We start from the raw sequence: 288,358 nt of genomic DNA on the forward strand, positions 1-288,358 counted from the left end.
TGCAGCTCATACAGAACGCTGCGGCAAGGATTCTGAGCAGAACCAGAAAATATGATCATATCACACCAGTCCTCAGGTCTTTACACTGGCTACCAGTTACATATAGGATCGATTTTAAAGTTTTATTACTGTTATATAAATCGTTCAATGGCCTAGGACCTCAATACATTGCAGATATGCTCATTGAATACAGGCTCAAAAGAACACTCAGGTCATTAGGATCTTATCAGCTAGAAATACCAAAGGTTCTCTCCAAGCAAGGAGAGTCTGCATTTAGCTATTATGCGAGCCGCATCAGATGTGCTCCCACAGTAGCCACATTCAAATCCAGACATCTGTTTAACTTTACATTTAATTCATGTGCACTGTGCCTCTGACCGTCCGACTGTTTGTGCTGTACTTTATTTTATTTATTTTCTATTCTAAACTATTTTATTTTTTTATTCTTAACTGGTGAAATAACTGGTGAAACTGGTCTGTTGATAACTGGTTGGTTTAGTTATTGTAGCGTATGAGAGTGAGAGTTGTTCTGCAGCGGTGTCTATATGGCTGCATGTGCGTAATTTGCGATCGATCATGTGAAAATAAATGATTCTGATCAGAGAGAGGGGTGGGCTGCAGCATTTGTCTCCTTCCTGTCAGTATCAGGTAAAGAATGCTGCTGTGTGCTGTCAGTATGACACGCCTAGTTTGCATTAAGATTCATGATACCTACCGCGCACACACGCAGACGCACACATACTGTCCCCTTTCGCAGGGCTGACAGACAGGTGTTGAGCGTCAGACCATCACCACACATCCTGTATTCAGTATTCAAACCCTGCCGCTGAAGGTACTTCATCCATCCGGTCCCACCCTCTCTCTGTCTGGTGTCAGTCCGCTAGATGAATTCTGTTTTCCGATCCCTCCCTTTTTCCCCTGGCTGTATAGTAGCTCTTCTCAGTAACACCCATGTGTTGGGTGTTGAGCCCGACGCATTTAACTCTCACCGCATCCCAAACATCTGTCCAAAGCTCTCCAACATCAAACTTCAACCCAGCATCCAACGAGAGGAAATATCCAATATTGCTTTCTGGCTCTCTGGATTACTATTTGGGTCCTATGTAGACTATGTAGAAAGTCGCTTTACTGTTGATTTAAAAGTGAAAGAATGTCTTTCTCAATGTTTTACCAAAACTACTTTATTCCATTTCTGGAAATAATTATGTCTAAAGGGCCGTTCACATTATAATGACAACTATAAAAAATGACATTTTAAAAATCTTTCTTAATTCAGGAGAATAGCAGGGTTCACACCATAACTGTAACGATAAAGATACAGAGAACGATATCGTTGGGATCACTTTCAGAAAATATTTTTCAAGCTTATGAACGATTAAACACTGTCAGACAGTGTCTGGTAGATATATGTTTGACTATTGGTGATTGAAACGTGGCTTTTATGTCAGAATTAAAGACTGTAGTGGTCGGAAAGCGGCATGTTTACGGCGGGAACGCTTATGAGTCAGCAAGCTGGCAAAATATATGCTTTATGCCCCGGACATGAGCGCACATTTAGCCCTTAGAGAGAACATCCAGCCTTTGCTGTCATATTTTGGAGAAAAGGCGTGCGGGAATGAAAACCAAAGCATCAGCAGGTCATCTACATTCATTTTCGTGACTGAGAACACTGCTTCACGCAGGCTTAAAATAAACATAACGTTGTTGTTATCGTCCGCCGGTGTGGAAGCAAATATAGTTACAGTTATCTTTATAGTTAACGCTATAATGTGATATATATATCTCTTCTATAACTTTCTTTCTTATCACCTTCTTAAATAATATTTATAATATTCTGGATTCTGTCTTCAGCTGTCACCTTTGGTCTTCTCCTGTCTAGAATTTGTTTTCAAATTTTCTTCTTTAATCTCCTCAAGATGACTTTTATTGTATCATTGAACGTTTCAGATCAACCGTCTCTTTGAACAGTCAAGCTAAATTAGCATCATGGCGTCTCATTTTGGCTCAGTTCTACATCTTGTTTTCATGCATCACTGGATAAAAAAGCTTTGTGAAACGTAACGTCACAGTGTTTGAAACACAGCACATCTGCCGGTCAAGATGTTAATGAAAGATTCGAGCATTTGGTAAGTTTCATAAAATAAACTAATTAATTCTAAGAGTGTCCATCACAAAACGTTATTTTCCCAAAAAGATAGGAAGCATTTTTTCGGTGCTGCCAAACTGAAACCCAGACGTCCACTTTCCTTCTTTGGAATGATGTTCAGGGCCACATTAAAGCTTTCCTTCCATTGCATCCGCACAATGGATGATTCCTGACACGTCATATCTGTTCTGTTTGCGCTGCTATTTTCCAGTCCTCAGGACGCTAAACTGTTTTGACATTATATCTACGACTCTAAATGCAATTGCAATGCCTGTAACAAAAGCCGCGCTCTGGGGACGAAGCAAACGCAACTTTAATTAAATATCTGATTGTCGTTCCCAAGCACCAATGCAGAGAGAATTCAGATTATTTTGTTCTCATTGGATCTCATTGAAAAAGGTATGTTGATAAAACAAAATGTTAGTAATGCAACGACTCTTACGGGGAACACAGTAGGGGCCACTCACCGTGCCGTGGAAAATATTGAACCCTAAATTATTCATTCACCTATTTCACCATCAACATGCATTCTGTGCGAAACTACTCAATATCAATGGAAGCTTTGGTGGTTCCTCAGAGGCCCGACCGCAACGGATGCAGCTTGATTATTTCCATAACTGGCCGGTCCTGATTTGCAAAATGCATGAATTCATATTTATGTTAATGCCTGTAAAATGTGCCCATCAGTTCACTGGTTAAATACGTGAGAGTGCCGGGTGCTGTGCTAAAGGTCAGCATATTTTACAGAGAATTTATCCCGGCATTCACTCAACTCATTACTGATTCTGACACGCTGTCGTCATGGTGATATTCAACAGGGCGGCTCGGCTGCGTTCCAAACTCGGTGAGATTCTGCTGAACACATGAAGTGATCAGTGTGAGGTCATAAGAGATTCATGCTTCTGTTGTATTTAAAAGAAGCCTCTCGGGAAGACAGTTGACACGGTTCAAGGTTAAGATTCACTCTTGTTCTTAAACCAGATATACATTTAAATTTTCCACACACACGGCTGCCCGTACACTTACCAAACATGAAGTGTGCTTTTAGTATGCGTCCTTCTTAATGAATTCACATTTTTGCATTCTGCCTTAAACATACATGTTCAAGTTCATAAAACAAGTCTGCTTTGGCGTGGAAAATAGAAGCCGCTATCATAGAAATGTACTTAAAATCGAAAAAAGTACATTTTACATATATACAATATTCAATAATAAAGTTGGAATTTAGTAATATTCTTCAAATATAAAAAAATGTGATCGCAGTAATGTATAAGCATGATGTTAATTTCTAAAGAGTATACTAAAAAGTGGGCCTGTTTAGTAATGTTGAAATTATACTTTTCCAAGGATACTGGATACAATGATAGAATACTTGTTCCTTTAAAATATACTTGCCCTGCATCCCATGATATCCGCCCTTAATAGTATTTGAAATTAGAAATAGTTTGACTCAAATCATAGTATGTTGAAATGAGTCTTTTCAAAGTACCCGGATAATCTCATGGCGCACTTCATGTGGACTTGCTGTCTCGTCGACTTAAATTATGCGTGCTCGCCAAGTCTACAAGTCCGTGGGGTGTCCCATTTGTCTTTTCAATGTATGTTTTGTTAAAACTTTTCACATTATCGCTTATTAATTTCTTACTAAGAACTATTAAAGTATAAAAACTTTTAATGCAATGCGTTTTCTTACTTTATATATAATGGTCTCTGGGCTCTATAAAGAAGAACAACGCAGCTTCTGTATTATACAGAAATTTTAAGGGTAACACTTTTATTAAGGTACCCTTTATAAAGCATGTGTTCATTATTGACTAATAAGCTGTTTACAAATGCATTGTAAAGCAGTTATAACTGCATGAATAAAAAGTGATTCTAATGAAATACCTGCCAATTAGTGAAACATTTAACTCGCATTTTAGTGCTTAATAAATGTATTAATATTAAATAATGCACTTCATGGGCTGTCAACACCTCTAAATGACTCACATCAGATATGTAGCCTTGTGAGCCTCTTTCTGTTTCTAGAATAAATTAAAAATAAAACATTTCTGGTTGTGATAAAGTATTGGAAGTATCATTAATAAAACATTGTAAACAAACAAGTTAGTCACCCTTTGTGCATTTAGTGTTAAAATGTGATCAAAAGTTTATTGAATTTATCTTGGTAAGCAAGAAAAAACAGCTTTGGATATGAGTTAAAATGGCTCACTATTTGGCAGGTATTTCGTTAGAATTCCTTTTTATTCATGCAGTTATAACTGCTTTATAATGCATTTGTAAACAGCTTATTAATCATTAATGAACACATTTGTAAATGCTGTACAAAGGGTACCTTAATGTTAAGTGTTACCATTTTAAGTGACAACATATGTTCATATTGAGAACACATTATGCACATATAGTAAATAAATAAATATACATGAGCAGTTGCATTCCAAACATCTACTGGTTAATGCTCAGATATCACAATCACAATATGAAATACAAAACTATGGAAACTGTAATGTCCCGTCCCAAATAACATCAACGGGACAACAGTGTGGTCGACTTCATGCTGCGCAGAATGATAAGCGGATGACATCAAAGTACTGCGAGAGCGATTAGAAAGCACTGCTTCCTCTTTCCCGCACGACAACCTCAAGTCTGTCCCAAAATGCACTCCCATGTACCCTTGTGGACTCGTGCCTAGTGCCCTATAGGTCTGCACTTCCTGACGTCACCAAGTGTGGACTCAGAGGAGGTCCACAAGACCATTTGGGACAGGGCCTCTGTTTCAATGAAGATTTGAAGTGCAGATCCATGAACACTCAAATGGTTGAAAATGCCTCAAATCGAGACTACACTGCATTAAAGGGGTGGTGCAATGGTGTGTCATGCATTCAGACTTCTTTACCATGTTAAACGTGTTGTCATCTCATGCTTAACATGGTCGACTTGTCAAGAAATAAGTTGGATGTATGACGTAGTATTTCTGTGCTCGATACACTCCCCCAGTGTTCTTACAGGTTTCGGAAAGTTTTTTTAGAACATGAAAAATCGTTACATAACAACTTTTCTTAGTCCCTTATTGGACAATTCTCCTGGGAAAGCACAAGGCACGCCCACGCATCAACCATGGAGAGCGGGAGAAGGAGCATGCGCAGAAGTCACTTTCACTTGTGTGCAGGAGAGAGAGAGAGAGAGAGAGAGAGAGAGAGAGCACTAATGTTTGTGAAGTTCAGCTGTGTTGTCTGTTTTCGGCATTTGGGTGATGAATGATATATAAACGGTCGATATAACGCTGGATTTGGAGATCATTTGAAACTGATAGATTAAGCGGCGATCCCAGCGCTAGAAGACTCTGGACATGAACCGCATGCGGTACGTGAAACTGTTATCTTGGCAATGTATGCGCACATGCTTTAGTTCCGCCCCCCCTTCCCCCCCAAGCGGTGCATTTTTTGCGTAAATAATACAGCTGTATCTGTCTTTTATAAATGTGATCAAACTAAAGACTGTGGATATCTATAGGGTGCGATACTATTCTGTAAGTACTCAAGATTAACATGAGATGTCTGTCTGAGTTAGGGCCACTTTAATAAGATGAAATAAGTGAAGCTTCACTAAATTACATTTACACACTTTGGCAGAAGCTTTTATCCAAAGCAACGTACATTTCAGTATACTATACATTTGTTTCTGAGTTTCTGACCCATGATTTTACCGTTGCTAGCACCATGCTCTAACCACTGAACTACAGAAAATAATGAATAAGTTTAATTACGCAACATAAGAAACAGCAAATGAACAAATGCTTGATGATAATCACATTGTCATAAAAAAAAGAGTGATCACTTCCGTTTCACGTTAGTATGTCCCAATGCATGCATACTCTAGCTACACACTTAAAAGTAAATACATTTTAATTACAAAAACAGTGCATACTTTTAGGGCATAATAGTATAAGTATGCAAATTGGGATGAACTTTACGTAAGTATACTTAATAAAATGTGAGGGGAGGCTGATGAAATTTCTATTCTGTCACACTACACATGATATGGATTGCTTGTGCTTTTTGCAAACCATGTGTGAAGTTAATGCGTATTGACAGGACGTTTTCATTTACACTTGGAATAAATTTTCGCTCGTTTCTGGAGAAGAAAAGGAATGTCCACAGGTGGTTTTACTGAGAGATGAAACATTTGCAAATTGCAGTCACAGTGTATTTTTTGGATGTTACTGTTTCATTCATTTCATACAACCAGCATCCAGAATGAACTTGCCAAAGGTGGGAGTGGAGAAAATGACAATAGCAATGTTTTCTTATGACACAGGAAAGTATTTATTTCCTTGTGTGGCTATATTTAGGATTTAAAGTCAGAAAGTGCAGATTATATATGATATGAGTCTGTTGTCATGATTCTGCTGCATCATGTCATGTTTATCTTAGTATAGTGGCAGGATCATGACAGAACCTCATGTTTAAAGTGGAGAGAGGCAATAATTGTCATGGCCTTCCATACTCTCTCTCCGGTCTCGTCTTTGTTCCCATCCTCTCGCCTCCTCGTTATTGATTCATGCCCTCCACCTGTTTCCCTCTTGATTTGCTCCCTTATTTAATGCCCTTGTGTCTTCTGTCTTGTGCTGGTTCATTGTGGTTTGTGTGGTGAGTTCCTGTGTTATGTTAGTTTAGCCATGTGTAGTTTATGTCAAGGAGTTAATTTAAGTTTTGTTTCAGTGTAGTTAGTCCTAGTCCTGTCTTGTCATGTTATTGTATACATGTTTTGTTATGTTACCCCCTCGTGGGTCTTTGTTTTTATTATTTATTAAATAGGTTAACCCCTTGTTACCCGCTGTCTGCACCTGGGTCCTCTGTCCGTGTCTCACCACGAGAATCATGACAAAATGAACCAGCCATAATCGGACCCAGCAGACAGAGGGATCATTGCGGCAGCGGTCGACGCCGCCGGGTTTCCCTCCAGGATTAGAGGCTGCCGGACTCCCTTCCAGGGCCAAGAACGCCAGACTCCCTTCCTGAGTCAGGGCCGCCGGACTCCCTTCCAGGGTTGAGACTGCCGGATTCCTGCTCAGGGCCGAGGCAGTCGGACTGCCTTCCAGGGTTGAGACTGCCGGTCTTCCCTCCAGGGTCGAAGCCGCCGGAATCCTGTGGCCGCCAAAGATCCCCAGCCGGGCATTCCAGGTCGGTGCAGCCGGGCATTTCCGCCCGGTGGAGCTGGGCATTCCTGCCCGGCGGAGCCAGGCATTTCCGCCCAGTGCATGCGGCCATTCCAGCCCAGTGCATTATGTCTGTGTCTGCCGGCTATCCAGTTTGTGTCTGCCGGCGCTATCCAGTTTGTGTCTGCCGGAGCTACCCAGTCTGTGTCTGCCCATGTTTGGACTTCCCTTTGGACTCTTGTGTGCCCCTTTCCTTGGACTCTTGTGCTTGCTCGTTTTGATTTATTGTTTTATCATGTTGATTTGGTTTTGCCTATGTCATTGTCTGTCTTGTCTTGTTTGTGCTTTGAGGAGCATCAGGTTGCTGCTCCTTAAGGAGAGGCTTCTGTCATGATTCTGCTGCATCATGTCATGTTTATCTTAGTATAGTGGCAGGATCATGACAGAACGTCATGTTTAATGTGGAGAGAGGCAATAATTGTCATGGCCTTCCATACACTCTCTCTGGTCTCGTCTCTGTTCCCATCCTCTCGTTACCTCGTTATTGATTAATGCCCTACACCTGTTTCCCTCTTGATTTGCTCCCTTTTTTAATGCCCTTGTGTCTTCTGTCTTGTGCTGGTTCATTGTGGTTTGTGTGGTGAGTTCCTGTGTTATGTTAGTTTAGCCATGTGTAGTTTGTCAAAGAGTTAATTTAAGTTTTGTTTCAGTGTAGTTAGTCTTAGTCCAGTCATGTTATTGTATCCATGTTATGTTACCCCTTCGTGGGTGTTTGTTTTTTTATTTATTAAATTTGTTACCCGCTGTGTGCACCTGGGTCCTCTGTCCGTGTCTCACCACGAGAATCATGACATCTGTTCCCTTATATCTGTAAAACTGCACCTGTTACACAAGCACGCGTGTGCACACACAGACAAAAAACTATTTACAATAAATGCCTTGAGGTAAACATTTTTGAACAGGGTTTTTGAGGATGAAGTTACAGGACGCCATAACAGACATCACCTGTGCCACCAGGGAGGACACATCCAGTTTGCCAAATCTGGCAAAAGACCTCTGTGGACAGAGTGCGACAGGGAGAAGAACAGAGGGCAATGCGTATTAAATTACTTGATCCCTCTCTGACTCTGACAGATCCCTTTGATGCTGCCTAGCAAAATCTCAGAGCCCTCAGCACCCGCACCGGAAGTTCCTCGCAGTGCGGGCAGGTAGACTCGGAGAGAGCCGTCTCCGCATGGCCCTGACTAGAGGTCTTTACGGAGGACCCGGGACCCGAGAATATTTTTTTATAATACCCAAGTCGATTAAAATTCATCACCATTTGTGTTTTGTAACTTAGTTTCAACTGGTAAAATTAGATGAAAAGAAAACACGAGCGAGCTCAGAGAGGGTTCAGTCAGCAGCAGCTGTCACCTCAGACTCAGAAATCAGCACAGCTATGGCAGCCAGAGCTTAAGCAGTGACAACGTGACTTTAACAATTGACGATTGGCTCTTTTATTTAGAAGGCAGGACTTATTCCACAATCGTGTGCATTTCAATTTATCTAATTCCATGTTTATATTGAGATGAATTAAGCGTCTTGTAATATCTTATTGTTATTCAGGCTCAGCTCAGAGCACATAGGTAATAGCAAAGTAATGCTGCCTGTTCAATTGGCAAGAAAGGAATAACATGGATACCACATTAGCAATGAATTGCATCACAATCCAGTACGAGTGAGTAACGCTAGTAGGTAAGACAAAAACAGTTATTTTTGTCATGCAGTGTCCATGCGTGTCCTGTGGGTTGATGGGCCCGGAACATAAGGCACATACAAGTGTAGCAGGGGGAAAAGTGGCATTTCCCCCTTAAGAGCATGTCCCCCTTAAGAGCATTTCCCCTTTAAGAGCATTCCCTTAGGGGCGGAGTTGTGCACATGATTAGGTTCCCAGGTGCTTTATAAAACCAGAGAAGCAGTTGTTTGCACTGGCTTTGTTTGCTGGTTGAGACTCAAGAAGGTAATTGTTGCTGTTTTCACTCATTCTGTTTATTGCCTCTAAAGTGACGTACACCTGTGTGCCTTATTTGTAGGCTGCTTTCCTCAATGCTTGTGTGTGTATATAGTTAGAATTTGATTTTAATTGCACGTGGGAATTTGCTCTTAACCTTGTTTTCGTGATGTGTTTTAGGCTGGTTAGATCTCCTTGATGGTCGTGGGGCTGGTGGATGCACGTTAGTGACCCTGGAAAGTGGTACTGTTCATCCTTTTAGAGCATCGGTAGGATTTTATGTGTTTTGGGAGTGATTTAGCTGCGGCAGTGGCAATATATTTATTTGTGTAGATGATGTTCTATTTATTTGATGTAACATTTGGTTTATTTTTGTTCTCCGTAGGATTTCCAATTTCTTTGCCGCTGCTGTCTTTTCTCCCCTTTTGGTTTTATGTAACCTTTTCTTTTTGTGGGATTTGTCGGATAATTGCCTATTTTATGACATGTCTAAAACGGCTGGGTATGATTGCTCTTAGTCTGCATCAGGGCTGTTTAATCACAATCGTCAGCTTCCTGAGCATCAGTTTTACTCCGAGAACCAACTAATTTGTTTCATCTTTTTGTCTTTTGTTTAGCGGATCACTAGGGAGTGCTGGCTGGAACACGGGTGTGGTCTCTTTGGTGGATACTCTCCTGTGGTGCTGCATGTACACCGTTGTTCACAATTATTTCTCTTTGCGAGTGCGTGCGCGTGTGCGTGCGCGTGTGGGTGTGTGTGTTTCTCTTTTGTTAGGCACGTGTACTGGTGAATATCACAGGGGCAATAGTGTGGGCCCATGCCAGTGGCCGGTCAGTCCTCCTCGAGTGTCCGCAAGTTTGTTTTCTTTGGGTTTGTTCTGTCTCTTAAAGTTTGTGTTCTCTATTTTAAGATTACCGCTCCCATTTGTGATTATCCTGGTTAACCATTTAGGCCTTTTAATAGGGCGTGTCCTTTTTTTATAAGATGTTTGTCAATAAATTGTGAATTTTGTACTATTCGAGAAACTTGTCTCTATTCCTTCTGTTTATAAGGCACACAGTGAATCTGTGTCCATAATTTAACTTAACTCTCCCTGAGAGGGATTCAGGGTGGCGTAGTCAGGCGATGTTGATTGGGCATCTTAATCTTCGAGTGTTTCTAGTGCCCTCGTGCTACACAAGCATGCTGGAACACTTGAGCAAAAGAATCCTAGTTCTTCCTCTTCTCCTGGGTGAAGAAGCTTGCGAAGGTAAGTGAAGTAGAAAGATTCTAAGGATATGCGGACCAGACGGTGTTCTATATAGGGGTGGTGGCCATGCTCCTAAGTGCCGTCTTGACCTACATTGGCCAGTTCCATTTTCACTTCTACTGGCATTGTGCAATAAGGTTTCAGTAAAGGTTTGGAGTTGGGGATTCCCCTGGCGTTTCACACAATGTTGAGAGACCTCTCTCGAAAGGAATGTTTGGATAGCACGATTGGTTTGGCAACGGGTGAAACTGTGATTTTGACCATAAAGATTTCATTTTACCTCTAATAAAATTCTGGCAGTGTTGATGAGATACAGTCCTTCAGCTGTGAAGAAATACTCGAGAGATGCTTAACGCAAGATTCATCACTTTATCCGTTCAATCAGGACTCAATCTTTGCAGCTAGTGTTTATCACAAGGTTCTTGAGCAGTGATTTCGAGCTCACCAGGTCTTGGTTTAGGTACAGTAAACCTCGTTAAGCGTTTTAGTAAGTAAACCGGCTCGGCTCATCCCACCTGCAGATCATGGTTTACTAACTCTGTCAATACTCGCATTTTCCCACTTCAAGAACATAAACTTTTGCTACACAATATCATGGTTTGATCGATCTGAACAGTCAAAAACGACGCAAAACACAGGTTATTTGAGTTTGTTATAGTGAATTTGTGCAACCTATAGCAACAAGGAGAATAATAATGGTGTTATGATTGATCAGGTCGCCTGTCAATCAATCTCCAGGCAAAGGGTGAAATGCTCATCTATTGAAATGGTTGTAAATATCTACATCAACTGCATGAAAAGAACACAGCAGTGTCACATTAATTCGCATGATGATGGATGTTGAATGGATTTTTTTGGAAAGTTATTCTATGGCATTGTGAGGCACCTTTACTTTTAAGAGTGTTTCTGTGATGAAAACAGTCTCTTTTACCCATGACGTGAACACTGCTGATAAGACTTCCAAGATCCTATTTGAAAATATCTCACACCATGAATATTATAATGTTATATATAGTGGCAGTCTGCTGTGATTTATTGTATTGTGTATCTACATCCATGTGCAGCTGATTGTTTATTTTATTATTCTCATGCTGCCACAGCTTGTCCGGTCATAAAACAGCTAAATGATAAGTGTATTCTGTTCTTCATTAACAAAACCAATCCACAACTGCATATAAATGACAGTCTATTATCCCCTTAACATGTACAGGGCCAATGAGCAGTGTCTGCATATCGTGTCTGCATTTTTATTACCTTTGTTTTACATTATTATTCAAGTATCACAAACGTCTCGGTTACGTATGTAACCTCTGTTCCCTGATGGAGGGAACGAACGTTGTGTTGAACCGACAGATGGGGTTCGCCCTTGAGAACCAATCATCTTCTGACTATTTTGAAAAGGTCAATGAAATTGGCGAATGAAATTTGCATGCCGGGCTCCGCCCCCTGATATCCGGGTATAAAAGGGGAGCCGGCGTGCTCATTCATTCACCTATGGGCTGAGGAGCCTGAGAGCATCTCGTGACTGCTGCAGCGAACGGCTATTGTTGTGGCATGAAGGACACAACGTCTCGTTCCCTCCATCAGGGAACAGAGGTTACATACGTAAACCGAGACGTTCCCTTTCTGTCGGTCTCTCGACGTTGTGTCGAACCGACAGATGGGGTTCCTATTGAAAACGCCACAGCACTAGCCGCGTCACAATCTATCACGAAGCGATGTTGACCGGCCTAGGCGAGTCAGACGTAAGCGCTGTCGCGGATTGTAACCTTCCAGTAGGTAGGCAGGGGTCCCAGAGCTTTAGAAAAGATGAGTAGCCCCTGCCCTCGGCCACCTCAGACGGCTCCATTGGCGAGAGCCGTCCGGTACCGTAGGACCCCTGGGTAAGCGCTATTCCCTCAATGGGGAGGTGCGCTACGGAGACCACTTCCCACCTTTGGGGGGAATACAGTGGAAACATCAACATTGTCTTACCAGGAGGGAAGAGCTCATGGGAGGTATGTGCGGGATGTCGCAAGGTGGATGTCCACCTGGGGAAGGTCATGGGTTCCAGGAGGGGAACTAACTCATGACGGAATCTCAGACGGAACCACCCTGCTGGGAGGGTTACTACGTCTGGAGCACTGAGGTTGGTTAGAGCTACATGAGGGTAACTCAGCTTGGGCCCGCCAATGGTGGCAGGCTGCTCCGCTCAGCCCGTTGCCTTGAGTGCTTAGTGATGGATGGATTGCCTATTCTTCGCCCGAGGGGAAAGAAGGGAGGCAGATGATAGCGCACTAACCCACCTAAAGAGGGCGATGGCGCTCTTCGCAGGCGTACGCCCTACCGGCCGCCGGTCTCACCTGGTGTTACCCTGTAAGACTCGAGCTGACACCGGTTCCACGCGGAGGTTGTAGAACCTCGCAAAGTTATTGGGCGCAGCCCAACCCGCAGCTCTGCATATGTCTGCCAGAGAGGCGCCCTGAGCCAGTGCCCACGAGGATGCAACACCCCTAGTGGAGTGTGCCCTCACTGCCAGCGGGCACGGGCAGTCCTGAGATCGGTACGCCGTCGTGACGGCATTCACGATCCAGTGCGCCAGTCTCTGTTTGGAGACAGCTCTCCCCTCTGCTGACCTCCGAAACAAACAAAGAGCTCCTCAGAGCTTCTGAAGCTCTGCGTGCGGTCCACGTAGAGGCGCAAGGCGCGTACTAGACACAACACGGACGGGGTTGGGTCTTCCTCCCCGGTGGGGAGCGCCTGCAAGTTCACCACCTGGTCTCGGAATGGAGTGGTGGGAACTTTGGGTACATAGCCGGGCAGTATCAGGATCACGTGAGAATCACCGGCCCGAATTTTTGGCTATCCGTGGACACGGAAAATGCTTGCAGATCCCCCACCCTCTTGATGGATGCGAGCGCCACCAGGAGAGCCGTCTTCATCGTAAGATGAGAAAAAGTGGTCTCTCCAAGGGGCTCGAAGGGAGGCCTCTGAAGGCCCGCCAGGACCACATTGAGGTCCCAAGAGGGTACGGAGCGCGGAAGAGGTGGGTTAAGCCTCCTCGCGCCCCTGAGGAACCTGATGATCAGGTCATGCTGCCCTAGAGGTTTTCCAGCAACTGGCTCGTGATGAGCGGCGATAGCGGCTACATACACTTTCAGTGTGGAAGGGGAGAGATTACTCTCCAACCTCTCCTGCAGGAAGGACAGCACGTGCCTGACCGAGCAATTCTGTGGGTCTTCTCAGCCCCCTTGTGGCAGGTGCCCTAGCCTGAGTGACGGTCTCCACCACCACGGGGGTTAGACCACTCAGGATCTCCTCGTCCCATCCAGGAGCCAGACGTGGAGGTTCCAGAGGTCTGGTCTCGGGTGCCACAACGTGCCCTTCCCCTGCGAGAGAAGGTCCTTCATCAGGGGAACTGGCTAGGGGGGAGTTGTCGTCAGAGCATTAGCTCTGAGGACCAGGTCCGGTTGGGCCAGTAAGGCGCAACTAGTATCACTTGATGCTCCTCTTCCCTGATCTTGCACAGGACCTGTGCAATGAGGCTCACCGGGGGGAAGGTGTACTTCCGCTTGTCCCGTGGCCAGCTGTGCGCTAGAGCATCCGTGACGAGGGGGCCCTCGGACAGGGAGTATCATAGCGGGCAATGGGTGTTGTCCAGGGAGGCCAACAGGTCCACCTGTGCCCGCCCGAACTGCACCCAAATAAGCTGGACTGCACGGGGGTTGAGTCGCCACTCTCCACAGGGCGTCAACTGACGAGAGAGCGGGTTGGCTGTCTGGTTCAGGTTGCCCGGTATGTAAGTGGCATGCAGAGACTTCGTCACCTGCTGACTCCACAAGAGGAGGCGTCGAGCAAGTTGCGTTAACTGCCATGAGCGAATGCCACCCTGATGGTTGATATACGCTACGGCAGTTGTGCTGCCTGATCGGACCAGTACGTGCTGGCCCTGCACGAGGGACCGTAGTCCCTTCAGTGCAAGCAGAACAGCTAGCAACTCCAGGCAGTTGATATGCCGGCACAGGTGGGCCCCCGTCCAGCGGCCCGACACTGCGTGCCCTTTGCACACCGCACCCGAACCCTGTAGGGAGGCGTCGGTCGTTACCACGATGCGCCTCGGGACCTGCCCCAGGGGGACGGCAGTCCGCAAGAAGGTCATTGATGACCACGGGGTTAGGATACGACGGCAGAGAGGCGTAATGATGATCCGCCTCCTGCCTGTGTGCACGCTCTCCAGGGAACTCGTCTCTGAAGCCAGTTCTGAAGCGGTCTCATGTGCATCAACCCGAAGGGAATTACCCCAACCTAGGACGCCATTGTCTAGTGTTATTTACTCCTATTTATCTTGTTTTTTGTTCATTCAAGTATATTTGAGTTTAATCCGTCTTTCGACTTTGTTCCTATAGGGAATTTTATAACAGAAGACACAACCTCCAAATATGGATTTATTCGGCTTCACTTCTCCAGAGGACATTCTCCAGTATCAGCTCTGCCAAGACGGCCGTCCACTGGTCATGCTGGATCAGTTATTGCAGGAGTTCGATCTATTATGTGTTAAAGGGTACCCTTCCAAGTTTTCCGAGCCTTCCCAAGAGCCCTCCAAGTCTTCAGAGCCCTCTCAGTTGGACGCACCTTCCTGGAGGGGGGAAGTATTCACCTGCATCACAAAATCTTTCTTTTTTTTCTCTTATTTCTGTTTCTTACTTAATCTGCTATGTATATATACTTTGTATTCATCTTAATATTGTTGGGTCAGTTTTTTTTCAGATGGGCTGAGGTCAAACCTCTGACCCATAGCCATTCCAAATCACATGACTTTCTTCTTCAGTTGGTTTGCTTGTTACATCACCCAGCCTCTCTTTAAGCTTGAGTTCATAGACTGCTGCCTTCTGTCTTTAAAATGACTTTCTATTGATCGAAAAGCAGCAGAGCAGACCCAAGACATGAAGACCCCTCCACCCTGCTCACAGCTGAGATGAGGTTCTGCTGTTTACCTTCACACCATGCCAGAATGGTCAACTTTTTTTCCGCATGTATTGTGGGACATCCATGTGGTCTTGTGAAAACATGTTTTTTTAAACAGCTCTTTCGCTGTGTCATTCTTGTTTTTCATGTTGTTGTTCAGGATTGCCTGTTGTGTTCTTGAATTGATCTCTGCAGGACGCTCACTCAACACTTCAGAATTTAGGTTTCCTTACTGTGGACTGATGAACACACAGGTCTGCTCTTCAGCAATGCTTCTGTATTCATTTTCAGCAACTCTAATGCATCTTTAAAGTCCTGTTGATGTTTTATGACAAATGTTTCTTGAAAAGAACAGAAAACCGTTATTGCCTTGAAAAACTAAGTGCCTTTTTGTCAGTCTATGTAATATTGCTAGTACATTGGTCCCATAGGGCTTTTCTTGAAGAAGTACAATACGACACATTTGGTCATTTAGCAGATGCTTTTATCCTAAGCGACTTACAGAGAGTTCAGGGAGCAATAAACCTGTGCGTCTTACAGGAGCAATAATACAGTAGGTGCTAATACAAAGTTAATAGTTTCAACAATACATTTTACTGTTGCAAATGGAGATTATATTGATCTTTTATACTCAATAGTTGTCAGTATTGATGATATAGCCACACAGAGCAACATCATGTGAACAAGAAAGTCCAGGCATCATACCTTTTGAATCAATTTGCTCTCGACAGAAGATGCATTTCTTTTACTGTCACAACCATCTATTGTATAAAAAAACACTTTACTTTCATAGTCAGCACTTTCATAGTAAGCAGCCAGCAAGGACTTTCTTTTCTTTGCCTCGAATACGGTAGCATTCTAAATGTAATATGGTAAAGATGCTCCGTTTACTTCTTAAGCACGTCCTTTGAACAGTGTAAAACTACAAGCACAACACCAGCATTTAGATTAAATGCACCCAGATAAGGAATTAAATCCCCAATCATTGATTCGGATTGTATCTTTGAAACAATTTTTAAATCATACTGTAACACCTTTTAATTGTAGAGTGGGGTTTGTCTGGTTTGGGGATTGAAGTGGCTCAGCTTCTGAATGGAGATGAGTCCAAACAAAAAAAGCACTGCTGTGTTCAAGTTTTCACAAAAAAGGCTACCTGAATATTGGCCGAATACAATGGCAGCACATACAGAACTTTATTTTTTCACTTGGAAACAACAACAAAGCCACGAGGACTTTAATACCCCAGTCTGTTGAATTAAGCGACTCAGGGCGACTCAGGGCTGGAAGGGTGCATTTAAACCGTTTTGCGAAGAACCACCCGACGTGAATGCTAACCTAGCCGTGGATTATCCCTTACTTATATGTCATAATCATAGTAATTGTAACTAGATGTCAATACACACTTACATAGCAAGAGAGTTTTCTTCACAGACACAATAGTTTGGTGAAACCAATGGAGCAACAGGAGGAGCAGACAGCAGATGCCATGCGGTCGGTTAAAGGGGTCATATATAGTGCGAATAAGTTTTATCTGTGTCTTTGGAGTGTTATAAGTTGCACATGCATGTATTAGACATGTATTAGACAAAATTAAAGTATCGGAACAAAAGATGCATTCTGTCTAAAAGCGAATGCTCACCCAGACCTGCCTGAAACACCTCTTGTAACCACACCCCCACAAATCTACATCCGTTCGTGGTATGATTTGACTAAGATCACCCAAATGTGTACTCAAGTAACCTGTCAGTACAATTGAAGAGGAACCTGATGTTCCAAATATGGTAAGAGGCGTTACATTTCCGTCACATTCACACGTTTCAGAGAGACAAAGCAAAGAGGAGATACAAACATGCACGGTATGTGGAAAATACAGTGTTTTTAAACCTTAAATCGTGTTTACACATTATATTACATCTAAAACTAACGATTATATTCGTTTTAGCAGCGTCATATAACCCCTTTAAATGATAACAGAGAAGATGCCTTGAGCAAGACTGCATTTTCATCTGCCACTTACCAATCCAAAGTCTCTTTTATTTAACAGATACACAAACTGAATCCGAAAGATACAGGCATGGCCGATGTAATATAATATGAGATGGGAGCTGTACCGGATCAAAATTCATTAAATATTAGATTGTAGTCATCTGTGTGGGTGAATTACTGCCGCTTAAACTAATTAAAGAAGAATATTAATGGGATTTGCAAGTCCTTTCAGAATCTCAGAGCATTTCAGACACAACTGTCAGATCAAAAACTCTTCAAATATGCAGTTTTATTTAGGGCTAATCTGCCAAAATTGGAATGATATTGTGCTTAACAGGCATTCAACTCAAAAATGTTTTTTGTGACATTTTTTCACACTTGCCAGAGACGTGAACGAGTCACCATTTCTGTAAACCGTTTAAAAGCAAAATCAAGTTGTCAGACAAATGTCAGAAGCTCTTTTTTTTTCATTTTAAACCGCAATGCCAAATAGCTGGATCTTATCAGCAGAGTTCCTTAAAAAGACCCAAAAAAGTCAGTAAACCTGTAAACCTTCCAGCCTGACAAGCTTCCAACGTCCCATCAACCATCTGCTTTCTGGACCAGTTAGATTCTCCTGTTACATGTGTCATAATATGTCATATTTCTGACTTTGGAAATGAACGATATCTCAGGACAGATTCTAGCGAATGTCTCATTCTGCACTGTGTCATCGGCTGGTATTATCTGGACATCATTCTCTCGTGGTTATAGAGACATTTAGTTCATTCCAATCTGAATCAATTTATCGATTATAATACAAGGAAAATACACCTTTAAAAGAAAATTAATATGGCCGCCATTTCAAAACAAGACACTTCACATGGATTTGTATCTTTCAATGGTTTTACACAAACTATTTTTGGTACATTTGAAATGAGAAGGCTGGCTTTCATTCATTTGTTTAGCCAGTTGCCCACTTTATAATTTCAGCAAATGAAGAATTACTCACCATCTACTCTACTAAACCACCGAGTATTTGGACATCCTGGAGAACTTATTTTTCACGTATCATAGTGTGTAGCAGTGCAGTATGTGTATGTCTGGACACAGGTGCTGTCGTGTGTCATTAGAGTCTTTCATTCATCATCGTTTGCTGCTGTGTAATGAGTGACCAAAGACAACATGAAGATAAATCCATGATCCGTGTTTATTGGAGCTCAGTCCTGCTCCCAGAGCTTTCACTTCCATTAGAAATCTCTTCCCAATCCAATAAACAACACCTGAAGCGCTTAATAAAGCTCTCTGGCTTGTCATTCAGGCATCAATTACAGCAGTGAATGAGAAGAGATGAAACTAAACCAGATGGAAGGTAAGATATGGAGGTAATATGGTTCTATGAACATACATACGGACTCTGAATTCTGATTGGATAAGTCATGTTGAAAGCCGCTTTTAATATGATTATAAACACACACCTGACAGAGCACATACTGAATCAATTCATGTAACATCTGCAAACAACCTCCGAGTAGGACCTATATACCAGAAAAATGTGTTTAGATTATTATGAATAATAAATAAGCTGTTGCCAGAGTTTTGTAAATAATTTTGCAATAAGTTGCAGTGCGAGAGAACAGAAAAATATGAAAAGAAAAAACATTGTTTTTTTCAGTGTGCTGCTCTGTGTCTCCGGTGGTCTCTGACGGTCTAATAACCTAACTCAACCTAACAATATCCTTTCCATATTTGTTGTGTACAGTTGAACATTGTCTAAAACTTCAAGCATCTACAGTAAGTGCGCACACACATCAGACGCTCACGCTAAAGGAACGCACGCAGACGTTTAAAGCCTTTCATATTTTCATTCAAGAAAAGTCGGATTTATATTTGGACTGTTAGATGGCCAAAAGTCGGCTAATAAGCTTAATGCCGAACGTCACATGCAGAAACAGGAAAACATAATGTCCATCAAACCATCACATATACAGATCCACATATAAATGTTTATTTTTCTTCTCAATGACATTTGAATATTAAAATACAAGCAAATCTATTAATATTCCCTTGTGGAGAAAGTGTTATGAGCTTACTGTGGTTTTTGAGGTAATGTGCAGTTTTGGGGGATTTATTCTATTTTAATATTCAAATGTCATTGAGAAGAAAAATAAACATTTATATGTGGATCTGTATATGTGATGGTTTGATGGACATTATGTTTTCCTGTGTTCCAAAAATGAGAGATTGTCCTCCGAAGGGCACGTCGAAGCGAAAACAATCATGGCCGCCATATTGAAGGGTTGATTCATGCCATAGTGCTCATAACTGGCCATTTCAAGGGCCCTTCGAAATGAAGGATTTTGAAGGATACAAGGATCCCCTATGGTTCTTCACACGAGGAGGTCTGCGCCTCTGTATCACGGGCATGGAAAGACGACACAGAAGATGACTTCCAGAAACTGTTGTTTGGTCTCTTACTTCACCCTTCATTCCTTTGAAGCTCTCGCTCCGGAGTATAAACCCTTGAGCGGGATTTGGATGTGGCCTTCAGAATGGAACGCAGAGCTGTTTTGTGGTTTAGTCATGTGACGTAAGACGTTTGACTTATTGACGACATCGCTGCCTCATGACCTCTGTTTGCTGGCCTGGGTCTCGCTGGTTTATAAAGAAGTCCAATGACTGAACACAGTTTGGTCCTAAATCACCATTTGACTGATTTGGCAACATTAGCATGTCAAGTAAACCCGGTCGGTAAACAAGTGAGTCCTGCAGGAGTGTTTACAGCTGGATATTGACGAAGTTTTATGTCGAACGTGTGACGGCCTCGCTGTTGTTCGTCCACGGGGAGGCGCTGCAGCTCTTCCTCTGGACACGGGACTCTGTAACTGCAGGGGTTAAATCAGAGTTGTGAGGGGCTATAAGAGTTTGTCTTGACGTCAGCTGGCAGATCTGAGGTCTGTGCTGCGAGTCTCCGGCAGCAGGATATTTACTCTAGTATTTCACCTGCGTTTACTTGCGGACTAAACATGCACGTGTTTGCGCTGCTGCTGTTTGTCGTCGCCAGGGTCTGCGCTGAAGGTCTGGAGGGGCCAACAGGTACGACATTCGGTTTCCCTTCACAGCACCATGGACAGAGTCTCGAGGACTTACACGCGCGCGCTCTCGGTGCGCTGACGAACTTCACGCAACTTTTATCCGGACTGACGAACACCGCGCGCTTCAAACCCGCTGCACGAGACGATCGTTGTCGGTCTGTGGGAGTTGTTGCGCGTGTTTTTAACAACATTTACTCAAATATTTGAAGAACAGTCTGAAGGGATGTAGAATACGAGCTTGATTCCGTTATAAAAGTCACATGAAGAGCTTATAGAGACAGAAACACAAAGAAACAATTTTGTCTATTTAGTTTCGTCGACGTTTTAAAATTGTGAGATGTTTACTCTATTATTGAAGTATTTACTTTGTCCTGTTTTTTTATTAATTTACTATTAGAAAATGCCCGTGGGAGTTATTTAATATTTGATCAGACACACGTGAAGAGTTTAGAAATTTTATTTTTGACTGAAGATGGTTGTGTTGTGTCGTGGTTTGCGAGTCCCGTGTCAGCTTCCACATTCATTCAATCAATTGTGTTAAACACAATATTGCAGCAGAAAATTCACACTTTCTGAGGTTTGGGAATTCGAATATTTCGTAACAAACACATAATGATCACATCAGCCTTTGTTTACACGTGTTGTTCTGTGTGTTCACCTGCTCTTTTATTCACTCAGAGCTCGTGAGGTGGTTTCGTGGTCGTGGAGATTTTGAGGAGTTTATTGGTTGTATTGTGTTGTTATCTTCGAAAACTCAGTCAGATTACAGCATTTGACAGTGGAGTGTGTAGGAGGTAATGAGACCTGAGCGTTTGTGTGTGTTGTGTCTATGTGGTGTGTGTGCGCGCGCGCGCTATTGAGGGTGCGTATGTGTGTGCTGTGTCTATGTCTATGTGGTGTGTGTGTGTGTGTGTGTGTGCTGTGTCTATGTCTATGTGGTGTGTGTGTGTGTGTGTGCTGTGTCTATGTCTATGTGGTGTGTGTGTACACGCGTGAGGATGCGTTTGTGTGTGTGTGTGTGTGTGTGCTGTGTCAATGTCTATGTGGTGTGTGTGTGTGTGTGTGCTGTGTCTATGTCTATGTGGTGTGTGTGTACACGCGTGAGGATGCGTTTGTGTGTGTGTGTGTGTGTGTGTGCTGTGTCTATGTCTATGTGGTGTGTGTGTACACGCGTGAGGATGCGTTTGTGTGTGTGTGCTGTGTCTATGTCTATGTCTATGTGGTGTGTGTGTACACGCGTGAGGATGCGTTTGTGTGTGTGTGTGTGTGTGTGTACTGTGTGTGTACTGTGTCTATGTCTATGTGGTGTGTGTGCGCGTGAGGATGCGTTTGTGTGCGTGTGTGTGTGTGTATGTGGTTGCAGTTGAGGGTAAGAAAGTGTCTCTCCTGCAGTGAACCGAACAAAAAATGAGTGGGCATTTCAAAAATGCCTTCAAGGGCACAGAAGGCTTGTACAGGCAATGCCACATTTTACGGAATAGTTCAGACCAAAACCAAAATCCTGTCATCATTTACTCACACAGCTTTATCCTTTCAAACCCAATCAACTTCTTTTAGAACCACAATTCAGTGACCGTATCAATCAAGATCCAGAATTATAAAACAAACAAATAAATAAATGTATACAAGCAGCCCTATTACAAGTTAAACGATAGCTTTTTATTTCAGTGTGCTGGATATTTCATTACTTTAGCTGTCTTGCTGGTAAATTGTGTGTTTCTTTAGAAATGATATTTCTTGTCTGTCTATGTTCAGGCTATTACATCACATGACATGTGTTGTCTACAGTATCAGTTTTTCTGAGTAAACACATTTAAGTCATTTTTTGTCAGTTTTGGGACTTGATGGATGTGGTCACAAAAAGAGCTTAAAATGTGTCAGTAATACATGTAATTCATGTTTTCTTATAAATATTGTTGGGTGAACTACTAACCAGTCGAACACACAACGTGTTGCTTCTACTATAGACACTATAGGGTAACGCTTTAGATTACAGCTCGCAATGTGCCGCAGAATTAACAGCGTAACTACTTGTAACAATAATATTCCTCTACAGTAGATAAAGCGGAACAATATGTGAAGTTTAGGGAATAAAGGGGTAAGAGTAAAACATATTTATGAGGGAACTGCATGCCATATAAACATCCAAATCAAAGCTCTCTTGAACTCTAGATATATAGTCTTAAAAGATCGACATTGATTTGGCACATTTTACACATTAAAACTCATCAAAATAACTCATAGTGACCAACAGTTCTAAAATCAATCAAAAGAATGATGAACACATAATATCCCCCTGTTTCATGTTTGCTATAATATTAAAACGAGAACCCCGTGTTTAATTAATATCCACAGTAGTTTATTTATGCGTACATTACTACATTTCCACAGTCTTTTGCCCCAAACTTTGCATATTGTTCCCATTTATCTACATATATGTACTGTAGAGGAATATTATTGTTACAATTGGTTACGCTGAATTTTTTTGCAATTATACGGTGCCGTAATCTATACCCGTGATAGAGATTGCAGGCAGTTTTTCACTTCCTAATGTCTCTTTAGGTTCTACTGTTCCAGTATTGGCCTTCCTCACTGTCTCTGACATGAACAATAGACAAACATACATTATGCATTTACTAAGATAGCAAAGGAGAAATATTGCTCTGTTTATTTAAAGATAAAGCAGCTAGTATTTCGTTTTCTAGACCAAATATAATTGTGTGAAAAGACATCTAAAGTAAGCTGTCCGTTCGTCCTTCATATCACGTTTTTTTTTGGCATGACACTGAATGGAAGAGTGACAGAGCACCAGAATGCATTAAAGAGAGAGGGTGCGGTAGTTGAGAGATTAGATTGAAATGGGTTCGAGCAGTGTCCTCCAACCCACGACAGCCCACCAGAGTCAGTAGAAAAGGGCACGGGTGGGTGTTTACATGATGAAGAAGGGCAAGTGCTGAGAGATTCATTCTCTGAAAGAGGATTTACCATCTTCTTCTGAGGATATCAAAGAGTTGGGCTGTTTTTCATCTCATCAGCACACAGCTTCATGTCTTAATGTGTTGCTCTTATAGATGCTTTGTGAAGACGAACAGCTCGAGTCGTCTGTTTCGGCTGATGTGGTTGCCATTTTAACGGATTAGTTCACTCCGAAATTAAAACTGTCATCATTTTCTCACCCCTTTGTCATCTCAATCCCATACGACTTCCGTGAACACAAAAGGAGTCATTTATCTCCAGGATGGTCACACTGCCTCTTTCCATAGAATGAAAGTGTAAAGACAAGCCTGTCACGCTCTGAAAAGGACAATGCACCATCAATGTAATCAATCTGACTTCTGTGCTGTTTTATAAAACCATACGTGAGCTTTCTATGTAGAAGTGATTTACTAAGACTCTTCCCACCTTCTTGGTGTATGTGAGCATGTATCAGGTCTGACGTCAGTTACACCAAACACACGAGTGATTTATACTGTGCCTGTATGTTGTTTTGTACTAACGGCTAATGGTGTGTGCTTTTATTGTATAAAAAAGAGCAACATAAAAATGTCATTTCAAAGTTTTGTTCTTCTGCAGAACACAAATGAAGATGCGAATGTTGACAACCAAACGACATTGAATCCCATTGACATCCATTGTATGAACGCAAAACCACTGAGACATTTCTCAAAATATCTGCGTTGTGTCATTTACAGGTTTACAACCACATGATGACAGAATTTTTATTTCTGTAAACTAACCCTTTTAACCTGACTTTTATGTAGTTAATTGTAGTTGCTTTGTTAACAATGCACAACTTAAGTCATTTGTATTCGCTGCGGTTGCTATTTTAGTTTCTCACCAGGAGTGGTTGAGAAAATCTGGCGTGTTGCATTCGTGTGTGGAGGTTGTTTCTCGTTGACGTGTTTCGCAACGTTCCTCCTTAGCAATCTCGCATAAAGCTTGCTGATCATCGTCTCTCGTGCAGGTAACTGTTCATGTTCCTGTCCCTATATCTGAGCAGACAGCCCTCAGAGATCTCGGACCTCTGAAACCCTATGCTGCGCTCACCCCGCAAGGCATCATGGGATAGCACGCAGGGGCTGTCAGCTCTCTCCTCCAGGTGCTGTCACTGTCTTGTTGCTCTTGCTGCTCCCAGAAGCCATTACGGGACAGATGGTGTTCTGCCAGTGGGGCGTCAGGTCCTGTCACCCAGTGTTTTGCCCACATCAGCCCTCCGCTGCATCCCTCCTCGCTATTCTGTCAACAGAGCAATATGCTTTTAGCAACGGGAGACTTTAATATTTCCGGTTTTATTCTCACTAGCGTACAGATAATTGTAGTGTTCAAACGCCAACAGATGGACTGAGAAGACTGACTCAAGTCAACACAGTTAACACAGAACTGTTATAAACTGTGACATAATTCACTGATGATGCTAATGTGAACTTCATAAACTGCTGTGCTGGCATTCTAATACATTCTGTGTTATTACTGAAGGCAAGTTTGATTTGAACGGTAATAAACTAGCACAGTTTCATAAATTCATTTTCCAAAATGAACAAATTTTGTCCTAACCCTCTTTGGATGAAAAGAGTTATTTAAGAATAAAGGAGGAGTCAGGGGGAGGAAGGATGCTGTCAATGAAAAAAGGTTAACGGCTGTTTATACAGTATATGCTTGGAATAATGATTGTCAACTGGAAACCACAAAGCAGGGCACCCAAAACCTCCCAGGTGTTATAATAATCACTTGTAACATCCTAGCAACTGCATAGCAACAGACCGAAAAACACTTAACAACATCTCGGCACCAAATAGCAATGGCCACCTAGGACCCCCTTGCAACTGTGTGCTAAGTTGACACCTAAGCAGCTGCATAGCAATACCCAGGCAACAACCCACCTTAACATTTAGCTGCATAGCAACATGCTAAAATGATCTAGAACACCTTAGCAACTGCATAGCAAGACCATGGAAACAATCCAGAACACCTAAACGACTGCATGGCTACATGCCAAATGCTTCATAATGCAACCGCATAGCAACGCCCTGGCAACCACCAACAACACTTTAGAAACTGCACAGCACCAGGCCTTTGTCGTAACTAGCAGTGCTCTAGCCACCCAGGACACCAGGGTTACTACATATTAGCTACATGCTAAATGGACTTCCCAGATAGAACAGCTGCATCTGTAAGATGTCTGCCAAAGATTAGGAGATCTGGAAAACATCTACGTCTCAGAGACGTATTGCAGAAGAGCAAAATAACATCTCCCAGATGTACATGTGCTATCAGAATTATTACACCTAAACAGACCTGGCAACCACCCACAACACCCTAGCAAGAGCATAGGAGCATGCTAAACACCTGTCAGAGCCAGCAGCTGTATGAAGATGACCTGAACACCAGTGACATCATCACAGAACGCTATGCACACATTTCCTTCAGAAAATCATCGAATCAGCTTGTGACTGCAGTTTTGCTGCATTTGTGACAGACATGCTGAGCTGAACTAAAACTCTTTTGACACACACACACACACTCGCGCTGTCATCTCGCCGGCGGATTGGCTAAACTCCAGCTGCTACCGTGGCAACATGAAAAGTATGAAAGTCCTGAACTGCAGGAGACACTGTCACCCTTCCTGCACATGAAACTCACCTTCTCACGTCCTACACGTCTGTTGTCAGTTATCCTTGCTTTGGTAAGCACTGTTAAAATAAGTGCAAACAATAAACTTCAATACCGTATAAAAGTTTTATGTAATTCTAAACTGTTCCTCTCATTATTTACTTTTACAGTACACTTTATGTACAGTTAAAGTATGAATACATAAGCAAACAAACACTTGGCATGGAGTCAATGGGAAAGGTGACTTTAGCAGGTGTGGGAGTATACTGTAACACCTGGGATAACAGCTGCTGCCCTTCCCCACCGGTGACCCCTTCACCCACATCGTCACCCACTGAACAGAGGTTTGTTCAAGGGCATGTGGAGGACATGAGCAGACTTTCTTGGCATATTATGCTACAAAGTTTGCATGGTTATATCTCAAACGCATTCTACCTGACGCGTGACATGGGTGAATGATGTGTAGTACTTTGCGCTTGATGGGCTGCTGAGTGTCTGTGGTGGTCTGTGGCAGTGTGCTCCATAAGAGACCGACCATAACCTGTTCATCCACAGGATTAAGCGTTCATTGGATGCTGGACCGTTACAGAAAGCACGAAGACAATGAGAAGATCACAGACTCCAGCCCTCCCGTTACGACCCTGTGACCTCTCGCCCCTCCTCCTCATGTCTGGGCTATTGTTGAGAATTGAGTCAGTGCATCACAGATGTTGTTGTGACTGGAGACAAAACAATGTCAATAATAATGTGACCTCAATCAAACTTACGAATGACATAAACATCAAAAGAGCATTTTATATAGTCGATTGAACCGAATTGCTATTGTTCTCTCAAAGTGTCATTGTGTTATGTTTATGTTTTTTTGGGTGGTTATCCTAGAGGAATGATTGACCTTTGTTGAGATACTTACCTGTACTCCAGTCAGCCTCCGTTGAGTAATGTTGGCAGTGGAGGTGAACCCAAAGGGATTGTGTTATTTAGAGAGAAGTGTGGATTGATTGACGTCCGTGTGAGCGTCTGATGTTCTGACTGGCAGCGCTCTGTCAGCCTCGCGCCATTATTGAACCTGAGTGCTTTGGAACGCACCTTGGTTTAATGCAACCACAATTTCTGTGTTACGGAGAGAAAAGGTAGCGCAAAAGGAGTAGGAGGAATGGGTGCTAGGGGAGACGCCTTCAAAGAACGGAGGCAGAGAAAATATTTGAAAAAGAAGGGAGAGATCATCTCGCTCATCAAGCCTCCCACTTCCGATGCTTTCCAGCACTATTTTTACACCGCAGAACACTGACGTGAAAGAAAACAAATGTTTCGTGCAGTGACGGCAGCATCCCGGAGGTTTTGGCAGGCCTGGATGCTGATGGGGAAGAACCAAGAATGGACCCTTTGGCTCCTGATATGTCCTTAGTCGTCCCAACCGAAATAAGCCGTCTCCGTTCCCTCCCACATCCCACACTGGTTTATTGTCTTCATTCCCCAGACAACCCATTATTACACACCGAGCCGGAAAGTGGGTCGTGTTTTGGAAATGAAATCTACATTCCCTCGCTCTTTCTTTCTTTGTTGTCTGTCGCTCTCTCGGTCATGCCGAGCAAGGAAAAAGACAAAACCAGGTCTTAATTAAGTCTGCCAGTCATTTTGGTATGGAGACAGATCCACGTGGCGTCCTAATCGCACCAAACAAATCTCCATTGTTAGCGCTGGATCCGGGGACAATGAAAGCCCGTTCTGTTGCAGATGAATTGAGGGCACAGATTAGAGTTAGCATCAAGGAGAATTGAGTTTTGCGCTGTTGTTCTCAAGCTGTCTCGCTTCTATTCAACAGGCAGAGAGGGAGAGACAGATGTAGAGGATCCAGCTTAACCTACTTTGACACCGATCTGCTCATTTTTCAACTCTTAACCCAAAGCTGTCACACGAGTCCTGCCTGTTTAATTAATAATCTGTCTTGAAGGGATTAGAGACGATTTTATCACACACTTTACTGATTCTGTGATGTTCATGTGATCAAACAAGGCTTGAAAGTTTTAAAGTGGAAGAATTTGACAGTTTATGCATCTCTGGATTGAAAGCTGGTCAGTAGTAGAAAGTTTCTTGATGTTACTTTCTAAAAAGCTCCAGTTTAAGTGCATGCTTTTACATCGATTTTTTCCATGGCTTCTTAAACACGCTGGATATTCACACCACTTTCATGTTGGATGGATGGTGTTTATCAAACACGATGTCATAAATACCAGCGGCACTTTCTGACTTTTCCGAGTGGGAGGCGCATCGATTAAGGAATCATAGTTATTCTTGACGGACCGAAGATCCTACAGCAAGCAACTGAAATCTCAAGTGTTGACCTGTGAGATGAACACACAGAGATCATTGAACAAACTGAGTCAAACAATAAGACTGAATCCCGAGGGCTGATGAGCGAGGCTCTCGTCTGTCAGAGCAGATGCTTTCATCTCAACACCCGTCTTTTTTTGAAGATGACGTTTACACAGATTGTGGCTCTAGGTGTAAAAAGTAACAGTTGTGTGAGCGTGTCAGAAAGGCAATGACGTGTGTGTGTATGAAATGAAGAGAGCAGAGGTTTGTCTTGAATATTTGAATTTTAACTGGCTTGAGAATTGTGAATACTTTAAAGTGTCATTCTTGTTTGACAGGAGGAAGAGCTTCAAGGCTGAGCCATTTACCACAGAATCCTAGAGGAATGAGACACGAGGAACTCTCGTGTGAAATCCTTGTGTGATTTACTCAACCTCAAGTTGTTCCAAATCTGTATAAGTTACTGTGTTCGATGAACACAGAGATGCTTATAACTGAACAGTTCTCGGACCCCATTTACTACCATAGTAGGAAACATTACTTTTTTTTGTTTTTGTTCTGTTGGACAGCAAACAGTTTGAGGGCACTTTTGACAACCATTGTCATTTCTCGATCTATGGTAGTCAAATGGGTCCAAAAACCATGACATTTATACAGGTTTGGAACAACTAGAGAATGAGTCATTCGTGACAGAATTTTCATTTTTGGTTGAACTACCCCTTTAAGAACCCAATAGTTGTTATCAGTAAAACTCCTCAGGATATTTCTGTATGGTGTCTGACTGAGGTTTTAGCTGTTTGGGGGTTTGTTTGGATGGGAAGGATGTGTGTGCTATCAATATCAATATTTCCCTGTCATATTTCACTCCAGAATGAAAGCGTGTTTAACACAAAATATTTTGCATTAAAAGATGGAGAGTTGTCGGAGCCGATAGCCTTGCAGTAACATGCTTCGACATATAGAGCTGTTGCGCTCCGGGCAACCCGAGTTCGAATCCTGGTTCCCAATCCCGCCCTCTCTACAACACAGATGTCCAAAACAAAGGCAAAAATGCCCCAAAATAAATCTTAAAAAAATATAAGATGGAGAGTTGTGTTGTTATTAGCTGTCAATGAAAGTGTCTGCAAAACAAATGAATTCAAATGTTTTAGTAAGAAGAGACTTTATTTTTTCATCGGGATATTTTGATGGCACTCCTCACGAAATCTCACTACAGAAATTAAATTCTCAAGAATCAAAATGTTATTGCTAAAGTCTGTACAGTAAATAAAAAATCTTCAAGTTTTTTTGTGGGATATGCCTTGGATGCGTTCTCGACGGGTTTATCGTGAGGTTTACGTCTCACTGGCTTCATCTCCTTACACACACACACACACACACACACACGATCCATTTGTAGTTATGAGATGGCACCAGTGTATTCCAGCTCGGTGACATCACAGGACTCGTGCAGAGCTGAGCGAGATGATCTGAATGCAGAAAAGCCAAATGCCACAGAGGAAAAAATGACACTCATTATCAGAAGCCACAGGAGTGAGGGAGATGAATGTGTGTGTTGTGAGAGGTCATTCGAAGGATGCTTTTCATCAGGACATTGATGCTTATATGAGACCTGTGATAGATTATCTGTGTGTGTGAGAGACAGTAAAGCCCTTCTCTTCAAAGCTCACAGCAGCCCTTGTGTGTTCAGCATCAATGCCAGTTTCATTCCCCTGTGTGTGTGCTAAGATGTTTTTAATTGTGATTCACCAGAGCATTTAACATTGCACAGACCGACAGTGATGTTCCTTCGAATGTTCAAATCTCAAATCATAATATTTTATGCAAACGTTTGCCCTTTCACGTTCCAATAACATTATTGTTATCTAATTCATTTCCTGTATTAGGTTGATAAACTTTGGGACAACAAGATCTCAAGTTTACATTTTTCAATGTTTGAAAACATTGCTCAAGTAGACTAATAAAAAAGACAAAATTTGGTTTGTTACAGTGTGGCATGTTTTCTGTAATTTTGCTGTAACATTACATGACTCAACAAAACATTGGCTAAGTGCACACTGCAGATTAATTCGGCTGTCACTTCATCTTTAATGCTTAATTCCGTTCTGTTCACTTCACTAATTTACGCATTCTACTACCCAATTAAAAATGCAGGTAGTGGCAACCGCATATATCTAAATTCCACACAGTGTGTATGGAACCGAACTCAACAACTAGTTGTTAATAACGTATTTAAATGTGCGTCAGTGATATGTCTTCATCTCTTCGTGAGGTGCAAGAAAATAACAGGAAAGAAGACTTTCACACATTTGGACATACACAGAGCTTGCTGCTCCTTGTGGTGAAGATCAGGGTTCGAATTACGGGGGAGCTCGGCTCGGCTCCCCTGAAAAGGACCTTGGCTCCCCTGAAAGCCTACTTTGAGACATTTAGGGGGAGCTCTAAAATACTGTCCATTTTTTGTGTCGCATATAGATTTTGATTTTCTGTACATTAAGGTTCCTGAAATAAATGATGATATTAAAAACGTTGGCGCCAGAAACCACCGCTGCGATCTGCAGGGGACCAGGCGATCATGCAACACCTTTCAACTGGACAAAAAAGCAATGGAGTTTAATATTTAATATTGATGTATTTTTTTTTATAATTGTTATGTGAGTTATTCTGTTTTTATCATGATTTGCATGATGTGGGCCTGAGCGTGGTTGATTCAGAACCGTGGACAGAGCGGTTTGCCCTAAAACTGACTGACGCTTGCGTTTTGAAGTAAACGGTTTACTAAGTAAACAATAGGTTTACTGTAAACCTATTGTTTTAAATGCCCGAACATACACCAAAAGTCGGTCAGGGAGGATCGGAAAATAGGGCTCCCCGAAAGCCACTTTGTAATTCGAACCCTGGTGAAGATGCAGTGTTGCCAAATATTAAAAACAGCAAACAAAGAAAAACTCAACAAAAAAAAACCTAAAAAGCCACATGATTTACATTTAATTGGACAGAAAAATCTCATAGATCGCATATAATACTTTATTAACTCTTAAAGTGCTAAGACCAAAACAACAAGCATAAAAGCTTGTGTATGTGGCCATTGTCTGAATGTTAAAGACACTTTCATCCAAAGATGTTTGAGTCTGATTGAACTCTATTCACACCTCTACTGTATGTTTGGTAACAGACGGAGGCATGAGTAAATCACGGCGTGGGCTATTTGACAACCTGGATCATTCCTGTAACGGTTGCATCAGTGAGCTTGTGTGAGAGAGAGATCCACAATACGTCCCGGTGTCTATCCGTGACCTTCAGAGAGTCTTTACACACGTGTGTCAAGAGCTCCACCGGCCTCGTCTCTCATACAGTTTCTGGGACAGTAGAACAAAGGGTGAAAATGAGGGAGCGAATCGTCTAAGCCCGCAGAGGACGAGTTTATTACTCCCACCCCCGTGACCTTTCATGAAGCATTGTGGGTCAGTGTCACAGATAAATGAGAGGACTGTCGGATTGATCTTTTATCCCTCAGAGGGGGGCACGAGGAGGGAGAGTGAAGATAAGATGGAGGAAATGAGAACAGATAGATGCTCAGAAGCGCTGCAGTCTTTCACAGTCCAGCACTTAGAAACATTTAACAGGACGGTTCATGTGACAAAACACATTTGACACTATTTACTTGTCTTCATGTCATTGCAACTGAAGAGCTGAAATGAGTCTGTGAGTCAAATCTGTAAAAAAGAGAAAGAGAAGTTTTCACAGTGTTCCATATGATTCAAATGTATTGTGACCAGGGACTGTTACACATCATCAAAATACACGTATCATCATCCTCACATTTCTCTACGATAAAAAACAAGCTGGAACAACTTATTTTTAAAGTTTAAAAAGATTAAAAAATGAGCTAAAACTAGTGCTGCCAGTTTGGAGAGATTCAGACAACATGGGGTAATAGATTGTGACAGCACAAATCGAGCACATTAACATCTATGCATTTGGCAGACATCTGAAGTGACATACACAGTTGTGTATTCATGTACAAACATTATTTGTATTTTATTATGCGTTTCCGCTGGGAAACAAACTGCTAAGGCAAAGCTCTGTCAATTGATCTAGAGAAACACATTGAAGGAGTCTGAGCATCATGAGATAGAGAGTGATGGAACACATCAGAAACATTCCTGTTTCATATCTACCAGCATATCTCACAGCACAAAGGAATGATATCGATTATTTCATGATGTAGGGTTACATACAGTGAGCACAGATCTCATACGACTGTATGTGTTTGTTTGTCAGGTGTCATTGGTGTCCATATACAGCGCTTACCGTCAACTAGAATGATGGGGTCGATCATTATGTCATATATAAATATGTGACAGCAATTGCATTCCCACGAAACCTGTGATCATACATTTCAATGACAAACTGTATTTATAAGATATGTTTGAAAAACTAAAAGGCTGTTTCATGACAGAGAACGCCACAGATTCCCAAAGACAAAGTTCAGAGGAGTAATATGAATTCAGACAGGAAATGAGTGAAACTATCCTCCTCAGATACAGCAAGTCATACAGAGAATTATAAAAAAAGAAACAAGTCTTACTGAAGCCCAACTCTCTAAAAATAGCATTATGAACACCAGCTGTTAATTATTAAAACTTTTACAAAATTCCTTATTCCAGTAGGATTTCTGTTGGTTCCTATCTGGAAGATGACATCCCAGCAACAGAAACAACCCATTACCAGTGGAGTCCCACAGAGATCATTATAGCTTCCATTAAAACCCATACAATTCCCATTATAACCATTCAATTCTGTAGAACTTCTGGCTTTTTCAGCAGGGATCTACGACTAGCTGTCTACATCCTACACGCACCATATACTGTACGTAGTTTGTTAAATAGTGGTATGCAAATGTGGTCACAACAAAAAAATATAAATTGGACATAGTATTTGGATTCTTTAAAGGCACAGTATGTAAGAATAAGGTAACGTTTGAATGCAGAGAAAGACAACTTTGAACATTTAAAATATCAACACAAGTTGTCCTTGCAAGCAATTGATTTAGCTTTTTATAGAAGGACTTAATCTAACCATTTCCGCAATAAACCTTTTGAAGCAACGACCGTCATGGGGATTTTTAGTGTATGTATGACATCAGTTCCTCTCACACAGGTGTCCTAAAAGAGTGAGACTGACGTGTCCCACTAATATCTGACAACCACCGTGTTATAAAGACACATTTATCCTGAAGAGTGTGGTTGTTCGGTCTTTTCTTTTCTAAATAAATGCCACACGCTTTTGATATTTTATTCTCTAAAGCAGTGACATTTTCTAAGTGTGGTATTGATGGAGACACTTTCTTTGCCCACGTCTCAGCTCCCCTGTGTGTGTTTCCACCCACATTTCTCTTTCAGTTTGTGTGATTCTTCATTTATCAGTCGTGTGCTCGCGTTGTGTGATGCCTCTCAGTCCATCTCTTTCCTTTGTTTTGCGCAGCTACCATTTGTAGTTTAAAGGGAAAGTTCAAGTAAACATGAAAAGGATGCCATCATTAACTTGCATGTCGATCATTTTCTCATCCTCAATGACTGTGAACACAAAAGGAGCAGAATAATAACATTGCTCTTTAAATACAGCAAAAGCAGAAAGTGATCTGTGGGCTGTCTATCTCCACAAAATACATACGAGTAAAAACAATCTTTTCCTGAGACAGCTGTCTTATGGTCCAGGGTTTTTCCTGGCTCAAAATGAGGCGGAGGTGGTACCATCCTTATCTTGTACACACATGCATATGAAGGCCTCCCGTCCCTTTAAGTGGCCTAACCAAACGTTTTAAAACATACAAATTTGAAGAAAATGACAATTATTACATTTATGCATTTTGGCAGATACTTAAAAGCGACTTACATTGCGTTATCCTATACATTTGTTTCTAAGTATGTACAATCCCCTGAGATCGAACCCACAACCTTGGCGTTGTTAGCGCCCCACTCTTACCACTGAGCTACAGGAAAGCTTATTAAGTTATATAAAACATTTTAAACTATCTTTAAACTATTATCTTTTTAAACTAACTTTTCAGCGCATAATAGCCAACTTAATTTACTAGTCTTACTAAATGAGCAAAGCTCGTTCACATCCTGCGTACACTTGTGGTTCACTTAGCTTTGAATGATTCACTGATCTTTTATATTTGCTAGGGACTGAAAAGTTTCAACAGTCCAAACTAATTGGTTTGAAGGAGCCATTTGTTTACGTGTCGTTCTGATCGCAATGTGCTTTCATACTCGCTGTGTAGCTACAGTATAACTCGGATTCAGCGAGCCAACTGCACATCTTAAAACATTACACATTGATGTATGCCACGTTAATGTTAAGATGGACGCAAAACAAACAATGTTGGGTAACGCTTTAGATTACGACCCGCAAAGAACTGCGTAAGCAGACTGATCTTACATTTACATTTAGTCATTTAGCTGACGCTTTTATCTAAAGCAACTTACAAAGAGTTCAGGGAGCAATAAGCGATATGTCATATGAGCAATAATACAATGTTACTAGTTTCAACAAAAGCTAGACCATTACCTGTTGAGAGAAAAGGGTTAGTGTACTTTTTTATTTTTTATTTGTCTGTCAAGTATTCACAGAAGAGATCAGGACCGACCAGGAAGGAACTGTGAAGGAGAATGAGCGGGAAAGCGATTTACTGCCCTTATGAGAAGGCATTACAAGACGCCGCTCGTTTGCTGAACGCAGGGTTCTTGATCTGAGTGTAGGAGTGTAGAAGTATGCAGGTGCAGATCCAGTGATAGTCCTGTAGGCAAGCATCAGTGACTTGAATCTGATCTGGGCTTCAACCAGTAGCCAGTGGAGAGAGATGAAAAGGGGTGTCACATGAGCCCTTTTGGGCTGTTGGAAGACGAGGCGTGCTGCTGTGTTTTGAACCGGCTGAAGTGGTTTGATAGCAAGGAGAGCATTGGAGTAGTCCAACCTTGAGATTACCAGGGCCTGGACAAGGAGTTGTGCCGCATGCTCAGTGAGGTAGGGTCTAACCTTTCGAATGTTGAATAAGGCATATCGGCATGATTGCATTGTCTTTGCAATGTGATCATTGAAGGACAGCTGTTCATCAAATATGACTCAGATGCTCCTGGCTGTTTTGGAATAATATATATTTTTTTAAATTGGAGTACTTTTCTCTGTAATTAATGGGAAAATAGTCAAGTTTTGGGTTGTTACAGAGTAAGTGGTGCTTGTTACCCCCTTGCTCTGTGTAGATACAGCATAAGTAGTGCTTGTTACCCCCTTGCTCTGTGTAGATACAGCATAAGTAGTGCTTGTTACCCCCTTGCTCTGTGTAGATACAGGATAAGTGGTGCTTGTTACCCCCTTGCTCTGTGTAGATACAGGATAAGTGGTGCTTGTTACCCCCTTGCTCTGTGTAGATACAGCATAAGTAGTGCTTGTTACCCCCTTGCTCTGTGTAGTTACAGGATAAGTGGTGCTTGTTACCTCCTTGTTCTGTGTAGTTACAGGGAAAGTGGTGATTGTTACCCCTTGTTCTATGTAGTTACAGCTTAAGGATAACATATGCAGGCCGTAAAATGAAGTGAAACATTTTACCCCCTTGTTCTATGTAGTTACAGGTTAAGTATAACATCTGCCGGCTGTAAAATGAAGTCAGATTTTTTTATCCTCTTTTTCTATGTAGTTACAGGGTACAGTGTACAATAAATATACACAAATCGATATCCTTCGCTTTGCAGCAATTATTGTGAAAAATACTTATGTACATTATAACTTATAACTAATTTACTATAATTTATTTAAATGAAATGTTCACTGCTGTTAGGCAAGTAGGTGTGCTGTAGCTGTTGTGAATAAGTCATGTCTTAAAGGTGGGGTGTCCAATTGTCTCAGCCGTTGTTGATGTGCTATTTACCGCAACAAACACACCCCTAACTCCATCTTTATTCTGAGGCGGCACGAAATTTGACGGCACTTTTTTTTATACAGGAAAAACCCTGTTGGTCTTCAGGACTGCTTTTGGGGTCAGATACGGACAGCATGCATATCCATCCCATAGAAAAGAGCAGCTTGTGCCTTCACACAGTCGGGACGGTTTGGATAGGCACAAGGTCAAGTAAATGATGTTGATTTTTTTGTGGTGGTTAACCTTAATATCAGCCTTTCTCGAGCTCAAAGAATCCGGTATGGTGTCAGTCGGAGATGCTGTCCTGAAGGAGCTATCGGAAGCGCTCTGTCAAACTCTCTGATCCTGACAGCAGCAACACGCTGAACAAATATTCACATGGAAGTCTTTCTCATCCCCACCCGCGCTCTTTCGCTCTTTCTCCTTCACTTCTGACAGGAAAATGTGCACGGCTGCAGAACAGCACACACGCTGATGAAGAGCACAATGACATCTGGAAGAAACAAAAGCTCAGTGCTGACTCAGAAACGCATGGCATCTCGTAGCTGTCAGCCGGATATCTGTAAGATCCCCATAAAATCTCTCTTCCCTTTGAAATGAACTTTAAGATCATGTAGATCTTTTGATAATTCATGACTTGTGGGTGCACTTCCCACAGGACATCGCAAATGATGCACGGTAATATGTTGTTCAGATATGCTTTACACAAAAGCATTTGCCAGTTAAATAAATGTAGATCCAACACATAATATGGACAATCCATCAAGAACATCATTTTCTCTTTGACCTTTTCTTCCTGTTTACCCATAATCCTTTTGTAATGAACTCATGTTTGCTCATGTCTTCAGGGATCCACCGACGGGCTTTTTCATTTGCTCCTCTTGGGTGTCGGATATGCCCAGATTTACAGCTGTAAGGCCGAGCTGTGAGGATATTAAAGTCATTCTTTATATCAATTGCATCATGTAGTTCAGTTTATCTCTGCTCTGGGTTTAGGTCACTGTACAGTTGACTATTTCAGCGCAAAAGCCTCCAACATTTTCACAGAGTCCCATGGCGAAGGAGAGATGATGTTCAGTTGTGGTATTCCAGATGGTGGTCTAACACAAAACCATCAGCCTGCAGGATAGAGATTAACTCATGCGCATTAAGATCTTAAGTCATTTTGTGGGCGTGTTTGTTCCCTCGCCTGATTTGTATAATTTATTTAGTGAATCACACATGAAAACAACACAAACTCCGCATGTAAACATCACTTTCAGCATGTGAAAGACTTCCGGCGGTATTCCGCAAAGTGCTTTAAAGGAGAGGGAAACGATTTATTATGCATTTCCAACACGATCTGATGAGGAAAACATAACAAGGTGGTGATTTTCTGTGGATCTCAGGGGCCAGTGAGGATTTTTGATCTCATTTGGGATCTATACTGCACATACTCTCTGATACCAATTACATTAATGAATTGAATAACTCGATTCTGTTTCACGCGGCAAAGTCACGGCTCATTCAGAGAGGTCTGGCGGTGGGTTGGAGAGGATTAGCTGGGAGCTAATAGTCATTAGAAGTCCACTTCAGCGTCTGTAATCGACTCTACCCGGGGAATCATCGATACCCTTTTTACCAGACTCCTAATACTGTCTGAGAAATACTGAGAGAAAGAGAAAGTGTTGCTGTGCTGAGATGCAGAATGGTCGACAGATCAGATCATTTAACAGATTCTGCATTTCAGTCTCTTTCTTTCTTAGTCACGTCCAATCTGTAGTTGGAGAATTAGTGTCTGCAACACACCTGTGATAGTGCACACTACTTCATAGACCCAAAATTTCCATCCAAAATAGGGCTGTCACAATTATTAAATAATCATTTCATCGCAATTTTTTCAGATAACTGCAATTAAAGAAAATCCTTAGAAAACAAGGGTGATCTGCTCCGTCCTTTTACATCCACCTTCCTTGATCTGCACTCACTGTTATGTTCAAATGACATTTCTTCAACACTTCAGATCTTTTATCAGATTTTTATTTTTGTGTTTTATTAAAGTGATTCCAGGTTTGCTGCATCATCCTCATATCTTATTTTTTTCTGTTCAAGTCACATTATAGGGAGTGTTACTAGTGATTTTCACATTTCTTAATGAATCTGTATTTGATTCATTGAACAAATGAATTGTAATTAATTGTTAGAATTGTCAAAGCCTTTAAAGTTATTTGATAGACAATTAATCGTCAGCTAAATTTCATCATTGTCACAGCCCTAATCTTACATAATTTATATCACGAAACAATGATGGTTTTGTTTTAATTTATTAACATACAAAGTTTTCTATCCAAAAATGTGTGCCAGTTTTGGAAAGCTAGCAGGTTTCAGTTGCCCACTTGAGCAGCTTGCATCACAACTAATGGTTTATTGTGGAAATACTGGGTTGAATGTGCAAAGTTATTAAATAATTACTCACAGACTAATGAATTCATTCATTTTGTAATTGATTCCCCTTACAGAAAATACAGTGGCAGTGCCAGCGATGGGCAGATGGGCCATCAGATTATAATACTGATTTGAAGTAAATTCCTACAAGTACATACATTGAAACCTTACATTATCAAAATAAAATCGTATATGCTAAATATTAAAGGCCCAAACATAGATACTTCAGGGACTCCCATGACAATCTCCAAAGATGTTCAATTTGCCAAAAACAACGATTGTACGAGCAGGGCTCGACATTATAACGTTTGTCCGCGAAAGGAAATGTTTTGTTTTTTTACTTCCCGACCGGACGAGTAACTTGATGAAAAAATAACAGTGCTACTTAAAAATCAGTCTGTGATCAATCTGTCTCTAAGAATAATAAGAATAAATGCATTAGACAGAGCTGCGTGTTTGTGTGAATTGCCTTTGTCATGGCTGTGCTTGTTTATGTGTGACAATAATCAATGGTGCAGCTCATTGAGTCCATTTAACAGATGCGGAATCCTTTTATTTATGTGAATGAGGTGCACAGTTTAAATACTACACGAGTGATGGTTGAGGATTTGTCTGCGTCTGCACTGTATGAGGATGTGAACACACAAACTTCATCTCCAGAGTTGCTCTGAGAGTTTATTTGACCTGGTCCTAAAATGATTTTTTTTACTTCAGCATGCTTGTCAGTTAAAATTCATTCATCCATGTGACTTTCTTTTATTTAGTGGATGAAACTGGATTGAGTATTTAATACTGATGCGCTTTCATGTCCTCGGGTTTGAACGATTTTTGTCTCGCATCCTGAATGACAATTAACACAAACTGATCAATGTTTTCATTGTATTCCGCTCTCACTGGGGATGTCTAGGCTTATGAGGATGAATCTGAGTTATTAGTCATTAGACATACAACCAGACGTTTTAACAGCCCTGTTAGACGTGATTTATGTTTGTGCCAACAAATACACAGTTGGCAGTTACACATGCTGACACAAGACTTACACACAAGAGTCATTGTTGAGTCACGTCTCTCAGTTTGACAGTAATGTGCGGCGAAGTTTGCGTCTCTCATCCAGCGTGGCTCATGGGGACGTGATTATTACGTCTGCTGCATGTTTTGGCCCTGGGACATCATTACCGGCCGTCTCTGGCACATTCACCTTCTCGGCCATTAGCGGCAACAGCCATCCCTGTCTATATTACCATAAACAAGCCGTTAGTCTGTTTAGGACAGCGCTGGTGTCTTATTAAGAGCCTCGAGTCAAGCGTGTGTTTTAAGTCAGGTTTGTTTTTGACTCCATGTTGTTTTTCCTGCAGTGTGCAGGTTAAGTGAAAGAGAAGAGAAGCTGACAACTGGTTGTCATGTTCAGAGGTTGGTAGATGTTTTCTTCTCCTCTGGACCCGTCATTAATTTGTCCGTTTTTGGCGGGCGTGATTGCAGACTCAGCTGACACTTTATCACTGCTTTAGTCGTGGCGAACACTCACCCAGATTGCAAGCCACTCTTAATCATTTGTATCGAGTCATTTAGAAACATTCCGATACTTAATGAACTGCAGTTTTCTCTTTTATTATTATATACGAATAATATATTAGGGTCAAAGACGTTAACATGTCTGCATCAAAATAGGGATACGTTGTCATTCAGTTTAACACAATATTTAGGTACAAATTCAAACAACATGCTCATTCTGATTAAAATATATAAAAGAATAATGGAGCATTTAACATTTTATTGTGCTTTAAACGAGTACATTACAACTAATTCGCATTTGGGGTGAAAGCTGTTGGACATTTAAATAGATTTTTGTTGTAAATGTGCCTGACAAGACTTTTACAATGAATGATATTTCAGTGGTCATCATCTGTTAATCATGGAAAAATTTATGATAATTATTTTTTGGTCAGAAAAACTAAAATGTGATTAAATGAAACAGATTTATTTAATATTCTAACAACAACAATTTAAGGCAGTATAACACTTATTGTTTTTATGCTCAAACCCTTTTCCGTCTTTGACCCATAATCAAAATACTACAAAAAAATAATATCTGTGTTGATATTTCTAAAAGATGAAGCACCTGTTCTCTAAATTATGATCGAGGAATAGTTCTGCCCTGAAGCGTGGTAACAAACTTTTATTTCTGATTAATATTCTTTATGATGTTATCTTGTGTTTTGTGTCCGTATTGATACGCCCAGAGATGAATGTTATTGCTCAGATGTTGCTCATTTATTGCTCAGGAGATTTGATTGAGTTTGCAGATCTTGTAAATATTGACTCAGTTTGACACATTGTTGACGTTTCTTCTCAAACTCTAATGACAGACACATGTGTGTGTTGTTTCTCAAGAGAAATATCTAAGACTTCTACAAGTTTCCATTTGTTTTCCATTGAATCTCAAAGATCTCATATATGTGATGGACAACAAAACCAGTCTTATGGGTCAATTTTTCGAAATTGAGATTTTTACATCAACTGAAAGGTGAATAGTTAAGCTTTTTATGATGTATGGGTTGTTAAGATGGGACAATATCTAGTGGAGATACAAAAGTGTGAAACTCTGGAAGTAAAGGTTGCAAAAAAAATTAATATTGAGAAAATCGCGTTTGAAGTTGTTAATCCGAGGCTCTGTAGCAGGCCATCCACTCACAAAAATATCTTTATGGAACATGATCTTTACTTAATGTCCTAATGATTTTTGCCATAAAAGAAAAATCTATAATTTTGACCCACACAATGTATTTTTGGCTTTTACTAAAAATGTTCCTGTGCTACTTAAGACTGGTTTTGTGATCCAGGGTCACATATATATATATATATATTTCTATAACACTGGACCGTTTCCATCAGTTATTGATTCATTGGTGGATTTATGTTCCTAGAATGCTGAATGTTGCACAGTTTAAACATCTGCATTTAATTAAACGAGACAAATTGAAGCTTGTCTTTACTCATCATTTACTCATATTTACAGATGTGGTGTAAAGAATATTGAGTAAAATGCTGGCCTGTTCCCCACACAGAATATTACATGATTTCTTATTTTATTTTATCCTTTTTTCTTTTAAACACCATCCCTCAGCCGCGTCAGTGCTGTCCTCTTCAAGAGACCAGTCTCTTGCTTATTTGTCCTCTCTGGTGTGATGGTCGGGTTTCCTGCAAACGTTATTCCGGAAACAGATGTGTATCTTGGTCCGATTGGCTTGACCATGATCGCCATACCTTCTCTGGTCGAAGCTGAGCTGCCGATTTGTTCCACCCAAAGTCCAAGACTAAACACTCAACAATTCCTTTACGAAGGTACTGTAAATGCTGCAAGGAGTCTGTTCTTAAAATGAATCCAGAAAGCTTGTAGCCCCACTGAAAATGAATCGTAAAAACTCTGGTGGAACACAAACTGCACCCCTGACTGGCTGGACCCGCTGGTTCAGAGGACTCTCGCTGACCTCCAGAAACCAGCCTGAAACCTGGAGAGGTTTTGTTATGAGAAAGCGAACAGCAGATCCTAAAACTTCAATTAATCAATGTCAAGACTCAGGAGAGAGCATCCAATCCGTGAGCGTCCTGCTGCCTTCTTCTTCTGTTTTATTCTTCATGCGGCGCATCACACGTTTTGCTTTTGCTCAGCCCTCACTCCATACCACTGCACTTCCCTCCAATAATCTGTGAATATTCTTTAAATTGTGGAGGCTGCGGTCTGTTTCAGAGGGCGTCTGGGTCCCTCTGAGCTCACAGGTGCTGCCTGACGGATGATTGCCTCTGATCTTCTCAATGAAACGGGCCGGCGTTACATCTCCATCCCAAATATTGGTCCGTTACCCGTCCTTCTGCAAGCCCAATCACATCGCCTGATTTATTCACTTTGTGTGCTGCAGATGGAAGCGGCTAATGAAAAATAAAACAAAGATGGTGTGTGGGAAGGTCTGGGCCACCGACAGCAGTGTACGGAAGCGAAAGACATTGTAAGACGGGATGATCTTTGTTTCGCCACTGATGTGAAGTCTCTCGCTGACGCAAAGCAATTTCCTCTGGCAAATTGCATTTTCTGCATTGTGTGTATATATGGGGGGGGCTGATTGGGTATGTATAGCATTATCATTTTGTGCTTTATCAGTGGAATCCAAGTGAATTGCATTCTGGGAAAGAATATTTCCTTTTTGCCAAAAATCTGATATTTTCACGTTGAAAAAATAAAATATATTTTTTGAATGTTTAAATGTTCCAGCAACAATGTTTCAATCAGTTTTTATACACTTTTTGAATGTTTATCACTGGCGTTTAATGTGATAAAAATTGTTCAATGTAATTTGAGATAACGTTTCGAGAACATTCGCTTAAAGAGTAAAAGATAAACCATCACAATAAGGTCTTCGGTTGTTGTGGGCAGTAATACTGTATCCACTTGAAAAACTATATATTCTGTGCACCTTTGGCACATTGTTATAAATAAGTATTGATCTGGGATGCACTCATTTTAATGCAACAAAACGGAGTGTTTTGAAAGGACAGTGTGGAAACTGGTATGCAGCAACTGTTACACACGCTCAGATGGTGAGGTGATGAAAACATGAAGGTTTTATGCGTGTTGGTTTATATATGTTTTTGGATGTTGGAGGTCTGCCCACAGTCTCATCTACTGAAGTGCACTAGAGGTTAACTGCTCTGCTCATCCATTTAAATGTCTCAGGTTTTGCCAAATCACATGATCAATCACAGAATAAAAGAGAGTAAAGCTTCTGAACGTCCGCTCTCATCACGATCTGCCCTTTCAGCTTTTTATTCCTTCTCTTCTCTCCTTTATTGATCTTAAATGAAGTGCTGTACAGAGAGACCTATCCGTTCTCATGTGTGCGTATTATATCAACACGCAACTTTCATTTCAAACTACTAAATCCATCAGCAGTAAAATTACAATGATCCCAATCTTCCGCTAACTTATCTTGTATTGTTTAGTATCAAAGGTCAATTGTAAATGATCACTCATCACAGCTGGTAGATTTTATTTTTGCTAAGTATTGGAATAATAATTGACCAATGGCTGCCATCACCACAGTCATCAATTTTGGATTGCTAACAATATAAAGGGATTCTTTTTTTTACAGTTTTTACATGCGTTTTATTAAAAATGTTATCATAACCAGCATTGCATCTGTCACGGTTTCTTTTGAGTTCCCGTTTCCTGTCCTGTTGTGTAGTTATTTCTAGTTGTTTTGTTCATTGGTTCTTGTTTCCTTTGTGTACTGCGAGTCGTTGTATGTTAGGTTAGTGGGTGGAAGTCGTTGGTTGGACATTTAATATGTCATAAATAGATTTTTGCTGCAAATGTGTCTGACAAGATTTTTACAATGAATGACATTTCAGTGGTCGTCATCTGTAAATCAGGGGAAATGTATGATCAGAAAAACTAAAATGCCATTAAATAAAAGTTTTTCATTTTTAGTAGGCTACTTTGTATTTGTAAATATATCTTTTCTGCACAAAATTCAATTTATTTCAGTTGAAATCATTTAATCACAAAAATTAAATTTCAAATAAACTTTTTCTTTAATTACAAAACTAACATTTACTTAAAAAACATGTTTTAGTCTTTAAAACTAGTACCATGCATTCAAAGTATGTACACACATTCAGATTAAAAGATGAAGATGGAGATTTAAAGGAGCAATGTGGGATCTTTTTAGGAGGATCTATGGACAGAAATGCAATGTAAAACAAAGTTGTGGTGTATAAAGACCTTACGTAATGAACCCTTGTGTTTGTATGACCTGAGAACAAGCTACAGTATATTTATCGGAACTCGTCATGTTACGCCGCCGTGCGTGGACATGCATCCTCTTTATTCCACGCAGGCTGTATAAAGACCTTATGCAATGAACCGTTATGTTTGTATTACCTTAGATAAAGCCATATTTATCTACATACAGAGCGGGCCTACATTAACGGAACTCGCCATGTCACACCGCCATGCGCGGACACACGTCCTCTTTATACATCGCGAGCTTATAGTCCACATATTTGTTTAGAACATGATTTGCAGCATGGCTCCGTCGCTCCTCCGTGAGAGATGCGATACTGGTGCACGTGCAGCTGATGCTCGCGTCACCGGCCTCGCTCCGTTCCCTCCGGCTCTCGTCCCGCCCTGCTCGCCACAGTGACACATCCTCACATCATGTTTCTTCTGTGTTTGCAGGCCAGTGGATAGACCACCGCTTTACACTGTTAACCCACTCATTTCATCACTCTCTCTCTCTCTCTCTCTCTCCACTCGACGTCTCGCTCATTTCCTCTCTATAATTTTGCATTGCTTTAATTTGTGGTTGTGGAGCTGCGCTTCAGGGGTTCAGACACGGCAGCAGTGAGAGTATTATTTTCCCTGCGGGGGCAGCCGTGTGTACGGTTGTGTGTGTGTGTGATTGGGCGGTTCAAATATGTTAATTAGTGTCATTTGGTGAGTTGGCTTGAGAGCTGGACGCGTGTGTTAGCCCGGTGTCGCACAGGTGACAGCTGTGGGAAGAAAAGGTGAAAGATTCTGACCCATATTTATAGCGGGTTACACACCAAGCTGTGTTCTGTCTTTTTCATTGTACAACACCGTCGTCTAGGTCCTGTTTACACCTGCTGTGAGGTTAAATCTTCCACTGCCACATTTAGCATTCTGTAAAATGAAGGTCACATTCGAATTGTCTTGATATTTACCCCTACGCATTTAATGAAGGCATGCTATCCCATAACAAAGACAAGTCATAACTTAGATTTCTTCTAGATATCAAAAAAGATGAAATGGTAATCAGATGGAAACTTTTGCTCAAGTATCTTCTTAGATGTTCTTAGTTTCTTCGATATTTCTCCTGAGAAAAAGAGTCAGAAATCTCAGTTAGTTATTACAGAGTTATTACATTCTTATTTACACAGTTCTTTTATGAGGTTTAATATTTATGATGAAGTCAATATTATTGAAAATCTTAATATGAATTTAAACTATGAAATTCATCATCTAAACGCCAATGTATGAAATGTATTCCATTCCATTTTATTGTATTATCTCAGACAGGTCCAGTTTGCTCCTGCTGTTAATATCCGCTTCAATGCTACACATTGTACGTCACGTGGTTTTTGTGAATGCTGATGTCACGACTTCACACAGTGAAGGGTTTCATGAGTTTGTGATGTTGTCAGCACATTACACTACACAAATGTGATGTGACCGCATGCATTTATGACTCAAGGTCTGGATGTGTTTTGAGTGATGTGACCACAAAGCACTTCAGACCCTGTCGACGTGTCAAAGCTGAAGATATCAAGCGGGAATTCACCAAGGAAGGAATTCAGAAGTGAAAGACACTTTCATCCGATCCAAACGCAATTCATCCAATTACCACCATGTCCGAGGTGATTGCTCAGATCATGTGTCAATATCTTTACGTTGACCTGACGTGTCCGTTTTGTCTCTGAATCTGAGCGTGCTGTATCGGCTTTGAATCGCGACCGCACGCACCACAACATTCAAGGTTTCATTAAACTGAGACCTGAGGGAGAACATCTCAAACGCAAAACAGCATTGTTAACACAATCAGATATTTAGTCATATGCTTAAGCTATTTCTGTGTGTGCCTGGAGCAACATGTCTGTTGCTTAGTCTTTCTAATTGTTCATTTAAGAGACAAAGAGTTGTTTCCTATGTTAGCAAACACAAAGACCAACGGCAATGGGAAATCATACTGCACACAGGTTGTGTGTGTGTGTGTGTGTGTGTGTTTTGTTTATGTTTTTGTTGATTGGGACTCTGGAGGGGTTGCAATGTAATAATCTTCCTCGTGGTCCGTGTGTCTCTCCTCCAGGGCTGTGTGTTTATGTTCTCCGCTGAGATCCTGCTCATATTAGACCTACAAACTCATTTTACCAATTTGCCCTTATATTTAATAAAACCCTTCACAAGCGGAAAGCAAAAGAAACTTTCGGCCGTCCCATAGGATGCGAGTTTCTCTACTTATTGTGTAAATAAGCAACATGACTGATTTGCTGTTCATACTGTATGATATGTAACGCATCCCATTAAAATACATGATCAAAACACTTTGTTGTTTGGAAGTGTGAATTGAATTGGATTTTTCAATGTAAATATGAGTGATTTTCACACTTGTATGTGTATACAGGACGGACATATATACAGTAGTGTTGTGTAACCTCTTCTCTTGCATATCGTCCGGTTCCGGCTCAATATACAGTCATCCGTTCACGGGACTGCTCCATTTATCCAGATAAGCATCCAGATACATTTGAAAAGCCTAATAGGATAAAATCATCATTTATTCCCATCACGTGGTTGTAAACCGCGTCAGTGGAACACAAAAGAAAATATTTTCAGAAATGTGTTCATACAGTGGGAGTCAATGAGGTTCAGTGTTGCTTGATTATCAACATTCTTCAAAATATCTTTTTGGTGCGTTTGTGCTTGAGATGAAGGATGAAGGATGAATAAATGATGAGAGTTTTTCCTGAGACCGAACAATGGAAACTGAAAGCTTCTCTCACTGAATGTGTTGTGTGTGTCTGTAAGCACATCCTCTGTTTGCCTAATATTACATCACACTCCTTCAGCAATACCTGCAGTGCAGTTTTGTTGTGGCTCTGCGCACGTTGTATGTGTGTTAAATATGTCGAGACCTTCACTGCAGAGAAAGTTTGTGCTTGGTTTGAGCTGACCTTGTGCAGTTGACATGAGCTGTCCATCTGTCTGAACAGGTGTGTGTGTGTGTGAGAGGTGCAGTTGTCCGGTCGCTTGACCTTGTACACTACAGAGGGCACGTGTGGCTTTATAGTGCTAGTACAGCTTTGACTGATGGATGCAGGAGTGCGGCTCAGGTTGATCTTGTCTAGACACTTGAGCTCATAACTTATCCCTATGGATTCTCTTCATTAACCCTTATTTCAATCTTTTCTGTGGAGCACACAGGAGACAGTGAGGACTTTAAACGTACAACATAAGACATGCCTTCATATACCTCTCCGGTCCACACACACGTCAGAAGATGGCTCCTTCTGCTCTCTTCTCTTGCTCCATTTGTTTTTTATCACTCCATTTATTTTCACATTTACTTCATTCGGCTCATTTGAAGTTTATCTCCTCTTCTTCAATTTGTACACACACAGAAACGAAAGATTGCCCCCCCCCACCCACACACACACACACACACACACACACACACTCGCACGTACACACAAAGAAACAAAAATGAACCTTAAACAGAATGATATATATAATACAAATCTTATAGATTTGCTTTTGTTTTTTGAATAAGGTGATGTTTCTGATATCATCTCAAATCTTTTCAATAACACTTACTGAACAGTTATGTGGTTTGTAATATCGCTGTTGTCAATGAGTCAGGAGTGAGTGTGCAGTAAAAGTGACTTACACATGTTTACAGAATATCTTCTTTACATACACTTAGATAAGATTCAAACTACAACATTCTATTAGAAACTCTTATTTTGATATTTATATCACTAGTAAGGTTATGGCAGTATTTTCTTTATTCTTTGCAGTCACACCTAGGAAAGAGACGAACTTAAGAAGTCTTATAATTTATATATAATACAATGAATGACTATTTCTTATATGTTTATGCATGTATACAACACATATTCACATATTTATTTGTTTATTTCCTGGGTTCGATTCTAGTTTAATTTGAGAATTTTGACAATTTGCAAAAACAAATACTTGCACAGTTCTGTATAGAAGCCCAAAACATTTGATCAACAATAACCGTCTTGAAAAACAAATACAGTGTAACATTAAACACAATTAGACAGACGTCATGCATTTATTCATTTAGCAGACGCTTTTATTCAAAGCGACAAGTGTGTTTTGCTCTTAAAAGTTGCGAGGAGTTTTATAATGGGATAAAAGAAGGTTAGAATAAAAGCATTAAGCAAAATGGAGCCATTAAAGTATGCAAATACTCTTGATGTGGAGAATCTCTCGGGGCTCTCTGCAAGTTTTACAACGTCACTGATTCTGTCAAACCCGCTCCACAGAAGTGCTGTTAAAACACTTCTTATTTCCATGTCATAAACTTATAAGAGGATCATTTGAAGGCACCATTATAACTCCTAAACTCGTTTTTCCAAGTTAGCAACACCATTTCATAAATTGCTTCTCAGTTTAATGCAGAGCAGTAGTTTGAAGAAAGGATTTGCAAGTCATGTTTTACAAAAGTCTGAGAGAAATTAGAGTTTGTCGTAATAGATTGTTGCTCATTAAAAGTACATTAATGTTTGTTGGTGAGGCGACTTTCAGCAGAGATGAGCCATCGTGTTTAACGTCGTGATGAATGAATTCATGCGGACTTCTCTTACAGCAAGACATGCCTCACTTACACCTGCTGTTAACATCTGTCTAAAGTCAAAGGTTTTCGGATGGCATTGAAGGTCAGAGAGAGTACTAATGCATCCAGGACCACAGCTTGATATATTAAAATCAAGCTGTTAAATAAGGGTTTGTAAATATTATCCGATGGAACTTACATAAACAAGATTTCATTAACCGTTTACTGTATGAGATGTGCGCTGATGAATTTTATAGTTCTACAATCTATATTTCATTAACACTGCATATAGGAATTTATAGTCTGTCTGATATTTGCCCTGTGTTTTGACTTTATATGTTTTGCTTGTAGTCAATATGTTTTCTTCTACGGCTATGAAAATTGTAAAAAGCGCTATATGAATAAACTTGACTTGACAAATTGCAAGCGATGGCGAAATTGGAGATCCACATTCGTGACAAATGTTAATACCAGCTGTGAATGCCAATCTGTCATGATCCTTGTCTTGGTTTTCGAGTGTTGTGCAGGATCATGTCAGATCCATGTGTTTTATGTGGAGAAAAGGCATGGCATTGTTTTGGTTTCGTCAGGCCATGCTCTCTCTCCGGTGTCACGTCCTTTTGCCCCGCCCCCTTGTTTCTCCGTCAGTTCCCCATCAGTGTTTCATCCCACTCACCTGTCCACCCAGTTCCCCATTAGTGTTTAAGTCTTGTCACCGCCACGTCCCTGTTCTATCTTCCCTAGTTAGTGTTTCCCTTTATATTGTCTTAGTGCCCTTTGAACCTTGTCACTTCATTGTATGTATTCTCTAGTGTTGCATCCCCGTTCTTGTCTCCTGAGAGATTCTGTGTTCCTGTTTTGTACTTATGATTTATAATGCTTGAACTTTGTTTATTTTGCCCCCTCTTGGGAAGTTTTTGTTTGTATTGCAATAGTGATCGTGTTTTCCCCATTGTGGGTTTTTGGTATACATTTAATAAAGTTTTTCTGTTGACTCTTCGATTACTTCCTGCGCCTGGGTTCTCCCTCACAATCCGTGATACAATCAGCCTTCAGCAGGATAAGCTCACACAAGACGGATGTTAATAGCGTGTTAAAATAACATAAGAAACTGCAACAAAACACATTCTATTAAAGCGCATCTATCTTGAGAAAACGAGACAGAAATATAACATGACATGTGGCTTGTGGATTAGCAGTAAACATCTTTCATCTTGTTACAGACTCAGTAAGAGATAATGACAGACAGTCATTACTGTAAAACCCCAACAGAGTGATCAGAGCTCCGATGTGATGCTGAAAGGCTTTATTTTGTGTTAATGACCATCTGACTGAACATTAGTTTTCCTCTTGTGAGACAGCTTACCAAATAAATAAACGGGCATGAAACATTTATTCGAGCCAACGTTTTCTCTTAATATTGGATTTGAGTCCTGTTTACAATCATGTGATCTCAGGAGAGAAGAGGTGCTAGAGATGCTTAATTAATCTCAATTAGAGATGGATTTAACCTCTGCAGAAGAGCTACTCTCAACCCTAATCCCTGGGGAAAATCCTGCAGATGAGAATATTCCTTCCAGCAGTCCCGTTTGTGGGCGTTATGGTGCTTTAAGTGATCCACAGTAAGCCAGCACGGTGACAGAATACAGTGTATTACAGTATTTAACAGGTTTAGATGTGGGCTTGTGGAGCTGGGGATGGAGGAGGGTGAGTTTTAGAGCTCTGATACTATTTAGAGCACACGAACAAGACACAGATTACCTAAAAAAGCCAATCAGTTTGAGTCACGCAGATGCTGATGGACTGGTGGATCGCAAGAAACTATATGCATGTGTCTTCACAGTTTCCTGACTGAACTAGGTCATTCATTCATCTACATGACTTTTTTCCAAGATCTTCTGGTATTTTTGAGGCAAATAGAAAATATATATAAATATACCAGCAGTGGATTTGTGAGTTTTGCATTGCTCAGATTCTCATCAGAAAACATAAAATATCTTCTTCAGGGTACACGCTTCTCCTACAGGCACTTCTAGGGCACTCAGCCGGAGCCCGGGAGAAGTGTTAATGGTCTAGCCTGAGACTACTTTTGAGGGTGTCAGGAAATGCAAAAGTAGACTTATAAATGTCAAAAGAGCCATGCAGAGACGCATTCAGAAGGGCTCTGAATAGACCAAGCAGCTGACACTTTTATAACAGCGGTTAAAAGCGTCAACTCAACCCCATCCACCTTCCCCAAGAAGAAAGAGATACACACTTCCCCCAAAGGCAGTATTAAAAATTCATCTTCCCGACGCTGCCGTCTTCCTCTTCAGAAGCGAGCAGGTGCTGAATGACTGCGGGTTAATGAGTCTGATTAGCTTTGTGTGTTCTCTGATAGTCCGTGTGGATGTGAGCGTGACGGCACACAAAAGCACAATATAGTCTGGTGTTGCTCTAATTGATATCTCACGACGCTGCAGGTAAAAAAGGAAGAGATTACATGAAAAATGGGAAGACGGCTGATAATGACAGAGCCGCCGCCGCCGCCGCCGCCGCCTCTCCTCCGTCTCTCTATGCTAAACGGAGGCTAATAGATAAAGCGCCTCGGCCTTCCTCTCTCTTTCACGTTCTGTCTAAAACGTTTCCCTCAGGATCTCAACATGCCCGCCGAGGCATTTGCTGAGGGACTGAGAGTACCTGTGTGTGCTTTGTCGTAATGTCAAAGGGTTGCTCGAATAGAATCGCATTTAAAACGGCCTTTAACCGGTGAAGTGAACCAACACGGTAATTGAGTAACTGATCATTACGATACGCACACATGTACTGCATGTGTCCAGACTGCTTTAGCTGTTAAAAGGTTCACTGTAAAGTGTATGAAGAGATAAACAGTCGATCAACACCTCAGTTCATGTTCTGACGTTTTCAGTGATTGAGTATCTGATTGGCTCTTCATGTCTAAGTGGGCGGTTCTTTAACTGAAGCCGTGGGTTTTTACCAGACTAAACTACAGTTCTGCTGTATTGAGTTTACTGCCGTAAGTATTGTGCTAAATGAACATAACAAACATGTGCTGAGGAGTAATCTGAATTCAATCTGAATGCATTTCAAAGTTTTAGTACGGTTTATTTAAGTATTTTTGTTTTACGGTAAGGACCACCATTTTCTGAAGGAACTAATTTAATGAATAAATAATGAACCCAATAATTAAATATGGCCTTTTATTCATAAGGTAATTAATAAATAATGAAATAATGAAAAATATGTGTTTTTCCATAACACTAGGTTGAATTTTCATCTTTTATTATGAAAAACTTACATTATATTGGGAAATGTAAGAGTTATAATAAGAAATATTGAAATATTTATTGCAAAATGTCATTCTTGATTGATTGTTGACTTAATTATAGTTTCATTATTTCATTGTGATTAGTTTGATCCTTCATAATAGTGAATCTTGCATCTCATTTGGGAACCATTTGATGCAGTAAAAGTGTAGTTCAGTTTGTTGCCCCTAATGGTGTCGAACGTACATACTGAAAGAGGAGAAAAGAAAGCTGCATTTTCTAACTTGCCTTTCTTATTAAGTATTGAGAAAGTGTTCTTAATGTCACGGTGGATGTGAGAAATGTGAAGTTACAGCGGTCGAGTGTATAAAACAGCCAGTGAGGAGTTTGACAGAGAGTTTTAGAATACAGAGAGAAGCTCAGAAAGAAAATGTGAATCTGGAGTCAGTGAATAATCGATATGAGGACGGGACATAACGCTGAAGCTCGCTCACCAGAGTTCTGTATCTGTGGATCACTCATTTCATGAGAAGGTGAAAGAAATCATAATTACATTTCCAAATCGGTCTTGCAAATCCACCTTACAATTATCATAGCATAAAAGGGCCTTATTTTAAACATTTCTAGAATTTTAATAGGTTCACTTAGTGTTTTTACACTATTTTCTGGATGACGTTACATACGTGGAGCCATCAAGCGCATCACTTCATTCCGGTTCTGGTTCAGATATCTGTTTAAGTAGACTATAGCTCTGTTTCCATGTTGCCAATCGAATGTATGCACAGAATCGCAACGTTGTACGAGAAAAATGTTTCAGGGAAAGTTTTATGCACATTTTTAAATGTCTGCGCATCCTTACATCCGTATGTTTATGCAATAAGCACATCAAAATAGTTGGATGGAGCTGTGGCTCATGTGTTTTTCGGCTGCACACAACATTCAGGTAAATGTAGGTGTAAGTGTATCTGGTGCGTTGTGTCCGTCTGTCAGACTGTATTTATTATCCGCATGTGGGTCAGTTATTCCAGAAGCGACGGCTGCTGTGAACACATTGCATAGTCCATCATAAACACGTAATTCCCATCTCAGTGCTGTCATAACTCCTACGACTGACAGCGGACAGAAACGGCACATTCCAGCAGTGGTTGCTGATAAACACCTGGACTTCCCGCTGGAATAAACTCACCTGAGACAGCTGGAGAGCACGCATGCTTCACATCTCCTGCTGCGAGCCGCTCACGCATTCAGACTTTACGGGTCCGCAGTTCATTCACCAGGACATCGTCTGCATCGCTTTCGGAATTTTAAGTCAATGTAAAAAATCTTTTTCTATTTACTGTCTACATCGTCCCAATGTCTTACTGTGCGGTGTTTCAGTGTACCAATGGACATTTTTAATGTCTTTAAAGCCTAACTATTTTTAACACGCCAAGGAAGATTATTTAAATACATTTTAGGGTTTTTGTTGAATTTGTTGAACATTCACAGCAATTCAAGTCCAATTTTTGTGGACACTACAATATGTATTTACAATCATCGTTCCTTTATTCTGACACGCAAAGCAAGTGTGGCAGAAAATGACAAGTTTGGTCTTCCAAGCTACCCTCGTCTTATAAACCACTTACCATATTATTAAAGCAGACAGCTAAACACATGACTGTAGCTTTCACTCTTAAAAACAAATGTTCTTCAAAAGGTTCTACGAGGCCATAGAAGAACCTTTTGGTTCCATAAAAAAAAGGTTCATTGTGGAGAAATAAGGTTCTTCAGATTATAAGTGAGCAAGAGTTCTTTAAAGAACCTTTGGCTGAATGTTTCTTTGCGGAACCGAAAATGGTTCTTCTATGGCATCGCTGTGAAGAACCTTTTAAGCACCTTTATTTGTAAAAGTGAACCTTAGCAAGATTCTCCCAAAACTGTTGCTTTGCCATGACAGAATTTTAGCTGAAGGAGCACAAAATCCTTTCACCGTCTTTTCTGTGGTTCGTAATGTTGTCAGATATTAGTGTCAAGAACTCGACAGGCTATAATCAGTGTTTGTGATTGTATGTGTTGTGGAATTTTCTTATTCCTTAATCAAGGTGAGTCAATTTTGACAAACGCAACACACAGAGACATCAGGTACTTTGCAAAGTATTTTATTGTCGTTTAATCTGCATCATAAGCAATGAGCATGTGCAGAGAAAAGGCACTCTTTCCTTCTGCACCCAGAGTATATATATGATTACGTGAAACCCCCTCCCTTTGCCCCCTAGCCAGAATCCCGAGCTGGTTTCCGAGAAGTGATGCCCGTTATTCCAAACAGAACATCTTGGCATCTGCTCGAGGGCAAAGGCAGAGTGGTATGACGCGTATAGAGAAAAACATGATAACATAGAGAAGAAAACATAGATAGAAACTTCATAAACATATAGATAGACACATCAAGAAGCTAGACTAGAAAATTTCCATTACATTCCCCCCTTTTATCATATATGATAACCAAAATCTTTATACTTTGACCCGTAAGATGAGCAACGCCCTTTCCCTCATAACTAAAATTTTTCTGAGTTAGAGCTAGTCTAAAACTTTTTCTTTTTCCTTTTTATTTGGCCGTCCCAGGGGACATAATGGCCCACATTTTCAAATTTTGTTGCCTTATCCACAACATCAACTGAGGTACACGTACCTCTACACAAATACATATTTGTTCCCCAGTACCTAACAGAATTAGGGTAACACTGTCCCTCCCCATACCATTTTATTAAACTTGGAATATAGTGTTGCACTGAAACAAAATTCTATAATCTCTAATTCCTCGGACAGTTGATTCCCTTTGCGAGCACCAATAGTGCCCCTCCTGTCGCTTCAGTCAGCACGACCATTGCGAAGAGCCATACGGTTGGAGTTGCGATGGGCCTATGGTTGGAGTTGCCACTCCTTGGACACCTTTTTGCAGTGGGAGGCATGTCTTTCCTACGACTTCCTGGGAGCTGTGTAATGATTTGTCAGCTCCATTTGCTCCTGCTCTTTTGACCTGCACAAACATTTTGAGAACAAAAAACACAAAAACACATTGCCTTGTAACATCCCCCCTTTTGACGCGTGGTCTAGGCCATGCGTCAAAATCGCAAAAGCAGGGAAAAAATGTTTTGGCAAACAGGTGAAGCACATTTCGGCCCCCCCAAACATTGTCTGTGTATTTACATGAGCACTCCTTCCAGAGTGCACGCTCAGCTGGTTCTGCAAAATGTTTGCATCTCTGCAAGAGAAAGAGTTCTGTTAGTGATTTCTGGAGACAATCTGTCTGTCTCTGATGTTGCTTGCTTTGCTGCAAGGTCAGCCGTCGGCTTCCTGCAAAAAATAGTTTCAGATACAAAAGTGTGTGTGGCATAGTCACACACAACAATGGCTGCTGGTAGAAGAATGGCAGATAGCATATCAGCAACCTGTGTGTAAGAATCTTTTTACCATCAGCTTTCAAAACGTTCCTGTGTTTCCAAAGTGTGCCAAAATCATGAGTTACACCAAATGCATATCTACTATCTGTGTGAATGTCTACATTTTTATTCTTTGATAATTTGCATGCGTGTGTGAGTGCAATGAGCTCTGCTGTCTGAGCAGAGAAATGGTCCCTAAAAATTATATCAATTGCTTCTTTGCTTTTGGACTTGCGATGTCTGTAATTGCAGACACGCTTTGCGGACAGCTGTCTGCCACGGTCAGTAATTTCGTGACCCAAAAAACGAACAAATTGTTTTTTGCCAGCTGGACTTTGGAGACATTTTACTTTGTGTTCTTTTCTCTTATCTTTTAAACTGGAAACAAAGGCCTGCGCACCGGTAAATTTGGACATGGCACAACTATGCCTTTATTTTTTTAATCTTTTTAAACTCATTAAAAATTGGCCTTATGCCATTGAGGGCTTCTGATTTGAGGCTTCTGTTTTGAGGGGGTATTGCTGTTTGCGTGGATGAAAATTACCCTTCGGCGTTATCACAACAGGCTCACAGTTCCTAAACAACCAAACATAATATTTTCCTGTTATCAACAGTTGTACGGGCACCTTTCCCAAAATTTCTTCATAAATCTTTTTGTGTGTGAAAACACTTCAAGTCCCCTTGTTGCTGACAGACAGGCATGATTCTCACGATGGGCATGCAACAAATTTGAATATTGCACGTCATCCCTTTTAACCCATTCTATGGGGTGCGCATATTTGTCAGCAAAACACCCACATCTCCCCACACCATTACAATCAACGTCATGAGGCTCTGTGAGGCAATACTTTCTACATCATACTTACGTAATTCAATATTACATCGTACAGCTGTACGAGCGCTGCACTCGGGTCGTGTTGGTATCATGCTCAATCTGTCATCATACACATTATGACTCTGCCCAGCAAATGAATCGGGCAGCAGTCAGACATGAGAAACCTGTGTTGAAATTTGACACTCCCCAACTCACATTGCACCCTTTTGACATCAATTATTTTACATTAGAGCCACTAGCATTTAGGGAAAACACAGCTAGTTTAGACTCTGGCAAATTTAAACACTTCTTGTGAATCACAGTAGGCTATTTGTTGCCCCTGAATCTATCAAAAATTCAAGCGGTTTGTTGCACACAAGCATTGTGCATTTTAGCAAAGTTCAGAAAGCAGTTTTCATTCATCATGGAATGTGAGCTAAGCAGATCTTCGTTGCATACAGTAGGAAAAAGCATTTCTTCATTGCATATTCTAAGGGAAATCATACTCACCACCCTCGGAATGATGCCTCACCTCCTCACTTCCATCTACCTTTTCTTTGACCCCATTGGTCTCAGAGGCTTCGGACAGTCGTTCCGCCAGTGCCCCGTTCTTCCACAATTGAAACATTTCTCTGGATCATAGGTGCTAGAGGGTTTAAAACCTCCTCTCCCTCGCCATCTTCCTATTCTTCCGTGTTCTCCTCCGATATTCATTAGAGCCATGTGGAGTTCTTTATCTTGGGTGTTTTTCTTCTGAAGCTCTTTCTTGCCTGTTTGTCTTTCGGCGTGTACAGCATGACGGACGATCTCACTCATTCTCATGTGATCTGGCTCGATGCACGATTTTTCCACTTCTCGTCTCAGCTCTTCTCTGAGGTTCCGCAGAAAAGTGGATCTGAGATGTCCTTCGAACGGACCAATGTCCGGTCCGTCTGAATCAGGTTGAAGTCCAGAATGTTCTTTAAACACTTCCTCCACAGGCCATTTACCCTGTAACTTTCTCAGGTCAGATGGTTTCAGTTTGACTTTCAACAGTCTCTCTAATTCTTTCATTGAGGGTGAGAATTCTTTGCAAAATGTCAAAAGTTCTTTATCTGTCGGTGCTAGATGCACTCTTTCTTGCTTTTGACGCACCACGGGCTGTGGTGGAGACGGCACCTGTGCTGGTGGAGACACTGGTGGGGGCACTGGAGCTGCCTCGATCGGGTTCAGATGTCGGTGAGGAGGGACACAATCATCCTCCGGTTGGTGGTTGTACTCAGTCATAGATGGGGGTAAAGAAGACAGAGGGGTTAAATCATTATATTCAAGCAAAACAGGGTACAATGGAGTTTTCGGTGGTAGCAGTTCTTCCAATGCCTTTTCTTTAAAAACATAGTCACGTCTATTTGCTTCCTTCTCCCATAATTCTAAACATTTACACGCTTCGTCATATTTTTCTCTTTCTTTTTTGGACATTTTAAATATGTCCTTTTTCCCCATGTGTTCTCTTATTTTCTCTAATTTTGTGGTACTAAATGTACCGTTTCCTGGAAAGTTACCTTTTTCTTTTAAATAGGGTACACCTTGTAAACTTCCCGTTCCCCACCTTTTCCTCATTTCTCTGTATGTTGGTTTATCCATAATTCTGAACAGTCTCCCAGACTGTTTAGAATCTATCTCGATTCTGAGTAGTCTCCCCTCTTTAACTGTCTTAAGCAGTCCTCCAGACTGTTTAGAATCTATCTTGATTCTGAGTAGTCTCCCCTCTTTAACCAGACTGTTTAGAATCTATCTTGATTCTGAGTAGTCTCCCCTCAGACTGTTTAGCGCTAAGTAGTCTCCCCTTTCTTCTTAGACTGTTCAGAATATTTTCAACTCACCGTTTTTCACTTTTGTGCCTTGCACTGAGTTCTTTTGGGATCACGTCAGCTTGGGGTCCGGAGTAGAGTTCTCTCGTCCCTGTATGGGGTTAGAGCTGGATTTGCTATGTCCAGGATGATCAGTCAACTCTAGTCCGTTCTCCGTCAGCCTTGTGATCCCATCCTCGTCGCCAAATTGTTGTGGAATTTTCTTATTCCTTAATCAAGGTGAGTCAATTTTGACAAACGCAACACACAGAGACATCAGGTACTTTGCAAAGTATTTTATTGTCGTTTAATCTGCATCATAAGCAATGAGCATGTGCAGAGAAAAGGCACTCTTTCCTTCTGCACCCAGAGTATATATATGATTACGTGAAACCCCCTCCCTTTGCCCCCTAGCCAGAATCCCGAGCTGGTTTCCGAGAAGTGATGCCCGTTATTCCAAACAGAACATCTTGGCATCTGCTCGAGGGCAAAGGCAGAGTGGTATGACGCGTATAGAGAAAAACATGATAACATAGAGAAGAAAACATAGATAGAAACTTCATAAACATATAGATAGACACATCAAGAAGCTAGACTAGAAAATTTCCATTACATATGCTAAACAGTTGCAAACATACCAGCTTGACCTTACCACCATTAAGAAAATGACTTCCCTTTCTGGACAGAGATCGATTGTTTCTTGGTATCGGAGAGACATTTGTAAGCGTTTGACTTGAAGTAATTGTCCTGAGTTGATGGACCGTGTTCTCTGCTTAACCATTAATAACACTCGCTGTGCAGGATATTATTTATCGAGAGCAAACAAAAGCAGAAAACAAGTTTTACTTCCTTAACAGCCAGCAAAACACATACTTTATCTCCCTGACATGAGGATGAGACAACTTTGAGACGATAGGAAACTTTGTGAGCCATTGATGAAATATCTATAGATAACTTTGAACCGTAAACATGCGTTCAATGTCGTATTTAGTCATCTTTTTTTGTGCATGTTTTATTTCTCGCATTTTGCTGCAGGTGAACATGAAGTTTATGACAGCGCTACAAATGGGGACGGCGGGAAAGATATTAACTCTTTTAATAGACTATTGCCATCGAAGAGGAGCTGGAAAGTAAAAATAAATAGAAGATACCGATGCGAGCGGTGAAGGAAGGGAACAGGCTGTGCGCTTTCAGACATCAAAGGGAGCGACGCTGCGCGTATACCTGCATCTCTCCGTCTGCGGCGTACTGCAAATTACCTCCCTTACTTTCAAAGTAGCAGCCGACACGTTCACAGCGTGTTATTTATTTACAACACTTTGTTGTGTCTCACCACACCCTGCAGAGCTGCGCGTGTGAAGTTAGGCCCTGTGTTTCTGAAGCTGGCTGTGCGCGCGTGTCTGTGTCGGGCTGGTTTTCGTTTAGCCAATTACTAATTAGCATAGCTCCCGGATCAGAAACGAGAAGGAGAAATTCTCTCATCCTCATTTATCGTGTTTGACATGTCAGCGGGGAGCTCTGCTCTGGGGTTTCGTGGACTGTGGCATGTGTGAAATATTCTAGCGCTGCCTCGGGGGAGAAGACCGTTCGTGCCGTAAACATCCCACATATGGTCATACACAGCCAGACGATCAAACGCAACTGTCTTATGTACAGACGGAAGTCTTATGAATATCTCACTAGTAGTAAAACACACATGAGATTAAACGGAACAGAAATGATGATGTTTGCGTGGGTCTACTGACTCTCACATGCTTTGGAAAGAGATTCGAAGATCCAATTCTTAAAACACAACGTTTTACATAATGAGCATGGTCGAGGCACACCGTTAAAGCTTCATACTATCAACATATTAATGTTTAATAATTCACAATCCTGCGTGCCATTTTCAAAACATTGCGTCTGAATTCCATCACGGTTACTAATTCTTTGAACTTTTCAAACACAGACTGATTCTTTGCTGCCTCTTCTGTTCCTGATAGCCAACGTTACATTGATTTGTTCCACTTTGAGTTATTATGGAAGAATAATGCGCTCTTGTTGACAAATCGGACATTTCTGTGTGTTGTTGTTCTAAGCCAGAAAAGGACTCAAGAAGCGCATGTACGTAGAGGAACAGTCAAGTTTGTGACGCGTGTGGTATCATGCCTCTGCATTATTCACAGAAACAGATGGAACGGGAAAGAGAGAAAGAGCCCTGGAGTCTTCTTCAGTGTAACCCGTGAGCAGAGACTGGCACAGATTCACTCAGCCTCTTTAACACCTTCAGACATCACGCTGTTATACCGCAGGACTGAACATGAATATGCACAAAATGAAACACGGCCATATTACTAGCAGGAGGAGGCAAACGACTTTTTTTTATGTAATCCAAAAGAAAACCTTTAACCTAACGCGGTTATCAAAATGCATTAAAAACACATGGCGGCATTTGTGACCATGTTTGTGGAAACCTAGCTATTTGTGATAATCGAACCTTTCTAATCTTTAAACTTGACTGAGTAAAGAACATGCTTGAAATGAAACTTTGATGCTCATCATCTTATCATCTCATCATTGATTGATTTTCACAGGCCGAGTCACATTTTGCTGTGATGTTTAAAACAAGAATAACTGCAGGTTCTTTCTTGTACTTTATTGAAGCTTTAAAGTCCCCATGAATTACGAATGTACCCTATTTACAAGTTTATGAATAAGTTTATTTATTAAAAAGAAATACATTTATAATCTTAATGTTTTATATTTTATATTATATTTATAATATTTTATATTTAATATTTTATACTTATTGTTTTACTCACATTTACTCAATTTAAGCCGTATTTCATTTCATTGTTTTAACAGCTTTGATTTTTTACATTAACTGTTTCATGTAAAATCGTATTTTTAGATTATACCCTGAAGCCTTGCAGTGCAAGTGGGCCGTTGTGAATGTGTCAGAATGCAGTTCTATGCAACAGTACCACTAGGGGCGCTATAACAGGTACTAGCATAAACACTTTTTTACATCTTTGAAAAAACTGAAAGAGAAAGTTGGTCATCAGTAATCAATGAGTTAAACTGTCGCTGAATACTCACATATTGTCAGTTTTTTAAAGAAATGACATCGGAACGCATTCGCAGTGTATGGATTCCCATCCGCCTCTGTGTTTTTGTGCAGTGGAATGTGTGTGTCTGAAGTCGATCGGCTGTGATACTTCACACCAGCAGAAAGGGAAAAGACAAAGCGAGTGATAATAATCTTTGACATCATAATTTCTCGCCGCTCGTGGTTGCTCTGATAAAAGCTCCAGAGATCTTCTGTAGTAATCATTATCTTTGCTTTTCACAGGCAAAGATAATGTCTGATGATAACACTTCTCTGACTCTTAAGCTGTGTTTACACTGACAATGAGTTTCTTCACAGAAAACTGAGGATTGATGATAAAATCCTGCTCTTAAGTGACCGGCGATGGCAGCTGCGGATTATAAACTGATGAAATACGCTTGTCTGTGCTGCTTCATTTTGACAAGCAGAAGAAACTAAAAGTCTCGCCGAGAGCCCTGTTCTTGTAGCTTTGCGAAAAAAATCTGTATTTAATCCGCTAGCGACTCTGTCGTGGTGATGGATCCATGCTAAACCTTTTCAAAAACACCATGAAGGGCTTCGGCTTGTCTTACGCTGCCTTCGGGTCCTTCTGGGAAATTCTACTTAGTCTGAAGGTGTAATTACAATGTGACGTGCGTTTGGTTGGGAATAAAGAATAAAGAGACATTTCGGGCACCTTAATATTCAAGGTTTTTTTTTTTTGGTTTCTTACAAAGACGAGGGGTGTATTAAGAACAAGGAAAACTGCGTTTTTTTCTATTCTGCATAATTAAAACAGGCTTTTTTCTCAAACTCAAAATCATAGTTCACTCAGTTTCGAGCGTAAGCGACTCCTTCATGTGTCTTCATTTATGACGTGACTAAAACGGCTCCGTGCGGTTCATGTGTTATGCAACACTATCTGTTTTGAATGTGGAATTCATATTTCAGACGTACTGTAAGATCCAGAGAAGTTATTGTTAGCTACCACCTTCTTGTGTACGCCTATCACTTTTTTTGGACAAACTGCCAAGTTGCCAAGTTCACACGATTCATAGCCAAGCTGTGCACCAATTAACATGATGCATATCCTCAACTAAAGACTGACTCTTTCAATCTCAACCCTTTATTTCCATTTTACATACCATTACATGCTGATGCTTGTTTTACATTGGAATTGTGCAAAACATATGACTATTAGAAAAGACGTATGATAAAGCCCTCCCCTGAACCTAGCCATCCCTGGTGCGAAAACTGAATGTAATAAACACATGAATGAGATTGTGTTGGATGAAATGACTTTGACTCCACCGATACCATTATATCCAACAAATGTCTGTAAGGCAATAATAAATGTGCAAAAATGCAGAGTGTACCAGTTCCTACTTATCTTGAATGTAACCAGACAAGCAGTAGTGATTTGTTCCTATTTTTACTTTTTCAAATATGTTAGGAATAAGTTATTGCTTAGTTTACTCACTGACAAATAAACCCAAAACCGGAGTGATATGAAACCGGTTCAAGATTTATTATTTGCTTAGATCAGAATGAATATTATCCCCCGTTTTCAGAATTTTAGCATTTCCTCATTTCATTCAGTTGGAGCGGCACTCGGATGACTGAAGATAGCTGCCCAAGTGCACTCCAAAGATAAACTGTCTTCCGGGACGTCCATCTCGAGGTTCACTAGCCACCGCTGACCGTCCTCAGCTCTGCATCTGTCACCCGTCTGCTATTGAGTCAATACAACAGCTGCTGTAGATACAATAACACGTTACTGTTAACAAACAAATAAAAAAAATTGCCCGGAAATATTCATTTGAGTGAACATTATTTTATTACACAAGGAGAGACATAAAACTAGCTACTCGGGAAACCTGTTGCCATATAGTCATTTAAAGGGATTATTCACCCAAGCATGTCATCATTTACTCCCCTTCGAGTTGTTTCGGATCTGTATAAAGTCTTTGTTCTGATGAACAGAGAAAGATAGCTGGAAGAATGCAAATAACCGGACAGATTTCGCCCCCCGTTGACTCCCATAGTAGGAAAAAATACAATGTTAGTCAGAAGTGCCCCAGAACTGTTTGCTGTCTTACATTCTTCAAAATATCGTCTTTGTGTTCAACAGAACAGAAAAAATATTAAATAATGTTTCCTACTATGGGCGTCGATAGGGGGCAAAATCTTTCCGGCTATAAGCTTTGTAATGTGTGGAATACAAATACCTGCACAGATTTGAGTTCGATTAGCTAAAATACACTCAAAGCGTTCGATTTCTTCTTTGTGAGAGACACGTCTGATTTATTATTGTCGAATATTGATTTACTCAAAAACGGCCCCAAGGCTCCTGTTTTCTCCACAGATAGCACACAAAGTTCTTTAGAGAAATGCCTCATCTGCCTGGAGCGGCCATCTATTCTTATGAAAAATGTTTCAGATTGTGTTCAATAATGAATAAAATGCAAAATAACTGCTTGTGATGATTCGCCTTTGATACCCAAACTAGAGTTTACATTTGATGTGTATCTGTGTCTGCTATCTCTGAGCCCTGTTTAATGAAATGATTCATCCAGACGCGGTCATATTATGTGAAAATCACAACCTTTCAAATAAAGATTACACTAGTATTCCTCAAGCTTAAAAGCAATGGGTATAGAAACTCTATTGATCCCACTGCTGTGAGGCTTTTACATGTGTGCCATGCTAGAATGTTGTGTTGTGTGTTTTTTTGTATGTGATTACAAATGTTATGCTGCATCAAAAATCGCCCTCTGGGCTCATAATAAACTTTGAACCTTCATAGTGAAGCATTTGATACATTTTGCACCGTGTTGGTTAAACTGCAAAAAGTTCAATCTTACGAGCAGAATGAGCCCCTGCTCCGCTACTTCACCTTTTGCTAAACAATTTATTTGCGTTTGCACATGAAAGTGTTTAAACAGCACATTGATTTACCGTTGTTAGAGAATGATGTTTTCCTCTCAAAGAGGTTTTGCCGGACATCATTGGATGAAGGAGAACGAGGCGGTTATGATTTATTTAATACAATATCGACGGGCTGTAAGTACTGTATGCATGGATGTGTAAAGATTGGGGACAAAAACATATTATTATGTGCAGATTGCTTTCTGAATGCTGTCTGTATCGAATTGCGCATGTGTATTGAGTATTGTGTATTAGTATTGAGCTTGTCGTGTATAATATGAATAAATATGACACATTTTGGGTGATATTTCACACCCCTCGAATCATTCGGATAGCAAGCGGCCTTTCGGAGCATCTAAGTAGCTACAAATGAATCTTGAGGGAAAAAAGTGTTTCTGTATAGCGGTTCACTGATACAGACATGCCACCGCAGTACTCGCAAAGATTACTCGCAACTTTTATGTTGAGTCTTGTCGGAAGTTAAGTCTATTTTAATCGAACGGATTCATTTGGGTGTTAAAAGAGCAGAGTCACTGCATGTGTTTTTCATGTACTCTTGTCTCTTTACAGCGGGCTGCACATTCGAGGAAGACTCGGACCCCGGTCTCTGTGAATACAGACAGGCAGAGGAAGATGATTTCGATTGGCAGCTGATACGGACCTACAGCTGGCCGCACATGACCTCTGACCTGACACGGGGTGAGTTTTCAGCGTGATAAACAAACACGATGACTGTTGTGCGGTTCTGCATTCCTCTGTATGTGAAATTGCTTTCTCTGGCATATTTCATGCAACTGTTGACAGTTGCGCTTCTCAGCAAAGATTGGATTGAGCTGCCAACGCAGCATTTTAAGACAACACAGACGCGCTCTAGGCAAACAGTTACAAACAGTCGGAAGCCAGATTGCATGTATTCTTTGTGGAGAAAGCAATCCCAGAATGCTTTGCAAAGAAGGCAGTCGGGGAATGTGCTGGTATTAAACGGAAATATATTTTACTTGGCAGCAGAACGACTCTAATGGGAACATTTGTGATGCAGAAGTTTGATTTTAATCTCATTGATTTCTAGGACAGTGGTTCTCGACCTGGGGGCCCCAAGATGGATCCAGGGGGTCACAGATTTTATGACATTTTATGAAATATTTCATCGATTTTATGCTATCAAATATAAGAAAAATAACAACTAAAAGAATTGATGTTTCAGCATTGTTTAACTGAAAATCTTTTTGGTCTAAGTTACAAAATCTAAGTTTTTATTTGGGGTTCCGCAAAGCGATGGACTCCACAAAAGGGGCCAAATAAGGAAATAGTTTGAGAACCACTGGTTTAGGAGAAATCCTGGGAGAAAGTATGACATTTTCCTTATGGATGTCTCATATTAGAGATGCAACAATTCAGTTTACCCACGATTCAATACGTACCTGGGTTTTTATCCACAGTTTTCGGTTGGGTTGGGTTCTGATGGCTTGGCGCACTCAAGTGTTTTTTTTTCATTATTCCAAGCTTATGTGACAGGAACAATAAGAAATTATACAAAATTATTAATTACAAACATTTAAATGTATAACAAATTCCTTGTGGATTGAATAATATAAAATATAGCTATACAGTAAAAGATTAAAACTGGCAGCTCATAGCAGTTCTTTCTTCACCGTTCATCAACATGCCAGTAAAATGGCTTCTTGAAGAGGTTTTGCGCATCAGTGTCTTTAAAATAACTGGTCTAGAACAAATCGCTTATTAACGAGATCTTATCTGTGATATTCTTTCAACGGCTGTTTTAAATCACCGACTTATTCTGTAGGCTATAGGTCGTTTGGATGCTACCTTAGGTCTCTGTTTATATAGACAACAGAAAGCAAGACTACTTTAGATCATTTACGCTCACGCATTTGGCAGATGCTTTTATCCAAAGTGACTTTCCATGCTTTCCTTCCAAATGAAACGCATGACCTTGCCATCGCGAGCAACACGGTCTCGTGTTTGAGCTGTTGGTGTACTCTTCGTGCTGCGGGAGGTCTAGGAAGTTGGCATGTTCTTAAGATGATGTGAAAGTGTCTTCTTTTGATCCTGACCCCCACGGATGGATTGTCATGGCAACTCTTTTCAGCAGAAGTGTCTTCAGTACTGAACTTCCACTGTGTGCTGTGTCCTTCTGTTGTTAGAGGGCTGTTTGTAAGTTCAGACCTGTTCACCATTAATACACACGTCGCTTGAACAGAACAAAAAAAACCACAAAGAGCATTTTCCTGCATTCATAATCTATATCTTGTGTATAAAAATGCGTGGCTGCTGATGAGCGCTTCAGGGTTTCTGTTTGCTGGTAAATACAAAACATGACCCTTTGACCATCACTATAGCCCTGTGTCTGACAAACTTTTTCATCATACACATTGTGAAAATATTATCTCCAAGCATTAGTACTTGATACTTCTATCTGTTACTTTTTCCGGTTATAAAACAATTTATATTTTGAGCTGTCGAATACAACTTTGTTGGAAATATCAGTTTGACATCACTTAGCTTTGAGAAACACTGAAAAAAATGAAATGGACCGTAAAATATTTTTTCCTGTAAAATTATAGTATGTAAGGATATATATTAATTTGTTTTCCCCATTTTCTTGTAAATATATTATCCTTTTCTGTATTTAAAAAATGAACTGTAAAAATACAGAACAAGAAACATTTTCCGGCAGCTTGCCGCGGCTGGGGTACCAGAAATAAACAGTAAATTAAAGCTTTTTCCCTGTACTTTTTCTAAAATCTTACGGGTTTTTACTGTATTTAAAAACTACAAACATTTTTACAGTGTATGTAAAGTTAAAAACATTTCAAAAATATTTGACAGTTTACTTGTTACACGTGTGTTGTGTATTTACTATAATCTATGAATTTTGCATAAAACATGTTAACTAACCCTAAACCACACCCCAATCCTAGCCCTATAGTTTATTTATACACGTAACGAAATATTTTGAGTCTGTACATAATTTAACTGGAAAGCAAGACACTACGTTGAAACTAAAACGTTATGTTAACCATTGCAGCTTTAATAATATAAAATTAAACTATTGCTAAATGTCATGATGATGATAAATAATTTATTAAATGACTTTAATAATAATATTTTTTTATAAAAAATATACAATGACAGAATTGTTATGGTTATGGATTATTACTAGCATGACCTCAGTGTTTTTTTTCATTATTCCATGCTTGTGTGTCAGGAACAGTAAGACATTATTACAAATTTCAATTTCAATTAGAAAAATGATTAGAATTGATTACAAATTCCTGGTGGATTGAATAATATAAAATAAAGATATATACAGTACAAGATTAATAATGCAAACTTTGGATTTTTCGTAAAGTTATTTGATTGTCCAACATGAAATATGTTATAATATGTTTAGAGGTCTGTATAGGTGTGATATAGGTCCCTTGGTAGATATATGTTGTGGCTTTCCGTGAGCAGGACTGCACTATGGGGTTTGTTAGATATGAGAGCAACAAATGATAACTGATTCATGTGAAAATATGTGGATCGTGTCCCAAACCAGTCACAATTTTTTGGGGGGTTGCCTAGCAACATCACAACCCGCTGCATCAGTAAACTGAACAGATGTATTTGTGTTGGCTGCACTACATCGGCAAAAGATTACGGACAGAACTTTTTATTACGGGTTCGGCTAAGCCCTTTAAAACCAGAACATTCAATGTCACACAGAAACATTCTTTCTGTTCCAGCCTGACAATTCCCACGTCTGTGTACTTTATAGATAGTCCCATATTATTCAGCTTTGCATGTGGCTTATCCAGTCATAATTTAGTGTTTAGTTGAATTGTTTTTAGTGATTTGCACTAATGACGGACTCATCGCCCATTTGCTATGAATAATCATCCTTTGGTCCATCGAGTTCAATTCAAATGGTCGACTTTAAAAAAAAAAGGCACTCCCACATTGTGAGTTAGATCAAATATGAACTAGAATATTAACAATGGTATAAAGTGAGTCATACTGCAATCTGTATATCTGCTTCGGCTGCCCACCCCTACACCGGCGACCACCGTCCTAAATCCATTTCAATGGGCTCGAAAACAATCAGCGGCTCTTTGTTTTGACGTGTGTGTGAGTCTCCGTGCAACGCAGCACTTATCTGGAGGGTTAAATTCTATCAGAGCTGCTAAAGACACTCCAATTGAGACAACAGCTTAGTTTATTGGGCGCTACTTGCTCAATAGTATTGATCTATACGGAGGTATGTACAGCATGCCAATGAACTCTTAGATTGACAGAGGGACGACGGAGGCCGTTGTGCACGAAGACTTTGAAAATAAAGACGTAGTGAATCTGACCTGCTTCGATTGAGGTACAACATACACCCCCTCAATCCAATTTGGCTTTACATGAGCGCTGACATTGACCTCCAGAGATTCCGGCGCTGCCAGTTTGAAATCCTGTGGTACTGTGATTGGTTTTGGTGCGAAGCGACTCAACAATACTCGGCACCATTCTCAAAATGATTTTGCTTTTCCGCAAGTACATTTTTGGGTGAATTATTCCTTCAAATCTCTTCGTAATACATTGTTTATGTAGACCACCCATTGCTTGTACTGTAATTGAAGAGATCTGTGTCAGTGTTCTGCTCATGAAGTTTGACTTCAAACAGACGGGTGGTACGCCGCCCCCCGAGTGCATCTCGTGCCGCTCTGACACGCTGCCTTTGAAGATCAGGTGGAAAAAGGCAAAATCTCGGCGAGCCAACTGAAATGGCTCTTTGCATTTAAATTGCACATTAGCACGGGCCAATTTTGCCCTTGTTTTGTGATGAGATTGAGATGCTCGTTTGCGTTGATGAAGAAGTGCGCCGTTCTTTGATGTCAAGGTGTAATAAGGCCAGCTTTCTGTCTGTTGGCTTGTTGCTTTGCTCTTTCCTGGCACTCCGCTTTGATAAGAGAAATGGATTGAATACATTATTAGAATAAGAGGCTGAGTTAATAAGCGTTAATGCCGCGTTTGTTCTCGCGTCTGAACGAGACAGCGTGGAAAACTCATGTTGTCACGCTTGGAAATTTCATTCAGTCAGGTTACGCTTTTGATATACAGCGAGTCTGGCATTTTCACTTTAACTGTTGGGCCTGTTCACTTTAAATGTAGATAACTGTTCACAACACTCTTGATGTTTGCTTTCCGGTCCAACAAGCTCCAAAACAGTTTTGACTTGCAACATTTTTCTAAATTAATCTAGCCAACATTTCCATAATTTCTCCCATTCAGGTCAGACTAAGGGAAACATGTGGTTCATAAAGTATTGAGGTAATCAAATAAGGACTTGTTGTAAACCCTACACTGATTCACAACGTTAAGCTTATAATAAAAAGATTTAAAGCGGAGGTGACATGCTATTTCATGCATTCTGACCTTTTTTCAACAGTGCACTTAGTTATAGTTTTTGTTAATGAATTATGCGTACATCATATACTGTGCATTTTGGTTGAAAACATAATGCAATGTGCAGGGGCGCAACTACTCAGTGTTAGGGGGGTATGCAGAAACAGTTTTGGCGCCCCCCCTGCTAAATAAAAAAGTGTGACGGACATCATCATTTATGGGCTTGAAATAATAAAGGTTTATTTTAAAAGTATATCTGACAGCTACTGTAAGCCTACCATAATTATATGGTGGACACAAATATATAAAAATGTATTCATGGAAATTTCTCTGCCATTTCTTTCTTTTTGCCGTATCTAAAACGTACCGATCCGTACCGAAACGTGACACAAATGTATCGTTGTAACCGTTACACCCCCACCTTTTCCATAGAAATTAATCTGTTGGTATCAAGCTCCCTCTACACTTCCACCTAATGTTAGACCTACCTGTTGCTTTCCCCTGTCTTTCTTGATCCTCACACCTGAATAAAATGAACTCGCTGTTAAATATAGCAGCCTAAATTAAATGTTTAAATCAGCCTAGGGATGGCATCAGATAAGACAACTATTATGCAGTAAGGTTGTGCTGCTGTTGAAATTATATTAACATTTGGAATTTTTAAAAGTACAAATATGACACACACACACACACACACACACATATAGAAAAGTGATTAAAGGGTCACATCTCTCTCTGTTTAAAGGTCTGTGCTGATATATACACATACATACATACATACACATATAGCACAGATCTTTAAAGAGAGAGAAATGTGGCCCTTGCAGCTTCCATGTCACCCAGCAGTTGTAAAGTAGCCTGTATGTCTGACAGCACAGCTGAGCTAACATGAAGCTAATGGTAAAAAAGATCCATGATAAACAAGCCTTATTGCATAAGTAATGTTTTCCAGCTTCTAGTCATTTATTGTGCATGCTACCTTATATTTACCGGTGCTTATTTTACTTTAAAATATTTTACTTTAGATATTTCATGCAAGGCATTGGTACAATAGGGTTTAACCAAAATATAAATGTAGATATCAGCAGCAACATTATTTTGCATTAAGTTAGCAAACACTTGCCAGTCAGTATTTATATTTGCAAGCCTCCAAGTTTGGTAGCAAATCTATTCATGATTCCACGGTCGCTAGCTAACGTTAGTCTGTTAACATGAATATTGTATTTGCAAGAATAGACGTCACATTTTAAATCCTACCTGTTGCCTTTCACCATCCACGTATTTAGCTGCTGTCGCATCCCTCGACAGGCCATATCCTTTTTCCATCTTTCTTTTTCTATTTTTAGCCCCCGAAGGCTTTTTTGGTTTATCCATCTTTTTCAAATTCAAATTTCAACGACAACTCACTAACGTTACTGCGTACTTAACGTAACTCACGGCGCCCCGCCCACTCGCGATATTACCCTTCTATGTCTAAATAAATGATATGATGGAATCTTATGAGGGCACCGGTGCCGCCTAGCCTGTTAGTCCTCTTAAATGTATATAACTTTTTATATATACAATAACTTATAAAAAAATTATGAAAATGTATATAACTTCTATTATTTCAAATTTTTTAAACCATCGCGTTGGCACCGCATATAGCGCATACCCACTTTTTGCGCCACTGGCATTGTGTAAAGTAGCTTACAAAACAAACATATTTATGAACTTAACAAAAAATAACAGAAAAGTCAAATGATGCAGAAAACTGCAATGAACATACAGATCGCGTTTTGTTTTTACTTCACAAATTGCATATCCACAAGCACATGGTGCGAATCCTTAAGGCTCCTTCTCTAGCCTAGTTATTCCTTCTATAACCAAAAGCAATCAATGCTATACTCTTCTGTTCTTTGTATTGAAATAGAATTGCAGTAAAACGCGCTAATTTAGGCGAAACCATAACGTGTTCCTACAGTACACTGTTAACGATTTGCTTGTATTTTTACAGTACGTTACTGGCAGCACGGTTGCCAGTAAGTTACTGTATTTTGATTTACAGTGCTGTACTGTAATAGATTACTACAGTACAAAAAATATTGCTGTATAGATACAACACAGTACTTTACTGTATTTTTACTATATTTTTACTGCAATTTACTGTAATACCTATATTGACAAATTACTATTTAATTCGTATTGGCAATAATTACAAATATTATTATATATTTTAGCTAGTTTGGATATAAATCTGTAGTTATTAATATTATAAAACTGCTATACTTGACATTATGAATCAAAAGGCAATCCAGGCAAATTTTTTATTGAATCATTTCATTGAAACAAAAAGTATTAAAACATTTAAAACAGTATTGAAGAATGATGTATTACATTAACAACATATAATGACTATGTACAGTAGTCAACATTTAAAGTGGATCAAAAAGGCGAGAACAATACCTATTCTTGTAACTTTTTTGACCCACTTCAAATGTTGACTACTATATATATTACAACATTTAAGTGAGCAAAAATATTCATACATTACATATCAAAACAAACAATAGCAACAAAGTGACAGGTGTCATCTAACACTGGCAAAGAAAACACTGGTCTGTAGTTAAAATGTTCCATTCAAACTGAGTGTCGTGTGTAAGAGTGTTGTGTGTGGCTGTGTGTGTGAGAGTGTTGTGTGTGTGTGTGTGTGTGTGTGTGTGTGTGAGAGTGTTGTGTGGGGCTGTGTGAGAGTGTTGGTGTTTGGGTGAGTGACAGTGTTGTGTGTGGCTGTGTGAGAGTGTTGTGTGGGGCTGTGTGAGAGGGTTTTTTGTATGTGTGTGATACTGTTGTGTGCGGGTGTTTGAGAGTGTTGTGTGGTGCTGTGTGAGAGTGTTGTGTGCGGGTGTGTGAGAGTGTTGTGTGGTGCTGTGTGAGAGTGTTGTGTGGGTGTGGGTATTTTTGTCGAGAAACTACATGACTTGCAGTTGTAACTGGACATCCTGGGATGACTTGCTTGGTTTAAAAATGACCAAATCCAGCCAAAAATCAATGGTGAGACTGTAACACAAAAAGCCAAAAATAACAAAATCTGTTAGCCATTGAAATAAGTACAAATTGTGAAGTAAATGGTGAAAGAAAATTCAGTAACACTTTACTATAAGGTTTTATTCCATAACATTTATTAATGGTTTAGATAATATGAACTAACAATGAAAAATATATTTTTCAACATTAATAATAGCCTATTTGAGAATTCATTATGAATTAACTAATGTGAACAGAGATAAATTGATTGATTTAAAAATGTATTGCCAAATGTTAAAATGTATTAACATCCTATGTTAACAAATAGAACCTTATTGTAAGTGTTACTAAAAAGTCAGAAGTAAAACCAGAAACAAATTTGAATAAAAGTTGTATTATAAATATATGGTCAATACTTACAGAAACTCATAAGCCCAGGGTGCAAAGTGGACCAAACTGTGACGTTAGAGCTGTAAGAAGAAATATATAATGATATGTTACTTGCTGAAATTTAGAAACCATTCTGTTTATTATATACCCTTAAGATAGTCAATCAAAAATGTAGCAAAATTATCATTTAAATGTTTTCCCCTGTATACATTAACATTAAGAGTTCAAATATTTGGGATTGCATTTTCTATACCGTTGGTGTAGCGAAAGTCAATGTGTTTTTGGAAATGCATTTAAAGCTGATCGCGCTCCTCTTTCCGTACAGCGTCATTACGTAAAGGCGGAGTCAGCAGCGCTCTTTAGCAAAGTACGTGCATTGATTTGAGGTGTTGGAAGCAATATCGCTACAAATATATCGTCATACAAAACTTTTTGGCCAACTGAATGTAAAACACAAAGCACAACATATCTGCTTCTGCGGATCTACCGTAAATACAGAAATAAGCGCCGCAAACACATTTATAAATCTGTTCGGTAGCTGTGTGGGCTACTTTACATTGACTTTGTTATTTCGTATGAGATTTATTTAGGAGGAATCTTAGTTGAATTGGTCAAAGATTATTTTATTTGAACACAAACGCGAGTTTATCTATTACCAAATACAAGTCGGTTTACCTAGCCATTATAAACGAACTTCAACTATTCGACAGAAAATAAACTCACCAAAACCCTCATAAATGGTTGAAATAATCCTATATTCATTAAGTGAGATGTGTAAAACGGGTTTAAGCAGTGGGCTGACTTCGTTTAATTTCTGAGGTAGAAGCAACGTTTGTTGGCGACCATATCTCTCTCATTCCACGTTTAAAACAACACTGTGACAAACTGTTGTGCAAAATACAAAAACAAAATAATTTTTTTGTATGAAACACATAAAATAAACCAAACTAAAAACTTACCAAACTGCCAGAAATCGATTATCCTCCTCCAGCTGCAGCCAGGATGGGCTCTGTGTGATTTGACGTGATGACGTTGTGGCGCACTTTCGTTACACGTTACAGCAAAGCTACAGCGAGGTTACAGCGAGACCAAAATTTACTGTAAAAGTTTCCCGCTCAATGAAAATTACCCAGAATGCATTATGAGCTGCAGTATTTTACTGTAATATACAGATGCTGTATTGTACTGTGAATTTTTACAGTAATGTGCTGCTAATCTACAGCGACATCTAACAGTGTATAAAGTGCAGATTACACAAAACGTTAAATATATTCACAATTGGTACGAACTACATACGGTCTGTTGTGGTTTTACAATTCGGTAACAAAACGTAAACTCCGATAGCACCCGCGCTCACGTACAAAACAACACATGTGATTTGGCAGTGCGGGCAAAACAATCCGGTTTACTTGCTCTTGAGCTGCTCTCTGCGGTAAGATGGAGAGCTTCTTTTCCAGGTCAATGTGCTTTGTTTTAAGTGATGTTTTATTGAGTTCGCTGCTCTCCGAAAGTCACATTTTGTTACACTAAAGTACAGGCAGCCAAACACAAACTCACAGGCTTGATAACAGATGCCAATCAAACATTATCCAAAAATACATAAATATATTTATATAAAATATCAGTGGGAGGGACAATATGCCCGTTAGGTCTGTTAGTTACGCCGCCAGTCTTTCACCTCAACATTATCCTACAATTTTATTATTAAACACTCGTTAGTCACTATTCAATTGTTTTCATTTTATTAAGAATATGTGGCTTTAGGATCCGATATTCGATGGGAAAAAGTAGGCATGAGGCAGATTAGAACCTGCAACGATATGAAGTAGTCAACATAGGCTTACTCGCTACGCCACTAGAGACGCTAGCCAGCCAACGTCAAAACTGTTGGGCACAGTCAATGTATATAGCCTCCTCTTACAAGATGGGCTATATGCAAACAGTGTAAATCCTTGAGGGAATTCTGATGGGGCTATAGCCCCAGCACCGCCCCCCGCCCCGCCACTGTCAGTCCGTGTAGAGATAAAATAACCTGATAGGACGTCAGAGAGGCAAATATTACACTGCGATGTTGTCAAGTTGCACTTTACACCACATGATTGTAAAAACTGTTTGTGAACGTGACGTTCCAGCATAAAATAACAGCTGTCTTTTGTCAGATATATGATGCAGTTATTGCACATGTGCTCACATTTACAAACAAGAACTTACACTACAGTATGTGGGAAAATGTTACATCAGCTGTGATGTTCCAGTACGCGACCAATTGCTTCAAATATTTCGTCTTTTGCTGATCCAGGCCTGGCACTAGGCTGGCTTTACCTGGGTTTCTCAGGTCTTCTCAGGGTGGTGAACATGATGTTCTTGTTTATAAAGCTCAGAAGGCATCAATAAGAAAGCAGAATTCTGGAAACACATACTGGAGTGGCATGAGTCTGAGGAGTCCGATGTTGGCCATGATCTTATTTTTAGTAAAGGTGGATTGAGAAAGTGAGAGAGCGAGAGAGGGTTTGACCGATGTTAGAGCAGAGATGACTTGGATTGTCGGAGTAATTGATATCCAGGTAGTGGGTGTCTGTGCGGCTCGGCGGGTGATAAGTGAAATGATAATGATGGGCTGTTCGCTGTCATTAGTGTGAGCTTCACTAAAATGGACGTCCATTTGAATAATGAACCAAACGCAGGCTTTTAAATCACAGTCTATCACATTCACAGCGAACGCGGTCAGGTGATTTCTCAGGCTCAGGTCCAGCTTCGGTTCAAAGTTTGAGGTGGTCATTTTGGTCGCTCATTTAAAAACACGCAATGTCAATGCAAGCGCTTTTCCGGCAAGCTCCGATCTAATCTAAAGGTTGGCCTGTTCACTTTTCTCTACAAGGTAGTAGTTAAAGTCTGACTGCACGAGACTAGTTGAGTGCTTTTTTTGTGAAATTCAAGGATTCAAGTTGTATAAATATTTATTTGTGCCAACACTTTCTCTTCAGAGAAAGAGCGCTGCAGGAAAAAATAATGTTAAATCAACGGTTTGTGAACATCATGAGAAAATGTGACGGCTCAAGAGAAGACCTTATGCATTACACTGTGAGCAATTTGTACAATTACAGAGAGTGTTGTAATTTTCTCAATAAACTGTCAAGACCGTGAAGTTGTGCGTCCGTCTGCCGTGGTGTATTTAGTCTTTTTGTGCTGCGTTGCAGTGGCCAATTAAACCTTCAGAATACATTGCCATTTCCATCAGTGACTGCGAGAGAGCGTGTGTGTTTGAGAAAGACTGAGCGACCGAATCGAGAGAGAGAGAGTCGGCTCTGTGTGTGTGGGTAAATGGTTTGATGACCACACCCATGACTTTCTTCTCATTACATTCTGTTGAAAATAATGTCTTTCTTTGGAATAATGTGTGCTGATAAATGGCACTCGAGCAGCAATACATGTTTAAAGCAAGTAGATTAGGTAAATAGGTTAAATTTAGTCATTTTGATAGTGACACGTGGAAGCTCAGCCCAAAATCACAATTCTGCCTTAAAACCCTTATAACTCTTTCCGATCTGTGAAACACAAAAGAAGACGTTCTGATAAATGTACCCGCGGTTTTGTGTTCATACAACTGAAGTCAATGGGGTCCGATGTTTTTTTTACTTTCCCTTTAAATTTACGTTTGATTTAGGGCTGTTCAACGATTAATCATGATCAATCGCGATTAATCGCGAATAAAAGTTTGTGTTTACATAATAATGTGTCTGAGCATATTTATTGTCAATGTATAGACACACACACACATGCACATACATGTGTATTTATTTATATATAATTTAAATGATACAGTATATAAACATGTACTTTTCTGAAATATTTACATCTATGTGTTTATAAATACAAAACTAATATGCACAGTACACAGACATATATTATGTAAACACAAAGTTTTTTTCTAGATGCGATTAATCTCGATAGAATTAAGTGTGTATGTTACTGTCCACACACCATGTGTTCTTCTACCCTAAAGAAAGGAAATCTAACATTTGGCTCAGCGTCTTCAATAACAATTTGACTAAAATGTACAACTTGGGAAAACAGCACTGAGCGGTTTGGTTTTGTGGTGAATAAAATCAAACTGTTTCATCGGCTAAATGTGATGGTATTCCCATGAAACAATTACATTTTTCAGACCAGAGAAACATTGACAAACATTACAGCTTCTGTCTGTTGACCCACCTGGCAGCGAGAGACATTTTTCATAAACTTCTGTTTCCTGGCGTTCCATCTCTCACTGCCTAAGTTCATTCTCCACAGATCAATTCTCTCTGTGTAGCCTTTCATATGAGAAAAAAATACAATTTCAGCCCAGCGTAATTCGTAGCACCGGTGAAGGCAATTTAATCCGGCCGTTTCATCACGTTTGACTGACGGCACGTCGGCGAATCCCTCAACCGATTAAATGTCTCTCTCTCCAGACCTGCACGGCGGCCACAATAAAACACAGAGAAGATCCTTTTGGTTCTTCAATTATCAGATCTATTGAAATCTCTTGGCAGATCACACTCATTCAGAAGCCACTGATACGTGTTTCCACCGGCTCTCCTGCAATTATCACCTCCTTTGTCAGCTGTGATTGCTGTTGTTCTGCTAACAACTACGAGGTGATTTGTTCTGATTTGTGCGCGGGTGGAAATTGTCGTGTTCCTGACTCCAGTAAACATGTCGGGATGAATAAACTTTTTTTGTTCATTTTTTGATCACCCAGGCATAGATGAACTTGTCCGCTTGGCTTTGGCCGGAGATCAATGGGCGGTATTAGATACGGCTTTCAGAGTTGGATGCAGCAGAAATCAATGAGATGCGAGGAGACACGGACGTACTATGAAAATGAGAGAAAGGGATTTTACTTGCATGGGTGTTCATTGATGTCTATAGAAGAATACAGCAGTCTACTGTATTTACTGCTAATGAAAATGAATCAGCGGGTTACGTTTCTAAATGATGTTCGAGGTCACGGTGTGGTCTGGAATTACAACGTCATTCCAACAAAACACACACATATGAGCTCAACGAACGCTGGAGATATTTTGGAAAAGTATTAAAATGTTTCTTTCGAGGTTATTATGCAGCGAACTGAAATGATCATGTTTAGACCATATTTTTAAACCAAAATTAAAAGAAACACTTTTTTCAAATTGTAATAATGTATTGGTCAATACTGGAATTAAAATGAACTAACATTAGTTAATGCTGTATAAGTATTGTTCATTGTTCTTTTTTTAGCAAATGCATTAACTAGCACCTTATTGTAAAATGTTACCCACATTTTTTTTGGCATTGCGAATCCCATTTTCAAACTGTAAATAAGTGCGGTGAATATAGATAAAAGTGCGCTTAAGGCATGTCATGTATCTCAACTTTTCAACAACATTGTATGAATGGGCCTGATCCATATTTTCTGCGTTCTTTTGTCTGTGGTGCATTAGAGCTTTATAGTCACCATGACTGCTTTACACAGTGTTACAGTGATTATTTTAAATGATTTATCCGTGCACACCATTATTTAAAAAAATTTAATTCATTTGCACTCGTTATCTTAATCAAAAACGTAAAGCTCCTCTCCCCATCTCGTCATACATACATTTGAACCAAGCCAATCAGATATTAATAAAATCTGACTGTAGGGAAATGTCAACTACACTTCCCATGATGCTTAAAACGATCTTACAATAAAAATGACAATATGCCCTTCTAGTCATCACTGTTTAGTAATATAAGTATTAGATTGACAGTAATGGTTGACCGAGTCAATGCATAAGTGTTTCACAAGAGTATGTTCTCTTGTTTCCGTGTAAAGAAAAGAAAATGTTCCGTTTCCCACATAGCAAGACGTGTGAAGCCACACATAGGCCTACTGTATTTTCATCGAGACAATGTCCAAACGTGTAGGGTCCTAATAAGGGTTCTGGTTCAGACAGGATTTCACATTCTGTCCTGAAATCAAGCTGAATGTGGGGGAACGTCTCCAGCAGACAGCTCTCTAGACCCGGCTAGCCCAAGTCCTGACAGGACCAGAAGATAAGGATGCTGGGTAACGGCTGCGATGCAGGAATATAAATATCAGGAGGTTGAAAGAGACACTTCCAGATATGCGTACTTAAAGGGGAAATGTCAGCCTGGTCTTTTTTTTACTGAAAGTAAGCGAAAGATCTTATTTTTTTCTGTGTGTATACAGCTCAGGCAGCAGGATGTAGTTCGCTCTGCAAATAGTGAAACTTTGCAGGGAAGACGAGATAATTAAAATCTCTCCGTGTTGACTGATTGTCACCCCCGGCCCGGACACGCATTCGCACCTCAAAGTCATTACGCTTTTCATGGTTCTTCCAAAGTCAATGTTTGTTATTTTAATGAAAGCCCTTCAGACAAAATAACCGAAGAACAGAGTTCTTTCAAGCCCGGAATAATAAAACTCTCTCTGCGAGTACAGCGGTCCTTTACTGGAGGGCACTTCTTTGTTTCCGAGCTATGATTTAAACTCTAATGTATATGAGTTCGCATATTCCCCGTGCCGCCTTGTTCACATGTGTGACTTCAGATAGTTTTTCAGGCTACGAGATTTGCTCACATCTCTAATACCAATACAAGATCAAATCTGTGTCCCCTTATAATCTACTCCACACCATTGTGTAGTATAGTGAATAGTGTATTCACATCGAAAATGTGCACTTCACATAACCAGATAATGTAAATATCACCTGCAGAGACCATAACGCGTCAGTCTGACGACCCTTTTGGGCAAACAATTACATCAAAATTACAGCCTATAAATAATTTGTATTGACATGCATTGTGTTATGCGTCATCATTTGACCTTGACTGTGAATCGGCCTATACAGCCAAGTATATAACTGGTAACTGTTTGATTTGAGACGACACTACCTTTCTAAACTAGACTACACTAGATGGTCAAGAGTTTTAGTGAATAGTGTATATTACAATACGTCATTTAGAACAAAATGATTTTACATTGAGGCTAATTTGTATGAATTTGTTCGACCTTATTCGTATGTTTAGGACAATTGCGTTTGATTCACAATGTACAATTTCATACAAATAAGCCACTTTGTAAAATATTGGAAAATTCTAATGATATCAGACAGGAACTATAATTCTTTAAATGGTCATATAGTGAGAAACGGAAAGACAGTAAGGATGAAATCAAGTAATATCTTGTGGTTCAGTAAGCAAACACCCCTGAGGACGTCTGATACTGTACTCTGTAAGTATAATGGACTGTAATGAAGATTATGAGTCTACACATCAAATCATTCTAACAGTCTCGATGTGACGTCCCGAAACTGGATTTTTACGGTGGATGTCACACATACCGCCTGCTTTTTGCTCAAATCCCAACAGTATTCAGTATTTGGTGTTTTTCAGCTCCTTACTATCATAAGTGATATGAACCTGACGGCTTCCTCTCTAGGAAGTCAATGCGAACCACTTTCATTATTTATTTATAACATATATTGTTCATTCTCTATATTATTATTATTATTATTATTTGTCACACTGCATTTATATTTATCGTCTGTTTCCCAACCTGTTGAAATGTAATTACGGTACACATACACAAACAATCAAGTGCCTGTAGATTATTTCGGATAACAATCAATTAACAAGTTCGCCTATGTAGATAGTAACAATAGAGCAGGGGTAGAAAAGGTATGTCCATTTGGCATGCTGTCCGGGGAGCGGGCTCCCAACTTGTCGGTTCCAACCGGAGCACCCCCCCTGGTCTTGCGGGTGAAGCGGGCTCTAGGAGCGGAGCCGGGGTGGTGGAGGGAAGCTGAAAACTGTAGAGAGTACGCAAGTAAAACAGCTTTGTCTATTTATAGAACAGCTTGCTTGATCTGATAGGATAGATGCTGTGATTTCTGATAGCAGGTCAGCCGTGCTGATTATCTTCTCCCACTCCTCCCGTACTTTGTTAATTAATCATAATCTATGCAGATAAAACCAATAGAGCAGCGGTAGAAATTTGGTGTGCTGTCCAGGGAGCGGGCCCCCAGCTCGCAGGTTCGTACCGGATGCGGAGCCCTCCCTCTCAGCGGTGGACAACCCTCCATGCGTGGGAAGGAGTAACGGAATTGGTGGGAGCTAGGGTAGGGACCTTAAGCTTTTGTTTCGCTTTGTTGCTTGCACAGAGGAGTTGACTTCGTTTTCAGATGTAGCGACGATCGGGTGGACCAAGGCGTGAAAACTGTAGAGAGAATGCAGGTATTACAGCTTTGTCTATTTATAGTAGAACTCGCTTGAGCTGAATACTAATGTTACTAATGAATACTAATGAATATACTTTAAATGTTAATCGTATAAAATGATGTTGTTGTAACAAGTATTTTAATACATTTGGTTATATCTCTTGACTACTAGTGGGCGCTGGCCTATGACTTTACAGGTCCTCTCAGAACATGACCTTAATGAACCATACCAAGTTTCGTTCCAATCTGCCATTGTGTTTCTAAAATACTGCATTTTATGTCAAAATTCTAAATCCCATTTACCGCAGACAAAGTTATATTCCTGTACATATATTACCTCACCACTAGGTGGCGCTGGTCCAAAACCTTACGGATTATATCAGGGCATGGTGCTAATGACCCGTTACTAGTTTCGTAATGATACACTAATGGATTCATAAAATACAGCATTTTGCTACATTATTTAAAATGGCCATCGTCCAAAATGGCCGACATGGTAAAGCTGGATATTGTTCGACTCGGTATGACACGTTGCATCTAACTTGATTTTTGGACAAACCTTTCGAAAGAGCCATTGCTTGTAGCTTTGGACCACTAGGTGGCGCTGTGCCGAAACACAGCAGTTATCTAAGCTCTAGGACGAGCTCGGAAAAAAGTATGTTTTTCCAAAAATGTAAAAATGACAACATATGATGCATGCAAATCGGCGTGAGCTCAGGATTCGTAGATTAGAGTTCTAGTTGATGCATAGAAATCCTGTTAGCAGCCAACTGGACTACTAGATTTGGCAATTCAGTTAGACACATTCCATCAAACGTCGCATTACTTTTTCAGTTTTTGCATCAGAAAAATTCAAGTATTCATTTAATATTTGACCTGCTGTTATTCTGTTTTAGGTTAGAAGCATCTCCAAACACGATGATGTGAAAATAATTATACATCTTATATATCATAGTGCACTTTGTTCATCTAAGAACAACCAACTGTAAAGCTGCTTAATAATGGATTGACTCAGTCCTGAAATCTTCACGAAGCAAATATCTACTCTACACATAAAAGCCTGTAATCTGTTAACCTTTGAAAAATATCCCTCTCACAGGTTAATGCTTTCTTCCACACTGACGTCTCTGGAGACTATGCCCGACCCCGGGCTATTGCCTTCACTGTGATAAAGTCTGCAGAAGGAATTATAGTCTTGTTTGTTTCACTTCAGAGCGAGTTAAGTGGTCAAACGCCATCTCGACACCACCTTCACGTCTGGAGAACGTGAACTCGTGAATTTCATTTTACAAAACTCTCCAAAGCATTCTGACTCATCGAGACCGCTGAAGCATCACTACAGAAACGGATGGTTTTGAATATAGCGCACAGGAATTAGTTCTAAGTTCCATCTTTCCCTCTTCTTCGGCTTCATTACTCTATTTTGGGGCGTGTGGGCTCTCAAGCGAGCGTCAGTAACCCCGCCGTGCCGTCGCACTCATTTCCCAAACAGCCGGATAATTAATTGGAAAAGTAGAAGCGATGTAATCCGGTTCTTCACCAGTCTAAATCGCTCATACATATCATCCCACAAGAGGCTCAAAGGCTTGGACACTTCAAAGCACAACTGGGCGCACTTGTCAGACAATTGGCGAGACGGCGTATCACTTTCTCTGGCGCGTGTAGTGTAAGGGCGTGAAACAGATGAATTGAAAGCGTTCAGTCGGTGCGGTGTGGATTAAACGCTTCCCCCTCAGACTCCGCTGGCTTTTAAATGCTGTTAACTTGGAGATATACGTATCTCGTGTTTGGTCCTGACCTCCCTCAGGAGTTGTCGCTTAGCTTTCTCAGATCTGTTTGAATTAGAGGCGCTAGCAGAGGCTGTTATAAAGCTTTCTTCCCCACAGGAACTGTGTTTTATGGAATAAGCCATTTGCTGTTTCAGTGGGGATGTAGAGAACAAACGAGCGCTGGGCTTTGAGTTATAGATCTTTTAAATAAATGTGTAAACCACGTACGCTGGAGAAAATGTCCTGTCGTGTTTTTGCTAACGCTCTGTTTTTGTCCTGACAGAAACACATATACAGCAGTGGTCAAAAGTGATATCTGGAGGGCATACATTTGCATAAGATTTGCTTTTAACACCCCCTCAGGTTACATTAAACCACCGAAATATGAGGCGTGTGCTGCAGAATAGACGCTAAACCTTAGAGGTATTTATTTGGCAAACTACAGCATATCAGAGTGTTCGTGTTTAAAAAAGGATTTTGATCATGTGCTTGTTCTTAAATTCTTCTCAAAGCTGAGCTTTAGTTTGCAGTCCAAACACAACTACGCAAAATGGGACGCCCGCAGGGCGACCGAACAAACTTGTTTTGTCCATATTCTGTCATCAATTATTTCATCACATACTATTAGATATATATATATTTTGCTAGTTTTTAAACAGTAAATGTCTCATTGATACCGGAACAGCTCTAGAAATGGCTTCTCTGCTCTCTCGAACACATACGAAGAGAAATGGCAAGGGTCAAGATTTTTCCACCAGACCCATTCGTATGCACATAAGTAGTCTGAAAAAGTAATCTCATGACCATTTTGTGTTCTTTGGAAGTTTGAGAAGAAATCTAATTTATTATAAAATGAGAACAAATCATTTATTTAATACAATTATTATACAGTAAATTAACATAAATTAAATGAAATATAAATAGTTATTGTAATATTGTTATTAGACACTAGTCAAACTCAAACTGGGGGCCAGGCTCGCGCGCGTCCAATGAAACAGTCTATATTCATCACATATATAACCCTGTATAGTCTACTGTATAAAAAGCTTTTATAATCCCAGTCAGGTAGTGCACGTTGAACGGCTAGAGGGGAGGAATATTATTCAATCACTGAACCAATAAAGAGGACAACTGGCCCATAACTTGATTTCATCTGCTCTTCAAAGGCAAATGTTCTCCTGCATCTGGCACTTGACTGGTGTTCATTTTGGGCTCCGGTTGCAGGTCTGAACTAAACAGATTAGTTTTGGTGTTGAGGGCTGTGGATGTGCCAGCGGTGTTGTTGGGTCGAGCGCTGCGGCACTAATTCATCACCGTGGCGATGGGTGTGGAAGGGGCATGAGCTCAGCAAAGAGAAGTTTCGCAGGAGGTGGTGATTGATGGTCTGTTCCCAATTGTTACTTCATTTTTTAGCCGGTGGTAAAACTCTGTTCTGCCCCCTGACAAAACTACCGCAGAGCAGCAAACCTAAAAAACATCTCACACTCTTCACTTTGAAAGCAGAATGTTTTGTATCTTGTGATTCTAAATGAGAATTTAAGGAAAAATATGGCAGTTAAGAAGAATTTTCTCCTCAAGAATGTTTTGTGAATCTTAATAGGATCAATTTCCTTAATGTGGCATTTAAACTTGATAATGAACCAGTGGTTTATCCTTAAAGCTGTTTGCAAAGCACTTCAGTAAAACATAAAAATAAATGTAATGTAACAAACGTCTGACATAATGAAAGCATACAGTGAGCAGGTAATGTGTCACAGGTTCTCTTTAAGAAATAGTCGTCTAACTTTAAAACATGGAAGTTTTTGGAATGTCGCATTGAAATGTAAATATAAGGTCTTTGCGCGTGTGAATAGGTCTCGAGCTCTGAAAGTTACTCTGTGATCAGTAGATTGACCTTTTTCATTTCAAAAGATTGAAGCGAAATATAATTTCGTGAAATAAGCCCTTTAACTTTTCTAAGTGCAGCGAGCGCTGCAGGAGTTGTATATCATTGTCAATCCAGCATTGACATGAGTGTGTTTTGAGGCCAGCGGTTACAGACGCAAACTCCCATTCACCTCCCAGTTTTTACAACCTTTGTCAAATGACTTTTCACGCTTTGATTTTCCTGCCATTGTTCCTTCACAGACGGCTGATTTCTGCAGATTGTTACCAGTTTCTTTGAAAGTCGCATTATTCTTTGTTAGTTTCAGTTAGAGAATTATAACGTGGTATTGGTGAATTCTTTGTCCTGATTGGTTTATAGACATTCGATTTTGTGTTGATTAAGTGAATAAGTCACACAAAAATGAAAAAGAACCAAGTCATATGTGAACTCTAGATTGAACCATGACTCTTGCATACGTAAAGCACCATTGACATTTTCTGTTCTCATGATGTGTCAGAGAGATGGATTGACGGTGAGTGGCAGGGGTTTGAGCAGCGATGTTTCTGTGTGTCTATTTCATGACTGTAATCCTCAGGGAGGATGTGATTCATCTGAGAGCCGCCACTGTCTGCACATCACACTCACACTGACACACAAACACACACTACCATTAGCTTTAATCTTAAACACACACACACACACACACAATTTCAAGAGGGGCTGAAGTGTAAATGACAGACTGTGAACACTACAGGAAAATCAGATGAGCTATGGCTAATTTATGTTGAGTTTTTGAGGTTACTTTACTTGAAATTGCGTCTTAAATCAAGTGTGTGAAATGCACAGAAGATTTCATCACTATAACGGCATTATCTCTGTCTGAGAAGCGCTTCGCTCTCAACCCTTCTGCTGAAATGTAATAAACGGCAAACACCAGCCAACTGTTTCACAACCGCACTGCTCATCAAATTCCTATCAAAGTTAAACACATTTACAAACCCGAGATTTCCACTGGGACCATTAGGACAAAGGGTTTAGGATGAATCACAGATTAGAACCGACCAAAAATACACAGAAATCATCACTGTCAGAAATGCAGGAAATATCATGGCATACTGAATCACTGTAGGCTAAAAATGTCATATTGAGGCCTATGTTCAGAAGTTCTCGGACACGTTTGAGAACATTTCGTAAAAAAAGACCCTTCAAGAAGTGACCCCTCTTGCGTAAAATTATATTGACCAACTTTTCAATCTTCTCACACACTTATCTGTTCAAGGGATGGGGAACAGGTGCTGACAGCGATCGGCACACGCGCTGGGCTGATTCGTCCGTTTCCATAGTGATGCTGATTATGCATTGGAAGACTTTCCACAAATATACCCCCCCCCTCCCTCCCCGAAAGCGTCATCCTGGTACGGCTTTTTGTAATTCCATCAGCATTCTATGCAACCTAGCCAGGTGGTCCTTCCAGCTCTCAGTGTGAATAACACAGTCTTCTTTTGGGACCCGTTAGGGGAGCTGCATGACAACGATGCCAGGGGGCCTTCGGATTTCATGTTGAATTATCCTAGTCTGCCTGTAATTGACCGGCCCAATTTTTCCAGGACAGTGCAGGGTTCCTTCCAGGAGGCCAGGACCTTGGAGGTGGCTGTTGGTGCAATAACTAGCACCTGGTTGCCAGACTGGAGCTCTTGGGGCTGTGAGGGCCAGTTATATAGTCGCCGCTGGGATCGCTGGGCTTTTACGAGATGATCCTCCACTAGTGACATAACTTGGTTGGTGCTCTCCCGCATCTGCTGTATGTGCTCAATCAAACTGCGATGTGGGGCTGGTTTTTGTTCCCAGTCCTCTCGAGACATGTCCAGTATACTGTGGGGTTGATGGCCGAAAGGAGTTCAAAGGGTGTGAAGTCGGTGGAAGCTTTGGGGCACCTCTCGGACACCGAAAAAGGATGTACGCTGAATGAGGTCCCAGTCACCCCACTTCTCTCGTTCCAGCATGATGCCTCCGTCTACCAACTTGACCAGCTCCATGAAAGGAGCTAAGGTTTTTAAGGTGATGATGGACTGTCAAGCGTTAGCCGGAGGGTGTACCCGGGCGGCCACTGCCTCTCGCATCAGTTCTATGGACTGCTCTGTCCTATCCTGCCTCTTTGACAGCTTCTCCGTGAAATGCTGGTGGCGAGTGGTAATTCTGTCAGCCCGAAGATGATTTCCTCCATCTCGGATGTTTCCAGGCACGAGGGAGAGAGAGCGCTTTCCTGTGGATGAGAAGATAATAGACGTAAACAACGTGTCCCGCATAGTGACTCCTTAATATTCCAGCATTCTCCACCAACTGTGGCGGGCAGAGTAACGATATAGACACAGGATTAACCAGAAAAGGCCCTGGATTGTGAGTTATTCACACTTTAAGGTGCAGAGTGAGGTAAGCAGTGGAGAATATCTGGGTCCTCTTTGCATGTGAATATCCAGGGAAGCGATCCAGGGCGTGGATAAAGTCCAGGTGACAGAGAATGCATTGGGAATGCATCGCATTGTGCATTGGGAGACTTGCCAAATGTGTCATTACTTTTCCATTATTAGGATCCATTGAAGCCAACCAAGAATGTTATAAAAAATATTCTCACTAGATTTCCATATACAGTATGAAGATTCCCATTTACATGCAACAGCAAGATTACTAATTGATGAATCTTAAACCGAAACATGCAACCTTAGTAAAATATGAACAAAAAAGAGGCAAACGTTTTCAGAATTGCAGCTTAAAAGAGTAAATGTTCCTTGATTTTTAAGGTCCCATTAACCTTTTTGGTTAATGGAGTGTCCAACAACAAGTTTCCGTACATACAAGGTGTAAAAACACACAAAAAAATTGTAATAGGCAGTAACCTTACTTCTTGACTAACTCTCAAACAATTTGTTTTGCGAATCTTCCGTCTCATCTCCTCCTTTCCGCCAGGTCTACTCTGATCGGATTGGTCAGATGGTCTCAGTAGCGGTTTTAGGCACGGGCGAACTGGGCAGTCGCCCGGGGCGGCCATTTTTTCATGTCACATGAGGGCCGGCACCGGCAGGAGCAGTGGAATTGGCGCCCCTGCATGCTAAGAAGGTGCCGTGTGGGTGAAAAGGGGATAGTTCACCTTTGGGTGTTCACACCGAACGCAAATGAAGCTTTAAGCGCGAGTTATTTAAATGTTAAGTCAATGCAAAGACGCGATGACCTAGTTGCGGTGCGATTCGCACGAATGAGGCGACGTGAATGAGGCGGATGACGCGAATTGAGCGTTCGCGTGATTCGCGCGAGTTGAAAAGGTTTTTATGAATTGTGTGAAATGGCTAATAAGAAGTAGGTAATACATTCACGGCGTGATGTTAATCCATGCCGGTTCGTGAATCGGACTAGGGCACTACTTGTTTGCGTGATTCAGAGTCTACTACCTCCAAGCTAATAATTTGTTGATGTAACTGTTAGGAATGTGTTCTTAGACAGGATTTTTTCATGTTTTCTGTTTGTGTTTGTACTTATTTGTGTTAATGACATCATACCTTCATTTATTAGTGTTAATTATTAAAATACAGCTTGACAAAATAATAACAGATTAAGTAGACGTGTTTATTTATCAGTACAGTAATGACACATTAACATAAACACTGCTGCTGTATGTACTGAACATTTTTCTGATGTGTTTGTGTGATTACTGCTGCTGTTTTCTGTCGTCTGTCCTTGGCGATATACACTCTTATTCCATGCCATAGAAGAACCTTTTGGTTCCATAAAGAACCTTAAACATCTGAATACCCTTTCTATTTCACAACAGGTTCTTTGTGGTGAAAAAAGGTTCTTTAGATTATAAAAATGTAGGAAAGAGATGATTCTGTAAAGAACCGTTGAATGAATGGTTCTTCTACGGTATCGCTGTGAAGAACCTTTTAAGCACCTTTATTTGTAAGAGTGTAGTTCTCTAAAACCACATCGCATCACAGAGACATACAGTACAGATTTTACACCCCATTGAGCTGGAATGAGACAGAGGGAGATATGAGTGAGCGTGCCAAAATAAATCTCACAGCGACAGGACAGAAAGCAGAATGAATGGACTGAAATAATAGCAGAAGATTGTTGCTCTTCTCTGGACAGAGTCGAATTGTTTTTCAGTCGCACGACAAACAAAAAAAATGCTCAAGTGCTCGAACTGTCCTCTCCGACCGTCTGCAAAATGTAAAACTGAAGACCTCTTTGAATAGAATCAAATATTAAATAAATAAAATACGTGTAGTTATTAATCTATGGTAAAACATTGTTGCTAGGGAAACTATACATTTAGTAAACTGAATATTGTGAAAATGATAATTTTCATGGCAGAAATTCTTTCCATGTCAACCCAAAGAGAATTTCAAAAATTGATGTACATTTTTTACTGTAACATTTGTAAAAAAGGTCGAAAGAATGGCTTTCACACCAAATATAAATCAAACGATTCAGAGCCATTTAGAGAGAGAGCTGCGCCAACAGAAGTTACAAATGTCCTCATGTCACGGATGCATTCAAGTTATGTTTTCTCTTTAAATGCTTTCTTAATTCAATTGTTTTATTCATTAAATGGCGTACGTCTTTAAATTGGTTAAAAGTTTACCTCAGTTGACCTGTTTAGCCGCAGCTCCATGTGTCAACTAAATATATTTGTTGTTTTTGTTGGTTCAAAATTAAAGAAATATTAGTTAACTTAATTAGTTTAAGTTGAACAAAACATTTTTTACATTGTAGTAACTTCCGGGAACCATTGAGAGCCTCCATGAACTGCAATTGCTTTGAAATAACTCTCCATTGGCGTCAACGGATTTGACGCAAATCTCTCTCTCTCGATGGCTCTGGGATTATTGTTCTGTTCAAAACCGATATGGGGTTGGGTCGAACGAAAGTAAATTGCGGTAGCATTACGAGATAGACAATGTTATTACAGTACCTCCATACAAAATCCATTAAGTCAATGTGAAATGCTCGTAGGGAGGAAAGCAGCAACGTCTGTGTGTTTCAAACTCCAACAGCCCCCAAATCCCCTGAGAGTCAAGCAACAGCTGACACGTACACACACAATACATACAACACACACACACACACACACACACACACACACACACACGCACACAGGCTGTGAGAGGCGTGCTGTTGAATCTATTGTAGTCTGTGTAAGGAGCGACCGTTAGGCGTCCGTCCCTCAGCTGTCTGACCGCACAACACACACACATTTCTCTTTGTTATGGACAAACACTGAATAACTGCTTTGCTTTCAAGTGCTCAAGATTCTCAAAGCAGCACTTTGATTCAAAAGGTCCTCAGAGAGAGATCGCCGTAATGTAATCCTGAAATGTAACCGCTATTTTGATGAAGGGAAAAAACACAGTGTATTTGGAGTCTAAATAACTAAATATGTATGAATGCCGCTGCATTAGAAAACAATCAGCACGTGTCATCTAACAGAAATAATGCACAGCATTTCTTTCATTCCCATGAATATTACGTGACAAATAAAGCTGTTCATACTTATACGTGGAATCATGTCTCTCATAGCTTGTAGGTCAAGCAAAAGGTAAAGGTGATTCACAGATCTGTGCGTTGAACAACACATGTAATGCACCTGATAGATTTCATATTTCTTCCGGCTTCATTTGTTCAACGCTAACGCTCTCCGAGGCTTCAGACAGTTCCTGAGTGTGATATTCATTTATTTCCAGACATGAAGTCTAAACAGTTTTTTAACATTAAGTTTTCTGATTGGCTGCCAGGTTACTCGAGTGGCCAATGGGAGAGGAGATTCAGTCGTTTTAAAAGTACACAGGTGGTTGGTGGTCCCGTTGGACGGCAGTCCCGTGGGGTTCAACCGATCCGGCTGTTAATCCGGCTCCTCTTTTATTCACTGGGGCTTTTAAATGTTACATTAGCATTCAGTCATTCCTTCAACCAACCGTCACACCAGCTGACGACTGCGGTGAGAGAGTAAGAGCTACTGCGCCCCCTACTGACCCAATCTGAAAACCAATACAATCTTGGACTTGAAACTTTAAAGATAAATTAGTGCCAAACAAACAAGTCGATACAATTTAAAATGTCTTCCAACTCGTTTTTGTTGTTGTTGTTGTTGTTTAACACAATTTTTATCCACTCATTGTTTTGTATTCATATTATTACACCACAGAGTGTTAAAATCGACAGTGTATATAGTTGAGACATGACGAAGTAAAATAATAAATAAATACTTATACGCGTTAATTATTATAATATAATTCACATTATTAATCATAAATAATGAAATGAATAATATGGTGGAAAGAGTCACAGAATCTATTCTCATCCGTCTCCCTCGCACGTCGTTCTGTCTCTCGGTGACGCATGGCGTGTTATCGCGGGCTGGTTTGAGACTCAAACAGTCCGGTCCGGACTGGAAGAGGTTACTCACTGTTTCATTCACTTCAGTCCAAATTCATCCTCTGATAGCATCTCTTTTCCATCAGTCTCTGAGCATTTATCTAAACGCCGCTTCCTCTGCCGCCGTTTACCCATAATGCATTTAGCAGAGGTCAAACTCAGACATCAAATGAGCCCAAACGAACAGATAGAGAGAAAAGAGACAAGATCTGTTCAATTGGCTGTGGGCTGAGTTTAATTTGTATGTGTGTCCTGAGAGAGAGAGAGATTTTATGATAGTGTGATATGCGCGAGAGCTGGTGTATGTCATCTATAATTACAGTGTTCTCACTCAATCTGAAGTGGCTTTGTTTTAGTTTAATTTTATCTCGCCTACAGCGTGTCTTTTGTTTTCATGCGCATTGTTCTTTTAATATTGAGCGAGCGCTCTTGTTGTCTTACACAATAGTCTGTTTGTAAAGAACGTCGATTGCGCGGGATAATCACACCTACTGTAGAACTTTTCTAAAGTACGCCATCATATTTAGCCTTTTCAGGTGTTTACACATATATGCACACCAACACTTATGAACAGATCATATAACACAAGCTTCAATCAATCAATATGCATGGATCCGTGTTTTGAAGTATATTAATCACATCTTTTGCCCAAAGGCTGAATGAGGCCATCACGTGCATTACGCTTCTTTTCACGAAGTGATATTTCTCATTAATACTCGGATGGGATTATATATGTTTGCCGCAGGGTTGTGGTGTTGCTCGTGTGAGGTGGTGTTGATGCTGAATGCATGGCTCAGTCTTGAGGTTTTCAGCTGGTAATGTATTCGAGGTGTTTATTCAGCGCGGTACAGTACCCTCATCTGCAGAGAGACGGGTTCCGTCAGCTAAAAGCTGAAGATTTTCGTGCATTTTTCCTTCTACCGGTTCACCTGTCTCTCGGTTCATATTCAGCTGCTTCTCCTCCTCTCTCAAATAAGGTTTGAACTGATAAAGGATGACTCAGGACTTTTTCCCAACATACAAAAATGTGTATTCTTACAGCCTTACAGGATTGACATGAGTGTAAGTGAAGGATGTCAGAATTTTAACTTTTGAACGATCTCTATAAATATTTACACAATCGAATCTTATATCTAGATGTTATCAGTTCTTTGCAGCTCAGAAGAAAATCTTGAGTGTTTCGCCAATATCAATTTGACAGATATTATGAATTTGGCCTTTTTAACTTCATGTGTTCCTACAGTTTTTCACTCGCCACACTATCTCACCTCTCGGAAGATAAGTATCGTGGGTGTCCAGAGAAAGTGTCCGAGAAAAACTTTATCTAGTTACAGTCACCGGCTAAAACACTACTCGAGATCCCTCAGGACAGATAGACAGACATATGGACAGAGAGAGAGATGCAGACAGACAAACTGAGAGAAAGAGACAGACAGACAGCACACTGGTCTCACAGTTGGCTCTCGGCTGGTAATGCTCTATTGATTTGTGGCAGTCGAGCATCATAAGGCTTATGACTTATGACACACTGATGTCCTTGGATGCACTCAATCGACACGTTTCACTTACATCAGTGGTGTTGTAGAGTATTTGACACTTGCTCCAGAACATTTATTTTCAAAAGTTTGCAAATAGTTTTATTGAGTTTTTTTAATTCACTTTGTAAAGTAAACATGAATAAACTATGCGTGGATCAGGCTAATCCTGCTTAAACACATTTACACCAGATAAGATAAAACAAAAACCCTTTTAATACTTCAGGGATCTTATATGAGCTGCTCAATTATTAATCAACATGAATATCAAAGTGCAGCATTGGCTTCAAACCACTCGTGTGCTGTAAATGTCTTATTACTCATTTATAAACAAACATGTACAACAAAGCACGCAGTTTTGTACAGCCTCTTGGCTTAAATATTTCATATTCATCTATATGTATTTTGTCACTGGGGCTAATGCGATTAAATAGAAATCTAATTTGAATTAAAGGTTTAATATTAAGGAGAATCTATGGACAGAAATGCAATATAATATCCCCAACCATGTCTTCAGAGGTGTATAAAGACCTTTGTTTTTATTAGAATGAGCTATTTCGATCGTTGCATGGAATTCACCGTGTTGTTTCTACAGTAGCCCTAAACGGACAAACTGCTCCGCGTAGCACATTTAGTAAATACGTTATCTCCGTCGACAAAAAGCAAAAACGTGACGACATCTTAGTCCTGTGTCACCCACCGTAGTGCTTGGAAATGGAGTGAGCCGATGGATTGCAATTCGCAACCTCACCACTAGATGCCGCTACATTTCATGCTCTGGACCTTAAAATTTGTCTTGGGACAAAAACGTTTTCCTCATGAACAAATAATAGTAATACTAATAATGATCTCGCTCAAGCACCTTTCAGAGTCACAAAGACCTAAAATAGACAATCCTGTATCGAAATACAGACAAAGATGAAGGAAAAGGATCAACATACGACAGAGGAACCCAACAAAATGTACAAACAACACAATATCAATGAATGCATTATAGACAACCTCACAGGAATGATTTAAAAAGCGAATAAGCTGTGTTAAGTTTGTAAGGAAAAGTCGCCTTCTATTAATTCAACTTTAATGTTGTTTGTTTCTGTGGAACATTTCCATGTTGGTTGAAGCCTGCATTGCTGTGACGCCTCCACATAAAATAATAGGATGATTTTCAGTGTTAATAAGCACAGAAAGTTAAAGGATACATCATATGGACATCCAATTGTTTTCAGCCATGTGCCAGACTAGTTTAATACTTTGAAATGTTCTCGAGTGTGACATGCCGGGTTACTTTAAACAACAATCTTTGTTTTTTTCAATCATGTTCACAACCTCGTTTTAATTAAGACTACACAGAAGATTTTATAAAATACTTTTATTTCACACGCCAAACTCTAAGGACTATGAAACTAAACATCAAAAAAGCGAAGAGGTGAAACTGTTAAAAAGCTTCACAGTGTAAAATACACACTTTCCTTTAGAACTTCATGAAAAAGACCTTGTCAAAAGAGATGTAAACAACAGAGCTCAAAAGACATGCATTTCATCCCATTCGCATCCCACAGAACAGAATTGTGTGAACAGCTGAAGGCTGATCCTAGATCAGCATTTTCCTCTGAGACACTTGCTGCATCGGTGCCCAGATGTGAGAGTTTTGTCCGTTGTGCTTTGAGTTCAGAGACATCACGATCCAGTGGTTTAGAAAGAGATCTGTGATTGTTTGCCTGTGCATATTAATGAGCGTTTGGCTTCACCGCCATCACCCGTCTCCTTTTCTCACGCGTCTCCAGTTCCTCTGAGCGGCCCGCAGCTCCGTAAATGCCAAAACCTGCATGGCCTCCAAGCTCCAGAGAGGACAGCTACAATGAGCTACAATTAAACGTTTCATCACAACATTGATACTGTTTCTTCTGTCCATATCCAGCATGATCTTAGGATGTCAAGTGTAAACATAGACTGCATATCCTCGCTGTCCGACCGAAACCTCTAATGTCCAAATATGCTGTACTTCAAGAAACTGACAACACAGTATTTAATCATTTAAAGCATACAACGTTTTGGATTGGCTAGATATTTGCAAAACCCAGTGGGGTAAATAATAATAATTACACAAAATGAAAATCACGCTATTAGAGTTAGTACAGTTTTGAATTGAGCTTTATTTAGCTTTTATTTTTAGATGTGTTGTTTTCATGTTCATTTTACTTAAAGTTCTAGCAATTTTGGTATATGTTTTTGATGTTTTATAATGTATTGCTTAATTTTTTGTTGCAATTTAAGTTGAATAAATTTTTATCTTAGTTTTTGTTTATATATTGTTTTTTTTCAATTTGTAGGTCAATATTTGATTTGAGTTTTAGTAAACGAAACATGTTTTGTCTCATTCAAAGCTTTTATATCACATCTCTTCGCATGTCTTTGTCCAACCAATAGCAGTCAATATATTTTCCAATTTGCCATTGTAACCTCTGACTGTACTTTTCTCCGCGTGTTGTGTTTTATATAGTTGAGAAATGGTTAGGTTTCAGGTGGGGTTAGGTGCTCCAAAATATTAAAACCATCATTAAGAAATTCTACGAATTACACGCGCTTCAGACTCGATCATTTAGTGAACTGCAACGGAGTTACTAAAAAAAAATATGTGATGAGAGTGGATGCCACTTTATCTTTAAAATACTGACCATACAAATTATTGATTGCATTTGGGGTCATCCATTGATGTGAGCCCTATTACATTGGCAGACATTATGCTTTTTTATTTTATTTTGAGAAACAGCGGAGGAAAACTGGCCTCGTCTGGGCTGTGACTTTGATAAGATCATGCGCTGTGGCCGTGGGTCTCGCTCCCAGCGGGAGGATGGAAATGCAGCACTGCTCCTAATCTCCTAATGTATGTTCTCTCGTCCTTGGCCGGGGCACATGGGAGAAAGATGGAGTCTTATCAGCGTTTATTCATTTATGGAAAATATTTCTGCACTGACAATTTTCAACTCAGTTTGGGTTCTCTCTCGCTCTTTTTTCTTGCGTTCCTCTCACTCGCTCACCCACCCACTCGCTCTTTCTCTTGCGAACTAATATACGGGTTGTTGCCAAATGGAAGTTTCTTTTGATTTGATGGCTGTCTTGTGGTATTAATGCTTCTTTTTAGGTCACATATGTTGAGAGGCTAATGGTGTTGACATTAAGTCTATTCATACACTGAGAGCAAAGCTAAATCACACATCTACATTTAGAACAAACTGTACGTTTTTGTTCTAAGCAGGGCTGGCGATGGTGCCATTTTTCGTCTGCTTATACTTAAAATAGTATTATTATATCATAGTTTTATAAATATATCAGTTCAAATGAATATATTAATATGGCGATGGTGCCATTTTTCGTCTGGTGTATATAAATCTATAATTGGAGCGTAGTATTCATAGCACTCTAAAGTAAATGTGTATAGGCCGTCATATTGTACACGGTTGTAAGTTGCGTAGATAAATAATTAACAGAACGATGTCTGAGATTTCCAGCCGTCTTCCAGTGGCCTGACCTCTCTTCTCTCCTCTGCCACCTGTCAGGGCCTGAAAATGGGCTCCAAAAAGCAAGCGTGTGAGGAACTTTAATTTGGTTCATGGTCCCTGGCGCTCACACCCTTCAGCTGAGAGGAGGCAGGCTCGTACATGTGCCCAAAGGAGGAAGGGGAGAAAAATGTATACGTTGTGAGAAATCGAGCCCAAGCCTCCAGGATGCTCAGATGTGATTACAGGAACATGGGCTGCGGGTGCGAGGAGATCCGGGATCGGATGTTGAGGTGCTTGTTAGGTCTAGTCTAGACATTGTTATTATTGATCGCTTTAAAGTATGTTAAGTTTTATTGATGAGTGAAGATCACAATTATAAAGACATTGGCATTTTTTTATTAGCATGTAAGTATACTGTATATAGGTTCAGATATTGTGGACATAAAAAGACAAAGAATGTTTGACATACAAATGTTATATTCTGGTGTTTGGTGAACCTATCCTCGAGGTGGGATGATGTTTGGGTGTGAAATTATTGAAGACATCCACATAACATGAGCTTTAAACACTATTGTTTGCTCGGAGCAGAGCTCGCTGAACCTGCTGATCCCAGCAACATGCAACACCCAACCAATTATAACCCAACACAAACACAAAGCACCATTTTATCTTTCTGCATTCAAAGGTGCTGAAATTGGCCGTTTATTTCAAAGTGTCAGTGCTTGCAGGAAAGCACTCTTTCATTTGGGACTGTCATAGCGATTTAAGCGCAGCCGCTGATGTGCATTCAAGTCCTGATCTGCATAAAGACTGTCAGATGGACTTTTGATTTTCATCCTTTGTGCTCTGTTCTACGTGAGCGCTCACGCATCCTAACCTGACAGTCGGGACCGTTTTCTCTTCTGGGGGATGGAGCTACAGACTTTCTTCAACAGGTTGTTGTTGTTTTGAAGTGTTTTCCGGCAAGCACCAAAGTGACAGAAATGTTTCAGACATTACACGGCCAAGAAGCGGATATATTCGCCAAATTCATTCTAAATATTTTATTTTGTATACGGGTGAAGCAAATCTTGATTCCTTTTTTAAACCCATTTGTCTGTAGGCCTACTTGTGCTATGGCTCATTGGGTCTCTTTGGGAAATTGTTGAATTATTGATAAATTAGTTCGGTTAAGCAGTGCTGCTCCTAACAGATGTTACTGTACAACTGCTTTGGGTTTATTTTTATGCATTGCAAAAATGATTAAAAAAGAGAGAGACTCAGAATTACCATTATGACCGCCACCTGTTATGAATATTGGAAAGCGTTATTTTGCTTTAACAAAATAACAACACAGAGTACAAAGCTTAATCATGAAAATTACAGCACATTTTTGAAAACAGCAGAAAGTAGGCATGAAAAGACGCAGTGCGGTGGAGAGAATGGCAAACGGGAGGCAGGGATGCGTGACGGGAAGTGGAGATGTTGTGTGGGGAGGTGGGGTCAACACAACTGTCTGATTCAGGCAGGGTTTTTTCTATAAAGTGAACATGAAATATTAATTGAACAAATTTATTCTATACCTGATGGGAACACCAGACACAACTCACAGTGAACTGGAGGAGTGTGTTGAAGTAGGAGGATGCTTGTTCAGTCAAAACTTTGAATTTGGAACCCTCTTCGCTCATAGAGAATCAGATAGGCCGCCGTGGCTTGGATTCCTGGTTCTTCTAATGGGTGTCAGTGTTGTTTATATTGCTGTGGTGAGTTGTGGGTCACTTTTATGAAATGATTTACAGTATATGAAGAAATAGAGGGGACCATGTACTGGGCCCTGAGGCACCCCAGTGGTAATATGATGTGACTTGGACACTTCTCCTCTCTTGGAGACCTTAAAGGATCTGCAAGTATGGAATGACTCAAACGGAGAGCATAGAGAGGATCTGTTATTTCACAAGCAGAAGAAGATCTAGTCTATTTGCCAACTATCTGTCAGTGCCAGATATTTTTGCTTTTATGTTATTGTTCCTTGTTATGAAAAGGCGACAACAAGTTTAATATTAAATATGATACATTCAATACTAGATTTGTATGTTGGTTTCTACAATCTACTATGTTTAAAAGGCTATTGAGCAACTTTAATAGTTTGTTAATAGTAGAACTGTTACTGTGGCTGATGTTGAGGGTTAGGCATTTACACAAACAAGCATCACTCTCCAGAAACAGTGAAAAACAGGAAAATAAATGAAGGGCACAAGATAATGTTCTCACGACAAAGAATAATTAATATGACTTCTCCTGGCACAAAGCACTCAACTTAGCACTCAGTGCTAAGATGTGTGTAGGTGTGTGATAATGGTGGTGCAGCAATTGGTTTGTTTATGGGTTCTTTAATTTGTAACGGGTGTTGGCAGCTATTTGTTTTTTAAATGTGCCCTGCTGTATGTGATTGAGTGTTATGTGTGTGTGTGTCATACCCTGGTGGCAGACATTAGCGGTTTAATAACGGTGTCAGCGTGATTAATGATGGGGAAGTACCCAAGCAGCACTGCCATCCTCAGCACACTCATTACACCAGCCTTAAACTACATTACCCACAGTGCACTCTGCCCTGCCCCTACATCACAGCTATCACTTATAGTCACTGCATCTAAACGTGGGAAGCATAGCTCCAGCACCTCGCTTGACTCAGTATGATGTAAGGGTGACTCATGTGTGGTCCTCCTAGCTGCATGCCATCTATTATAATAAAATGGATTTATTTATTGATTTACATTTTTTTAGCGCCACATAGTTGCCTTGAAACAACACCACTGGGGGAATTCACTAAGACTCAATTGTGCCCAGAGATAGCATACTCTCCATTCTCTTGTCTGCAGTGTTTTAGAATCACATACTGCACTTTTACTAAATATACGTTCAGTTTTCTGTGGCTTGATCTTTATTTGATGAACTTCTGATGCCGTGTTTACTAGAAAAGGAGGCAACAGTGAAACATTATAGATGTTTATTCCAACCCATGCAAAGTGTCGTTAGTCACATCCATTAAATATGACCCATTGGGAACCAACGGATGAGGAGTTCAATTAAAGTTCTATGAATATAAAGCATTTTCCAATGTGCTTTGTTTCAGTTGTAGTCGAAAATGCAATGTAATGCCTCACTAGTAGATTTATTCATTAAAGAATTATGATTTAATATAATTGTCTGTAAAGGCGACTTTGGCATAAAAAATAAAGAAAAGCACCACGAGGTGTTAAAAACAGCACAGTGTTAACCCGTGCCAGGCAAATAGTGCTGACTCTTGTGAATATGACACACGCTATAATAAGTCTCATTTACATAGAAAGACAGTGTGAAGAGAATAACAATGACTCAAGATCTGCTTAAGCAGGAATGAAGCTGGTTATTAAATAAGATGGTTGAACAAACTACACAAAACTGTAAACTGCAACAACTGTTTAGGGATTTTGCTGGCATAAGTTTGTGAAATGTTCAGGGCCTGTGAGGATGGGAACTACCATCCCCTTTGATACGCTGGGCTTATTAGGCTTTATTTTAGTAGCGGCCCACTCATAGCATTTTCTCTTTGGCCCTTTGAAACCTATTTACATCAGCTTTGTAATGATGTGGTGTACCCTTCAAATGTGATATTGAGACACTGCTGATCATTCTGATCTCATGTTTTATTGTTTGTGTTTCTATAATGACACGCCACTGGTTCCTTCAGGGTCAAGATGTTTCTTCTACACTAAGCACTTTTTCTGTGTGTTTTCAGGTTCTTACCTGTTGGTGAACTCCTCTCAGTACGGTCCAGGGCAGCGGGCTCAGCTCATGTTGCGTCCTCTGAGTGAGAACGACACACACTGTTTGCAGTTCAGTTATTTTCTCTACAGCCGGGATGGACACAGTCCCGGAAGTCTGAACGTGTACGTGCGAGTGAACGGCGGATCTCGGGGAAATGCAGCGTGGAACGTGTCCGGCTCTCAGGGTCGACAGTGGCAGCAGGTGGAGATAGCCGTCAGTACCTTCTGGCCCAGCGAGTACCAGGTAAGACACATAAACAGATACAGGTCATCTTTTGTTTTTCGAGAATACATTACATTCCTAATCTTTTTTCTTAAATTATAAGAAAAAAAACATGGAATTTTCTTCATAAGATGTTTTGTGAATCCGGCCCCTGATGCCATCATTTCTGAACTGCATTTAAAACTGCATTAAAGCTTTTTTCTTGATAGCATTCTTTTAAAAAATAACATTTCCGACGGGGCATTCATTTTCTTGGACACATTCGTGTATCCACACACACACACACCTGTGTTTTTGTGATGGTAAGCACACAGAACAGAAGTGTCACCTTGTTAAAGACTGTGATTAATAACTCCTCGAAAGCCCATAATGATCAGTAAGTTGAATATGTGCGTATGCGCGTGTAGTCAATTGACCTCTGCTTGTGTGTGACCCACTTGAAAGAGTCGGTCCGGTGTGGTTTCTGTAACCCTGACCTGTATCACCGCTCTCTCCATAAATCAGAGCAGCCTTAATGAGATTACAGACCTGCCACATCCAGTGCACGCGCACACACAAGCACACAGTGCGCCGCGGCGTCACACTTTCTCTTCACAAAGTAGTTCCTTGTTTTTTTTTTATAATCCAGGTCGAGATATACATGAAATGGTAAATTTGAGGTATTTTGGGGAACTGGTGAATCATGTACAGTGCCTATAAAATCAGTTTAGTATGGAAGGTTTAGTATGTTGGCTTTAAAGATGTCCAAAATCATTCCAGCTTCTCATCAGATTCCAGATCGTGAGGTTGACAAAACGTTACTTCAAGGGGGAGGAGCCACTTGAACGTGCATATACTAGGTCTAATGCCGTCTACAAAAAAGGGAGATAAATGTAAAACAGCGATGTCTGACGATTTTGAACTTTGAGGAGAAGATGAGATGGATTTTTTCGCCCTGCCCTACCAACGTGACCTCTTCAACGTAATTACGTAATTTGTGAAGTCATGAACGCGCTTCGCAGAACAGAGCATTTGTGTTTATAAAGCATATACATTTATATTTAGTTTAGAAAATGACCGATCGTTTCGCTAGATAAGATCCTTATTCATCGTCTGGTATGGTTTAAAGCCCTTTGAAGCTGCACTGAAACTGTCATTTTGACCTTCAACTTTTTGGAGTCCATTGAAGTCCACTGTATGGAGAATAATCCTGGAGTGTTGTAAAATGGTAGACTGTTGTCAAAGTACTTTTCAGGCCGGTCCAGTTCTGAGGAAAACCAAAAGCTGACCGGCTTTTTTAATTGCAAATTCTACTGATGGCATATTGAGTATTGCGATGTCTCATCAAAAAAGCTATTTGCTCAATTACCTGGAAGAATGTTATGTGCACTATGTCTGCTTTCCTCCCAATAATCTCTCAGATACGGTTAGTTACAGTAGCAAGTGATGAATAGAACTACAAATGCCAAACTATGTACAAACTCTTTAGCAAGTAATTCAAAACAGAAAGTTTCAGCATGATTGGGAAATGAAATATTTGAGGCTGATTGGGCGAGTCATCTGTTAATCATGATAGAGAGGATATTAAAATATATTTCTGGATCAGTAACAGTTGTATCCCTAGTGATATTTTTGCTTTGGTGTGCATGACAATCTGGAAAACTGCAAGATTCTATCTACAAGGTTGGCATCGTACCAACCCTGTTGAAAAAACAGCATATGCTGGTTAGGTAGGTTTTGAAGCATGGTAGCTGGTTTGTGCTGGTTTAAGCTGGTCCAACCTAACTAGCATGTGCTGTTTTTTTAAACAGGAAAGGAACACACTTTGGCTTGACAGTTGGCCTCCATGAGCGAACCATTGACCTACTGGCATAAACAACACTGGTCCAGAAGCCCATCATGATTAAAAAAACTGATTCAAAATGTTCTTCTGGACCAGTGTTGTTTATGTCTTGAAAAATGCTGATCTTAGGTTTTGTAATAGCCTTAAAAAACAGATTCCAATAAAATGATTTGGTTCAGAAAGTGCCTGTAAACTACAACAAACACATTTGTTTGCTTTAAACCACTTGAATTCATATATAGTGTTTGAGTTCCAAAATGTGAATGTTTTGAAACAATGAAAACATTTAGCAAAGCACTTAGTTCAAGCAGAGCAAATGATGCTGACCGACTTAATTGATGTCCGCACAGGGGTTAAGTCTGTCAGGTTATTGACAAATGACTCAACCAATCAACTATAAGTATTACATTCCTCCATTATCTCTACTTCTTTCAAGCATCGTGTTTTTAGATGTGTAATTTCTTTTACTATTGGTTGTTTTGTTTTGCACTACCCAGACACTGTAGTTAGGAATGGTAGAGAGCTGAAATTTGCTTGGATTTGTGCAGGAAATTGCCTAAAGTCGTTTATGATGTTGTAATTCATAATGCTTTGTATGCACTTGCACACAAGGATGCAGATAAATTGTGTTGTCAAGCGCCGATAACAAGCCAGCAGAAGAAAGCATCCTCAATAAAATCAAGCTCTGTTTCTTTCTACCAAAGCAGTTTAAGACATCATAAACATTTCTCAAACACCTTGTTTAGCTTTCTATGACATTGAATTAACCACGTTTGCATTATAAATGTTAAAATGTGTCACAACGATATTCACTGATTATCATCCAGGGCCCATATTTATCAAGGTTCTCAAAGTGCCATTTTAGTCTTAAATGATGTGAGTACATGAAATACACTCCTACTTCCAATCTATCAAATCTCTTAAAGGTAAGAATCACTCTTACTCTCCCAGATATTTAGGACAGCCGGGGCTTGTGATGGCGCTGAGGAGACAGAGACATGTGGTGGACATTGGAACCGTATCATTCCACATTACACACACAAAAACGGTATTCCCCTGCCCAGGCGTAATTGCGGGTGGCACTTTTTTAAAGTATGAACAAACTTCTTTGTGCGCAATATAAAAGGCTCGTACATGTCATTAATGCTGCGCGCATTCGAGTTTTGTGATGTTTTGCTATGGATCGTCATCTTGTTGTGCTCTATTCCAATGGATTTGCATTATTTTTGCTCGTTCTTGTTATGCTGTGTTGTTCTCAATGGTATGTGTGATTTCACATGCAAGAAAAGATTTATACCTAAAATAATTGAGTAAAGCAAATAAAAACAAACAGTTTAACAAACCGGTGGAAACGTGTTTATCTTTTATTTCCAAAGAGTATATCGTAATGTATTCTCTTGAAGAGCTGTAATTGTCACGTGTGTTGAATATAAACTCTTTCTAGGAATTTCACCATTCAACGTGAATGTATTGGAGAATCTTCTTAAATAAGGAAATCTATTCAGTGATTGGTCCATGCCAATGTCGTCACCCAAAAGATGATCGTGAATCATCTCTAAGCCTGACATTAACGTTTAGTCCTACACTGCACTTATATGACCAGTGAGATGCTTTATAACTAACTGTTAAGCACAGCGTTGAGGGAAGATTATTTTAACTCTTAAGTCAATTCTAAGCAGTGCTCTTGTGAGTAATTCTCAGAAGCTTGATAAATACTGGTTTGCATATTGGGTCGATTGCATATTTAAGAGAAAAACTGATTCACAAGCAACATGCTGTAAGATAAATGTTTAAATGTTTTGTGACACTCGCTCATGGGATGTAGTCAGTCTAAAGGGCTCAGCATACTACATTCGAAATCGAAAAACGATCGTCTGTGACCTGATTTTGAAAAAAAACTGGTCCAAACGACAATTTGATTCACTAGTTCGCCACAGTTAACTAAACAGAACTCTCCTGGAAAGTTTGTGTTGGCCGGTAAACACCCTCGAGCCACCATTGGGCCATGACCATTACGTTATAGGTGGGTGTGTTATGTAGCGCCAGCTGGTTGGTGGGACATAACGCGTCAATTTATTTAGCTGAGGTGAGGTCTAGCAATAGCAGCATTTCTTAGCGATATGCTATTTACACTAACCTAAAAAGCTGTAGGGCCAATTTTCTTTATATTAAGTAGTTAGATGCTTTTTACTTATAATAGTGGCAGAAAACGTTACTATTTGCACCTCAGTATTGCTGTGCATCTAAATATGAATAATTAATTTTAAGTCTTAAATACTTTTTATTGAAAACAAGTACCTTTATGATCTTTAAAGTAATAAAAAAAGTTAAAGGAGGTTTTCAGCGGGATTCCAACCCCAGTTTCCCATATCGCCCTATACAGAATTTGATGTCAAACTTACACTTTCTCTATTCCAATCACATATAGGTGGGCGGAGCTAGTGTAAATTGTCTCTGCCAAAAAGGCAGGCTATTTGTAGTCAAATATGATAACATTTGAGCAGCATGACGGGTTTTGCTTGTCTCTTTCCTTTAGAAAAACAAACACACAGGTATGCGCTTGCGATAACGCTCGCTCGTCATTGCAGACATCTTTTTTGTTTGTGTGGCCACGTGAGCAGAGGCTATTTGCATACGTTATGTAAACCCGCCTCCAGAAACAAAGGGGCGTTGGATTGTTCGAAAACACGATACCGTCTCTCAGCGTTTTCGAGCTTTGCTTTACCCCAAAACGAAAGCGCAATTCGCCTGGACTGTGCCGAGCCCTTAAGAAATCAGGGAGAACCAAGCAAAGCAGTTGCAATTCACAAAGAGAGAATCCTGTGAATGACTGCATGAAAATGAGAGAACATTTCTTCACTTTTTTGACGTGTGAACTATTTAAATCTATAACATCCATGCTGCGACCGAATGTGCACTTCAGGTTTATCTTATTAATGTGCTCCATTCCAGCGGTTCCAAACTGTGTTCCTGAAACACCCCTGTTATCTGACATGCCCATTTCACTCAGGTCTCGCAGAGTTTTATTAAAAAGCTGATGAGTTCATTCAGGTGTGAGTAAACATGAGGAGCCTTACAGAATGTGTATGGCGGGAGTTCTCCGGGGATTGGGGCTGGAAAGCACTGCTCTGTTGCTTTATTTCGGACTCCTTCATTGCATCTCTTTCTCTCTCTTTCAGTCACGGCTCACTGGAGGCCTCGCAGGCTTCTCCACCCAACTCCCACAAAATAAATCAACTCACGTATTCTCCCTCCGGGTGACAGAGAGAGAAAGAGAAAGGAATGAGAGAGTGAATGCGGGCGAGTGCCTGAGCGGGTCAGTGGAGATGAGATCAGGAGTCAAACCCATGGGGCTGCCGCTTGTTTTGAGGATATCATTTTCCTCCCCGTCTAATCCCGGCTGCCATTCCCAGGGTGCTCTGGGAAAACATAAAGGATCTGTATCATTGGGCTCTTGCTGTCACTGGTTATTCTGGTGTGGAGTTCACACCGTAAGACTGCTACCACACATTTTTAAAACCAGAGCAGGTCGGCAAGCTTACAAACGCTAGATGTGAAGATTCACCAGTGAACCAATGCCTGTGCTGCTTTATTCCCTAAAACATCCCGCAAACAAATGCTGCATATCAGTCGAGCTATGTGGATTTAGACTGGCTGATCCTACAGAAAATGAAGCTACAGTACATGCGTAACAAAGTTGGGTTGGTCCTTCACATATGGGTAAAATGTGGACAAACCCACCTGTTGGTTCAAATTCACATAAATGTGCATCCCTAGAATTTATGGACACATTTTACCCATATGTGAAGGACCAACCCATTGTTAAGCATACAATACTGTAGCTTCATTTTCTGTAGGATCAGCCAGTCTAAATCCACATAGCTCGACTGATACAAATGTGCATCCCTAGAATGTAGTCCACGCCTGCATTTCAAAAACCGAACTGAAAGATTATTGACACGTGGATCGAAGATCCAGCAAGGGCCAAGAGGAACAAAAGTTCAAACATATGGAAGCTAAAACAAATACACTAGGAATAAGGCTAGCATTATGGATGGTTTTATTTATGTAAACTTTCATTATGAACACGCTCACGCACTAAGACCAAGGCATTGTACTGCTATGAACACTGTATAACCGTCGCTGTAAAAACTATTCTGTAAAAATACAGACATTTTCTAGAAAAAAAAATATTTTCCCCTGTGAAATAATAGGATATAAGGATATATATTGAATAGTCTTCCACATTTCCCCTGTAAATGTGTTGTCTTATTCTGTAATTGTATAGTTTGTGGGGCACAGCTGGCCATAACATTTTAAATAAAGTTTTTTCCCTGTAAATTTGCAATATTTTTCTGTAATTTTACCATATTTAAAAATACATTGAAAATCTGTAAGAAACAGTAAACATTTTTTACATTTTACATGGAAAAGTTATTAAAAAACAACAAAAACTGAATTCTTCTCGTTTTGTTTCCAGTTTCTTGAGCAGAACAAAACTGAAAATATTTTGAAGAACGTTGACAACCAAACAGCATCAGTCCATTGCATTTACATTTACATTTAGTTATTTAGCAGACGCTTTTATCCAAATCAACTTATAAAGAGTTCGGCGAGCAATAAGCGTCATAAAAGAGCAATAATACAATAGGTGCTAATACAAAGTTACTAGTTTCAACTAAAGCTAGACCACTACCTGTTAAGAGAAGAGGGTTAGTTTTTTTTTGTTTTTTTTCAATTGTCTGTCAAGTATTCACCGAAGAGGTGTGCTGCAAGTAGTTTTTTGAAGGTTGTGAGAGATGTGGTTGACTGGACCGCATTGGGAAGAATGTTCCACCAGGAAGGAGTTGTGAAGGAGAATGAGCGGGAAAGGGATTTAGTGCCCTTATGAGAAGGCATTAAAAGGAGCCGCTGGTTTGCTGAACGCAGGGTTCTTGATGGAGTGTAGGAGTGTAGTAGGGTGTGAAAGTATGCAGGCGCAGATCCAGTGATAGTCCTGTATGCAAACATCAGCTACTTGAATCTGATCCTGGCTTCAACCGGTAGCCAGTGGAGAGAGATGAACAGGGGCCTCACATGAGCCCTGTTGGCCTGTTGGAAGACGAGGCGTGCTGCTGCGTTTTAAATCAGCTGAAGTGGTTTTGCAGGAAGACCAGAGAAGAGAGCATTTCAGTGGTCCAACCTTGAGATGACCAGGTTCTGGACAAGGAGTTGTGCCGCATGCTCAGTGAGGTAGGGTCTAACCTTGCGAATGTTTAATAAGGCATATCGGCATGATTGCATTGTCTTTGCAAAGCATTTCTAAAATATTTTCTTTAAAGTCAAATACAGGTTTTGAATGGCATGAGGGTGAATAAATGATGACAGAAGTTGATGTGAATTCTGCCGTCATCACATCAGATGAGTGAAAAGTCTTCATCCGTCTGCTTCACCGGGCTTTCAACCAATCAGCCATCTGCTCACTTACATTCTGTTGATATTTTCCTCCTTTTCAAGTGAAAGATGTGTTATTAGTGTGTCTAGTGCTTGTCAACATTTGGGCCACCCGTTGAACCTATTTGTAATATTTATTTTCTCCTTTAGCCATCACAAAGACATTGTGTGTGTCGCGTTGATGCTGAAACAAAAGCATTGCAGCCAAAACCACAGGAGGCCAAATCTTTACCAACACATGTTTATTTATCAAACATGTAAGACAAGACTAATATGCAATAGAAAAGCAGAGATTTTTCGCCCTACTTTTTCACAAATATTTTGCCAAAAGACAGCGAAAAGCATTTGTAAATGGGTCCGACACTAATAGACAAACAACACATATGCGCACACATCTTATGAAGAGGTTGACACTCAAGATCAATAGAAAGACCAGTAGATGGAAAGTCTGAGATGGAGACCTTGAAAGGAAATATATAATATGTTTGTTGCATACTGTTCGACTTGAACTCACATGGAAACAGTTGCGCAATGCATCTTTCATCTTAATGGATGAACTTCAGTAATGTTTCCTTCTCACGTGTCATTTATCCCACCTGTCTTCTCTTGGATCTCACTTTTCTATGTGGTTTTGTCTTCCATCACATTAACTGTCCCTGTGTGTTGCTAGCTAAATAATACCTGATCAGCTAGTCAGAGTCTAATGTCTAATGGTTTATTTGGTACATCACTTGAGTTGCTTAATGGTCTGGTGCACTCAGAGTACAGCTGCTCAGATCATTTAAATCAAACATCATCGCCGTCCGTCAACCCCAAGAACAAAAAAACTCATTAAAGAGTACGTAACATTGGATTTTTAAGGTCCTATTTTGGTTTATGGAGTGTCCAACAACAAGTTTATGTACATACAAGGTGTCAAATGATTTGTTCCGCGATTCATCCGTCTTATCCCCTACTATCCGCGAGCCTAGTGTCATGTGATTGGTCATATGGTCTAGTCGGTTGTGATTGGTCAAACGTGTTGATCATGTGTCGCAAATGGAACTTTAGCGTTATATGCATTAGCTTAACACAGACATTAGGGTACACAGATATTTATTTAAGTAAAGACAAAAATAAATTGTCACACTTTTAGGTTGTGATTCATTAGAGCTAACAGTTCCAAATAAAGTTGCTTTTGCCCCCTCTTTCTAGGATAGTCTTTTAACATATCCAGTCTTCCTTTGGTAGTTTAAATAGGACAGACTTCCTTTCACAACGTAGAACACAGGTTCTAGACATGATGCACACGCATCACGAACGAGCGACAGTGTTTGGGGAGGAGAGTGAAGGTTTGTGGAAGTCCCAGCAAAACGTAGGCGGGGACTATTTCTAGTGACATAGATACACGGCGGTTAAGACTAAGAGACCCAGACTAGGAAACGTCTCGTTTGCGTGATTCAGAGTCGACTCCCTTTTTTACAAGCCAATAACTTTGTTATTAATTTACCTTCAGACTTACAATTTGGCAGACTACTTACTTTCAAACACTGCGAGAAATGTTATTTTCATGATCTAATGTTACTTACTCTTTAATATTTTAATTGTTTCTCTCAGACAGACATTTCCAAAAATCCCCAGAAATGATGAAACTTGACTCAAGTATCCTGCTTCTCAAAGTTTATTCTGAAGATATTTTTAGGATTGAACCATCTGTAAGATTTATATAATATATATATAAAATGCAGGTGCTTCTGGACCAGTGTTTGCGAGGTTATTCTATAGGACATTATTATCTGTTTGTACAGATGACCTTGCACACAAGAAGGGTGTCTAATAGTAATGATTTATGAACTTAATAAAATCAACAAAACACGGTTTCAATTCAAAAGTGTTGATATGTAAAGAATGTGTATTTCGTTTCCTCCTTGCCTACATTCATTCTGCATATATGTTTTCCAGTGGGTTAGTATGTCTCTTTTTGAATAAGTCTAGGATTAATCAGCGAGCTCAACGCACATGTCTTGCTAATGGACGCATTGATTTATGAAGACAGATCACTGCCTCCCACTGCAGATCGGAGCCATCAAAACACCAACACAAATCTCTAGCGAGGTTTCTGCACAAATACATCTTCCTCTACAAATACTGCTCGTGTCATTAAACCACTGACTGAACTGATGTCTATTGTGACCACTTCTGCTTCTCACAACGTTTTTCCAATTCATTTTCTTAGAATGTCTCTCAGAGATTCACACCAGGTTTATTTGAGACGTGACTTTCCTTGTCAACATTCTTTGGTTTTCAGAGGCTTTTCTTAGTCACGTAAAGGAGCTTTTAGTTATTTGTCTTCGCGTTCCTGAGCAAGCCCTGATAAGACAGATATTTACAGTATATGTGGATGTGACACCGGTTGGTTACTGTCACTATCCAACCGGTGTCACATCCACAACGAGCATCTGTTTGCTGTCTACAGTACTTGTATCTGTATCACAGTGATGTTTGAGAAATTTGGCAAGGTTTATAGCAGAAGGGGAGGTGAATGGAGGCCAGTGTCACTGATGTGTATTGTGTTGATGTCACTGGTGGAGGTGTTGGAGATGTGGAAACTGCTTTATCAAATATTAACAATACTGCCAGACCTGCGGTGTCTTCTCATACTTTGTTCTTTTCCTCTTTGGACTTTAATCGACATAAGCATGCTGTCTTTGTGTGAGGCAAGAAATCAGCTCTTTGACAGTTTCATTTCCATGTAAACACCTTTTCTTCTGGGTATTTTTAGGAGCAAAATGTTGGGCTGGTTTTCTCATCTCCAGAGAGTGCTTGTGTCCTTCTGTCAATGTGTGTGAGACATTTTCATCCGTAACGTTTTTATAATTATTTATAAAAGAACACACATCGATTCTCAATAAGACACAAAGTTTATATTATTGTACATGTACAGCACAAACCCTTGAGAAGTTTCTGGAAACAAGGTTGGCATGAAAACTTGTGGAGATTTGATGCTCTTAGCTCTTAACTCAGCTTTGATTTGCTGGCTGTGAACTTGTTGTCTGATTTAAAGAAGTACAACATCTATCAGCTTGTCCAACAATAAAGCGGCTGGAGAGGCAGTCTTGCCTTTGTTAGGCCCAGAGGTTGTGGGAAGGGATGAGTGATGTGGGGAATTTTCAGCGTAATTGGCCACTAGGGAGTTACGGTTTCTCAGCAGAGAAGAGATCTCACGTCAGATTCATTGATGGGTCAAAAGCAGGAGTCTATTGTGCTGAATCATGTAGCGTTTAACTCTGTGAACACCGCGATAACTGCATTCGTGCAGCTGGTTCAGACTTATGTGAGTTATATTGTGGGCTGAGCAAGGGATTGGGATTTTTATTTAATAGCAGAAAATAATCAAAGAGTCTGTTTCAAGAGCCAGTGCTGGAAATCCTTAAACAACAGAGAGATTTACTCACATTATGCATAACCGCAGTCATACACTTAAGACCTGTTTACAGCAGCAAAATAATCAAGGACAAGAGTTTTTAATGCTATATACATTATAATCATTAAATGTTTTAATATGTTATTCATATGTTATAAATATGTTATAATGGTGTAATAATAGCAATAACTGTACCTCTTTTTAATTAAACATTTTTGGATATCCGTCATGACCAAGAATTGGTGGGAAATGTACATATAATACCAAGTATTTAATATATATATATATATACTTTGTGTAGTCTGTTTCACTCATTCTTTTTTTCTGTCTGTCTTTCCTCCAGGTCGTTTTTGAAGCCACAGTCTCATCGGAGCAGAAGGGTTACATCGGTCTGGATGATATAGTGCTGTTAAACTATCCCTGCTGTAAGTGCTGTCTGTTTGCGCACGCACACACACAACCACACAAGCTTTCACTGACCTTTCCAGTCAGGAGGGAGGCGTATGACCAGGTCAGACCACCTGGAGCAAGAGACAAAGGTGCCCATTTCCTCCTGTCAGAGCTTCAGGATGCTCGCTTTTCATCTGAATAGCCATCAAGGACGACAATTATGCACTGACACTTTTTCTTCCATTTTTCGTGCTTCACATCATCTTCCTGCGGGTGACCTTTTGTTCTGATATCTCTCCGCTTGAGACCCCCGCCGCGGACGTTTCGGATGCATTTCTTTATTCTCTTTGATTGTTGAGCCCTGTGTGATGTTACTTGATCTGTTGCTTTAGTCAGGTGTGAATGTCTTGTGTCCATCTCTACACTGTTATTTTCTTTCCTCACATCTTTCTTGTGTCCTCCCCACACACACACTCCATTAGCACGGCTGGAGACTTGCCTTAGGGAACGCCTCATAATTCTGCTCCGGCTGAGGTGCTTAAAACCACGACACACCGTAGGTCTCCATACCTGCTGACTTTTGGGAAGTGTAGTGCAGTCATGCTGGGAAAAAGAGAACTGTATGTGAATGGGGATGGTGCCTTTGAATTCAAGAACTCAGTTTGGTTCCTGCATTAATTTGATCAAGTTACTGAGTGGAAACGTGAGTGGAAATTTCCATTTCACAGTCACAGCGAGAGCGTTATAGTAGATACTATTGAAAGACATCTAATTGATAAAGGAAGATGTACAGGTTTTGACAGCTCAGTGGTGAGTTTTAAATATTTAAAGGTTTATTTCACACCAGTCTAAAGGAAAAACATGACACGTGTAGACATTATGATACATATTTAACTAAATCTTTTAGTGATTTAGTGATGTTACTGGGGGGCTGATAGAATATTATAGTTTTATTTAATTAATGCTGCATATAGGACTTTATAGTCTGTCTGATATTTGACCTGTGTTTTGACTTAAATAACCTTATATGTTTTGCTTATAGTCAATGTTTTCTTGTACAGCTGCTTTGAAACAATGACATTTGTAAAAAGCGCTATATAAATAAACTTGACCTAACTTGAATTGACTACTGTTACTGCTATTTAGGTTAACAGCAAGTTCAGATCTTTACTTATCTGCAATCTCTGAAAGAATGAGTTTTATTGCAAAACAGAAACCTATAAAGAGATTAAAATACATTAGTGTTTTCAAAATAATCTGAGTGTTCAATATTATAGTTACTTTCAGCAGAAATTTCTTATTGAGATTTAAATACACCATATACCCCATTACTTTTTAAATCTAACTACAGTTTTCAAATAATGTTAAATTCATGAAACATGCATTGAAAATATACTTTTCTGACACTAGCATTCAAGTTGAGTTTATATACAGTATATTTATATTGTGGCGGAGAAAAGGAACACACACAACAATACACAGTTTATAAGCCCCCGGAGGGTAATTGTAGTGAGGTAGGTGGGACGAGAGCCGGTAGTCAAAGCCGTAAGTGATAACGAGCATCAGCTGTACGCGCAGTTTGTTACAGTAGTGCCGAAACCCGGGAGGAAGCGGAGACATGCTGTCGGGAAATCCTCGTCGTCGAGTCGCGGTGCCGGAGGGCTCAGGCAGCGTGGGCAAGAGCCCGTCCACCAACGGCTGGCTGAAGTGGTGGTTCTTGAGCAGAGGAGACCTCGCCGCTGAGCACCTTGGTCGAGGCGGGATGGCTGTCTCCCCAGAGGAAGCGGAGCGGTGTCGTCAGCATAACAGTGATACGAGAAGCCGTGTGCCGGTATTATGGGTCCTAAGGATGTCATGTAAATAGAAAAAGCAGCGGTCCAAGCACCGATCCTGAGGGACCCCAGTGATCATGTGGTGAGCAGTGGAAAGCGAGCCACTCCAAGACACCTTGAAAGATCTGCTGGAGAGGTAGGATTGAAACCAGCGGAGAGGGGAGCCGGAGATTCCTAAGGATGAAAGGGTTTCTAGCAGAATCTGCTGATTGATCTAGCAGAAGGATTTGGATTCTGCCTTGGACCTCGAACGTGTGGAGGTAGGCTTCCACGTCATCCTGCTCACCCAGTTTGGTCAGGAGGTGGGGCGCATTCGTCCGAATATCCGGTAGGGGAGTCCGGGCGATCACCGTCTCAGTCATCTCTCCACCTCTCGTTCCGCGTGGTCTTGCTGTTTCGTCAGTACTTCAGCTTACTGGTGCTGACGGACAGTGTTGTCGGTGAGCCGGCGAGTGATTTCATCCATGCTCCCTTCGTCCCCACCGGTCGAGAAAGAGAGATATTTTTAGGTAAAGACATTTACAGTACAACATATAAAGTGTCCAGGTGAACGAGTGTCAGGTCCGGGGTAAATCAAGATGGCCTACGACAGCAGTAACTGATGGGAACTTGAGTCCATGGGCTATAAATCCGGTGATTGTGCATGATGGGCAAGTAGATTTGGTACAGGGGGCGTGGCTGACGAAGGCGGGGCAAACGTTACATTTATATACTATATACACACATATATGTCAGGAATCACAGAGGAGAACCCAAGCGCAGGCAGCAGGGATGAAGGGGTTAACAAGACTTTTAATAATAAATAACAAAACAAACACCCACAATGGGGACAAACACTAAATAAACTAGAATACAAAACTGAAAACAAACACTTCCCACATGGGGGGCAAAAACAAACTACTAACTTAACACAGAGACTATCAAAACCAAGACCAAGGGAACTAGGAACTCTAACATTCAAGGAAGGTAACATGCACAGGCAAGGTAACACGTACAACGAACGAGCAAAGGACAATGAACACGAGGATGTTTTAAAGGAAGACAGACAGAGGATAATTAACAAGGGTCAGGTGCGGGTTCTGAAACACTCAGGGAAGGTTAACGAGGAAACGAGATGGCGGGAACAAAGACACGGACCAGAGAGAGAGCAAGAAAGCCGATCGAACCAACATCTCTCTCTCTCACATAAAACATAAGACTTTGTCATGAATCTGCCTCAAGACCAAGAATAGACATGACATGAAGGCAGATTCATGACATATATATATATATATATACATTAGGGTAAGATGTATTTCAGCAGCATAAATCAATCATTTCAGCGTCGGGCTGCTGTTCAACACTTTTTAAAGCACTGTGTAGAAAATGTTGATAATAGCTTAGCTATTAGTGTTTGGAAATGGCTCAGGCTATGGGATGTCTGGGAACCTAAATTGATTTTTTTGGGTTTGCATTCTTCCTAAACATTTCAAAAACTCTCCTGAAGCCTGTAATTCCTTTAAATCATTGCTTTTTGCCCAAGAACGCTGATAGAACTGAACATTTTTCTGCTTTCAATCAGCTAGCTTCAAATCTGTGTGTGCTAGAAATACATTTTCAATACAAATACCTGTAGACACTGATGAGGGTTGTGTTGCACAGATGAGGGCACTAAACGGTCAGCACCAGGAGCCACTGCACCTTTGACGCTATTCACAGCTGATGTTAAGATACAGTTTGAGCCTATCACAACGGACTGCTGACTTTGATGTTTATTTGCAAATTATAATTACCAAAAAATTACCCAGTTATACTGTTTATATGAAACATTTTATTCATTCCAGTAATGCATACGGTGCTGGAGCACATTGCAAAGTAACAGTGGACTGTAGAAAGGAATATGACGCTCTAGTTGGCCATTTGAACATTGCTGATGAAGACCAAAAATAAGCAAAACAGCTGACAGTCTCTGCAGACCTCAGATAAACTGCTTACTGAACACTCTCTGTTCACTGTCATCATGTTATTTTGGTTTTGCGTACTACTCATATTAATGTTCGCTGGTACTAGTTTTCTGTATTTACAAACATGACATTTGCACAGTAATTATTAGTCAACTTTTTGCTGTTATTGTAAAATGAATCTCTTACAATCTTTCTTACATTGATTACTTGACCATTATTATCATTTCTAACTATTATTATTTCCCAATAGTTGCATAATCCAAACTGCATTTGCATAAAACAATCCCAGAATGCATAGAGACACGCTCTGTGAAATCAGCGTGATGGTTGATTCTGAACTCTAAATCGCATTGACTAACAGCATTTGAGTCCGTATAAGGTGTTTGTTATTAGATTATTAGATAGGGTGACTAGGGTTTAAACTTTGGTTTTAGGGACACCGACGGCATATTTTACCCCAAAATTGTAGTTATAAAGACAACATTCACAATTCCGAAAACTAAAAGTTGAAATGGAATATAACACACACAGAAGATTATGTTGAGAACAATAGCTGCAAATTATCAAGTGTTTAGCTTCTCTTCATGATTTCAGAGATGACTGCTACATGAATATTCAGAATGTTTACCTTGACAGAAACATTTACTTAAACAAATATATACGGACAAAAGATAATTCAAGCATTCTGGCCGTGGCCATCTATGAGGTCACCGGGGTCTTTTCCTTTCATAGCTAGTTTAAAGACTTATAGCTCATGAATTATTTCTGATCTTTCAGCTGGTTGTTTTGGGTCATAAAATATCATCCACTTTAATAATAATGAATGATAATTGAGAACACTGAAAGTGAAACCCATTGAGACAGAGCACTGACCTGAACACGCTGCTCATCCATGAGAATGTGTTGCGTTTAAACCTCTTGTTGTCCTGAACGGCAATGCAGTAAAGAAGATGTCTAGGGGTTGGGGGGAGACTGTTACCATGGAGACGAGTTTCTCGAAGCCACCACAACAAGACAGTGGTTTACTATTGTCACTCAGAGACCTCCATTGAAAGAGATCTGCGCTCATTTGTATGTTTAATCAGACCAACTGCTTAACCTCAGGCACACAGACGTCCTCTTTCGAGAAGTTTCACGTTTATTCCAGACACGCATTCCCACCAAAAAAAATCTGTCAAATCCTTTGCTTTTGCTTGGGTAAAAAGCTGAAAAATGAACTCGCTTGATGGGTAAAGGAACCTTAGAGCAAACTCGCTTGTTCCCACGATTGAGACCATCAATCAATATAGAGATTCAGACTGGTCATTCTGCTTCCATTCATTATGTACAAATGCAAATGAATACACCTCATGTATGATGAACATGTTTTCTTTCATTGAATTTTGATCATTGGCATAAAAATATATTTGTGTCAACACAGTGTAACCATTCTGAGACCAAAACCAAGCTGTTTACTAGATTTTAGACAGATTTGTCCTTTTCCTCATCTGGGACGCTCTTAGTTGGCCCATACATCCTTCAGATCGTTTTTTCTCATTTTGAGAAAGAAAGAAAGTATGAGGAATAGGGGATGATGGGAAGAGCTGCAGCGACTCAGATCAGCGTCAGTCTTTGAGTGTCAGTGTATTTCAGAGGTGTAGGGACGGAGAGAAAGAGCTGAAACAGGCCACTGTGTTTACCCAGAATCCTGTGCTCTTGCCAAAGGCAGCACTGCAAGGTTTTTGCTCAGATGCTACACAATTCCGCTAGAACTGGAGCGACATCATGCCCGAGGACCCGCGAGCAGAGCAGAGCCGAGACGCTTTTCTGTTGTATATGTTCTGTTTGTGCACTAGGGATGTCTATAAACACATTGGTTCTCTGAATGACTATAGTTTAAAGGGAGAAAAAGCTAAACTTTGCCTTCATGTATTCACTCTCATGTCATTCAAAATCTTCCTGACTGGACCACAGAAGAAAAAATGTCTCTGTGGTTTTGTGTTCACACAATGGAAGTCAGATGGTGCGTTTGTTATTATGTGTTTTCTTGACGCGCGCTCTTTAAACCACAATACTGAGGCATGAGATGTAGAAAACAGCAATAAAACAGCTTATATGCACATAGGGCAATCGTTGTAATAGTTATATACACCAAAACCTGTTTGAAGTTTATGGTTGAAGGCACTGAATTTGTTACAGAAGCGCTGCTTGGAGAATTTTATCATGCTCAACATGCTTTTTGTATGTGTTATTTAGCACATTAGTTGATATTGTGTTAGATAATGTCACGGATCGTGGAAGGGAAGAACCCAGGTGCAGGCAGACACGGGGATGAAGGGGTTAACAAAAGACTTTAATAAATAATAAAACAGAAAACAAACACCCACGAGGGGGTAAAAGACAGTACACAATAACGAACACTACAAACTGAAGACTAACACTCGACAGGACTAGCAAATACAAACACTAAGACTTGACTTGAGACGGCTTCAGGTACCTCCACATAAAACACGTGGGTCTGTCATGATTCTGCCCCTAGACCAGAAAACCAAGACAAGATTAGGCAGAATCATGACCGGACCCCCCCCTTAATGAACGCCCCCTCTTGTTCACCAAGAACACTAACAAGACAAGACCGACTGGGAAACAGACAACAACCAACAAAACATGGTAAACACAATTAGGGGCAGACAAGAATACATGATAAAAGGGTTGGGGTGACATACTAAAAATAACAAACAATGGAGGGGGGGTGGAGAGAAACATATGTTCAATCAGGACATGATATGTGTTCTCTCCACATAAAACACGTGGGTCTGTCATGATTCTGCCCCTAGACCAGAAAACCAAGACAAGATTAGGCAGAATCATGACAGATAAAAGGATAGTTTTCAACACAACCATTGTGACTCATTCATGAAGTGCAGTGCATCATTGTTCAAATATAATGTTGAAATTAACCAAATCACAGATTTAACATTAAATCATTATCAGTTCAATGCGTTGTTTCGCGAGAAGCAACAGTTTATAGTGAGAATGACTGCCTTTCTGTTTCATTGTCTTGAGACCTTACCTCACATTCTCAGCCTTATGCAAATGTCTGATGCATATGTCACACAAATCTGGAAACTTTCAGTATTTCTGAAGTCAATCTGATGGATTCATTGAAGGTCTGAAGGTCTAGCTATGCGAAACTAATAAATGAAGTAACAACCAACGCATTGGTTGCATTTACCTCTATAGAAGCAAAAAGGAGGCAGATCAAACCGCTTATATCGTAATTGAACTATTAACAGTGAACAGCTTCGCCCACAGCGGGCGGGTCAAAAAAACCCAGAGAGAATTCATTCAGTATATTCCCAATGACTGAAAACTTGCTGCAAGAAAACCATCATCAACCCATTTATATACAGCACTTATTAGCAGCGTGTTAGCAGGCCGATGCAAATACAGATGAGATTGCATGCATTGTGTCAACGCTTACAAAGTGCTTGTCAAGAGATCTTTAAGTGAAAGCTATAGAATTGTCGGTAGATGTTTGAGAGCGCTTTAGTCATTGGCCACTTTTCACCGCGACCAGAAGAATGCAAAAGCTTTTGAGAAAATGAATATTTTCTTGCGGGTGTTTTTTTGTTTGTTTCGCGTTGAGTGCAAACCGACAGCATTCGCTACAATTCAGACTGACAGAAAAAAGGACTGACAGCGCTTGTGTTGTGAGGAAAGCATTGAGAATAAATGAAGAGCAGTGATGATATGACATGGACGCTCTCCGTATACAGTGTGTAATGATTTGATCCTGAGCTGACAAGCACAGGCAGATCAAAACAAATGAGGCTTTTGTTGAGCGTGAAGATGAAACATGAAGCATAGAGATAAGTGATTATAAATGGAGTGCGACAGAAATCGTTTTTATTTCTCATTTTTATTTGCACGATGGCAAGGAGAAGATAGATTTATAAAGGAAACACATCAAACGGTACAAAGGAAATGTTTTGTTCCATCGCGCTTCTCAATCTCAGATAAGTGTTGTGGTTGGATTAAGGAACACATCCAAAATGATCAATTGAGCAATAGTTCTACCACATATAAATATCATTTATACGATATTTACTCACCTTCATGCCATCTCAGATGCTTATGACTTACATTTATTTGTTCTGTTGAACACGAAGGAAGACATTTGGAAGAATGTTAGCAGCAGACAATTCCATTGAATTCTATTGTTGTTCTCTTGAACCCAGAATGACATATTTGAAAGGATGTAGGAAATCAAACCATTTCTATTGCGGTTCTAGGCCATCATTGACTACCATAGCAGAAAAAATTAACATGCTAGTCAAAGGTGCCCCAGAACTGTTTGCTTTCCTACATTCTTCAAAATATGTCATTTTGTGTTCAACCGAACAACAATATATACGTATATATATTGTAGACAATGATGTACCAGAATAGTCTGTTGCAAACATTCATCCACATATCTTTCTTTGTGTTCTTTCTTGTGTTTAAATGAACAAAGAAATGTATACATGTATATGTTTGGAACAACTGGAGGGTGAGTAAATGTTGACAGAATTTTCATCATTTTGTGGTGAACGGTTTCTTAAAGCAGATCATTGTATCTTCTAACACTCAACACAAAATGTTGAAGCTCCAAACATCCGTCATTGAAGAAATGACTCCAGTGGGTTCATAAATGAATTCTGAAGCGATTTTTTTGTGAGAGAAAATCATTCTTATTTTGAGCTTTTTACTGATATAAAAGGAATTGTTCACTTTCAAAATAAATGTTCATGATAATTTACTCACCCCTTTTGTCATCCAAGATGTTTATGTATTTGCTTATTTACTCGAAAAGAAATTAAGGTTTTTGACGAAAACATTCCAGGATTATTGTCCATACAGTGGACTTCAATGGACTCCAAACAATTGATGGTCAAAATGACAGTTTCAGTGCAGCTTCGAAGGGCTTTAAACCATACCAGATGATGAATAAGGGTCTAATCTAGTGAAACGATCGGTCATTTAAAATAAAAGCTTTATAAACAGAAATGCTCGCCTTGCTCTGTTCTGCAATGCGAGTTCACCACTTCACAAAATACTTAATAATGTTGAAAAGGTCATGCTTGACGTATGCTGAAAGTACAGAGTCAGTGTTTACAAGTTGAAAGTGCAAGTATTCAACATAATTACGTGTTACATGAAGTCGTAAACGCGCTCCGAAGAACAGAGCAAGGCGAGCATTTGTGTTTATAAAGCATATACATTTTTATTTTTTGTCTAGTTTCGCTAGATAAGATCCTTATTCATCGTCTGGTATCGTTTAAAGCCATTTGAAGCTGCACTGAAACTGTCATTTTGACCTTCAACCGTTTGGAGTCCATTGAAGTCCACTGTATGGACAATAATCCTGGAATTTTTTCGTCAAAAACCTTCGACTAAAGAAAGAAAACACATAAACATCTTAAATGACATGGGTTGAGTAAATTATCATGAAAATTTATTTTGAAAGTGAACTACTTCTTTAATGCTAAAACAAGCCCATGTGTGTAGTACATTTTGGTGAAAGATTCATAACGTTTTTGCATGTCTTCTGAGTAACATATTTGCATTTTTTCTATAAATGTTAGTTTAATGTTTGTTTTCTCTGTTTTGTGCAGATAAAGTGCCTCATTTCTCCAGGCTGGGGGACGTGGAGGTAAATGCAGGACAGAACGCCACATTTCAGTGCGTGGCAACCGGACGCTCGGCAAAGACGGACCCCTTCATGATGGAGGTCAGTGTGTGTGTGTGTGTGTGTGTGTTAGAGAGAAGAAATTTCAATGCTAATAATATTACTTAATGAATCAGCAAGCTCAGAGAAACTATTTTTAGGACAGTATGAAGCTCAGAAACATGTGACCTTGAGGTGAAGCCAATTAAAAGTCTACAATGCGCTTTCGTTTTAATTAAACAGCAGCAATTTAAATTTCTGGTCCAATTTCATACGTAAAGGACATTTTGTTTGAAGTATTATTAAAATCATCTTAGCTTCATCATGTGTAGTGTTGTATGAAGCAGTCGATAGTTTTTTTTTTCCTTGAGGAGTTTTACATTGTAATGCATACAGGAATACAGTATGTTGTGGTTTTTATCTGAATCAAACTGTGGTAAATATTAAAGAGTACATTTTAGGTACCTACAATTCTTCGGGGATCATGTGAGAGATGTAAACACCTCTGGATATGAATGTCTGTGATTGTGGAAACGCTTTTCCATGTTTATTCTGATTTTCATCGAATTCCATAACTGAAGCTTCATTTTTTGGTGTGCTGCCTGCTGCATTTTATTATGGATTTTGACCAAATTTTGTGTAAAATAACAGTCGGGAGTTCAAGGACTTTTGGCATCCTATCCACCACATCTAAATCAATACAGTGAGTCTGATAACAGGCTGCTTAGAGTCAGTTCACCTTCATGACCTTTAATAAAGCTTACATTCACACATTAGTAAAAATGGATTGATTCCATTCACAGCAAATTCAGACATTCAGTATTTCATTACTGTAACCTGTATTTTAAATTTGTGACTTATAGCCGCAAGAGTAACAGAACATATATTAAAGCAAAAGAGACCCTGGACACCTGTCTGGTTCCGCCACTGCTTCCACAAATACAAATATTCCAAAAATACTGATTATAATGTTTCATTCTGTGAAGACTGTCAAGTTAAACACAACATACATGTGTAGTTTATTTTGATGCATCTGTTAGTTAACTACAAGAACCATGAAATATTATAGATGTTAGATCAAATTAGTTGACCCCCCAATTTTAAAATATAAATTTTAAAATTGAAACAACAACAACAACAAGATTTGTATGACGTTAAAAATACTTGAAACGCTCCACCAGAATTAAAAGTAGTCCTTTACAATGATCTGCTGTTGACATTCACTCTCATACTTGGCAGGGTTTGGCTCATGTTTGTTACAGTGACAATGTTCTCTTTCCCGCATCAAGTTTCTCTTTGTAGTGTGTAATCTCTCTCTCTCCAGGCCCTGGCATCACTGACTGGATGCTTTCTTCATACTTCTCTAAGTGAACACATCTAAAACACTTTTCTGGAGGACAAAAGTTTGCCAGAGGCCCTTTTTCTATTTGAGTTCTTAGCATTGGGTGTGAGTCCTCAGTCGTTAGCTACTTTTTCTTTTCCTTTTATATATTTATTCTTACTGTATGTAAATCCTAGATTAGAAAATATCTTAAAACAGAGGAAGACATGAACTCTTTTACAGAATGTGTGTGTGACTGATTTAAAACACTTAACACTGAACTCTCACTAGAGATAGCAGAGAAAGCAGTAGTATTTATAGTTTAAAGTATCAACATGATGCCCAAAGATTGGATCTACCTTTCATGTTACTTTTCAGTATGTAATAAAATAGATATAGTTTATTGTTTTATTTTCTTGTGCCCTCCGGGACGCAGCTACAACATGGCCTGCTTCCCGCTACACGGCAGCTTCCGAGCCGTCTACAGCAGCGAGCGTCGTTGCTGATCTGAAAACTTTATGCACGTTAATCCGCCGCTAAAGCCACGGACCGTTCATACCCGAATATGCTCACCAAACGTGGTCACGACTGAATGTGTCCTCCGGGAAGGAGCCACAACATCGCCTGTATCCCGCTCCGCTGCAGCTCCAGAGTTACTTGGAGAGCATAGCACACTGTCACAAAGTGTGTTTCCATCACGCCCCGCTGCTGCCACACCCTGGCCCCTTGGAAAGACGTTTCGGACAGGTCGAGGCGCATCAATGACTGACAACAGACGCTTTCCTGCTCGGCTGGGGTGATGTGTGCAACGGCATGCAGTGTCGGGCCTTTGGACCCCGCCTGAAGAGGCATATCAATTTCCTGGAGTTTCTGACTGCTGGGCTTGCTCTGAAGAGGTAATACCCAGTCTGTGCCCTAGGAAGGGTTGGAGAGCAAAATAACTCCTTCTACCCTTAAGGTGTATGTTGCCGACATCGCTGCAAATCACATTCTGGTCACAGGTAAGTATTGGTTAACACGACCTGACCATCAGATTCCTGAGGGGCGCGTGGAGGCCGCTCCGTACCTTCTTGGGACCTCTATGTGGTCCTTTTGGGCCCTGTAGAGCCCCGTTGAGCCCCGGGGAGAGGCCGCTCTATCTCATCTATGATAAAGATGGCTCTCCTGCACACGTTCGAGGGCTGGGGGTCTACATGCACTTTCTCTGTCCAACGAGTGCCTAGAGCTCGGGCCGGCTAACTCCCACGTGGAGCTGAGACCCCGGCCTGGCTATGCGCCCAAAGTTCCTATCGATCCCCTTTGGGACCAGGTGGTGAACTTGCAGGTGCTCCACTTTGGGGAGGAAGACCCAACCCCTACCGTGTTGTGTTCAGTATGCACCTTGCACCTCGACTTGAACCGCACAAAGAGCTTTGGTAGCTCTGAGCAACTCTTTGTCTGTTTTGAAGCACAGCACAGGGAGAGCTGTCCCCAAACAGAGATTGGCGCACTGGGTGGGAACACCATCACTTTTCTCATATATCAAAGCTCGATATAGACGAGTTTCCACCTCGAGGTAAACCCCTGTACACTTGAGCTGATGCTCCACACGTGGACCCAATCTCCCCAATTGGGTCGTCCCGTCTGACGTATTCCTCACACTTGGTTCCCCGCTGGAGAACCTGTGACCTCCCCACAGTTGACTCCACCGTTCCGTGCACCCCTGTTGGGGTCGTACACCATTCTCCTGTGAGTTCTCCCCACTTAGCGAGACCATGTGTGTAATTTCCAGATATCACCTCCCTGTCGTTAGGATGTTGCCTCCGTAGCACAGGCTCTTCTCTCGAGGTTCCTGCGCTCCCCAGTGTGTCTCAAGGTGCCAGGCGGCCATCTCGTATCTAGAGTAGGAAGGTCCCCGCAAGAGCCCTCGCCCTTATTCAAGTACTGCCTTCTTTTTTCACTGGGAAATCATGATTCGCGGCAGTGCTCACCCGTGACTCGCCTAGGTGTGATACAGCGAAGCACAGTGGCGTTTGATATAGGAACCCCGTCTGTCGGTTCGGCACAACGTCAAGAGTCCGACAGAAAGGGAAGGTTGTGTCCTTTATGGAGTTTTCTCAGCCATAAAGGTGAATGAATGAGCCAATTTCATTCTTTTTCATCCTTTTTAAAAATCAGAGTTGATTGATCAAACCCCAACTGTCGGTTCAAAACAACGTCTCATTCCCTCCATCAGGGAACTGAGGTTACATCCATAACCAAGACGATAGTTGTATCGGTTACACGATGAACAATTCACGTGATTGGACAAATGATTAGAATTAGAAATTTTATACATTACGTAATGTGAAAGTAATGATATATCTCTAGGTTTGTAGTTAAATAGATTCATTCACAGAAATAATAAGGAAATAGGAATGTCTTGATGCATAAAGACAAACACACACACGCACATACACACAAGCCGGCAAATGAACATGAAAAAATGCATTGAATTTTCTGCCACCTTCAGTTCAGTGAACCTTTAATTAATGTACTTGATGTCTTTTTCTAATCCTCACCACAGGCAAACATCGATCTTCCCTTAAATCAGTTACTCCCAACAACCAGTCTATGCATTTAAATGACACCTATTACTGATTTTTACTGTTTTTATATGCAACATTCACATACAGTATACTACACTTATTGCACTTACTGTTTAACATATCACAACAAAAATCTAAACGTAAGGTAACGCAAAATAAAGGTATTCGAAGAAACCCATTTATAATAGTTACATTTAGCTATTGTTTTAGATGTAATATATGCTCAGTTTTGCTTGTAAATTTTGAGATGAAGAAAAAAAGTGCAAGTACAGACCAAAATGTAATCATATTCACAAACTGGTGTCACGCCAAGTTTATTCTCAGACCTTGCTTTAATCCTCCTACGGTAGTGTTTAGCGTGTTGACAAAATGTTTTATATGCTCTGCTACTTGTAAGTCGCTTTGGATAAAAGCGTCTGCGAAATGAATTGATGTAATGTAAAAGTAATGGACCCCTGGAAAATGCGTGTCAGTCTCACGCTTTGCCCCCTTTAGGCGTGAACATGACACACTCAGTTCTTTGCACTTGTAAAACTAAAACGATTTTATAAATACGTATTATTTGTACTCCTACCCTAAACCTTCCCCCTCCCGATGATTAAAAAAAACACGCAACAAGCAAATAGAAGTCAGCCACAGGCATGTATTAAAACACACCAAAAACAGTATAAAAAAAGACCTTACGAACAGGTTGCGTTGTATTCCGAGTCTTTTATAGCCGTACGATCATGTGAGCGCAGTCTGTGTCCGAAATTGCCTACTTCCATACTATATTGTAGGTGAAAATGAGTATGAGTCATGAATAGCATGTCCGAAACCTCAGTATGCAAAAAAACAGTAGGCGAGAAATACCAGGATGGTCTACTACTTCCGCGTGGATGGGATGAGCACTTCTCTATCCTATGATGCCACAGGAGCTGAGCAACCTTCATATTTCAAAAGTAAATCAAATAATTATAGTTGAAAACTTTGAGACGGATGTCAGTTTTTTATTTCTTGTGACTAAATGATGTTTGTATCAACATTCACATTCACGTAGTTTGTTGTTAATACAACATAGGTCAAAGAGCATACGGGTCATTTGAAATATGACGGTTGCTCAGCTCCTGTGGCATCACGGGATAGAGAAGTGCTCATCCCATCCACACTCACAAATCTTGGCGGGAGCAGTACGTCCGAATTGTATTCATACTACTCCCACTCATACTATATGGAACATACTGTTTTAACGGCTGATAGGAAGGTACTTATTCAAATTCAGGGCGGGACGAGACCAGTGCAGGCGAAGCTAACACTCGTCATCACTCGCGTCACCGGCCTCGCACCGCTCCCTCGTGGCTCTCGTCCGTCTGCTCGCCATAGTCATGAATTATAAAAACGACACCTTCATACATGTTCACTGACATGCATTTTTGAGTGGAACAGCGTGTCTATTACACGCTTCGGCGTGATATTGCGTTGAAATTCAATAAACTTCTTACCTTTACTGCTCTGAAAGCACATTTGAATCATCACATTTGATGTCAGACTCAGAAGAGACAGCTTCTAAATCTGCAGTGCAGGAGTTTTCAGTTTCTCCGTCAAAAGCCGTACTTAAAATTACTTAAGAGACCTCCAGTATGGATCACATGCTATCATCTGTGTCCAGTAGTGTGACCTGAGCTCTCCTGTCGTGTGATGGCGGCGTGGGGGTGCGAAGGATTTATTTGGAGCATCTGTTTAATCCTCGAGGCTTTGAGCGAGACCTCATTGGGCCTGCGGCTGTGTTCTCGATGCAGTTTAACTAGAACAAACAAATCTGTCTGTGTACATCACTAGTTTCCTAGCAGAATATTTGCCTTCATGCTCTTCTGAGGCTGAGGGGAAGAGTTGAAAACATGCTGATGTTAGAAAGCTTCTTTTCCTCTTTAACTGCTGTGGATTATTGATTCTCCGTCTTCGGTGTGGCCGTAAATCGCAAACATTTTCTGTTTTCCAGCATCATGGACAGGTTTCAAACGAGAGACAGCTCTCTTGGTGTGTTAAACACGTACAACACAAAGGACTTTATGTTGCAAGGTGTTTTACACAACGCGAGGATTAAAGGATTTGTTCATTGGAAGTGAAATGTACCCTAATTTTATATTCCAAACCTGATCTTTCGTTCTAAATGAAAAGTGCTATAGAATAGGCTACTTAGATTTTCATCATATTCATCTATTGACTCTTAGCTGTGGTTTCTTTAGTCTTGTTTTCATTCCTCCACTACACAGCAATGATACTTTCTTCTCTCTTGTTGATGTTAGTCAGAATACTCTAAAAGTACTAATGAATAAGTATCAATGGGGTAAGCGGTCGTGTGCAGAATGTAACCTGGGGTAGGATGTATCTCGAGGGGAAAGGGAGAATCGCCTTCGGATGCTGCACTCCACCCATCCCTGATGTGCCATTGTAGCATTGGGGCCAGAGGCAACACTATAATCATGTATAATTAGTATAATAATAATAATCATGTTTATTTCAGTAGATTCACTCTTAGATCCTCACCTTCCATCTCTACAATATTCATCATACACTTGTAGATATAATGCATCCACTATGAGATATCATTGTCAATATTAATCATCCTCATACATTTATGCATACTCTCTCTGTCATTATATCTCTTTGTACTGGTCTTATTGTTGTTGTTTAGCAAATGTAAAGTAACACATTCTATGTTTAGCACATTGAAATAGACTCACATTCTGTGTTTGCATTATAATAAACATAAAACAGCAATGACATCGAACATCACTGACAAACTGACGTTTAATGTTAGACTGTGTCTGCACATTCTGCTGAGCATCTCTCTTTATTTTCCACTGAAATAAATAAGGTCATAGAGCTTTGTAACCTCATTAGTGTGAGTATATACTATATATGTATATATATATATATATATTTGGTAGAAGGTTTGTTTCATCTTTATTGTTTTTGATTGACAGCTGAAATTCTGTCTGGATACAGAGCAGACCCACACATATACACATCTGGCAAGATTTCTCTTTCCTGTTTTCTGAGTTCCTGTGTGAAAGACGCGGCTTTGTGCAAACACCTGCTGGAAGTGTGTGTGTGTGTGTGTGTGTGTGTGTTAATGGAATGAAGGAACTGTGTGTTCTGTTCCTGTTCTTCATACAGCATTAGTTTTCTCAACTTGACATCTTTATTTCTCTCTTGTTATTTATACGACATTCAGAGTTGCTTAATGAGCTTGAACAATGGAGGTAATAAAAGCTCAGTAAATATAGGCTGATTGTGTTTTATGTTCCTCTGGACACTATAGAAATGTAAATCAAGGGTCGACAACCTTAGGGATGCTCACGTCATTCACACTAGTGACTGTACATATTTCACTATAGATATCGTGTTTGTACGATCACGAATGGTAAATATTCTGCTTCTGATACAGTTTGCAGTTACCAAGAACAAGTAAATACAACAAACGTATGGTGTGTATGTTTTCACGACAGTTTCACAACAATCCCGATCATAGCTCAGTTTAATAAAGCACATGTTTTGTTTAGTTTCTTTTTGTTTTCATGTAAACGACTTGAAAAGATCGAGTAAGCATTCCTTTTCTTACTTCCAGAGGCGTAATGGTGTTGTCATGTCGCCGTACTCCGTGACATCATCAACGGGTGAACGACGGTTGGTTGCATGGTTCCAGGTAGGCGGAGTCCACCGTGGAGAACAGGACCTTTACCGATGCATCACTCAGTCCACATACGGAGCCGCCGTGTCGAACTTCGCTGAACTGATCGTCAGAGGTACGACAAACCGACACATTGGTTTTACTCTTTAATGTGTATAGAAAACAGACGTTACAGTATCACAACAAAACATTGTAATCTGCAAATGTAAGAGGTCATTGCTATAGAGCACCACAGTGACTAGAACTACAAATTGATATTGACTATTAAAATACAAACTAATATACTGACTGTTTAGAAGAAGAAGATTAAAAAGTTAAATGGGGTAGAAATTGTTGAGTAAGATTGTTGTAGTCCCTGGTGCCATGCGAACCACATCTTCTCTGATTGTGGGTAATGCAGTATTACACCTTTTTTGACGTGGGGGCCAGTGGCGTAGCGGACGGGCCCGCAGGGCACGCACTGCGGGGGGGCCCCGCGTTGTGGGGGCCCCCAAAAAAATTACTCGAATAAATAATTAAACCGTTTTTATAACGTGAATGTATAGGACTTTTATTTTGGTGGTAATTGCAGCCTACCGTGTTTGGCGATTATGACCATATCCGTCGTCCTTGTTATCCAATCACGATTAAGAATTTCCGCAACTGTTTAGAGAGTGAAGCTTATGAGCACAAAATGAGTAAAAGAAAATATGTCAGCGGAGCTCAAAAACGGTCTAACCAACACCGAAAAGAGCAATTCAATGCAAAAGTAGCGAAAATTACGCGTGCATTGACACAGCTGTTTCCCAGCTCAAACAACGTTTCAAAGGCTTGAATACAATAGCGAAACGATTCCGCTTCTTACGTCCAAGTGAACTCGTACATGCAACTGATGATGAGTTGCGTGCTTGTGCCGAAACATTTGCAGTGACTTACAACGATGATATTTCCTCCGAATTTCCATCACAGTTGCTTTCGTTTCGAAGTGCCCTACGTTCTGAGATAAAAAAAAACTTGAAATGGGCTCATTTAAAGATCTGGCAGAACTGCTGATTCTGAAGCATACATTCTACCAAGTGTCACGGATGTGGCTACAGCTCTGAAGCTTTTTTTAACCGTCCCCGTCACAGTGGCAAGTGGCGAGAGATCTTTTTCTAAACTAAAACTAATAAAAACCTGCATGAGAAGCACAATGAGCCAGGACAGACTTTCTGAACTTGCGATACTCAGCATTGAAAGCCAGCACGCGCGTCAGATGGACATAACAGACATTGTCAAGGACTTTGCGCAGAAAAATGCTAGGAGAAAGGGGCGCTTTGGAGGATTTTAAAGGTAATATATATTACCTTTATTGAATGTTAAACGTCATGAATCTTTGTTGTATACTGCAGATAGAAAAACTATTTTGACGTCATGTGCTCCCTTGCATTTTAACAAGTTAATGTAATTGCTGTTTTATTGTTGGTGTTTCTTTTATTTTTTTTGTGAAAAGTTCTTAATAAATAAATACGAAATAATTACATAGCCTACTATTAAATTCCACCGTTCTATTTCACGATTTTAAATGAAAAGGTGAATCCCCCATCTAATTATGCGATGAGGGGCCCCGCCTCCACTCTTGCGGGTGGGCCAACGCAGTTTGCGCTACGCCACTGGTGGGGGCTCACCACGATCATACATCACAGCTCACAGCTCATAGTAGATAGACCCATAGGTCTTTCTTGAAATACCGTATCGCTAAAATCAATTCTCCATGGAGAAAATAAACCCATTTTTACGTCCCATTTGTGCTCCATTGCCAGCTCGTCTTCTCAGTGCACAGAATGTTCTGGACACCTGAGCATGTCTCTGATTGACTCCACATCACGTCCCCACCTAAAGATCTCTTCAGCACGAGCCAAATCCTCACGAATGCCGTAACCTCCGTGACTAGTGCGCTCGAATGAACCAGCGGGCTGATTATGGTCATATTCACCAATCAGAGACATGCTGTATCTTAGCCAAAAATATCAAAATTACTGCTGCAATCAGTTATGGAAATAACCTCATGCCGCTTCATTTTGGCCCCGTAATGGATTCTGCTCCCTACAAATGCCTCTTGTGACGGTGACGTGATGAAAAGAGCGAGTGAATCATGGAGGTAATGTCACAGAAATAAAAATAACAATAGAAATAATCACTGTTATTGTGTTTTGCTCAGCGGGGATGAATTGTGTACTTCACAATGGCTTTGACTGTGTTGGTCAGGAACTGTTGAAGTGTGCCATACTTGCGGCATAGCATGAAGAAAAACAGGAACAATCAAGTATTCTCACAAACTAACTCAGTCTCATGGCAATACACATTTGCATCATTATAGATTATACACTAGATGCCGCTGTTTTTAAATGGCTGCTATACGTGGGTCAGCCACCATATTAAAACGGTCCGATTATTCCGGTCCGGGTCTGTAAACGAGTGATGCCAATCTGCTGTTCCCATTGCTGTGTTTTTTTTCTCCGCAGGTCAGAATTGGAAGGATTCTTGTGTTGATCAAAACTATTACTTTTTACTGTTGTGTAAACTCAGCTACTTGCTAAACTAACACATGACATCAACTTAAGGATTTCCCATTTTTGGGGGAATTTAAATTCCTGTGGTTTTCACAGCCATGGCTGCCCAGTGTTGTGGCATATAGGCAACCCATCCATCAGTGCTCTCCCTTTCATTCTTCTCCTCACTGTGCTTTGAGACAATATAGACACACATCCTGTTTCAACATCTCCAGTCCATTAAAACGTCTTGATCATTGCACTGATGGAATTGGAAATGAGATCAAACTATTTCCTTAAAGCAATTTTGTATTTTGTGTAGATCAACAGAACTATATTGCATATCAGACCTGTATTCTTTTGTGTTATATATTGTGATAAATGATAAAGGGGTTTGGGCTTTGTGTTGCTAATATTTAATCTCCTGCGTCACAAGAAGTCATGACCGGACAACATCATGTTTCTAGTCCCCTTTGCTGTGCTAAGAATGTGAAAATGTCAATGGGAATATACTTGGGAGATATTTTACTCATAAGAATTTCTAAGGGTGTCAATATTTGTGACCAAGGTGTCTCTAGAGAAAAGTTTTATAATGTGATACTCCCCCTACTTTAAATTGTTTTACTTTAATGAAATGTTAGGATATTGTAGATTCTTTAAATAAAGGGTCAAAAGGAGGAAAAATACAGATGTATTTTTACAGCCTTCTGCTCATACTGTATTTACTAAGGGTGCCAATAACAGTGTATATATACACACACACACACACACACACACACACATATATATATATATATATATATATATATATATATATATATATATATATATATATATATGTTATATATATTATATATATTCTTATGAATGCAAGTTCTTATGAATTATTCACAAATCATTTCTCGTTCATATTTTTAGGCCTTTAATGCCGTACGTTGTCCAATACATATCATTTTCATCACATATCATCCACTTTGATTCAGTAAAAAAGGTCTCAGAGCAAAGTGAACCTGTTGGTGAGGAAACCGTCTCAAGTCTGTCTCTCGGATAATATTTCTTGCAGCATCTCTTATGAGAACGATAGCGTCCCCTGAGCAGACGCGTTTATCTACATCATTTCTCACGGAGTCACGTTTGCTTGTCCTGCCGAGATATGATTAACAGCGATTCTGTACGACTGTGTTAATAATGTACTGATTTTGTCTCATACTGAGATGATGACTGGTTTAATCTCAATAATATACAGGTGTGAAGTGATGTATGTGAGTAATGCAAACTCTCTACAATTAATTTAATGTTTGTATCGTATAACCTCGAGTTTATTTGAATATTTAATGGAGCTTTTTATAAAACTCATGGCTGACCTTCACTTTATTTCTCTACATTTCTGAACTTTACATCATTACATACATGTTTCATTATAGAAAGATATATGAGGCACATGAATATTATTATTTTATAATATATTTTATTTTATATTTATTAGGTGAAATAAATGAAGATGATATTGGGGCTAGTTGTCACATAGACTAAGGTTAACTGTAAAGTTTTGAGTAAACATCCAATTGCTTGATTATTTTTTATAATTTGCAATTTGTCATCTTTTCCCGGTGTCGCTTTTTTTTTTCGTTTAGAAGTTTGTAATTTATTTTAAGAAGATATTTCACATATAATAAGATGTATAATGCTATGAATGCTCACGCTAAATAATGCAAAATAAAGGAATGCATTGACACTTAAAGATTATCTTGTTTTTTCTGTACTCTTATTTAGTCCCGCCCACGCCGATTGCTCCGCCCCAGCTGCTGCGCTCAGGCCCCACCTACCTGATTATCCAGCTCAACACTAACTCTATCGTAGGCGACGGGCCGGTGATCCGCCGTGAGATCGTGTACAGGGCCAGTCACTCACCCTGGTCCGAAACACACGGAGTCAACTCACTGACCTATAAGGTCTGGCACCTGGAGCCCGATACAGAATACCGCATTAGCGTTCTACTCACCCGGCCCGGAGAGGGTGGAACCGGACCACCCGGACCCCCGCTGGTCAGCAGAACCAAGTGTGCAGGTGAGAAGAGGTTTATACCAAAGCTGTGCTTTGAAGATAAGGTAATTTAACTTTGTAGCCACAGTCTGTAAAGTTTTGCCTCTCAAACATAAATTCTGTACTTGTTACTTGCCTGGAAAAATTACTGACATTGAGTGCTCTGAATCCTGACCGCCCGTTCGCAAAGAGGTGAAAAATGCTTTTGGGTTAAAACATACTATTTCTCTTTATCATTATAAGTGGACCACAGGGAAAGCAAACAATACAAAAATATATGATTTGAACCTTGATACAGTGAGCAAAACAAGTCCAGTGTTGTGTGAGTAACAGTATATAATCACATTCTCTGAGGAGAATAAGAGGGCTTTGGCCATCACAGAAGTGTTTGTGTTTGGCTGGGTGAGGTAAACTGGACCAAATGTGGTATAAAAGTACTTGTGTTATAACCTCCAGTTTGGACTTTGTAATATATCACTGTCAGATGTGCTCTGAGACTCTATTCATCTTGGTCAACAGTCACAGGAGAATACACTACCTGAAGAAACTTTATGCCGCATGTGTTTCTATGAAGCACACATATTTATTTGTGGTGCCTGACATTGGGGATGGTTTGGAAAAAATATAGAGATACGACCATTGTGTGTGAGACAATTGCTTTATTATAACTCAGCATAATTTGATGTTTACATCTGTTAATATTCAAATTGAATTGTAATATAGTGTGTAGCTGTTCATCAGTGCAGAGTTATGAGTGGATTTATTAAAATATTACATTCTGTTGAAACACAGAAATTGTAGAAACACATGTGTTATTTATAGAATAGAATCAGGCTTTGATATCTGTAACGAAGACGTAGACGAGGTAGGATCCATATGCAGCTTTATTGGTGAATACGTGCAGGTTCAATGTAAAAGGCAGGCGTGGATCAAATAACCGGGCAGACAACAATATCAAAGGCAGACAACAGACGTAGTCAAAAACTGGCAAGAGGTCAAGGCAGGCAGAGAAGAGTCATCAACGGTAATACAATGCAGGGTTCAAACACAGGTAAACAAGACAAGGGTAATATAATGCTCAGAAATGTAGCCGGGGCAAACAAGACTTCGCAATGTGTTCATGGGCAGGTAGAGTTTAAATAGTCTGGTGATGATGATGATCATCAGGTGTGCAGTACTCAGTCCCAGCATGTGGCTTTATGGGACATGTAGTTCTTTTGCCAGTGCTAATGCTCAGGGGAGTGAGACCTCCGGTGGCCGGCAGAGGATTCTCCATTGGCATTCGTGACAGAGCCCCCCCCTGCGAGCGGCTCCTGACACGAGAGCACATCCGACGTCGGGGTCTTCCTCGAGGTCGTAGGGATGGTTTCTCCGGGTGGGTTCTATGAAATTCAATGATGAGATTAGGGTTGAGGATATCCTCTGTATTGACCCAGGATCTTTCCTCCGGACCGTATCCCTCCCAGTGTACCAGATATTGGATCTGGCGTCCCCGACGTCTGGAATCTAGCAAATCTCGCACTTGAAAAGCCTCCTCGCCATCCACAATCATGGGTGGGGGCCCAGTGTCACCGCCTTCCTCCTCCACCCTCGGGCCACCGGCAGGTTTCAGAAGAGATACATGGAAAGTCGGAGAAATACGATAAGTGGCTGGTAATTCGAGGCGGTATGACACAGCATTGATTCGTCTCAAAATTTTGAAAGGACCCACATACCTGGGACTGAGTTTCTTGCAGGGTAATCTAAGATGGAGATCTCGGGTTGAAAGCCATACCCACTGTCCAGGAAAGTAGTTGGGACTGGGGCGACGATGGCGGTCAGCTTGCTCCTTATCCCGGTTTATGGCACGTTGTAGGTGGACATGTGTTTGGTTCCAAACCGCTTCACTTCGTTCAAACCAGTCGTTCACCGAAGGTACCTCAGAAGGCTCTCCGGACCATGGAAAAAGTGGGGGTTGGAAACCCAGAACGCACTGAAAGGTGTTAATTTTGTGGAGGGTTTGAGAATGGAGTTCTGTGCATATTCTGCCCAGGGAAGAAAGCGGCTCCAGTCGGATTGATTCTGCTGACAATACATTCTGAGGAATTTGTTGAGTTCTTGGTTTAGTCGTTCTGTTTGTCCGTTGGATTGGGGGTGGTAGCCTGAAGTGAGACTTATGTTGACGTTAAGTAGTCGAAAGAAGGCCGTCCAAAACCTGGATGTGAACTGGGAACCCCTGTCAAAGACAATGTCTTCCGGAAGACCATAATAGTGAAATACAAATTGGAAGAGTTGTTCTGCGGTTTCGAAGGCTGATGGGAGCAAAGGTTGTAGGTGTGGGTGGATGGAGATCTTGTAAGGCTTTCACCAACTCTTCCGTCAATGTGGTGAGTCGACCGAGCTGCTGATGGTGGACCGCCAGTTGATTTGCTTGGGCAGAAAGCTGAGAACTGCTGGATCTGTAGTTGGCGAAGTCTTCTGTAACGAAGACGTAGACGGAGTAGGATCCATATGCAGCTTTATTGGTGAATACGTGCAGCTTCAATGTAAAAGGCAGGCGTGGATCAAATAACCGGGCAGACAACAATATCAAAGGCAGACAACAGACGTAGTCAAAAACTGGCAAGAGGTCAAGGCAGGCAGAGAAGAGTCATCAACGGTAATACAATGCAGGGTTCAAACACAGGTAAACAAGACAAGGGTAATATAATGCTCAGAAATGTAGCCGGGGCAAACAAGACTTCACAATGTGTTCATGGGCAGGTAGAGTTTAAATAGTCTGGTGATGATGATGATCATCAGGTGTGCAGTACTCAGTCCCAGCATGTGGCTTTATGGGACATGTAGTTCTTTTGCCAGCGCTAATGACCTCCGGTGGCCGGCAGAGGATTCTCCATTGGCATTCGTGACAATATCACACTGTTTTGTGCTCAGATTAGCAGCTGGTATTATGTCATTTATTCTGTGTTGAGGAAACCAACTATATTCAATGTTACTACAGGTGGAGAAATGACACACTGTACCTTTAAAAACTGTATATACAGTATGTGACCCTGGACCACAAAACCTGTCATAAGTCGGAAACAAAACATTGTATGGGTAAAAAATTATAGATTTTTCTTTTAAGACAAAAATCATTAGGATATTAAGTAAAGAATATATGAATATCTTTTTAAAATATATAAAAACTTTATTTTTGTGAGGGGATGCTAAACCGCTAACAAAAATGGCTGGAAAAAACGCCTACAAACTTCACTCGCTGCGGTCCGCTCTTTGGGAATTATCCACTCAGATTCTGTATTTATGTAAAGCTTAGAATTTCAGCTTTCAGGTTGATCTACTCACGACAACAACATTACAGCAGTGAGTGTTAAAACAAACACATATCTTCTGCCTCCGATGAACAACTTCAAAGGCCATTTTCTGAGTATTTACATTTTTTTGCACCCTCAGATTCCAGAGTTTTAAATAGTTGTATCTTGACCACATATGGTCCTATCATCATAAACCATACATCAATGGAAAGCTTATTTATTCAACTTTCAGAAGATGTAAACATCTCAATTTAGATCTAAATTTGAGTCAAGACGCAATGTCAAATGACAAGACGCAATGTCTCAGGGATTAATAATAATAATGAAAATAATGATGTGGTAATAACAAAAAGATAATAAGCAATAAAAGACTTCAGACGTTTAAATAGATCTTGTGTTTTAAAAGTATTGGCTGTTGTCTGAGCACAGCTCTTTCCGTTCATATCTGAGGTCAAACTTCTGTTCTCCGAGGAGGAGTATGTGTGTGTGCCATTTCTCATCAGGCCTGTGGGAGTTTTAGTAGATGTGTCTCATTAATTAATGTAATCTGGATGATTTGTCTTGAGGACTCAGGAGGGCAGAGGCAGGGGTCTCACCACAGGCTCGACTGCCCATTGACTGGAGGCTTTATTTCCAGCTTGTGTCATATATATATATAAACATTTTCTTCATAACAAACATCATTTCTCATTTAAATCTGTGTACAGTCTGTGGTATAAATACTTGTGAGAGTGACGGACAGGAATTAATGTGACACAGCAGCTCTACTTACAGAGAGAGAGAGGGAGAGAATACAAATGATTACCAATCAAATAGAACAACTACAAACAGAATAAATAAACAAAACAATTTAAAAAAGCATGGAAAATTGTCTCTCTGTCGTCACAAAAAGGACACTTATCAGAGCTCTCAGAACTTAAAATGGACGTGAAAGCTTTGACTGCAATAATACCATGAGCAACTCTCCATTGTAAATCTCCTGTCTTTTTGTTTAACGGTGGTATTGTTTATTTATGTGTGTTAGAGAGAGAGAGAGAGAGAGAGAGAGAGAGAGAGAGACAGAGAGAGACAGAGAGAGACAGAGAGAGAAAGAGACAGAGAGACAGAGAGACAGAGAGAGAGAGAGAGAGAGAGAGAGACAGAGAGACAGAGAGACAGAGAGAGAGAGAGAGAGAGAGAGAGAGAGACAGAGACAGAGACAGAGAGAGAGAGAGAGAGAGCGAGAGAGAGAGAGAGAGAGAGAGAGAGAGAGACAGAGAGACAGAGAGACAGAGAGACAGAGAGAGAGAGAGAGAGAGAGAGAGAGAGAGAGAGAGAGAGAGAGAGAGAGAGACAGAGAGAGAGAGAGACAGAGAGACAGAGAGAGAGAGAGAGAGAGAGAGAGAGAGAGAGACAGAGAAAGACAGAAAGAGAGAGGACACGGTCTATAGAACAGTGGTCCTCAAACTATTCGTTTTAAACCACACTTTCAGGAGTGTCCCCCCAGATAAAGATTTATAATCTTAAACTTTAATTAAACCAAAACATATTCTGTTATAAAATGCTGGAACATCAATTACTTTGGTTGCTGGGATTATTTTTCTGATGTTGATTCATTGTGAAGAATGATACATTTCTATTCAGTACAAGCTCTGTGGCAAGCGTCTTGGAAAGAAATAAGTGCTATGTAGCACTAGAAGTGGTTCTTTGCTTGTAATCATAGGGGAACCACTTTTAGTTCTATATATTGTAGAACCATATTTTGGTGCTTCAGCTGTTCTTTGGGATGACTGATGTCCTATAGAACCGCCGAAGAACCATACAGGGGCATAACAGGTTCTTTAGATGGAAACGGTGCGATCTGTCACCGCAAGGAACCACTGAAGAACCAAGATATGGTTCTATATAGCACTTAAAGTTGTTACCCTATGATACCCTATGCCAGGAAACACTTCTGGTGCTATATGGAACCATGTTTTTAGAGTGTTTGATGTTTCACCTGAGCTGTCTGATCCGTCTGTGTTTCATTCAGAGCCCATGCGTCCTCTCAGAGGTTTGACGGCTACAGAGATTCAGTCCCGTCAGCTTCTGCTTCAGTGGGAGCCGGTGGGCTACAACCTGACGCGCTGTCACACGTACTCTCTGTCGCTGTGCTACCGTTACTCAACCGCCACCGGGGGCGGAGCCGGGGGCAATAACGCCACTGTGAGGGAGTGTCTGTCAGTGGAGAGAAACACCTCCCGCTTCACGCTCAGGGATCTGCCGCCTTTCCATGCCGTGCACATCAGGCTGGCGCTCACCAATCCAGAGGGCAAGAAAGAGAGCCGAGAGGTGACCTTCCAGACAGAAGAGGACAGTGAGTACACGCTCTTGTCTTTCTTTCCTCATGGGACAGTAAGTGACCTTTGGGAGTGAGGGCTTGTGGGACAGATTTAAACATGTGTCTCCCACAGATTTTCTTTTTTCAGATTACTTTTTAACTCCACTGAATAAGATATATTCATTGTCAGTAAAGTGTGCTCACCACTGTGAATTCAAGCACAACATATGTATGTTTTCATTTTCTTTAATTGCAAAAGTTCATGCTTTCATTTGATCATAAATATGAATTGACTCATTTACAGAATAGCAGGGAAAACAGGTTCACTTGATGTAGTATATCAAAACCGTTCATTAGAATGTCGCGGAGGGATGCCTGAAGAATTGTGTTGGATGAAGTCAGGCAGATTGTTTATGTAAAGTGGCCAAAAGTGATGCTCCTAAGTGTTCATCTAGAACTTTATATTTAATAGTAGTTGTCCAAACACACTATAGATTTCCAAAGAGACATTATTTTATCTCCAAGGTCTTTTTTGTGATTTCATATTAAAGCAGTTTATGCATTGATCTGACATGCATTTTTCTCCTTCAACAAGTACGTAAGCAGAAATATAACTGCAAGCAGCAATAATTTGGCTAGTGAAGTGGATTTGTGGGATACACCTCATAGAGCTCTAGAGATAATGTGTTTGTGACCCTCCTGACAGCCCGTTTATTAAAGACAATCGAGTTCAACTGTTAACAGTCACACAGACACAGCTGAACACATGCTTGTTTACACCGCTACATTCTAACTACATGGTTTTACTGTCAAGAATATATTTCACATAGACAAATTAGTTCAAGTTCATATTTGTATAGCATATTTACCACAGCCCCCCGGCTGACCAAAGTGCTTTACGGAAGAGCAAGAATTAAAATATCGACACAGATACAGACCAGACAAATCTTAAAAAACCCAAATTACAATCACATATCTTTATAGTCAATACAAGCTAAAGCAAACGTTTTAGCAAAGACCTAAAAGCAGACAAAGAAGGTGCCATTCTGATCTCTAAAGATCGAGCATCCCACAATCGTTGCCCTGACACCGCAAAAGCATGCTACACGTTACGCTTCAGCCTCACATGAGGAACTACCAACAGAGCCTGGTCACTGGATCGTAGGATACTAGACGGACTATGGGGATGTTTGTCAAATTTTAAATGCTGGTCAATGAGAACACCAAGGTTCCACACCTGTGAGGATCTTGAAATGGATCAACTTTCTAGCTCATGGCTTGAATACTGCGAGTTCTCCTTCTGACCGAAAACAATTTCCTCAGTCTTGTCTTCATTTAGGAAGAGGAAAATCTGTCCGAGACATAATTTCACCTCCTCCAAACATTGCAAAAGAAAGGTGTGGAGTTATATCTTTTGATAGGTAGATCGATTTGAGTGTTTTCTGCAAAACATGGAAAGACTACATGTCCTTCTGGAGGTTTAAGCCTCAGGCATCAATATTAGATCCGTGTTTAAGGATTAACTGTAGATATTTAGATAAGGTTCGGATTATTGCTCTAGACCAGTAAGGGAGAAGTTGAATGTAGTGGAATGATCATTTGTTGATTTATTATTGTATTTTCAGCCTGATGTACAGTATGTTCGTTGGTCAAGATTTTGGTTTCTAGTTCATTTAGCTTAAAAACACCAAATCATTTTACTAAATGGAGCTCACATAGACCCCCGTAATACCAACATAAAGTCACTCCTTACACACCTTTGACATTTGGCCCCTATTTACAGTAGTCGCTCACATCCGCATCCCGTTATAACAGCATTATAAACACCTTCCTTAGAAGAATCACATCACTACACTTATATTCTGCATGTTGTACGTAAACTTCTCGAGTTTGATGAAACTTGCATTTACCCGGCAGTGTTTTTGTTCACGGCTCAGTACTCATAACCCATTCATCTTTGCTTAGGCATGCGTTTATCTGAGCAATTATGATGTGGTGACCGCACCAGAGCCCGGTCTGCCCGCAGCGCTCCAACCCCAATTATAGCAACAACACAAATATTGACTTGCGGAATACAGCGTCTCGGCATAATTAAATGGAAGATCATACTTTCAAATGAAAGTGTATGAAAAATTAATAAGCTGAAGCCACCAACAAAATGGAATAAAGATTTTTGCTTATTTCTGCGTTTCTGTGCGTTTTCGCGGAAGGCGCATTCTCATGCAAATACGTTAAGATTAAACCCTCGGAGGTCAAGAGAAAACCTCCACATCTGAAAATGAAACGCCGCTCAAGATGAAAGCTTTCTATTTATCATTTTCATAAGTTGAAAACGTTCTTTCTGCTGATTTATTTATTTCAGTGTTCTGCTGCTTGTAGTTATTTTTTCGTACAGCAATAGTGCTTGTTTGCGTCTGATGTGTTTGGTTAATTGAAATCAACATAAAGAAAACGCAAGTGTTGTGAATTAATTCATTCTGTAAATTTTGACGCTATTGTCATATCAGCCACTAAAACATAAACCAGAAGGTCTTGAAATGAAATATTCAACGGGTACATATGGCTGTAGTATAGTGGTTTTCTACAATATTGTGTTGCAAGCTAGATGTGAACCTGCGACGCCTCTCTGAACCCCACTGTGAGTCTGAACTCCTACACTCAGCAGGTGTTAATAAGATGACTTTGCTGTAGTCATGCTGAATGGTTTTGGCCTGGATAAGATACATCTCTCTCTGTCTCACAATGCACCCTATTTTCTTCCTCCGTATGTTGGTAAAGAAGACAAATAGGCTGTCATGCGCCTAACCGCTGTGCTCAGATATGAGATGGGTCTGCAGGCTTCCAGGACATCAAACCATCATTCTAACCCCAGCGTACTTTATGTCTTCTTTCACCTCCACCCGTTGCTTTATGGCCTCCATTGCCATTTCTGCTATGATGCTACGTCTACGGCAGTATCATCGCTCTGACTGTACGTCTCTCATCTCTTGCAGTCCCAGGAGGCATTGCGCCCGAGTCTTTAACCTTCACGCCATTGGATGACATGATCTTTCTGAAGTGGGAGGAGCCTTTGGAGCCCAACGGTCTGATTACGCAGTATGAGGTATGTGTCGTCATCACAATGACTTAAAGCTAACATAACAAACACACATCTGGAAAGATTTCAATGGTCATGTAGCAGAAAAATTGTCATTAAAAACTACCTAGCTCAAGAGCAACTCAACTATCGTAGTTCTCAAATGGAACACGTTTTCTCAGGTTCTGAAGGCTGAATTACGTCTCGTTTCACAGATTTCAGTCTTGTCTGAATTCGAGCGCACTTCTAATATGCCCGTCTCTGCCAGAAAATGTAATTTTGTACATCCCAATAGTGGTATTTGAAGTCATGACTTCATATCTTGATTCAATGAAACGATTTCAAATCATCCAAAGTCAGTGCTTTCAGAAACCTCCAAAACCAGAAACGAAATGCCACACATTGCTGAGGAGCTACATCTCTTGTTAGATTATTAATTGATGAATTATATTTTACGAAAACATGTAGTGGATTACACTTTATCAAGAAAGTCATGTTAACAGGAACACATTCATCGATTCTGAGCTTTGTGTTAAATAGCAGTTGGTAGTTTGGCAGCACAGTGATGTTCTGGGTTTATTTTGTGAATCATGTTTGTTATAATAGAGTCCATGATGCACACACTGTGTGTAAAACATCACAAACCTTTACCAGCATTTATCTTTGATCACTTTGTTGTGGTATTCGCTTGAGAATACACCATATAGGCTGCTGTATTGTTATCTTAGCGCCACAAACCTTTTCTTCATCCCACAATTCCACACAGCCGCACAAATGTCACTTTTTGCCACGTTTGAAAGCTGTGCACTGAACAGCATCTGTGCTCCTATTGGCTGTGACTGAACGGGGCAAAACAAGGTCAAATGTTGTAAATGCTTGTGTTATTATTGACCTTTTTTGGATGAGCTAAAAACACCATTGGATGAAGTTCATTAGAAACCACATAAATGTATGTGTTGTAGTAATATGATTTCAGTAGAAATGGGATTTCTCTCTCTCAATTTTCCAAGCCCATCTCCCTTCAGTCTCCAGGTGTTCTCGTGCTAATCATGTTCTGGTTTGTTCTTCAGGCTTCAATTAGTCAAAAGCGCAAACATTATAATTGCTTATTTGCCTCGCAGTGACTGTCGGGTGGGGCAATTGTGCCTCAGACCGGTAATATTTCATTGCTTCACGCCACTTCAATTACCTTAGCTGTCACAATAGTCACGTCGGCCGGCTGAGGAGCGACACAGACAGGGTTTACACGTGCTCTCTTCTTCCATCTGGACGCTCCGTAATGTTTTACTCAGTGGTAAGATGGATTTTCAGTGTATTATAGTCTTTGTGTGGAGCCAATAGAGACGACTGAAATAATTCCAGATAAAAGGTCATTTAAATCAAAGTGTTATCTGCTCTGCTGAGGCAACATTGAGGTGTTTTAGTGGGTTCATTTACAACCTACTGGTATACCATTTAGACTTCTTATAGTTATTCTGAGATCACAATGTTTAACTCCTAGACTTAATATATTTCCAAGCAGAGTGTTTCATGAGAAAAAAACAATGTTCTTTTGGGTTCTCCGATGGCATAGCTTCATTTAAACCTTTATTTGTAAGAATTTGAGGACGTATTAGTGCTGGTTATACACGCTGGTTATTTGGTTTGTTTAATATAAAGTGACCTTTTCAAGCTGTTGTGGTGGGGCGTGAAGACAGATACAGAAGGATTTCAGTTGACATTTATCTTAAAATAAAATACCCGTGAAAGTGTCTTGCTGCAACAAAAGAGAAAGGGTGGGAACATACAACATATATTACACACACAGTATATGTGTACTGTTGGCATTATTTGAGGCAACAATGCATTAAGACTCTTTATGAAAGCACCAAATACAAAGTACAAACAAATGACGTACTGACGGTTTTTATTGATGTAGAACATCAAATTTGACTCAAAACTTTAAGGGTTGCAAAGCAGATTAATAAATACATGTGTGTACCGATAATAGAGAGAAAAACAGGAAATTATGAATAGTATTGAATACATGGTACTATTGCAAAACACAACAACATTATTTCTCCTTCAGCTTAAACACAGTAAAGTGAGACATCATGTCATGTGTTTTTAGATCAGCTACCAAAGCATCGAGTCATCAGATCCTGGTATTAATGTTCCTGGCCCACGACGCACCGTCTCTAAACTGAAGAACGAGACGTATCACATGTTCTCTGGACTTCACCCCGGGACCACCTACCTGGTGTCTGTTCGCGGCCGCACAGCCAAGGGCTTTGGCCAGACCGCCCTAACGGAAATCACCACCAACATCTCAGGTGAGAGAATCGGGCACTATAAAATGCCATGAAAGTTGACGTTTTCTGAACCTGGTCTATTTATTTCTAATGAAGTTCTTCAGTCGATGAGCTTCGCTTTTATCAGTGAACTGAATATCAGATGCCCGAAAGGGCTTTTTAATTGGTTTAGGATTTATGCAGACTTTATTTGGACTTCATTTAGACCTAATCTCAGCAGGGCAAAAGGCACTCTTTGGGTGAGATTGACTCTTAAACCAGCAGACTTATTGATATTAGGGTTCACTAAAGCTTAGGTCGACAGACTCAACGGGAAGTGGGAATAAGAGATATCTAGAAGTTTTTGAGGAACAGACTTTAGTATTGTCAAGTATTGTGTACGTCATATCCTATTTACAATGTTTCACCTAAAACAGTACCGTGTAGTAATACACACCATAAAGCGATACCCAGAGAACAGTACAGAAGACCAAACACAACAATCCCCAGCGTACCGTCTGACACGGCTGCACACAGGGACGAGCAAAACTTTCTCTTCTTCCTCGTGTTATTCATGCGTGCGTTTCTTTTGAGGCGTGTAACTTTGTTCCCATAAGTATATCAATTGTACCATCCCACATGCCTGCACGAAACAAATCCAGCAGTATCGCTGTGATGTCAGCGCTTACAATCGCTCTACTCCAGATTTTCTGCTTGTTTTGCTGAGACATTGACCTGTTTATGTGTACCGCCGCGCTAATTGACTTTCGATAATAAGCGGGGAACGTGAGCGCAGCTCCTGTTCTGTTCTTGATCCCAGGAGAGTTTCGAACGGAGTGTAGTTCGCTCTTAACCGCCTCCAGTGCTGTGTTTTCATTGCCCTTGTGCTGCGCGCTCTGTCTGGGGCGGGTTCGCTTCAGAAAGGCCTCTGTGGAGTACGAGTTTCATTTCTGTAGAAAACCAAGACTAATTTGAAGGATGTGTGTGTTTGTGTGCTTCATGCTGGTGAATGTGTGTGTGATGCTGCTTTGCAAGTCTGCATCTCTTTACATTTCTGGGTTTGCTTCAATTTTGTCTCAGCTCCAGCCTTTGACTACGAGGACGTCCCCTCTCAACTGAGTGAATCTGAGAGCACCATCACGGTTCTTCTGCGTCCGGCCCTGGGAAGAGGAGCCCCTGTGAGGTAACAGATCATGTCATACAAATAGTTGATCTGCATTGGCAGAAGTGAGATAGTGTTTGTTTTGAATGTTTATATCTTCTAAAAGTAATTTCTGTTGTGGTCTTAGAGCATACTATCTTAAGGCTAGCAAAAAAAATTGCCAATTTGTGTGGCTCATCCAATCTCGGTTCTTCCTGTGCAGCACATATCATGTGGTGGTGGTGGCGGAGGACGGCTCCAGGCAGGTGAGGAGGCGGGAGTTGGGTCACCTGGAGTGTTTCCCTTCACCATTCTCTCACGGCGAGGCTCCGGGTGGCGGAGCGAGTGGCACACCTACTCATTACTACACCGCTGAACTCCCTCCCAGCAGCCTGCCTGAGGCCACGCCTTTCACTGTCGGCGACAACCACACCTACAACGGCTACTGGAACACACCGCTAGACCCCAGCAAGAACTATCTCATCTACTTCCAGGCCTCCAGTAACTTCAGAGGAGTGAGTCATAACATCCACCCAACAGATGCTTGTGATGAACACATGCCTTCTTGTGTCTCTGTTAGCACAGTTGGTTAATGATACAAAGTCTGAGTATGTTGCCTGTGCTGTAGCTCTGTTGATTAGACAACCTTCTACCCATTGAGAGAATTAGTCAACTCTCGCATCTTCACACTCGGGTAGAGGATGCAATACACTTGCAGCTCTCCGAAAAGATTAATTTGAGGTTTTCATACATGAAACTTGAATTTGCTGCCACACATCATTTAGTCTGCACACGCTACAGCGGGATGCTTCGAGAATCTAAACTTCACTATGTTCTTAATCTCTTCCTGATTTATTCCTTAAAGAGATACCCCACCCAAAAATGTAAAATTCAGTCACGAATTTATCAACCCCAAGTAGATCCAGTCCTTTTTAAATGTCTTTGTTTTGTTGAACACATATTTTGTAGTATGTTAGTGACTGAAAATTATAAGGTAGTCAAAACATGGCAGTCAAAGGTGCCCCAGAACAGTTACTTTGCTAAATTCATTCAAATATCTTTAACACAACACAAAGAGAAAAAATACAAGCATTTTTCCTACTATGGTAGTCAATTGTGCCCGGCATATGTCAGTTGCTTACAATTTTCCAAATATCTATATTTGTGTTCAACAGAACAAAGAAATGTATAAAGGTTTGGAACAAATTAAGGCTGAATGATAATTAGATGATGACAGAATCTTCATTTTTGAGTGAACTACTTCCGTTGATACCTAAATTCTTTTGTTTTTGTGCCAATCTAAATATCATGTTGAGCATATTCCTGGCCATGTATTTTAACAATGGGTGTCAAATCAGTTTAACAACTAATAACGATAACAACATTCAACAAATCTAGTTTCTGTTCTCAAACCGTCTTTACATGTGTCAATTCTACTTACAGCACCTAAACATCACATTTATCAATATATCAGTTTATTCTTACGGTTTGTTGAACCAGAAGGTAATTGTTTGGTAAATGATGCGTTAATAGAATTTGTTTAAATAAACAACAACCATTTGCTGAACTATATAGAGGGAAGCCATCCAACAAAAACAGATGCATGGGTTCTGAAAAGATTTCAGTGTTATGAAGAAACTCAGATTGTTGTACATTACATCTTGCTCAGAAAATAACACGTATTAGATATCACCCAAAAATATGAGTCCCTTCACCAATCACTCACCTTAATGTCATTCCAAATGTGTTAGACTTTCTTTCTTCCGCAGAACACAAAAGAAGATATTTTGAAGAACATTGGTAACCAAACGACATTGAACCCCATTGTCTTCCAAAACCACTTTTCTCAAAATATCTTCTTTTGTGTTCCTCAGAAGAAAGATTCATATACTGGTGTAACATGACCCGAGGATGAATAAATGATGGCAAAATCTTTCTTTTTGGTTAGATGCTTTAATTCGTTTGGTTTTCGATATTGACTCTAGAAAAGTGTAGCTGTCAGCATAGAACCCGAACCCAAAACACTCGTTTTGACTCTGGATTTAGTACATTCAGGAGAACTAGCTGACCTTCCAGAGGTAGTATTTATTTATTGATACGATTGTGTTAAAGTCACTCTTCTAATGGGCAGTAATGAACATGTAATAGGTGACAGACAGTAACATTAACCACTCAACACCTGACACTCGCCATTCAAAGTGAATTCATTGAAGCACAAGATGAGTCAAATGTATTCAGGTTATTGTTAATGGCACCCACACGCATTACCATTTCAATCAGACTAAATGAATATTTTAAACATGAATGCCACTGATGGTTTTAATTTGGACTTTTATTCCTGATAATGAGGTGCGGGTTCATGAAGCACTTTCACACTGGCCTGAATTTAAAGCGTTATTACTCTGACAAAGCTGCTTAGTGAATCCCAACAGGCATATGGTGTGTGAGGCTTAGTTTTGGAATAAAATGAGCATTATCTGTCATGTTTACCTTTTTTTTTAAGGCAAGCATATTTTGGGAATTTGAACAAACCTCCATTAGGTATTGTATACATTTACAGTGACGTCAACCAGAAGCCAAATGTTGTCTACTTCTAAAAGATAAATGCAGTCCATCCCTCCTCATCACCAACCGTAACAGTAAATCACATGAATGGATCTGACAGATAAACACGTTTGTATTCTGAATATTGGCTGTAAAATATCTGGGCAGTGCCGCGTGTAACAGCCCCTGGTAAACCAATATAAAACGTGAGCCGCATAATATCATCTCATCTGAAAAGCGCTTATTTTTACAGCTGGTCTTCAGCATCACCCTAGAGCCCCGTAACCTGTACAGAATGCAGCCGGACACGCTTAAAGGACGTGTTAGACATCTGTGTTAATGTTGTGACATCTGCCCTGGTGAACGATGGCCACGAGACGAGGAAACAACATGAAGCTGATTTTCAATTAAAAAGGCAATTTAACAGCAGTTTTGGGCGAGAAAGGTCTCCACTCCAATCTAGGTCGAGGAATTTGCATAATTGCCCAGTGAAGTCAAAATTTGCATCTGTAAATCTTAATTTGCTAATGTGTCTCTATTATTCACTCTGTGTGTGGACCAACATTTAAAGGGAAAGTTTCGGAGTGGTTATTTCATGCTTTTTCTGTCTTCCAGGATGTCTTCCTATAGCCAGATTCTAACATGGCGGTACACGCACAGCTGATGCTCATTATCACTCACGTGACCGGCCTCGCGCCGTTCCCTCACGCTCTCGTCCCGGCCTGCTCAGTCTGTATATACATATATATTATTACGATAAATAATATCATTACAATAATTAGCACCACACAATTGCACGAGAACTATAAAAAGGTCGAGCGAAACAACAACTTGTTGCACTGTGTAATTCATTCAACAATAAAAATGATTAAAACAAGCTCAAATGTAATTGTTGAACCCAATGTTTCTCCGTGTTGCATCATGTTGTTTAAGGCATACGTTTACGAAGATGCCATGTTTAATCTCTTCAGACATCTTGGAACAGTGAAAGTCAGAGGCGAGAGTTGTGCAGTCTTGCTAGGATTTAAATGCCAAAACCTTTCACATGTGTTGATTTGTTTTTTCATGTGTACTGTATTAACCCAATATTGCATGTTTAACATGGTAACGTTTTGATGATGTGTTAGCTAACACCACAAGTTGTTTTGTGTTAGTTTAGCAAACAATATTTGATATTCATTATTATCACTCATAACTCTCAGTTATTACTGTCCCATTCGGCGGATGATTCACGTATCGCAGCCCACAGCGGCCTACAGCATTCTAAATGGGTTTTCATTTCAGCTGGGGTGTTACCAGGCACTGCAGGACCTTCACGTCTAACTAACGTTCCTATTCATTTGCTAGTAAATGTCATCAAAGCAAACATTTCTATTTATTTCTTGCCGTCTGTGGATCGCTAGTCACATATTCAGAGAAATCACACACACACACATGCTCTTAGCCTCAGATAGCCCTGATAACTTACATCCACTCTGTGTTTTGTCCTCAGGAGACCCGGATTAACTGCATTCGGATCGCTCGTAAAGGTAATTCATTCTTTATCTGCACTGTTTACACACTGTAGGGCATGTCTCATTGACAGAGCACATATATCAACGCTAACCGAACGTCCCCGCTGCTCTCTCACTCGCACTTTATCGGGAGATGAATTCCTATTTGTTATCTTAACGTGGCACTCTCGCTAAACGCAATCGCTGATGCTTTCCATTCACCTGGCATTATAATGCACATTACCCAAGCATTCCTCATTCGACTCCAACAAAAGTGTCCGAAAAGAAGAGAAAATGAGAAAAAGCAACAAGCGAGATAAAAGATAAAAAAGCTGATTGGAGCAATGCATAGTGTGCTGCCTACATAGGCAGTATTTGAAGCAGCATGGGCGAGCTCCTTATATGAAGACAATGTTACATTTAAAAGCTATGCGGAAAAAATATTTGATACCTCACCAGCGTTATTTCTAAATCTGTGAATGTATCCTACAGCAGTGGTTCTCAACTTGGGGAGGAAGGGGAGGTCGGCAGGTGAATCCAGGGGGCCACAGATTTTGTGGCATTTTATGAAATATAGAAATTTGTCATAGATTTTATGCAATCAAACATAAAAAATAAGACCAGCAACCAAAGCAATATATAACTGAACATGTTTCCGGTTTATTAAAAATTCTTACCTTACGATTATAAGTCTTTATTTGGGGGGGCACAAAGTGATGCACTCTACACAAAGGGAGCCTTACTGCGAAAAAGTTTGACAACCACTTTCCTATAGTATACGGTATTATAATTCCCTACAAATTATACAGTAAGTTTCCAATACCAAGTTTCTTATATTTGATTCATTGGTTAATCATTTCGTTAATTTCAACTGTGAATCTGAATATGAAGTATTTACATGAAACCACACACTAAGCACATACTACTATACTGTCCTACCTGCTGAGCATCTTGCTTTACAGTACCTGCAATATTGGTTTCTTTCTGTATTTATTTAGCCTGACAACAGAGAATGTTGTAATTAACATTACCGCTGCAGATGGCATAATGATGATGAACTTCTATTTCTGTGATTTTTCAAATGGCAATTTCTGCTGTAGGATACGCCACAGGGGCTCAGACTAATCGAGAGAGAGATTTCATGCTGTTCACTAGAGCCGTTTGGAAATTGACTGCATTCTGAAAATGGAAAATGGAGACAGACACCCACAAGACCACATGGGGCCCATTTAAAATGGCCGCCAGTTTCCCTTTACAACTTCCTCAAATTTGCAGCCAAGTCACACTGGAATGATATGCTCTTCCTGAACCTCCAATGTGGAAGAAATGGAAGTCGAAAGTAGACCGTTTCTACTACTTGTCGCTCTTACCAAACACAGACTGTTAGGGTCGCAGCCAAAGTTTGCATTACATCTGCCACATATACAATATTCTGTCCAAGAAATGTTAATTGGTTTATGAAGGGTGCATCTGTTTGATGTGTTAAACCATCCGTCAGTGATGTTTTGTACAAGACATTAAGAAGACAGACCAGCGTGCAAAAAAAGTTTTTAGTGAACATACAAGGAGACATTGTTCTAGCAATGGAGAAAAAGGGGATTTCTTTTCAAGGAAAAAGAGGACCAGCCTGCCGCATCACACACTTGTTGCAAGGGGACACCTCTTTCTAAGGCCATAGAAGATGAAACCCCTCTTATTGAATGAGCTCTGACACCTAGAGGTGAAGCTTGACCGCGGGCCTCATAGGCCAGAGCGATAGCATCCCTTACCCAATGTGACATTGTTTGCCTGGTGGCAGCCGCCCCTTTGTTGCGGCTCCCATAACATATGAAAAGCTGCTCGGATTTACGCCACTGGCTAGTGTGGTGGATGTAATTCTGAAGAGCATGTACTGGACACAGTAGGTGTAATCGTTCCTGCTCTGACGTCGTGAATGGCGGAGGACAGAAGGCCTCAAGAACAACCGGGTGCACGGTGGAGAACGGAACTTTAGGCAGATAACTCGGGTGAGGATGTAGAATAGCTTTGACCATCCCAGGGGCAAAAATTAAACAGGACGGCGAGGTCGAGAGTGCCTGCAAATCTCCAATTCTCTTAAGAGAGGTGATTGCCATTAGAAAAAACGTTTTAACGGTCAGAAGCTTGATATGTGCTGACTCCATAGGTTCAAAAGAGGCGCTTGTTCCTGAGGACAGTTTCTCTTGCAGAAACTCCAACACTGAAACAATCTGGCAGTGAATAGGGTCTGCATGGTGAACTATGCACCATCTGTCAAAAACAGTCCATCTAAGAGCGTAGCTCCTTCTAGTGGATGGAGCCCTGGGACTTAGAATAGTCTCTACTACTTCGGGCGGAAGCCCAGCATCTTTCAGCTGGTACCCTTCAGGGGCCAGGCATGGAGATTCCAAATCTCTAGACGGGGGTGAAGTATCGCCCCATGTGCTTGAGACCGGAGATCGCTCATGGTGTGTTGTCAAGGAGGGATACCAGGTCCGAAAACCAGATTCTGGTTGGTCAACGGGGAGCTATCATTAAGAGGCGAGACCCCTGTTGACGGACCCTCGCTAGGACTCCCGGGAGCAGAGGAATCGCGTCCAGACCCAGGGGAGCTGGATGACTCAGCGAGAAGTAAGGGGGACATTGTGCTGTCTCCTGTGTAGCAAAGAGGTCCACCTCTGCTTCGTAAAATCTTTCCCAGATTTGTCTGACTCTCTAGGGGTGGAGTTTCCATTCCCTGTTATTCACAGCTTGTCTGGACAGCAAGTCTGCTCCGAGATACCTCGCCGTGGAGATCATCAAAAAAGGGGAGGGCCCGACTTTTGGGCTCGTCCACTTGGCCACCCGACAGATACCTGTCGTCTAGTTTTGAGTGCTTGTGGGTCTCTTTTTCCTGCGGCCAGTCGAGCTTAAGACGGTTGACTGCATTCGTCACCGCCCGAGACGCTCATCTAATGCTTTTGCATCGCGAGAGGAACGCCCCGAGGCGGAGCTCTCCGTGCATGCAGAAACAAGGGATGCCTCGTCCTCCGCCCGATCCGATAAAAGTGCCGGTGCACACTTCGGAAGCGGACGAGGAAGGGGGCTCTCCGCAGGGCCCGAAAAAAGGGGACCCAAAGGTCCACCTTAAGGTCCCAAGAGGGTACGGGGCGCGGACGAGGCCTTAGCCCCTCACGCCCTAGAGGAACCTAATAATCAGGTCATGCCGCCCCAGAGGCTCACCAGCAACTGGTACGTGATAACCGCGACAGCGGGTACCCACGCTCCAATGTGGAAGGGGAGATTACTCCCCAGCCTCTCCTGCAATAGGACAGCACGTTCCTGAGCGAGCAATTCCGCGGGTCTTCTCCTCGAGAAGAGCACCAGGACGAGAAGGGGCGCCACTTTAAGGCATCCAGCCTTGTGGGCATGGCCCTTGCCTGAGTGATAGTCTCCACCACTGTGGGGGGTAGATCATCCAGGAACTCCTCGTCCCATCCAGGAGCCAGACCCAAAGATCCGGCTCGAATGCCACAACGTGCCCATCCCCTGCGAGTAGGCCCTTCGCCAGGGGATTTGGCCAGGGGGAGTTGTCGTCAGGAGTATTAGCTCCGAGGACCAAGTGTAGTTGGGCCCGTAGGCGCAACTAGCAGCACTTGATACTCCCTTCCCAGACCTTGCACAGGACCTGCGCAATGAAGCTCACTGGGGGGAAGCGTACTTCCGCTTGTCCTGCGGCCAGCTGCGCGCTAGGGCCTCCGTGTCGAGGGGGGGGGCCTCGTCCAGGGAGTGCCCAGCGGTACTGGGTGGTGTTCAGGGAGGCAACAGGTCCACCTGTGCCCGCCCAAACCACACCCAAGCCGGCCCGCAGGGGTGGAGTCGTCACTTCCCACGAGGTGTCAACTGACGAGAGAGCGCTTGGCTGTCTGGTTCAGGACACCCGGTGGGCGTGTGACATGCAGAGGCTTTGCCACCTGCTGTCTCCACGGGAGGAGGCGTTTGGGCGAGTTGCGATGACTGCAGCGAGCGAATGCCACCCTGAGGTTTAGTACGCTACGCCGGTCGTGCTGTCCGGGCCAGTATGCTGGCTCTGCACGAGAGGCCGGAGCCTCATCAGTGCAAGCAGGACAGCTAGCAACTTGAGGGCAGTGATATGCCAACGCAGGCGGGGGCCCATCCAGCGACCCGACACTGCACGCCCGTTGCACACCGCACCCACACCCCGTAGGGAGGCGTCGGTCGTTACCACGACCGGCCTCACGACCGGCCTGGGGTTAGGATGCGACAGCAGCAGGCGTAATGACGATACGTCTACTGCCAGTGCGCCACGCTCTCCAGGGAACTCATCTCTGTAGTCAGTGCTGTCGCGGTCCCATGTGCGTCAGCCCGAGGGGGACAGGCCACCCCCGAGGACACCATGCCCAGGAGCCTCTGAAACTGATTTCAGGGGACCGCTGGCTGCTGCCTGAAAGTTCAAGCAGCTCAGCACTGACTGTGCGTGCTCGAGAGCGAGCACGCCGTCATGGAGACAGTGTTGAGTTCTCTACCAGGAAAAGGGGACCTCTGCGCCAGGGAGAGCTGCTCTTTTTCCCGGCTGACCCGTTACTGACATGCCAGCCCCTCGACAGTGCCGACGGGACTGGACATGAGAGAATGCGGTCAGTTGTCATGAACCACTCCTGGCGTCTGACAGACACCAGGACGCGCTTCTGCGCCTCCTGAACGGCACCCTTGCAAGGTGCTGCTCAAGGTATGCAGCGACCCCTGGTTTTGGGGATGATGAAGTGCGGCTGTAGAAGCCACTGGACATCTCGGCCGAGGGGACGGTTCGATCGCCTTCGCCAGAGGGGTGGCAGCCCCGGCCTGGAGCACGGGAACATCCCTGGCTCTGCTGAGGTAAGAGGATGCCCAAAGTCCGGCGGAGGTCTGGCGAACTGGATCGAATGCCGAGACGGACCACACTCCCAGCCACCGTGATGGTTTGAAATGCTAACCAAACACCCAGGGACCTCACAGGGGGGGCTACGATCTGCTTCATCAACCCACGGGGGTTGGTTCAATGACTAACAGTGCTAAGGGGAGTCGGGAAAGTGGCCTTTCTCGACATCGCCCGCCTGCGCAAGATTGAGTCAGAGGCGTCTTTCCGGGCCACTGATGTGGACATCGTCCGACCCAGCCTGCGCTGCCACCAAGGTCCCCGGAGGGCCAGTCGGCGGCGGCACTACTTGGGTCGGTCTTACCCCGTGGGGCTCTCTTTAGCGCCCTGGCCTGCAGGATGGCCACGGCGTAAGAGTGGTGGCAGCTTGGCCCACGGCACTGCCAGCCTCAACACCAGAGATGTCGAGACCTTACATGCCCTGGACGGTGAGTCTAGGTCAAGCTCCCCAGGTGGCCGCCGTCTGCGGATACCCGCGACTGCATGCTCCGAGCGAGCATGGCTGACATCTTGACGTCTGCTCTCACCTGTGCTCGACCTCCCGAGGGAGGGAGCTTCAGGGAATCGCCAGAGTCTGATGTCAGCAGGTCGCGCTCCGATGTTGCAAGAGACACCTCATCTCCACGGCTCGTGTCCGAGCGCTTGGCTGAGGAATAAGATGGCTTAGGACCATCCTTGGGGAACTGCCAAACAAGCGAGACGGGGCGCGAGCGGTCAGCGAGCCGGCCGGCTGACGGATTAACGCTCATGATAATCCCCACATCACCCTCGCTGCTCGCCGCCGCTGACGGCAGGGCCGTAGCCGCTGCGGTCACAGAACGGGAAGCAAACGAGGTGTTGGCTGGATCTTACAGAACACAGCCACCGTGACGCAACGTCTGAATAGCCATCCGCCCGCAGTGACGCAACGTCTGAATAGCCATCCGCGCGCAGTGCGGGCAGGACGAATCCACGAGGCTGCCACAGTGGTCGGACCCCCGAACACCTGCGGCAACCACCGTGTCCGTCCCCGTCCTCGATGAGTGTACTGCACCCAAGAGATCAGCGGGCAACGCCGGCTCCCCTTTCATACCCGGATATCCGGGGGCGGAGCCCGGCATGCAAATTTCATTCGCCAATTTCATTGGCCTTTTCAAAATAGTCAGAAGATGATAGGTTCTCAGGGGCGAACCCCATCTGTCGGTTCGACACAACGTCGAGAGACCGACAGAAAGGGAACTTTGGTTTGACAAGTGGGTGGGACACAAAATGGGGGACATTTTTTTGATCTATCACTAATTCAAAATACCTATGTTTTGCAATGTGTTTCATTGTTTGAATTGATTAAACCATGAAACCAAAAGGTGTTTTTGTCGTGTAGCAAAAGATGATGTTCAGGAAGGGGGAAAATGAGAGAAACGTAGGAAAACATGGCTCGTAAAGCTGAATCTGCGGTCGGAAGGAGACGAGCCGGATGACTTTCTAAAATGCTTAACGGGGTTTTACTTTCCTTAACAACGATCAGGGAAGCCCACGTTTCTGTGAAGCCTCATCATAAACACTTTTGTTTAAAAAACGAGTCCTTATTAAATGAGGATACATGTTTTTTCCCCATAGAAGTCTATTATAAGACAACGACACCGTGAAAACAAATTTATATTAAATTAAAATCAAGACCACGTGATTGAAAACAATCTTTCAATGATCTATAGAGTATGCATGGGACGCGCGCATCGACACAGGTAGACTCTCTGTGTCCCTCTCAGTGGCGATGAAGGCGTTCGGTTAAAGAAATCATTCCAAACAAATTTGAAAGTGAGGGGGACACGAACAGGATTTAGAAAAGTGAGGGGGACATGTCCCCCCTGTCTCCAGTGTAAATCACGCCCCTGCCTTCACTGTAAAAATGATTTGTTGTTTTGTTGCTTCAACTTAAAAAAATCAGTTACTTGGTTACCTTAAATTTTAGAATTAATTCAATGTAACAGTATAGGTTAACTCAACGAAAAATAAATAGAGTTAACAATTAATTTTTAAGTTGAACCAACAAAAACAGTGCACGGGAACCTCATGTTTCTTTATGCCAGTGTCTAAAGTGCATAAATGACCAAAGGCTGCTCTGATGGGAATAGATTTAATGTCCAGTCAATTTGGGACACTTACTTGCAGGACTTTGTGTACTAGACTGCATCCAAAGTCCAAGAGCTGAAATCATGTCCATTATGCCTAAATGTGAGCTGTTTTCAATGAGCAGGAAGCCTGTGTGCTTTAAACACATTAGAGAAAAGAGACATTCAGTAATTTGGGTAGGAGTTCAAACCATTGACATACAGGAAGACACTACAATATGGTGATGCGGTTGGAAGCACTCAATGCAGTGTCTGTTGATATCCATCCTACATGTGTCTCTCGTGTTACTGACCTGTCCCCAGCTTTTCAAGTCCCGGTGTGTTTTCGCTCTTAGGCCGTCCCAGGTTGAGCTCTTTTCCCTGTGGCTTGATCATGGGCTGCCTGATGCCGATAAAGCTTTTCTTCATGTCCGTCCAACCGCTGTGATACCTTCACCAGATTAACATACAGTCATGAGCCAGCGTTACCTGGCGTCTGTTCTAATCTCTCAATGCTCAACTGCTGCTCGTGATAATATACGATGCTAAAATAAGTAGGATAGTGGACGAGACACAAGCTGCTAGCACAGTGTTATCTTATAGTTAAAGCTTAATATGATGGAAACGGCAAAAAACTAGTATACAATAATCATATTTCTGGACAAAATGAAGGAAAATGAAAGTTAATCATGTGTGCTGATCATATTTAGTATCTTCTTACATACAGTAACCCATCATTTACAATTCTAATCACTAATCATCACAATTTTTTATAAGTAATGTTCTATAAGATTTCCATTTGTTAACACACTTTTGTGTGGATCTCTATTCTCTACATTGCTGTCTCTCCCTGATTTTTATTGTCCTTACACTCACAGCGGCCTGCAAGGACCACAAGCGCGCTCTGGAGGTATCCCAGCATGCCGAGGACATGGGTCTGATCCTGGGAGCGTGTGCCGGGGGTCTGGTGGTTCTCATCCTGCTGCTGGGAGCTATTGTGATTATTGTGAAGAAAGGGTGAGCATGTGTGCGCAGTCACATTCATATCATATCAAATGGAAATGTAGATGGTCTTCACAGAGAGACTATTGTAACACAACTCTCTTTTGAATACTCGAGTCTGATGATCAAGTGAAGTATTTTTCAGATGTAAATGCACTTGTTTTTACTTTCTTGGTGGTCATGTAGTAGGCAGGATAATGTCACAAAGATCACAAAGCCCTTCTGTTGACGGTGATACAGAATCTCCTTTTATCATGATGATATTTATCTATTGAGCAGATGATGTTTACATTATCCTTTATTTATTAAAAGCTTAAGCTCCTCAAGAGCTATTGAGGGGCGTTTGTGCATAATAATTTTGATCATGTCATGACTGATGTAGGAGCTTTATAAAGGTGCTTTTCCATTGAGAAATAGTTTTGCCAACAGAATTGTAATGGTTGTGTCATAAAACACAGAAGACTGTTGTTTGTGTGAATAACAGTTTGTCAGAAAAGTAAATCTGTGGCGTTTATGACAGTTTAACAGTTTTAATGTGCACTTTGTCCGTTTGTTTTATTTACAGCAATACAAACACGACTCATTTCTCATATCCATAAACACTCTTGTCGTGTTCTCACAATATGCAAATCTGTTTCTTATTTTTTTTACTTTACACACAAATTCAGCATTTTAAATCATGTGCTCATGTGAAAGCACTAGAATTTTAAACTGTCGCAGCGTACAATTCTCACACTGTTCTCACCAGGCGCATGCTAAAATGAAACACTGTTCACACTTCAGTCAAAATCTTTGGATTTAGAAACAAACCCCAGAGAAGCTCAATAGATAATGGCCTATAGACGCACCTGGCCCGAAGTTAACTTTAGATTCATTAGAATTTTGATCAATACTTATAATTAATAAAATCGTTCTAAACAATAATAAAGAATCATTATAATGTTTTATACGAGAGAAAGTGATCCGATTACACATCTTAAATATGAATCATAACCGGTTTTATACAGTCTATGGTCTTTACACCAATCATACTTCGTTTTTACAGATACCACCAAATGTAATATGAGTCTTTATTTTGAATTAAGCGCAAGTATAACTGTTCTTGTTAATAGTACAGTTACCGCATTTGAAGAGATGGAAAAGTCCTCAGGTCACGGTACTGCAGTCCTGACACAGACTTCCTTCATGAGCGAGTCCAAACGTCCACTTGTCTCCATTTCTAAAAGCACAGTTTGCCTTACTCGCATCTGTGACGAGCAGGCTTAAACTGGCGATCGGTCCGGGATGGGAGACGGGGACCCTAATGAGGCGACTCACATTCTGCTGGTCAGGAGACCCCGGAAGTCCCCTCCGTCTGTTTGAGTTCTGAATGTGACACATCGAGCTGTACTGGTCTACACGAGCTCCGGCCCACCGAGAGATCCAAACGGGAATCCGGGCCTGTTTCTGTGCGCCACAATTTCACTGTCATGTATCACTTTCAGTGGAGAAGCCCTTCCCCCCGCATAATGTATTTCACATAAAATTATACTTTTATATATAATTATTGGAGTATGTATTTTTGCAACTCCTGGTAAGTTTTTTCTTCATTTATCCATATGATTACATTTACATTTATGCATTTGCCAGACGCTTTTATCCAAAGCGACTTACATAGCATTATCCTATAAATTTGACATATGTATCTGCAATCCCCTGAGATCCAACACACAACCTTGCGTTGTTAACACAATGCTCTTACCACTGAGATACAGGAAAGCCAATTACTATCATATGCCATGAACGCCTCAGTGACTGTCATGAATAATTAGGAGAAATGTCTTCTCATTGGTCAAGAAAACCCAGTCTCATGAATAATTATGAGACACCGATGTGTAATCAATCTACTTTATTACATCAACACGTACATCCTATGACATTGACCAGATGAGGATTTTAATCCCGGAAGGCAAAAATAGCGCAAAAAAAACTCAGAATTAACTAATTTTTTCTACTGTAATAATCTGCCCTTCCTTCGTCAACCACGCCCCATGCAGCGGCGCCACCTCCACGCTACACTCTTTTAACTTCTGTACTACATTTCCCATCATGCAATGCACCGCTCTGACCTCATTGATTACCCCGCACCTGACACTCATCATAACACTCCACCTGAACCCCATCCCATGGACTCTATTAAATCCCAGTGTTTTGTCATGTTCATTGTCCAGTCTAGTTGTAATTTGTCATTGTTCAATACGCTACTCGTGGACTCCCGCGCCCGCATTTGTCATTGTTCAATACGCTACTCGTGGACTCCCGCTCCCGCTCCCGCTCCCGCTCCCGCTCCCGCTAACTCCGGGATGATTTATATTTTGGAATATTTTTGCCTGTTTTCTCTGTGGATATTATTTTGGATTGTATTACTTGGATGTTCCCTGTGCACTTTTCAGTTTGCCTGGACTCATTTAACTACTTGTTCAATTCAACTTTCTGTGTGGCATCGTTCTTCATCTGACGATATTGTTACACCAACATTGTTTTCTATAATGTGCAACACAACCAACTCTGTCAAGATCTAAATAAATGTTGTTTTGGGATCTGTGACGCTTTAAAACGGACAGAAAACACATTTTCCTCACAGAAGGTCTGCATTCGGTTGAAATGAGCTGAAAAAATATTTCGAATTCACATTTCATGTCCAGTTTTTTTTCTCATGTGTCAAGTAGCCGTGTAATAAGCACGATATGTACTAGCAATGCATCCCCCTTACTTATTGTGTATTAATTGTATTGAATTAATTTAAAACTACTACTCAACATTGATTCTTTGCGGAGGTCTACAAGAAGCTAAGTGTAGCCACACTACTAAAGTGTTGAAACTAAATGTCATGACAGAGATGGTGGAAGCATTGAAAACACCGGAAAAACTTCTATAGGCATCAAGTGAGAATTTGAGGCCGAATTCATACTGTAGTCTAATGCCACTGCTCATATGTGACCCAGATCAGTTTTTTACATGATGGTGTGAACAGCACAAACCACATGGAATCTGATCTGTTGGATTCTGATTTGAGCCACACACGTGATCTGATGTTTCATAATCCAAAGTCAGTCAAGATCATGTGATTTTGAATAATGTGTTCATCAGTGTTTGATTTAGTCTCAAAAGATTGAAGCTTTTTCAAATGAGCTTCTAGTTCGGATTTGTTGGTTAATATTTCAAGAACGTACCTAACTGGGTGTCAATTTTTCTTTCTATGTTGATCAGAAGAGACATCTATTCATACCCGTACTACCCGTAAGTAACTTTCTTATCCGTTTCCATAAAACCCATTTTTCAGTTCTGTCTTCCATCCACATTCCGTCTTTTCTCTCCCTCTACCATCTCCAGATTCCCTTTGAATAGTTAGCGGTGTTTGCTAATGCAGGCATCATGGAGATGCTAAAATATTGAATACATCACCAATCAACTAGTTTGCTGGGGAAATACAAAAGTCAGGAAAACTTCACAGACTTCACAGTGAAGGAGCGACCCAGTGTTGGCCAACAGCACCCCTGACTAACCCTAGCAACCAAGCAGACATGCCCTAGAAACATCATAGAACACCCCAGCAACTGTATACTGTATCAACATGCTAACACCACTCACAACACATTAGCAACTACATTTAACTACCTATAAAATCACTCAGAACTCCTAAGTGACCACATACAAACATCCCTTAGCCACCCTAGCATCATGATGGACTTAAGTAGGAAACCACATCTTTGTTTCTTTAGAAAATGCAAAAGAATCTTGTTGCTGTTATTTGTGATCATAAATCCCACAATCCTCTAGTCAACTGGAGCCTCTTCACCATCTTTTATCTGTTCTCTCTTCTCCAGTCATGTGCACTCGTTCTTTTAATGTGTCTCATACTCCGCAGCAGGAAGAAGGTGAACATAAACAAAGCGGTGATGACCTATCGTCAGGAGAAGAGCCGGAAACTGGGATCACTGGACTGCAGTACCACAGAGCACAGCACGCTTCAGCAGGACGACCGCACCACACACACATTCATGGATTCACATAACAGCACTGCTCGCAGTGAGTACACACCAGCACACGCATGCCATCTTCATTTTACAAACTGTGTCAAAAACATTTTGCATCAATGGACGTTCTCTTACAGACAAAGGAAAATGTCCACGGTTGTGATTGGTGCACTTGGACACGTATCTATATACATTTTCATAGATGATATTGGCATTTATTCAACACTGTCTTTAAGCAATATATGAACTCAAGAAAACATTGTTCATCTGTTTTTCAATAGCAGCACTTAATGACAATGGCACACTTAGTAATAATAGAGTTAAACACTGGATTTACATTTATAACAAACACCCCGCTGCCGTCTCCAAAGACAAAATACTGTAGACTTAAACACAAGATATTTATACAATTCAGCAGCATGTTTAAATTAGAAAACAGTACGAGGTGAAATAACACAAACAAAAAATACATTTTTGTTTAATCTCACTGGCACGTTGTTGAATACATTTCAGTCAAGCATTTTGAATACTTCTTATAAGTTTGTTTATTATAGTTTCTAATAAGTTGATTTTATTTGTGACATCTCACAGATGTGGAAACACATTCTCAACTTAACGCGATGAATTTGTTCGTGTTTTGGTTCAATCAGCTTTTGTACCTGAGACAGATACCTTTACTAACATTTTTCCGAACTTTTTATTTTTGTAATATTCACATCGTATAAATGGATTTGATTTAGCCACGTTAAGACCAGGCTGGCTGTATTGCTCTTGTAAATGATGGACAGACATGCGCACGTCGTTCAGAAGGGCGTATTTTTTAGTAATCTGTTGAAACCTGGAGTGTGTTTTGTTTGTAAGCTTGTAAAGGTTGTGATTGTAAAGGCACAAAATGCTATTAATGTACAGTATGGCATTAAAGTGTGTTGAGAACGGTTGGGTCGCTTTCACGATGGGGCTGCGCAGCACCACTGCTTTAAAAAAGTGGAAAAGCAGAAGGTAAGAATAACACAGACGTGACGCCAATTAGGATGGACGTTGAATAGAATAAACTGTGATGTTTTTCTGGATTCAGACATCTAGGAAGTACGCAAATCAACAAAATACAGTATATAACAGTGTGCTAGTAGAAAAAGCGTACATATTGTTTCATCATCACACTCACTGGTAAATAACTTAAAGCATTCATGCCTACAGATAATCATAGAAATAAATCAACAGAAGAAACGTATGAACTGTACAACAAACTTCTGAAGTTTAATGTTTCGAAACTCTTTAAAGCTGTTATTGTTTGTGATTCAGCAAGCGGTCACAGTTTACTTGTGTACGCATATGCTCTGAGTGACTGTGACTGATTGTTTAGCTAAATGAACGCTGCGGTTGAGTGCACAGACCCCCACACCCCACCCTACGGTTGTGCTGAGTCTGATAAATTATGCTGCATTCATCTGTTGAGGACACGCCTCACATTCACAAAGTCTGAGGTGTAGAGGAGACTCTGACCTGTTTGCTCTTTAAATACATGAGTACACACGGACCAGTCTCCCAGACCACATAAGATACAGATCAAAGCCAGACCACCAAAGTCTTGATACACACACTTAATGCGTCTATTGTTTAATAGAAGATAACAAATGAAGGGCTCTGTTGCGTTAGTCGTGTTAAGCCACTGTTTATCTCCATTAGTCATTGTTTGCAAATGGATCAGTGTAATCTACCTACACGTATTCATGATGTCCCCCACACATCTCTGAGTAAGCGTCCGCGTTCATCCCGTGGAAAAGACGAGTGTTATAATGTCACTGGCTTTCTGCCGCTTCCTCCAGATGTCTGTGCTTATGTTATCTACATCACACTGTTTGTGCTGTATATGCTTGTGAAACCTTACAGAAGAATAAACTAGCCCTCTGTGTCTGTGATATAGCTGTAAAGGCACAAAGTCAAGCATGTACAGATTAATAATAGTGCTGTCAATCGATTAAAAAAGAATCGGATTAATGACACATTTCTTCGGTGATAAAACACGATTAATCGCACTTAACACTGATGTTTTTAAGTATACAGTCATGGCCAAAATTGTTGGCACCCCTGAAATATTTCCAGAAAATCAAGTATTTCTCGCATTAACACATGTTTTGCTATAAAAAAAATTTCCCTTTGTGTGTACTGGAACAAAACAAAAAAAAGGAGTTTAAAACTTAATATTTGGTTGCACACCCTTTGGAACAAATAACTGAAGTCAATCGCTTCCTATAACCATCAATAAACTTACACTTCTCACCCGGAATTTTGGACCACTCTTCCTTTGCAAACTGCCCAGGTCTCTCTCATATTGGAAGGGCGCCTTTTCCCAACAGCAATTTTAAGATCTCTCCACAGGTGTTCAATGGGATTTAGATCTGGACTCATTGCTGGCCACTTCAGAACTCTCCAGCGAGTTGTTGTCATCCATTTCTGGGTGCTTTTTGAAGTATGGTCGGGGTCATTGTCCTGCACGATCTCGGACGCAAACCCAGCTTTCTGACACTGGGCCTTCCTCAGATTTCATTATGCCTTCCATACAGTCAAGGTACCCAGTGCCAGAGGCAGCAAAACAACCCAAAAACATCTTTGAACCTCCACCATATTTGACTGTAGGTACTGTGTTCTTTTCTTTGTAGGCCTCATTCTGTTTTCGGTAAACAGTAGAATGATGTGCTTTACCAAAAAGCTCTATCTTGGTCTCATCTGTCCACAAGATGTTTTCCCAGAAGGATTTTGGCTTACTCAAGTACATTTTGGCAAACAGACTCTGTGTCAGGAGTGGGGTCCTCCTGGGTCTCCTGCCATAGCGTTTCATTTCATTAATATGTTGATGGATAGTTGGCGCTGACACTGATGCACCCTGAGCCTGCAGCCAACAAGAGACAACACAACAAAAGACCCATTTCCATTTGGTGTTGTGATTGAGTTGAAGGATACATGCCGTTGAATCCAAAGAGAAATGTCATACACAAATGTCAAAGTAATTCGGTACGTCTCATATAAGGGCATCTCTTTTGGACACAAAAGCTTTTGTTTTCGCAAGAGGATTCCCACGGCACTTCTGACTCTTGGAAAATCACTTCAACATCTCTACCTCTGCAGTTTAACTTCAATTCACACGCTCACAGTTTCACAGTGTTAGCACGTCTGATCCCTCTTCAGCGAATTAAGTCCCACTGCAATTCACAAGTCGCGATGTGTAGCGAGTTAAAGGCTTGGGATGTCCACTGTTGAGTGCACTCAAACCTGTTCCCTTTAGACTACAGTGGGTTTGTGTTTGTGTCCACCCTCAGATGAGCAGCGCAGCACTGTAAATGAATCCAGCAGTCTGTTGGGTGGAACTCCCAGAAGACACTGCAGGAGGAAAAGTTCACCGTACCACACAGGACAGCTCCATCCGGCTGTGAGAGTGGCTGACCTGCTTCAACACATCAACCAGATGAAGACAGGAGAGGGCTACGGCTTTAAACAAGAGTATGAGGTGATGCCAGATTTACATCTTCAAACTTAACACATTAATTCAAATTAAATTCATTTGTGAAATGTTTTGCTTGCGCTATTTGTTGATGTTTTGTAACATGAAATGTCAAATCGACATTGAGTCAATGAAAGCTTGGGTTGGGTCTAAATACCTTTTTTATGGCAAATGTAAACATTTTTTTAGTTTATTTCACATTTGGGCGCATGGTGACAGCTTAACAGCCATTTTAGAGAAATCTTTCTGATGACTTATTTTCATTGTTGCTGGATCGGTTTTGGTGTTTCAGTTCTTATCTTTAAGACCATGAGTGGGAGGAAAAGATTTGAGATGGATATTGATTATGTGATTTGGTTGAGGATGAATGAAAGTACGACAGACTTTGATGAAAATGTCACGGAGGGTAGCAACTGAGCCTACGGGGGTCTTCACTGAAAACAGGAGAACGCTTATTCGAAAGTGAGGTTCAAACACAGAAGTGCTAAAAAGATTTCAACTGTTTTCTAACCGGATACAATGTGACAAGTATATTTTCAGAGAAATCCAGACTCAAAAAACAACGTCTTGCATAGGAGTAAAAAAGCTCTGGATATTTAAAGCTGCAATCTGTAATATTTGCCACTCTATTGACATCTAGCTTTCCTGTAGCTCAGTGGTAAGAGCATTGCGTTAACAACACAGGGTTGTTCTCTGGCGATTGCAGATACCTATGTATAAATGTATAGGATAATGCAATGTAAGTCGCTTTGGATAAAAGCGTCTGCCAAATGCATAAATATAAATGTGAATCTAAAGCATATATTGCAGTTTACTTTACATACATAAAGTATCTTTGGAAGAGCTGAAGTCACGAAGAGCTGAAATTACAAATTTCCCATTAAATCGTACCCAAATGATAAATCGTGTCAAGCTTGAAGCAGGGGAGTAATGTTAGCAACACGTTCTTAGAACATTTTTGCCGGGTTATAGCTAAAACAAGAAAATAATTCAATCTATTTTCTATGATGTTGGCAAACATACATGCCCTTCATCAGCACCCCACACTTACATGATAAAAACAGGCGTTGCGCCCAACATGAAAATATAATGCATCTGTGATGTGTAAAGTGCATCTGGCTTGACAAAATGCAGAAGCGGAAGGGGATTTAATGGACGAGTAGGAAAACGTGACTTGCACTTATTTTGGGGGGTCTTTTTTAAATTACAGTCATTTAGATGTAATTGCCAGGTGCTGTGGTTCACCTGCTTTGGGTGTGTGTGTGCTGAACAGCTGTCAAACATTAGCGCAAAAACTGTACGGCATTAAAAAGCACTTAGACAGCCGGTGTACTCCGGCAGAGCTCAGATCTTCCCATCACAGCTTTTTGTGTGTACACACAGAAAAAACATCTGAAAACAAGCAGCGACGTGATTTTTTGGAAACATGACGGCAGGCAAATATGCCACAGGAAACCTTTTTACTACTCAAAAGAAATATAGTGTCATGATAGTACAAAAGAGGCTGTGTCATACCTGCTGAAAACGTTCTGTTAGTATTCCAATTCATGTCAATGGCAGTTGTTTGGCTGGCGGAGGTTCATTGCTCATGGCCAGGACTACCCAAGAACCAATCATCTGAGCTGTAAATGTCATGTGACTATATGTGACCTCAAGGGCAGTAGACAGGGAAAAATACCTGCCATTAGAGTTCATTGCTCTGTGGGGACCTTCAAAACATCTGCTAAATAATCAATAAATATGGTCTAGTCTGTGAAATCCATTTCATTTTTTCCGAATTTACCTTTTTTTACCGTTCTGGAAACTATTACCAATTTTTCTTCCAAATTTCAAACTAAAATGTTGCTTCTATTAGGATTCATTTGCAGAAAATGAAAACTGGAGAAACAGGTGAAAAAAGACATCAAATACTGCAAAGAAAACAAGTTCATATTCACTTTTAGGCAATAAAACTTGGATTATTATAACAGTTTTGTCTTGTCACGCTGTCAGCCTGTCACTTTGCTGTTGGATGACTTGGATGATGGTTTGAGTTTGTTGAAATACAACAAACAGTGGACTGAAATGACCAAGACACATCTAGAAAGGACGATTAAATGAACATTTAAATGGTCTTTTCATTTATTCTGCGGCTATTTGTATTTTATGTAGACAACAGTAAATCACAAGACTGGGTCAGAAATATGAGCTATTTTTACACAAAGCTGGGCTAAAAATATAAAAGAATTGTATTGATTTCATCTGAATTAAACGCGCAACATATTCATTCATGTTGTATTTTGAGCATAACCGATGTAACCTGTATGTCCGTAGAGTTTCTTTGATGACTGGGACATAACTGACAAGAAGGACAAAACCAAGGGCAGACATGACACCCTGCTCGGTCGTAAGTGTTACAACACTGAACATGTCAGATTTTATATTTCATATTTTTATCAAATCTTTTATTATGTCATTATGTATGTTTATAAAGAGTTCAGTGGGTTTTAAAGGCTGTACAGTAATACGACACAAATATCTGATTCAAATGGCCTAGAAGTTCTGTTAAACTCACAGCAGACACAAACATTGCATAAAATAGTCAGTTTTTTGGTATGAAAGAAAATGTATAATCAGTTTTCGTTTCTTGTCACTGACTGTCGTTGCTCTTAATGTTTAACCGTACACAGAAGACCGTCACCTTGTGAAAATGCATTCGCTCCTGGCTGATCCGAACTCGGACTATGTCAATGCAAACTACATAGATGTAAGTTTTCCTCTTTTTTCTCTTTACACTCTGTCATTCACACCTCGTGTCTTCTGTGCACACTGTTCTTCCGCTTTGACACCCTGTCTGATTTTAGCAGAGACATGTCTTTTCCTTTTCCAGAACCATTAGTTTTCCGCTGATCCTTTATAGAAGACATTCATTATCCAGGGCGTTACTGTTGAAGTTACCATTTTATAGATAAAAGCTTTCGAATATACCTTCCTGTGCCACATAAGAAGCCTCAATTTATACGAATCTCAGCAGAAATCTCCATCAATCCATTTTCTGGTCTTTTGGTGGGAAGGTTACCCAGTAGATTGGAGAAATGAAAACCTCTCAGGACTAAAGATCTCTTGACTAACATGTAGATGAATTTTCTTTAACAGCATTTATTTCCATCGAAGCGCATGGCTGTCGCCACTTACGGCCCGTTGTTGTGATCAACGCTCGTGAAATGAGCTGCTTTGCTGTTCTTCTCGCAGCTAGACATGAATAGCACTTGGAAATTGGTGTGTACCTGTGCTATTACACAGGTGCATGTGCTAGAATACAAGACCTTGTCACTTCACCTTGATTTCTAACATTTTTCAATAAAGTGTCAAATAAAAGATGTGGTATGAATGCAAACAGCTTTGGCACGTTCACCCTAAAATCACCACTCGGATGTACTAAACCAACACTTTGCCTGCCATTTTTGGAAGCTCGGCTTTATAAAAACGAATACTTTCATACTTTTATGTTTCAACTTGAACACAAAATGTTCTAATGTTTTCATGGTTGAAGGGTTTGAATTGTGCTGCTAATATACATTGATGGAAAGGATTGTTCCAGTTCAGCCATACGGACACGCATTGTTAGTGCATGACTCGAAATGTGATCTTTACTTTGTTTTTACAAACTGAGTCATGAGATGACTGCATCAGTTAGCTTTTAGATCTCAAGATGCCTTAAGCCTTTATTTCCTTTAGTTTTTCTATAAATCATCTTAATTAGTCTTCTTCTTTCTCTGTGTTTCTCTTTCTGTCTTCGTTCAACCATCTCTCTCTCTCTTTTCCTCCAATTAACTGTTTGGGATCTCTTAGATTCGGATAAACAGGGAAGTAAGTACTCTTGTCTTCTTTCTCTTTGCACTCATTTCTCCAGGCGTATCATGGCTCTGAAGTCTTTCAGAATCAGTTTTCTGGCACTTGACTTAACTCTGGCTTCGTTTGCTCTCACTGCATCACTTCCTTTAAGCATCGGCCTAGCACGCTTCTTAAAGACCTCATGCCATGCCTTCTTTTCTGTGTTCAGCTATCTGGTTGTAAAAGAAAGCTGAAGTGGGATGTATTTAGAGAGTTATTGCACATTTCCACTGCATAGTACTGCATGGTACGGCGGGGTGCAGCTCACTTTTGGGGGGATTCCACTGGGTACAGTACCTAGTACCTGATACTTCTTTTAGTACCACCTCGGTTGAGGTTCCTGGACTGATACAAAAATGTGAAGTGTTTACACAAAGATCAGTGATTGGGCAGAGAGAATCATTACCAGCGTCATTTGATTTGCAAAAAGAATATGCATTTTAATATGTAATATTGGCATTTCTTTATATGCTTTGTGACTGTAATATAGAGATTGGGACCCTAAGCAATGCTAAATGCTACATTAGCTTATACCCTCGTGCTCCATTGAGCAAACCAAATTATTGTGTCTGCTCCTTGTTGTAAGATTTCCCAAACTCTCACCCAAATTTTTTTTTGCTGCCATCGATATGCTCCATTACTTGTTTGTTGTGCGTTTTTTGTTTGTGTCACGTTTACGATGATGCTACGGCAGTAGAGGTGGTGCAACTATGACGATAAATGTATAGTCCCAACCACCTTGAAGCGGTACTAAACTGCAGTGGAAAAGCAAACTGAGCCGAGGTGAAGTGGAAAAGCGCCATAAATACATCCCGTACCAGATCTATCATTCGCTGTTTGTCATAGAGCATGACTTTTACTGATATTGGTCCTAGAAATGTTTCCTCATTGATTGTCTCCATTGGGGAAAAAATCGAATTATGAACCATCAGCTGTCAGGCTACATTGTAACCTTTGTTGTGTTTTGCACATGAATCAGAATTTATTTTGTGTATATTTTTACATTCTAAAATGTATGTCGTAGTTTCAGTATGTTTTGACTGTACACTTGTAGGGCAAATCAACCGATAAATATCTTATTTATGATGAGTTATGATGATCAGCACTTAATCCAACGTGATTTACATGTGAGGAACATCACATGGAGTTTTTTGTCCACGAGAAAGTTAAAGAATTCGTTTATTAGGAAATGCCTTTGAGCATTTGGTTTAAGACTCTTGAAGGCTGTGATGGTCTCAACAATAATTCCCACGTTTCTCTGTGTTGAACAAATGAATCAGACTGTGGTGGTCCAGATCTGACTCAGGGTCTCTCATTCAGTATGCTGTTCAGATTAATGTAGGAATCTAATCAGCTTTGACGTTTCAATCATGCTTGTTGTTCATAGAAGAATTTGCGTTATTTATTTTCCTCCATGTTTTACCCACTGTCCTTTTGCAAAAATATTTACTATACTTTTTTTCTGGATAGTTTTTTCCCAGTAAGTAGTTGAATCACAGTTTTATGAGAAATGTGCTCGTAGTGCTGGGGTCCGATTCTTCTACGTAAAATATTGTGAAACTTTATTCGACGCTTATAATGGATTTCTTGGTGTTGAATGAACTACAATTATATTTAACTTTAATTTCCCCCCGTGACTTTTTTATGCACTGCATATTGCCAGATGTAAATCATACAATACACGCACGGTTTTCTTGGGATTTATCTTAAATGAATGAATGGGACCATTTTGCTCCCTACTTAAAATACAGTCTGACAAAACATTTTCCTTGTATAGATAATTGCATTCTCTGCCATGCACAAAGAATAACGTTAACATACGAATGAACTATTTTTATCGTAAAAAAGTAAATTGGAAATATTCTGAAAAACAATACTTGGATGTTCTAATATTTGTTCAAATTGAATTCTTGTCAAAAATACATTTGTTGAAGAAAGTTTATATGAAATCCTGGTTGACATCTTGGAAACCAGGATTAGAATCACCCAAGAGATGGCCGTGTAATATCTCACGCTGTCACAGGCGCATGTGACATTTCATGCTTTGCATTTTGTGTTTGGCATTTAGATTGCAGTCTTGTGTTATGTTCGAACAGAGAGAGATAACCGTTCTAAGATTAGCCTCAGTAAATTCAATTCAAAACCCTTAAAATGCAATATCAGATGATAAAATACGATATTAGATACTATGCTATTTTCTTGTTTTATCAAATGTCAAGTAGGAAATCTTTTATTTATTACATCAACATCTCATACCATCAGGCTTTATAAAGGCCGATTCTTCACAGTTTTACAGCATGTCATGTTGTGCCTTCTGTCTGTGTTTCTCTCTCAGCCTTTATAAAAATATTTTCATCCATCTTAAAGCCAAACTTGATTTATTTATTTTCTCTTTCTTATGAAGAAAGTTGATATCCAGCATAAAGCAAAAGTATTTACTCCTAGCGAGACATCATTTAATAAGATTATGCCAGAACAATAATTCTTTTTTTATTGATGTCTTTTTGAAAGGTCTCTTTCAATAACTTTGAATGTTGTTAGTTAAATAAGCATGTTCTTCTTTTTTGATTTTCAGGGTTACCAGCGCTCCAACCATTTCATCGCCACACAAGGTGAGTCTTTATGCTGTTTTATAACAAATGCAACTTCTGAGACCTTCACACATTGTTGCCATAGAACAGCATGAAACAAACCTTTCCACAGGTTCGGTTCTCATAGAGAAACTAGAGATGAAGGTCTTTGTCACTTCCAGAGTGTGAAATACTGCCGTTTGACCAACAGCCCTGTATATCACTGTACAGATGCCAGCATCCCCATCACCATTGTTTGCATCCATACACTGAATTTCATTTGTTTGTTTGCCGTCTTCATTTTCTCTGTTTGTCTGTACAGCACACACATCTCATTTCATTCTCTCGTCCTCTCTCTCTCTCGTGATAGTGGGACTGTTGAACATAAACTCCCTCCGGCCGCCGCTGTGCTCTGTTTGAGCAGGTGTACACACATGCGTGTATTTGGTTTGCTGGGTTGGTGATGTTTCCGGAGGTTTAAACTGGCTTTAGGGTGTGAGATGTGCTCTGCATATAGATGTGCTCTGGACTCAATGAGCTGTAGCTGCAATCTCTTTCCAAAGCTCTTAAAGTGTTCCTGTTGCTAAGGTGCTTTTCAGCATGTTGCTATGTCTTTATTATGATGTTGTGGGTGGTTACCAGAGTGTTGCTAGGCAGTTGCTTGGAGCAATTATTTGTTCCGTATGGTTGTATGAGGGCGTTTTCACACCTAGTTCATTTGAGCCCTCCAAACGCTCTCGGAGCAGTTCAGCTTGTATATGTGAACCGTCCGAGTGATCTCAGACCCGCTTTAAAGGCCCCAAAAGCGAATCGTACTCAGACCTAATGGCGGTGAAGACTCAGTTCACTTTGCGTTTCGTTTTGACATTTGTACCTGGACGCTTGATGTACCTGCAGCTGGGCGCTTTGTAACGGAAATAAAAACAGACTACGTGTGTTAACACACCAAACATAAATATTCACTCGAGCGTTGAGCATTTAATTGTGATTATAATAATTTTTCATCGATCTTTATCACACGTCAAGTCTATTTCTGTTTATTATGTGCTGTTAATTTCAATAGTGGTGACGTTAAACTGTATATTTCTGTTGGTTTGTCTGAGTTGTGAGTATTTTTTCTTGGGAAGAGAACACACTAGTTTTATTTTTAACATTAGTTTGCTGCATTCATTAATATGACCTACTAGTGAACATCACATTATCATCACAATCTTGTATCAGTATTAGTATCACCAAAAGTGGACTGAGGCCATTTTCGGCTAGTTCCCATTCTGGTTCACTTTAAGTAAACTGGGTTTGGTTCTTTTATAACAAACTGTATGTGAAAACAACCTAAGATGTTCAGCAAAGGAACTTCTACAGTAGGTGGTTGCTAAGGTGCTTAAGAACTTCTGGGGGTTGCTAGGGTACTTGATGAAAAACATTCCCAGATCTCGATGATATTGCGATTGCTCGGTATGTCTAGCTTGTTTTGTTTTTTAATTGTTTTAGTTGAGGCATCATCCATGTCCGTACCACATGTGTTCTTACTGTATTTGTATTTGTATTTTGGTATAGACCAAAAAAATGAAAAATACATTTAGTCCAGGTTCTCTGAGGCACAAGTATAAAGTCACAATGTGACCGGACAGCTTTTAGGATGTACTGTATAAACATATAAATGCAGTGTATAATATGTCTTTTAGTACATTGACATGGGTTGAAGCATCAGTGTGGTGGAGTCTACTCCAGCATCACAAGATCTTTCCTGTTTTAGCTTTATTTTCAGTCTTTAAAGGTATGTCTCTGTGAAGTGCCCTCCGGCTGTGAAGCTGTTATTACATCCACCTGTTAAAACAATCACAGGAACTAGATCCACACAACAGGTGCTTAGCTTCTTCCACATTCGCCTGCGGCTACATCCTCTAAAATTCATGCGTTGTGCTTTCCAGAGAGATTATCCAGGATGAAACCGAGGTCATTCATGTTAACAAACAGTACATCAGAAAAGTGGTATGTAGTGTCATGTATAATTCAGCTGAATGTTTGTTGGAATATCATCAGGACACATTTGTCAATGAGACAATTGCTGCTTCGTTCTCAGAACAGTCGACACACTTTTGTGGTGTTTGGAAAGAAAGCGTCCCTGTTATTGGTAGGGCGGTTAATGATTATGATAATGATTATCATACTGGGGCCCCGCGGGGACACAGATCTTATGTTATGAAATATAGAAATGTTTCATAGATTTTATGCTATCCAACATAAGAAAAATAAGACCAGCAACCAAAAGAACTGAGCATCGAATAACTGAATATGATTTTGGTTTAATTACAATTAAAAGTTACATTTTATGTGGGGGGTCCACAAGGTGATGCACTCTACACACTGCAATGGGGGCCTTACAACGTAAAAGAGAACCACTGATCTAGAGGTCAGAATATCTTAGAGACTTGGGGATGAGCTCAGTAATGAATAGCCCAGTCCAAATAGCCAATTTACAGACACCCGAATTAACAACATTACCTGCAAAAAAAAACCCTAAAAACAACACAGTCCTCGTGAAAGATATGTAAGAATACCTACAGCAAGACAGTGTTTCCTAACATCCAGGAAAGCACCCACAACACTCCAGCGCTGTGATGGCAACTTTCTCTGTTCCTCACAGCTTTCTTAGAGCTAACCATTTTTGTTCTTGTTTTTTTTCCGAGTCCAATAGCACGGACATCTTTCCATTTGTGTTTTTTCTTTTCTTACGTAATACTCTCTTATGTGGCGGCCCTCTATTTCAATATAAGCACCTCTCTCCTCTCTTTATCCTGCGCTCAGATCACTCACCGCCCCACACGCAGCATCATTCTCTGTGTCTCCCCGCAGGGCCCAAACAGGACATGATCTATGACTTCTGGAGGATGGTTTGGCAGGAGAACTGCTACAGCATCGTGATGATCACCAAACCGGTGGAGGTGGGGAGAGTGAGTAAAATAACTCTACTTTTGCCTGAGGTCTCTCGTCCGCCCACTTATAGACACTATCCGTTACTGATCACTGATCAGTGTTCTTCAGAGCTGACCATTACTGAAGATAAACTTTACCAGGACAAACCTTTAACCTTTATCTTGTGCATTTTCCTTAAAACTGTGGTTACACAAAACTCTTTATATATCTGCTTCTGCAAAATCATACAGCTGCGAATGATTATTGCCATTATATTTTGAACGGATGTGTATTAATTGTGTGCGTGTGTTCTTTAGACGAAATGCTGTAAATACTGGCCCGATGACAGCGAGCTATACGGAGACATAAAAATCACTTTATTGAAAACAGAAACACTGGCAGAATATACCGTGCGCACCTTCGCCATGGAGAGGGTAAGAGCCCTCAAAACAAGATTCATGTTGTCATCAAATATCAAACCAACAGAGCCATTTTGTTGCGAGATAATAGAAAGAAAATGACAGAAGCAATGAAGAACATTTCCTATGAAATGAACCTTCCGTAAATATGTTTGTACCACATCAGCGGGGTTATCCAGCCAAGCATGAGGTCTGCCAGTTTCACTTCACATCGTGGCCGGAGCACGGCGTCCCGTATAACGCCACAGGACTGCTGGCCTTCCTGCGACTGGTCAAAGCCTCCACACCCCCTGACGCAGGGCCGGTGGTGGTTCATTGCAGGTAATGACACATCCATTACTGTATGCATTAACACATGAAATAGATTTAGATAATACAGTTTCATATTTTTAAAGGTAAAGCAATTCATTCACTTAATTAAATTAAATAACATGTATTATTCATTTCAATGTTGTCTCATGAAGACAGTGAGGCTTCATCCGAGCCGTGTGAGATTTTAGAAGATTTTAGACAAACAAGCACATCAAGTTCCTCTGTGAGTTCTACATACTTGCACACTAGTCGCTTTTTGGTGAAATTCGCTGGTTTGAAACATTGATCCGGAACAGTCGGCATCATAGCGTTAGGCAATCGGTCGGCGTGTTCTAAACATCATGAATGTGCCCTTGAAAGGCACTGCTGAAGGAGACGCAACGCAAAGTGTCACCTCGGATAAAGAACAAAAATGGCGTTGTTACATTACTCAGTTTGGCAGGTGTGATCCAAACAGCTTTGTGATGAATCAATTGCCAACCTCTCTTCAGAATTCCCACTTCACTTCTAACTTGGGTTCGATTGATATTCATCCGAAGTTTCAAACGCAGAAGCTGTAGATTCTTAATAATATTCAGTAAATTATTGCACAGACCGTTCGATTCGCTTTAAAATGCCAAAATATGTTGTCAGTAGCTGCACAGATTGTTCTTCTGAAGTTGATTTAAAAGTCATGAAATATCAATTGTGCGTTTAATATTTGTGTGTGAGCTTCATGTTGACATTTTGACCAGCAAATTGTGGCTGGTGGGTATCAAAATTATTTCAATCATTATTGCAATTAGAAACTCATATTTCCCATAATTCCGAGAGGACGTGAAGGCAGCATTAGAGCTTCCAGCAATTCTGAATATAGTTTTAATACTGCAGTACTGGGGCCATCTGATCAACAGTATTGATTATGTTTTGTAAAGATATAATAACTGTGTAACATAGTTCAATAAAAGGAAGTAAGGAGGCGGGAACCGGCGAACAGAATTTTTTTTTATTAATAATTAAAAACGTAACTAGACAGCCAGCAGCCCCCTCATGTGCGACTGCCGGCGACACACACAAACCATAACATAAAGTCCAGGCCTGGTCCTCTCTCACTGACGGTCCGGTCACTCGTCCTCTTATGCTCCCAATAGCATACGAGACCGGTGCGTGAGTGATTACGAGCCCTCGAATCCCCGCTCTTGTCCCGCCTACATACCCCATCGCCCCTCACAGGCTAGGGGTACCCAGAGACTGTGCTTGCTCCCCCTTCCCTCAGGGTGGGGGGTCGCCCAGCCTCGGCGGACTATCCCCTGGGGGTATGCACCAATAAGACGAGAGAACGGCGACAGGAGCACTCTGAGAGACCAGAATGAGAGAGGGGAGAAAGGAAAAAAGAACAAAAATTCTAGTCTGGTTCCCCAACATGCTGCCTCTCGGTCCTCAACCAGCCGGGGTACTCTCTTTCGTGGTGCCTTGTGGTGACCCTGAGCTCTAGACCTTGCGCCCCCTGATGGCGGTGTCTCCTCTAGAAGGGAGACAGTAGCACCCCCCGTCCCCTGGTCCTCCCCCTTGGGCAGAAAGACTCAGGCATTGGCCCCTGGCAGGAGGTGGCCGACTCTCGGCTCTTCCTCCCCCCATTCGTCCCCTCTTGGGCCAACGAGACTGGCTCCGGCCTTGGGCGGATGTTGGCTACCCGCTCCGCTCCCTCTGGGGAGTAATGCCATCTCACCGCGACCCAGGTGCTTGGTGGCGATGTCTCCTCTGCTCCAGAACCACCGCTTCAGGCAGCCGCTGGCTGACACCTCTCGTCCACTCCCCGAACTCTCCGGCACAGCGAGGCCACTCTGAGGGGATGTCTCTCCTTCCTCGGCACCATTGTTACACAGTTCAATAAAAAGGAAGGAGGCGAACAGAAAACAACTTTTAATTTAATAAAAACTTAAATAAACAGCCGGCAACTCCCTCAAGGGCGACTGCCGGCGACACACACAAACCATAACAAAGTCCGGGCCTGGTCCCTTCTCACTGATGGTCTCGAATCACGGCTCTCGTTCCGCCTACCTCACTACAAACTGATATAATTGTGGTGTTTTGTAAATTAATGTTAAAATGTAGCATGAAGTTATTGTATTATTTTTTCTCTACTGTAAACTTCTTGTTCTTACAATATCAATTCAACCTCTCAAAAACTATGTTAAGAATAGTTTGCTAATGCATAGTATATATATTATACTATAGATAAATATGTATCTCTTTCAGCAAAGAAGTGAAAACTCGATGACATCTGTTAAGTCCAACTGAGATTAGAACCCGGGTCTCCCGTGTAGCTGGTGAAAGCATTACCTAGGTGCCACAAGGTGGTGTGTCTAGACCCAAAATGCAGAGACAGACACAATAGTTCAGTTCTTGAAGAGGCAGGTCAAAAGTATCTAGCAAGGAACAGGCAAAAACAAAAGTAATCGGCATCAAACACAGGGAAAATACTCTGACACTACTCACGGACAGGTTTAGTCAACATGACTTCAGTGTCAACTCAAGACTGAGCAAGGAACTCAAAATGACAGGGGTATTAAATAGGCAGCTTAAGCAAGGTTCAGGTGAAACCAACAAATCAATAACGAGAACATGTGACAAAAAGGAAACTATGAGGACCTCACATGACCAAAAAAGGAACAATCACATAATTCATGACAGGACCCCTCTCCCTACGAACGTCTCCTGACGTTCCTTCTGGGGTGATCAGGATGTCTCCGATGTAAGTCTGTGATGAGGTCCGGGTCCAGAATGTTACGAGCTGGGACCCATGATCGTTCCTCGGGGCCATACCCCTCCCAGTCCACAAGATATTGTAGGCTACGTTGAACTCGACTGGAATCCAAAATGCACTTAACTGTGAAAACTGGCTCACCGTCAATGAGTCTAGGGGGCGGTGGAGGTCTTGTTGCTGGTGCTAATGGGCTGGTGACAACCAGCCCATTGGACAAAGTTCTGGGCTGAAGGGACCCCAACATCTGCCTCTTGGTCTGGAAACAGTGGAGGCTGAAACCCAAACTGGCACTCGAAAGGTGAGAGACCTGTAGAAGAGCAACACAGGGTGTTATGAGCGTATTCTGCCCAGATGACATACCTGCTCCAGGATGATGGGTTTGTGGAGGCTAGGCACCGGAGGGTACTCTCGAGGTCTTGATTGAGCCTCTCTGTTTGACCATTAGATTCTGGATGAAAGCCAGAAGAGAGACTGATATTGGCCCCAATCAGTTTACAAAAAGCCTTCCAGAAGCGAGAAGTGAATTGGGGTTCACGATCTGAGAGTATGTCCAGAGGGAAGCCAAATGTTCTGAAAATCTGCTGGCACATAAGCTCGGCAGTCTCTTGAGTGGAGGGAAGTTTGGGTAAGGGAATAAAACGGCAGGCTTTGGAAAAATGGTACACAATAACCAAAATGACTGTATCCCTCAGAGGGGGGGGAAGTCCCGTAATGAAGTCCATGGAGACGTGGGACCAGGGCCGTGTGGGTATGGGCAGGGGGTGAAGCAGGCCTTGGGGGCGGGTGTGGGGGGTCTTGTTTTGGGCACAGACATGACAAGCAGCAACAAAGGACTTGACATCAGTATTCATCCTGGGCCACCAGAACAGTCTCTTCAAAAACTCTAATGTTCTGCCTATGCCAGGATGGTTAGTTAACTGAGAGGAATGTCCCCATTGAAGAACCGGTGTGCGCACAGAGGTCGGAACATAAAGTCGTCCCGAAGGACCACAACCAGGATCTGGCTCCCTCCTCTGGGCTTGTCGTACCACAGTCTCAATTCCCCAACGTACAGGAGCCACAATCTTGGAATCTGGAAGGATCGTTGCCGGTGTGTTCTCATGGTCAGTGTTCTGAAAAAGTCTGGATAGTGCATCTGGTTTCTGATTCCTAGAGCCAGGGCGATAAGACCGCACAAAATCAAAACGATTGAAGAAAAGGGCCCACCTTGGCTGTCTAGGATTGAGACGTCTAGCTTTTTGCACATATTCCAAATTTTTATGATCCGTCCACACCAGGAAAGGGTGCTGGGCCCCCTCAAGCCAATGCCGCCACTCTTCCAAAGCCATCTTGATTGCTAGAAGCTCTCGATCACCCACATAATAATTCTTCTCAGCAGGAGAGACGGGAGGAGAGGAAGGCGCAAGGGTGGAGCTTCTGTCCGCAAGACGCTGGGAGAGGACCGCACCCACTGCCGTATCTGAAGCATCTACTTCAACAACAAAAGGGAGACAAGGATCAGGTAAGGTAAGGATTGGAGCTGAAGTAAACCTCACCTTTAGTGCTTGAAAAGCCCGCTCAGCTTCTGGATACCAGACAAAAGGACCCAATCGCTTCTTGGTTAGGTTGGTCAGTGGTGCCACAACTGAACTGAACCCTCTTATGAATTTCCTGTAGAAATTAGCGAAAGCAAGAAAGTGCTGGACCTCCTTGACAGAGTTGGGCTGAGACCAGTCACGTACAGCCAGAGTCTTCTTGGGATCCATGCAAAGATTCCCTTTGGACAGGATGAATCCCAGAAAGGACACATCGGGAACGTGAAATTCACACTTCTCTGGCTTCACAAACAGGTTGTTGTCAAGAAGATGCTGGAGAACGAGTCTGACATGATGTACATGCTCATGTAGGGATTTTGAGAAAATTAGGATATCATCCAAATAAACAAAAATGAACCTGTTCAACATATCCCTCAGGACATCGTTGATGAGTGCTTGGAAAACAGCTGGAGCATTGGTTAACCCAAAGGGCATAACCAAGTACTCGTAATGTCCTGTTGGAGTGTTAAAGGCTGTCTTCCACTCATCCCCCTCTCTGATTCTAACCAAATGGTAGGCATTGCGAAGGTCTAGCTTGGTGAATATAGTTGCCCCCTGAAGCAACTCAAAGGCTGATGACATTATGGGTAAAGGATAGCGGTTCCTCACAGTCACTTTGTTCAGCCCGCGGTAATCGATGCAGAGTCGGAGACCACCATCTTTTTTACCAACAAAAAAATCCGATGGATGAATAATTCCAGCTTCTAGGGAGGCTGTGATATACTCCTCCATGGCTTTGGTCTCAACGGATGCGAGAGAGAAGACCACGTGGAGGAAAGGCACCTGGGAGGAGGTCAATCGCACAATCGTAGGGTCTGTGAGGAGGCAGTGATGTGGCTCTCTTCTTACTGAAAACCTCACTCAGGTCATGGTACTCGGAAGGAACTCGGGATAGCTCAAGAAGACTAAGAGACTTGGGAGCAGAGGTTTAAGACTCTGGAGAGAAGACAGGTAGCTTGGCAAGTAGGTCCCCACTCAACCACCTTCCCTGAAGCCCAATTGATGTGAGGACTATGGTGAGCCAACCAGGGAAAACTCTGCACGACTGGGAACTAGGGAGACTGAATGAGGTTGAATTGGATCTTCTCATGATGCCTTTCACCCACAGACAAAAGAAGAGTAGTAATATGGTCAACGGTACCCTTTCCCAAGGGTTTTCCATCAAGGGCAATCACAGTGAGAGGGTGGTCCAGGTTGATTTCAGGGAGATGAAGGTCACTAGCTAGGGAGGAATCAAAGAAGTTCCCAGCAGCACCAGAGTCCACAAGGACTTGCAGGGTGTGGTGATGTTGATGTCCACAGGAAATCGTGACAGGAATCTGCAGGCATGTGATAAAAGTTGTGGGCGTAAGGGTTGCTCCCGTCACAGTACTCCCCCTCCTGGACAGGACTGCACTTTTCCCGAAAGCTCAGGACAAGAAAAAACGAAAGTGACCTGGCTTCCACAGTAGAGACAACATCTCTCCCTCATCCTGCGGGCTCGTTCGGTTTGAGAAAGTCGGGTGCCTCCTAGCTGCATAGGTTCCTCAGGAGAAGGGGACAGGTTCCGGATCTCTTGTGACCACTGCAGTGAACTCGAGGCTGAAGCACTGGCTCCGTAGGTGGATTGAAGCTCCAGTTCACGTCGCCTCTCTCGCATATGGTTGTCAAGACGAAAAGTCTGGTCGATCAGGGACTCAAGATCTGTGGCAGGGTCCTTTGTCGCCAGTTCGTCTCTAATGCAATTAGACAGGCCGTGATGAAAAGCGGCAATGAGTGCTTCCATATTCCATTTGCTCTCTGCCGCCAAGGTGCGAAAGTGAACAGCATACTCAGCCACACTGGAGTTGCCCTGGCGCAGCTGGAACAACCGGTTGGCTGCCTCCCTTCCTCCGACTGGATGGTCAAACACTCGCCGCATCTCATCAGTAAAGTTCTGGTAACTGTTACAGGAAGGACCTTGCTGTTCCCAAATGGCAGTAGCCCAGGCTCAGGCTTTTCCAGTCATGAGTGTGATGATGTAAACGATCGTAGCACGATCTGTAGGAAAGGTGGAGGGCTGGAGCTCGAAGGTAAGCGAGCACTGGGTCAAGAAACCTCTGCAGTCTCTTGGGTTTCCATCAAATCTCTCAGGAGATGGTAGACGAGGCTCGCAGGCAGGCTGGGTCCGGTGGAGCTGGAGGCACAGAGGGGGCTGGAGCTAGTGGTGTAGAAAGAGAAGGACGATTAACTAAGGTGGTCAGAGTCTGGTGGACCTCCTGAAGAAGTCGTTCATGGCGGCTAAAGGCACTCTCATGACTCCGGAGTCGCTCCTCGTGGCGAAGTAGCATCATGACTAACCACTGCTTCCGATATCTGGTCCAATGATGAAGAATGGGGAAGTGTCTGCTGTGTCAGTTGAGTCTCTGCGGAGTCTTCTTCCATGTCTCAGTCTTGCTGTTATGTCCAACTGAGATTAGAACCCGGGTCTCCCGTGTAGCAGGCAAAAGCATTACCTAGGTGCCACAAGGTGGTGTTTAGACCCAAAATGCAATAGTTTGGTTCAAGAATAGTTCGGTTCAAGGGTCTTACTTGAAAAGGCAGGTCAAAAGTATCCAGCAAGGAACAGGCAAAAACAAAAGTAATCCGCATCAAACACATGGAAATACTCTGACACTACTCACGGACAGGTTTAGTCAACATGACTTCACCAGTGTCAACTCAAGACTGAGCAAGGAACTCAAAATGACAGGGGTATTAAATAGGCAGCTTAAACAAGGTTCAGGTGAAACCAACAAATCAATAATGAGAACATGTGACAAAAATGAAACTATGAGGACCTCACATGGCCAAAAAAGGAACAGTCACATAATTCATGACAACATCTTTGTCCTATTTGAGCCAGCGTGGTGTTTCGAAAGGGAGGGGTGGAATTAGCCGTTAGTTGCAATGTGCAACCTCACCACTATATGCCGCTAAAATTCACACACAGGACCTTTAACTGTAGTATCAACCAAATTCAAGTTCTAACTCCTTTTTGTCAAACTTTGAGTGTTAAAGGCAGAAATGTTTTTACAAATGAATTAATAAAACACTTACGAGAGGACAGGCAGCAGCCCTTGATAGGTTTAACAGGCAGATATGTTTGTTTTGATGTCACATGTCCTTCAAGGTACACACTGTCTCTTACATAACGTTGTTGTAAAGTTTATGTGTATTGAAAAGCTCCTTTATTTGTTGGCCCCATGTCTCACTGAAGGCAAATCCACCCCCATTTTTCCTCTTGTCTTCTGCTCTTGAGTAACAAGTGAATTTGAAAAAGTATCTAACCGCTAGATTTACCAGTGCTGGCCAAACAACATCCAGATTTGAATTTATTAGCATTTATCTTCTCTCTCCTGTCCTGCTCATTTAAAGACAAAAACCTATAATGGTTCTAATTATTTATACCATGGTCTGTTTGAATAGTCAATTGTGTGCATTGCCCCTTGCATATAAAAACCACTTCATGTCTCGGTCTCTTCATGTGTGCATGCAGTATGGGTGCAGGCCGTACGGGCTGTTACATAGTGCTGGACGTGATGCTGGACATGGCAGAGTGTGAAGGTGTTGTGGACATCTACAACTGTGTGAAGACGCTCTGCTCACGACGGATCAACATGATCCAGACTGAGGTGAGAACTTTTTCAATTATCTTTATCCCCACGTTATAATGTGTTTCTACAGTCAAATGAAGAGCTGCTTGCGCTGTACAGCTGTGATTTGGAGAAACAAAGAGACCTGTTTTTATTGGAGTTGGAATGTGGTTACAGTATGTAATAGAAAGGCCTGCACAATTCCACATCAGGCCGTTGGTTTTCATCCAGACCAAAAGCAGCTGTCATTCATTCATGTGTTGAACCAAAGTCCGTCATTCTCAATAATTCATATTTTAAGTCATTATTTGTTTTTTTTTGCCCAGCTTTCACAATCTTTGTGTTCTGTTCAAAAACAAGAATCAAAGTACAAATCACCTTGAGGTTGCTTGGTAAAAAGATATTCAGACATATTTAAAAGTAACAATGCCTTTTCAATTAAGACTTTCTTCACTTACATAACACAATGTCAGCACGCAGAGCAGGATCAGAACCGCTGTGAATGTGTTTCCATTCAAGTAACCTCTCAGGGGTCCAGCGCTGGACAACAAAGAGGAAACGATCAATTCATGTATAATCACTGTTCACTTCATATGACAAGAGTGTTTAGAGCAAGGCCATTAAACGTGTCCTGTCTAGACTGCTAGAAAATGAATAATGTAATACAAGACATATCTTGTGATTCTGTATGGTGATGCGCATAAGAAATAAAAAAGCTGAAGGTCAGTCCAATAGACTTACTCAACAAAGCCAATGATACGCAACATCATCATCTTTTCTAAGAAAACATCATTAGAACAACATTACAATGAAGTGATTAACATGTGATGTCTTAAAATTATGCTAAATAATAACCTTGTTCTGTCATGATCCTGCTTCTCCTTGTCTTGGTTTTCGAGTCTTGTGGCAGGATCATGTCAGTCCCATGTGTTTTGTGTGGAGAAAGAGGATTGTTTTGGTTTGTCACGCCATGCTCTCTCTCCGGTGTCGTGTCCTTAAGCCCCGCCGCCTTGTTCCCTTTCTGTCGGTCTCTCGACGTTGTGTCGAAGCCGACAGATGGGGTTCGCCCTTGAGAACCAATCGTCTCTGACTATTTTGAAAAGGCCAATGAAATTGGCGAATGAAATTTGCATGCCGGGCTCCGCCCCCGGATATCCGGGTATAAAAGGGGAGCCGGCGTGCTCATTCATTCACCTTTTGTTCTTCGGAGCCTTCGCATCTGATGACATTCTTCGAATTGCCGATTTCTACGACGCGGTGCAGCGGAGATTCCCCTGGGCGTCCTGGCAGTTCCTGAGGTATTTTTCTAAAAGAGCAATTTCCTCAGCGTGGCATTGCCCGCTGATCTCTTGGGTGCAGTACACTCATCGAGGACGGGGACGGACACGGTGGTTGCCGCAAGTGTTCGGGGGTCCGATCACTGTGGCAGCCTCGTGGATTCGTCCTGCCCGCACGGCGCGCGGATGGCTATTCAGACGTTGCGTCACTGCGCGCGGATGGCTAGTCAGACGTTGCGTCACTGCGGGCGGACGGCTATTCAGACGTTGCGTCACGTTGGCTACGTTCTGTCAAGAGCAAGCCACCACCTCGTTTGCTTCCCGTTCTGTGACCGCAGCGGCTACGGCCCTGCCGTCAGCGGCGGCGAGCAGCGAGGGTGATGTGGGGATTATCGTGAGCGTTAATCCGTCAGCCGGTCGGCTCGCGGACCGCTCGCGCCCCGTCTCGCTTGTTTAGCAGGTCCCCAAGGATGGTCCTAACCCATCTTATTCCTCAGCCACGCGCTCGGACACGAGCCGTGGAGATGAGGTGTCTCTTGCAACATCGGAGCGCGACCTGCTGGCATCAGACTCTGGCGATTCCCTGAAGCTCCCTCCCTCGGGAGGTCGAGCACAGGTGAGAGCAGACGTCAAGATGTCAGCCATGCTCGCTCGGACCGCCGTGAGCGTCGGGTTGCGGTGCAGCCCTGGTGCTCGCGGCTGGGTACTCGCACATTGGGCCCGGCTCAAGTGCCAAGTTTTACCGAGCTGCATAAGGAGTTCAGTAAGACCTGGAGCGTCCCTTTCGGCGCGCTTCCGTCTAGCTGACTCTATCGCCCTCTCTTCCCTCGGGGCGGGGAGGCAGCTAGGGACTATGTCAATGCACCCTGGGTGGAGCATGCAGTCGCGGGTATCCGCAGACGGCGGCCACCTGGGGGGCTTGACCTAGACTCACCGTCCAGGGCATGTAAGGTCTCAACATCTCTGGTGTTGAGGCTGGCAGTGCCGTGGACCAAGCTGCCTCCACTCTTACGCATGGCCTTCCTGCAGGCCAGGGCGCTAAAGAGAGCCCCACGGGGTAAGACCGACCCAAGTAGTGCCGCCGCCGACTGGCCCTCCGGGGACCGCGGTGGCAGCGCAGGCTGGGTCGGACGATGTCCACATCAGTGGCCCGGAAAGATGCCTCGGACCCAATCTTGCGCAGGGGGGCGATGTCGAGAAAGGCCACTTTCCCGACTCCCCTCTCGCAAGGTCGGCTGATTGGTGGCGCTGTCAAGGACTGCTCCAGCAGCCTTTTGACAGTGTAGAAACAGACCGGCCTGCTGTGACCCGGCCGCCTTTCGGCCGTCGAGGTCTCGCACGTGGTCTGCCCCCAGCAGCCCTGGCCTTCTCCAGCGTCGACTCCGGTTCTGGTGCCCCCGCAGGTGGCCCCCCGGAGGAGGACGTCAAGAGAAGGACCACCTAGAGAGATTGAACCATCGGGCCCGACCCAGCCTGGGTTGCTGGATGGTCGGACTGGGGCGGTCCCTGCCGCGTCCCAAACACCTTCTGGGCCCCTTCGGGGGCCTAGTGCCCGCCTTCTCACAAGGAGAGGTCTCTCTCTGGGTCCCACTTGCAGCCGCTCTCACCCTCTGAAAGATGGTGTTCGGCAACTCGACGTTGCGTCGTGGCGGCACGCAATGACGAGTATAAAGCAGCCCTCAGCACTCTCGCTTCGACGGTGCGTCGAGCTGCGCCATCGCCTGGCAGGTGATTTAGCGGAGCCGTTCCCCCCGGGGAGAACAGCACTGCTAGTCATTGAACCAACCCCCGCGGGTTGATGAAGTAGATCGCAGCCCCCCCTGTGAGGTCTCTGGGTGCTTGGTTAGCATTTCAAACCATCACGGTGGCTGGGAGTGTGGTCCGTCTCGGCATTCGATCCAGCTCGCCAGACCTCCGCCGGACTTCAGGCATCCTCTTACCTCAGCAGAGGCAGGGATGTTCCTGTGCTCCAGGCCGGGGCTGCCACCCCTCTGGCGAAGGCGATCGAACCGTCCCCTCGGCCGAGATGTCCAGTGGCTTCGACAGCCGCACTTCATCATCCCCAAAACCAGGGGTCGCTGCATACCTTGAGCAGCACCTTGCAAGGGTGCCGTTCGGGAGGCGCAGAAGCGCGTCCTGGTGTCTGTCAGACGCCAGGAGTGGTTCATGACAACTGACCGCATACTCTCATGTACAGTTCCCTCGGCACTGTCGAGGGGCTGGCATGTCAGTAAACGGGTCAGCCGGGAAAAAGAGAGCAGCTCTCCCTGGCGCGGAGCTCCCCCTTTTTCCTGGTAGAGAACTCAACACTGTCTCCATGACGGCGTGCTCGCTCACGAGCACGCACAGTCAGTGCTGAGCTGCTTGAACTTTCAGGCAGCAGCCAGCGGTCCCCTGAAATCAGTTTCAGAGGCTCCTGGGCATGGTGTCCTCGGGGGTGGCCTGTCCCCCTCGGGTTGACGCACATGGGACCGCGACAGCACTGACTACAGAGATGAGTTCCCTGGAGAGCGTGGCGCACCGGCAGTAGGCGTATCGTCATTACACCTGCTACCGTCGCATCCTAACCCCGAGCAGGTCTTGAGGCCGGTCGTGGAACGACAGACGCCTCCCTACGGGGTGCGGGTGCGGTGTGCAATGGGCGCGCAGTGTCGGGTCGCTGGACGGGCCCCCGCCTGCGTTGGCAGATCACTGCCTTCAAGTTGCTAGCTGTCCTGCTTGCACTGATGAGGCTCCGGCCTCTCGTGCAGAGCCAGCATACTGGCCCGGACAGCACGACCGGCGTAGCGTACTAAACCTCAGGGTGGCACTCGCTCGCTGCAGTCATCGCAACTCGCCCAAAACGCCTCCTCCCGTGGAGACAGCAGGTGGCAAAGCCCCTGCAGGTCACATGCCCACCGGGCGTCCTGAACCAGACAGCCAAGCGCTCTCTCGTCAGTTGACACCCCGTGGGAAGTGATGACTCCACCCCTGCGGGCTGGCCTGGGTGTGGTTTGGGCGGGCACAGGGGGACCTGTCGCCTCCCTGAACACCACCCAGTACCGCTGGGCATTCCTTGGACGAGGACCCCCTCGACACGGAGGCCCTAGCGCGCAGCCTCCAGTGGAGACAGCAGGTGGCAAAGCCCCTGCAGGTCACATGACCACCGGATGTCCTGAACCAGACAGCCAAGCGCTCTCTCGTCAGTTGACGCCTCGTGGGAAGTGACGACTCCACCACTGCGGCCGGCTTGGGTGTGGTTTGGGCGGGCACAGGTGGACCTGTTGCCTCCCTGAACACCCCCCAGTGCCGCTGGGCACTCCCTGGTCGAGGCTCCCCCCTCGACACGGAGGCCCTAGCGCGCAGCTGGCCGCGGGACAAGCGGAACTACGCTTCCCCCCAGTGAGCTTCATTGCGCAGGTCCTGTGCAAGGTCTGGGAAGGGAGTATCAAGTGCTGCTAGTTGCGCCTTACGGGCCCAACTACACTTGGTCCTCGGAGCTAATACTCCTGACGACAACTCCCCCTGGCCAAATCCCCTGGCGAAGGGCCTACTCGCAGGGGATGGACACGTTGTGGCGTTCGAGCCGGACCTCTGGGTCTGGCTCCTGGATGGGACGAGGAGTTCCTGGATGACCTACCCCCCCTCAGTGGTGGAGACTGTCACTCAGGCAAGGGCCATGCCCACAAGGCTGGATGCCTTTAAGTGGCGCCCCTTCTCGTCCTGGTGCTCTTCTCGAGGAGAAGACCCGCGGAATTGCTCGCTCAGGAACGTGCTGTCCTATTGCAGGGGAGGCTGGGGAGTAATCTCCCCTTCCACATTGGAACGTGGGTACCCGCTGTCGCGGTTATCACGTACCAGTTGCTGGTGAGCCTCTGGGGCGGCATGACCTGATTATTAGGTTCCTCTAGGGCGCGAGGGGCTAAGGCCTCGTCCGCGCCCCGTACCCTCTTGGGACCTTAAGGTGGACCTTTGGGTCCCCTTTTTTCGGGCCCTGCCGAGAGCCCCTTCCTCGTTCTGCGAGGGGGATTGGCTCTCCTGCTGGGGCTCGAGTCCATCCAGAGGGTGAGGCACCTGCAAGCATTCCGTGTCCACCGATTGCCAAATTTCAGGCCCGGTGACTCTCACGTGATCCTGAGACCCCGGCCGACTTACGTGCCCAAAGTTCCGCCGCCCCCCTTTGGGACTAGGTGGTGAACTTGCAGGCGCTCCCACACCGGGAGAAAGACCCAACCTGTACGTGGGGTGTCCAGTAAGCGCATTGCGCCTCTACTCGAACCACACTGAGGGCTTCAAGGCCCTGAGCAGCTCTTGTCTGTTATGGAGGTCAGCAACGGGAGTGCTGTATCCGAGGAGAGTTGTAGCGCTGGGTCGCACACGCCGTCACTACGGCGTGCCGATCCTAGCCCGTGCCCATTTGAGTGACGGTACACTCCGCTCGGGGTGTGACCTCCTCGTGGGCATCGGCTTAGTGCGCCTCTCTGGCAGACATCTGTAGAGCTGCGGGTTGGGCTACGCTATACCTCGCAGAGGCTTACAACCTCCGTGGGGAGTCGGCAGCTCGAGTCTTGCCAGCAGGTGAGACCAGCAGTCGTGGGGCGTACGCCTGCGCATAGCGCCATTCCCCTTCTGAGGTGGACCAGTGCGCTATGGGCTGCCTCCCTTCTTTCCCCAAGGGTGAAGAATAGGCAGTCCGTCCATCCATCAATAGCACTCAGGGCGGCGGGCTCGGCGGAGCAGCCCTGCCGCCTATGGCCGGGTATCAAGCTGAGTTATTACATATAGCTCTAACCGGACCTAGTGCCCCACACGTAGTAACCCCCCACTAGGGTGGTTCCGTCTGAGATGTCGTCATGAGATGGTTCCCCGCGTGGCAACCCATGACCTCCCCAGGTGGACATCCACCTTGCGGCATTCCGCACATACCTCCCATGAGTTCTCCCCTATTTGGTGAGACCATGTTGGTGTCTCCACTGTATTCCCCCCTAGGGTGGGAAGTGGTCTCCGTAGCGCACGTCCTCATTGAAGGAACAGCGCTTACCCAGTAGCCCTACGACTGGATGGCCCTCGCCAATGGGGCCGTCTGAGTTGGCAGAGGGCAGGGGCTACTCATCTTTGCCAAAAGCTCTGGGAGCCCCTGCCTGCCCACTGGAAGGTTACAAATTTCGCGATAGCGCTCACGTGTGGCTCGCCCAGGCCGGTCAACGTCGCTTCGCTAGAGATCGTGACGCGGCTAGTGCCGTGGCGTTTTCCATAGGAACCCCATCTGTCGGCTTCGACACAACGTCGAGAGACCGACAGAAAGGGAACGTCCCGGTTACGTATGTAACCTCTGTTCCCTGATGGAGGGAACAAGACGTTGTGTCCTTCTTGCCACGACAATAGCCGTCCGCTGCAGCAGTCACGAGATGCTCTCAGGCTCCTCAGCACAAAAGGTGAATGAATGAGCACGCCGGCTCCCCTTTTATACCCGGATATCCGGGGGCGGAGCCCGGCATGCAAATTTCATTCGCCAATTTCATTGGCCTTTTCAAAATAGTCAGAGACGATTGGTTCTCAAGGGCGAACCCCATCTGTCGGCTTCGACACAACGTCTTGTTCCCTCCATCAGGGAACAGAGGTTACATACGTAACCGGGACGTTTCCCTGTTAGCGGCATTAGTGTTTAGTCCTGTCACCGTCCCTGTACAATCTTGTGTTTCATTCACTTCACCTGCACAACTGCTGCCTGCGCTCGGGTTCTGTCCATACCTTATGACATGTTCACCATTAACACCTTTACAATTCTTTCAAAGTTTATATTGTTCCTTTTTCAGCGGTGAAGGAATTCTTGCAGGGGGGTTGAAATTGACTTTAATAGAATCTCTTGAAAGACGTGAAAAAAATGAATTGAAGAAGTTGTAATGGTTTTAATGGAAACTGTAATGGTGTCTATTGGTATCCCTGCTGAAAGAACTAAAGAAAAAAAACAATAGAAACCCAACAGAAACAATTACAGAAATTAGCTTTTTTCATTATTCATTGAAATTCCATTTTGTATTGGTTGTTTTGGCATTATTCCAATTTGATTTAACATCCCACCAATAGAATTCATTACATACTAGTAGAACCGTTACAGACATAAATCGTGTCATCAGAGCCTCTGTGGTGCACATCCAAGAGAGCTTTATTTGATTTGATTTTAATAATACAGAAGAATAATATTTATTAGTTATATTTTATTTGTGTAAATTGTACTTGGTACAAAAGTCTTGTACATCGTAATGTGGGAATGATAAACGTCTTTCGATGCTGCATTCAAACTATTTGGTCACTGCACTGATGTTTTTTTGACATGGTCTTAAGGATGACTTGTGTGACTCTTTGGCTCTTGTGGTTTTCAGGAGCAGTATGTGTTCATACATGATGCCATACTGGAAGCTTGTCTGTGCGGAGAGACTTCAATCCCCATCAGTGAGTTCGTTCTCACGTATAAGGACATGTTGAGTGTGGACTCTCAGACCAACACCTCTCAGCTCAGAGAAGAGTTTCAGGTGAGCTATCTTATCTTATCCACAGTTCATCATCCACAATGGCTACAATTGGTGGTAACACTATCTCAAAGGGAAAGTTTAAAATTCTGAAAATTCTGTCATAATTCTGTCATATTTGATTTACCCTCATGTTCAAAACATGTATGACTTTCTTTATTCCCCTGTGGAACACAAAGGAAGATATTTTGAGAAATATCTCAGCTTAAGCTCCAGTTTAAGCCGTCTCCTTTTAACCAACAAAAAGTTAACATTTTCCAATGAGTGACAGCTGCTTTATCTTTCAGTAACAAAGTTAACATAGCAAAACGCTACATCACTGTTTGTCAGTATTCATTTTATCAAGCAATCTTCACACATTCCTTTAAAAGCCCAGTGTAAGAAATTTAGCAGTGTCTAGCGGTGAGGTTGTGAATTGCAATCAACGGCTCGCTCCACTCCTCCCCCTCCCTTTCAAAGCACTACGGTGGCTGAAACAGAACTAAGCTGTTGTCACATTTTCTTAGTTTTCAGAAGGAGATAATGTATTTGCAAAACGCGTTCTAGAGCAGTTTGTCTATTTAGGCCTAATGTAGAAAGAACAGGCGAATTCCATGTATATGGGGACCCGCGGTGAATGTAGATAGAAATGGCTCTTGCTAAGCTAATGAAAACACAACGCTTCATTACATAGTCTTTATACACCTCTGAAGACATAGTTATGGATATTATATTGCATTTCTGTCAATACATCCTCCAACAAATTGCACACAGCACCTTTAAAGCAGCTTTAAAAAATGTAACATAGAAGTGCGTACACATGTTCTTATAGTCTGTAGCTTTTTATGTTATTTTGTGATATTTCCAAGACAAATCTCATGGGATCTTGAACAACGCTGCTGCTTTATTCTCATCCATGCATCATTATGCACACCTTTTTGTGGACACCAAGGAAACCATTTAGTTCAAACCCTTAAGTTAACTGCCAAGCGTTCCTTACTTTCTTCCTTTTAAAAGTAAGAAAATACGTCAGATACAGCAACTGCAGTCTTCTGAACAGTCACTAAATCTGTGATGTAAATAACAAATGCTCTGCAGTCATGCAGCGTAGCCCTCCAATATTTCCGGCAGGTTATGAGCGCCGCATACTAACTCACAGTCCGAGACGGAGATGAAGTCAACCAGCTGTGCTGGTATTTTCGTTCATTTGGTGTGAATTTGATGAGGTGTTCTCTCACCTCTCAGTTCTGCATGTGTGTTTTAACAATCAACTATTAATGGCTTCATACCCAATGAACCCGAGTGAAAACCTGCTCGTGTCCATCTGATAACAGAGCCCAATCTAATCTTCATCATCATAACTATAATGTCCCATTTGTGCTGTCAGAGCCCATCAGGAATGAAGAACATCAACTTTAATAATCCACAATTCTTCAGTTTATTCTCCCCAAGACACACAACACAACTGTTTGTATGAGACCAGAATGTGCAGCCATTAAGATGTGCGGCTAAATGTGCTTTTCTCTGTATCAACCTTCAGGAAATTTGATGATGAGGAAAGTTTCTATTTGTGTTTCATGGTAACATCATCTCAAATGTTTCTCCAATAATGTAATTTTAAACAAATGAGAGTGTAACTGTTGAAACACATGAAGAGTGTATAGGTGTAAAATGAATGTAGATGTGAAATTATCTGAATTTTAGTTCATTTGATGAGAAATGTTTGAGTTCATATTGAGATCTTCAATAATATTGACTTTAGATTGCACACATTGGTGACATCTTTTCTGAGACTGCAATGTAGACATTTGTAAGATCTCTGATTCATACATGTCATTTTCTCTGGCTGTTACTTGTATTGTGTCGTCTTCATGTATTTATTCAGACACCTGTGATCAGTCTGTGTTTCTGATGTTTTCAGACTCTAAACTCAGTCACCCCTCATCTGGACGTGGAGGAGTGCAGCGTGTCTCTGCTGCCGCGTAACCGTGAGAAGAACCGCAGTATGGACGTGCTTCCACCCGACCGTGCGCTCGCCTTTCTGGTATCCACCGAGGGAGACGGCAGTAACTACATCAACGCAGCTCTGATGGACAGTTTTCTGCAGCCGGCTGCGTTTGTGGTCACCCCCCACCCTCTGCTCACCACCACCACAGACTTCTGGAGACTTGTGTTTGACTACGGCTGTACCTCCATCATCATGCTCAACCAACTCAACCAGTCGAACTCGGCCTGGGTAAGACTCCAATATTCACACTGAATATAAATGAGCAATATTTGGTCGGCTTGTTGTATAGTTGCATTTGAGTGTAAAATTAAGCTTAAAAATGACATTTTCTGGCAAACAATGTCACACAATACATGAGCAAAATGTCATATTACCATATTTTACGTTCCACAACAAGGCTATATCGGTGACACCTTACAATGAGGTGCTATTTGTTAATAATTAGTGAATGCATTGGCTTAGATAAACTAACAATAACCAATACTAAAACAGCATTTATTAATGTTAGTTCATGTTAACTTACTAATACATTATTAAAAGCAAACTGTTAACATTAGTTAAGGCACCAATAAGTAACTAGAATAACTGTTTTGACATGAACTTACATTAAGAGGGATTCCCTTTCTGTCGGTCTCTCAACGTTGTGTTGAACACTCAGATGGGGTTTGATCTTGAAAACTCTGATTTTACTTTTTAAAAGGCCAATGAAATTGGCGAATGGGCGGCATTCATTGACCTTTTTTCTTCGGAACCTGCGAAGCATTATCTTATGCTAAGCAATTTATCGCTCTGTACTTACCAACTGGACCATACAACACATATCAGCGGATTAGCTTCCTGTATACGACTCCCCTATGGAAGACATAGGTGTCTAAAAGAGCAAAAAAAAAAGCTGAAAACTGTCTCGCCGCTGTAACCTTGGATGCGATCGACTCGTATGAGGTGTTGCGGTCACGGCTTCCAAGCCATTTGGAGCGATGGCTCCCAGGCTGCCTGCAGCTGCGGCTTCCGAGCCATCTGCAGTTGCCAGCTGCGGTGGTGGTGATGTGGGGACCCTATTAACATTAATCCGCAGCCAAAGCCGCGGACCATTCATACCCCAATACGCTTACCAAATGCGGTCACGGCTGGCTGTGTCTTCCTGGACGCAGCCACAACATCGCCTGCTTCCCGCTTCACGGCAGCTTCCGAGCCATCTGCAGCGGCGGCTTCCGAACCATCTGCAGCAGTGAGCGGCACAGATTGGGGCACTCGGTTAAGCGCAGCAGTGCGAGAAGAGGCGCCACTTATAGTGACAGTTGCCTAGTGGTTGGTGCTCTTGCCTGAGTGACCGCGCTCACGAGAGCAGGAGACAGCTCATTTCGGATCTCCTCATCCCGTCCAGGGTCCAGACATGGAGTTGATCCAGAGTTCTGGTCTCGGGTTGCTGACCGTGCCATCTCAGGGGAAACAGCCAGGGGGAGAAGATGTACTTCCGCTTGTTCCTCACCCAGCTGTGCCTCGGGGGGGCCGGGTAGAGGCGGGAAGGATGATGACCTCCATCTGCTTTGTCGAAAGACTCGAAAGTCTTCGGTGGTGTTACCAAGCAGCCCACACTGTGTGATCAAATGCTCCACCCATTTGATGATCCAAGATGGCAGCCAGGAGGCTTGCCCCGGTACCTGCTCTTATATTATGTTTTGCACTTTTGTCCGTGTTATTTGTGAGGGAAACCTCATGCATCACATCTTATACCCGCGAGGAGTTGTTACATATCAGGAGGATTACACCTGACAATTTGGAATTATTTGCCAATATTCCAGAGGATATACTGGATGTAAACAACACTGGATCGCCGCCATGGGGAAATACATCTAGCACAAAAAGACGGAGATCTGGAGTGGTCTCCAGGTTCAGGAGACGGCCCTATCGGCCCCCACTACCGGCTTTGATCTTATCTAACGTGCGATCGCTTAAAAATAAAATGGATGAACTTCTGCTTTTGACACAAACGGACAGGGAATACAGTGACTGCTCGGCCTTCTGCTTTACCGAGACGTGGCTGGATCATTCGGTTCCTGACGAGGTGGTAACTCCCCCTGGCTTCTCTATCTTCAGAGCCGACAGGTCAGTCAAACTATCTCTCAAATCTAAAGGAGGGGGTATTACTCTAATGATAAATCAGCGCTGGTGTAATAATTCAACAATTCTTCATCGTCACTGCTCTCCCGATCTTGAATTCATCAGTTTGAAATGCAGACCATATTACCTACCGAGAGAATTCACCTCAATTATATTAATCGGCGTTTATGTTCCACCACAAGCTAACGCTAACACAGCCATGAGCGATCTTTCCCAACACATCTCAACTGTTGAAAACTCCAACCCTGACACGTCCGTCATCGTGTTAGGTGATTTCAACCACACAAATCTGTCATCCGAACTCCCGAACTACAAGCAACAAGTCACTTGCCACAGCAGAGAAAGCAAAACATTGGATCACTGCTACATTGCTGTCTCAGATGCTTACCGGGTATTTCCGAGGGCTCCACTGGGGAGGTCTGACCATGGTGTGTTAATCCTAATTCCGAAGTACAGACAAAAATTTAAATCCATTAAGAGAACATCCAAATCTGTCAGGTCCTGGTCCACAGAGGCCATTGAAACGCTTCGAGGGTGTTTCGAATGCACGAATTGGGACATATTCAGTGCAGCTTGTGACTCCCTCGACGAACTCACTGAGACTGTGACGTCATACGTCAAGTTCTGCGAGGAAATATGCATTCCCACCAAAACAGTGACATTCTATGGCAATAAAAAACCATGGTTCTCCAAGACTTACATCTTTTACGCAAAGAAAAGAATTATGCGTACAAAAGGGGAGACAAGAGTCAATACAGAATTGCCAAATATAAACTACGAGCTGCAATACGGAGAGCCAAGTATAGTTATGGAACAAATCTGGAACAACAATTTTCATCAAGCAGCTCAAGATCAATATGGAAAAATCTTAAGGATATGACAGACTACAAAAAACGCCCCGTATCTCCCGTTAACAGTGATCCAAGTTTCCCAGATACATTAAATAAGTTCTACGCAAGATTTGAAAAACCTACCTCACCAGTCATTCTGCCTGACCCCATTCCAACACCACCCTTCTGCGTTCAGGAGGATGAGGTGAGAACTATTTTTAAGAGGCTTAAGATCAGGAAAGCAGCAGGGCCGGATGGGATCAGTCCTGTTTTGCTTAGCCATTGTGCAGCTCAATTAGCGCCTGTTTTCTCCACCATTTTTAACATGTCTTTAAATCAATGTACAGTCCCACAATGCTTTAAATGCTCAATCATTATTCCTGTGCCAAAGTCCTCAAAGATCACCTGCCTCAATGACTTCAGACCAGTTGCCCTAACATCAGTGGTAATGAAAGCATTTGAACGGATTATTCTGGCATACTTGAAATCCTGCACTTCATTGACGATGGATTTATACCAATTCGCTTACCAAGCCAACCGGTCGGTAGAGGATGCAATCAGCTTAGCACTTCATCACACCTTCCAACATCTTGAATCACCAAACACCTATACACGCATGCTGTTCATAGACTTTAGTTCCGCTTTTAACACTATTAACCCACTCAAACTCCTTACAATACTTTTGGACATGAACATTGACCCAGCCATATGCTACTGGATAAGGAGCTTCCTGTGGAATAGAACACAGAAGGTGAAAGTTAATAACATAACCTCACATTCTCTCACCCTCAGTACAGGAGCTCCTCAGGGCTGTGTTCTCTCCCCCTGGCTTTTTTTCCCTTTATACAGTATACCTTACATCTATGGACAGTTCCGTGAAAATAATAAAGTATGCGGACGACACAACGATTATAGGCCTTATTTCAGACAATGATGAAACACAGTACCGCATGGTGGTGGACCAAGCTGTAAACTGGTGTTTGAACAATGACCTCCAGCTTAACACAGACAAAACTCAGGAACTCATTGTTGATTTTAGACGTAGGCCATCTTCCAAAACACCTATACAAATAAACGGCAATTCAATCAACATCACTGACTCTTTTAAATTCTTAGGAACACACATTAGCAATAACCTGAAGTGGACAGTTAACATTAATCGCATCATTGCAAAAGCTCAACAAAGACTTTATTTCATTAGGCAGCTTAAAAAATACCGGATCAAGCATCAGCTACTTGTTCTGTTCTATTCCGCTATTATCGAATCCATCATTACATCATCAATAACAGTATGGTATGGATGCACTGATAGCCAAACAAAGAAAAAACTACAGCAGACTGTTAACAAGGCATCCAAGATCATAGGGAAACCACTGCCTTCAGTCGAGTCCCTCTATACAAAACGGACTGTAACGCGAGCAAAGAAAATCATCTCCGACCACTCACATCCTGCGAATCACCTCTTTCAGCTCCTTCCCTCAGGGAGGCGCTACAGGTCACTCACTACCAAGACCAAGCGCTTTACAAACAGCTTTTTCCCTATAGCTATCAGGACTCTGAACTCCTCTCTGTAGTTTAGTTGTCCTCGTATGGTCATTTACTTACTGTATCTTGTATTGTTACATGTTGTGAAGTGTATTGTCTTTTGTTGTTTGTAAAGTATGATGAATTAGAGCGGAAACAATGTACCGAAAACAAATTCCACCGGCACTGTCGTGTGGCTAAATAAATAAACAAAAAAAAAAAAAAGTGATGAGTGAATCAAGAGAGCGGACTCTCTCAACGCCTCCCATCTGTGCGGGATTGAGCCAAAGTATCTCTCTTGGACCACCAGAGTGGATATCGTCGGACCCAGTGTGCGTGCTGCCACTTAGGTCACCCGGAGAGTGAGGTCTGTGGCGGTGCACAGGCCCTGCATAACCAATGGGTCCTGCTTTCCCTCTTCTAACTACTCCAACACATTAGCCTGATGGAACTGCAGGATGGCCATGGCGTGAAGGGCAGAGGCAGGTGACCCGCCACAATGTAAGCCCTCAACATCAGTGAGGGCGAGGACTATGCACAAAATAAAAAACGTTTTTTTTCTTATTATTTCAACAAGAACTTTTGGAAGGGAGCCTTGATCTGTGCCTCCAGGTGGCACTTTTGCACTTGTGCCATGAGAGCATGCTCTACCTGGGGTACCGACATAGCCCTTAGCTGCTCCAGAGTCAAGGCAAATTAGGGCAACCAAGCTCATCTGATGTGAACAGCGTTCCCCCCGCGTTCCGCGTTCCACTGTACTGCTGCCTGAGGCTCATGGCGGTCCGGGCAAGCAACGCTGACATCTCCACGTCATCCTCGTCCTGGGCTCGACCGACCGTAGCCGGGACGTGCAGGAAGTCCTCAGCGCCTGATGTTGCAACCGAAATCTCATCCGCTATGGGACTGTCTGGCGATGCCCATAGGAGACAACCTGGCGGTCCGCGGCACTGCTGCAAAAGAGTTACGCCCACTGGGACTCCTATATCCCCACTGCTGCTCGCTGCCGCAGCTGGCTTGTTAACCTGTTTGGTGCGGTCGCACCCAAGAAAACAGTAGCGAGACATGCCTGACGACATGTGCACACTGCAGGAGAATTTGCACTAATTCTCTTGAAGACACCTCTGACCATCTACTGAAACGCCCAGGGGTATCGCAAACGCCAGGATGAGTTCTGCTGCTCTGCATCGTAGATAAGTAGGAAGATTGCTCAGCATAAGCCTCGCAGGTTCCGAAGAACAAAAAGGTGAATGAATGGCCATGCCATCTTCCCTTTTATACCCGTATGTACGGGGCGCAGTCTGGCATGCCATCCCATTCGCCAAGTTCATTGGCCTTTTTTAAACTATAATCGGAGATGATAGGCTCTCAAGTCAAACCCCATTCTGTCAGTCCAACATAAAGGGAACTGTTTTCTAGTTTTTCTTTCTTTCGTCGGATGCATGCCAATGTTTTTCCAGCCATTAGCACAGTCAGTTAGTCAGCTAACTTTCTAGAAATATCTCTCAGTGTTCTCTTTTTGCTGCAGCCATTTCCAAGCTGTCGGAGTGTATTTGAATGAATGTTTATCTTTTTACGCAGTGTGTCACTTATGTTAATACACCGTGACAATCCTTTATCAAATTATATCTCTTGTTCTTTATCTCAGCATAGAAATACGGTGTTTAAGAAAGCAGTGCTGAATGAGATCCATCTGAAAAATGGCACGAGAGACAATTAATTGACACATTGTATAAATGGTTATCTTTTGGGATGCTGGGAGGATGGTTGGAATATAAATGTGGCTGATATGAAGCAATGAGCAGGGGTTATTTAACCTCATGGTTTGTGAGTGGATTTACAGAGCTGACTAGCCTGTCATTGGTGCTTCCTCAACTTCATCCTCATTTATGTCATCTTCAACCCTCTGCTTACATTTTTACATGTTTTTCTAAACCAGTATTACCTTTGGCATCCAGTCAAAGGAAATCAGTCAGTAAAAAGTCCAAAAATCTAAAGAAAAAACAACACAAATGTAGGAAATCATATGGGGGAGAGCAAGGGGAAAAGCCCACAAGCCAGGATTTAGACGTCTGAGATGCTTCTTCAAGACACGTAGTCTTCTTAGCTTTCAGCACAGACCATCACGTCAAATTTACTATTGCACATGTGACGTTCGCTTTCCCTAAACTTTGAAACCACAGCTATCGTCTGATTATGTTGATTATAAGGCAACTTACAGTACATGTTTTCTTCTTTCTTTCGTACAGCCTTGTCTTCAGTACTGGCCTGAAACAGGTATGCAGCAGTATGGACCCATGACTGTGGAACTGCTCTCCAGATCCACCGATGAGAATGTAGTCACTCGTCTGTTCAGGGTGAACAATATCACACGGGTAAGTGTTTGTTTGGTGAAGACAGTTAATCAGATGAAAATCTGATTTATTTCAAAATCTGATTGATATGATTGATATCTTAAATGATTTCATTGCACACGTGAATGGTAATGAAAACGTACTAAATGGATACTTAGAAATTATTATATTTCTTTAATTTATGTAATTAAGATGAATTAAATATATTAATATTAACGAGATGTGCCACTGCGGTTACAATGAATGGCGAGGAATACAACGCCCAATAAGGCCGCTCTAGTGCCCCGCCTTCCAGTAAAACGAGCCAATCGTCAATCAGTAAAGACTGGGGATTCTCTGGGGCGGGGCTCTCGTGAGGCACTTGCCAGCCAGTAGATGAGGTGACCTTGAAAAGGTGATTTTTTGGCGCAATTAAAGCTTAACAAACCAAAGTTATGATACAGTTCATGTCAAGTTTAATTTTTGATAGGAAATATGCTGTTTAATTGTGATTTTGCCAGCGATTAAGAAATAGCTGCCTTTCCCCATTCAAGTAGATAGGACTGTCTACTTGCTATGATGTAAATAGCTGCCCAGAAGCATTGCAAACATGGCCGCTGAGTGACACAACTTCCGTAAATGGACTTTGGTATCACTTCATATCAGTTATTCATGACCATATCATGCTTGAAATGTTTGAAAAAGCAAAACAGAGAAATATTTGACTACTGCTGTCAGGCTTGGACCTTTATACAATATACAGTTCCCACCCAGTGTTGACATCTATTTCAGCACCTCATTGAAGTCAAACTTTAGCAGATGTATGACCTGTCTTCTAGCTTACATATTTTTTAAGAAAATAGTTGTTTTGTGTTAGTTTTTCAGGGTCACATTTTTATTAACTCGAGAGGAAATAACGTTTTAAAGACTTTATTGGCAAAATAGAAATTAATTTATTACAATGGATATTTAAGACATATCCACTTAAGAAATTAGCACATGCACTATATTGTATATTGGAGTCTTGTTTATCTCTGTGCAGATTTGTGTGTAATAAAGTTTCTCATACCGTGTCTATAGTTGATCGTTGATCTTGTCTGAATAAAGAGGCACTTTCTCACACCTTTAGCTGACCTCAGTCCTCCCTGATGGCTTCATTGTAGACATTCCGTCTTGAAATTTTGTTCCAAATGTAGCACCTCTCTTTGCTAGCCCCCTTTAGCACTTCTGTCAGCCAGCCTGTCAACCTTTAGCCACCTTCCCATTCGCGCCCGTGTCAGTTTAGCTAGCCCCTGTCAGCCTCTACGTCCCTTCTGTCTCATCGAGTCTCTGCAAGCCTAGTAAACTCTCCGTGTCGTTGTCAGAAAACCTCCCATACTGCCTCTTCACTGGACCCCAGAGAGACTCGCTCATACTGGAATGATGATTCTCACTTTCCCAAGAAGGTACAAGACTATAAGGCATAGACTGAAATCAGTCCTAAATCATGGTACCCTTAGTTAAAGGAAAACGCAACCCCAAGACAAACATGCTTTTGTCATTTGTTACTACTGAGGTTTAAAGAATCCAGATCATGACTTTGAAGAGGTGAATGTGTCGTGCTCCTGACTTTCACAGTTTCAGGGAACACAAACATTATGTTGCCCAAACATAACTTCTGGTAGACCACTGCAAAGAATCTCTAACTGTTGAGCTGTTCTGATTTCATATAATACAATTAATATACAACTAAATATTATTGTAAATTATATGTAAAATACATTGTTATCTTATACCTAAACATAGACTGGAAGTTAACTTTGGACGAGCCGTATATGTCCAAAATGTTGTGACCAAATGAGGGTTTGTAGTTATATACAGTATATGTATAGAAATAAATATACGAATCGCGAAATAAAGAGAAACATTTGTCATTATTTTTGTCTTAATCTGCAATCTGTAACTTTGGCAGTCCATCACTTTGTCGCCATTTCTGTTTAAAACATTAAATTGCAGGTTACTTCCAGAGCAGATTTTTCCATGAAATTCAACAGAACAATAAATAGATCACTCTTATAAGCTTAGCATTATGAATTGAGGTAATATATAAGAAGTCCTTTTTGAACAATGATTGTTTACTTGCATATGAACTTATTTTGAACAAAATAAAACAAAACAATGTGGATTTAAAATAGTTTTAAATGCGTTAAACGTTTGAAAAATGGTGTCAACATTAAAGGGATACACCACCCAAAAATGAAAATTCTGTCATCATTCAAGTTGTTTCAAACCTGTATACATTTCTTAGTCAGGTTGAACACAAATTAAAAAGATACACTGGCCGTTCAGAAACAAGGTCGCACACTCTAATATTCCGTTGGACTTTAGTTTTGATTACGGCACACATTCACCGTGGCATCATCACAACATTTACTCCCGTCCAGAGTTGCATTCATTTTTCGCCAAGATCTTGTTTTGATGATGATCGAGTCGCACCGTTGCACAAATTCTTCTCCAGCACATCCCAAAGATTCTCAATGGGGTTAAGGTCTGGACTCTGTGGTGGCCAATCCATGTGTCAACATGATGGTCATGCTCATGCTCTCTTTTACAATTTGAGCCCAATGAATCCTGGCATTGTCATCTTGGAATATGCCCGTGCCATCAGAGAAGAAAAAACCCATCGATTAAATAACCTGCTCATTCAATATATTCAGGTAGTACCTCATTCTTTGGGCACATAACGTTGCTGAACCTAAACCTGACCAACTGCAGCAACCCCAGATCACAGCACTGCTCAGGTAGTGACCTATTTTTTTGGACAGGCAGTGTATTTGGAAGAATGTTTGCAATCGACATTTCTGAGAAGTCATCGACTAACAAAGTAGGAAAAATAATTGTATGTTGTCATTTTTTTTGTCTGTTGGAACACAAAATTTGATATTTTGTAGAATTTGGGAATGCCACTTTGACTACCATTTACATTTGTCCTGGTATGGTAGTCAATGATGTCCCAGAAATCTCAGTTACTAACATTTCTCCAAACATCTTTCATTAGTGTTCAACCAGACAAGTACATTTATACATATTTGGAACTAGAGAGGGAGTAATTCATGAGAGAATTCAGCACTTTTGGGTGGAGAATTCCAAAAAAAGCGTACAGCAAAGCTAAACCAAGACCTGCTGTTTAGCTTTTTTGCATCAGTTTAATCTTTGTCTTTCTTCCCTCTTGGTCTCGATTCCTCTGTCTTTATCACACAGTTGCAAGAAGGTCATCTGGTAGTGAGACACTTTCAGTTCCTGCGCTGGTCGGCTTATCGTGAAATTCCAGACTCAAAGAAGGCTTTCCTGAACCTGCTGGCACAAGTGCAGAAGTGGCAGAGGGAATGCGGCGATGGTCGCACTGTAGTGCACTGCCTGTAAGTTTCAGACGGCTCAGTTTCCAGAATGCTAATTGACTCTGATGATGATGATGTACTCAGTCCATCCTCAGAAGACACTCAGCAGTGAAAACCTGATTCAAGCTTTACATCTCTGACTGCTTTTTAATGTAGCAGTATTTGACTTCTGTCCTCTAGGACACAAAGCTGGCACCTGCTCGAGTGTGTAGTTTAATACGTCGAGCCTGTATTAATGAGAGCGTCTTGCAGACGCATTTAAAACGGTGCACAAGGGTGCCTTTCTTATATCAGCAGCCCCAGGGAAATGATCTTAGCTCGGTAGGATGTGACATTTTTATTGCATGACTTCCCCCCTGAGTGCCGGTGCTTTCCATTCCTTCTTTCTCAAAAAGTATTGCACGCGGCCCTTAGTGACACAAATATACCTCTTTTATAGACGCCCCCTCAAGACATGTCCGATACAATAATCCTTGAGCTTTAAAAGTGTATTGCAGAGATCCCTCTCCTTCATGTGTCACAAGTAGTCCCATTTTTATCTAAGATGCTAATAAAACTCCTTTTCTTGAAGTAATGGTGGCGGACGTAGTGGCACTTTCTGCGCTTGCACCATGATAATGGAGATGGTGCATCATCACAACATGGTGGATGTGTTCTACTCGGTGAAGACTCTCCGGAACTCCAAGCCCAACATGGTGGAGTCTATGGTTAGTGTTTGATTGATATAAAAGCAATGGTATTGCTTGTAGATGTTGCAGAAGCATGTGACGTCTCATTTGATTTGTTTACAGGAGCAGTACCGTTTCTGCTATGAACTGGCTCTGGAGTACCTGGAGTGTTTGGAGGTCAGATAACACCAGAGCTCATGAGCCGGTCAACATTTGTTCTAACTTCTCCATCTTGCCTCCGATATATTTCTTTGAGCTCGGGTCAATTCGGGCCCGTATGAATGAGCCTTTCTGTCCTCATATGAGAATGCACATCTATGTTAAGAGTGGGAATGCCAGATTAGACGCATTTCTTTAGCCTTCGACCTGTATTGTCTTCTGTGCACTTTTGTTTTCGATGTTCCTCCTCTGTGGCTTCTTGTGCCAGATATTCCTGCCAATGCCATTATGGCATTGATGAGATTTTACCGACTTTGAGATTAATATGTACATCTTTGACCGTGTTACTGGCCCTACTCTCTCTGCCTTATATTCCAAGCAGAAGGAAAACACGCTGCAATCCAACGAAACCATGCAACAGCGACAAAATGGGTGATATTGTGTACGTACATTATGTGTATTGTTGTACACGGTGCAATCTACTGCTTTTAACTGAAAGGATTACTTGAATGTGAGGAGGTGATTCTTGATGGAGCTTTTCTGTACATTGAATGATTTAAAGGTGATGTGTCGTTTTTATTTCAGCATTGCGCTCCCCTGTTTTGGCAACTCTTTTCTTCCTAGCCCATCCTTTATATAAAGAGACAGCTATTGTTAAGTTTAGGAAGCTCAACATAGCGACCAACGTCTCAACCAATAATGTTTCCAAAGGTATTATCTGTTTTTCTGATCAATTAAAAAAAGTTTTTGTTTGGTTCTAAAAGCTTTGAAACATATGTTTTACACTTATTTTTGTTCAAGTTGGCACAAAAATGACACACCTTACCTTTAAATCAAGATGTATAAACTTGAAGGTGTTAGAATTTTGACAAGCATGTGACAAGAAAAATACAAAGATGGCTTTAGGGTTTATTTCTTGTTTTGTGTGTATATATTATATATATTTTACAAAAATGTTTCTAGATGTTGTCTTTATGTGCCAACTCATTTTTGTATGCGTTTGTGCGGGTGTGTTTGAGAGGAGGATCACTCATGGATATGCATGCCTGTTTCACGTTACATTGCAATCCATTGTGACCCGGTCTGCTTTGGGTTTCTAAGATCGGGTGCCTGCTGTCAATGTGTACAGTTAAAAAACACAAATATGAATGAAATAGAAAAAAAAGCTTCTATGGGAATAAAGTAAGGCACTCAACAAGAAATTGCTTTTTATCTTTGTATTTATTTGTTGTGTTTTATTTTCTAAATAAAGATGTAACATGAGAAAAAAAACTTTTGATGTTGCTTTTATCTCTTTGTCATTATTGATATCCATTTTCAAATATCTTTTGCCTAATAACAGGTGCACTTTACTATAATCTCCTTTTTGCCCATTGCTGGTTCCTGTTAGCTACTGTGTTGTTATGCTTACGATGCTTAACTGGTTTAGATGGTTATACAAACAAAACTAGTGTTTATCGTTCGCACATGATAATTTGAATTGCATTACATTTACATTTAGTCATTTAGCAGACGCTTTTATCCAAAGCGACTTACAGATGAGGAAACATTGGAAGCAATTATAACAACAATTATTACAGCAACAAAATAGTGCATCAAAATAGTCCATTAAAGCCCAGTACAGTATACAAAGCTAAGAAAAGTGAGGTTAGTAGGTGTATTTCTTTTTTTAAAGGAAAGGGAAGAGAGTTAGGAAAAATTATAAAAGTTATAGTTAACAGATTCATACATTTTACAAAATGTTTTACTACATTCTGATATTAACCTTTCAATTAACATTTACAGTATTTACAAATTAATGAATGTTCGATAATATTTAAGTAGTTTAGATTCACTAATTTAGTCACATTAACAAATTGTAATGTGAGTAATTTCCCACTGGAATAATGGAAAAGTGGAATCTATGAAAGAAGAATGAAGTTTGCAATAAAGATTCAAGTTATAATATGTCATCCAGATCTTCCAAAATCTAAACTTATACATATATAAAATGGTTTATTATCAACAACAGAAAAGTAAATTACACCAATTATTGCTTATCATCTTTCATTATAAACGTTTTTCACACCTGTAATTTATCAGCTGGTACTACTATACAGAGATGAAGTCATCCTGTTTACACATTTGATTAAAGTATTAATATAATGAATGCATTGGTTATATACTGACATGCCCACATTTGTGTTTGTTTGTGATACGGTCCCATCGCAGGCGTGAGGTTGTTACTCGGGCTGCAACAAGAAGTGAATCTTCCCAAACTGTGATTTCATTTGTGCTTATCATTTAATTAGACATGCTTTAATGGGCTTTTTATCAAATACCTAAACAGGGCAATGGCTTTCAATAGTGGCAATGGATGACTCCTGCTGATCCATTGATCTCATTCTTATTTCCCACAATGCGGTTTGTTTACAATTGTCTGATAAGGTCAAATGAACGACTGCTTTCTCTGTCTCAACGAAACGGCCTACATTTATCTTTCTTTATGCTTCCGCCCCAGCATGCATTGGGTTACACACTTTTTAACTCTACATGATCTGGTTAACGGTTGGTCTGTAATTTCAGTTTTCACAGTAACATCCTCTGCTATTGTGAGGACTGTTTGAGGTCTCTCACAAAACCCCTTCAAATTGTGTCAAGGTCGTGCTGCGTTACAAACTATGAAGACATTATATTTTCAATGACAATTAAACAGCCCCTCACCCTCTCTGTGGACCAAATCATCATAATAATAAAACATACTGCCATTTAAAAAAAACTCCACACATTTAGATTGACCTCTAAGCTCTTTGAAAATCCATGTTCCTGGAAGCTGGAGCATGATTTTCCAAGACCTTCAGGAAAGTAGAAGATGAATGATGGTTCGCCCACAGTGCTCTATTGTGTCTTGGAAGAGTACGGCAGGGCACAGTCTGTTCAACAGCGATTACACCTCCTGGATGTTCTCTATTACATCTCGAACAATACCTCCATCTACAAGGCCAAATTTACATCCCTTTCTGCAACTACTATTATGAACGTTGCTTCATTGAATTTCATAGTCTTGGCTTACATGCGGTCAGATTTGCACTCAGTGACTTTGCCTCTGACATCAACTAAACTTTATACAACACAACCAGCACAGGCTACATGCAGTCATAAAATAAGAAATAATCCCTTGTTTCAGATGGCGCTGTGTCTCCAGCTCCTCCATCTTCCACACTAGGCTCCTCAACCTCTAGGATGAAAAGAAGCATCCCATTCTCCAAGCACTATCCTATCCTCTAATCCTGTACTTTTTAAAAAGGTTAACAGAGCATTATATATCTGATAATCACTCAATCCCTTACCTAAAATGGTCATACCGCTCACCTGTCTATCTTTAACATTACTAAGAAGACTATTTTGCGCTTCTTCATACCTGTTACATTTAAACAATACATGTTCCACTGTTTCTAACACATTACACTCTTCACACGTACCAAATCATTACTTCTTCCTTCCTACATCTCCCATAACCATCTCCCTTTACTGTTATTATCAAACCTTTCATGCCATGTACCTATTAACTCCCTTTTAATAACAGTTTTAGCTTCTCTTCTTCCCAAATGAACCTTGATATCCACCAAATCTTTCTGTAATGCCTTCTTTGCTAACTTATCAGCAGTTTCATTCCCTGCAATCTCTATACAGTGCATCCGGAAAGTATTCACAGCGCTTCACTTTTTCCACATTTTGCAGCCTTATTCCAAAATGGATTCAATTTATTATTTTCCTCAATTTTACAAACAATACCCCATAATGACAATGTGGAAGAAGTTTGTTAGAAATCTTTGCAAATTTATTAAAAATAAAAACCGAAAAAAGCACATGTACATAAGTATTCGCAGCCCTTGCTCAATACTTTGTTGGAGCACCTTTGACACCATTTACAGCCTCAAGTCTTTTCGAGCATGACGCTACAAGCTTGTCACACCTATTTTTAGCCAGTTTCTCCCATTCGTATTTGCAAGATCTCTCAAGCTCGATCAGGTTGGATGGGGAGCGTCAGTCCAAAGTCATTTTCAGATCTCTCCAGAGATGTTCAATCGGGTGCAAGTCTGGGATTCAAGGACATTCACAGAGTTGTCCTGTAGCCAATACTTTCTTGTATTGGCTATCTTGGCTGTGTGCTTAGGGTCATTGTCCTGTTGGAAGATGAACCTTCGCCCCAGTCTAAGGTCCAGCGCAGGTTTTCATCGAGGATGTCTCTGTACATTGCTGCATTCTTCTTTCCCTCGATCCTGACTAGTCTCCCAGTTCCTGCAGCTGAAAATCATCCCCACAGCATGATGCTGCCACCACCATGCTTCACTGTAGGAATAGTACTGGCTAGGTGATGAGCGGTGACTGGTTTCCTCCAGAAAAAGAGTTCAATCTTTGTTTCATCAGACCAGATAATTTTGTTTCTCGTGGTCTGTGAGTCCTTCAGGCGGGCTGTCATGTGCCTTTTTCTGAGGAGTGGTTTCTATCTGGCCACTCTGCCATACAGGCCTGATTGGTGGAGTTCTACAGATATGGTTGTTCTTCTGGACGGTTCTCCACTCTCCACAGAGACATGCTGGAGCTCAGTGAGGGAGGTGACCAAAAACCCGATGGTTACAAGGGGCCTTCTCCCCCGGTCACTCAGTTTGGCCTGGCAGCCAGCTCATGGAAGTCCTGATGGTTCAAATTTGTGCTTCGATACAGATCTGTGCCTCGATACAGATCTGTGCCTCGATACAGATCTGTGCCTCGATACAGATCTGTGCATCGGCGGCCCACAGACAATTCCCTGGACTTCGTGGCTTGGTTTGTGCTCTGACATGCACTGTTAACTGAGGGACCTTATATAGACAGGTTTGTGCCTTTCCAAATAATGTCCAATCAACTGAATTGACCACAGGTGGACGCCAAACAAGTTGTAGAAACATCTCAAGGAAGATCAGTGGACACAGGAGGCACCTGAGCTCAATTTCGAGTGTCATGGCAAAGGCTGTGAATGTTTATGTACATGTGTATTATACATTTGCAAAGATTTCAAACAAACTTCTGTCACGTTGTCATTATGGCGTATTGTTTGTAGAATTTTAAGGAAAATAATGAATTGAATCCTTTTTGGAATAAGGCTGTAACATGACAAAATGTGGAACAAATGAAGCGCTGTGAATACTTTACGGTTGCACTGTATGTGCTGGAATCCAACAAAAGTGTAATACCCTCTGCCTTTAATCTGGACAGTAATGTATATATTTCCAACAATAAATCTTCTCTGTCTGTTTTTGTAGACATTATATTTTTAAGAGCAGATGCAGAGTCTGAGAAAATTACAGTCCTGCTTGGCTTGACATGTTCAATCCACTGTAACTCTACTATTACAGCGATTCATTCTAAGGAGTATACTGACAGTTTATCTCTAATTCTTAAACTTATTCCTATTTTAAGATCCTGAATACACACCCCTGTACCAAGCTTTTGACTATGTGGATCTTTGGATCCATCCGTGTATACCTGTTTGAAAGAGTAAAAATGCGTTGCTAAAAACACACACATTTTATTACCGTTACTGTAACCTTCTCCTCTCTCCCTGGCCTCTAATAATGTCATTTCAACAAAAGATTTTCTTCAATTCTTTCAAATATGTCGTTTTTCATTAAATTGAATAGCGCTGGACTAATACGCTTCCTTGCGGAGTCCCATTTATAATGTCGTAAACTGTTGACACTTCATTACCTAGTTTTCCGTGAAATGCTCGTTCAAATAGGAAGTCTAATATCCAGTTATACATTTTTCCCCTTATTCCAAGTTTATCTAATTTAACTAGAAGCCCCTCCCTCCACAAAGTATCGTATGCTTTTTCAATATCAACAAAAACTGCAAGTATTCTTTCATTAATATTGCTTTTTTGATATCATTTTCAAATAATATCAGAGCAGTTTTCCTCCTAAATCCACTTTGTGCTGTTGACAATAACTCTTTCTTCTCTAAAAAAATTGATTACCATCATTTTCTCCATAACTTTACACAATGTGGATGTAAGAGCAATTGGTGTATAAGTACTAGCTTTGGTTGCATCCTTCCCTGGTTTAGCTATGGGACAATTGCTCTTTTCCAATCCCTAGGTAAACCGCCCTCCTTCCATATTTGATTGTATAGATTTAATAAAGTTTTCACAGCTATCTCTGGTAAATGTTTGTATTCTTGCCGTTATCAATTGCTACTTTAATCTCAAAACTGTTCAAATCTTCATCAGTACTGCTATCTGTTATTTGTTTTTCCTACGAGCATTATTGTATAAATTACTTATCTCTTGTCTTCTTTTTAGAAATGTTCCATCTAAGTTATCACCACTATGAACCTTAGCAAAAGTTGTAGCTATAACCTCTGTCTTTTCTTTGTTTGTGACAGCAATTTTTCATTCTTCCTCTATTACCGGAATTTGTTCGCTACTACAAAACCCATTCATTTTCTTTATCATTCTCCAAACCACATTCATATCGGTCTCTCTTCCAATTGTATTACAAAACTCTTGCCATTCCTTTCTTTTTGCATTATTAATTTTCCTTCTTGCAATTGCCTTTTCCCTTTGATATTGCACAACTGTGTCTTGGGTTATTGACCTTCTTAACGCTCGGAATGCTTTGTTCCTTTCTTTAACTTCCACTGTACACTCTTCTGACCACCATAGTACACTTTTCATTTTCTTTCCATTACTGCGTATTAAAGGTATATTCTGCTTTGCCGCAAATATTATTCCTTCCACTATTCTATTATAGTTTTCCTCTATACTTCCTTCCAGTTTCATATTATTAAATATTTCAGTACACATCATATGAAATTCTTTCCAATTTGTCTTTCTAAATCCCCATCTGCTACGTTGACTCATATTTTGCTTTTGCACTTCATTTTGAATCTTACATGTAACTGGGCAATGATCAATACCCATCTTCATGCACCATCCACGTACACTTATCAGCTGATATTCCTGACATCATTGTGAGATCTATGCAAGATGTGCTACCTCTTACTACATCCATTCTTGTCGGCTTCACTTCATTCAAACAAACTAATCAGTGCTCTTCCATGAATTCTTCTATTATCTCCCCATTTCATTTTTTCATCATTTTTACTACCCCATAGTCCATTATGTGCGTTAAACTCCCCACACATTATAACTTGATGCATCACCCATCACTTCTTTCAAAACATTATTACTTGGTTCTTTACAAGGATTATAAAAGTAATAGGAAAGACGTTACATAATTGTGTGTTCTGTGTCATATCCAATGCCCCAACTCCTTTATCTTTCAAAATCCCATGAACTTCTTCATCTGATATTCCTATTATCCTTAGAAATGTACTTCCTACAATTCTCTTTAACTTGTCTGATTTCCTCCATACTTGCGCTGTGCCATTTATTACTGCACAAATGAAAGCCACAAACTCTACTTTGTTCATCATAAACATCTGATTCAATACTTTCAGGGTTCTCTTTTTGCTTTGAAGAACATTGACTGCTTGCACCTCGATCTCTTCTCTTCTGCTGTACTTTTAACCTTACGAGCAGCTCCTGCATAGTTTAGATTCTGTATTGTCTTTACCTTTTGTACTTCCCGGGCTTCCTGCTGTCCGGGACATCCTGCATACACAGCGTTGTGTCCTTAATACCCATTCCTTCTTCACATTTTCCATACTAATGATCTCCCCCACATTTTGCACATCTTAACTTCCCTTGACCTTAACACTTGCAATGTTTCCCATTCGTTGGCATTTAAAACATCTCAAAGGTGGAGGTATATACTCTTGTACTGAAAGAGTTCACACCTCATTCCATCTCTCCATGTCTGTAATCTTCTAATAGAAGTGACTCTACCACCAACCACCGCCTCTACTCATAATGGCAATTTCTGAGCAGTTTATCTTTCCTCCTGCCATTGTTTTCATATTAAGTATCTTTCGTTTCTCATCCTTACATTTGATTGTTATTCGTCCTAAGACAGGACACAGCTTTAACTGTCCATACCTCTTTTTCAATTACTTTTGATAGCTTAACAGGATGCATTATTTGATCTGTTTGTTTATTGAAAGTGACTAATGCTTTGATTTCTCTTTCTTCCGTCACTTTTATACATTATTCCTTACTTGTCTTATCATATTACTTCGCCTCCACTCCGCGCCGCCATCTTTCCACATCTACAGTTCCTCGGTATACCTCCCTGAAATGACTTTTTGCAGGTTGGGATGTCTGCATTTAAATTTGCTTAATATATTCAAGCTCACGGTTGAACTTGCATGAAATCAGTGGAGTAAAGAAGTTTGCGCCGCAGAATTTCCTGAACCACAAAAATCATTTTTTTCAGTTTATGCAGCGTAAAGTGAGACAAATTCATTTATTCTTTCTCGGTCACTGACACCAAGGCCCTGAAACTGACTCTGTCCTTTGGAAAGATTCAAAACTGTAAACTTTGGACCCAAAGCTGTCTCTCACTCATGATAGAATATTTTCTGTGTTTTTCTGGTTTTTGATGATATCTCTCATATGCTTTGACATGAGGTTGTTTTTCTGTACAGCTCCATCAGGGAGGATCTGTGAGGACAGTCTGACATGCTGCGAAATTGCCTGCTGTAACATTTATAGGATCTGAGAGCATGTGAAAAAGAAAAAGGATATGTTCACGAAAATGATGAATCAGCACCTTATATGCACACTGTACAAATAAGCAGGTGATACAAACATTGCTATTTAAAGTTAACATTTTCAATTTCTCTCAGACAAGTATGTGCTTGGTGTACTTCGGTTGGAAATACCTATTTTCACAAATTCACCTCATTCAGCACAGGATAGCTCTTAGCCATCATTGGGAGGACTTGAAAGTGAAAACAATATCAAAACCTTTCACACACAACATGAACAACAACTGGATGCTTTGCAAAAAAAGCTTCTTTATACGGTATAATTTTAGTGTGTCACTGGTAGTATTAACTGTAATAGTCAACAAAAATTTCTGTATGAACAAATGGTATGATCCACACAGTTTCACCATTACGGTATTTAAAAAATGGCTGTAGCCAGCTATGAGGTCACCGAGGTCCGGAGCTCTGTCATTTTTTCATTTAAAAAAATAAAATATGGAGGTCTAAAAGAATAATCTGCGCTATACATATACTGTATTTCACTTGATGCAGGAGGCTGGTGGCGTCATCCGAGTGAAAGAGTTGTGAGTGAGTGCATGCGTGGGTATGCAGTCTGTTGCATACCCGTTTTCACGTAATGACACACTTTACGAAGTTAACATACAACGGCATGATCTCAACTTTAACATTTCAACAATCAACAGTAAAAAATGCTGGTTGGGAGAGAGAAAGAGGGCTGTGCAAGCAAACCTAACTCACCGACTCCAAGTGGCACTCTAGCAACTAAACGTAAGCTATAGTCACCCTGTCCAGTGCCCATTTATACCTGGTCCTTAAGTCAAAAGTATAGTCCGGTTGTCCGCGTACACGTGCCGCCAGCATGACGTCATTTTCGTCATCAGGAGGGTCCGCGGTCATCCATGTGCAGCCCATTTTTTGAGGCCGTATGGACGGGACGTATACAACAACGCATGTGCGAAGAGACGTTGAACCAGCCGAGTCCACTCGGTGACGTACTGCACATGTGGCCAACTCGTCTATCTACGCCTCTCCGCAATTGAGTATGCTCAAGCAGGTCTGTGGGCTCTTTAGCCTCCTCATTAAATTTGTATGTTCCCAGACTGGCCTGGTATGGGGAAAGCAGTGTTTTTAGTCATTTTTGTGGATTGTTGTTGCAAAAAATGTTCTGGTTTTGCACTAAACTTTTGAGAGGTTAAGTGGATTTCCTTGTTATCTCCCTCCTAGTCAAGAAGGCGTTCGTCATGTTGAGATCAGTGTTATATCACTTTTCAAAATAGCCCCATTGTGTCTGTCTGATATTTTATTATTATCATGAATATAAAGACACATACCTGATATAGTTGTTAAAGTTGTCTGGACTTGTTCACAAAGCCAGCCAGTTTTATTTTTGAATGGCTGAAAGAGTGAGAAACTGTCACAGAATAAGACCATGCCTTCTTGTGAATACTAATGAGATATCAGAGAACTGACACACACTGCCTCCACAGGGCATGGCAAAGAATCCAACTTCTGTCTATCACATTCAGTTCTGCTGAGAAGCTTTCTCATGGTCTTCTGTCATGAACCTGCCCTTCTTGTGGTTGTTTTTCTAGTTTGAAGTGACAGGATCATGACAGTCCCATGTCTTGTGTTTGGAAGCACATGGCCATTGTTTGATTCTTTGTGCCACGTGCTCTCCTTTCCTGCATCTTAGCCCCGCCCACTTGTTTCCATATTCATTATTCCGTTATTATTTCACTCCCTTCACCTGTTGCCCTTGTTATGCCTCTTTTGTTCCTCTCCCATTTAATGCCCTTTCTTTGCTGTCCTGTCCTGTCCTGTCGTTGATCTTTATCCCCATCTTGGCCTTTTGCCCCGGGATATTCCAGAAAGCTGGTTTTGTGACATACCCAGGTAAGTTTAAGTGTAGGTTTGCTGATAACCTCAACGTTAGGTTCTAAAAATGGAGGTTACTTTCTGGGTAAGAAAGTAACCATGGCAACTTGCTCTCTGAAGATAACCTGCAGAGCAGGTTATGTTCCAGGGTTAGTTCGTTTCAGAGAGGTCACTGAGCATGGCGTGCACTTTTGACAACAACCCTGTGGACGTAGAAGCACCGATTATACAAGGTTTTTTTCGCCGTAAGGCCACATATCCATGTGTTTTCATATCCAAATGAATATTTCTCAGAGCATTACCGATTTTCAATAGATTTATTTATTTAGCAAACCTTTTGAGATCCCACACATCAAACGTGACAAACGGCTCAGTGCTTGCCACAGAACACTTTTTGTGATTGTACAATGTGTGCGATGCAAAAATTCACTTGTGAAGAGCCGTTCGTACAATATGCGTGTCACTAAAGCGGTTTCTACACACTTTTGTACAGTTTCCTGGCCATTAACATGTGCGCCTTTTTTAAAGACATTTCACATTGCCATGTTTGTCCTTTCTATACAAATCTATGACGGACATATTCGTTACATCTATTCAGACTGCATCAGACATTGAATTTTTGTAAATAATTTTCAGGGTTCCATGAATGTGATTGGGTTCATTGATGGCACCCATATTCCTATTAAAGCTCCTTCAGTCAATGAAGGAGATTATGTTAATAGGAAGTCTGTCCACAGCATCAATGTGCAGGAAACAACTGAAAATTCAGTTTCAAGCTCATTAAACCTCTCTTTCTTAAACCATTAAAGTCATTACCGGTCCATACTAACCAGGTAATATGTGATGTGACCCCCTAATAACTAATGTTGAGGCCAAATGGCCAGGGTCTGTACACGATGCCAGAATATTCAGAGTAATCCTTGAGCAACAAATTTCAAGAGGATGTGTCTTGATATACATAATGTTTTTTATTCATTTTATTTGAATTGTACACTTCATCATTCACTGCAATCAAATTGTACAATTCAATAATAGGACACTTCAATGATAACTTGCTGGGGGAAAGAGGGTACCCTTGTCTTCCCTTTATGATGACACCCTACCCTGGACCACAGACACGATTTAACCCTGGACCACAGACATGATTTAACCAGCAGGACACGGGCCAAGGTGGAGATGACCATAGGCATCGTGAAGGCAAGGATTCAGTGTCTGCGTGGGCTAAGGGTCAGTACAGAGAGGACATTTCTTAGGCCTTTTTAATGGCCAACCTTTTCTCCTCTAATTGAAGCTCTATAAGGTCCATCCATGTCACTTTTTCTTATTTGCCTTTGAAGAATGACCTTATACAGCTGAAGGCAACTACAAAGACAGAATAAAAATGTAAGTTTAAATTTGTGAAACGATAACATCTCTAAACAAGGACAACTGCAGACAAGGGCGTCCTGTACGTACAAGCACGTACATTTAAATCAATATTATAGAGAATATCTCTTAAGCGTATTCAATACATCGCACAAATCATTGCAAGAATTAAATTACAACGCTAACCGGATTGGTACATGAATCTTCCTTCCCTATAAAAATAAATACATACGTTTTTAAGGTAAATGCATCAGTCTGGTGTATTTTGAGAACACAAAATTGTATACTAGATATTTGTTGTTATAGTAAAAGAGTCATTGTTTGCATACAAATGAAGATAAAGCTCAAAACTGAACGCAAATTAAAACGAAGCAAAGTTGTGAACCTTTGATAAACTGCCTTTAATACAGACTTATTATCCATTACGAAATGTTCCATTATAAAACAATATAATACAGTATATATAAAAATAACATATATAATGCCATATTTTACATGATATAATAATTTAAGTGCATCTATTTCTCAAGAACTGAAAAGTGTCAATTCTTTATTTAATATATTCTATATATTATTTTGACTCGTATAACACTATGTATTTGCAAATCTATATTAAATGATTTAATAGTAATTTAGAGGAAAATATATTTTCTTTAAGAGTATTGTCAGTCTTTGCACCCTGAAATTGAACTGTATACATAAAAGTGATTCACTTTAAAAGATGCTACCTGTATGCCAACTGGCAAGAAGTGTGTTCGACTGCACAGACAACAAGAGCCATTTGAAAGCATGTGAAGCTGACGCATCGGTCTGGACTGCGCCGCTTTAAAGTTGGTCGCGGAGTCTAAATGAAAGTGGGTGACAAATGCTTTGCCTAAACAATGGCACATACTAGCATAGAACGAGTCTGAAAGTCTTGTTTCGGTGTTTCCTTGAGTCGAGCTCCTGACTGCGCACAGACGCTGATTACATCATATGCCAGCCCTGTTGCTTCTGTCGCCGGATTGATAAATGTCAAGCTCCTGTACGTGATCAAAACGGCGAAGTTATGCAGCTCATAACTGATGAAGTGTCTTCCTATAGAATCAGGCAACTGGGTAATAGGTGCCTAACCCTAGTCATTTGGAGGTTGCATCCAAAACTGACTGTTCAAATATCTGTTTGAATGGGCATGACTGCAAACAAATTCTAACACTGCTAAGAGTGTGAGTAGATGAAGTAGATGGACCCTCTTCATATAAATCCCCCGGCATGTTCTGTGAAAGGACAATGGCGTTTTTTACTCTTGTATGTGTATGCATCATACCTGTATGGGTCTCCCATCATTTTCCATTTCTGTCACTGTAGAAGTGGTTTCTTCATCTTCATCCTAAAGAGGAAATGCTTTGTCTGACAAAAAGAAACCCACCAGTTGGACGGGCTTCAGCCTTCTTTCTATGTGCTACATGTGTCAAAAAGAATACTCTAAAAACCATGCACTACATAGCTCTGATAAAGGTTTCTTCAAATATGAGCTCTATGATGAATGTTTTCGTTTCATTTTGACTTGGGACAGAGTTATTTTGGCTGCAGAAGGAATTAAACCTTTTAAAACAAAAAGCCAATACTAGTGAATACACCACAAGATATTGTAATCTTAACAAAATGATGGGGGGACTAGTAATACAATATCCTTAAGATGATAAATGTTCAACTTCACATTATAATAAAACGGGAGAGGGTAGTATATTTATCATTTAATAAACTGCCAAGCCAACTTTCTTTCCTTCGTCGATGCACTCATATAACTTTTTTCATTATAATCGGCTTGTACTGTTCGTATGCATTGACAATGGATTTATGGATTTGCCGAGCGTGCACATTAACTCTCGGTTAGCAATAGGAGGTTGATTAAACTAACTCTTCTCCGGTGTTTTGGAACCGACATACCCCAAGTAAGCAAGGTTTGGGTTTATCAACCCAGAGTTCAGGGTTTAGCTGAAGGTAAGTTAACCCCGGCTTTCTGGAATACCCCCTGGTCTCTTTAAGTTAAGTCAAGTTTTTTGAAGTATCTTGTTCAAGTTTTCCCTCTCGAGGGATTTTTCTGTTCAATCTTGTTTTCATTCTGTTTAAATAAATGAGTTTTGTTTAAGAGCTGTTGAATCTGGGTTCTTTCTTGTCAATTTCCTGGCAGTCTTCATGCCGTTTTCTGTGACTTTGGTATCAACAGATTCAGCAGTTGGTTAAAAAAGGCAGATGCTATTTACACTAAGTTTAAAAGGTTCTGTTTACACTGTGAAAATAGCTGTATTTTCTTTGGATTGAATGCTACAAATAGTGGCAGATAACGTTACTATTTGCCCCCCAGTGTTGTTGTGCATTAAACATAATGCAATCATAACAGAGTGTAAATCATTATAATTATTACAATTATTAAAATGATGGCAACTTAAATTATTAAGGTATTAAAGCCCCAAAGTTACCCTAAACCTAAACTTTATGAATAAAATTAATTTTAAGTCTTAAATCAATTTTATTGAAAACAAATGCCTATCTGTCAGGTAATAGAAAAGGTTTAAGAGCGTTTTCAGAAACTGTACGTCGAGTCACTGTTAGAAATCGTTCTTACACTATCAACATTACAATCACATATTTGTGGGCGGAGCTAGAGCAAATAGTCTCTGCCAACAAGGCAGGCTATAGGGTGACGAGGAGATGAATTATTTTTGTATGTAAAACCCGGAAAGCGAGATAGCATTTTAGGACTTTCAGATCCATTTCTCCACATTCTACGGGTTTTTTTAATGTGTTTTTGGTAAATCGCCCCAAAATAAGGTTTGTTGTTAACAAAACCTCTAAATATTTTCACGTTTTATTCTATGACGTAAAACACACCAGTTATAACCACTTGTTATTTTTTAAAGCCATATTTTTTCTTTAGAAGGAGGTGGCTAACAAGTTGCTAAAAGCGACTACTTCCTCTGGTCATCGCGCATATAACGTTCACAAATAATGCAAATCTTTTAAAACAGGGAACACATGTCAGAGGCTTAGTGGTGGTGAAGAATAGAGAGACCTTAAGTGTAGTTTGATTATAGCATCCTGTTCACTTTTTACTTCTGCCGATTGTATTTTGGATTCAAAAGTAAAAAATGTATAGGCTTTCAGTCGAGGGGACCAGCACGGAGCTTACTTCCGGGTTAGCCTACAAAAATACATCATCTCTGAGGTACTGGGTTTATTCTCAATGTTAAAAAGTCTTCAATTGAGCGATTCATTTCTAAATGGTCATTTCTTCTATTTTATTCCTCTGTAGAAATGTATTGTATTCAATAAACCATATAAATGGTTGTAGAGAGATCACCGGGCATGTGTTTATTGATCTGGAAGACTTTTCTGACAAGGTTCCTTTATACAAAAACATTAAAGAATTCATCTGGAGTGACATTTACTCAATACGGACTCAAACGCAGACAATAACTTCACTATCAACTAAAAACAAAGCGTGCGGTTACTAGCCTCTTTAACAATAACATACTCACAACCCATTGTTGACATCATGATGTATCCGCTCTGGCAATGAGGCGCTGTAACACTACCAGAATCTTTCAAAGCATTTGATGAATGAAAATAAAAACAGCAAAACATTACAGACAGCGTTCATTGATTTCAGAAATGATAACTGGTCACCCCTCACTGCTGTAGACAAGGTGTTTCCTTTTTCATTCATTTGATCTATGATAAGTTCCCACTTGTATCCTCTTTCTATTCATTCAGGCGGCCGTAACATCTCATTCCGCTTAATTTCCATCTAAAGTAATGAATGAGATTGTGATTACTGACTGACTTGTTGTACTGCTAATATCCGGATCTCTGATGTGGGCAGGTGTAACTACCCGCAGAAATGAGTTTCTTAGAAAGCAATTATCAGTAACTTGACCATTTCCACAGCTCTTTACAACCTTTATCACAAGTCTCTTATTTAATGGAGTATTAGCATTATAATGGCTGATGATCATGGTCTGGCAGGGAGAGTAGCTGATCTTAGCAAAATGAACAGAAAATAGACAAATTGAGACAAGCAGCACAGAAAATGTTGCTTAAAAATATTATTCAGCATCTGACCTGTGCATGGCCAGTTTAAGCACGTTGAGGAAAGCTGACTTTTTATTTCTCCAAAGTTCCACATGACAGCATGTCTGTTGTCTGGAATAAACCGCTGGATTACACATGCCTTACTTTGCCGTACACAGCATGAACTCTAATAATATTTGTGTGCATCAGGGGCGATTCTAGGGTTTTCAATATTGGGGGGGCTCAGCTTCCAATGAAGGTGGAAGTAAAAGTGACATATTTGTCAGTTATGGTCAGGGCCAGGAAGGTTATATTTCAAATGTATTTCACTATAGATTACAAAACACATGCTCATTACACATTATAGTCCACAATTCTTAAATTATAATCTCACAATTGTGAGAAAAAGCCAGAGCTGTGAGACAAAAAGATGCAATAACCTAAAATAACTATCACACTTATTCAGGACAGCACTAAATTATATTAGCATGCCATTTCTATGAACCCAGATCCCTCTTATTTAGTAAAAAAATATTCAAATTTTGCATATATTTGCTAATTTTAGCTTTCCTGTATCTATGTTGTGTGTTGGATCCCAGGGGATTGCAGATACCTATGTATAAATGTATGAGATAATGCAATGTAAGTCGCTTTGGATAATAGCGTCTGCCAAATGCATAAATGTAAATGCATATTCGTCAAGGTGTATGAAACTTATGAGTATAACTGCTTTTAATAATGCTTTTGCAGATTGTCAGAGTTAGAGAATCACAAACTTCTGTTAACATAAATTGCCTGCTACAGTTTATATGAATTTTTAAATGAAATAAATGTCATGAAAATTCCTTTGGTAATCTAAAATACTTTTCGGATATAACTGTAATTTGATTACCACCCATTTAAAAGTAACTGTAATTAAATCAAGTTACTAAAATGTTGTATTTTAAAAACGTAACTAAGTTAGATGTATTTTGTTACTCCACAGCCCAGCTTATGGTGACCCATAACCGAAATGTGACCCATCCAGTGAGTCGTGACTCGTGAACACACACCCGGAGCAGTGGGCAGCTCCTTGGGACCAAACAGGGGTTAGGTGCCTTGCTCAAGGTCAGATCAGTCGCTATCTGCTGTCCAACTCTATTGACTGCTATAAACTGCTGAGACATTATTTAGTATTTGATATGATGTTTCCCTGGCATTCATTCTGATAAGCACAAGCGCTGTCACTCCTGTGCATGACTGCATGTTCATCTATTACATCCACAATATGTTTTAAATTAATAATAAAAATACTGAAGAGTCTGAAAAACTACAAAGAGCTTCTAGGTAAGCTTTCCGGGACTCTAAAACTACCGTCAGGTCTCTATAACTAGGTGCAGAAAAATAAAACAGCACTTCATCATGAATGACACATTTATGTGCGCTACAATATCATCATGATCATTTTCTAAAGTATGCCGTCCGTCATTGGTGCGAAGTGCTTTCATTTTGCTGGAGGTAAACAACTAGTTAACAGTGTGAGGGTCTTGTATCGCTACCGCAAGCTGCATTTATAACAAAGATGCAGATGTCATGTTAATGCACACACCTTGTGAACTGACGAAAGAGCTGAATGACGCAGCTTCATGGTAAAGCTTTTTTAAATTAACAATAAAAAAATGTAGGGGGACAAAGCTAGAACTTGAGGGTGGCTAAAGCCCACATAAAAAGGGTCTGGTGACGCCACCAGTGTGTACATGACACACAACTTGTAAAAACAACCTCAGCTACACTTATAGACATTCAAAAGGTCTATCAACTAAGTTCATCATCTCTCTAAAACCGGTGGTTTATTATAAGGATCTTTTTGAAACAAACTATTCAAAAGATGCTTGTCTGTGTGTCTGTATGTGTGTTAAAATGATTTCCTAAAAGACTTCTCATTATATAAAATGGTATCTATCCTCTCCCCGTATAACTAATATAATAAAATCTCTTACTGACATCGTTTTGAAATAGTTTTCTTGTTCATTTTAAAGCTTTCTTTGTGGTACATTTGCACTTGCACTTCACAAGATGATATAGGCAAACAACTAAATAAATTTAATTCACGTGCATGGCAAACTATAAAACATCTGAAAACAACTACCCCATCTGTAGTTAGTATAAGCAAGTGTGCAATATGATCTGGACCTGTCTCGAGCTATCCCAGACGCTGCGATTTTCAATACTGTTTGATATTATAGTCAAGTGATCTTGTTTTGTGTGAGCATGTATTCATTAACATTACAGAGCATGTTAAATGGCTGGTGGCAGGCTGGGAATGGCTGGGGAGAAGCAGTTTGCAGCAGAAGTCAACGGAAGTGACTAGTCTTGTTGAGTTTAACGCAGTGTCATTGCTATGTTTACTACCGCCGTGTCACGTGTTGAAGTCACGTTTGTTCTCATCTAGTCTCGTGCTGGTTTCGCTTGTTTATTGTAAGGTGTGTCCTGCTGAATTCAATTGCATGATTTAGATGGGTATATAAATCTGTTTCCTGTTTACCTGTGGATTTCTCGCCTGTCTTTCTAGTGGAGCCCTTACTCGTTCACTTCCGGACTTGCAATAAACTATTATACGTTATCTGTGGTGTGGCTCCTCTTGTGTCCAGTAGGCCTGCTGACAGTTGCAAGTACGATTGCATTCTTTTACATCAGGCAACAAACACAGTACTGTTTGTAATAGCTTGGTGGGTAAACTCAAGATGCCCTGATGATACCTTGGATATACTAATTGGTGAGTGACATGGGGTCTATAAGTATCGAGAGGGTTAAGAGTTTGTTTTCAAATCTCTCTCACGATAGCTGCTAACTTGATAACCTTAACTTGAACTGCTTTTGTGGTCAGCACAATATTATTAGACACTAGCCGGACCAATACAAACACAGACAGGAAGTTAACTACGGGCCAGGTGCGTAACCCTATAGGCCGTTTCATTGGATATGCACGTCTGGTCTTATGTTTGTTTATCAGTCTGACTAGTGACTAATAATATAACAATTTATATTTAATTCATGTTAATATTAATTTATGTAGCAAAGTTCGTTAGATGGGAAGGAAGGAGGCGGGAACCGGCGAACATTCAAATACTAAAACTTTAATTAAATAAACAATAAACAATGAACAAACCGGCAGCCACCTCACGGTAGACTGCCGGCCATAAAACATACACAAACTAAACACAGTTTCGGGCCCGGTCCTCTCTCGTCAACAGTCCTGCCGAACATCCTTTTAAGCTCCCAATCTCCTCCGTGATAAGATGCGGGACCGGTGCGCGCACAGCTGCTTCCACTTATCACTCACGCCACCGGCCCCGCGTCACGGCTCTCGTCCCGCCTTCCTCACCACAATTTATATTATAGTATAAATTGTATTAAATAATAGATTTGTTAAAAGGGTCCTGTATTTCTTTCGACTTTGACGAAACCGTACGTTACATTGACATCTAGCGGTTTAGCTTGGTCTCGCAGTCTAAATTAAAATATTCGGAGTGACTCCAATGGAGTTTTGACACACCCTGTTTTTTTCACATTTTGTATCAAATGCGTTATGGCCACAGACGAGGTGCAGATTCTGCAATGAAATCTTTCCTACAGGCTATATGAAGAGGCCCCTAACATTTCCATGATGAACAGTTGTCGAACATTAAACATTTAGCTACTTACATCGTACCTTTCACTGTTATACATGACCTAGAGTCATAGGCGTGTTCTATAATATTGGCAGCAGTTCATTCAGTTTGCCCTGTTTTCGCGACTTTTATGACACACCATGGAAAAGTTAGCTAGCGACTGGACTACACAACTAGTGATACCTCAAGTTAGATAACAGTTTTTACTTTATTTCTTTTGTGATCTTTGGCTGAAATGTTGCAAAAGAATAAAAACATAACAATGTGGTCCTAAGTTCCTATTATTCTTTTGTTCTTGTTTAATACTATGTGTGGTTAAAACAGTGCTATTGGCGTTTCAGACTTTGTCGAGACATAAAATCTATGAAACGTTGCATATGATCTTTGTTTGGAGCTTGACAGTCAGGATCAATACTGTAAGAACTGTCGATCTATAATAATAAAAAAGATACATCAGGATTCTTTTACAAAAATCACCTTTTGTGTTTCATTGAAAAAAGACTAGACAGGATGAATGATTCTGGTCCTTTAATATCTGTACACCAGCCTGACCCTAAATGAAGTATAACAGAAACTTTCTCTAACATTCTTATCCTTTCTTCAGATGCTAGGCAGATGTACGGACTTGACCGTTTTTTTACTGCCCTTGGATCGTAGTTTGTCATTCACATCAGAGCGAACAGCACTCCCAAGGACTTATAGTGGCCTCTCTCAGGCAGAATGCTAATGAAAAGGCACTCTCTGTTCAGTTCTCTATCTGCAAGCTGTGAAGCCACACATTTTAATCAAGGAAAGCGACAATGGCATGGGATTGCTCGGCCCTCTACGATAATCTGGTCCAAACAACACGTGTGACCCCATCTCTATGTGGCTCTGAAGAAATAATCAAGAGTTTTGACCTCTGCCCACCAGAAGCCCTCACTCCTGAGAAGTTGCCATGTGGGTCGTTTTTCCCATGATGCCTTTCGGAATAACCACGCTTCTCTGCCGACTTCATTTCTAGCCGGTTGCTGTCCAATTAGGCTTTTATAGAGGTAAAGATTTAAACATTTTCCAAGATAGTTCATGAGAAAGATTTTTTTCATGTTCGTAAAAGCTGAATATTAAGCTGATAAGCGTGTTTAACTGACAGCAACTGACAGGGTTGATAAGAAACCTTATCACAAAGAAATATGGTATCATTTTAAAATCCTTTCCTCACATCTCTCTGTGAGAACATAATAATGTTTATTTGAAAGATCCACATTTTTTTGGAAATAGTTTCCCCCAAAGCATGCATCTGTGAACGGATCATTTTATTGGTAGTGAGTGATAATAAAATGCCTTAATTTTGACAATGTTTTCGTAGGAACATTCTGGTCACCATATCTGATTATACTAGTTTGTTGAAGTGGAAATGTTGCTATTTTCAGAACTAATGGCAGGTGAAATTATGGGACGTGTTGTGTCCCACGGCTCCAGAATCACTGGGCTGATAAATATGTAATTGATGGAGATGGCTTTTTGGAAATCAGCCTTGGCTTTTTAATGCCTTCAGAGAAATGACACGAGGCAATTTTCTCGCCTATCTTTTCCTGTTTTGTTGCGAGCAGGGCAGAAGTTAACCTATATAATGCACTGACGTTAAATCAATAACCAATCAGCCACACAGCAATGCAGAAAGTTGTGTTTGGTTAACCTGAGGGTGAGATATTTCCACATTTTGATAATAGAGATGGGCATTTGGAAGGGAGGGCATCATTTCCCATTCAAGATTCTTTTTAAGGGTTTCCTCAGCCTGCTGAAATTCTTCATGGTCTGTGTGGCAGGGTTCAGGTCTGTGAGGTCTTCAGAAGCTTTGTATTCTGTATTTGATTGTGTTTCAATGCCATATATTAACATACATCTTTTCAAGCTTTCTTATCATGGTGTTGGCATACATAATGTATGTATAACTGGTCTTTTGGGACAGGATCATGACTCTTACTTCTTGTATTGTCTTTTGATCTGAACTCAAGCTTTGGGTTTTGGGGTTCTTCATTCTGTGGTGAAACACTTGGATCTTGACTGTTTATGGTGTGATGTGGTCTCTTCTTGGAGTCTGAATTCCACGTCTTTTAGTTTGACATGTGGTTGAAATCCTGACATGGTGTTTGGATATAGCCTTATTCTGTATTTTTCCAATAAGTGTTTACTTTGAATGTATTGTTGTGCTTTTCAGTTCTTAAAAAACAACTCATGAACCAAACAATTCGTATTTACTTAATATACAGTTATAAAAAACACAGACATAAGCCACGACTCAAGTTCTTAGAAGTGTTTGGCCAAACGGTCAAAATAGGGGAAGTCAGTGCGACGGAGCTCTTTTGCCTTGAACGTCCTGAAAACGGGGCATTCCAGGTCTTAGCCTCCTGGAAGAAAGGTACCAGGGCGGAGTGTGGTTTGGCCCCATTCTCCGTATCCAGGTACTAGGTGTCAAGCCGTGAGCATTGAGGGGAAGGCGGTAAGCATGGCTGACATCTCCGCATCAGCCTCGTCCTGGGCTCAACTCGAGTCTTTTGGGTCCAATGTCAGCAAATCGCCATCCGATGCCGCGACAGGAACCTCATCCTAATCACTGCGTGGATCCGCAATGGGACGCTTGACTGAAGCCCATTGGAGTCGGGTTCGGTGAGCGCCGTGGGGCATGGACCTCTGCCGTGGAACTGAAAGCAGACGAAGTCGTGGCTTCATCTAGGAAGAACACAGCCAACCATGGCCCACTATATTGACTTCCACTGTGAGCACAAAACCACTGAGACATTTCTCAGAATATCATCATTTGTGTTTTTCAAAAGAAACCTAACCTGACAGTGTACTCATATTCTCAATAGAGTTAGTTCACATTTACAGTTACGTTGAGGCATTTGGCAGATGCTTTTATCCAAAACGACCTACATAGCACTATCCTATACATTTTACATAGGTATCTGCAATCCCATGGGATCCAACCCACAACCTTGAGTTGTTAACGCATTTCTCTTACCACTGAGCTACAGGAAAGCTAACAGGAGCACATGTAGTACAGTTAGTAGAATGCCTGAAGTGGACCACACAAATAAAGTGTAGCCACTTAATCTAGCCCGGATCTAAAGGACTGGTCTTTCATTTAAACATCAGTTGAGGACAGAGACAGAATTGTATTCTAACTCTTGGAAATTCAGTCCACGTTTTCCTGTTTCTCTGGCTGATTCAATATTGACTTAGAAAATTGTTCTCTTTTATTGGACCTCAAAGTTTTTGTCAGCTCAAAAACTGTATTTCAGATTTATTCAGATTTCACAGCATTTGTCACTCAAGCTCAGTCTGTTCAGAAACAGCACAGGTGTGTGTGATAACTTCACAAAACATGACCTCTTAAATCGAAATGGATTAAGTACGATGAAGATACATTTATGAAAACCTTTTTATTACATTTTAAGAGCTACAGTAGATAATAAATGTCGCAATTCACTATCCTTGTGGCATTGTGCTTGAACACTGCTATATATGGGTTTCACAAAAGAAAAAAATAGTGTTCCAACAATGTAGGGGAGAGTAAATAACATCAAAATGTATATGTTTTGTCAACCTGTACTTTAATTTAGGAGTTTTGAAACTGCCCTTTTAGGCCCTGTCCCCTCGAACATGTTTATTGTAAAAAAACACAGCTTTTACTAATGCGTTTGGCCGTTTGTGCAAAATCAGTATTAAGGGCATTGAAACCGAACTTATTTGAAAGGTGAAGATTTTCAAAGACAAGTGTTGCAGTGATGTGGCGTAGCCTGTTAAAGCAGAGATTTTGGTTGTGACATCGGCACATGTGTTGTTAGCCTAGTCGCATTGTTTTTTCAGCCTTTTGACTGCATGGCTAACATATTTTGTGGATTGCCATTAGGTGGTTTGGTATTCTCTTGACGGTGCGTTATAGCGTGTTTTTGCATTCTTGTGTGGAAAGAGATTTGAGAGGGAAAAGATTTCAGCACTACAAAGTGCATCATGCAAATCATGTTAAACAACAGTTTTAACACAAAACAGCACATGCTCGGTTGGACATTTTATTGTTAATAAAACATAATGCTGTTTTGGCTTGTTATCCACTGGAGCAAACAACAGGAACATTTGTCCTGCAAGTAGTTGTCATTTTTTGGAGGATTTGGGTCATTATTGCCATAAGCCTGTTATTTAGCAGGTTTTTTGAGGGGGGCATTAGTAGCCGTAGCTGTATATTACTCATACATTTGTTGTGTTTCACAGTGTTATTTTTGCTCACAGGCCACTCAGGGCTACATAATGGCAATGCTGTTGTATATGGCTTAATGGTCTGATGGCAGAGAACAACAGAAACAAAAATGAGACAAAATGGATAATAACACAATGCAGAAATACTAATCTTATTTTGCTTTGCTATAAATGTTTCAAGATGCTACTTTTAATGTTTTCGCCTATGGATCTCAAGCTGTCTTCAAGCCAACTGAAGCGGATGTGCATTTTAAATGTTGCTTGACAAATTCGATTGGTACGTTTTCTAAAAGGGTGTTTCATGCCTGCAGGTGTGTCTGTATTTTTCTTTTTTGTTCTTTCTCCACATTCATACCACCACACATTAATAGGCAGTTAAATGGAATGGAATTTACCTGTCTTATTAGATATAGTGCCAGTTTACATTTTCCAGCGTACATTTTCATTGCAGTAGCATACAGATCAGATCAGCAGACTAACAAAACACTGCAACATATGACAAATGTGCTTAATTCTGAAATAGAAATGCATGCTGTATATGCTATTTAAGCTTTATACTACACACACAACAAGATGTGCAAACCTTCCTACCATTATGACCATCAGCACTACTGGCTGTGTTCAGATACAGTGATAACATTAAAAAGTACTCGCTCGAGCAATGAGGCCAGATAGCATGAAACAGTCAAATAAAAGCAAATGAACTGGAGAAAGAGATGATACACAGAATTTAAATAAGCCTACAGAATGACTTAATCCACAACATCCTAACAATCGTATAGCACATTCTTAAATACTCTAATAAGTAGACTCATGGGAGCATCCGTGTCAATGTTGTTTTGTGTTTATTTATGAAAAGCTAAAACGGTGAAATCAATCCAAACTCCAGCACAGAACAGTGAAGTTAAACTCTTTTAGTGTGTATTGTATTGTACCCAAGTATGTTGTTTTGACCCTCTTAAATGTGCTGCATTGTGAAGTGTATACTTTTATTTGCATGTTCTACTAGTTTCAATGATAACATTTTAGCAGTCTTGGTTTCAAGCACAAACATTATAGAAAGCTTTCCCTATCACATAAACTCAAAATGTGTTTTTGTGTTAAAGTGAATAAATTGATGAAGCAGATCTTAACCGCTTAACCGTTGACGTTTGCACTTTCATATATCAATGACATTAATTAGACATCATTTGCGATTTAAAGATTTTAAATTTGATAGAGAAGCGTAGCCACAAATTTTCTGTGTGTAGGTTCGTTCTATGAATCACACTTATGCACTTAGAGAAATTCACTTAAAATCAAATTTAGAAAGGTTTCTATGCAACATTTTATAAATGAGGCCCGTGGTTTCGCCAAACGTGCTATTTTGAGTCCAATATATCTGTTCTTTAGGACTGTGATTCTGTGAGATCTCAAGAGCGACTCCATTTCTCTGTGCCTGCATTTTAGAGCACTTTTTGTCCTCTTCAGTTTGCACATAAAAGCAGAGGACTGTAACACTGAAACTACAGGAGGGACACGATACCAAGAAAGCTTTTCAAATTACAGGCATGTAAGCCGACTTTGTGACTGATTGTGCTTTTTCTGCCTCACTGAACAAAGTACATTTTTATTAAACAAATATAAGATTGCAGATAAAGACGATTTAAGACGATTGCATGTAAATGCCGTGCAATGTAAATGTGTATTTATGAAGAAGAGACTAGGGAGTGTTGTAGCACGGAATGAGTTATAACACTATAACTGTAACCAATCAGAACTACAGAAAATGACCAGCACCCACCTCAAATCATAGTAGAAACTTTAAGTGTTTGTGTAAAAATATGACACATACTGTATGTTTTTATACCATCCACCACACTCATCACAAATAAAAATCACAGATGAGATCTCATTAATTCCTCAACTATTTCACTTAACATCAATGAGATTAAATGGGAAGCAAATGCATTTGGCCTTGGTCTCATCAATGTATAGCACACAAAGTCAGAAGGTCTGAGCTCGGTGGTTCTAGTTTGAAATCTCAAAATGACCCAGACACCACCTCGGCCCTTTGACCTATAGGCTCCACCTTGGCTCCTGGCCCTTTTAACTCTGTCCCTGTGGCTCTGTTCGACTCCACCTACATCCCAGGTCTTCTGGATCTGCGCCTCGGCTTCAGTCGCCTAAGCCGCCAGTTCCACCTTGGCCCTCCGGATGCTCTGCGTCACCCTGGCTCTCCATCTGCTCGTCTCCACCCCGGGCTTCTCCTCCAGCGGCTTCGTCCCCCTCAGTCGGCCCCATGGTGTGGCCTCTCCAATCTCTACTACAGCTCCTCTGTTGATGTGCACTTTACGTGTATTGCACAGACGTTACATAAAGTGAATGCTATGGTAAGTATTAGTGTGGGTGAGCTGGCACGTAACTAGTCACTTTCCACATTTCTACAATGAGCTGTGTGAATTTTATGTAAAACATACATTGATATTCTCTCTGAGGGCACAGAGCACTGACCTGTTGCCATGAACAAGACTGGCAAGTGCAAAACTGCATTTCAGCTGGGACAGAATATTAACCAACGATGTATTTTCAGCTTCAGTATTACATTGAGGAAAAGTGGGAAGTGCTGCTGTGTCCCAGAGTGCCACTAAAATAGTTTTCAATTATATTCCATCATGTATTTTACACACTTCACTTCAGGCTGCGAGATACAATATGGCATTAATCAAGTTTAGTTGATGTGAAATATCTGTGAATTGTCGTCTTAAACATGTGAACTGAAATCTGATTTAATTTTATGGAGTCGTATGACTGAGGGAGGGGTATTTGAAATTTAAAAAACACTTCATAGGAGACGCTGATGTCAGAGACGGCCGTGAGATCACAGGTGGTAATTTTGGAGGTTACAGGGTACAATGCTATCCATTAGCTTCTACTGCTGAGCTGTGAAGCTGCCAGACCTCAGTGTGATCGAACAAGGTTTCCATCACTGCTGTATAGAAGCCCTGCGCTCCTCAATCCCAAAACTCAATCACAGAAGAAAAAGTCTTTGTGAGATTTCTGGTTGATGTAAATGGAGTTGTCATCTCATTTGGGAGAGGATTGTAGTGCAGAGGAACTTGTGAACCCTTACAACTTCCAGGTCACTGATGGTTAGTGTCACAAGACCATTCAACCCACACCCGAAGTCAATCACTTGTTTTCTGTTTGAGAATCATTTACCACAAGGTTCTTAGCACAAAGATGAGCACTTTTTGGTTCGTCGAGTTGTTATCTGTCAGTAGACCCACAGATGTTGAGTCATGTGCAAACACAGACATTTTCAGAGTGCTGCATGAAGCCTTGGATTTCTTTAGAGAACGGTATTGACTGAAGTGAGCACAATGAGTCTCATGACGTGTGGCTGACAGGATCCAATTGCAGCTTTTTAATGTTAAGCAAGAAGAAAACAGGAATCAAGGAGCAACAGGAAAACTTGCTTACCACAAAACACAAGGGCATTTCAGATAACTCACATTCTAGACTATTTCCACCTCTAACTAGAACGACATCTGGATCGGTGCTCATAGTTCAACATTTGACCTCTGAAATCCGGGCAGATTGATCAACCCTGTCCTCAGTGCGAAACATCATTTGATTTCACAACAAAGATGCTTAGCAACATAAGCGAAACATATATGAAACAAATCAAGATTGTTTCACAGCACAGCACGTTATGAAACATGTGTAGCAAGTGAAGTTTCTTCTGTAGGTTTTATTGCTAAATTCAAACAATAAATAGTTTTTTTATGAGTGATTGACTGTAATGATTGGAGTGAGGAATTTTAACTTGGACTTTGTCTCAAATCCAGCATTAAATACTCTACAAAGAATTAAAGGAGTAGCAAAAGATAAATACAGAATCAAAGTTAGAAATACGGTTAAGCAGAACAAGGAAGGCAGGACAACACTGGCTGAGCAGATTAGTTTTAAGTTTGACAAAAAAACTGTGGTCTTAAAAGCAGTGAGTTTTTCCGAACCAGTGTAAACCTCACAGCTGTTTTGCTGTCCATATTGATCTTATAGTGATTTTGATGGCTCTTTAAACCCATATTTAGGTTAGTCAAGAGACATTTTCACCTTTTTTATTTTTGTCATTATTTTCTCTACGCAGCTACTTTGGGACAATTCATATTGAGAAAAGAGCAAAACAGATACAGTCAAATATAGTTATTTATTATTTGTGGCTATACAGTATAATCGGCTAATCGGTAGTTCTTCAATTGTTTTGACTATTCAGTCATATTATTTATTTGACGAAGTATTATGACACCTTACTAAAAGTTATTTTATAATCACATACTTGTATAACGAACGCTGTGGGCCATGCCCCCCATACCAGCGCTCTCCCCCAGATACTCCTGCTCTCCTTCTCCGGACTTTTAACCTCACGGACTATACTTCCATAATCCCTTGCACCAGAGAGGGCGAGAAGTGTTTGTATGTTTTATTACGTTGTTCTCATGTGTGTACATCGTTCCTTGCTGTGGCTGTGTCCAAACCCTTTTCACTTGTGAATGCTGCGGTCCACAAAAGAGAAGGTGATAGGTAAGATGTCACGTGACGTACATTGTACACACGTAGTAAATTTGTTGTATTAGAACACTAGTTAGGGATTTGTGCCAGAAGTTAGAAGTTAAATAACTGTTTTTGCTTATATTACTTTTGTTTGTTTGGCACAATCCGTTTTCCCCTTTTCCTTTGTGGTTGGGTTTTTGTTTATAAATATACTTTCATTCTATTCAGGGTTCTAAATTAACTTTTTTGATCACCAGCCAATGTGGCTGGTAACTTTCTAAAGTTACCAGCCAATCAGAATTTCCACTAGCCAATTTTTTTCGGGTGAAAATATGAGTAACACTGAATGCATTTGATCATTTTATTAACAATTTTGGCATGAAAAATACATATAAAGTACAATACATACAACAAAATATACACAGAAAGTGCATACATTTCAAGTTTGGGATTTATCTACGTTTTGTTTTGTTTTTTCGCGTACATGCGGCAATCCTGACAAAACATGACGACATTTTCGTGATCAAACACAAGCCATTCACGACCCGTCAGCCATTTGGCATTAAATTTTCTTTTCTTCGTTTCTCTGTTGATATCCTCATCCCCTGCCTCGTTCCTCTTCTCGCCCCCAGAAGTCTGTCCCAACCACCGCCTCATTTAGTTTAGCTAATCTTAACTTTATACTTTACTTTGCTAGCTAGCTAGCTAGCTATCTAGCTAAACTCCGTCTTATTTCAGTCTGCTCCCTGCTCTGGCTCCGTTCGTTTCCATGGTTTCTCGCGCTGGTTTCACTACAAACTGCGCGCAGCCAATGGGCGTATGAAACGTCACCACGTAGCATTACGAAACAGTGTTCTTGGGAAATGTAGGAAGTACTGTCAGGTGGATAAATGCATAGGATAAATGACCGAGAACAGAGCCTTATGTATCATGCATGTAATGCCTCATGCATCACCGGCCAAACTGGCTAGTAAGTTTTTATTAACACCCGCCAAAATGAATTTTTACCCGCATTTGGCGGGTTGGCGGGTGTTAATTTAGAACCCTGATTCTATTTATTAAACTCATATTCACTTTATTCAGTGGTCCCTCGTGTTTTCTCACCTCACTCAGTGTTACATGTTGATGTGTGTCGGAGGTGGTCATATATGTTCCCCTCCTAAAAACCCTAGACGGTTACGAGTCATAGGAGGGTCGTAACACCACCTATGAGGGCCCCGTCAGATAAATTACAGATGTTCATTCAAAAATGGCTGTCCAAAAATGCATCCCACTAATAACACTTTTGACATGGCCCCCATAGACGGCTAATATACCCACCATTTTTAAGCTTCTGGAGCACAAGAAAGATCTTTAATGCACATCATTGTGAAGGACTGTGTGCTCGAATCTGGCTGTAGCAACCGAAACGGGGTGGGAGGCGCCGACCGGCCAAAAGGAAAGTTGCCAGGCCATCAAGAGACTGTGTAAAATGGAAGTGAAAACTCACAGTGAACAATGTAAATGAGCCTGTGGTGATGTGTTCCTTGCAACCCCCACCTCACACCCGGTCAGTTGTCCTGTACTGTTTATTTTTTATTGACGACATTTTAAAATCTTGCTTCCTGTACACACTATTTTGATGATCAAACCAGCAGCCCTGGAGCTTCTGACGTTTGCTTCCTCCAGCGTCTTCACATCATCTGTACAGGAGACAGAGCGCTCAGGAGGATTTCATAAAAAACTCACTTACTTCGGCAAACACAGGGAGTCATGAAATGTGAAACTGCTGTTTCTGTATAGTTGTACTGTATGTGTGTGTCATTGTGAACACAAACATAACGCTCCCAAACCACATGACCGACTCATAGCTGTAATAATGTTCTGACATTTGAAAATAACAGCGTTATTTTGTTATGCTGTATATTTCGCTTGGGTGTATTGCCCTTTGGCTCATTTCGTACCATTGGCAGTTGTCAGTATAAAAAGCAGCAAGTGCTACTGATACTTGACGTTAACTGAACCCTGGTTGAAAACTTGCCGCTGTCTTAGTTTATCAGCAGAAAAACCTTCCGTCTTCTATGTGTTTCATCGTTCCACAAGTCCAAAGCTACAACCCCTCGGAAGGGGTTCTGATTGGACGCCCTGTAAAAGAGAATGCTCCGCTGAGAGGTCCCACCGAGACTTGAATTCGGATCGCTGGATTCAGAGTCAAATTGCTATAAAAGGAATTTGGTCACCACATGATTTTCTTAACCTAATCCCTTCATGCTGGCACTACATCAATTATTCGTGTTGTGTTAACATATTTTATGCTAGCAGTAAACTGTACCTCGCCATTTGTTTTACAGGCTTCATTTTGGTTCCAATTGTAAAAAATAAAACCGTAAAATTAACAGTAAAGACAATTATAGACTAATAGCTCTGGCTTGCACTTTGTCTAAGGTACTGGAAATGTCCATTCTGAATAAGATGGAAGAGTTTTTCAGACTTTAAACCCAAACATGGAACAGATATGTGCATTTTTGCTTTGAAAGAAATCTTGGATCTGTACAATATAAATAATAGTGTGGCGTGCTCTATGGACAGGCTAACATGTTGATCCGCAGGTTTGGAATGTGCTCAATACCTGTTAAAATCAGACTCTTCAAAGCGTATTGCACTACCATGTATACTGAACATCTGTGGAGGCACTATAAAAAGAGTAGTATGCAAAAACTAACTTTAGCGTATAATGATGCCTTGCGGATGCTACTGAGGGTCCCACGATGGAGTAGTGCAAGCCAAATATTTGTAAACGTGGGTTTGCCAAATTGCCCTGCGGTATTACGAAATCTTATGTACAGGTGCATGTGCAGGCTTTCGAGCTCGGCGAACAGTATCATCACTGCATCAACCAATCCTGGACTAAGCTCAGTGCAATACTCCTCTAGTATCTGGACTCACTGGCTAATGAGCCTATCCAGGAGATAAATGTTGTCATGATTCTGCGGCATCATGTCATGTTTCTCAAGAATCTCATGTTTTATGTGGCCCTTTTGGCCTTCCATACGCTCGTCTCTGTTCCCATCCTCTCGTTATTGATTCATGCCCTACACCTGTTCCCCTCTTGATTTGGTCCCTTATTTTATGCCCTTGTGTCTTCTGTCTTGTGCTGGTTCATTGTGGTTGTGTGGTGAGGTCACGTGTCTTGTTAGTTTAGTCTAGTGTAGGTTTGATGTTCATGTTTATAATTTATTTTTGTCTTGTTTAAGTGTAGATAGTCTTAGTCCTGTCTTGTTATTGTACCCATCCCTGTTTTGTTATGTCACCCCCATGTGGATCTTTGTTTTGTATTTATTTATTAAAGTCTTCTGTTAACCCCTTACCCGCTGTCTGCATCTGGGTCCTCTGTCCATGTCTCACCACCCGCGATCATGACACAACGAACCAGCCATCACTGGACCCAGCAGACAGAGGGATCGTTGTGGTAGCGGTCGAGGCCGCCGGGTTTCCCTCCAGGGTCGAGGCTGCCGGACTCCCTTCCCGGGTAGAGACTGCTGAGATCCCGCTCAGGGTTGAGACCGCCGGACTCCCCTCCAGGGTCGAAGCCGCCGGAATCCTGTTGTCCGCAAAAGATCCCCAGCCGGGCATTCCAGGTCGGTGCAGCCGGGCATTCCAGGTCGGTGCAGCCGGGCATTCCCGCCCGGCGGAGAAGAATCTGGATTTTTCCCAAGATTTGTTTTTCACACCTTATCGAGTCTCACTCCTTATTTGTGTTTACATAAAAATACTTTATGGAATAATTGTATTTCTCGATGAGGGACAAAAGTAGATAATTGTATTGCAGTGTTTTAAAACCATGAAATGAATATTGTCTAATAATAAATAAATGCTTATTATAATTATGACAATTAAAATTTCCTTGACACTTGATGCACACGACGCAAATTAGTAGATCATTCACAAATCAAATACAGATGCTTCACATCGTATTAAAAGCAGATGAGTCACCTTTGAGCTGCAGATTAGATTAATACTTTATTAATGCAGCTCGGCAGCTGTAGACAGTTTACAGTTGGGCAAGCTACTTGAAAAATGTAGTGAGCTAAGCTATCAGTTACTCTACATTAAATAAAGCTTCACTACACTGAAGCTACCCCCCTGGGAAATATAGCAAGCTAAGCTACAGCAACATTGCAAAAGTAGTTTACTACATCAAAGCTATCTTTTTAAATACATTTTTTATATTGAACTTCATTCCAAATCAATGCTATCTCAGTAATCAATAAAACTTTCATTCAAACAGATAGGCATTATTGTTCAGTTCAATTGTTTATTTAATAAACAATAATAATTGTTCCAAACCAATTTGGCAACAAAAACAAACAGACAAAAAACTTTATTGTGTGATCATATGAGTTTGCATCAAATTCTAGCAGCCCCCCCGGCCAGGCAAACAGTGCAAAACAGTATGCAAACGGTGGCGAGGAACCCAAAACTCCATTGGAGGAGAAAAAAAACCTCAGAGGGAAACCAGGCCTAACCAGGGGATTCCAGTTCCCCTCTGGCAAAAACTGCAGCCTCTGCACAAGCTCGACAGTGCTGCACAACAAGACAAAATAAAAAAAGTAAGATTTAAAATGATCATTAATAATCTAACAGCGACTGAAGTTTTGTAGAGTCGCCACGTCCTTCGTCCAGCATTTGTCAGGTCTGGGAATGGATTGTGCCCTGCCCGCTCCGGTAACCTTGGACTGCGTCCTGCTCGCTCTAGTAACCTTGGAACAATGAGACAAGACTGGCTGAGAGTAGAGTACTGTACACAGAACACAAGTCTGTGCTGGTGAGTGAAATAATATAATTTAACCCACTGGAAGCCCCTGACTGCAAGTCATTTATAAAAGATTATCTGCTTGCAAAACAAATAATACATTATTCTTCTTAAAAATACTGCTTTAGCGTATTAACCATTGTTTATTGAGATGATAGGAAAACAATTTTTACATAAATACTTAAATGATTTGTTATTGTAAATATTTGATTGTATTCTTTGTATAGTTTACCAACTACAAAAGATGTCAGTGAGCACAGACGCTGCGGCTTTGTGCTCCCCACATAGGTTCGATTTTATGTTAATTATGTTTTTAATATTGATTATTATTGTATATTGTTAACTACTTGCATCGTTTAATTTTAAATGGGCATTTTCTCTGAAATTTACACAAGAGTAATTTTGTTGTGCTAAACAATGACAATTAAGTAATTTAATTTATGAATGTATATAAATGATGTCACTGTCCGTAGCAGAAGTTGGCGGTAATGCACCAAAAAGCTGTTTGCCGTAAAACACGAAGAAGTCACCGGCCGGTCCGTGTATGGTGGTGATGTCCATTACTGATCCAGGATCGGTGATCCTTAGCAGTTGTGTTTCTGATTTGAGCTTGTTCTTCAGAAATGTTTGGGAATATGTAACGTTACCGCACTACTTGATCAACAAAAGAGCTTCGCTACTGAAAATATTTTTGATTCAGAAAACAGGGACGCTACCACCACACTACTGAAAAATGTGGTTAAGCTAGTAACACTGCATCACACCCATCAACTCTTTATGAAAATCACTTACTTTAAATAAATCAGCATCCATTAATATTACTCGAGGAAACTAGTTGAGTCCTTGACTCAAGTAAGAATACTTTAATACTTTGTAGTGTTTCTCCCGCATTTCCCATTTGACTCAATCTCCCATCAGCCTCCACCGTCCATCACCAGTCCCTCATTTGTAATCACCTGCCAGCCCTTACTGCTTCCCATGTTCTTAGTCCTCTGTCAAAAGTAATGAACAGGTTAATGTTATATCCTTCTGATTAGTGCTTGTATGATTATTAAACCGCTTTTGTTTTGGAAAACATTCGTCTTTGTTTCGCAGATGAGTTCCGTTACGGAGGAAAAAAACTCAACAATTTTTTTCTGTAAACTGGAAAAACAGAAATATGCCGTTAAGGATATAAAGATATATATTAAATAGTTTTCCCCATTATTCTTGTAAATTCTTTTTTTTTCGATAATATTTAAGTTTTTGATCATATTTCAAAAATAAACTGTTAAAGAAACATACATTTTCCGGCAGCTTGTGCGCAAGAAATAAACTGTAAAGCAAAATTTTTCCCTGTAAAATTAAATTTCCCCTTCAGTCGGTCTCTCGACGTTGTGAGAGACTGACTGGGGTTTGATCTTGAGAACCTACCTTCTCCGAGATAATTAATTATAAAACGCCAATGGGCTTGGCGAATGGCACGCGCACGCCAGTCTCCGCCCCGTACATACGGGTATAAAGGAAGATGGCGGCGGTCATTCACTCATCCTTTGTTCTTCGGAACCTGTGTGTTGCTACATGCTACACGCGATACTCAACTTCGAGACTGATTTTAACCTGCTGGATTTACGACGCGGAGCAGCGGACTTCTCCTTTCGGTGGACTTCCCCTGGGCGTTTCGGCAGAAGGCTACAGACCTTAAGAGGTAAGTCCCTCCGGCTACGAGCATGTCGCAGTGCATCTGGCACTGAGGAGGCTCCAGCCCCTCGTGCAGGACAAACACGTGCTAGTCCGGTCGGACAGCACGACTGCCGTGGCGTACATCAATCAATCACCAGGGCGGCATACGCTCACGGCAGTTGTCGCAACTCGCCCGACGCCTCCGTCTCTGGAGTCACCAGGTGACCAAGTCCCTGCGGGCCACGTTTCTCCTGGGCTACCTGAACCAGACAGCCGATGCACTCTCTCGTCAAGGCACTCCCCGCGGAGAGTGGTGGCTCCATCCCCGCGCAGTCCAGCTCAAATGGCCCAACCAGACCTGGCTCTCGGATCTGGTAGATCTGACGACGGCCCCCCCCTGGCCCATTCCCCTGTCGAAGGACCTGTTGTCGCAGGGGAAGGGCACGGTTTGGCACCCCAACCCAGGCCTCTGGAATCTCCATGCCTGGCCCCTGGACGGGACGAAGAGACCCTAAGGGGTCGGTAGCGGTCCGGGAGACTGTTTTGCAGGCTAGAGCCCCAGCCACTAGGCGGTTGTACGCCTATAAGTGGCGCCTCTTCTCGTCCTGGTGTTCTCCCCGGGAGGAGAACCCACGGAATTGCCCGATCGGGTCGGTGCTGGCCTTTTTACAGCAGAGACTTGATAGTTATCTCTCCCCTTCCACTCTGAGAGTGTATGTTGCTGCCATTGCCGCACATCACAAGTCTCTCGGTCAGCACAACTTGGTCACCAGGTTCTTCAAAGGCGCGAGAAGGGTGAATCCACCTCGACCGCGCTCTGTACCCTCTTGGGACCTTAACGTGGTCCTACAGGGCCTTGCTACGGCCCCGTTTGAGCCCCTCGGAGTTGCCAGTCTCCCTCATCTGTCGATGAAAGCTGCACTCCTGACGGCGCTCGCCTCCATCAAGAAGGTGGGGGACCTACAGGCATTTTCCGTGCAGCTCTTTGTCTGTTACGGAGGACAGCACTCGGGGGGGGGCTGTCTCCAAACAGAGATTGGCGCACTGGATTGTGGATGCCATCACGGTGGCATACCAGTCCCAAGATCGCCCGTGCCCGCTTTGCAGTGAGGGCCCTCCTAGTGTGGCCTCCTCGTGGGCACATCTGCAGTGCTGCGGGTTGGGCTACGCCCAGTACCTTCGCAAGGTTTTACAATCTTCGCGTGGAACCAGTGGCAGCCCATGTCCTCAACGCCCCCGGCGTGTAGGACGGACTCCTGTTCTGGGCGTACGCCTGCGAAAGCGCCTTCTCCCCTTACCAGGTGAGACTAGTTCGTTATTGTAGCCTCCCTACTTTCCCCTCTCGGGCGAAGTATACACATTCCATCCATCACTAAGCATTGCACTTGGTAACAGACTGAGCGGAGCCGTCTGTTAGAACCAGGTCCGTTATAGGTAGAGTCATCCCTGCTCAGGCAGACCCCTGTATTAGGACTAGTGCCCCATACGTAGTGACTCCCCTCTGGGTCGTCCCGTGTGTTGAATTCCTCACTCAGGATTTCCCGATTGGTGAACCTGTGACTTTTTTAATACATTTCAAAGAAATACGTAAATCGTTTATTTTAAATGTTACGCAGAAACTTTGTGCAGCGCAGACTGATAAATATACACAAATGTACCATAAGCGGATTCGGGTTAAAGCACAGCGCAAATAAATGAAAAAGACTTATCTGAAGCAACAGTCCGTTCAACAACACATATGTTAAATCCCTTCCTCTGGGATTCAAATGCATGACCTTGTCATTGTTGAATTTTACCAATAACCTGCATGGCCTAAATGCTATAATATGTTATTAAATGTAAAATATTTTGAGTAAAGATCACAATGATATTTATTTTAACATCACACACTGGCGATTTTTCCACAATAACACCAAAAATATGAATTCTTCCATTTCGCCAAAGACCGGTGTGGTTATTGTGTGCACTATGCATTAGCAGATAAATGCATTTGTGGGCAACAAGACACAAAAAACAACATGCAGCTTCACGGTTCTACAAATGTTCATAAATCAGTGAAAATGTGTGCACAAGTTAGAAAGTTGTTTTGAATGTGAACCATCAGATTAGGAGCCAGAAGAGGAATTTCACAGTCACAGCTCCAGAACAACTTGCTCGTCCCCTTCAATCTGTACATTTGTATGCGAATAGCACAAGCATTTGAAACATAAGCCACATGTGAGGTCTGAGACACACAATCCTCGAACACTTGCTTCCTCTGAAGTGATGGAAATACATCTGGCTGAGGGTGATCTTCTAACACTCTTTAACAAAGCCATATATTTCTTTCACTTGCATAACCACTAAATTGGCTTCTGAAGGTGTAACATAAAAGATCCAATTTCAGTTTGTAATGGAACCTCTCTGATTCTGTTGTCAGGCATTAAACCTTTCCCTTATTTATGTTGTGACATTCATCTCTTGGCTATTATCATTGAAACCCCGGCTGTTTTCTTCTCTGTAAGGTAATGGTTCCGTGTCTGAGGTCTCGAGGGAGTGTTCATCCCAGGGAGCATTAGAGACAGGAGACAGCAGTGCATAGGGATCGTCTTTAATCTATCACTCATAATGGTTTCTTCAAACATTATCACACCTCTGTGCGCTCAAATTGCCGTGATTGATCTGCCTCGGGTACCAGGAGTTCTTTAAAGTCCCCGCCGTCTTATCACCTGACCTTGTCACCTGCGCTGAAAAACAAGCAGTATAAGAGACCTTCATCTGGATGCTGTTACGCCTCTATCAACACATGATCTCATGTGGAATGAAGTGCTAGAACTATTGCCTCCTGACAGATGTTATTAACACTCTCTTTACAGAGAGCTTGACGCTTTGGCCGGCTGCAGTAGTGACCATTTTGTTTATAGCTTTTCAAAGTTTCTTTTTTCAACATATTAGGACATGAATTGGATTATCTGTTCACAAAATTGACTGTAATAAAGCAATGACATAACTCCCTACCAACACCAAATGGAATCAGAAATGATATGAAAATATTTTAACAGTTTTCTAGAACTTGGCACGCAAATTGATAGTCCAACTCAAAAGTCAACAGGCAAAATGTCATTGGTTGAGCCAATGATGCTTCTTCACGCTGATGGGGATGCTCAAATAAACAGAGCAATGTTTTGATAGGACATAGTTTATACACTCTTTGGGGAAATCAGTCTACAAACGCTCTCATGCCAAGGTTGAAAGAACTGCCCGAGGCCACCAAAAAGTAAGCTTTTGTGAAATGTTTTACAGCTTTCATTTTTTTAAATATACATATTTTTCTATTTTAATAAATGTTTTCAGTTGTTGAATGTGCATGTTACTTAAAAGGAAAATTACATTTTAATAGTGTAAGGGGCTTGTCACTGGGGTGCTACCTTCAAGGATACGATTATTCCGTAGATGAAGGTTTAATATTGTACCAGAAAAAAACTAAATGCACACAGTAAAATCGCCAGTGTTAAAAATGACAAACTTTGAGAGTGTGAATGAAATATACACTGTGAGTGTTAATTTGTAATTTTTTTACACTGGTGATATTACTGTGTACATTTTGGTTACCCATGCAACAAATAATGTCCTCGAATGTACAAAAAGAAGGTACTAAATTCTACCTTTGTAGTGCACTTGTTTAACCCCATATAAAAGTGAGTTTCTGTTGGAATTCAACATCTTCAAAGACAAAATTTCATTGCAGTTTGTTTTAAACTTTACACGAGTGAAGATCCAGCTTTGTCCATTGATACACTGAATAAGATATCATGGGTGTTACAGGAGAAAACCTTTACACAAGGTTCACAATGACACGCCAGACATTTGCAAAAGCTTTTTAATGTTTATGACCCCTGAGAATTCTGACACTTCCTTAAAAATCATGTACATAAACACTCTCCATTGATCATTGAAGTAGACGTAGCACACAGACTCAGTCAAGAATAAAATCCCAAAACAAAAACCTGCTGTTCATGCTCTTCAACCCCTTCACTTACAAGGACAGGATAATCTCAGTATTTGTTCCCAGCTGAGCCCCTCTGACGGCAGGTGTAAGGCTTTCAGTGACCCCTTAACACCTAACTGAAACACAGGGTCAGAAGCGTGATGAAAAAGAACAAACACTACGGAAACAAATACAGCGTATTTGTGCGGACAACTCAGTCGTGTTTGGGAAGTTTATGGTGAAATAATGAGAATGGGGGATTACAAGACTGCTGTAATACACATAACTGCATGTGAGTGCAAGACATTGAGACTGCAGGGATGTCTTATTCAATAAATTGGCATGAATTAAACATTTGTTTACAACTGACCACGACATCAGTTATTTGCTCATGTCTGACTTATAGAGATAGAGCAAAAGAGAAACGTTACTGATGGTATAAATCAAGTTATTATCCAAGGAAAAAGCATTGTTGTTGTATCATGCTATTTAAATATGTTCCGTTACATGTATGTCACATGACACAAGATGATGAATTATTTTCACCTTGACAATGTCAGCTTTATTTATATAGCGCTTTTTACAATTTTCATTGTTACAAAGCAGCTGTACAAGAAAAAAAAATGATTTGAAGGAAGGATTTTGTTTGGAATACTTGACTCTTACATGATGATGAAATGTATTCCTGAATACACAGTGAGATGTTTTGGATTTATGGGGTGCTTACGTAATTCTTATTGCTCAGAGGAAGCTCTTTCATGGCTTCCGAGATTAAGGGCCGTCAGTAGTGTTTCATTCAAGTATCAAGTGTGTGCCGTCTAAAATTCTAACATTTCTAAGAAGGAACTGAAATTGAGGCAATTGTTCACATTCATTAAGAGCGTGGAGCTATTAAATTGTCTAGCTAAAATAATCTCAGCCCAGTTTATTGATGCGAGTTTATATTCTGGGATTAAGGAGAATCTAGCATAGAAAAATTCTTTGTACCGTCTAGGTCTAGACCAGATTTTTCTTTCTTATGAAACTTTCACACTTAAGCACTGATTCTCAATCAGTATTTCTATGAAGAGGTTTTCACATACACAAGTAATACATCCACTGACTGTTTTGGTGATGTCCGTGTGCAGCACTACTCATCACGCCGCTGACATCTTAACACATGTGCATATGAATGTCTCAAAGCATATGAACACTGAAGGTTAGTTGATGTGCTCCGATTTTGATGTGGTGTGAAGCACCTTTAGATGTTATCGACAGATGGTAAAGAAATGACAAATCTACACTAAGAGCTGGAAGAGGAATGCTATTAACCCATTTCACGACTTAGGCATGATTAATTGCTGTAAACTACAGTATAAACTGTCCATGTGAGAGACTTCACATTTTAACTACGCAAGTGAGCTGCCTGCTATGCATTTTTATGTGCAATCTATTTACGTTTATGCATTAATGTATCCAAAGTGCATTCAAGCCAAACATTGTTATCAGTATGTGTGTTCCCTGGAAATCAAACACACACCTTTTGTAGTGCTGACATTATACTATCACAGAAAAACCCCAGAAGCCAATCCCAGAATGCAATGCAACAAGCTCTGTAAATGAAAGAACTGGTAGGCTAATTGAGAGAGGCTAGCTTTCAAATAAAACTCAATAAATGCTATTAAAGTGTTGATGAAGGGACGAATGCAATATGTCATTAAATCATCATTTCTAGAGGAATTGTGGTCCTTCCAGTCCATTGTCTGTCCATCAGCCACGTCTGCAAGGACACGTGAAAACTGTGAGCAAAATCAACATCACATAAAAATATAATATTTGAATTAAAACATGGTCAAATATGACTGTTTCATAGCTTGAAGTGAATCTGAATTTGTTTCTTTTCAGTATTTGAGGTGTAAAAAATACAGAGCACTTTTTCAGTTATTTTCACCTGTTTCTCCAAATAAATGCAAATAGAAACAATATTTTTTTATTTGGAATTTGTAAGACATATTGTTAGTAGTTCACACAGAATGGCGTGTTGTTGTTATGAATTACAAAATGATTGGTTAGTCATGTCGCTGACAAGTTCTAGATTTGTGTAGAATACCGTTGAATGTACAACGTCACATTGGCGGTCTCTACTAAAAACCCTCGGCACGTACACAGTATTGGCAGAGACATTTATAGCCTAATGTAAAATGGAGTCTTCAGAGGCACGCAGACCGTCATGTTTTCACACACACTGTTAGTGCTGCATGTGTTTGACTAATCCTCTGAGCGATTGCAGGCTACATTCCCTCTGCACCTGCTCTGAATTCAGCTTATTAGTCGCACTATTGGATTTTTCTGCCCATTCGTTTACAGCAGAGAGAAAGAATACGGCAGCCGTGTGCTCACAGCACAAAAGACTGCATTGTCTTCACCAGGCTGACTTAGATGCGGTTGCCATGGACTTTAGCTTAACCACAGCCATGCAATGAGCTTAAACGAGACATTAACAGCATCGAAATGTTCTAAAAAGGGTAGTTTATTATGTACATGCTCTTGGAAGATTCAAGAGCAAGTGTACATTTAACTATGAGAAAAGACCAAAAATGTAAGATATTTACAGGACATTAGCCTACTGCTATACACGTCACCCAATATATTTGTTTAAAGAAATAATTTACCCCCCAAAGGATCAATATTTCCATTATTTTCTATTACTATTTATTATTTAGTTTGACTGGAATAAGGGTGGGCCTTCACTATTGCTTTTTTGTAATTACATCATACGTCATACAAATTCATCCCAAATAGCCACCTAGTAAACCTAGTAAAGCCACTTTTACCAATTCCCATGAATTTTGGAGGCCTGAATCTTATTCACGCATCCGCATGGCAGTGCAATCGTTCATTGACATTTAAAAAATACATTTTCAATTTGTTCACACCGGACTGACATGTGAAAATGAACCCATTTATTTATTTATTTTATTTCAATTTTTGCTGGAACTAATTCTTTGCATATTTGGGATGCACATTGCAATAATTTATTCCCATCAGAACAATTCATCCCAATGTTATTGGCCCCTGATGTGCCCCTGTCCTCTCAGGGCCTCTGTAGCCCACATCTGAAATGCGTCTTGGTCGATTGGAACACAAGTGGACAACGTTAAATACAGGTGTAAATGGGGTGTGAAACTTTAAGAGCTTGTCGACTTTCTACCACTTCCAGAAAAAGTTGAAAATCGCATGTAGACGCTCATGTTTTAGGGCGTTTGAGCAGACAAAAAAGACCGGCTATTCTCTGCATGCTAGCCAGGCAGGATTTAAACTTTCCCTGCTAAAGACCTAAAAGGTTGGTTTAAGACAAAAAAGGCTGATTGGTCAGCTCCAGTACCGCTGCAGCTACTACTAGCCCTTTTAAATCGGGCGGGTGTTTAAGAACAATTGCTAATGATTTACAATCATTTGCAAATATCATTGATCTTCAACCTAGCGACTACCTTCTGTTTTGTTTGGAACGAATCACAGATGCTTTAGTTCAGTTAAGTGATGATAAGGATTTTGACCTTGATCCAGCAGCTGCTGCCTCTTGAAGAACGGCTAACCAGAGGTTGCGCTACACTTTTTCATTGTCAGTCATTTTATACCCAATAAAGCCGAAGTCGTTTACATATTTAATGTTTCCGGTTTCAGACATAAAATAATAACTACAGACAAATCTTTATGTCCTGTCAGTAACAATGAAAGGTGCTTGTACACTCTGCTTTGTCATCATTCATTTAAGTCATGTCAACTTTATTTATATAGCGCTTTTTACTATTTGTATTGTTACAAAGCAGCTGTACAAAAAACATATTGACTATTAGCAAAACATATAAGGTTTATGACAGTCAAAACAAAAAAGGTGAATACACAGAAGACACACACAGACACACATCAAAACGGGCACACAGACAGACACGCAGACACACACACACGCACAGGGGCCATCACCTAGAACCACACACCCAATATAAGGAGAGAGAAACACAAGTCAGATATTAAAGAGACTCTTAATTCATATATGCAGTGTTAATTAAATAAAACTATAAAATTCTAGCAGCCCACCTGGCCAGGCAAACAGTGCAAAACAGTATGCAAACGGTGGCGAACCCAAACCCAAAACGCCATTAGAGGAAAACCTGGACTATCCAGGGGATTCCAGTAAAATATTTTAGATTTAAGATTATCATTAATAATCTAATAGCAGCTGAAATTTTGTAGTGAAGACGTGTCAAGTGACAAAACCAGTGCAAGGTTGACAGAATGCTGCCTCATTTTGGACCAGTTGGAGTTTTTGTAATGTGCCTGCAGGGCAACTAACTAATAGTGCATTACATTAATCTAGTCTTGAGGTCATAAAGGCATGAATTAACTTCTCTGCATCTGATGGTGACAACATATGATGTAGTTTAGATATATTTTAAAGATTTTACCAATTTTACAGGTGTTGGCGACATGGTTCTCAAATTACTATCGAATGAAAAGCCAAGATTCTTTTCACATGTCCTATTATCAGAGATGAGTTAATAATGCTACTTAGAGGATCTATCATTTCTGGGAGCATCTCTTTCAGTAGATTTGTAGGTATAGGGTCTAGCGTGCATGTTGTTGATTTAAATTATCTTATGATTTTAGATTCACCGTGATCTACAATGAAAAATAATTGCAATTTCTCTTTAGGGGTGCTGTAGTTGGTTGTTGTTCAGCTATTTATTATTATTATCAGTATTTAATTGTTTGTTTATGCATTTATGTGTGTATTAATATATTAATTTAAGTCATTTCTCGTCCTCTGTATCGCTGCCGTCAAAGCATATTTCGTCCATTAGATCTAACAGTTTCTGCTTAATAGCGCTTATGTTTTCACAGCCGTCGTCCCCTTTGGGAGTTAATACCTTTTTTAAACTTGAAAGTAAAAAAAGGATATGATGATTGCTGTCACTTCATTTCTCTTTGTCTAGTCAGCTCAGGGCTCACGCGAGTGCCAGCGATTAAAGACGATCGAGACAGTTGATTGGATTTGTGACTTGCTCGATCAGGCCGCGCCTCAGACCTCTCTTCCTTTGTTTCTGTGTCTTGTGCTTGACAGGACAAATGCATACAGAAGTATTTCAAAACACCTGACTTGACGAGTATCCTAGGAAACAGTCAGTCATGTCATTTTTATACAGTATGTAACACTGTGAAGAATATGCATTCAGTTATCTTAAAGTATTAATTTGCATTTGATTATATCTGTATCTGAACACCATTAAGCCTACAAATCTAAAGCAATGTTCAATTTCGACTGTTTATATATATTCTGTGCTATAGTAATTTTTTGTTCATTTGTTCTTATTTACTGACTGCATGCAGCGTAAAAACAGCTGTGGAGACCCCTGATAACGGGGGCAACACGAAAGAAAGTTATAGCTCTTATTTACTGTTTACTTGTCTTTAATAACATTTGATCTTTATAGTAGCTGAGGTATTGGATGGTATCTAATTTGGAATAGGCTTAATTTGTCCACCACTTTTTGGAAGAAATTTAGAAATGCTTGCGGAAGGTGTGTATTGTTTAGGGGCCATTAACATCGTAAACTCGTGGAAAACTCAGAATGTGACGCTTTTTCACCATCTCCTTGGATAGTTGCATAGTTCAGGGAAGTCAAATATTTCAGGGATGGATAATAGTGTCTGACACTTAAAATCCTATTTGGTCAAACAAAAAGTATGTTTATAAGTATATAAAACTTTTGCGTTGTGTTGGTTTACTTACTGACTTGTACTAATCTCTGCTTATCATGAATAAACCTGCATCAATCTCTAACTCATCTATCGTGTTTTGTTCCGAAATCTGGCAGTGCCAGCAGCAATTAAGAAAGTGGGAGAGCGGTTGAAGGAGCATGCGCACACGTCAACCAACTGCGGCACGGTTCGGGAAGTTCAGCTGTGTTTGTTTGTTCACTGTATTTTGAGTAGAAATGTTATATAAACGGTGAATATAACGCTGGATTCGGAGATCGTTTGAAACTGATAGATGGGGCGGTCCCAGCACTAAAAGATACCGGACATAAAATGAACGCGGTAAGTGAATCTAAGTCATATGTTAGTGCGTACGTGCATAAGGTAGACACCGCAAACTGATACTGAATCCAAAGTTATGCAGGGATAATGCGACGATGCATTGTGCAAAATTCTTAATAGCTCAACACCTGTCACTCGGGATGGAATCAAAGTCCGTTTACGGAAGTCGTGCCATTCGGCGGCCATGTTTGAAACGCCCCTGGGCAGCTATTTGCGTAATAGCAGGTCCACAGTCATATATACCTAAATGGGGGAAGGCAGATAGTTTTAACATTGCTTTCAAAGTTAGAATTAAACAACATATTTCTAATCAACAATTAAATTTGACATGAACTGTATCATACCTTTGGTTTGCTAAGCTTAAAAAAGCACGCCATTTTCTAGGTCACCTCATCTACTGCGCACAGGCTGGCAAGCTCCTCACGAGAGCCCGCCCCAGAGAATCCTCAGTCATTAACTGATTGACGATTGGCTCATTTACTGGAAGGTGGGACCTCCTTCGCTAGGGCGGCCATATAGAGCGTTAATTGAGCATCTTGTTAAAATTTATATCTTTGATGGAATATTTCAGATTTCTGTTGTCCTCCGGACCCTCCTACTAGGAAACTTAATTAAGACGTAAGAAACATTCTGATGCGCATATTCCATTGCTGATGAACAATGACAATGGTTCGCAAGACATGCCTTCATGACTTTTGTGTTTCTCAAATCAAACCACACAGTGAAGAGTGAAGAAACAACATGTATGTCATTTATAACTCTTGTATCATTTTGTCCTAAATGTACTTACAGCTGGATGCAAGCAGAGTAAAATATTGTCAGTCACTATGTTCCTGGTCATTGAGAAGTGGTGTTATATTCAAATTAAAAGTTTTCCACTGAACAAATTATAGCATATGAGTTTGTAATGCCGGTATAGTGTCATGTTTGTTCTTTTAAGGTCTCAATTCATCTTATTGTCTGTCATCATGTACAGTACCTCACAGAAAGATCTCATTTCATCTAACATACAGTATTTCTCCCTACTCTCGGTAGTTTAACCACATTAGACTCCATGAGCGTGAGCGCAGATCTAAGCAGATTGAACGTGTCAAGTAAAAGGTAAGCACCTCCTTTAACAAGCCAACTAATTGAGCGGCGTTCTCAGAGGTGCCGGGAAAAGGTTAAACTCCATCTGTTGACTGTGAGATAGTGAATGCACCAGAAATAAACTCATTCACAACAACCTGTGTAGATGCTCTGGGACCCGTTTCAATAAGGAGGTTCAAGCAACACTGAGTTAAAATATGAACTCTGAGTTGATTTACTCAGATAACCGCTACTCTGAGTTTTCTGTTTCAGAACAGCTGGTTTCAATCAGTTCAATCCACTCTGAGTAAGTTCACCCGAGGTTACTCGTGTTCACCGCGGCTTTAAAAAGCCATCATCAATTGAGCGAAGATAACACGATTCACCATGGCAACGGCACGTGACAAAAAGCGCTCCGTTTATTTCTCGCCAGTCGAATTGGAGGCACTATATATATATCTATATATATATATACACACATATAAACATATATACCTACGACTTTTGTCATGTAGGTGCAATCCTTCTGCAATAAAAAGAACATGGCAGCAGCTGGAAATGAAATATAAAAACATCATTCAGTCCGGTGAGTTTAAATGCTCTTGCTTGTAGGATGCCTGACTGGGAAATGTTTGATATATTTAATAAACTGGCCTTGAAAGTTATGAGTATATGAGAACCGAGCACTGTGGCTATAGAAGACAAAAAACTGGCCATGCTCGCCCCTGCTCCGGCTATGTGTAACGGAGGCCAGCTAGAGTCACTCCCCGACCAACAGAGATGCTCTGGCGACGGACGTTATAGGGACTGCGCATCGTTAGGCTCGTTGTTAGAGCGCCCGTGTCTCATTCTGACCGACGGCAGTTCGAAGCCCGCGCGGGGCGAGTTGGATCTTTTAAATTTGCACCCAATCAAAATGGAAAATCCTAAAGGGTATTTGAATTATTAGAGTTTGCAGCGAGACCACATTTATTTGATCATCTTATTCAGACAGACGTTCACCATTCACCTGCAATCCTATGAAACTCCTCTTTGATGACTCTCACAGGAAACTTAACACAAATGTATATAAAGTGCTTGAGAGCGATGCACACTTTTCTTACTGCTCTGCATACAGTTGCCTTGCTAACGTGTTCTGCATCCCCGGTGTTATAAAGAAAGCTTCCATTAGTAAAGAAACGTAAAGCCATACAGAGAATCTGCTCAGATGTAAGAGCGCGACCCCGACGAGTGAGGTTTGTGATGTAAGGATGAAGCAGAGTGTGGATATATTTAATGGACTGTAAAGAAAAACTGTGCCGCTCAAATAAAGAATCATCCGCATATGATAAAACATCCAAACGGGGCTTCACCATATACTCTCCCGACGTAAATGTAACTCTCTCTGAATGAATGCAGCTTCCTCATCTACGGGTACTGAATAAACGGACATTTAATGTCTGTGTTATAAACTTGTGCGCGATTAAGGAAAACGAAAGAAAAAACTAACTGCGAAGGCAATTTCAACACCGCTCGCGCTTCTAAAAGGGGCGGAGATTGTAACAAACCTCGGGTTAGTGGAATAAAACCTGCTCCTGACCAGGTTAGGTTCACAGAGTAGGTTACTATGGTTACTCACTCTAAGTATAAGATACCTTGATTTCTGAAACAGGCTTGACTTACCCCGCGGTCACGGGTTTGATATACCTCGCGTTCTGAAACTGAAAACCCAGAGTATCCCGTTTTCCGGGGTTAACTTACACTGAGTTTGCACTTACCCTGCTTTCTGAAACGGGTCCCTGGTGTGTTTAGAGAAAGACACAGCCCCTTACCCCAAAAACAATTATCACTCAATGATTATTAGGATTGATACAATAAAAAGATGCAATCAAAGTACTTTTTTCTTAATAAATCCACAGATGTTTATTAAAAACTTAAATCCTGTAATTATGTTACCCAGAGTTTTGATAAAGGGTCATGGCATGAGTCTTTGATTTATTTTATTTTTCCCCCAAAATTAAATTATTTATCACCATTTTCCAGTCCTGATTTGATCTTGCACGATAAAAACACACAAATGAACAGGTTGCGAATAGTACTGAATAGTGCGTAACTTAAACCTCAACCTCTCCTTGGGGTCAATATGACCCCTATCAAGTTTTCCTTCATTAAAAAAAGGGTTCCCTACATCTCAGTTGGATAAGATTTTGTGACTTTTCTACATTTCCTATCTTTATTCACATGCTAAAACTGGGCTTGATTCGGTTGTTCTGAAGGTATATAATTGTTTTATTAATCTGGTATTTGGGGTCAATATGACCCCAATTGAAAATGAAGGAAACATTGTATTTTTCAATTAATCTGGCATAAATCAGAAAATGTCCATACGGAACTGAAGGCCTGGTACTAGAGGACATATGCAATGTAGAATGTTCTCGCGCACACACACTATTGTGTATGTGGTTTACGAGGACTCTCCGTAGTTGTAAAGATTTTTATATTGTAAAAGCGATATATTCCATTCCCTAACCATACCATCACAGAAAATCTTTGACATATATATATGAAGATATCATCAGTTAGGATGGTTTTTTTGCGATTTAGTTTACGAGGACACAGGAAGCGTTTACGTTGTTATACACCTAGTAAACCATGTGTTATGAGGAATGGACAGAACCCAAGCGCAGGCAGCGGTTTGCTAAATAATAAAACTTTATTTAAACAAAGACCCTCGGTGGGGAAAACATGAACAAAAACAAGACAAGACTAAAAACTAAAACTTCCCACAAGGGGGACAAAGCAAACAAGGTCTTAAGAATAATAAACCAAGTCCACAAACTTGAGTCCAGGGAACATGAACACGGGTAATCCAGACAGACTAGGAAGGGTAAATGTGCAATATGAACCAACAAGAGACAGAGGGAAACTGGGGCTTAATAAAGGGGAACACTAACGAGGACTGAATACACAGGGAGAGTGGCAGCAGGTGACAGGAATGAAACACTAATGGAAAGCTAACGAGAGGATTGCACGAGGCAGGTGAGGGGAATGAAACACTAAGGGAAAGATTGTACAGGGACAGTGACAGGACTAAACACTAATGCCACTAACAGGGAAACAAGGGGGCGGGGCTAAAGGACACGACACCGGAGAAAGAGCATGGCGTGACAAACCACAACAATGCTCTTTCTCCACACAAAACACATGGGACTGACATGATCCTGCCACAAGACTCGAAAACCAAGACAAGGAGAGGCAGGATCATGAAACCATGTATATTGCTTTAATACAATCAATTGTTGGGGGTCATACTGAATACCCCAAATACCAGTAGTGTAAACAGGAATAGAGGACCACATGAGGTTGAAAGTGATAGTTCACCCTCTTGTCATTTTAAACCTGTATGAAAATTCACTTCTTAAGTATGAACACAATGCCTGGTAACAACATTTTTCAAAATCTCTCTTTTGTGTTCTGCGGAAGAAAGAAACTGATACAGGTTTGAAATGACAAAAGGGGGAGTAAATGATGACAGAAATGTTATCTTTGGGTGAAGTTTGCTGGTTTCGTGTTCGTTTCAAAACAGTTGGCACGTATCGGCATTGACATGATGAGTACATCCATTAAAAACAATCCATTTCTTTCTGACGTGAGAATCCTTGGGAAGCCTGTGCACAGAGACTTGTTTTCCACAGCCAGCACATAACATTTGGCTGACACTGCAGTCTTATATCAGTCTTATGGTTATTGCAAACAACTACTCTTTCAGATATTTGAGATAAATAACATTATCAATTTCAAGGCTACTGTATGAAGAGATGCATTTACACTTCCCTATACATGAAGATGGCCCTTTTGAAAATGTTATTTTTAACTTAATGTCAACAGACATGCATGTAATGATCATATGCTACATATAACATTTACACATAATGCATTATCCATTTACAGTAAATGCATTCATAGTGTTTTCCTGTGAGGTTTTGCTCAAGTATGGGAATCATTTCACAGAAAATGCATTATTTAAAACATTTCTTGCTGTTGCTTCTCGCTTGCCTGTTAGGCTTTTTATTGCAATTGTATTTCCCGTAAACAAGTTTGCTGTTTATTCATACATTTTATTTCTTTGGGATAATTGGTAACAGTCCAGACTTCTGTTTCTGAGATGCGAAAGGCCCTAGAATATCACACTGTCCCTGATTCAACCCAACTCATTTGTAATTCATTGGTTCTATCTGAAACTTCTCATTCTGGAAACCAGTTATTTTTTGGGACCATGTCTGCAAACCTGGACTATATTGACTCAGAAAATAAGAGAATGTCTATGTAGACTAATAAAACCGAGCAGGTGTCATGTTATCAAACATCAGTGAAGAATGAAGAAGGCCGACAGTCAGACCTGGTATGTGTCAGAAACTGATGTCATTAATCATTTCATTGAAAGACGTTCAACTGAACTTGAAAATAGCAATTAATGACAATCACTTTAATAGCCCGTACTGAAGGAGCTGTGAGAACACAGTCATCCTTAGAATCAAAACACATTCTCACTAGAATTCGCAAATCCCAGAAATGGCTCATAACATCTCCAGTGATATCATCTGGAGCCAGAGTCTGCACTGTAATGTTTGTGCACTGTAAAAAAAACAATAAAGAAGTAAAAACATTTTCTGTCAGCTGACTGTTACCAATTATCCCAAAGAAGTACAATTTATGAATAAACAGCAAACTTGTTTACGGGAAATACACTTGCAATAAAAAGGCAACAGGCAAGCGAGAAGCAACAGCAAGAAATGTTTTAAATAATGCATTTTCTGTGAAATGATTCCCATACTTGAGCCAAACCTCACAGGAAACACTATGAATTTCCTAAAATGCACAACCGTAAAATGTAGTTAAATTAAGTTTTTTACAGTGTGAGGTGAAGCGAGAAGGGTCTTGCTGCAGATGCACATTTGCTTCCTGTGAAAGTGACGTCACTTGCAGTCTGCAGGTGTCCTGCACTCTCCGCGCACTGCTTGCGAGCAATAAACACAAGAACATCTTGCGGTCACTGCCGTAAGCTTAAATATACATGTTTTGTCTATGTATGACGGTATGTTATTTCAGTTCAAAAGCCAGTGAGTGGTGTTTGGAGCAGTCAAGTGTGCTGCTTGGTTCTGTTCATCTGCCCAAAGTACTCTGTGTGGAGGATCAAGATGTTTTAGAGGCCACGGACACATTACAAAAGGATGAATTTTCAGAGGACAAAATTACAGCTCTGGAACCCTCCAGTTTTGTCCTCACTGAAATGGAGATATGCACGTACAGTATTCCTTGAACACGTTGTTGACGTTGTCATGACCCTGAAAGTGTTCTCTCAAGTTGAAACTAAAGAAACTGCATAATGTGCCAGTGTTTCTTTTTGCATCGCCTCTTTTGCTTTCACTTATGTAAGTGTTACTAGTTTTGTAAGACTATGTATTAAATCAGTCCCAGTAATGAAAATGTGTTGATTGTAAATTGACTCATTTTAAATGAAAACTCATATAATTCGCATAAGCTTAAAATTGTTTTATTTAAATTTAAAGGAAATGTTCTGTTTAGGATCATGTTCTCACAAAAACATTTGGAAAGTAATTTCCGGTTTATTTGTGTCGATTGCAAAAGACATCGCAGGCAGCAAAGAATGTTATAACTTACATTCTTATAACTAACTAAAGCCTATAAACACAAACTCTTGAACGATATCAGCGTGATGAGAATTAAGTAAAATGACAGAATTGTTAGCAAAAATGAATTTGAAGTGTACTGCATCTTTGTAAAAGTAAAGTTGAAATCTCTTAATAATTCACTCCGAATGAACTTGCCATGTTGATTAGACATTGACTTGTGTGTTACAGTATTAATGAGAATAGAACTGCTGCATAACAATTAGTCATAATAGCTCATTTAAATATGAGAAAAACATTTGCAATCACACACTGAAAAGACAGTAATGACACACTTAATGGAGACATTCAGAAGTCTTGTGCTCAAAAAATGCATCGCATGTGTCACTTAAACCGTGTCTCCCGAAAGCAATCTATTAAAACAATGAGGCTAAGGAAGAGATCATAGAAAGCATTGGTCAATTTTTATTTAGTTTAGTTTTAGTTATTTTGCAAAGTGAGATCCATTTCCGCAGTGTCCAACTGTTCAGTTTCTTTACTCACCCTGTAGTCGGCATGGGCCCTAATACCCCAGTAAAGAGATGGGGACACTATACTGAAAATATTCTCATCCAAGTGGATTCTGCTCACTGGTGCTGGTTGAGGAGAGACCCCCTCATATGATTGTAAAGTGCTTTGGGTGCACAGCGATACACAATAAAGCGCTATATTAATGCCTCATTCATTCATTTAGTTCAGTTCTATCAGAATCTTCCATTATTCACACACAAACACACATACGCACGCCTGTTGGTAAAGTCAGGCAGTAAGACCTGATCATCATTATGTCAATGCAATTCATCATTGGCAAGTCAAAATTACGATTTCAGACTCAACACGATACACATTACGAGTCGCATTTGAAACAACCACATGCATGTAAAAAAACCTCATACCTTTTTATATTTATAACAACCGTGAGTTAATTATAATTTATGGATTACATTCGCAACATTATCATTGGTATATATTGTCAGTTTCTGTTGTCAGTTCTGACTTATAACATGACATCTAACAAATCGCCATACAACTTAGAGCTGCGATTTTGGCTATATTCTTTCCCACAGCTTCTGGGAAATCATGTGCATATTTTCAGACAAACTGTGTTCATGTTTATACATTCAAACAATCGATAAAACTGACATGTTGTTGGAAACACCGTTCTGTAGTCATTAATTCACGGGTCACCAGTCGTACCGTGAACTCAATGTGCTGCTTCTCCCTGCACAAAGGTAGATGCCGAGAGAGATGATTTTTGAGCCAGGAAAGAGACCGAGCATGTGCGGCTGTAATGGCAACGTTTTCCCTCTGAATGGAAGCTAAGGTTTATTCAAAAAGTCGCTATTTTTGTGGCTATGTGCCTCTTGTCACGGCCGGAGGGTGAACGTGGTGGAAGAACCCAAGTGCAGGCAGCGGTGAAGGGGTTAACAGATTTTAATAAATACAAAACACAAAACAAAAGCCCACAATGGGGTAAAAGAACATACAAGAGCTGAAGGAGGACTTAACTATAAAACACTAAGACCGAAACAAACACTCACAAGACTAGAATAAACTTAACGTAGCTTTCAGGAGAAGACTTCTAGGGCAACAGACAAGGCTTCTATTACAGGGTAACAAGTACAACGAACAAGCACAAGACAATAGACATGAGGGCATCTTATAGGAAAACTAACAAAGGAGATAACAATGGGCAGGTGTGGGTAATGAGACACAGGAGGAAAGCTATACTAGGAACGAGAGGGGCGGGGCCAATGACGAGACTGGAGAGAACACATATTATGTCCTGATTGACAATAATATGTTTCTCTCCACATAAAACACGTGGGTCTGTCATGATTCTGCCCCTAGACCAGAAAACCAAGACAAGATTAGGCAGAATCATGACACCTCTTCTGAGCAAAAGGCTCATAAAAGTCACTAAATCAAGAGAGTTTGTGTGCGCCCCTGAATGTGTGCGGTCCAGAAAAGCTGAGCCGTGTAGATCCAAATCAATATTGAGAAAGACTGTTATCTTACATTTTCTTCCCCTTGCTTGGGCGCCTGGACCCATTCCCATAATACCCATTGGTTAATAAGAGCCGAAAAAAAGCCATGGGCCGTGATTCAGACTTGGGTCGCCAGAAATGCTGCTAGACAACATGTCGACACAGTTCACTGGATATCCTGCACAGACTTGTAACTATTTGATTTTAAATCACCAATAATCACCCGGACATGTTCCAGGTCCCAAACTATATACAATTTTGAACACAGATTCAACAAAAAGCAGTCATACTGCAATCCAACATTCGCTCAAGTTAAATGCCAGCGGTTAAACTCAGACTTGCATTGACTCCCTGCAGTGACTGTCTGATGGGAGTAGGTCGCTCAGAGTATGAAACAACAGGGATCCATGACTCCACAGGTCATGTTGCTCCACCAATGCAGAGCTGAGCGGAGACTACATGAAATTACTTTTATTCCCCATGACCCTCACATCCCAGACCATCAGAACATAAATCTTCTTTTTCTTAAAGGTCCAGTGCATAATTTTTGGGATGCTCTATGATCTAAATAGCTATGTCTTCAGATGTGTATAAAGAAATGAAGTGTTATGTTTTTATTACCTTGAAAATGTTTGTATTCTACTTACACCGCGGGTCCCCTTGCATAATCCGATATGTTCATTCAGCCGTCGTAGTGTTTGGAAAGGGCGGGGTGAGGGGTTGGTTGCATTTCACAGCCTTGCCGCTAAATTTAACTGACTGGACCTTCAACTGAATGCTGCCACTGTAAGACCATCAACATTTTGTCACGTGAGAGATGTTCTTGGGTCAGCATTATTATTCACCCTGACACAACATTGAATTAATTCAGATTTGAGGGCTATGTGAGGTTTAGCCTTACATCCGGAGCTAGTGCTTCTACTCCATTGTTATTCACTTATCACTTCATTCTGAGTTTATCCATAAGTTACTGTTAGAGTTTGTAGAAATGTTTTACAGATACAGTACATTAAAGGTCATTAAAAATATATATTTATTTGGAAACAACAATTTTTATTAAAATCAGTTATGCAAATTACTAAACTTCTGATAATCATTTACAAGCAATTACAAAACAGGATCAATTTTTTAACAACTTCAAATAAATCCCAGAAACCCATTAAGTGTTAGATTTATCATTATTAGTGTGATATAATTGCAGAAGATCTCCATCATGACCTCTAAATAATCTTGTAATAATCTTGAAATTGTTGTTAGTAGGTGCTATTGATTGCAAAAATATTTTTTATGCACCAAAATGAGTGTTACTGACGTTGGTTTGTAATGTGCAGAGTCTCAATACGCTATGTCATTATGATGAATAACATTAGTGTTAATGACGCTGGTTGATTTCCAATAATGTAATGTGTAGAGTATCAATGCGGTATTAGTAATCACGGTTAATAACATTAGTGTTACTGACGCAGGTTTATTTGCATTATTATAATGTGCAGAGCATCAACGCGATCTTAATCATCATGGTAAATAATACTACTGGTTTGTGATTACTGAGATATATTATAATAATAACAATATCTTCATATAATGAGAGCAGAGCATCAACACAATTTTGTCACTGTTGGAAACTATGCAAAATACCAGAATATTCAATTCAATAATATCATATCACATAACTGGAATGTATATTTTTTATTTCAATTCACATTTCAGATGAAAGATGTTTAAGGTTTTGGAGTTTAAACCACCATTGAGTCTCCCAGTGAGCAACAGTGGCAAGGAACCAAAACTCCACTATAAGTGTGGACAGTGTGGAGGTAAAAAACCTTGAGAGAGACCGGGAGGACCAGTTCTCCTCTGGCATTTAAACGAAAAGCTGTGTTTAAGTTAAGCTGCGAGGTGCTAAAGAATTAAGTAGCTGGGATAATAATGAAACACAATTTGTACCTGATGAGATTCCGTCAGAGGTAGTTTAAAAAATGAGTACATATATTTAATAGTGCATTCAAAGCAAAGATAATTTGATGTATGTATGCACGGAATGATTCTATGGACATAATTGCAAATTTGACGTTGAAACGTAACGGTAATGGCATTGATTTAGACTACACATATATTTTCTCTCTCATGCCTCCATTTTAAGGTAATTATTTTAAGCATAGTATCACTAGTGCAACGTCACAAAGAACTGTTTTTATAATGATTTATACTTTTTAAATGATGTGCTCACAAATGCACAAACACTTTCCACATGTCTCTTTGTTAAATGTACATGTGATACAGAATTTCCATTTGATTTCTAATGTTGTTTTTTTGGTGTTTATAGTGTGTAGTGTTTACAGAAGCGGCATTGCTTATGTTGTGTTTCTGGTCCTGTCTGTAAGCAGCGCCGCAGTGAAATGATATTCTGTTCCACTGGAATGACAATTCACTTTCATTTCAATGTGTGTATACAGCATTCTATAATACAGTACATACTGTTGCATAAGAGCTTTGCAAATTGCAGTGTTCAGGTAGGAGGCTAGAGAAATCAAGGAAAGACAAAAAAAGAATCGAAAGACACTCGTCTCGATGGGCACATGATCCTTCTCAAACTGTAACATCAGCAAGAAACAAAACTGATACACATTTTCACTTGTTTCAAGGAATATTATGTTTAATTAAGGCAAATCCTTAAAGAATTTAAAGTTATTACAATTTAATGAAATATTACAAAAACAAGCTTGAACTGATAATGGATTACACCAACACCAGGAAGACTGTAGAAAAGCAACAATCCCATTTCAGTTTTTGTGGTTTATTTACTCTTCAATTTATATAGAAAACAGCTGCCCAGGGTTGCATTCAATTCAATTCAATTCAATTTTATTTATATAGCGCCTTTCACAATTTGCATTGTTCCAAAGCAGCTTTACAGGGGAAAAACGAAAAACCCAAGAAAGGGTAAAACACACTACATGGTGTTTTATATAATAATATCTAATGTCAGCATCTCCTGGTGGTTTATTTAGCATATTTGCATTAAGTGAATGCTTGGCTGAAAAGATGCGTTTTTAATCTAGATTTAAATTGGGGGAGTGTGTCTGATCCTCGAATAATATCAGGAAGGCTATTCCAGAGTTTAGGTGCTACATATGAGAAAGCTCGACCCCCTTTGGTGGATTTAGTTATTCTAGGTATTATCAAAAGTCCTGCGTTTTGAGATCTTAGAGAGCGTGATGGGTTGTAGTATGATAGAAGCTCTGTTAGGTAGGTAGGGGCTAAACCCTTTAAGGCTTTATAAGTGATTAAAAGAACTTTAAAGTCAATACGATACTTAATGGGTAGCCAGTGAAGGGTTGATAAAATTGGGGTTATGTGATCATATTTTCTGGTCCTGGTTAGAACTCTGGCAGCTGCATTCTGAACTAACTGTAGTTTGTTTATTGATGATGCAGGACAACCACTAAGTAGCGCATTACAGTAGTCAAGTCTTGAGGTCATAAATGCATGAATAAGCTTCTCTGCGTCAGCAACACACAGAATATTTCGTAACTTGGCAACATTTCTTAGGTGGAAAAAGGCTGTTTTTGTGACATTTGAGATGTGATTTCGAAATGACAGGTTGCTGTCTAATATAACGCCTAGATCTTTTACTGTATTTGTTGGAGTAACAGTACATCCTTCAACTTGCAGTTTATAATCAGAAATATTTGGTTTGCGTGTCTTAGGTCCGATAAGTAATATTTCTGTTTTATTAGAATTTAAAAGAAGGAAATTATAGGTCATCCAATGTTTTATATCTTCAATGCACTCTGCCAATTTGGGTAGCTGGGAGGAATCATCTGGTCTTGATGAGATATATAGCTGAGTATCATCTGCATAGCAATGGAAGCTAATTCCATGTTTTTTAATAATGTTTCCAAGGGGAAGCATGTATATGGAGAACAGCACGGGTCCCAGAACCGATCCCTGAGGTAATCCATAATTTACTTGCGTTAAATAGGATGATTCCCCATTTAGATGGACAAATTGATGTCTGTCTGACAAGTAAGATCTAAACCATTGTAGTGCCTGTCCCTCAATACCGGTATAATTGTGTAAGCGATCTAGAAGTATGTTATGGTCTACGGTATCAAACGCAGCACTAAGGTCAAGCAGGACCAGGAGTGAGATGTGACCTTTATCTGATGCTATAAGCAGGTCGTTTGTAATTTTAACGAGCGCAGTTTCAGTGCTATGATGAGATCTAAAGCCTGACTGAAATTTTTCGTGCATGTTGTTATTTTGTAAGAAAGAGCACAACTGAGTGCACACTACTTTTTCTAGAATTTTAGACAGGTATGGGAGATTTGAAATCGGTCTATAGTTTCCTAGTTCATTTGGATCTAAGTTTGGTTTCTTGATTAGAGGCTTAATGACGGCCATCTTAAAGGGACCTGGGACATGGCCTAGATTAATTGACGAGTTAATAATGTTATAGATGGGCTCAATTGCAACAGGTAGTAACTCTTTTAATAATTTAGTTGGTATGGGGTCTAGTAAGCAAGTTGTAGGTTTAGAGGTTGCGATAAGTTGAATTAAATCTTCCTGTTTTATAGTTGAAAAACGCTGGAGCCTTTCTTTTGGAGCGATGGTTGGTGCTAATTCATAGGACAGATTTGGAGGTTGAGTTTTTACAATTTTGTCACGAATGTTTTTGATTTTCTCTGTAAAAAATTTCATGAATTCATTGCTACCAAGGTGCGGCGGAATAACAAGGTCAGGTGGTGTCTGTTTATTTGTTAATTTAGCAACTGTGCTAAATAGAAACCTTGGATTGTTTTTGTTGGTTTCTATGAGGTTACGAAGGTGCTCTGCCTTTGCTGCTTTTAGTGCCTTTTTATAACAATTTGCACTCTCTCTCCACACCATTTTAAAGACTTCTAATTGCGATTTTATCCATTTGCGCTCTAGTTTGCGTGTTTCTCTTTTAAGGGCGCGAGTGGTGCTATTGTACCAGGGTGCAATATTTTTCTCATTAATCTTTTTTGACTTCATAGGTGCAACAGCTTCTAATGTATTAGAGAAAATAGTGCCCAATTTCCTGGTCATGACGTCGAGCGATTCGTTATTTATTGGTCTGGTTATTAAAGGAGTCAGATCTGGCAAGCTCTTTGCGAAGCTATCTTTAGTAGCGGAGGTGATTGTTCTACCCTGTCGATAACGTGTTAAAGGGCTGATTCCTGACGTGCGCAAAGTACCCGTTATAAGATAGTGATCGGTGACATCGTCGCTTTGAGGCATAATATCTATATTGGTTAGATCGGCTCCGTGAGATATAATCAGGTCTAGTGTATGATTAAATCGATGAGTTGGTCCTTTAATGTGTTGTATTACCCCAAAAGATTGTAGTAGTTCTGTAAACGCCACAGCTAATGCATCGTTAGCGCTATCTACGTGGATATTGAAATCTCCGACAATTAGTATTTTATCAACGTTAACCAATAGGTCCGATAGGAAGTCCGCAAACTCTTTCAGAAAATCAGTATAGGGACCAGGGGGTCTATACACCGTAGCCAATGTAAAAGAAAGCAAAGGTTTTTTACTTTTGTTAGGAATAATTATGTTCAACGCAAGCACTTCAAATGATTTAAATTTATGCTCTGTTCTCTGAGATACAGTAAGAAAGTTTCTAAATATTGTAGCGACGCCGCCACCCCGACCAACCGGACGTGGCTCATGCATATAACAGTAACTTGGTGGGGTACACTCATTTAGGCCGAAATAATCATTTGGTTTAAGCCAGGTCTCGGTAAGACAGAGAATATCAAAACTGTTGTCCGTGATCATTTCATTTACAATAACTGCCTTTGAATTTAGTGATCTAATATTAAGTAGGCCGAACTTTATAAATTGGTTTTGGTTGTTTATTACATTGTCTTCAGGTTTAATCACGATCAGATTTTTTCTCTGACTTTTGCCAAAATGTTTACTTTGTAGTATTATTCGGGGGACACATATAGTCTCTATATATTTGGAAGCAGTAACATTTATAGCAGTTGAGGCGCACATACTATGGTTAAAGTTTTGACTTACCTGAGGGAGACTTACCTGAGGGAGACATAGTCAACCGGTGCGCAGCGCCTGTGAATTCATTTATTATTCCAATAATAAATGAATATTTTTGTCTGTTTTATTGGAAAAGAAACATTGCAAATTATTAAGGAATTTATTGAATGTTATTCTTTTAGGACCTGAATCACATAGATCCAATGAGACATGAATTGCATGCATCTCTTTGGTTGTATAGGGTCTTTGGCCACGTTGTTTGAATTCCCGGTCAGCTAACAGCAATACTGACCCTCACAATCATCTTGGTCCGTGTCATACAGACATGTGAGGAAAATAAAACAAGCAAAAGTGGTTTTGTGCTACACTGACAGCTCTTTCAGATTTATGAAATGTAATGTTTCACACTGGCAGGGGCTCCAGTCACTTCTAAATGACTTCATAAGAAATAAGCAGCTTCTTGAATCCCTGCAGTGTTAAATGTTCAACCCTGAAAGCAATTTAAAATCTCATTTTGTACATACGATCAATTCAACTCACCGTGCCACTTTCAATATTCATACAGGACATTTGTATAGTTCACCCAATGAGAAACCATGATGTCTGTCAATGATGTCGCACAAACATCAATTCCTTTTTAAAATTGAAGAGAGCTTCGTGAGTTTACCTTATACACACCTGATCTCCGGTATATTTTCTCTGTGCCCAGGTATCCACATCGTGCTCCAAGTTGATCGTGTTTGCCCATTTGGTCATCCAAGTCATGTAGTTGTTTCTCCGGGCCATCCTGGTGGTTACCTAAGTAATGCTTTCCTCCTGCTCCGGTTTCCTCCTGTGTCTTGTGAAATTCCCTGTGTGTGTGCTCTAGCCAGCTGGAATACGACATCAACACTCCATTCATGAAAGCAGTGCCGGCCCGAGCCTCTTGGGGGCCCTAAGCAGAATTTGATTTGGGGGCCCCCCTCCCACCACGCGGAGTCACCATTTGCTTGAAGATTATTGACATAAATGTCATGCTATAATGTAACATTATAAATTTATATAGTGAGGTTATGTATTAATACAAAATAAATAATACAAAATCGATACTTAAATAAAATACTTTAGTCTTAAACTTCTGAATACAAACTGTCACAAAACATGAAATAAATAATTTGCAATCTTAAAAATAAAACAAAAATAGACAAACATTAATATAATCAAAAATAGAATGTGTTGTGTTCATGAGAAATGTGCAATATTACTATTTGTGTATACTGTTTGTAAATAGTAATGCCTGCTGTTGTCACGTGATGAGACGTGACTTACGTACGTAATGACGCACGAAAGAAGAAGAAAGTTTAGTAAAGAAAGTTACGGATTCACTACTCTCGTGTTGCCTTGATTATTCTTAAATCATCTTTACAATACCACAGATTGTTACAAAAAAATAGATACTTAAATAATGAAAGCAAACATAAGAACAGCAAGCGGTTCAACAATGACAATTGTACAACAATGACCTCAAAATCGCATAACTGCAGCCTATAAATATGAGGATAGCCCTGCTACAACACTCGCCACCATATTAATAAAATTGAAGTCTATTTTCATCACAGAAGTCCCCACGGTATAGGCATATTTTCTAACGTTCACTTCAACACACACAGCAATGCTAGCTGGCATCGCTTTCACCGAGAAGGTTAAGTTCCCCTTCGGCTGTTTTCACCAACTTAAACTGATATATATATATATATATATATATATATATATATATATATATATATATATATATATATATATAATCAATACGTGAACCACACCGAGATAAATGTATATTAATAATGGGAGACATTTTACTTTTGATGGCGGGGACGTTTACGTTAGCTCTGGTGATGGCTTATAGAAGATCATGGTACCTGAAGTGACGTGAGCAAACTTTGTGCTACTGCTAATCTTGCTCATTTTTCTCATTTTCTGTCCTTTTCTTCTTTCTCTTTTCGGCACCAGAGGATACATCCTTTTTTGTTACATGGCTTACCATTTATTACAGTGACGCGCACTTGCGCACCGGCGCTAATTGTCAACGCACGCGAGATGTCTATTGCGCATGACTCAAACGCTAGCAGACACATCAGCAGTTGTCGGGAAATCTGAATTTTCTTGTCTTGATTTATTCATTTATTTATTCATTCATATTCATTCGTTCATTCATTTATATCACTTGTTTAAGTTATTTAATTGTAAAAACAAATAAATAAAATAAACGATTGAGGGGCCCCCTGGTGGTCAGGGGGCCCCAAGCAGCCGCTTAGTTCGCTTATGCCTCGGGCCGGCCCTGCATGAAAGGCAAGTGCTAAATCTTTTCTATCATCTTCCCTTTTACACCTGTTCAACTCAACTTGTAAATTGACCCTTTGTGTTTTATCTGTCATCTCGTCTGGGTCGTTCTGACACGGTATGTTCTTACTTTAGGTTTCATGTAGACCATAGGCTTGCTGTACTATATATGTTTGCTCTGTGTGAATAAAAACACGTTTCTCTGTTAGCAGTGTTAAATGGGAGCGGTGTGGGGCTATTTAGAAAAAGTAGTCAAACTTTCAATAAAGGAATAAAGACTTTAAATGGAAGACTGTGATCATAATGATCATCCCACATTTAATGATAAAATAAACATTTTACTTTATCGTCCTCTGTGTTTACCAGGACAAAGACCTTTATACAGGTTTGGAAGAATCTGAGGGTGAGTAAATGATGACAGAATTTTTGGTGAACTATGCCTTTAAGATAAACACCTAATAAAGTACAAATGATGATGCGTTGCAGTCACCGTCCTCTTGACATTGTCAATCACTGAAAATATCCAGATTAATATCCTGATGCACTCCGTGAAAACAGACATTTGTCCTACAAACCTGTCGCAATTTCATAATAAGGCAATTTCATAATCTGTAATAAATGCAATTGAAAATATAATCTCATTGATATGACAAAAAATGCAATATAAAAAAATGTACGTTAATGTCATGATTCTGCTGCATCATGTCATGTTTCTCTTGGTTTAGTGGCAGGATCATGACAGAACCTCATGTTTAATGTGGAGAGAGACAATTATTGTTTTTATGGCCTTCCATACTCTCTCTCTCCAGTCCCGTCTCTGTTCCCATCCTGTCGTTTCCCTCGTTATTGATTCATGCCCTACACCTGTTCCCCTCTTGATTTGTGCCCTTATTTTATGCCCTTGTGTCTTCTGTCTTGTGCTGTTTCATTGTGATTTGGTTGGTTAGTACATGTCTTGTCAGTTTAGTTATTTGTAGTTAATGTCAAGAGTTTATTTAAGTGTAGTTAGTATTAGTCCTGTCTTGTCATGTTATTATATTGTCATGTTTTGTTATGTTACCCCCACGTGGGTCTTTGTTTTATTATTTATTAAATTATATGTTAACCCCTTACCCGCTGTCTGCACCTGGGTCCTCTGTCCTTCTCTCACCACCCGAGTTCATGACCGTTACTGCTGTGATGCATAAGGATTTGTTTGTAAGTCTGTAAAGATGTTCATATGTAAATAATTAATGTTTTATGTGTCGACAATACATCAGTATTGTGCGTTTAGATGCTGTAAATACGTCGGTATTTTGCATTTCAACGTTTTGTAGAACAACATTTTACGTGATTTTACGTTGTATAAATATATATTTATAAATCCCAAAATATTGTCGTTATTATTCCTTTTATTTTATGGCTGTTAAAGAAATTTTGAACAAAGAGCTAAAGCATGTTATGGAAATATGTCATGCATAATAGGATTCAGCTAAAGAAAGTCAAATACATCTGATATAGCATGAGTAAAAGATTTGACTTTTTCTGCTTGTGGGAGAACGAAAGATTCATTATTATTATTGGAACCAAAAACTCCAAAAGTTTAAAAGATGAATAGTGACCAGGGAATTTAGAGAATTGATAAACTTCAGTCTGAAACACAAGGTTAAGCACCAGGATTGAGTGAATTATATATTCCAGACACAAGTCCCAGTGACATATTTGACAGATGATCCATAAACATAAAGATGAGACCGTAAAAGCATGGCACATTGGAGAAAATTTGATTTTTCATGATTTGACCCCTTTAAGAAATAAACTTTAAAGCTAGTATGAAAGCCAAATTAAATGAATAAAACCTGCTGTGCAACAAAAATAGGCCAAAATCTGTAGCTGTTAATAGCTTATAAACAGGCTTGTCAACATATTCATCCATAGCTTTCAGTAGATGATCAATAGATTTAGATATTTGCACAGTCCCGTTTTGCACATTTTCCATGGGTGTACATAACCATACGTAACTAATAATTAGTGAATATCTTGACCAGTGGTTCAAGGTGTAACAGTGATTCAGTGGTTTTTGTCCAGGCCGTGGAACGCTGGACCAGCTCTACCCCCCTTTTACAAGGTGCTGGAGGGTTCATGGGAGTTTGCTCAACCAATCCACATGTGTTTTGTGGATTTGGAGAATGCATTCGACTGTGTCCCTCATTGCATCCTGTGGAGGGTGCTTCGGGAGTATGGGGTCTGTGGTCCTTTACTAAGGGCTGTCAGGTCCGTGTACGGCCGAAGCAGGAGCTTGGTTCGCATTGCCGGCAGTAAGTCGGACTTGTTCCCAGTGCATGTCGGACTCCGGCAGGGCTGCCCTTTGTCACCGGTTCTGTTCGTAATTTTTATGGACATCGAGAGGGGTCAGCTGAGGTGGCTTGGGCATCTGTTACAGATGCCTACTGGACGCCTTCCCCGGAAGGTTCTCCGGGCCCGTCCGACCGGGAGGAGACCCCGGGGAAGGCCTAGGACACGCTGGTGGGACTATGTCTCCCTGCTGGCCTGGAAACGCGGTGTCCCCCCGGAAGAGCTGGAGGAAGTGTCTAGGCTGAGGGATGTCTGGGCATCTCTGCTTAGACTGCTGCCCCCGCGACCCGGCCCCGGATAAGCGGTAGAAAATGAATGAAAAATTAATGAACTATTCATTTAAAATCATCACAAAAACCATTCGTATTAAAGGCCAGACAAATTTATTTTGTATGTTGTTGAAAACAAATTATGTTAATTTAATATGCTAAAATTTCAATGTTGAATTATAAGTTTTTTATTACATACGCAGACCATTTACAACATATTTGCAACAAATGTTGTTTCATGGTTATATCAATGTTGAAAAAACAACTGACATTATTTCAACCATATTTCAACATTGAAGGTCAGTGGTGTGCCACCTGGGTTTGTCAAAATTATTTAGACACATTTTTGTAAAATGTAAGTTACTAACTTTATGAGGCTTTGCAGGAATAAGAAATATATATATATTTATAATATATTTTCTCAGAGTCATTGGTTTATCTGCAGTTAGCATTTTGCTTTGTGTGAGATTATGCTGTGGTTTTCTGCCCAGCAGGGACATACAGGCTCTGTTGCACGTCCACATTTAATTGATTCAGAGAAAGAGAGAGTTTGACTGAGGATTATCTGGGGAAAACCTGGACTGGCTTTTAGCGTGCCTGGATCAAAAGCTTAATTTGCTTCTAAGGGCAAAGAAAAAAGCTACGCTGTGCTACGGGGAGTTCGATTTCGGGTGAGCATGGGAATGTGGGGTGTGTGACAGTGTGTCATGCTAGCTGGACTTGCTCTTTCATCTCGCCTTGGGTTTAAACCACAAAAGAGAACTAAGAGCTCATACGTTGTGTGTGCTGACAAAATGAAAAAAGGAGTTTAGAATTTTAGAGCCACTGGCATTCTGATGTCTGTCAGGAAAAATTATTTGTTTGTTTGTTTACTTGCTGCCCGATACCACTGTAGCCATCTGCTTCCGGCATATGTTTGTGAGAGTCACATCCAAACTCAGAGAGATAAATCTTCACTGCTTCAGCTGTCATAAATCTGTTGAGTTACAGTTTTAATATTGTGCATGATAATGAGGGGCTTGTTCCCTTCTAACAGGAAACCCGGCAAATCTAAAAGTGTGCATCCTTAAGCCCATGTCTTCATTTGGTCCAATCTGAGATCCACTCCACGATTCCGGAGGCCAGGGGACTCATCAATTTCACAAATGTTGTCACTCCCATTATTAAGAGAACATTACTTCAACCGGAGGTGCGGTTCTGTAATGTCTAACAAGTTTGGGGAATACATGTGAAGGACCACTTTTCCATGCAAGATAAGTGTCCCATCCAGAATGCCAATCACTCGCGGGTCACCCGCAATGGCATGGAAGCATTGATGTGCCTCCATCACGTTGTGCTGGTGAAAGGCATACGTATGTAATTGGTGGCATGACGGAGCAGGATGTTGTCTTTCTCAGCCCATATTCATCCCCAAAAACTGCATAAAAATGAAGAGCTGATTCTCGTGGCTGAGTTGGTCCAACAAAGGTGGTCCAACAAGCTGCAAGAGTGGCAGAATTTGCTCCCGTGGTGGCAGGCTACATTTTTGTAGAATTTTCCAGGGGACTAACGTGTTCTCTAATGAAATTGTGCAAATACACTAATTATCTGGCTCCGCGGATGGTGCCGTCTTTGATTTAAGACAACTATTTGCTGTCTCGCTGCCATAGTTTGACCAAACACCCCATAACATTCATTCCCTTTCCTGTCAAATGGTTTGCCAGCTGATGTGTCTTGGCATAATACGCTGTATTAAAAACGCTAACAACCATCAGTGTATGACGATTTTATTCATGAAAACACTTCAATAGCCTACACTGAGTGTATTAAACCCGAGGATTAAGTTAAAGTAAAAATTTAAATTTAATACTAAATATGATTTCATATTAAATTATTATATTACATTTTATATGTGAAATAAAAATGCGATGTAGAAAAGCTTATTGCATAGCGGTATGAACCATCAAAGATGATAAGTTATAGTTAAGAGCGCTCCAGACCAACATTACGAAAGTATGACTCACAGAAGGTTTCGGGAAACACTTATTAATGATAAGGTACAGCTTAAGGCATAACTTAAGTACGATGTAGCATTAAAAAGGTTTCAGAAAACGCAGCCCAGTTCCTTTCCATGTGTGGGAGTTCACAGATCTCCAATCTGGAGACATTTTTCTCCAATCTAAAGCCATTTCTTTGTGGAGTTTGGGGTCATTATCTGGCGAACGGATTCAGCCTCTCCCAAGTTTTACCCTTCTGGCAGATGCAATCAGATTTTAGGCTCAAATTTTCTTTTTTTTACAGAATTCACTGTTATAAACCTCCACTAGATCTCCAGGAACCCTCCTCTTTACAAGCAGTGCTTTTTCACCAAACGTGATGATCATGACCAAAAGGTTCAGCCTTTATCTCATCTGACCACATCACATGATTCCACTCCGATAATGTTTTGTGGCTTTACACTGTGCACTTCTGAAACTGATCTTTAGGTTCTTCTTTGCCTCTCTTACCAGTCTCCTCCGTGAGTGCTTCGTCCTCTTCTTAGCAAATCTCAAAGATTTGATAATGATGTGTTGATGTGATTTTATACTTTCATATTTTCTTTTTGAGAGGTGAACATTCTGAAAGTCTGATATGTTCTTTACACCTACTGATTAAGAAAAGATCAACAGATGACATGTGGAATGTGTTTTATGTTTTAGATGCAGAGCTGAATTACGATGAACACAATGAGGGATTTTCTACCTGTTGAAGAATAATGCTAATCTTCTTTGAAAAAACGTGTTGGCATCTCTCTCCCGTAGCGCATTCATTCAGAATGGAGACTGTGTGTGGTCAGTAGCCAAAGTAATTTCACACAAATGATTCCCTCCCTGTGCTGCGACACACATGCATCTGTTGAAATGGAAACCAGGGGAAAGGTGAAATAACGGCCAGAAGAACCACAGACACATCAAAGAGAAAAACAGAATTCTTGTGTTTCCAACACGTGGTTGAAAAATGATGCATTACTCACCCTTAAGCAGAGCCTTAGAACTGACAGATATGACAAAATACATACATATATGTACACTGTCATATGCAGAAAAACAAACCCACATATATTTCTATTGCACCAACAGCTATAGAATTAGCAGTTCCAGCTGTATACCCTGGTATATACAGTATGGTGTACATAAAGACAACATCAGAAGTAAAAAAACTGCCTGTATCCTGTTGTTTGTACTAAGATCAACCTTTTTGCGGGACTTAATAAAAACAGGTTCTCTGTTCAAAATGTTAAGTGAATCATTTTCAAACCTGAGTAGCCACACAGTCATGCCAAAATCCATGTGTTACCGAAAGACAAACCTCATGTTGAATGATAAATGAATAATCACCTTTTATAAACATGTTTTTCAGCACTGTGCTTGTTAGCGCTGATTTTGCTCATCTGACAGACTTTAAATGTTGACTCAATCCCAAATCAAATCATGAAATTGAGTCACTACATAGAGCCAATAATGTGTTGCATTATTCCAAATGAAAATATTGCTTTCATTTGATTAGTTTGATTTGGGGGTCAACTTTGTTTCTACAGCAGGTCTGTGAGTGTTGACCGCCGGCTTTAATGTATAAACAAAAAGTGTCATCATTGTGTTAACGGCTAATATTTGTGTTAGACCTAAAAAAATGTTTTTGTCAGCCTGACTAACTACTGCAGATTTTGTCCTTTTCTCTTGTGTGTGTAAATGTTTGTATTCCTTCACTGTTGAGAGCAAATAGCACTTATGTCCTCCACACAACATCACTGCTACCTGGATGCTCGGGAACTTTATGAATGTCCCATTTATTTACCCCGAACAAACATCATTCTGCAAAATGAAATTTATAAGCGCTTCTGACATAAACCATGATATAGTGTCAGTTTCCCTAAGTGTGTCTCACACGACAGTAAAAATATGAAGACGGATTCAGTTCATTTGGCTGATGAATGTGTGCCGGACTCATTTCACTCGCTCTTTAAACTTAATACAACCTGGACGGATCAGATAATGTATCGTTCAGTGACGAGCAAATGACATCCCTGAACGGTTCAACTTGTGTTGGCCAGTGATAAAGCATGTGAATATAAGAATAAAATCCCACACTTGATGTTTATGTCAAATGAGATGATACATGTTATCTGGTTTGTAACATGTTCACCTTAAAGTGCGGGGAAAAGGCAGTTCCGAGAATTGTTTCTATATGTATCTGTTCAAACACTTCAAAAAGACTACCATTAAACAGTTTGAACGATAAGACCAGTTGATTTATATTTGTTGCTTCAGAGATTTAACCTATTTAAAAGCACACTTTTTTCTATAGCGAGTTTGAATTGTAAATATTTAAAAAAAATAGTAAATCTTTTATATGGCGATTATAATTTGCTGTCTTTTTTTACTAAAAACAATAGTGGATGGGTATTTTGATATGATCCAAATGTTTCTGTACAGCAAAGTGATCAAAGTTATAGTTTGACTTTTATTCGTTTTGTGGTTTATTTCGTTTATCCGTTGGCAAACCCTGATTGTTGTTAAATAAGTGTTATGTGCAGAGAGACTGTGGTTGGTGCTTTGTGTTTGGTGTTGAGTCCTGTTCATCACTGCGGTTACATTACATTTTAGCATTAACTAATTCCTTGTTTTTTGTTAATATTTGAATGCACTTACAGTTGTCCTCTGTGGGATGAATCTCAGCTTTTATACTAAATATGCTAAAAGCCAGACGATTTTGCTAATATGGCAGGATACTAAATTTTGTGTGTGTGTGTTTTAGGATCCAGTTAGTAATAATTGTGTCTTGTATTTTCTGTAGCCTAGCTGTGCTGCCACTCATAATGGATGGGAAACTCCATTCTGTTTTTCGACCCCTACTGTCCGACTTCTTATAGGCCTTAAGCCACACAGCTCCACTAGCTTCTTCGTTTACATGTGTTTTTGTTCTTTCCCCTTTTATATCTCACTCTTTCCATTTGGTTGGAGTCTTATCACACAGGACCAGCCGCTGTTAGGATGCGCGAGGGGGAAACCCAGTGCAGGCAGTATCACTGAAACTCAAGGGATGCACGGTCTTCATTTTCAAAGAGCTCTTGAAACAAACTTAAAGTCGCTTTCTTCATTTAGATAACTGTCCCAGTTTTCCTACAAGCAACATTAGTATGCATTCAAAACCATCTCGTATCCTTTTGGAGATTCTTTCATCCTTGTTTTCTTGACTGTGTGCTATACTGTAAGGTTTTTTTGTGGCAGCCGGTGTTCGTATGTAACGTTGCTGTAAGCAGCTGTAGATTAAGTCACGCGAGAAACTGTGATGCCAGAAACTGCAGGAATATCTGGATGACTTCATTATATTAAGCTTCCATCATTTATGGAAGAAAACCAAGAGTGTGGTCATTATAACGGTAAATATAGTGACCATTATATGGCCAGTTTAACCACAAATGTCCCAAAGAGATCAAAATGAAGATTGACTGATGGTGTGTTTCAGCAACAAGAGATTGAGATGATTCTACAGATTTCAATGGTTCATGATGTACATGGAGAACTACAGTGTTCTACAGTACCTGCAGTTAGTTCAATCTTTTTTTGTCATAAGGAATTCAGCAGAGAAATGTTTATTTAGATAAATTGTTGCTGTTTATGTGTTCATAAGGCAGTCTTGCCCTCACCAATATGGCAGCCATGTTGACGCAGCAACAACTGTCACAATATAAGGAGTAAACCCAGATACAAATCAGCTCTTCAACAAAATAGGGGAGCCAAAACTATGGTCGTGAACTTTCAACACCAAACACACGACTGGATTGCAAATGGCAAACATGGTTCTTCTGCTCCAACTAAAAGAAAATTATCGAAGCACAAAACACAGAGCCTGTGTTTTACCCCGCACAAGAACCAACCTGAAATAGAACAGGACTGTCAAGGTCCAAACCTCAACACAGAACCCAGGACTGCCATGCATTCAGTGTGTCATCAATGTATGTCAGCGGTTGAGAATTGTAATGAGTTCATGATTCACCATCATGTCGTTTAGAACAAAATGAGGCAAAATACGATATTTTGATTGTGTCTTTTCAATGGAAGTCAACGGGTAGACATTCTTCAAAATATATATTTTTGTGTGTGTTTTCCAAAGTGAATGTGTCTGTCTCTCTGATTGTTGTACTCTACAGTGGATTGTCTACTTAAATTCCACAGTTTGACTTGAGCTCATTGGAGCCCTTTTTCTGTGCCAATGAATGATCAACGTTAAATGCAGAGAGGAAGCAGCAGGGTAACATGTTGAAATGTTTGTGTTTTCTCTACTGTTCTCTGCCTATAATTCACCCGGTATAGCTCCCAAACGTCCAGCAAAAAGTTTATCTCTACAATGAGCATCTATTCAATTCTTTCAGCCTGAGTAACAACGCTTCTTTTGGAAGAACAGCTGGCATTATAGCAGGTTTCTCTCCATCTGCTCTCTGCCCATTTTATCAAGCAGCATCCCGCTCTCATTTCGGTTCCTCACAAGACTCAGGACATTGCCAAAAGGTTTCACGCACGACCTTAGCACAAGATAGGGAGTATGGGATGGAAAAAATGAAAGAGACCGTGAGTATTTAGAAATAAATGTTTTAGTGCCGAAACTCATGAACTAGTGGGACATTTTCAGATCTTTTTAAGACAATAAGGAATTCATGTATTTTTTATTTCTTGATATAGTTTAATTTACTTTTTTTCTCATTAGTCATTGCATTTCCACAAAAGGAGTCAATTGTTCTGAAGTTGAATAATGGTTGACAGAAGCTATATAGGGTTTCTCAGGTTTTCAAGGTCATGTGATATGTAATCAATGTGTATTGTTGTACAGGTGAATAGTTCTTCATGACCTCACAGGTTGGTGGTAGATTAGTCATTGTTCATTCATTCTTAGCAGAGACTGTGATTACCTGTCGGGGGATTGATGAACATTAAAACAATGTTCTGCGTGTTCAAAATTGGAGAGAGGCCAGTTAAGAAAATGTTGAAATTTATTGATCAGAAGTCTCAAACAATACAGCTGCTGGGTGAGTTCTCAAACGTAAAGTCTTACACAAAGAACCGACCACGAAAAACAGTTTCACAGCTTTTTATAATATTTCACAACGGGTCTCTTCTCCAGTTGGGGGTTAGGACTCATCCAATCAGCTTTCTCTTCTTTGTCCTGTCTCAACCAACCAGGTCACACTGCTTTGCTCTCGAATCATCTGCAACACATTCTATAGAGGCCCCCACAATCCACCACATTCCATGGGGCTCCCTGTGTAATCTAATCTTTACACACACACATACCGTTTCCTGTGGAAACACACTCAATATCATCCTAACTCTTGGTTATCCCAACTCACAGACTGGTTATATTTTCAACATATTATGCACGGTTAGTAATCAATAAGGAAATCATAAAGCATATTAAATGTAAAAGCACGTTTAAACCACAATAAAAATCACAATAAAAACCCTACAGGATCTGCACTTTTCAAGCAACCCAAGCTCACCTTAAACCACCACTAATATATTAACAAATATCCCAAATACTGGATCTGTCATGGTGGGCTCAGTGTTGCCAACTTAGCGCCTTTGTCGCTATATTTAGCGAGTATTCAGACCCCTCTAGCGACACATTTTCAAAAAAGCGACTAGCGACAAATCTAACAACTTTTTCTGATGTTATTGGAGACTTTTGGAGACTCTGAAGTGAAAGCACATATTGTTCTTAATCTTCACAACGAGCAGCGGGTGCTGCCCTGAGCCGCACGCCCGCACCGAAGCACTCACAGGCGGCTCAGTCCTCGTGAAGCAGCCCCTCCCCCGGCTGCAGTCAGAGCAGGAGATGTTCACCCCTCCGCGTCCAGACTGCAAATGATCGCGCGCATGCGCAGAAAGCCGCCGCCGGCTGATCCTGCCCGGGTTTACAATTCAGCATGAAATATAAAATGTTCTTTGTCTCAACTAATTAAATCACCGCAGAGAAATAAATCCTCTCACAACCTCAGTCACTTTACTCTCGTCCACTGTGTGTGTGCCTCTCTGTGACATAACATCAATTAGCTTGCTAGCTCATCATGTCTCAGTCTACATTTTGTTAATCTAGATTGTGTAAGTATTTAGTTTTTAAATGTTATGGTTAAATTTTTTTATATTTCACTGTGACTTGTTGTAGGCTCCTAAGTAAACCATAAGGTTAAAAACCAAGCCAAAATGTAAAAAATCTCTCTTTTGTGTCACTTTTGCCGATAAAGTAGGAGGGTTGGAAATGTGACTTAAAAAAAATTCCTCTCTCCTACAGCGTCCATCACAATTACATGCACATGGTCAATTATGCAAAGTATGTGATGACATCATTTGGCGACTTTAAGGACAGCCAATAGCTACTTTCCTTACTGAGGAGTTGGCAACACTGGGTGGGCTGGTTATAACATGAATCAAAGTATGACAGCCATCATTGGGTTGTCACAGTGCAGCTTCGTTGAATTTTCTCAATAGTTCTCAATTTAATGGTGGACAAGTGAAAGTGTAAGGAATTTGATTTCAATGCTAAAAAAATCTATATGACAAATGTATGGTACTGAAATTGTGCTGACAAGGTAAACAGTGACTAAACACATCCTACAACTGCGTACAGCGACAGAGAATAAATGCACTGAAATAAGCACACAGGTTTAACAAAATACATAATGTATACAAATCAAATCAATAATATTTAGAAAATTATAACATATAAGCAAAAGTCATAAGATTAGCCTTCATTGACATCAAAGAACCAACACCATAAAGGAACATAAACAAAAGCCACATCCCAGTGTGTGTAATAAAAATGATCAAAGTCCGCACATTTAAAAGAAAAACAGGGAAAAACTTTATTTTACTGTTTATTTCTCGTGCCCCAGCAGCAAGAGAATTTCCGCCTTATTTAAGCAAGATTTCTTTTTTTTACAGTTTATTTGAAATACGATCAACAACTATGAGATTACAGAAAAAGACAACACATTTACAAGAGAAATGGGGAAAACTAATTTAACATATATCCTTTTACGCTATAATTTTACAGGGGACAAAATATTTTACAGTATATTTCTGTTTTTCAGTTTAGAGAAAGTTTCAGATATTTTACAGAATTTTTTTTAAAGCCATATCTTTGTTTCTAATCATCGAGCAAACACACTGTATGTCCTGAAACACATTCTAAAAACCACCTGTCGTTGTGTCAAGATTCACATTATATGACAGACATTCATTTCAGAGTACACGGCCCCCATGTGTCACAGATGAGGTCTCTTTTATATGTAAGTTTATTTTAGACATAATTAAATTAGAGCACATGGAAACATTCTCCACGATCAACAACGACAAACTAAGGTTTAAAATCGTAGGCAATGTTGATATTTAAGTGAAATGCGTCCGAGAACTCCATTTCACGTCCTTCCTGTGCAATAAAAGAACAACATCTGAGCCAGAAAATGTTCCTCTGGCTGAAAATGAGTTCACACTGTTACAATAAGTCATTAGACTCAGGATGTAGTCTATCATTATAAGAATCAATTAGTCTTTCCTGTGGCTCTGATGAGATGAGAATTACAAACATGGTGCAGGTTCAAGAATGATGCATGCGGAGTTCTGCCGGAGGACAAACATCACATTCAGATGCTCAGACGCACGCACGCACAGGGACATTTTAATGTAAACAGACCAGTCTTCCTACAAATGACTGAAAGACAGAATGTTCCCATTATGATGTTATATAGACAAGTAGACAAAAGTGACCCTAGACCACAAAACCAGTCTTATGGGTCAAATGTTTTATTTTTTACATCATGTGCAAGCTGAATAAATAAGCTTCCCATTGATGTATGGTTTGTTAAGATAGGAGAATATTTGAAAATCTGGAATCTGAGGGAGCAAAGTAAAAGATATATTGAGAAAATCTTCTTTAAAGTTGTCCAACAGAGCCGATGTGTAGGCCAAAAACAGGTTTGTTTTAACGCTCTCTATTGTCTTGATGATGCTGTAATGACGTTGTGGAGAGTAGATGAACCCAAAAGCAGAAAATCTAAACGTTACCTGGATACCAAACTTGAGTGGGTGATTCTCAAAGAGCGGGCAACAGTTTGATGTAGTATTTTTGTTTGCGATTTTGCTGTATCCACTCATAAAAATAAGGTTTTGATGTATTTACAGTCTGAAATTTTCTACATACTTTCAATATCTTTACTTAATATCCGAAAGATTTTTTGGCATAAAATATAGTAAATGATCATTTTGACCCCTAATGTATTGTTGGCTGTTGCTACAATTATACCCGTCCTACTTATGACAGGTTTTGTGGTCCAGGGTCACAAACGTCCATAAATGTCAAATGTAAGGTTTACAGTATACAAGGTAAGCAATGCTATTTGAAATGGAGTATAAGATCCTTACCACATAGGATGTTTTAATAAAAACAAACACACAAACATGTATACTTCTGCATCATGTGTAATCGATGTGCACACTATTAGTAAGCGCTGTTGGATCTGTTGTAATGAGAGATGCTGTTGGTCATACACGGAGCTTACAAACTGTTTCATTTGAACACTTTATGAAAAATAACACGAGCATACAGATGATATTGTGAGTCCACAATAAAGTTTCATGAACCTTCTGTAAATGTGAACATAGCCTTTAAGATGACCTCTGAAAGATGTAAGATAAAGAAACTACACTAATATTCCTCTGCCAAAAGCTCTTTTCTGAATGACTACACTTATGTGAGTCAGTAGTTTCAATAAAACCAGACGCTGTTACTCAGCTATTGCCAATGAGGAAAAGGATTTACAAATACCAAGGACATGCAGTAACCCAACACATTGTTGAAATATAGTTTGGGGTTTAAATAACTCACCTATGCTGGGTCAGCATATTCAAATATGACGGCAGACTGTGTCTCATTGACCAATCAGAATTCCATCTTATAGCTATTGCAAGTTATACAGAATGGATACGTTCTGAAAAAAAGGAATCTAATGTTTATCTTAGATGAGCTTAGCGTATCTGCATTAAAATCAGAGAGTTAAAAGCATTATACTTGTGTGCCACAACATTAAAAACTCATTTAAATTTACATTCGTGCTTTACTGGCGTAATGTTTTACATGTCTGAGATCTCTGAGATCAAGAGAAACCAAAAATTCTACAAAAATGTCAAAAAGTCATTTTATCCATAAAGCAATTAATCCTATTTTTAAACCGAGTCAAAAATTATTTTGTTGAACAAAGTTGTTGAAAGCTCCAGGTTGCTGTACTACCAGTCAAGTTGTTTTAAAGAATGAAAAGCTCCACTGTCATTTCTTCTTCAAGCTGTGTGAAAGATATTACCGTTTGTCCTTGCGATCAATATTTCTGCACTTAGCGCACCTTTGACTCTTCGCTTTTGAGCAGTTGCAAAATGAATTTTCAATCGCAAACGTTTGTAATACCACAGCTTTGTTAGAAGCCGCGTTAAGTGAACTTTCTTTCTCCAACTTCAGGAATATCTGCGATGCCGTTTCTGCCCATTGTAGTGACATGCCAAGGTGAGATTGAAAGCATATAAGAGGGCTGTAAACAGACAGTGGACTCCAAGTTTATCCTTCAAGGTCCTTTAGACTCGGCTTATTAAAGCAAAGGGGATTTCATTTTTGTTAGTAACACCTTGACACTATCATCACAAAGACACCAGAGAACAAAAGAACAGAGCACTCTGTGATTTTGCCGACTAAAAGAATAAAGCAAGAAGAGCTTAGTCTTAGTAAAGCAGAAGATCTGTACCTTAACTGGCAGACAGTCATCTTTGTCTTCCACAAAGCTTATGTAAGGACGGATGACAGGTAACATTTTCTGACTTCTCTTGAACCCTTATGATGTATAAGACAATGTTTCTAATACAAACTTTACAATAACAGTACATAAATGATCATGTACTAATGTTCAAACTAAGTGTTACTTTATTATGAACTAATGATGATTTAAGGCATGTACTGATCAAGAATGAACCTTAACTACAACATGAGTCGCACAAATTCATGTGTGAATGTGTGAATAACTTCCTTACTAACATGTTAGTACATGTTTGTTAATTCAATCAGCTGTGGCCTAATGGTTAGAGCGTTGGGCTTGTTATCAGAAGGTTGCCGGTTCTAATCTCAGTGCCAGCAGGTCATGACTGAAGGGCCCTTGAGCAAGACACCTTACCCCTGATTGATCTGCAGTAATGTGCCACTGTATAAAACTACTTGTAAGTCGCTTTGGATAAAAGCGTCTGCCAAATGAATAAATGTAATTAAAATTTCATAACAAACACCAAAAATATGTAAATATGTCAATTCAACAACGCACCACCCTGTGCGGTTTCTCTTGTTATTATTCCCATTTATATATGCTATTGTTTTAAGAATCTTATTAACCTGTAAATCATTATTATAATTAACATTATAATTTATGTACTGTTATTGTAATGTGTTTACCCATACAACGAAGAAGGTATTTTGAGGCTGCCATTGAAGCAACCTTCCAAATGGGACAGCTGCCATCATTTCGTTTTCAAGCCTTTGAAGGACGCAGCCCCCGAATTGGGACATAGCTGTAGCTTCACATTCTCCATATGACCTGAAATTATTCTGCCAACTCTAGCATCCCAAGTGCTCACCGGCACCGTCTTGTGCAACTAGCGAATCATCAAGTAGAATATCGGTATTTCAAAAAGTTTATATAGACTCTTTTGTGTGGAACAAATCAGTTAACTTTTTAATACAATGAAAGTTTTATGACAGTTCTATGTCTGAATCCCAGGATAGGAAAGGAGTCAGAAACCTCGGTATTAAAACGCAGCATGCTTGAAGTCCCCAAATGGTGTACTGCTTGTACATACCTACCTTTTTTCTATACCCCTTATAAAATAAATATAAAGTGGAAAATATCTATAAAATAAATTTGGAACAAATTGAACAAGTTGTGAATGCATTAATGAAACCAGGGCCATCTCTTCACTCTTCTGTCCTGTTTCTAAATAAACAAAATAAATGATGAGAATGAGAAGGCATTAAAAGGAGCTGCTCATTTGCTGAACAAAGGGTTCTTGATGGGGTGTATGAGTGTAGTAGGGTGTGAAAGTATGCAGGCGCAGATTTACATTTACATTTAGACATTTGGCAGACGCTTTCGTCCAAAGTGACTTACATTGCATTATCCTATACATTTATACATAGGTATCTGCAATCCCCTGAGATCGAACTCACAACTTTGAGTTGTCAACGCAATGCTCTTACCACAGAGCTACAGGAAAGCTGTGAGTCCTGTTTCACTGGATAGATCCAGTGATAGTCATGTATGCAAACATCAGTGACTTGAATCTGATCCTGGCTTCAACTGGTAGCCAGTGGAGAGAGATGAAAAGGGGTGTCACATGAGCCCTTTTGGGCTTTTGGAAGATGAGGCGTGCTGCTGCGTTTTGAACCAGCTGAAGTGGTTTGATAGCATTTGCAGAAAGACCAGAGAGGAGAGCATTGCAGTAGTCCAACCTTGAGATCACCAGGGCCTGGAAATGGAGTTGTGCCGCATGCTCAGTGAGGTAGGGTCTAACCTTTTGAATGTTGAATAAGGCATATCGGCATGATCGCGTTGTCTTTGCAATGTCATTGAAAGACAGCTGTTCATCAAATATGACTCAGAGGTTCCTGGCTGATTCGGAGGGAGTGATGGTGAAATTGCCAAGTTGGATGGTGAGATTGTGTTGGACCATGGGGTGTGCCAGCTTCAGCTGGAGGTGATGCTCTTTCATCCAAGCTGAGATGTCATCGAGGCAGGCTGTTATGCGAGCTGCCACAGTGGTATCGTCTGGGTGAAATGAGATGTAGATCTGGGTGTCGTCAGCATAACAGTGATACGAGAAGTTCTGTGCCCATACTGTGCCCCTCCATGACACCTTGAATGATCTGCCGGAGAGGTAGGATTGGAATCATCGGAGAAGGTTCCTAAGGATGACAGGGTTTCTAGGAGAATCTGGTGATTGATCGTGTCAAATGCTGCAGATAGGTCTAGCACAATCAGGACAGAGGATTTGGATTCCACCTTGGCTAGCCGCAGTCCTTCTGTGACTGATACAGACTGCTTGTCATCTAGCAGATTGTTCTTGGATAGTTATGAGGAAACTTGGTTGAAAACTGTCCTTTCAAGAGATTTCGCAATAAAATGGAGGAGAGAGACAGGTCTGTAACTGGGTCCAATGTGGGTTTCTTGAGTAGGGGCGAGGCCTGGGCCTAATAAAGAATCATAGCTTATAAATACACGATTTTCTAAATACTCCAATTTTCTTTCAACAAGTTGCTTAAACAGTCATCATTTAATGTCTGGATTTTAAAGTACCGATGCAAATGAAATTTTTTTTTACACGAATTAACACGCAACTCTCCTCTTAGTATCATGGTGGTTGTTTGTCGAGGGCACAAAGCGTGCTTTTATTATCATTTTCTAACAAGCTTTGGACAAATTAGAATGCAATTCCCCTTCATCAGCTGTTGAAACTCATTTTGATGGAATAAACAAGAAGAATTGGGAATCAGAGGAAAATAAATTGGCTTTTCAGGTTCCCATTCAGGTAGCTAAATCCTTCAAACATGTCTCATCAACTCCAAAGTGATCCACAGATGAGACACACACCTTTTAAATCAGTTTTAAAGACTGCTGGTTGCATTATAGCGCTGAACAAAAGATCAAAGATGAGTTTTCTTTTGTCATGGGGCTTAAAAATCCAAAGACTGACCCTGTTTGCATTCTGAGAGATTGCAGGAAGGTTTTTGAAGGATGAAACCGAGCGGAAATGCATCCGAGCTGTGGGTGGCTTTTTCCCTCTTTGCTGTTTGTGAATGTTAAAAGGTTGTGTAGGGTCAAATCATCGTAAGACACATATTCATTTGTATCAGAAACTACATTCTTCTTCGCTCGTGATTGAGGGCTTTTACTCGTTTTGATGGCTTGCGTAATTTCTTTTCAAAGATACAGCACTATCATTTTTCACATATTTTTTGATTATATGAAAGAGATGTAAACAAAAGAAGTTCTGAGGATCAAATTTAGTATCACAGATCTACTATATCACAATATACAGGTATTGACAATAACCGTGAAATGAATAACTGTGTTGGTTATTGATATTGTTTTAACACTACACATGATAATATTGCACATAATTCAACCCAGTAGGTGGTGCTTCTGCACATGTTTGGACGTTTTGTCATAACGATTGCAAACTCTCTGGACTCATGTTTTAAGTGTGATTCGTGAGAAAAAATGAAAGATGAATTTGACCGATAGATCTTAACGGATGTATTCCCAATTCCCTCTCATTATCTGAGCCGCATGAATATTCTTCAAAATGTCTCCTCCTTTTGTGTTCCACGCGAAGAGAAATTCATAGAGATTTGATAGGAGGCTGTGCAAATGACGACAGGGTTTTCATTTTGGTTCAACTGTTCCCTGAATAAAAAATTGCCTCGCCTAGAGGGATTTTCAGCTACCGGTGTGTTTTTTTCAGGCCTTTAAAATCTTTAGTATATCTTAGGCTGTGCAAACTCATTTTTGCCTATGGTTCCTCTCTCACTGCGCATCGACCCACTTCATATGTCAAGACTTATCGGGTGATGTGAAGGTCATGGACACTGACAAAATTGCAAGCACATTAAGCTCTTTCCCATCATTATCATTTTTTTGCTCAGGGCGGTATTGACTCATTCTTATTCAATCAATCACAACAGAGCCTGTGAAATGCTGCGCTGCACACTGCGGCACTGAAACACTGAAACCTTTACATGAGAATCCATTTTCATGAGATAACTGATTTGTTTGTTCGGTCTGATGAAAATCCAGATCTATAAGGTCCTAATGTTCATGTTAAATGTCTTGGGAGGAAATTAAATCTTTAATTTTTCAGAATGATGCACCGATGGTCCGGCATGATAATGATGTGCATTATAAAAGCCTTTTTTTTCTACAACAAAAAAAAACTGCAGTTTGAATATTCTTGAGGGTTTTTTCTTGTTCATATGTGTCTCCTGCTATTAGTTTTCTAGTATACAACACCCCGAGTGTTGGCACTGGTGTTTCACCTTCATCATTTCATTGTTTCTATTTATTGAAGTGTGCGAATTATCATTTTAAAGCATTATTGACATTAAACACCTCAATAAAGACAGTTACTGTCTCCGCTAAAAACCATGTACATCTAACTCAACTAAACTCTTATTTAAAATTGCTATTGATACAGCATAAGATCAGTAAATAATGCATGTTTGATATGTATCTATCACTCACATGAGCACTGGTTTTTATGATATCAGTTTCTTCCTTATTCAGTGTTGTTTTTTTTGTAACGGTAGGACTTGTCAGGCCTATGCCTCATTCATTTTCATTACATGGAGATTTTGGAGCAATGTAAGTTTGTGTTTGTGTTAAGATGCCCAAGGCGCTATTCAGGAAACCATCTGGACATTCTTTTTAATGTAGTCCTATATATTCACTTCAGGAACTTAAATATATGTCAACTGCCCTGAAGCCTTTCCCTTATGGGTGTATGGAAAAACTTTTGATACACTGCAGTAAACAAAATAAACTTTAGAAAGAACTGAAAGGGCGCCTAGAGGTAAACCTATAACTCGCTAGTCGACAATAACTTTATTAAGAACTGCAATATAACAAATGGTCTTTTTTAGTTATAAAAGGACAAGCAGAAGCATGAAATGTTGGACTAACATGGTTTAGATTAAGAAACTGTACTGACACAATGGTACCGCTTTATTTTACAGTTCAGTTCTACACGTAGTGTACATACTGTACTACACAAAATAATATTCATTCTTATTAAATATCACAAAATAAACAGCTATATTAATTTAATTAAATATTTTAAAATCATTTATTTCAGTGAGACGTATAAATAAAATATGCAAAACGTTTCCCTTAAATTTACAAAGTTTATTTTATGTAAAGAAATATTTTTTATTAACAAATAATAGGAATATTTGCGTTACTTACTCAATTTACTAATGTACTAATGTTTTTTCAAACATGGGATCAAACCCATGACCTTGGCTTTGGAAGCGCCATGCTCTAACCACTGAGCTACAGGAAATACATGAAGATAATAACATAGAATCGATTATTTTTGCAAAATTAAATGTCATAACGTTGTTTACTGCATTATGATATTGTAATAAATACATCACACAAAACAATAATCATTCAAAACATACCACTGCGAAACCACACAGCTTTTAAGTCAACATGTTTTCTATGGGACAGTCTAAGAGAGAAAAACTCATCCAACTTGAGTAGTGTGAGAAGGCTTGAGCCCTCTAGTGGCAGGGCTGTAAATGCATCTGAAAAAGAAAAAGAAAAGAAAACAAGGAATAAGGGTAAATAAATGAAAGAAGTATACTGTGTCCTTCCCTGTTTTGCTTTCTGTCAGCTCAATCTCACCTGCCACTGCAGGCTTCATTTACAAGCACAAAACCATTTCCTTGCTAAATTGTCAGAAGGCATAGTGGAGAAGATTCAGCCGTGGCATGTTGATGGCATCAGTCAACTATGCAGAATAAAGCTAAACTGAAACAGAAGCTGTTGTACATCTAGTCGCAGTTCTATTTGTTCCCTAGTTTTCAGCTTGGTTTCCACTAACCCTTGCAAAGTTTCACAGTGGTTTTTATACAATGTAATATGATAAATCGCTTGTATTCCTCAGCTGTAAACAACTATAATTTACCATGTGTTTTTAAACGAGTCCTATATTAAGATAACTTCTCAGAGAGCTGAAAATCTTTGTCATACACTCTTTAAAATAAAGAAGCTAAAAAGATTCTTCACAGCGATGCCATTCAAGCAAAGGTTCTTTAAAGAACCATCTCTGTCTTACCTTTTATCAGAAAGGTTCAAAGAAAAGAGGTTTTTCTATGACATTGGGAAGCACCTTTATTTTAAAGAGTGTACTGCACATGGTTCAATGAAAATGATGCCATTAAAGGAGTAGTTCACTTCAAAATTTGCCAAATTCACTTGCCATGGTGCCAAATTTAGAAATGTTTATATCATAGACTATTGAGAATCTTCATCAAACCCAAATCAACATAGCATTAGATCAGATGCTGTGAGAACAAACTAAAGCTCTGGTGGGTGTGGGAAATAGATCATTCAGATCTTTCAAGACCTGAAACGGCCATTTTTGTCTTTCATCGATTACAGATTTGTATCTAGCTGGTTGAGGGGTGTGAAATGGCAAGGCAATAATAAAGCCGTCTGCCTTTGGCGAGCTCTGACAGGATTTGTGTGTTTTAATGATTCTGTCACCTCAATATTCGATCAAAGACAATTAGTCATGACACCAGATAGCATCAGGATCCCGCTGCCCTGGCATTACCTCAGAAAGTATTCACTCCATGTATCAATCTCTTCATGCATGGAGATTTATACGAAAGGCAGCGTGCACGGGGATAAAATAAATCTGCCTCCCTCTATAACTCTTATAAGCGAAATTCACACCGAGACAATTCATGTTCTGTTTGGTTATCTTACTGAAAGTAAACGAAATGTTCTGCTAGTGATTGTGAGGCATGTTAAATCCATGGTTTGCTTCCTTCTGGAGGCCGTGTCCAAAGTACAAGGTAGGAATGGGGAGTGGACTCCAAAGAGTAGATTCCTTTACTCTTAATGTCCCTAAAGTCAGAATCGACTCTCGTCAACTCCTTCACTGACATACTGTAACTGGACACAAATCTAAATCAAGTTTGTTTAAACAAATCCTAAAGCATTTCATCCAGCTTTAATGCGGGAAAAAATCAGCAACAGCCAGACAGTCACAAATCATAAATGAAGTTCTTGTTGCTGTATTAATATTATAGCATATATTTCTGGTTTTAAAATGACAATTTGATCTTTTGAAATACTTTTAATAGTTAAATGTCCAACACAGAAAGGCAATGACATCCATTAAGATAAGGTCAGGCGCTCAGATGGCACTAGGGACGGGAGGGGACATGATCCCCTCAGATTCATAATGACCCGAACCGTCCCCTCACAGTCCCTACGATCGGTACAACTGAGGATGAATCAGTCTATGACTGAACTGTTGATTCTTCTGGACTGAAAAACTATTTACTGCATAACTGCCTCATAAAGGCAACAAAGAGACAAAAAACAATCACCTCGGGTTTTTTTTCAAAAACCAAACAATGTAAGTATCGTATGCCTGTTGACTTTTCCCAGATGTGGCAGATTAGTTTTGTTATTTATTTGTATAGCTAGTCTTTTGCACTTAGCAAACACAGCAAAACGTGGAGATCATGACTATGGCTGTCAGGAACAGCAGGAGAAGAACCCAAGATGCAGGAAGCGGTTAAGGGGTTTAACCAACAAAGATTTATTAATAAAACACAAAACAAAGACCCACGAGGGGGTAAAAAAATAATGACATTGAAATAATATGGCAGGCAAACTGGAGACTCGACTCGACTCGTGAGGCATGGCATGGCACAAAACGAATGAGCTCAGGACAGAAGACACAAGGGCATAAAAAAGGGGATCCTAAAGGGTAATTAGCAAGGGCAGGTGGGGGAATCAACACAGGCGGGAAGCTTAACAAGGAAACAAGGGGGCGGGGCCAAAAGACTAGACAGGCGAGTGCATAGTAATCGTACACAAACAATGACCATGCGCTGGCACACAAAACACGTGGGACTGTCATGACCCTGTCACAAGACTAAAAAAGCATGACATTGGAGGGCAGGATCATGACAATGCCAGTAGGTGAGCGGACCGAGGCAAACAGGAAATGAACACAAAAAGATGGTTGGATAAATCAAACAATGTTTCGCCAGGAAATAATTATTTATTTGGACTTGCAAGACTAAATTACTAGAGAAGTACCAATTTGATCATGCATTGCTAGTGTTGATCAGGATGGCCTTTGTTCATTGTTGTTTATCCATGATTTCAAATAAGAATCCTCCAATGGCTTTTTAGTGCAAACCATTAGCCCAAATTACGCAAAGTAACTGCTTGAGCACTAGTAAAAGCCCAAATTATGCAATATAACTAACTGAAATG

At 40.8% G+C, this 288,358-nt stretch overlaps 1 protein-coding gene across 1 annotated transcript; it reads left to right on the plus strand.

Annotated features, from left to right (window-relative positions):
* Positions 1–20,479: 20,479 nt before the first annotated feature.
* Positions 20,480–204,960, plus strand: ptprua (protein tyrosine phosphatase receptor type Ua; the record flags this gene model as incomplete). Its single annotated transcript, XM_079485390.1, has 32 exons — positions 20,480–20,549; positions 65,086–65,214; positions 100,403–100,674; positions 111,655–111,736; positions 121,113–121,228; positions 128,664–128,841; positions 133,010–133,303; positions 138,584–138,907; positions 141,865–141,974; positions 144,058–144,259; positions 145,298–145,400; positions 145,582–145,873; positions 149,395–149,431; positions 157,273–157,411; positions 160,646–160,675; positions 161,304–161,464; positions 164,730–164,917; positions 167,225–167,297; positions 167,581–167,657; positions 168,743–168,760; positions 171,360–171,396; positions 174,211–174,308; positions 174,588–174,704; positions 174,856–175,010; positions 182,818–182,953; positions 190,554–190,703; positions 192,601–192,915; positions 199,409–199,534; positions 200,884–200,937; positions 202,733–202,890; positions 203,441–203,576; positions 203,661–204,960. The coding sequence occupies 32 exons, from the start codon at positions 20,480–20,482 to the stop codon at positions 203,721–203,723; spliced, it is 4,440 nt and encodes a 1,479-aa protein (XP_079341516.1). The 3' UTR covers positions 203,724–204,960.
* Between the last annotated feature and the right edge of the window lie 83,398 nt (positions 204,961–288,358).

The sequence above is a fragment of the Barbatula barbatula genome, assembly GCF_947034865.1.
Source record: "Barbatula barbatula genome assembly, chromosome: 21".
Taxonomy (NCBI): domain Eukaryota; kingdom Metazoa; phylum Chordata; class Actinopteri; order Cypriniformes; family Nemacheilidae; genus Barbatula; species Barbatula barbatula.